The sequence below is a fragment of the Aptenodytes patagonicus genome, chromosome 3 (genome assembly GCF_965638725.1).
Source record: "Aptenodytes patagonicus chromosome 3, bAptPat1.pri.cur, whole genome shotgun sequence".
In the NCBI taxonomy this organism is placed as follows: Eukaryota; Metazoa; Chordata; class Aves; order Sphenisciformes; family Spheniscidae; genus Aptenodytes; species Aptenodytes patagonicus.
This window is the reverse complement of record NC_134951.1, coordinates 28,162,853-28,412,503: the sequence shown is the minus strand read 5'-3', so window position 1 is coordinate 28,412,503 and position 249,651 is coordinate 28,162,853. Positions and strand designations below refer to the sequence as shown.

The following is a 249,651-nucleotide window of genomic DNA, read 5'->3' as shown; positions in this document are numbered from 1 at the left end:
TCAGAGGCGGTCTCTTCAGAACATAAATACTCCTCTGTATCATACCCCTGTATGTTGAGAGGACAAATTGTTCTCATAAAATACAAGGTGTCTATTCCGATAAGATCTCACTAATAAATCCTCTAGAGAATGAATTTCCTCCAGGCAACAAAGGTGTGCAAATGCTATGTATCACCCTAAATCATTCTGGCAAATGAAAAAGAATCCAAAACACCCTAACATTAAAAGCCGAGACATAAAAACCACCCACATTTCTGAAGCACCATACTGAAACCATACAGTGACAAACCAAACACCTGGCTTACAGCAACAGCCTGGTCACCATCGGCAAGTAGAAGCCAGTGCTTTCGGTTACCTATAATATTTCAATGGTAATACACCTGCTACTATTACTCAACTCAAAACCCCAAACACACATTCGTGCCTATTTTTCTATTAAAAAAAAAATAAAACTGTTTAAATAGCTTAGCTAATTAGTAAATATGGGAAAGAAAATGTCTGTAAAGATGTATTTCCTAAAATATACATTCTCTTCCTTTTAAGCACAACTATACGTAACATATTCTACTAATTGAAAACTATTCCAGACTGATTCCCTTTTTAAAGTACAAAAGGCTGTCTCTAAAAGAGCTTTGTGTGATTCGCATGAAGTAAGAATGAAAGCTAAACAAAATGCTGCCAAAACAAAGGCATCCTTGAATATGCTTTCACTGTAGAAGAGGCAACATAAAAGCTGCCTGAACAGATTATTGAAGCAAGCCTTCCACGGGGAAACTTTGTTAGCTGTAAATACACAACTTAATTTTAAACTTAGATGTTCAAGTATTAACTAGCAAGAGAAGATTTTTGAATTTCCTGAAGACACCATTTAAAAAAAAGTAAAATTGCTGTAGGTTATCCTAAAAACATCCACTATGCAAGTGCTCTTCAGACTTGCAGCTTTCTCCCCTTTTGAATGGAAAAAAATAATCAGCAATATTCAAATAATCACTCTTTTTGTTAGTTAGTTTAGATTTTGTTTTGGTTTTAAGCTACTTAGTGGAAGTCCATGATGTCATCAGCAAACTATAGAGAAATTCACTCACGTTTAGAATCATTTAGTGCCCTGTTTAATCTTCTAGAAATACAGGACAATCGTATCTGCTATGAGCTACTTCAAAATGGGTTAATACAGCCCATCTGTTTTGGGTTTGGGTAAAACTGGCAAGTTATTGGGAGATCAGAGAGAATCAAAGTGTTTCCATCACTAGCATAGTCCAATAAATTGCTCGAGTGTGCCTCAGGACCAAAAGAAGGTAGTTTTAGTCCAACACAAAACTAACTTTGAAGAGTTAAGTCCTGTCTCTGCATTATTCTGGGGATGCTTACAAACTGAAACTCAAGCTGCTGATGCTTTGGTGGTATTTGCAAGCTGTGTATGCATCTGTAGATTTTGAGGAAAGTTACCACAGTCAGTACCTGTCTACTGCAGTGAGCATTGCTAACATTTTGGGTATGGCTGTTACCATGCCTCCAGCTGCACACCCAGAGATTTCGGTCAAGACAACATTCTCCAGCAACAGATGAGCACAAAGAGAAAAAGCATCAAAGGATATTGGACATCAGGTGTCAACTTCCTCGTATTAATGCCAAGGGAGATTTACAGAATCATAGAATCATAGAATAGTTTGGGTTGGAAGAGACCTCTAGAGGTCATATAGTCCAACCCCCCTGCCATGGGCAGGGACTTCTGCAACTAGAATCATAGAATCATAGAATCATTGAGGTTGGAAGAGACGTCTAAGATCATCGAGTCCTACCGTCGACCCAACACCACCATGCCCACTAAACCATGTCCCTAAGCGCCTCATCTACTCGTCTTTTAAATACCTCCAGGGATGGGGACTCAACCACTTCCCTGGGCAGCCTCTTCCAATCTTTAACCACTCTTTCAGTAAAGAACTTTTTCCTCACATCCAATCTAAACCTCCCCTGGTGCAACTGGAGGCCATTTCCTCTTGTCCTATCGCTTGTTACTTGGGAGAAGAGACCGACACCCACCTCGCTACAACCTCCTTTCAGGTAGTTGTAGAGAGCGATGAGGTCTCCCCTCAGCCTCCTTTTCTCCAGGCTAAACAACCCCAGTTCCCTCAGCCGCTCCTCAGAAGACTCGTTCTCCAGACCCTTCACCAGCCTCGTTGCCCTTCTCTGGACACGCTCCAGCACCTCAACATCCTTCTTGTAGTGAGGGGCCCAAAACTGAACACAGTATTCGAGGTGCGGCCTCACCAGGGCCGAGTACAGGGGCACCATCACTTCCCTACTCCTGCTGGCCACACTATTTCTGATACAGGCCAGGATGCCATTGGCCTTCTTGGCCGCCTGGGCACACTGCCGGCTCATGTTCAGCCGGCTGTCAACCAGCACCCCCAGGTCCTTTTCCGACAGGCAGCTTTCCAGCCACTCTTCCCCAAGCCTGTAAACTAGATCAGGTTGCTCAGAGATCCATCCAGCCTGACCTTGAATGTTTCCAGGGATGGGGCATCCACCACCTCTCTGGGCAACCTCTGCCAGTGTTTCACCACCCTCAGTGGAAAAAATGTCTTCCTTAGGTCTAGTCTCAATCTACCCCCCTTTAGTTTAAAGCCATTCCCCCTTGTCCTGTCGCAACAGGCCCCGCTCAAAAGTTTGCCTCCATCTTTTTTATAAGCCCACTTTAAGTACTGAGAGGCTGCAATAAGGTCTCCCCAAAGCCGCCTCTTCTCTAGGCTGAACAACCCCAACTCTCTCGGCCTTTCTTCAGAGGAGAGGTGTTCCATCCCCCTGATCATTTTTGTGACCCTCCTCTGGACCCGCTCCAACAGGTCCGTGTCTTTCTTGTGCTGAGCTGGACGCAGTACTCCAGGTGGGGTCTCACCAGAGCAGAGCAGAGGGGCAGAATCACCTCCCTCGACCTGCTGGCCATGCTTCTTTGGATGCAGCCCAGGATACAGTTGGCCTTCTGGGCTGTGAGCGCACATTGCTGGCTCATGCCCAGCTTTTCATCCACCAGGACCCCCAAGTCCTTCTCAGCAGGGCTGCTCTCAATCCCTTCATCCCCCAGCCTGGATTGATACCGGGGGTTGCCCCAACCCAGGTGCAGGACCTTGCACTTGGCCTTGTTGAACCTCACGAGGTTCTCACAGGCCCACTTCTCCAGCTTGTCCAGGTCCCTCTGGATGGCATCCCGTCCCTCTGGTGTGTCAACCACACCACTCAGCTTGGTGTCATCTGCAAACTTACTGAGGGTGCACTCGATCCCACTATGTCATTCATGAAGATATTAAACAGTACCGGTCCCAATACAGACCCCTGCAGGATGCCACTCGTCACCAACCTCCATCTGGACATTGAGCCGTTGACCACTACCCTCTGGATGCGACCATCTAACCAATTCCTCACCCACCAGACAGTCCACCCATCAAATCCATACCTCTCCAGTTTAGAGAGAAGGATGTTGTGGGGGACCGTGTCAAAGGCCTTACAGAGGTCCAGATAGACGACATCTGTAGCCCTTCCCGTGTCCACTGATGTAGTCACTCCATCATAGAAGGCCACTAGGTTAGTCAGGCAGGACTTGCCCTTGGTGAAGCCATGCTGGCTGTCTCAAATCACCTCCCTGTCCTCCATGTGCCTTAGCATAGCTTCCAGGAGGATCTGTTCCATCATCTTCCCAGGCACAGAGGTGACACTGACTGGCCTGTAGTTCCCCAAGTCTTCCTTTTTTCCCTTTTTAAAAATGGGAGTTATGTTTCCCCTTTTCCAGTCAGTGGGAACTTCACCAGACTGCCACGACTTCTCAAATACGATGGATAGTGGCTTAGCAACTTCATCCGCCAGTTCCTTCAGGACCCACGGATGGATCTCATTGGGTCCCATGGACTTGTGCACCTTCAGGTGCCTTAGATGGTCTCAAACCTGATCTTCTCCCACAGTGGGCGGCTCTTCATTCTCCCAGTCCCCGCCTTTGCCTTCTGTGGCTTGGGCAGTGAGGCTCGAGCACTTGCCGGTAAAGACTGAGGCAAAAAAGTCATTGAGTACCTCCGCCTCCTCCATGTCCCAGGTAACCAGGTCTCCCGTTTCATTCTGGAGAGGGCCCACATTTTCCCTCGTCTTCCTTTTATCCCCGATGTACCTATAGAATCTTTTCTTGTTGCCCTTGATGTCCCTGGCCAGATTTAATTCTATCAGGGCTTTAGCTTTCCTAACCTGATCCCTGGCTGCTCGGACAACTTCTAAATCCCTTCTCTGAAACATCAGTGAGGAGCCAGAGAGTCCTTTCCCATGGACAATACTGATGCTGTACTTTTCAGGAGAGGACCTCTCCTGTATAAAGATAAGCTACTTCTCAAGATCTCAGTGTTAATAGACTAACAACATCAGTGTAAAGAAGGACACGCTGAACAAGTTACAAATTCAAAACCAGACTGCCATGAACCCTTGCTCCTGAAGTTAGGCAAGGTACAGTCCAGCCACACACAGCGAGCCCCTCAAAGCCCTCTGCTCTGGCAGAACCCGAGACTGGCCGTCCCGTTGCCACAAGAACCGTACAAGAGGCGACAGAACGCATAGTCTCTCCAACATCCACCAGAAGAGGAGATAAGATGGCTCCTGCAAGGCAGCTCACAAAGCTGTCCTCAAACCAGGCATCTGCTTTTCCACTTTGAAAAATCTCACATTTTTCATTAACCTGGTTGAATACTGATTATATTCCTGACTTCAGAATGACAGAGGAAGGCACTGTCCCTCTGAAAATTTCACAGTTGGTTCAGGAGGAAGGGAACACCCAAAACATTTATTGATAGCCAAGACCAGTCCACTTTTCTCATCTTCTTTGACAGCAACCTAAGCACGGAAAGAGATTTGTGTGTTTGATGGAAATTGAAGATGGGAAACACTTTTATCAAGTCAACTGAAAAACTAAAGTAATTTTATTTTCCAGAGTCAAGGCAAAGAACAGCAGTGAATTCTCCATTAACAAAAGGTCTAGACATTTCTGATAATTAGTATGCTCCAGTCTCAGTGGGAGGTAGACATTTACAGTCAGCCAGGCTAGGATCAAATAATACACTAAAGAATATACTTTAAAAAAATTAAATTCCTGGTTTCACTACTCTCCTCTCAAAAGCTGAATTTGTGAGCAGCAAGTAGCGAAACCTGTTAAGTAGCTAATCAGCTAAAAACGGTTCACCCAGCACTAGTAAAGCACTAATATTAGACAAGAAGCAGGCTGATCAGCTTGTCCTGGACACAAACAAGTCATTTGCTGGAAAGGACAGCAGTATGTAAGTTTCCAGCACTCACTTTCCCACAATACGCTGATTACCAAAAATACGGCATGTAAGCCAGAAAAATAATCTTGACACATAAATTATATGGAAGCTGTGGAAAAAGCCTGGAGCAACACACAGGGGATGGAAAAATTTGTTGCTACACTAACTACACTAACAATGGTAGCAAGAGAGTATTTGGGTTTTTTTTTTCCTACTCTTGTAAGACTATGGCATTGTGACTTTCAATAAAGAGAACTCACATGCAGTAACTGACAGGTTAATATTAAATCCATTCCACCACTATGGTCAATTGCTTTTCCCTGGTTACCTGTTTAGCTAATAAAGCAGCATGCAAATTTTGTAGTGTTTTTTTCCTTGCATTAGACCCACCCCCCAAAAGACTTACAAAGCAATTGAAAAAGTAGAAAAACTTTAAAGAGGAAAAAAACCCAAAAAGTTATGTTTACAAAGTTATATTCACTGCTCAGGCTCCTCAAAGCATCAGCAAGAGAAAAGAGCCAAACAGAGACTGGGAAGGGAGGGTTCATGCTTTCAAGGACACACACTGCTTCAGCACAACAAACATCATCAGCTTTTTCTGGCTATAAAATACAGTCAAAACCATCTGGAACCTTACCGACACTGTTGGGAGGACAAGTGTACCTAAATCACTTTATGAAATGGCACACATACGGACCATTCGAGAGATCAGACGCTAAAAACAAAACAAACCACAGCCTGCAAATGAAAAACTGTCACCACAGAGCACAGAGTCTTGCTGCCTTTGGCTTTGGTCTGTCTTTTTTAGGAACTCATTTTCACCTCAAATGGGTTTGCCAAGGTTTACTTAGACTCTGAGTACTGAGTTTCCTACATTTTTAAACTTTTGTTGTGTCAATCCCAGTAAGTACTTCAAAAAGAAAATTCTGCCCAAGTTGGAGTCAACTGTACCAAAACTTAATTTTCTTTCTGGTTTTCTTTTAATAGCAGCTTACCAAGAACAACTGGCAGAACTCTGCCTTAGGAAGAATGAAATTGCGCTACCCATGAACTAACCTAACACCTATCAACCTGCAGCAGCTCCTGCAAAGAGACCATGCCTTGAAGCTGAAATGAGGAATCTCTGGGATGAGAAGAAATCATAAAAATTAATGTATTTTGCCAGGTTAGATTTGAATATTTGCAGATGGCTTGCAATACCTACTTGTTCAATATAAAAAAGAAAGCAGTGCCTTTTGTAAAAGCTTCAAATCAAAAAGTTAAATTACAAAAATTATCAAATACTGCAGTTACTAATTTTAACACAGAAGTTATTATGACTTCCCTGTTCTCCTCCTTTCCCATCTTCTCCCAGAAACCCTCATGCAACCAACGCTTACTGGAAGAAGTGTTCGGCAGAAGAAGGGATGTGGTTAGCCATACATGAAGTGTCGGGTCTTTCATTTTGTTGACATTTGGGTTCATTGCATTAGCTCACACTAAATATGTCAAACCTTTGCTCTGAACTCAGACTCCTCAAGTCCCTGCACTGAACAAGTTAGTGGTCTTTGTTAGTTCGTGGCACATACAGAACCCAGAGACACCAAAATCAATCTTTACCAGCCTTTTGCAAAATTATTGTTTACTGAATTCAACTCAGCTAATGCTTACCTTTATAAACAAACCAGAACCCACAGATTTAATAAGACCTCGAAATCAGCATTGGACCACTGGAAGTGCAACACAGTAACAATGATAGTAAATTCCAGTATTAATTCATACGCACTTTAATTGCTATTTTAATGATACAATAAATCTACTGAAGCTTTTAAAGATTTTTTTTATTATGGTTTTATATATTTATATAAAACCACCAAAGCACTTTAAAGAATCATGCTTTCTTGTGTAATACATAAAACTAGTTTCATACTGTGCTTCTGAAAGTCTATCGTGCTGTTTTTCAAGTTATTTTACAGATGGCACATTTAAAAAAAACCAACGGAAGCATGAATTTCTAGTATCTGCAATGTAACACGGCATCCAAAACAAGATGTTTCATTACAACTAAGTTAAAGTGTGAGTGCATCATGTAATAAACAATAGCAGTTTGGTCATTTTAATCTTAATTCTGTTTACAACAAAACTAACATTTGTGCTTCACGACCTAAAATCCCATGATATAAACATAAGTTCTCTGCTGTAAAAATCCCAACAAATCACTGTCCGAAAAGAAAAACGTATCTAAAACAGGAGACCAAGTTTAAATCTACTCACTTGCCTCAAGAATTGCTATATTTAAGACTAATATAACATACAAGACACAATAAGGCACAATGGGTGGTACAAACGAATGAATACAGTTGTCCATGAAACTTGTTCTTGTCCACAAATACTAAAATATGTACCGCTCAAGATAAATTTTCTCTCAAAAATGAAATACATCATTTTGTTATGAAAGTCCTATACAAAAATTTAAAATTTACACCATCTGAGCTGCCAAAAAAATAAAAAAGTGTATCAATTTTCCACAAAACTATATTTCTCACCAGCACATCCAGCCACTGAGAAAAAGATATCCCAGCACTCTGGAAAAGAAAAGCATTATTTCCCCTGTGTTTAAGACAAAAATATTGTATTCTGCATACAGTAGTGTATTATACTTTAAAAAGCCTAGCACTATTAAAATTACAATATTAATTTGGAAATTATTGGTTCACTGCCTGGATGAAATAAGGCACTTTCTTCCAGTGGGCAGCACTTTTCACATATATGGAGATGATGAATCAGGTTCTGGTTAAAAACAAAAAGGGGGTCAGTGAGGTCCCAGAAGACGACAGGAACATTTCAACAGCAGGGGAAGACACAGGAGGTAAAACCTGGAGATGAAACTCTACACAGAAGTGGTCACTCTGTCAATGGCATTATTGACCTCGTTTTTGTTTGAATCCAGTCCTTTAGCAGCATTCATATCATTCCGTAAATTCTCCACTGTCTTTTTCATGTTCTTTAATTCTCCAGGGTGTGGAGTGGCTCGCCTTAGAAGTGTTCTCTAAAAATAAACAGCGCAATAAGTGTTTTTGCCTTCGTCTCTTTGAAAAACAACATACACTTTCAAGGCTTTAGCATTCACATACCAAATATTAGCTATCAATTTTTTTCTTTTTTTCCCCTTTTCCTTTTCAAACTACGATGCTCTCTGTTGAACATTATTTTCATAGCTGCTTGTTTATGAAGACGGTGAAAGAGGCTTTAAGAACTGTCTAGGAGCAAATTTTTTCCACTCTTGACCAACTAATCTGAAAGCCACTCAAGTGAAGTACAATTACAAGTTATGAAGTGAAGATTCTTTCATAAATATAGTTGGGAATTTTTTCTGTTTTCGCCCAAAAACCATCCAAGTGATTTAAGATCACATTTCAAACAAAAAACATTCAGCTGGTTTTGAAAGAATCCCACAAGATCTCTTTACAGTGTCAAATACATGTTTGTGTGGAGCTCTGTATGCCTTCCAGCTCCACCACACAGTTTGGTTCTCTTGTCAATTGAGAACAAATATCTTGAAAGGAAGAAGAGGGAGCGTTTCTCTCCCATCTTAGACACAAGAATATCTAACATCATTGTGCTGAAACCTTTACAAGGAAATCAAAATTTACAAAAACCCCAGTTAGCATCCAGATTAGAGACCAACAGAACACCAAGAATAATTGCACAAATATGTATCAGTGTAATACATATATACATGCAATTACTTTTCGGTGGTATACATGTAAACCATGAAGATTACAGCAGAACTGATGACCCATAAATGGGTGAATTGGTCAAGACTGCTTTGGAAATCTGCCCTTCCTCCTCCCTAGTAGGATCATAAACTTCTTTTTCCCCTAAAAAGGTTCTTGTCTCAAGTCAGGCTGTAATACCATGACTGAAAGCAGTTATCATTAACACCTGAGCCCTCGTTATTGTATGGACGTTCTCAGGTTGGTACAGTTGTTAAGAAGCATCACTCCGAACTCCCTTATCAGTCAGTCTACGAACCATGCTTGTCAGACACATTTAGTTTCTGCTGCTTTGGATTAAGCAACCACCTTACTTGAAAACTTAAATGTTCATTTCCCTAACTAAGAATTTTTAGTCACTTTTTAAAGTAAGACCATGTTTCTAGTGTGCTACAATCCAGACAGTGCCCTGAAGTATCTCAAGCTGAGCTCTAATGAGGACCACCAGCAAATTTTTAGAGCATCAGAGAAGCACGCTGAAAATCTGATTGAAGCAGTCTTAATCTTTACGAAGAGTTTTAATTGTTAATGAAAGTTAGTAAAGCTAAAGATCACATTGCATTATGATCTTCAGGACATGCAGAACCCAACTTAATGGAGAGGTCTTGTAAGTACAGTGACAGATGTTCCCACATCCTTTGTTTAAGTGGGAAACTAATGAGCAACATTCTTGCTGTTTATGGACACTATGGTTGTTTCAATGCAAATGGTGGTGGAAAAAAAAGAAGAAATAGAGAGAAAGAAAGAGATTGGAAATAGAAATTAGAGAGACAAACAACGGCAAACTTAATGGAGACACATGCCAGAGTGCTGGAATCTTAAATTAGACCCTATATACTTTCAGGCAGGAAAGCTTCACAGATGCAGAGAAAGATCCTATCTTGTTTCTGGAAAGAAAACATCCTGAGCAGACACAGGAAAACAAAGCAAAAAGCAAAGACTGTCCTGCAGCAGAAAAAAAAATAAAAGGCATTTTAAGTCAATATGAAAAGTTTTGGCAGCCAACATGAACAGTTTCTGCTACAAACATATGCAAAAAGCATGCAGTCGCAGTGAAAATATTTACAGCAAGAGAGCTCAGATACTTTTTACACTTTTGCATTAAAGTCACAGTGTCTGCAGGTATCCAAAGGCTTGGAAAACATACCATTTCATTATCCTCTTCATCTTTTTCATCTTCTAAGAAGCGAATTGCACTGACTCTATTCACTGCCCGTTCATTCCATGTTTCATCTGACATTTCATTTACTAAACTCTCCAGTGCACCACACCGTGGTAGGTTATCTGTTAGAACAGCAAAATGTAACTAAAGATTCACAGCAAGTCTAAAACATCAACATGCTATATTGTTAATAACTGCAATATCCAACCAATCACTCATCTGACATTTAAAACTGGCTATTTCTATTTTTTGATAGAAAACAGAACTTGCATTAATTTTCTGTTATCAAGTACACACAATAAATAGTTTCTGTATAAATGAGAAATTTCTGTATTTGGACTGTTTCAGGTTTGTGGCAGTTTTAGAGTACGGATTATATAATTTAATATACTCGCCACTACACATGCTTTTCTTCTGGATCATGGCTCCCATCTGACATTAGCCAGTTCCCTAAATGGCACTCCATAACTCAGGATCATTGCTTTTACTGATCTCATCCTTTTAGTATTGCCAGGCGTACACATGCAACAATCTTCATTCCAAGACTTCTATCCTTGAAGCTGTGAGATTCATTTGGAGAGGAGGAAATCTAGTATCTAGTAGTGAGGCCTTTAGAAAAAGTCAGTCTACCTCAGTTACTCTTCTTGAGCTAGCTTCATCTTCTCTAAATCTAAAGGGGTTAATTTGTTTACTTATTTTAACTCTTAATTCAATTCATATTCTTAAAATTCAGAAGCTGACACAAAACAGAGCCATTTCTACACTTCTACTGCTTTAATGTTTTCTATTTGCTCCAGCTGCTAAGTATGGAAAGAGTGGAATTAATCTAGGTAAGTTTGGGTATCTACAATACAGATATCTACAGCTGAGCTTTTCTCCTCAGGCCCCCTTTGTACTCAGTGGAGAAGAATCCACGTGGTTTCTTTTAAAAGTCTATTCTTCGATGGGATAAATTGCTCTCCAGTGACTACAGCAAAAGTTTAAATATTAGCTCAGATTAAATCCCTTCAATGTTCACACATCACTATAAAAGCTTGAGGACAAAAAACATCCAGAAGTTACTGGAGCAGCAACCCAGCCAACAGTGAAAAAGAGTTTATGGTTCCACCTGACCCAGAGGCAAGTTTCAGCACAAAAGGTAAAAGCAACTTACACTGCAATCCTACACTTGTTGAAGAATGTAATAAAGTTACTGTACAGCATCTTTGCTTGAAAGAAAATTAGCTTGCTAAAAAGTAAAATGTCTACTACTTATTACTAGCTATGCAATTATTTTTCTGGTAAAGAGATTGCGGTTGGAAAGCCACCAATTTTCACTACATATATATGTATTTAAGATGCATAATCAATGTACACAAATATGGACACCACTACTTGGCCCACTGGCAAGCCTCAGAATAATGACATGATTAAGTCTTCTTCACCCAGGTCTGTATTTTATTTTATTGTAGCTGGTGTCATTGTATTTTCAATAACACTCACAGCCATGTTTTTCAAGTCTTCTGAAAACTAGTATGATTACAAAACAAACAAACAAACAAACAAACAAACAAGTTTAAAAGTGAAAATTCAACCAGAACTTTGCTACTTTGCTCATTAGAGCTTATGCATGTTTTACAAACCTTTATGGAACAGACAACACAGAAAAAAAAAAAAGAAATACTTCTATACGTAATGAAAAACTGACTCTAGGCACTTACCTTGGCAACCAGGCTCAGAAGACATTTGAGGAAGTAATACACATGTTAAAATCTTTTCTCCTGTTTCAGGGTCTGTGTCAGTCTGAAACGTCAGCAAAGGTTGGGACTGGTTATCAGACAACCACAAAGCCTTCAGCTTTAAGGTAGTCAGTGAGAGGGGAAGATACGTCAGCCTAGTTCAAAAATACAAAAGTAAAAAAGTCAGGGCAATCTCTAGGAGATTTAATAGATGGTCATGAAGTCAACTTGTAAGTATATATCCCTGAGTTGGAATAAACAGGATTGAGATTAATGCCTCTAATAGAAGGCACTGCAGTAGTCATCAACTCCAACTACTCCATTCTTTTAAAAAGAATCTGCAGTTTAACTTTATACCATAATTCTCTGTGGCTGTGAATAACAGACAACAATGCTGAGCTTTTTCTACTGCAGTAAAATGCCCTGGAAGGCAGACAGCTGCTTCTGCTCTGGAGCCTTATATATACACAGTTGCCAGAACAGAAATATGTCAGTGCCTATGAGACAATTATATTGCATAGATGAGATGCCATTTGCTTTTTCTCCCCCTTTTTTTTTCCCATTTAACTTCCTGCTAAGCAACTGAACTAATTTGCTGGTTTATGCTTCAATCCACTCCTTTTTGCAGTGTGATGTCTGAAGCATATCAACTAAGATTCATGAGAAGACGCAAGGTCAGACTGGCATTATTTATTACTTGCACTGTATCTCTAAGATAAGAGACTCAATATTAGTGTTACTTGACATTAAGGCTGGTAGTTTCAGCTGAAGCTCTACCAAATTGCCTAGATTCTCAGTTTTAATTCAGAAATATACAAATCCAGAGGTTTTTCTTAAATCCTATCTTTTCCTCAAGGTCAAATCAACCCAGAAAACATACTCATGACAACACACAGTTTATGCTACTTTGGGCCAAGGGGGAAGACTACTTTGACAATTTCAACAGTAACGCTAACACAAAAGCCATAACTGTTTTTTTGTTACTTCATTCTTAGACATAGTATCTTTTGTTGTTAGAAAGAATTAAGTAAATCCAGCAAAAGAACATGACAATACAAAAATCTCTTACCTGTTTCCAGCAACATCCAGGACATGAAGTTCAGTGGCTTGTGAAATTTCAGAGGGAATTCGAGATAATCTGTTGTCACGTACAGAAAAGACGTTAAGATTGCAGCAGCCCCCGATCTATATTAGAGAAGAGGGGAAAAGAGAAAAAAAGTCTGGTTTTATTGCAGTATGATAGTATAAACAAAGGCATGCAGTACGGGTCACGTAATATGTCACAGCACATTCAAGTTATGATGCCTGCCAGAGACTTCACCCAGAGGTACAGAATGCAAACAAGTATTAGCTTAAAAGAAGCCTGACCTGAAGCGAGTCTGTTGCAGCAGTTTCTTGAACAGCTCTGTCTGCAAATAATGTATACCTTTACAAATAGGTCGGGTTCTACCTACCTTTTAGAGCCTTCCAAGCCAGGAAGAGATCAGTAACCACGCGGATGTCACTTTGTAGACAACCCTCACAAAAAATACTAGCTTTAAGTTTCAACTTTTTCAGGCTCTATGTTTTACGTATTAATTCTTTCTTTCCTCATGGTAACTTTAGATACAAGCAAGTGCAATGGGGCTTTACGCAAGGCAAAATGCTAAATAAACCAAAATCAACTCGCAACATTTATTGAGTCTGCAAAGAGTAATGAAGAGTTCACAAAAAGTAGAAGACTTTATGAGTAACATCTTTGATGCCCTGTTTTATTAGAAGCATCTAATTACAAGATGAGTCCCATATGAACTGGCCAATTTAATCTAATATCCTCTGTCTCTACCAATTTATCCAAACGTAAGCATATGCATTCCCAAGCTAATTTTTGGGTGCAAAAGATGGGATTTTTCAGTTTTACCCTTAAAATATCTGTATTTTGTAATAAAGGTGCATGTTTTCAGAAAAATAAAGCCTCTACATTTGATTAAAAAAAACCCAAACGCATTCCACCTTTTTGTTCCAGATGGCAATTACTACTCTTATAAACACCGAGATTATTAGTTTTAGCAACTTGAAAGCTGCTTCAAGTAACACTTTGTTCCTATTCACAAAAGTAACTTACCTTTGTTTGCTTATCATACAGCTTCAAAAAGCACTGCTGTTTGTTTGCCAGTTCCAAAACTCACCATGAGAAGGGAAAAAAAAATGTTTCTTCTCTTACTCCAAGTATTAGAGGCAAAATATCCCAACGCCTTTGAAGCTTTCAAGGTAAGCGGACTTAGAACCTAACTATAGACAACAAACCTAGTGAAAGATCTTAGTTCAAAAATAAGAGGACTTCTACAGTCACACACGTAAGAAGGTTCTTCTGTCACAATATAGCCAACATGTCACTACACCTTGGTCAGGAGTCCCCAGATCTGAGCTGAAATTATTTATGTGTTCTAGTTAACTGTCAGTTCTGTCTTTGCAAAATCTACAATTCAGTCCAAACCCAAGTTTGACATTACAGACAAATACCACAAAAGCTTTCCCACTAGTCAAAGTAAAAATCATGTCCATTTAACCTACACTATTTACCAAGGAAAAAGCCATTTTTAAAAGGATGCAACTGTGACTTGGAAAATAAAACAAACAAATGGAGCATTTATACCCCACTCACCTTCCTTTGTATCATAAATACATTTTAATGGAAGAAAGCAGCGATCAGCTGCTCAAGGCTTCTGATTCACAAGCTATTTACAGCACAAAGTTACAGCACGACATTCTCTTGACAAAACAAAATCTAGGATGGTTTCCCTTAAATCACTGCACTCTAAGATGCAACTATTTCACAAGAGTATCAGCTTTCCCGGCCCTGCATGTACGCTAGGAGCAGCAACCTTGTTAGCCATTTAGCTCGTGAATCAAAGCCCTTAGAAACCAGCGCTCAAATTGTGAGCAAACATTTCTTAATGCAGTAATTCTGCTATTCGCTTTAAAGCGTGTATAGATTCTTAAAATAATGTGCCTTGACACATTCACAGAATACAGTGCCATATAGGAAAAAAATATATATATACACACACATACTAAGTGTCTGGTGTATCTAACATGAGGAGCTGTGAAAAGCAAGAGATACAATTAGTGAATGTTGATGAGCTGGCAAGTGATGCCCTAACTGTACACAAAGTATTTGCTTTTCCGTGAATGAAGTTTGCGTTATTCAGTCTTGGAGCATGGAGATCCAAACAGTTTAGCCAAACAAACAAAGTAAAGCCATGCAGCCCTGATGAGACCAAAACTTCTATACTTTTCACAATGGAAAAATGCAGCAGTGGAACCAGCCAGCCTGAGCCATCATGCATTTAAAGCAGTTTAATGAAAGGTAACAGTAGAACCGTGGACTGAATAATACTTACAGGGTTATCAATTTACCTGACCCATAATTTTCCAAGCGGCTAACAATTAAGAAAATACAAGAGATGTTCAATTTATTTTTCTTTATCCATACTGGACAAGAGCATGCCAACAATTGGAGACAGAACATACATTCTTCTACTGCCAAAGAGAGTTAGAACTCCTAAGTTATTTTAAGTTCGGTTATTTTAACGTTGCTCTATCAGTCAATAGGCAATTGTTCAAAGGTTTTGTTTCATTCAGAGGTAGTGAAGACTTTTTTTCTTTTTAATAGGGTAGTGGGGGGAGATAACAGACAGATACTGATTTTTTTTATGAAACTTTTTAGAAAATGCAGGCAGCATCTAACAAGCAGCATCGGGTGAGATATCACAGAGAAAAAAGACAAGCTGACAGTTAAAAAAAAACTAAAATCTTTGTCATTTCAAGAAAAGATCACACCCATTCAGCAGTACAGAAAGACATCAGGTCCAGCATCTGAAAACCTAAACACGAAGTGGTACCACTGAGGCAAAGTGCACACACTAAATGGCATGCTGAAAGGAAAACGTCATTGTGACCACCATGAAGTAATACGGTATCAGAACGTCGCTGGTTTGGCTGAGAGTCATTAACTGACAAAGAGCCATGCTTTCCAAGGGTTTGATCACATGCTTACAACAGACTTTGCCAAACCACCGCATAGGCACCAAGTACACAGTTGAGATCACAAGCCCATTTAACAGTTAAGCACACAGTTCATTTCGAGCACAGACTTCAATTAATGGGGACAAGCATGTGCTTAGTTCTAGGCACATGAGTAACTGTTCCAAAGACTGGAGGCTTAAAGAAGTCCTCACGTTCTTCTGTAGTGAGATAGACATCAGGAAAAGGTCTCAAATGAGTTGTGCATGTCTAAGTCATACTGCTGAGAATTATTTCATTCTAGCAACTTTAATTTAAGGGTTATTCACTTGTCTCATCCCACCATCTCCAAAGAACAGTCAGTCCAGATAAAACCACAAGAACAAAACCACAAAAACAAAACCCACACACCAGTCAGGCGGAAAATGATCATTACTATGAAGTGCTGATTTTGAGATCACTGATTTTACAGTAAAGTCTGAACAAAACTGCTTATTTGCATGCAGGTGAACTCGCTTCAGAGGATGAGTGTCACCAGGACCCCTCTGGGTGCCACACAAAACTCTACCCTTATGGAGGATTTTTTTCTCTTTTCTTCTATCTCAGTCTGAGGCTCATCTTTCTAACAGCTTCCTTGTTCTGGAAAAGCAGTAAGACTTGGGCATACATAGAGAGGATGTCAGCTTGGCTGCTAAAACTCCCCTCTACGTTCTGATCGTGACCAATGTTCACCACTTCAGCCTCCTGCTTTTTTACATCCACATACCCACTGCCAGTGCATCTTAAACAGTCCTCCAGAACTGTAAGTCTTATCACATCACTTCTCTGCTGATGTTTCTGATGACTCCTCTACTGCAGACTGTTGTTTTGACACCTGCATCAGTTGCGTATTTTTGATCACCCAACTTTTACTGCACTTCTCTGTTACAATAACCTGGTGGTTGCTATTTGATTTTTCAGCTGCTGTTGACACCTTTGCAGCTTTCTGCAGGTAAATCCAAGAAGAGTGTACAGGTTCATCCCTCTCTTCCCATTTAGATCCCTCCCAAAAAATCCCATTTGCTTCCTCTCTTGAGCCCAGCCATCAGTTACAGTCATTCATCACCACAGACCAAATTTCACTGATTACGACGGCACATCCTCACATTGTTGGTGCTCTAAAGCCAAAACACAAATTAAGTGGGAAACTTAGAAGACCTTCAAGTTACATTAGCTGAGTAACATCTTTTGATCTCAGCATCTGTTAACTGCTCAAAAGCTATGAATCAATTCTGGTGTCCTTTACCAGTTAGCATCTTTCACACAGGTATAAGCAATTGTATTGGGTTTGCGTGGCCAGGTCTTGGTAGCAGGGGGCTACAGGGGTGGCTTCTGTGAGAAGCTGCTAGAGCCTTCCCCTATATCCGACAGAGCCAATGCCACTGGCTCCAAGGCAGACCCGCCGTTGACCAAGGCTGAGCCCATCAGCAACGGTGGTAGCGCCTCTGTGATAACACATTTAAGAAGGGGGGAAAAACTGCTGAGCAACAGCAGCAAGAGAGGAGTGAGAATATGTGAGAGAAACAACTCTGCAAACACCAAGGTCAGTGAAGAAGGAGGGGGAGGAGGTGTTCCAGGCACCAGAGCAGAGATTCCCCTGCAGCCTGCAGTGAAGACCATGATGAGGCAGGCTGTCCCCCTGCAGCCCATGGAGGTCAACGGTGGAGGGGATATCCACCTGCAGCCTGTGGAGGACCCCACGCCGGAGCAGGTGGATGCTCCCAAAGGAGGCTGTGACCCTGTGGGAAGCCCACACTGGAGCAGACTCCTGGCAGGACCTGTGGACCCATGGAGAGAGGAGCCCACACTGGAGCAGGTTTGCTGGCAGGACTTGTGACCCCGTGGGGGACCCATGCTGGAGCAGTCTGTTCCTGAAGGACTGCACCCCATGGAAAGGACCCACGCTGGAGCAGTTCATGAAGAACTGCAGCCTGTGGGAAGGACTCACGTTGGAGAAGTTCGTGGAGGACTATATCCCATGGGAGGGACCCCACGCTGGAGTGGTGTAAGAGTGTGAGGAGTCCTCCCCCTGAGGAAGAAGGAGGGGCAGAGACGACGCGTGATGAACTGACCGCAAACCTCCATTCCCCGTCCCCCTGCACCACTAGGGGGGAGGAGGTAGAGAAAATCGGGAGTTGAGCCAGGGAAGAAGGGAGGGGTGAGGGGAAGGTGTTTTAAGATTTGGTTTTATTTCTCATTATCCTACTCTGATCTGATTGGTAATAAATTCATTCTCCCCAAGTCGAGACTGTTTTGCCCGTGACAGTAATTGGTGAGTGATCTCTCCCTGTCCTTATCTCAACCCACGAGCCTTTTGTTATATTTTCTCTCCCCTGTCCTCCTGAGGAGGGGAGTGATAGAGCAGCTTGGTGGGCGCCTAGCATCCAGCCAGGGTCAACCCACTACAGCAATGCAAAAAAAATACGACATTAAGAAAAATACTACAATGATTATTCTTTAGAATGTGACCAGTTAAAGTCCAGTGACACATCTCTTTTATTCAACCCTCAGTATAGCTGTCAGCATCAAAAACTCTCACTAGGCTTATACAACTCAGATAAATACATTGGGAATTTAAACACAGTTCCTATTTTATTGTAAAATCTTTTCCAGGGTGTCATAACCAAAATTTTGTTTGGATTCAAAGTAAATAAAGTCAGAATTTTCCTTGGCCCCAGATAAAATAGATTAATTCTTTAACTGCAAGCACAGAATACATTTAGAGGTGGAAGAAACTGCCCAATTCACTATTATTAGCTATTATTCAGTTATTATTAACTTTAAATTGGTCAGAAAAATCTTCTGCAAACTCACTTCAACACCCCCTGCACCACGGGTGAATAGTATGGGAGGAGCACAACAATATTGCTCCTCTGCCCTCTGACTCAAGACAAGCTTTCCTGCATTTTTACTTAGTGCTTATTTTCCCCTTTGAGACACACAAACACATACTTTTACACAAATGAGGGAAGGGATGGGACATCGGAAGTTAAAACCGGAAACAACAAAGCAGCCCAAACTTGTTTAAAAAAAAAAGATAAGAAAAATGTAAAAGCACAGTTATTGCCAAAAAAACCCTGCAGTTTTACCTACTGTAGTAATGATTCTCAGCCACAATATACCTCAGAGCCAGGAAGGACACATTACCAGATCTCTGCAGGTTGTAGAGACTCATTAACAAAAGCACATGAACTGGAAAACATTCCAAGAAGGTTATTTATGCAAGTGCCAAAATCAACACACCAGTTTCACTAGTGTTCCAGTGCCAGGGTGGGATTTCAATACCAAAGAGTCACCAGGCAGGTCTTTCAAGTTTAAGGGGAAAAACATTTGTAACTATGAACAGGTTTAGACATTCTCTGTTCTTGCCGACGTTTGTTTCGCCACTCAATTCAGTGAGAGAGGGATCAAGCTGCAAGATGAGATACTCAAGATGAAATCTGCCAGTGACTCAAGTCTTGGTCAGACATTCAGCTGTTCCACGTTTTACCTTATGTATTGGCACCAGATACAGAAGAACCTTTGAACCAGGAAACTCTGAAAGAGTATTTGCATACAAGCTCCTCAATAATCCCAAGTCAAGAAATCTTACACCAAAAGGTAAAGACTGGTTTTACAAGTATGCATTGAAACCACCTGGCAATGTAATTGTTTGACAGGCTGACCCAAAATCCACTCCTAGTAAACTGCTAACAAAAAAAAAACCAAACCAAAAAAAAACCCAAAGCAACCAACAACAACCCCAAACAAACCTCAAAACCACAAAAAACCCACACACACACAACCACAAAAAGGCTAGAACTCATAGATTATCTGACCAAGTCATATTAGAGCAGGCACATAATTTCTGCCATCATATCTATAAAAGCTCTCTTTGCTACAGGAATAATTCTGGAGGGAAAGACAGAGACACCAGCAAGTACATATGACATTTGTTATATGAACTCTTCTCCCTAGTAGAGTCCCATTTTTTCTATACGCATGTTACCAGACTATGTCTTTGTCCCTCTCCAACAGAAACCAGTAAAGGCCTGTCCCACTCCCATTTCTTATAAGGATGAAGACCACAAATGCACAGCTGTTCTAGCACTCTGTAAGGCAAAGAAAGAACGAGAGAAAGCGGGAAGGAAAAGAGGGAAAGGAAAAGAAGGGAAGATACCAAGCAAGAATATCTGCAGTGCATACTCTACTTCTGCATCTGACTCTGCTTCTGTGAAGGGGGAACCAGGGTACAAGTACTAATACTGATTGATGTGCAAAGGTCTGAGACCCCAATCTTTGCCATACTATCTCAGGAGACATCTTAAGCAACACACAGCAGGCAGGGGTATTGAAAATGACTGCTGTCAGAAGCTCGTGCCTGGCTTTAAATATTAATTAGTCAGTCTGAGATGAAAATAAATGGAAAAGATGGTATGCTTTCTCACTGTCAAGCAGAACTTTCCAACAGACAGAAAAAGGGTGACACGTTTTTCAGTTTTCCTTAAGTGCTCTACCAATGCGTTTTGTATTTTTTTTCCAAGTCAGTAATGATGAGAAGGAAAACGGAAATTGAACATTTCACCAAGACACCAAATTGTTCCTCCCTGTTATCCAAAGGGAAACTCAGAATTGGGATCTTTGCCATTATCAGCACCCCTCAAGCTGCTCCTGTGGATGCTTTGCGTAACAGCAAACAGTGCTCATTATACCTGTGCACTCTGTTTACGCAGAATATTTTTCTTTTAGAGCTATGAAATGTGACTCTTCACCGAATTCCTCTGAATTTTAACCAGAAAACTTGTACTACAGAAATGTTCACGTTCGGTTTAAAGCAAAAAGCTACTCCTTAAGAAGAATACTACACAAAGAAAATGCAGCTCCAGGAACAGACAAAACATGAGCAGAGAGCAGTAGATTTCTTTCTGTTTTTGAAACTAGCATTTCAGCATTGTTAGAAGGCAATCTAAAGACTTTGAGGGAAAAGTGTTTTATTGCACAGCCTAAGCACAAGGAATTGAAACTGAAACTTGAAAAACTGAAACCGAAAAGTCTCATTAGCTAGACGGTAGGTTCTGCAATACATGCATATTAACAGTATTTTTGAGACAAACCATTGCATCAGCTGTTTATGCTTTCTATTTGTTACCATTACCAGCTTGGAATTCAGATCCACCGATCTAGAGGGTGGGTATGACCCTCCAATTGGAGAAGTACTGACTTCCTTTAAAAATAAAAAGTAAAAAGAATTTTAAAAATCCACAGAGCAAAACATACTTTAATGAAACATTCTGGAAATCTTACGTTAAATGTAATTTCAAAGTGTTTGCTCTAATGAGAAAGAAGATACCTAGGTGTGGAGACCTTTACAGGAAAAAAAAAAATCTATTTCAAAGAAGTGGATGCCAGGGAGTTCTGTTTCCTCTGTTTCTCTGCCAAGCTCCTTGGGAACCAACCTCTCCCATTTTTATTTCCTGGACTTTCCACAACTCGCCAGCTTACCTCATTCCAGTACCACCTTCCATTTCCTCATCACCTGCCTTCTCCAAACACAGACTCATCCCTGACTTTATCCCAGCCCTTGTGCAGGTGTCCCCTCCCCTCTCTCTCATGTGCGCTAATGTTCTCCACACACATTCTTGTTCTTCACTTCACCCTTGGATATCCCCAACTCCTTCACTGACTGGGCAACGCTTTCCACCTCTGAAAAACCATTTCTGGTTCCAAGTCTCCAGTTTCTTGTTCAGCATTAATCCCTTTATTGTTCTGCACCAAGCCCTTGACTCAGTTATTCCCCCCGAACAGACACACTCCATATTCACCCTGCTTTACCTGCTTCTGAAGCTGAACCTTCTCCTCTCACCTGCTCCTATCCCTTCCAAGCCACACTGCTCACCATCATGCACCGTCTCCAATACCATGAACTTCATTAACTAAGTGCTTATACGCTACATGAACTATTAATGGCCAATCTGGAAATAAAGTGTATCAGTAAAACCTTACACGCCGTTACAAACTCAGAGCAATTCTGCTTAAAGGTGGACTAAACACAAAATTGTATGAGTCTCAAGTATAGATAGTTTATAACACCTGTTTAATGTATTAAATTAAGTTCTTTGTAAAGACATGAAAAGTTTTCTGCCAAATGAGCACAAGATCAAAATTGCCATCACATTCCAACCCAGAAACACAGTTTTCCCAAGGTCCTGCCTCTTGCTAGCATTTATGCAACCTGTGTGGGTACACCCTCTGCAATTTTCTGTTCAAAACCAGCAGCACCTCTGTAGAGGAGACACTGTCCTGCTAGAGGAGCTGCAGTACTCTCATCTTCTCTTCCCTCCCTCACCTTCCGCCCCCCGTCAAACATACACTTATAAGCCAATCCGTAAAGGAGCAATAGGGGCTATCGCAGAGTGACCAACCATGGCAGCTGAGACCTGGGCCACTGGAATTGTTGCTGCCAGTGCCACAGCAGCACCCTCTGCCCCTGCTCGATCCCTCCTCTTCAGACCATCAGGTCTCCCCCATCTCCTGGTTCCCAGCCACTTTGCTTCCTCCTCACACCTCCTCCTTGAGCTGTCCAAGCTCTGTAAGTAAGTGGGCCTGAGCAGAAGTGTGCGCTCACTAGCCAGAGCTGATACTCCTCTCAATTCCCATCCATCAGCTGCCACCTGAGTACGTACGCCTCCTGCTCCTGAAGTGACTGAAAGTGGTGAACAAAAAGCTATGACCTCAGAGGCACATGTTAGAAACAGATAGGAAAATTAAGGGCGAGAACTACTTGGACAAAAATTACAGAGAAACAGTAGTGCAAACAGAACAAACTTGCAGTCCCGTGCTCCAATCACAGGATGCTGCTTCTCCCGATCTCTTTCCAGAATTTACTGCTGAACTAAACTTGCAAGGCCTTTGTTATATTTAGTTTCACAACAGGAATTCTAGCTTCATTTCATTCCATATACTGTTACAATAGACAAGAAGTCCTAGTGATCATAGCTGTAAGATTTGAGGTATCAGTGATCTTGGTCATGTCAGGTCCTCATATTTAAAGGCAAAAGTAGTCCCAAGATCTCCAAAACGAAAAAGACTGTCAAAACAGTCTCTGAATCATTTTTCAGAATATGAAACCTTCCCTTTGCTATTGCTCACAAGAGTGAGGCGAGAAAGACTCCGGCAGTATTTTTATGCTACGTGCAGAAGAGGCATATTGATGTTTAAATGCATTCACTCTACCAGAACTCCCAGTCTTCAAATAGCGCTGGACCTGACACCCACACTGGGAATTACTAGTTACAAGCTAATTAGATCCAAGCCTTCTTGTTCAACTGCAAACACATTTTGCACTTCCAAGCCACCAAATCACCACAGCTGCTGTTCAGATTTACGCTGTTCAGATCTAATGGACAAGTTTCTGGTTGTGATCGGTTTGGGAAAAATACCCAGTGGATCAAAGCTGCCTGCTACTTCTTGTAGGCATCTGAAATCAAGAGTTTTCTGTTTGTATAATCACATCTGTGAGAGTTAATTGCACAAAACTTACCTCTTTGGGCAAAGATGTTAATTTGTTTCTATCAGCATTCAAATTGTTCAGCTTCTTCAGTTTTCCGATGCTCTTCGGCAATGACTGTGCCAACAAAAACAAAATAATATGCAAACAGAATTTGTAAATTCACAGAGTCAGAACAGAACTTATCTCACTTTAAAAATGAATTAATAGACTGATCCATTTTTAAAACTGGAGTGTAGTTAACCCTCGTTACTATCAGGCCTTCCAAAGGAGATCCAAGGTTTTATCTTGCAGAAGAAATGTCCAGGAATGTCAGTTTCTAATACAAATTCACTCATGAGTTATCTCTGCACTAAGATGACAGATGCACAGCAGCTGTGTACAGAAGCATGTATGCAGAATGTCTGTATTATCTAACTTTACGCTCCCTAAATAGCTAATTGAGAGGCAAGCTTCTAACTTAGGTGCTATGAACTGACCTCTGGAGAGGCATCTTTCCAACAGGCTTAAGCTCCTAACTGAACCAAGCACCAACCTAAGAAATGCTCAAACCTAGATTTTTATAAACACTTCTACTCTCCAAGTGTCAGTGTCCTGTGAAGGCAGTTTCAAAATAATGGAAGGAAACACCTAATGGAAGGAAGTCTGAGATTTTATTTTAATTGACCACCTATCATATTTAATACCTGCCTGGAGTAGATCAGCAGAGCAAGGAACGGTACAACAGCAGCTCTGCAGCGCTCAGGGCTTCTATTCAGTTCCAGCAAGTCTGATCCAGATAACGTACAGCAAAAATTGGCAACAATGCAATGCGGCACAAACTCCGCATTAAAAACACAACAGACTAAATGATACCTGCACTCCAGGTGCCCCGATTCCCTTACTGATCATGAAAGATTCAAGAGTGAATATGTAATTGCTTAAGCCTTTGGAAGGGAGGACTGTTACATACACACAACTTGATCTTTAGCATTCATTTAACAGGTTAGAAATAAGATACATTTAAAGGAAACTCGCTACTTAACAGTAGTAATGGTGAGTAACCTTACAAGCTAAGTGGTTCAGCACTTAGCAGCAGGTCTTATTACCGCCAGCCATTTGAGCAGTCATGACCATGCTTACCTGCAGTTGGTTTTCTGTTAGAACTAGTTCAGTAAGGCTTTCGCAGTCTCCAATTGAATCCGCTAGTTGAATAAGTTTGTTCTGATCAACCTTCAAAATGGAGAGCCTCCTCAATTTTCCTGGACAGAAAGAACGCCACATTTGTTTAGCTTAGTATCCTCTGATACCTGCTTTAATTACAGAAAATCATTCTGCTGCAAAACTTTTAGAAATCCTCTAACACAATGAATTATTTTTCAGGTAAAAAAAAGAATTCAAGTACTGCTTCACTTGGTGCTTGCACTATTTTTGCAAGTTTATAACATCACTGAATTCATATTCAATATAAATATTCATATTCAATATTTAAGCATATTAAATTGTATTAAAGTTGCAATCTGAATGGTACCCCATGTAAATGTCAAGGATGTGTCTACCCAAAGGCCTATAAATAGGAGAAAATTATCTATTTTTTCCTCAATTATACAATGTTTATTCATAAAGGAGTGTTCAGAAGATCACCTGTGCCTACTCGGCCACAGTAAGAAAGGCTTGCACTGAAGTGACAGCCCAAACTCAAAAAGGATCAAGGTTGCAATGGAGCTGTACCTTTTGAAAGGCTACAGTGCATGCAGCCTGCCACAGGGGAGCTCGTCTGTAACACGTCTGGTGAACAAGAGGAGCTGCTGCTTCTCGAGAATCCTGTTAAATGGAGATCCTTTGCTGGGGAAGGCGATTGCAAAAGGCCAGGCCATTTCAGGCCAGGCCTAGTTTTGCATGTGCGTTTTCTAACATTTTCTGGATGTAATTTTGTTACAAAGGCAAAAAAAGTTGCTACTTATGTGAATATAATAGCTTACTTGTGTTTGGAAAATTGGGTAGGGCTACAGTACTTATTCCTTTTGTGTGCCTTTCAAAAGGTACAGCTCCATTTCTGATGTACAACAACTGTACTGGCCAACTCAGGTCATCAGAGAGGGCTGCTACAACTCTCTACCAAACACACACTAGCCAAACTGTAGGACCCACAGTAGTCACCCCACTCCCCCAAGTTTAACTTCTAGAAAAACATTTCTCTCTTCTTAGGCTCATGTAGCATTTGGAGGGAGGGGGAAGGTCTGTCCATTCTTTTCCACATTCCAGGTTTAAACCACATTCACAAGTCCTCCTTCCTCTACACCTTTATTTTTGGAAAAAAAAAAATCCTGGCAAGGAGAAGGCACGCTCTTGCAACGTGAAACTCCGGAAAAACAGCTGATGAGTAGCAGAGAAACAATGCCTCGCTGACTACTTGTCACAACTACTGCAGGGGTAAAAACATTTACCTTAAAAAAGGCACTGGTAATGCTTCAGAAAACATTCCTCAGTTATTAAACCTGTTTTAAGGGGTCAGACGCAGAAAGGTTGTAGTTTGGATCCTCAAGGGTGAAGAGTAATGGGCTGAAGCTAGAACACCCTTCCACTGGGTTCAGTATAGGATTAATCACATTGTCCAACTGAAGACAATTACACATCCCCACTAAAAAGGATGTATTTTTTGTAGCGATACTGTCACTCTTATCAAGTGACCCACAGCATGTTACAAGCTAGAATTTTACAATGTTAAAGAGTTATGACAATGACGTGGACGCAGTAGGAACAGAGAGGATATATTAACTTTTATTTTGTTCCGGTAGGTATCAAGTGAAGACCAAAAAAAGATTACGAGGTAGTCATTATGCAGACAATTAAAATGAGACATTAATAGAGCTATGCATTTCATACTAAGCAAAAAAAAAAAAAAAAGTGCTGAGACAAGCTCATCTCTTGGATGCACAAAAAGACTTCAAAAGACTTGAAAACAAACGACTTCCAATTTACGGTGGATTAAATGGTTCTGTGTGATAGCATTCACCTTGTACTTACCAATGCCATCAGGTAAGACCTGAAGTAAATTCTGAGAAACAAGCAAGTCTGTTAAAGAAGTCAGACCACTAATTTCTTCAGGAAGGCATTCCAATTTATTTTCAGAAACATCCAGACAAAGCAGGTTTTTCAGGTTTCCTACTTCCTGCGGTACAAGACAAAAAATTTAAGTCATGCCCAAACACGTAACAAAGCAATTTGAAAAATGTACCATAGCAATGAAATTCCAGAAAGGAAAACAATTCTCCGTATGACCTCTAAATTGGCCATTCTTTGTATGACCTCTAAATGCAGAAAAAAGTAAAAATTACATTTTACATATGATAAACCAACCAAGTGATTCAGTCACAGTTTCTTACTCTAACTATTAAGACTGGCTTCAGTAGTCAGACAAGGTATGCTGAGCACACCCAGGCAAGCACCAGCCAAAACTGGAGTTTTCCTCAAGTAAAGACTGCAAAGTTGTTTTTTTCAGAACTACAGATTATCAACCTCCACGTAATTAAAGTCTGCCCCTCCCAATTAACCCTAGGCAAATTAGGATTAGTCTCTCCTGGCTGATACAGCAACATGCCATGACATCTAGGGATTTCATATCTTCATATCTCCCAACTGCAACAAATGTAGAAATAAAAATTGGGAGTGTTGCTCTAGCAAGCATATTTGAACTGCCAAGTTATACTGCCATCATCTACAATTATTAATGTTTACTTAATTTTTTACAATGGTAACCCACCAATTATCTTAAAAGTCTGACAGAGAAGTACCTTTGTCCCTATTAGCCATCAGAGCACCCTCCCGTTCCCCATGTACACAGACACCCCTATACACACTCTAGTATAGTTCTCATTTTAGTCATCCAAACCATCTTTCGGAGAACAGAATGGCTGAGGCAGAAGTGTCCTTTACTTTTACATATATGAAATTTTCATAAAGTGACAGCCTTGATCCTAACTCACAAGATCAGTCCTTTTATTTTGGAAATGTTTGCCTCTCAAGAGGATCTTTCATTAAACACACCCACCCACCCTTTATCCTACAAGTTCATCTCTTGGACATTAGACAAAATACACAATAATGGCCAGCTTCAATAAAAACAGCTGCTGAAGTCACACTTGACCTTTTATGAATGATTATCAGTGTTTAACTACATCTACTTAAAAAATTGTTAGGCCAAGCCAACAACAACAAAGTCAACAAAGCCCACTAAACTGTAACTGATTTCCAAGTTACACTGTTGACAATGAGATCAATACAGCAAATAACAGCAAACTGCACAAGGAACAGGAGAAAACAGGTTTTGACTTGGCTCTAAAGGAAAAAGAGGGAAAAGAAACCATCCCATATGTTATCACAGTTTGTAAGAAAGGGAATTTAGAGTGCTGTAAGCTTTAAATGCTAAGGCCCCTCACCCCATGACTGATGTCAGATGGGGGATTTGCCTGCATAAATCAAAATTTCTATTTATGGCAACAGTTCTATTATTGTACTTCTCCCAAACGCTGTATTTAAATGGAAGAAGATGACTGCAAAAAAACAACGATTCATCCTCAAAACTGTCAAAGCTGCAATTTAGATAGATACAAAAGGTGAGGGTTAGCTCAGCCAACTAGCAGCTCCCTGATCATTGGGGCAGGACTGTAAACAGAGGATGCATCATCCTATAAATTGAACAATGTGCCTATTAGGAAACAATTCCTTTGTCAAAATGTTTAAAAAAAAATGTCTGACAATATATGGTATCATGTACAATCCCTTGCAGAGGAACTTATTAAGAGAAAACCCTTACACATCCAAAACCAAACCCAGGCAAAGTGAACTGAGAAAACTATTCGATTTTAAATCACCTCCCTTTAGGTATGAACAAAAAGGTTTTCTTTTAAAAGCATCTTCAAAACAGTATCAGCAGAGCTCATCTTTACCTGAGGTATTTCGGCTAATTGGTTTCCATCCAACCAGAGGTCTTTAAGATTGAAAAGTGCACCAATTGTTTCTGGCTATAACATAAAAAGTAATAATGTTAAGTAGCAGAGGAGCTTCAAGTAAAAACCAAACGGCCACCCTGTAATTACAGTCTGAATAAACCAGTCCTTACTCCAAGCACTATTTAGAGGTACCACGCTTAAATGCAGCAAGGGTGAATGTAAGCATTTGGGAACTCCATCATAAAAATTAATTGTTATAGCTTAACAAGCTACCGTACTTCACCTGACATGCACTAACAAATTGCATGCATACTCTTAATCTATTGCAAATCCAACATTTAATTGAGTCAGCTTAAGGGAGATGACATATCTTTTGGTAGATCTATCTGCCACAATGTCAAACACTGCAACCCTCAAGAGTTTGGCTCAGCCCTTTCCCAAAGATTCCTACTCCCACCCTGGAAATAGCTGAGCTTTCATCTGTGCTCAGCCCGTCCAGCTCCCTACAGAAGCCCATGTGTTCATTGTAACTGCAAGTGCAGACAAGAGTTTGTGCCCTTCCACTCCTTTTTCTTTCCGTAGAAAAAGTCTGTGCAGCGCTCTCATTTTCTGAAGATCAGCTACAGTTTTTTGGGTAAAGTAATATTGTACTGAACAAGACTAAGCAGATATGGGAAGCACCAACTCATTGCCAAAATTCATCTGTACGTATAAAAAGACTCTCCCTCCATACATTTTTCTTTCTTCAATTTTGGACATCCTACGATCTATTTAATCTAAATGATGCGTGAAACAAGACCAACGTGCACTTTCAGTGGCATGTTCTCTTACCAAGTGATAAAGTTCATTGTTTCCTAAATCAAGTTCTTCTAGTCGCTGCAGCTGGGCAAGTGATCTGTGAGATGAGATAAGTCAAAACAAAACCACATCAGACTAAACCAACAGAAACCCCATGTATTTGAATGAGCTCATTTTACTGAAACTCCTATTTCAAATTACAATGTATAGTAGACAGACAGTTATTTTACTGGGCATGGACTATTTGTAGTAATATCTTACTGAAAAAATAATTTGGTTTGTCAGTATAACTGTATGCCCTTGAAACTTAAAACTTAGTATAGGCAATGAAATCATTATTCTTTATTTTAACCATCAGTCCCTCGGGGTGGACAATGCCACATAGTTTAGTATAGTTGGTTAGATTTATTTTTAGGGGGAATTTATGGTTACACAACTGGATAAAAATTCCCCATAGTGATCACGTGTAACAGTGGGACTCAAGACTCAGTAAATCCATCATTTATCTTCTCAACATGATCTATCCATTTCTGAAGTATTTCAGGTTGGATTTGAGGATGCAAACAGAGGGAAGCCCAAAAGGATGTAAAAGAAGTTCTCTGAACATGAACAGACACAGAGGGCCATCCTTCTACTTCAAAAGCAGTCTGTTGTAGAGCTCTTGCTTACCTTCCCCAAAGCTGCAGTAGCACGAAAACCAGTGAGACTCATCAGCTACATTACTGACAGTCAGAATTTTCCAGGAGCAATAAAATTGTCAACATTTGTGATAGCTTCATTCTGACACCGCATGGCAAAACCTAGCTAGCAATTCATATCTTCTGATCACTAACATTTAAAGTGCCTTGTGGCTCACAGCTATAAACAGCCGCAACCAAGGTACTGGGTAGATTGACAGGAATAAAGGACCCCAAAGCGACTGCGGAAGAGATTCTGATTAAAATAGGTTAAATCTATTACAGTATCTATTAGATTATCTAAACAAGCAGAATAGGAGTCACCAAAACTCTTGCAAGAAGTAGCCAGGTAGTGAAGGAAGGAAACTCCTTCACTAGAAAAAGAAGAGGCTTCTTCCAGGCAGCCAAAAAGGATCCCCAAAATATAAGATACCCGATTAATCTTACAAAAGACCACCAATTCCTCTGCCACAATACAGACAGCACAGAGACATTTAGATATCTTTTTTCCCCCAAAATCACGGTGGGTGGAGTCAGACTTCAGACATCAGTAGGCTTAGTTTGTCACCAAGGCTTTGATCTCCAGGTTTTGGAAGCTTTTGGTTACTTAGCCCTGAACACGAACACTTAAATGCTATGAAGGTCTAGAGTAGAAATCTCCAAGATCCTATTACCCTACTTTCACAGTTAGAAAATTTCAGCATGAGAACAACCCAAACCACCACTCCCACTGCTGATGCGCTTTTTCGCTCCATGCAGGAAGAAATGTTTCATGCTGCTGTATTTTATACAGAATATTTTTATAGAGCAAAACCAATCGACACAGACTGCAGGCTCCTGCTACCAACCAAGTACAACTAGAAGTAATGGATGTAACTAGGTGTTGCTAAAACAAAGCTGTATCTCATACATGTTGTCAGTCGGCACTGAATATTGTTTCTAGCTGTCATTCAGTTTCATACGTTAGCAGATTTTAAGAATAAGAACATTTTATGTTAATATAATCAAACACATGAAATGTCACTTACTCAGGTAAATATGTCAGCAAATTTTCTCTTAGTTCCAGTGAAGCCAGGTTATAAAGACTAAAAAAAAAAAAAACACAAAAAAACCCAACAAACAACATTTTAATGCAATCTTACTTTTTATATCCCATACTTTCAGAAGAAAAGTGTGTGTTTACATAGTTTAAAACAAAATTGCTGTGAACTGATTTTTTTGTTGTTTTAATTCAACCAGACCATCATGTGAAAGGCAGCATACAAAGACAGGAAGTTTTTGCTTGTTTCTCTGTGATACTTCAACACGTTAAAGCTAGAAAGTAAACAGACAAAACACAAATTTCCATTTGTTAAAAGGTCAGTAGTTGCAAGTTACTGAACAGAGCATATTCATATGAATTGCACGCACTTACTCGCTTTCAGAATCTGGCATGGGCTACCAAAGTTACAGAGCATCAGGTAAACCCATCACTGTTCTAATGACGGCATGCTCATTACTGTAAGTGACATTATGCTTCTAAGCGGCTCACTCCATATCCCAGGCTTTTACTAACATCACCATAGCAACATTCAGATTTTTCAGAGGTTTATTTATGACTAAATGGAACACAAGAAGTCAGACATTATCCCAACGCTATAATCTGCTCTAATCCTCCAGCGTCCCAGGGAAAAATAAAAATCAGATATGGTGACTGAAAATAAGTAGTTTCCTACAACAGAATATGTTCTGTCCTGGTGTGCAGGGAAGGGGGACAGTGTGTTAGGCCTTAAATAAAATCTAGATTAAAAAAGGAATTCCACTAAATTTGAAACACATGTTAAATCTAAACCCAAAATGGTTTTGTTTGTACACCTTAGGGAAAAAAAAACAAGCCCATGTACTCAGACCACATAAAACTGAAATACTTGTTTTCACTTCAAACAATACCAACATACTGAATCACAGGATCTTTAGTTAGCCCCAGTAAAAAAGCAGCTGATAACCTGAATAAAACTAAAGAAAAACCTTCATATTGTGACTCCAATACAGCTATCTAAGCAGGGAAAGCAACATAACTGATGTAATGAGTTATTAAAGGGGAAATAAGATTTTTCATGGATTGACTTTGGATTGTGTCTGAAAAATACATCCTTATTTCAAGCACCTATTTCATACTGCATTCAGAAAACAGTGAATGAAGTATCACGGGAGCTTTGATTACGGTCTCAGCAGTCCTTTCCAGCTTTTACAATAAGCACATTTTACCCAATGGGTTCTGTATTCCTCCAGAAGAATTTAACAAGACAGTTAAAACATACCATATAGGTGAAGATATTTTAGGAGAAGCCTATTATAAATTCAATTAAAAGATAAGTGAGAAAAATTATTTTGAGTGGCAGTAGCTGAGTTAGACAGAAACAAAGTAATAAGGAAACCATCGTTCCAAAGACACAAGAGAAAACTCTCACATAAAAATTTTAACACTATAAAACACAAGTCAAGATGGGACATGGTACCCAACATCCTCACGGAAACCAAACCAGTGGAGGGGGAGAGGGAAGGGGTGATGGAGAACCATTTCTCTCCGAGAGGAACGTGGGTCTGCTCTTACTCACATTGCCACCCACAGACTGCCATTATATTTTTGTTTACAGGTTTTCTAGAAACCTATTCCAATCTTCCTTTGAATTTCGCACCTTCTCTTCAAGCTTGTATTAGGTGAGGCCCATGATTCACTTTTATCAAGAAATACAAAAAGGATGCACATACCACCAAGCTGCCTTGTAATCTTGTGTTTACAGATCACCCCACATTTACTTATCTCCCTCCCCATCACGTTGAAGTGTCGATGAGTAAAATGGTGCAATCCCTTAATTTCTCTTATTACATCAGACACCACTTTGGCTGTGGTTAAACAAAAATCTTTGTCAGCAGCAAGAACTTAGGAACCACCATCTTAACCAGCCTCATCGTATCATTAAACTGGGGCAGGCCAGTGAATCAGCTCAGGAAATTGATCCTGCTTAAAAATAACCCAGCAAAAAGAGTAACACAGATCCCTAATCCAACATAGAATAAATCCCCTTAAACACCTGGGCCAGTACAACTGCCAAGAAGGTGCAAGGAAGGCATCTGTACTGCCCAAGCCAGCAGCACTATGAGAACTCACTGGGTAGCTGTGCCCTTGCGGATACCCACCAACAGCTGTCTTTGCATCCAACAGCATACCATGCATTTTGGAAACTAATTGTGGCCGATCACAGTCCCAGGCTAGGTTCTCTTCTTATGGGAGTCAGCTACCTACGGGATACGTTTTCATGTCTAATGATACAGCTTTCTACAGCTATTCTCACACACAGCATGCTCACAACTATAACTCTACCCTGGCACAAAACAAAGACACTACCTCCACCCCTTTAATCTATCCTTTCTACTTCTTCCAAGGTCCAAGTCCAAACCCAATGTAAGCAGACCCCAAGAGGCAAAATGAAGCTTCCCACCAAGTAATGTAAAATAGAGACCAAGTCTATGAAGTTTATACCAGCAAAGCTGCCCCATTAGACTGAAGTATTATGTTTAAGGTGGATCCATCTGAAAGAGAGGCCAGAAAATGAGAGGAAATTTTTGACTCATTACTCTTAAATTTCGACTAGTTACAGAAGTGGCTCCCAGCAAACCTATGTGCTGCAATTTAAAATGGGAAAATGTGACAGTTATCATATCAAATAGCATCATATAAAAGGCATGCTGATGTACTGAAACACCAATCTCCAATACATTACAGAGAAGAGGTATAGCTCTTCCTTAAATTTACCAACAGACTCTTAACACGTTGTATGTTCGCTAACATTTTTCTGGTTTTAAGGTATGTTAAGAAACAGGATTTTTAGTCATTTGCAAGAAAAATCCTACATTTCTTGCTATTTTTAAAATATGTTTTCTGATTTAATAACACATTCTCTCCAGAAAGTGTAATTCTCCCTCTTCTTAACTATAAATAGAGATTTTTCACAATATACTAAATGAAATAATTTCTTCTTCTCCCTCTGCCCTTAATTTTACGGGTGCACTGTTAGTCAAGAGTCTTTCTGAAGTCTCTGAAAGGAACTAAAGGAAGCCATACTTTAACAATTTCAGGGTCTTTCCCTAATCCTAATCTTCATCTAGGAGAGAAAACCAGTCATGGGGGTTACCTGTTTTGATCCATAAAACAGAAAGGCAACAGCAATCTAGCCTACTCAGACAGGAGACACGGTTCCACCAGCAGCTGTTCACCAGCTGCGTTTAGAAACACAAATGCACCATAAAGCATTGCAGGCTGCTCTCCAACACAGAGAAACAGTTCTCGCTCCCCCCAAAAAAAACAACAGAAAATGTACAAGCAAAACGTCATCTATATTCTAAAGGAGAAAGGAAAAAAAAGAAGGGGGAAAAAAAAAACCTAAGTACTTTTCCAAGACTATTATCGTAAGAAGCTATTTCACAGAAGCTTGTAAAAAGCATTAATATTGTAACAATTCTCACCGCAAAAGCTACCACACACACCTCGAACACTGAGCATGTGTGTAACATTACTGAGCACAAGGCAACAGCCAAACCAGGCGGAGGATGCAGTAACTGAAATAATTACAAAGTTTTCCATCTCAGCATTCCAGATGATTTCTGGTGTAAGGGTGGAACCAAGTTGAATGTAAAGGTACAACATGGCTAGAAATGTCATTTTCAGTACAAACCAGATACACTTATTCAGTGCTGTACCTAAAGTAACTGTAGATATTGGTATTCATCATGTGAGCTACAAGAGAGAAGAAGAATGTGAAATCAATAATTGAGAACAAAACTATTAGCAACAAAGTAGTCCTTAAATGCTGGAAGTGTCTTTCCTGAACATTCCTGTCAGGATTTGAGAGAGAAACTCGCAATCCAACACAGTCGACAGACAGGGAACACCACAAATACTCCTTCATGTCAACCACAGTGGTCCTCTCCAAAATAAAGGTAAGACTAGAACCAGCCACTAAGATTGGAACCAAAGCATGATGTTGTTGTTCTTCCAAAGCAAGTCAGTTTTTCTTTGGATTAATTACAAAGAGAGTATCAGTAGCAACATGTCCTACAAAACAACCATTTCAAAAGCAGATGACTTTCTGGATGACAGCAATTCACTGCAATAGGTAAAACAACATCAATTGCAGTTAAAAAAAAAAGAAAAAAGAAAAGAGACAGACAAAGAGACATGTTCCCTAGTTACCTTGGATGGAATTACATTTTCAGTGTACCACATACATTAAATATACTCTGTCTTGTAAAGTTATAAAATACAAACCTGAGATGAGTTATCCTAGTGCTTTAACTTTATCAGGGACAGCTGCATCATTCCCCTATTCAAGGGGACAGAAAGTCAGCCTTAAGAGTGACAACAGACAACACTATACATCCTATTTTTATCCCAGTCCCTGCAATAGGACTGGGAGCACCCAAGCCCTTGGGGTACACCAGCAAAGGCTTCTGAGGAAAACACTGGGAAGCACAGTAAGACATATGCTATTTTCTTGTGAAAATGAAGTTAAAAATACAAAGGTGGAAAGAGAAATGTGGAAAAAGCTAGGAGAAAATGAAGATGGATGATAAAAGCACTAATATAAAAGCAAAAGGTGCTTAGTCAATAAAAACTGGACAACAGCCTTCTCTTATTTGAGTATTAAAAGTCATGCATTTTACCTTATGTCAAGAGCACCACACAGCTGAGCATGCAAGACAAGAAGTCAAGCTTTGGGAAACAAGGAAGCAAAGTTGGAAGAGATGAAGATCTAAAGCACCTGCGGAAATGCATGGCCCCATCTGCATCCTTTCCAGCAAGTTTCAGCTGGTTAGGGGAATGTAAAATCCCAAATGTCGTTTTTCCTCACGTTTGTAAGACTGCAAAAAGAAGGGAAAGACAGGAGAATGGGCATGGTCCCCCTATTTATACAGAACAAGGGAAGGTCCTACACAATAAGGGTGGCTAAGGTGAGAACACAGTACAGATTCTGAATTTGGTCTGGTATTACATTTTTTTATGCAGCAGTAGCGATGGCTACAGAACACAGTCCAAGGATGCAGCATACAGAAATGAGATATGAAGTCCACATTCTGGCTATTTCCACCAGTTCCAAAAGACTTCACTTCGCTGGGCCAGCATCTGAAGATTACTGTTACTTTGATAACGCCTGCCCCTGCATCACTACACAGAACGTACACTTTGAAACATTCATCATGACACTAGACTGGGAAGGAAGGGAGTTTAAACTAGGCAACTCTTTCTTTTTTGTGCAGAAAAGGAACATGCTGTTTTTTCTGCCTATCAGGGGTCTTCCAAGAGATGAGAAGGTAACTGTGGTACTCTAACAACAGCATACAAAATGCATGAAACTAGCCATATTTGAATATATTACAGCCCATCCCCACTGCCCAAATAAAACTACCAGTAACATGTATGACCCTGCCCCAGGACACACCAGTTAGGTGACTAGTCACTCATCTGACAGGATCCTATCAAGATACTCCCATCCCGCGAGGCTTCTAGCTGCAGACGGACAATTCATTGAGAACCTGACGTTTAGCAGCTTTTTTTGCCCCAAGGAAACAACAGGGTTAATCAGTCACTAGCCAGCTCTCAAAATGCCACTTACTCAGACTATAAGTATTTGAAGGTGCAGCATATACCTTTGCAATAGGCTCCTGTTCCAAGTCACTCCCAAAAGAAGCCTCTTTCTCTCACCCTGTCTTCATTGACTGTATCATTGACTGCAGAAAGAGCCTGAAAAAAGTCTCCAAACTCCAACTCCTACGCCAATCAAATCCTGGGCTGCATCAAAAGAAGCATGGCCAGCAGGTCAAGGGAGATGATTCTCCCCCTCTACTCCGTTCTCATGAGACCCCACCTGGAGTACTGGATCCAGCTCTGGGGTCTCCAGCACAAGAAAGGCATGGACCCGCTAGAGCGGGTCCAGAGGAGGGCTACAAAAATGGTGAGAGGGCTGGAACACCTCTCCTATGAAGAAAGGCTGAGCGTTGGGGTTGTTCAGCCTGGAGAAGAGAAGACTCTGGGAAGACCTTATTGCAGCCTTTCAATATATAAAGGGGGCTTATAAGAAAGATGGAGAGAGACTTTTTACCAGGGCCTGTAGTGAGAGAACAAGGGACAACAGTTTTAAACTGAAAGAGGGTAGGTTTGGGTTGGATATAAGGAAGAAATCTTTTACGATGAGGGTGGTGAGACACTGCAACAGGTTGCCCAGAGAAGTTGTAGATGCCCCATCCCTGGAAATGTTCACGACCAGGTTGGATGGAGCTTTGAGCAACCAGATCTAATGAAAGATGTCTCTGCCTACAACAGGAGGGTTGGATTAGATGATCTTTGAAGGTCCCTTCCAATCCAAACCATTCTATGATTCTATGAAATTAGGTGATAAAACTTGGGTGGTTTCAAGAGCTTCTGTAGCACACACCCCTTTCCAGAGTTAACTACCACTTCAGTTCTTCCCTGAGTCTGCCTTATTTCACCCACACACAGTTACTATACCTGCCAGCACCATATCTTTCCTCAGTGTCTGAAGAACCAGCTCCATGTAGATTTTTGGTGTAATGACATTTCCCACGCAACAAAAGCAATATTAGTCTTACAGGGAAGGATTATGCTTCCTGAATTTCCTAAGGTTCTGCTAACATATAACCATGTAGTTCGTGGTCTATACGCTCCCGGTATGCATTTTGCCCTCCTTTTTAAAAGGTTCAACACTACATGCTTATTTTGCTTCCAACTACTGCTTAATGCTGGCATATAATTAGACGTTATCATGAAAGAACCTTAAAATTCATATCCAATATACGGTAACGTACAAATAGTACAGAATTGCAGCTAGTTTCCTTTTCTCAAGAAGATTATTTCTCCAAAAAGTCTAGCTGAAGCTTAAAGTATCTTTTTTTTTTAAATGTCAACTTTAACCAGTCTCCTGCCTCTTGTTTGGTTATGGAAACTTGTCTTACAGTGTGAATGATAAAGCAGAGCACTAATTAATTTTTGTAAGATTAATCCGATAGAATTTAAAGAGTGAGACCTTATGCCCACACCATGCAATAGGGAAGAGCAATTTTTGCAAATTCTTAGCTACTGAATCCCAGAAATTCTTACGTGAGCCAGAAATTACAAGAAGTATTAATTTCCTAAATGAGGGCACTTATCCATTTCAAAGCAAACTATCTTCACACACGTGAAGTCCTATGGTTCTATCTCAGAATATAAGGGATGCTGTAAAAACAACTGCAAAGCAAGGTAACTGGATTTAGTTTTGATGAAACTGTTGTTATGTCTCACCAGTACTGTTAAAGACCATTCTTCCAGAAGTTATCTTTGAGAGCATTCTCTCTCCTCCTTTTTGGAGGCAAAGCAACTTGAAGTAACTTGCATCTAAGTTAAACACTATTCTTTCCTCTCAAGTTTAGGTGTATGATGTGCAAGGGAAAGGCACATGAGGCTTTCCTTAGCAGTCCACTTCCGGAGTTTGACAAGCAGGACAGTATTCTAGTAAGAAAATCTGAAAGTAAGGATTATGTTCCTAATACTTGCCATTTTCTACAGAGCTGGGAGAAGTGGACACAAATTATGGGGGAAAAATATTCCTTCCTTGGAAGACTGATTTTAAATAGGCACAGAAGAAAGTAAAGTTGATAATTTTGTCATCCTAGACTTAAACAGCAAAGACACTGAAAGCCAGAGGAAGAACATTTGCATAGTCAGTTACTTGAATTGAATTGTCAGTACCATTAATTGGCTTGTAAAAAGCTACAGATCTTCCACAAGTGAAAACAGAAGGATAATGAATATTAGTATCTTATCAGCCACTAACTGGAGGAAAGACTAAACAGACGGCCAGTAGTACAAGTCACATACAAATTTTAAAAACAGAGGAGAGTTCTACAGTTTATGGCCATGGAATTCCCTAAATATGTAACAGAGGTAGTCTAAGCTGCTAATTAAGACTAGTTTTCTACATAAGCTTGGTTTTCAAGTTGCTGAGATCAGTTCTACTCTCTCTCCCTCACACACAGCAACAAGCATAGTCCAAAAAATGGACAGGAACACTGAACTCCCTATGCCCTTCAAAAAGCATCATTAAGAAGAAGAGAGAGATTCATAATTATGGCTCAGCCTGTTTGCTTTTGAATGCTTTAACTGAACATTCTCCAATTTGCTTATCAAGATCACTGAAACAGGTTGGGGAGGCTAAGCCAATTCACCATTACAACAAGATTTCATTTTCAAAATACCTTCTGTTCCACTCATGCAACATCAATCTTCAATGACTTAAATAAAAAATTGAATTACTTTTTTTAAAAAAAAATATTGCTAAATATATGTTAAATATTTCTTCCGTGTGTAACATATAAGATGCAACATCTCTGTCCTGGTTTTGGCAGGGATAGGGTTAATTTCCTTCCTAGTAGCTGGTACAGTGCTGTCTTTTGCATTTATCAACATGAGAACAATGTTGATAATACACCGATGTTTTAGTTGTTGCTAAGTAGTGCTTACACTAGTCAAGGACTTTTCAGCTTCCCCTGCCTTGCCAGCGAGAAGCTGGGAGGGGGCACAGCCAGGACAGCTGACCCAAACTGGCCAAAGGGACATTCCATACCATATGACGTCATGCTCAGTATATAAACTGGGGGAAAGCTGGCCGGGGGGGCCGCTGCTCGGGGACTGGCTGGTTGGCGGGTGGTGAGCAATTGCATTGTGCATCACTTGTTTTCTATATTATTGTTGCTGTTGTTGTTGTTGTTATTATTTTATTTCAATTATTAAACTGTTTTTATCTTAACCCACGAGTTTTCTCACTTTTACTCTTCCAATTCTCTCCCCCATCCCATCGGGGGGGCGCGGGGGGAGCGAGCGAGTGGCTGTGTGGTGCTCAGTTGCCAACTGAGGTTAAACCACGACAATCTCTTATTTAAAGGCCAGATGGCACTGCATTCACTATTACATTGTTAAACAGTGTTCTGAAATAAACTTTAGAGTTCCTTAACATTCAGTTTTGCCATTTAGCAAACAGCTGTGATTAACACTGAATGTTCTACCTACTCAAACTCTGTAAATATTACTTGTCATGCTAAATTCAGATAAGCCAGAGTGAGAGCTTTTAATACTATTTATATCAGCCTAGCCAGACCACCTACAAACAGTCCTCCTCCTATGTATTTGCAAGATAAGCCTCCCCATCACTTTTGTCATATCATGTAAGACTGTATTTTAATCACACATTATTAAGCTAAACCTTAAAACAGAATTACATTGTCTTGTTCCACACAATTTTAAGAGCGTTTTCCATTCTGTGTGATGCTATCAGATGTGTAACCTTCACTTGAGGCATCCTAGCGTACACTAAGAAAAACACAGTCAAGGACTGGCCCAGGAATCCATTACCAGAATAAGCATGCCATTCTGATCTGCTTCTGGATCATCTGCATTGAGCGCATCATCCTTGCCTTTGAAGACCTTTTATTCTCCAGCTACAATCAACATTAAAGATTCTGAGTTCAGAAGTTGCTGAAAACTTCAAAACTTCTAGAATTAAACACAGATATATACAAAACACCACCACGCTCAGTGACTTTGTTTCTCTAACACGAAATCTCTGGATATTTGTGGTTCTACGACTCTTGAAAAGCATGCCTATAACAAATCCTTCCACAAAACAGTGCTCCTAAGTGCAGTAACATTTGCTCTATTCTTTTCATTATGTTCACTGACATAATGAAATGCCTATTTCAGCATTCTACCTGCTAGCTGCAGACGTTAAGAGGAAAATTTCTCTGCTTACCTGGTAATTCCCTTTCAGTAGTAAGGTCCACAGATCCATTCAGCCTGCTTGCAGCTTGGGGGTAAACCAGACTCATCAGTCATCAGCATCAGAAGAATATCCTTCCCATCAAAAGAAATTCACCCCTCCCCACATCAAAAGTTTCTAAAGCTAAAATAAAGCTATTCTACTTTCTTGCATCACAGGCTGTGCAGTTCTCTGAAAAAAGGGGGGGAGGGAGGCTGTGAATGATGGGGATACTACGAATCATGATACTACTATCATCTTTTGTTGAATCCTCAGGATTTAAAGATCATGTCCAAGTAGGAGACCATCTGTACATTTTAGGGGGGGGGGGGGAATAAAGATTATGTATGGCAGAGGAAAGCTTTTTTATTTGCCATGTAAGAGTTCAGGCAGGGAACTTCCAAAACATTCTACCTGGCAGTCAGTAATAATCTCATACTTTAAACCTTAGCATCCAAAAAGAAAGAGATAATCTTTATCTTTTCCAGGCCCAGACAAGACTGCTGAAAAAATGGTGAAAACTAAAAACTGGATATGAGTTAGATGTTTGGCGTGCTGATGGGCAGCAGGTCTTCAATCATAATTTAAAGCACGGTAGTGAAGCTCTGCACTTTGCTTCAGCCATTAAAGAAACTTGTTGATTTTGTTGTCCCCACAGAGTTTGATAGGTAACTGTCTTTTTCAAACGTGCATTTCATTCTGAAAGGACTGGGTTTTTTGCTAGGGCCAATTCCTTGTGAAGCACCCATCTGAGAGTCCAATACTAGATTAAACATCAGAGACGCACATAAAAGGCTTTCCAAAGAAGGTACCTGGACTTCGTTCAAGCCTAAAAACCACAAATAAACATACAAAGCTGACACAATCTCTCTTCTCTTTCTAGATGTTAAGCCATGAGAGCACTCTATGGATCTCTAAGTTCCCAAATCTTTGCTAGTAAAAAGCCAACATCACAGTGGGCTGGTGGTGGTGGGGAACTAACCCTGAAGCCAACACTACAGAATGAATACATATGGACAGAGAAGGTGCTGGGGACAGACAGACATTAGATTATTCATACTACTGCAAGGTATGCCCTAGGAAGCCTTACAGACAAACACCCTGATTTACCCAAATACCCTTACATACAAATACTCTGATTTTTTAATTTCAGGAAAAAGCCATGCCCTGTGTTTTGGGTGTTACACGAATAAGGAAGTACTATAGAAAAATCCTGGAAGCAAGTGGAAATCTCTAAATGCTACCCATGCTGGGAGAAACAGGTTATGCTTACTTGTTGGGCAGCTCTACAGACACACACGGTCCTGCAGAATAGGCAAGGAAATTAGACTTGCTCTCATTAGACTGAGAAACACTGTAAAAGACACTCCCACTCACAGCTTAAATTGTGTAACTTGTTTCTCCAAATAGTTCAACTAGCCAACAGGACAACTCCTGCTCCAAGCTGCACCCACCTAATTATTAGCTAAAATATCTCACATACATTAGCATTCACTGTTTTACTCCAGATAGCAACCACACCATGAGTTAAGAGAACACAATTCACAGAGAAACACAAAAAATAACACTGGTAATATTAAGACATTGAGTTTGTTATCAAGTCCTAAAGCAGTGTGTCACACATCTTTCCAGTATGCCTAAAACAATACGTGAGCTTAAAAGAGGAAATATCATCTAACAAGGGAAAACTTTCAGCACATATACCAGCACTGGGTACGCAGACTGAAGTGGTCACACGGAAGAAAAGTTGACATACACTGAGCATGGCTAGGCACAAGCAAGAGGAATGACAAAAGGTTCAAGGGAGGCCTTGCCTATGTTCTTCAAATGTCCAGTTGGGACCCTTAAAAATACTCCTTTTGGCAAGACAAGGGAAAAGAAAAATATAAAAGGTCTATGCAGAAGAATTCTTAACAGCACAGTAAAAATATTAACAGCAACTCTACATATCAATGGCTTGAACAAGTTCAGACACTGGCCTGGGACAGTGAAGCTGAACATTGGCATTCATCTTCTACATCAGACCATGTGAAAAACAGACTGGATATCTGAATTCATGAGGAGACACACTTCCACTAATGGTCCACTGCAAGGAAATTCAAGTCTATTATCTGCCATTAGGAAGAATTTCCTACCTAACCTTCAAAGTATTGCTGTTTGGAAAATATTTGCCATTACCTTTGTTGCTTTCCCCATTCCCCATTTATGACAGTAGGGCAAATTTGCAGTGCCACAAGATTTTAAGTAGGTAGCTTAAAAAAAAAAAAAAGAGAGACACTAAGTACATGCTGATCACTGTACCACATGAAGATGAATTAGAGATTTCACTGGCTGTCTTAGGAAGTTTCCCAGACAAGAGTATAAGACTGTAAGAATTTAGGATGTATTTCCCTAAGTTTCCACATACTCTAGTGGCCAGAAGACCAGCAGCAAGCACAGGGACTTCAAGTTTTTCCCAAAACAAGCCCAACTGTAGTAGAATAAATCACCAGTATATATTTGTTTGCTCACTATTTGACAGATCTCGTACAGAGCACATAGGTCCAGCCTATTCCATCAAATAACACCATGGATTATTATCCAAAGCACACAGAAACTCCAGTAAGGCATTTGCAAATATATCCAGACACCTCTAAGAGCCTTACTTGGTCTCTTCAGCCAGAAAGACACAATTAGCATTACTTTCTTTCTAATTCCTAGCATTTTTTAGGTCCCAGCAAGTGCAGAGGGAAAAGAACAGAGAAGGGAACGAAGAGCACAAGTAAGGAACCTTTGGAGAAGCCACAGAGCACTTCACTGCTTTTACCAAACACAAGGCGGTTGGCTGCACCATGAAATTCATTTGCAATAACTTAAGAAAATTTTGTGAACTAAGAAAAGGAAAGCTGCGCTTGTTGGTAGCCAGACTGGAAAAAAAAAAATCTATTACTTATAGATCTAATGCTAAAAATTTGATAAAATTCACTCTCAGAGGTAACTGACCCACAAGGACTTCAGGCTGCAGTTCTAACTGGCTACAAACAAGACGTCCCAATAATTTCCAACTGGAACCAGACAGGATCCCTTTCTCTCTGTCGCCAAGACATTCCCCAACAGGCTTCAGGAACAGTTACATTTTGGGTGGACACCCCATGAGTTTCCCTCGTGTTACGTTAACATTGTTCTGGGTTGGAAAGCATGCACCTTTAGCCCAAGCTTACCGTCAGCTTCCCAACTGCCATATTCCCACCTGTCGTGAATACCTGATAAGCCAAAGACAACAGCCCCACACATTTGTGTCTGCTTCTTTAAGCATAAATCTGATAGCAGAAATTTCTACTAATGAGATTAAAGTGTTTCTGTAAAAATACAATATTCATATTCTAGAGAGCTAACCTGGGAGCACTTCACAGATCAAAGCAGGCCTGTTAAGACTTGAATAAAAGTCTAGCCCTCCAGGAGAACTCACCAAGACCACCAGGACAAGCATACGGCTCTTCCCGAAGCAAGTGAGGACCCCTGGTTTTTAGCTTCAGTATCGGGAATCGGATACAGACTTTGAGGGAGGACGGGTTACACTGCTCTGCTCTGCAACAGCTCGCGTAGGGCTGAAATAGTATCACAGCAGTTCCCTGGACTGCTTAGGATTGATAATAGGCAAATTTTTACCCTTATTCTTGCACAGATCCACAGACTGACTTCTCTACAAATGTCCGGTATCCCCATTTTAACCAAAGTTGTTTCTAGTCATTTGCTCCAAAACAGAGGTTATCACCACTCACACTACCAAATGACAGGCAGGACAAGCAAGAAGCCAGAGCCACCGCAGCCAGTGACCTCTCAGGGAAGGCAGCAACCTTCGTCTAGCTACTGTCTGCAAAGCAGCAGTTCATCTCATGATTTGCAATCGTTTCAGCTTGTCATGTTTCTTGTATTCGTTTTCAGAATCAGGCAGGATCCCAAATTTTTGGCCTTAGTTTTCAGTAACCACGAAGTCTGAACAAGCCTGTTCTTAGCTGCCAGTGCTGCGAAAAGCTGCATGAAAAGTTTTGTGAACTTTTACAGAAAAGGAAGAATGTCACAAAAGCCCCGGCCCATGCAATTTTTAGGTAAGACTTTGCCATAGTCACTGGGCACACATTAGCTGTACCTGTTAGTGCTTGCGGAAGGTTTCAAAAGACATTTTCCACTTCTGTTGCTGCTGGAGTGGTGCCAGCTGACAGCTTTCATACCCATGGGAAGTGGCTAAAGCAATGCTGGTCTGAACTTGACTACATAGCAGGAGCTCTTAATAATAACATCCCTTCTGGAGGACTCCTCTGTTTCTAAACAGTTGGGTTTTACTGTTAGGGACTATGCTGACTCCCCAAAGAATACTTTAGAAATATTCCACTTTTTGAAAGGATGTCCAACATTAATAGGCCTCTACTGATACTCATGACTCAACATCTGAGTTACTGTAGCTTTCTGAAGAAAGATGGAAGTGGTTCAGTACATGGCAACTTAAAAAAACAATATGGGCAAGGTAACCATAAAGGCAGGTGCAGATTAAAAAAAAAAGGGGGGGGGGGGAGATAGAGAACAATCAGGTGCTGCAAGAAATTTCAAATTCTTTAAAATGGTATGTTTCCCACCAAAAGTAACAAATTATAACTTTTCTGAGTTAAAGCACAGATTATCTTAAGTTCTGTGAAGACTATTCCTGAAGCTGGAATAGCAAGTTAGACTCTTCAGCCTGGAAAAAAGCACCTGGGGATACAGGAGAACACTACAAAAGCATCGACGGCAGGTCAAGTACATAGGGATCAGCTGCTCACTGCCTCTTCCAATACTAGGGATCACAGGCAAGGTAGGTAGAGCCAGGCTCAAAAAAAACCAACAACAAATCAGTGCAATGGGTAATAGACCTGTGCAGCTATTTGCCAGGGGAGAATACTAAAGATATCTACCTAAGCTCAAGGAGAAACTGGACAAGTACGTGGAAGAGAGATTCGTTATGGGCTACCAATTAGACAAACCAAATGCCAAAGCTCAGGAAATCCTCTGAACCAGAAACAGTCAGGGGATGGAAAAAGGAGTGATCAAACACACACTTTTCTTCTTAATCCTCACTAGGCATCTACTTACTGCAACTGTAGAAGGAAGCTGGGCTAGATGAGCCTTTGATCTGAACCAGCACAGCCATTCTCACATACTCAAAGTGAGGAGACATGGAATTACCTCTTTTCCTTCAAATTGGAAGAGATACCCTTCTCTCCACTAAGAGGAGAGAGGTTTCTTTTCTGCTAGTGTGGATGTTCATTTCAGTCAAAATGAGACAGACAATGTTCACTTTACTTTTCACCTGTCTCCACTTTGGAAGTCTGTCCTTGCAACCCTGCTCTACTTTCCAGAGTTAACAAACACATCTTAAAAGCTGATCAAATTTCATCTTATGAGCTGTTCCGTGAGTTTTCATCTCCACAGCTCCCACTGGAGTTTTTTTCAGAACCAGACTGCTCCTATAGTTAGGAACCTTCTCATTTCCATCCTGATCACAGCCAGCTTTTACCCATCTGTTCTTGTGCCAACAATTGTCTGGTTTTGAGCTAAGCTGCAAGCCATCTGACTTGTTCACAATAATGGACCAATGGTCTACTACAATGAAGGAAAGCAAAAGGTCAGATCTGCATCACAAAACACCTATTTAATTTTGCACCTAAAATTCCAAGTTACTCCAAATCCCAGAGAACAGAGTCAAAACATATACACACATGCTTTACATTCTGCATTAGCCCGCTAATGTCAAGTGAAAATGCAAAGGGATTTTTCTTAAACAGATCCCTCAGACTGGAAAGAACATAAAAAATAAATGCAGACCTGTAAATAACTTTATAGGTATATTACATACAGTTATGCAAGTCATTTATGCAATAACAATAAAGAGAAAATAAATTAAGATAGTAATAAAGTATAAAAAACTTACTTCCCAATGTTTTCAGGTAGTGCTTGCAGAGAGATGTCATTTACTGAAAGACACGTTAGATTCTGTAATTCAGGAAAGCTTTCGGGCAACCTATGGAGATATTAATTCAAATCAAGGACTTCCAGCAGAAGTATTCAAATTCATGTAATACATACTGGAAAAGAGAACATGTAGTGGAAAACGAGGCGTCTATTTAGCAAATACACACAGAGGGAGGCTTGCCCAGACTCCAGCATGACTCTCAGAAAATTCTAAGGATCATAGTAAGAAAAAAGACAAAACATGACTTAGAGACTTTGAAGTTTCTTCTGTGTCAAAGAACAGGTAATATCCCTGTCTCCTAGCCCCTCTCTTCCCTGTCCCCAATTTGAAACTTCAAAATGCTATAGGGCTTGAGAACATTTTAAGCATTTTAACAATTTTTTTTAAAAAATCAAACATATTAAAAATTTTTTTTTTATTTTTATTTTCCTGTATCACCTAGATGGTAAAATAATTAAATGAATTATTTTTATTCAGGCTTCAGTTACATACACGCTTACAGCATGGCCATTTTGTATTAGCTACTAGGCTGCTTTTCAATTGCTGCTTTTTGAAGAAACAATCTGTTCACTACGAAGACAACAATGTTGTCATTGTGAATGTTACAACATTTCACATTTACTGGTTCACAACACAACAGCATGTAATCCCTCCCTTCTTACACTATAAAATGCAGCCATATGCAAAACACTCCCAAAGTTCCCAAAGCCTTTAGGTCCATCACCCAGACGGTCTTCTGCAAGGCTCAGCTTCCCCTCCCCTCACACAGACGGATTCCTGTACCACTCACTGCTTGCTGGCAGCCAGGTTGCACCAAGCAGCTCAGTTTGCAGTTGCACAGGAGACAGGGTGGGGTAAAACGGGCAATGAGGTAGAGGAGGAGAAGCCCCTGGCCCGGCCATCCAACTTCTGCTCGACCCCCAGAGCATGCAACCTAAGCTGAAGCTGTAGCATTTGGTTTGGTTGCTGCTCTCCCCATCACCCAGCTCAAGGCACATGGTATGACCTGCAGGCAACTAACCAAAAGGAGATGCACACCTACAGGCAAATACAACTGTGCATGATGGGGAAAGGGAAAAAGACAAATTACAACAGGTGGCCAGGGAGGGCTTTTCATGTGTTCAACTCCATACTGCACTGTTTGTCATTTTCTGGACCCTGTTAACAGAACATGCTCAATATCTCCAAAATGTGAGCTCCACTGTAACTATTCATTATCATTTAGGCTCTAACAGGTTTAAGACTGGAGTTAAACGGTCTGATTATCTTTTGGTCAGCCCTGAAGTGGACAAGTAGTTGGACTAGATGATTGTTGTAGGTCCCCTCCAGCTGGAACTATTCTATTCTATCCTATCTATAGCATATAGTGGACTTCCAGTCTAATCTACAATAAATGTGCCTGCTTTTTATTAATATAAACCATCTGAAAACAGCTGGAAAAATGGTCTGCCAGGCACTTTTAATGCTGCAGGTTCATCAATGATTAAGTCTGACAATGAGGCAACATACTGTATTAGTGGTAGGACACTGATTGGGAAGATCTCCGACTGGCTTTTGAGCTTAGAGGAAATAAGGACAAGAATCAATGGCCAAAAAAAGTTCCAGGATATCACACAGAAAAGGAAATCACTGCTAGACTTTCCCACTTTGCCTGGGTAAATTAGTACGAAACCTACATGCTGTTATATAGGTAAAACTGAAATTCTGGATCTCATCACAGAAAATACCTGGCAACCATGTGTAAACAGCTTCTGGTGTCTGTGTTTTCTAACTTAGTAAACTGCTTGGAGTGATGTTTTCCAGGACACACATACACTTTGGAGCCACTTTATCAAGAATTTTTAAAATTCCCTTAAACTGTCAACAAAGAGTTATGAGATCTATTTCAACCCCATTAAGAAGCCTTTCAACTCTTCTGTTAATTCCACTCGGCTGTAGCTGTGCATTACAACACTGCTGTTTAAGGAAAAACATTACTTGGGCCCCAGGCCTTATTCAGCACACAAAACGGAGAAGGATAACTAGCACACTACTACAGACAATTTTGATTTCAATACCACGAGATGCAGCTCTGAGCTTTACGTACTGCACGCTGATGCCTGGGAAAAAGGTGGCCCTCACCACTTGCATATCTAAACATCAGTTCAGCCTCAGTTTGCTTTACCAGATTTTTGTGGTATTATTATCCTCACTATATAAATGGGCTACAGAGGCACAGGGACTAAGATCACAAGTGACCCTTTAACGCTCAAAGATATGACTTTCCAGAGAACTTAGGACGCACTATGGGCGATATTCAAAGTGCAGTTCTGAAGAATCTCAGCCGCACACGTGGGAGAAGCCGTCTTGCAAAACCACTGGAGCGGCTTAAGATATTACAGACACTCTTCTGTTTGTTAGCACTCCTGCACCCCAGCCAGCCAGCTAATCCTGCAAGTATTCCCAGCCCATCTCAGTGCAAAGCAAAGCAGGTCGGCCAGCGCCCACTGTAAATACTCTGGTTTATGTGACTTGCTCAGCATCACAAAGGAGCTCTGTGGCATGGGCCGGTTTAGGAAACAGTTCTCCAAATAGTATTCAAAGGCCTTAACTAGCAGATCACCTCTTCCTTGCTATCTCCAGCCTCATTTCACTAGATAAATTCCAAATTCTTCAGCAAATGGAACAGAGAAATGTAAACAAAACTCCTCTTCTATACTAAAAGTGTGCGCAATCCCCAACCCCAGCTCATCAGAACACAGACCAGGAGCAGCCGTAGGAGCCACCAACATATGCAGTGCATTTTTGCCACATGTTACTGCATGTCACTGTGTCCCAATTGATGGGAGGTGATGAAACACTAGTCCAAGCTTTAATCATTAGTAAAAGCCATTATCTGCAGCAGCTGATCTAAAGTCTATTCCAAATCATCAGGCACCTGGGTTTGTGCCAATGCATTCGTGCTAACCATTGCCTTATCTCTCCCAAGTATGAGCATGGTTTTCCTATGCATTTAAGAAGAGGAATGAAAATTACTTAAGAGACAATCAGATTTACATTTTTCCTGGTTGGCTAACAAATTTCATCCCCTCCCCAGAAAGATGCACATCACTTTTTAAACCTGAACTTTTGCTGCAGTCCCTGCCAGAGACACACACTGTTGGCAAGATTTCATAGAGATCCTAGATCACAATTTTTAAGGGCTTATTTAAAATTGTAATTGTTACAGCAAGATTGTAATTCTGGTATGGCAAGTACTAAGAAGAAGGTGGAAGTTACCTAGTCAGTGGATTCCCACTGAAATCTGCTACCTGTAGTGCTCTGCAGAATGAGATGCTTTCTGGTATTTCAGGAATATCTGCAGAAGAAAAAAAAAAGGAAAAAAAAATTGTCAACAACTGTACTTCATCTACACTGAAATTGTCTCATTACATTCAGTAACTTGCTGCTGCAAGGAGTTATCCTGGTATCTTTCAAGACATTTCAACATGCAAGACTGCTTCACATCCAAGTACACGGCTGTCACGGCAGAGCCATTTTGTGCTTTTTCACATCCAATTTCCCCTTCCTGCTCCACGCTGGTCTTCCTGATCCTAGACTACTCACCTGTCCTTGGACTGATCTTTATCAGCCTCTGCCCATCAAAAAACCAGACTCTCTATGTGCTAGGACTGTCCTAAAGAACCAATTAAAACCTGAACCTCTTGTAATTTGATCAATACACGCCCACAACCTGTGCTGGCAGAAAGTAGCGGGGGGAGGGAAAACAAGGGAAGGAAGAAGAGAATGTGCAAGTCTCTCCACACTCTCAATGTACACTCATGGGAGCAGAACCAGCCTCCCTCACACTAAAACCAGGTAATTTGAAAATATTATTCAAATTGCCGGGTCCCAAATAAGTGCTAGTACACTATTTCAGATTTCCAGAAAGCAATCAATCAGAGATATTTGTATGTGAAAACAGACTTTTTTTCAAGTATCTTCAACAGAACACATTTACCTACTGAAGTTAGGCATGCTATCTTAAAAATAAAATTGTCTTCTGGACCTCTTACATCGAGCTGTATTTCTATGAATAGGCTGTGGGTCCTCTGTGTAAGTCCTTGTTTACTGTCACTGAGATCCAGCAAAAATGAAACAAACACGTTTGGTTTCCTTGTTTAACAACTTAGATTTTTATGATTCATTTTGAAAAGAATTCAAAAAGAAAAAAAAAGGCAAATCTTAAAGTAAAAATCGGACTTCTGTTTCCAAGTTTTTTTCCTATTTCCATTTTTTCTACAGAGCATTACATCTACTCCATCTCCTCTTCCTGCTGTTCTCATCACAAAGAATACTTCGGGAAATATCCTCATAGATTTTCCTCATGCAAGTGGCACCACTGACCTCAGCAGCCATCAGTAATCTAAATATGTTGAAAAATATTTGGAAATTAGGTCTCTTCCTACCTAGCTGAGTAACTCAGAATTGACTGCCTATGTATTTCATTCAGCTCTTCTCCCCAGAAGTGGTGCAATGGAGGGAGGAGGGGAGGAGGGAGGGGAGTACCCACTCATCAGGTTCACGTCTTGCCAGGTAATCTGAGCAAATGCATCTGTTTTGAATGATTCCGAGCTCAGAACTGAACCCAGAGCCAGCAAGAACATCTTCCAAACCCACAGGTCACCAGCTGTGAACGATCAATGAAAGGGTGGTAGAGGAGCATCTCCTGGGAACCTTCTTCTGTTTCCTACATGAGTGGGAAGGGCTGGAAGGAAGGAGGGAGATGGGCACCCCCAAATGGGTTTCACTCCATCCCAAGAGGTGCTTCCTCTTGGAATGGAAGCAAATCACTCTTGCCTCACGAACCCCAGTGCTCGCAGGACACTCACCAGGCACAGCTTTGAAAACAGCCGGGGCAGATGGAGAAACGGTTCCTAATGATTATGAGTAGCTCTGGAGTGGTCTAATCACTAACCCCAGAAATACAGTGCATATTCAGAAAATATATTCACTGTTGCTAAATGTCAAAATAATGAATGAGAGGGGTGAATACCCACAGTGTGAGGCATCAAACAACCAAGCTGTGCTTCCACGACGCCAAACAAAGCCACCGAGGGTGAGGTTTGCATGGAGAGGTGTGTGCAGCACAAATAGTTCCCTCAGTACACTTGGTGAAGGAGAATAAAATACTGTTAAATGTACACAAACCCTAGGGCCTGTCAACAGCAGTAGTTTCCCCATAAAATGGAACGGGTAACTTTAGAGACTAAGTCCCATCAGAGATGTTTTATATGTTCTTACCCACCCACTCCTCCATAACAGCTTTGCTATTTGAGGAGAAACAGTTGATCTTTCCTAGAAATCCAACAGCAATGAGATAAATTCAGAGTGAAACATTAGGTGAGGCCTTTGAGGTTAGAAGGCACAGGTCACACCGAGTCCCCAAATCAGGATTAAGAGAGCTCGCTCCCCTGTGGCAGCTTGCCTCACAGAAAGACCAGACCACATGGCAGGACATCAGCCTGGTGCAAAGGCCAGAGAGGTATGGGGGCTGCGATTCGGGACCCTGTGCAGGGGGCGTCAGGCCGGAGAGCAACCAAGCCTTGTGGTCAGGCTCTTTGTACCTCTTCATGGGTTTCATCTCATTTGCAAGCCTAAATCCAGCACAACACGTGCCAGTGACGCAGTCAACAAGCAGATTCTCCACGAAGAACCTCAAAAGTAGCCATGAAGCTACTGCAGGAGCCACAGGGCTCCCACATTTAAATCAGGGACACTTGAACAACCAGCCTATTTCAAAGTGTCACATTCACAAGCGTCTCTGCTGACCTCACTTCAGGAGTCAAAACCTCCTACTTTATACCTCTCAAATGGTAGGGACAAACAGGTCTGAATAGTGGCATTTGAATAACTAAAAAAAAAAAAGTATCATTAAGATTGCCTGATTAAATGACCTTAAAGTGATAAATTCTCATAACACTCTAAGTCGTAAAAGCATTTGCCTGTCACTAACACTCCAGAAAGTAAAAACACTAACGTCATTGCAGAGACATTGCTCTGTCTTGCAAAACAGATGGCAAATAAACTACTACTTTTTCTTTTTTCTTTTTTTTTTATTAAACATTTATGTAGAAACATTCACTTTTGAAAGGGTGTTCGAAGAAATACAAACAGTACACAGAAATGAAAACCTTCCCTTTCCCTACACAGAAATATACATAAAATCAAAACAAAATCAAAACTACATTTACAGACAGCAAATTTTACCCGTTCCAATCCTCTATGATTGAGTGCTGCCTGTAAAAGACTGAATTTGTACTACAGGATTATTGAAGACAGAGGTCCTACATGTACTCAACAGACGTTGTTACTTCTACCTTGCATTACAGCAGTGACAAACACTGATACTGAGCTCTGCTAACCAGCAGCAAGTAAAGTGTGTCACCCACCACCTAGTCTTCATACCATCCTTCCCTGGATAAGTAGCTGGAGAAGTCCTGAAAGGGACATCACTATTTCAAAGCTTCCGAGGGCTCAGAATAACTCATTTCTTTGCAACCATGCCAGTGTCCACAACTTTTATACATGCATATATGTACACACATATATGCACACACACCCCTTTCACATACAGATACACTTTCTGCATGTGTGAATCACTCTCCCAGATAAAAAACAAAAAGCCCCACAAAAATCAAAGCTCAAGTAGAAGTAACTATCCTAATTTGTTTGGGAAAAAATATATATATACACACACACACAAAAAAATGTAACATATAAAGCAGAAAAACTTAAATCCTCAATGACAAAGTTTCTGAAACTAAACATGCTACCGATTTCCTCCACCAACATGTAGTTTCATTGCCATACTGCAAATAATTTCTCTTCTACTTCTGTATGATGGACTATGAAAACCAGAAAATACGCCTTCTCAGCAAAACTATTTTGATAAGCTTTTTCTGTTACAATTCTAGGGTATTATCTGTAAAAACCAACAAGTATCTGAGCTAAGTAAAAATTACTCTAATATAAGATACTACTTGAAATAAGACAGTATAGGCACTGCTTATAGTTTGGATGCATTTGAAAACTACAAAATCTGTTCTGAAAATGAAATGCGCTTTCCCAGCCTAGTTATTCCAGGCTATGAAGTCACTACATGAGCAAAAATCTTCAATAAGAAACGGTAACAGGCACAGGGAAAAGAGGGGAAATTCCATTTCCACATTAAGCTTTTTTTTTTGCATGTAAAGTGCATTTTCGTCCCCACATTGATACTTTTTCCTGTATCTGATTCATTTTTCTCCTCCACCTAACTGGACAAGGGACAGACAAAAATTCAGCGCAACTCTTTGAACTGAGGATCATTATACATTTAGTAAGTTCAACAAGGTTGAAATAGAACTTGTTTTAATTGCAAGGCATCTTAAAAAGATTTCTCAGGCAAAACACAACCAAGTTATGAGGAGATACTTTATCACTGCATGTGAAGACTACTGTAACATTGCATTGAATAAATGAAGTCAGAAGAGAAAAGGCAAGGAACATTTTAGCATATGACAAAAAAAAAATGGAGTGATTATTATAGCAGAGAAGATGATGGTCCATAATAGAAGCGTTGACATAATTAACTGAAATGCAACAGAGGATATTAAAATATATAAAGAAGTCCTTCTGTCTCTTGATGGATTAAACAGCTTTCACCATTACTGTTAACTACTCGATTTTGTTACAGACATTAACACGTACATCTCTGCCAATATCAGCAGCAGTAAGGTTGAATGCTTTTCTTGCCACTGCTGGATAACCAGCTCAAATCCTACTTAAAAATCTAGGATTCTTCTAATGCTACACACTGACGAATGCTCTATATTTACACAATGCCCCAGATGTTCTGGCATAGAGATTGTGCAGCATTGCTAATCATAAAGCCATAAACCAAGCATAAGCCCTGTGACGTGTGACAATACAAATACACTGGCAGCAAAAAGAAGTCGTGCCAGCAGAAGCAGATGAAAATCAAGCTTGGCAGTCATGTATATAAGAGGGCATACTTCCCCCCGCCCCCATTCAAAATACCTCTTCAGATGTTTATCATTCTAGTTTGCACAAGAATTTGCTAATAATCTAGCAAGTCCTGTACAAGTGACTAAAGAGGTAGGTTTGACACTAGGGAATTCTGTACTGTCTGAATGAGAAAATTACTTCTAAAAATCCTTTTGTTTGGTGCTAATCTATTTTTTGTTGAAGATTTTTACAACAGCAAAATCTCTCAATCCCCATTCCCCCCCTTTCCTTCTTCTGATGGCTGGGAGGGTGGGGAAGAAGACAGCCTTCAGTTTAAACTGATAAAACCTTTTGTATGGCACATTTTTACAGCATTGTATATCGAATTTCAAGAACTAACAGTATTTTTTTTCTACCCAAAGGCTACACGGCCAGCATCCTTTACACATTCTGCAATAGTGAACATAATTTCCAATACCTAATCAATATCGAGACAGCAATGGCCAGGAAGGTCCTAGGCTGCGACAGGGCTACCAGAACAGAGCTACTCAAACAGTGGACTCTAGCTCAAAGTAAAAAGTATTTTTACAACAACTTAGCTGAAGTCTTAGATGTGTCACATTCCTGAGGAAGAGTTTACAATGTTCAAGAGTCTTTCCAGGAGCAACTACTGGACGCTGTTATATTTTCCAGCTATGAAGGCGACACAGAGCACTGTGCTTTAGGAGGGCTGGAGCTGGCACACCCCGTACACCCCCAGCAAAAGTCAACTGAATAGTCCTGATCTAGACAGTCATAGCAGAAGGCCCACAACCACCTATGTACAACACAGGCAAAACACCTTAACCGCTTAGTGATTAGTAATTCATTAATGTATTAAGCAGTTGATTAGTTTATACCAAATGTATACTCAGGAAGCCCATTCCAGACTCAAAGACTGTGAATTCATGCAGCATTATCCCTCAGGAGAGAGATAACCAGAGGCGAACCAGATCTCATCCATCAAATTCAGTACACAGAAGAATCTTCCCCCTGCCTCTTCTCACATACATAATATAAAATATCTAGTATAGTGTATCACACATACACAAAAGGTCCAATAAATCATTAAGCATTGCAGTGCTCAAGTGATTTAGGAGCCTAGAGGTTCTCTTCCCTCTTCCACGGAGGTTCCTCTGTGCCACCCACTGCAGAGGGGTCTCTGAGATGCCTGCCCTTGGGAAATCTCTCCCACCGCACTCTCCACCTCCTCCACCTTCCCAATGTGGGAGGAGGAAACTGCCCGCTTCATCAAATACCTTACAAGAAGGAATTTGTGGTGCAAATATTTGTTTGTCTTTATGAAGGGCTCTTCAGCTGCAAAGCCCAGCTGAGTATGCTGTTGTCTTGCAGACGCCACCACCACATCTCTCTACCCTCCCCAAAGCAGCCAAGTGCAGCTCCCAGAGGTTCTGTCTCCGCGGGGGGAAGCGATGGAGGAAGGTCACTCATCCTCTCCTCCCATTTCCACATTAAAATCATGACATACACAATGATCTGACAGGCTTCTTTTTTTCTAGAAACTGGAAGGTTTTGCTCCTAGCCCTGAAGTCTGCAGTACCTCTTGTAAGTATACATTACAAATTCTGGGGCACAATGTGACAGGAGTCACACCGCTCTTGCAAAGTCTATTAAGTGGCTCTTGTACAGGTTGTAACATTTTCCTCTTCAAGCTCTGAAGCTGAGGATATACAAAATACAAGAGATATGGCTCTTTTAAGACTGACCCGTCTTCACAACTTTAAGGAAAATTTACAAACAGGTTCAGGATGGGTTTTCTCAACTAAATCCCTTACTGTATAATTAACAAGAAACTGAAGCGAGGTACACATCTCATTCCTCCTCCTCATTGCTTCTGGATACATCCCTTTTCCAAAGGAGGAGAGGAGCAGGGGAAAAAAACCCTCACAAAACTGCATTTCATGGATACATAGATATTATTTCAATTTACTTGGGAAAAAAACTGTGCGGGGACATAAAAACAAGCTGGTTTTTGAACAGATAGCATGTGGTAAATCAACAGACTGCCCTTCTCAGCTGCAGGAAGAAGCAGTAACAGAGGACCAGGAGCTGTAAATTGGAAACAGGAGGACAAAGAAACCGGGGGGGGGTGGAGGGGGGGAGCTCAAAGATCAGATCACATGGAAACAATACTTCCAGGTGAATTAAGTGGAAGAGCCTGAGTTCAGCAAGGAATTTAGGTCTTCTACCTTTTTACTGATACATGCCAATGAAGAGTTAAACAAGGCTAGGAGACATTTTTATAAGGATTTCCATCTTGGACCTCGAGGCTAGCAGGAATTAAATACTTTTAGTCTGAGAAGCAAGAAAAAAAAAAAGTAAAACCTAATATTCTACCTATGAAGCTGCGGATGCCAGAAAGTGTATTAAGTGTTTTAGCAGCAAAGTTACAGATTTATTGGATTAATTCTTCAGTAACTTCATAGTCATGGCATCTAACCTTCTCAACAAAAAAGAAACCAAAACCCAAGCAACTCTGTGGATACAAGAACTAACAACGCCTGTTTGCAGTTTGCCATTTTATGATCTCTAATCTAGATTATCCAGAAAATGAAGTATTTATTTTATGTCACTCCCATATGGATTGTCTGATGTTTAACGCTTTAGCTGATACTTCAGCAGGCCAAAGGTTTCTGTCTCCACTTGTTCTGCTGCTTAAAAAAAAAACAACAAAACCCTCACTAAGAAGCCTAAAAAGCAAACAAAACCACCCCCCTAAAAACCCAAACAAAAAAAAAAACCTTCAAAATCCATAGCCTTCTCTTGAATTTGGATGAAACCAGACACTGTTGCTAGATGCGCACACAAGTACATTTAGCAGTTTCCTTAGAAAAAAGTTAAATCTGGCAGAATATACCATGATGGAAAAATTCACTTTTCTGTAATCCATTTAAAAGTAACACCTTCTAAACTTCTCTAATTAGATTATTCCATCATGAGATTTCACTCATCTTCTCTTTCCCAATCAGTCAGCACTTGCTGCTTCTTCCTTCCCCTACCTGATGAGGCTTGCTCAGTGACGAGGTCCAGTCTTTTCTCTCTCACCTTACTTCTCCTGCTGCATATAAAGTTCACCTGCTCCTCCAACTTACCAACATCAAATTCATTTTAGTGACACAGATCCACAAATTCCAACTTTTACATCACCTCAAAGAGAGCAAGAATTTCTACGTGTCTGTGGGATTCCACAGTGCTCCAGAATCTAAAAGCAATTTGCAGTACATGTTTGTTTCTTCCCCAGTACTCTGTACATTGATCCCTAAACTTCATGTGTAAAACATGAAGTTGATAATGTTTTTTAAGCACAGGTTTTAAACTAATCTCAAGGGAGGGATGGGGAATAATAAAAAGAAAATACATGTCACTAGAAATTAGATGTGTCAAAAAAACAAACAAACAAACAAAACAATACCCAACCCAACTGCTAGCAAGCAACCATCTAAAAGAGTGAAAAATTCTGCTATCTCCAAGTCTGCAACAAGGAAGCTCTGCTTTCATTAGCACAAAAAAAAAAAACCACAAAACCAAAAAACAGTCACTGGCCTGACCCAGGCTAAAGCTTCAGATCATCTGCAGCAGTGCTCTGCCACCATACAAACCACAGTAGTCTCTGGTGGGATGTCCCATGGCTTTCAGGTGTTCACAACCAGGGTTGCAGTGAGTGCATTCACAGGATGCTTTCTTGTACCAGGTAAGATGTGTCCATGCAGCAGGACGAGAGCAATTTTTTTTTGTCCATAAGTGCTCACCTGGACACAAAGCAGTTCTGAAGGCAAACAAGCAACATCCAGCAGTTGCGTATTTTAACAAAAAGATGTGTTTGCCAACCATACTGCCTCACAGCACAGCTTGCTGCCTTTTTTTTTTTGTCCTTGTCCACTGAGCAAGAAAGTGTCAATTCACAGTTATTTCTCAGCATTCTGGGTTTTACTATTTACCACCAGACTTGTACCAGCACATTCGTGTCAGGGCAGCTGGTGGCAGGCAGACAAGAGGATTTCACAGAGGAGGTCTCTGCTCAGATGCTGTGGAAGTGCAGCAGAGGTGGACAGCCAGATCCGAGATGAGAGCACAGGGCAAAAGGCAGCAGCTGTTAGATGAGAGAGTGGAGCCCATGTGGAGCTGCAGGACAGGATCAGAAGACTTAGAGTGCTTCTGCCTAATTAGCTTATGTCCTCACTGTAAAATAGCTGGGTCACCAGCTGAGGCTGAATTGAAATAAGCGCTCAAGCCTTTCCTCTGTCAGTATTTCTAGTTAAAACACTGGTTATCCTGCTTTCGGTGGGGGAGAAGAAAAGCAGGACACTTACCCACTTTGTGGGCAGAAGGAAGGTAATCCTACAGTACGGATGACAGGTATGTCTTTGAGGGCAGATAGCTGAATTAAAAGGGGAAGCATTGGTGTGCATGCGCTGATACAAACAAGTGAGCTGAAGCCCCAGAGAGCAAAGCAAAGATTACGCACCGCTCTGCAGTGGCATGGACTGATGCTCTGCAGGTCCGCTGCCACATGCTCACCCGGCCTTCTAAGGCAGCTTTAAATTACTTGCTAAATAAAATGTACCTATCACGCAATACACAATGAATGTGGTGTCCTGAGGATGACTAAGATCTGTAAAGAGACTTTTAATGAGGTTGTAAAGCAGCTAAAAAGAATAAACACTTAAAATAAAAAGCAGTAATATCAAACCGCCTGCAGCCGAAAGTAGAACAGTTTAATACCGTTGCTGTTGATTTCTGAAAGTACCCTGATAACTGAAGACAAAACAAAATAAAAGTTTCTCAATCTGCAAATATAATCCATTTTGGAAGTAAGGAAAAGGTAAAAATAAGGCTCATGGAGCATTTGGGACACTGGCCTACAGCTGCCAAAGACTGACCTCCAAAATCTTGGACACTACTCAGACCGTCAGCCTTGCATAGCAGCAGCTCTCTCTTTACACTACAGTGTTGTGACTATCGAGATGCTTCCTCAGAAGCATCTCTACTGTTTGGGTAATCCTGAAGTAGCATATTTAACTTTGGTGAAGTCTGCAATTATTTTCACATAAATGATAGCATATTTGCCGTAACATGGTGACTGTGTTGAGAGAGGATTTTGGAATGAGAATATCCTGATGTCACGAGACTTGTGTCCAGAACAACTGCACTATCAATACAGTCACACGCTCAGTTTAAGCAGAAACTACAGAAATCGGTAGCAACTACTATATCATGTAGCCAGAATCCATCTCTACGGTAGGTATGAAACTGCACACATTAAACAAACAGTATTATTCTTATTGGATATCAAAGTAAAGAACCACATTGAGATTTTGGTATCAAGCAACATGCAGAGTCAAATATGGCTTAACAAGATCTGCCCACACACAGATTTCCTCAGTAGGTGCCACAGCAAACCCATTGCTCCTCAGTTCACAAAGTAACAGATCTCAGCTCCGCTGAGAGCGGAGTCAGCAACAGAACCAGCATAATCCACCTACGAAGATTAACAAAATCCATTTAATTCTCCCACTGCACACACAGTTGCATCTTTTCCACTGTTTTGAGACTTGGGGCTTGGACGCAAGACCGAACCCCAAGGTTACAGAGCACTTCCACGGAGGAACAGCTAACTTGAATGCCTCTCTAGCTGCCAGCTAGAGAGCCACTACAGTTACTGCAAATCTGCTGGTACACAGCAACTACATTGATGCTACAGGCTTGCATGACCAAGTCCTTGGAAGGCATGTTCAATGGAAGCAAAAAGAGTAGCAGCAGAGAAGCCTGCCGGGCTTTTATCACAGAGACACAGCAACATGGAGGCACACACAGAAGTGCAAGAGGCTCATCTCCTACGTAAGCAAGGGGGTTAGTCTTCATCCGAGAAGGGGGTGGACAGCAGAATGGTACAAATGGCACTCCTGCAGCTGAGAAGGGTAGGAAAGCCACCCCCGTGCCTAATACCCAGCAGCCACTGTCCAGTGTGAAAGCTCACAGTGATTTTCTTCTTACCCTAAAAGAGCTGAATGAAACAAGCTGCTGACAATCTGTCAAAGGCTGGAAAAGGTATAGGACATTAAAAAAAAATAAAAATCCAGACTTCCACACCACACCTGTGAAGAGAAAGTATGTGTGGTGTAGCAATTTCTTTCAAATAAAAATACTACAATTAAATTAACACCTTCAGGGCATTTTAAGGAGCGTGCAATATCGTTGACAAAAACCTATCAGCAGAATCTGGAGGATTTAATACTTGTCAAAGGCAAACAAAAAACCCTCTTGGAGAAGAGGGATACTAAAAAGGAATGCACCACGTCTGCAAGAACACAGCATACATACGTAGCATACATAATCCCAAATATCAGCATGCATTAAATTAACTACAGAAACTTTATGCATTACCTCTCCTGTCTGGAAGAAGCTACAGAACAAGAAAAGCCATTAACATTTTAATGAATCTGGGATGGCAGAGCCCTAAGCTCTAAGAATTCAGCCTCCAGGGGTTGCGCAGAAGGAAAGGGGGGGAGGGAGTCACTGGAGGAAGCCTCTGTGAGATGAGCAGCATGGGTAGCGGCCTCCTACAAATCCCAGGGATCTCAAACAAGCGGCACGCGCTTCGAGAGAGAGGGAAGCTTAATGAAGTGCCAGCTGAGACGCAAGGAAAAAACTGCAGGAATCTGAGCACGTCTTTCTTCCTTTGGAGATTGCACTTGTTTTCTGAATCACAGGGTCTTTCGAGACTTATCCCGGGGCGTGCCCAAGTGCTGTGGGAAAACAAACAGCACACAGGCGCTTCTGATTGTGCATAGAGCAAAATCTCTCCTCTACCATGTAGAGCAAAGACTTGCACTGAAACTCAATGCAAAGCACAGGAGCCCTACCCAAACTTCCAAGGATGTCAAGCAAGGACGCTTCAGGTTCCCAGTATCCTTGCAGAATTCACCAGTGATGTGAGAATCCAGGAAAAGATTTACCCAAGCTTGGGGAGTCTGAGGGAACCAGCGCTAGTTTCAGACACACAGCAGTTGAGCATCTATCTCAGAAGACACTACAGGGAATACTCTGAGTCTCAGACACGCTTTGCCAGCAACTCAAAAGCTCAGGCATCCACTGTTGAAATCCTACGAGTGTTTTCTTTAGCCTCAGAACTAGTACATCAGCTTTTTGAACAACGTAAGACCAAGGGGCAGAGAGAAACTGCATTGCCAAATAACCTTCAAAGTGTTCACCATCACTATGCTGTTTTCTTAGCACAGCTTCCCTGCCCTCTGGTATTCCCATCCTTGATTCATCCATTCAACCTTTGTTCCAATAACAGCCTCAGCCAGACTAGAAAAGCACGGTGGGGATGCTTCCTAGGAAATCTGCATGAACACATGGCCTTGCAGAGGAATAAGAAATAGCATCAACATGCAAATAATCCAGGAAAAGTTTAAGATTATATGGCTCCTAGCCTTCCCCAAATCCTTCTCCTTCTCCACCACTAAGGCTCTCACCTTGCCCTCCCCAGACTTCTCTCACGTACACCCAAGATCACAGGAGCATCAAGTCTACATCTGCTGAAGATTTTTGCATTTTCCTTAGAAGGATTTTTGTAGTTCTAGATTCACTTATTAACCAAAAACTGCTTAAAGGATTAATTATGTAGCACAGTTTTAACATATACTAGCATGTCTCGGGCATTTTGAAACACTTGGGAATTTAAGAAAGCCACACTTAAGAGTTTCCCTGTTCACTTTTCCTGAGTGCCTATGAACTAGGGCTACTTACACAGTGGGTAACACCGCACTGCACAGGCATCCAGAGCTACCTCCGAAGAGTCGGGAGGGATCCTGCCTGGGGGGATCAATCCCACCTCTAGATGCAACATCTCACCACTGCACAAAACACAGCTGGCCTCTGCAAGCGCACCCAAGTCCAGCCATACAATATACCCACCATCTCATGGAACTTCAAAGATCATACACAGACCAAAGGATTAGAAAGTACGAGAAAGGAAGACATGTTACCATTTTATTATGAGGGAAATGGAAGTACTTTTGTTTATTCAAAACCCTTTCTGCCTCCTCCTGTGATGAGAGGTTAAAAGATAAAAGGACTACTCCTGTACACAAAACATTAAATGAATTTATATTTCTGTTTTTAAGCTCTTGAGGAAAACGAATGGCCAGAACTGAAAACAATTAGTGCCCCAAGCCAGACAGCTAAAGCAACAAAAAACACAGAACAATGATCTCTTATTTCCCAAGTTCAGATGTCACCATCACACTTCCCTATTCATGCAGCATACTACATTTTGAAAAGCTGGGCTCTTTTTCCTCTGCCTGAAAGGAATATAAAGAGTTCCTATTTTTTTTTCTAAGTACTTTGGTAGTTAGAAAAACAAAAACTGATGGGAGTGCAAACCACTGAACAGGAGAAACCTCTGGCAGGTTGAGAATCTGACATATTGGAAGGTGGGTTCAAAATACAAAGCTAAGAAACGAAAACACTGTAAATCTCCAAAATCTTAGGTGAGAATTCGCCCTGCAGCATCCCAGATGGTGTGTGTTTTGCCTTTTAATTTGAAGAGCTGTTGAGACAACCATAACATGACCAAACAGCAGAAAGTAACATCAGTCATCTTCTGCCGTGGCTCCCCCTGCATCACCTCGCACAGCGCGTTTTTCATTTGAAGAGTCAAGTCGTGCAATAACTGTGATATGATTAAACAGAGGGAAGCAGTATCAGTCACCTTCTGCAATGAACCACAGAGAAGAGAAAGTAATGCAATAAAACGGGTGATTAACACCGAACCTTGGATACAGGAAAGCAACTGCTCCCTGCCACCTGCATTAGTCCAACCCATCACTTGAGAAAACACTTCCTTGTGCAGTAATTTCTAATGACACACGCGCATCTACCCAACCACAAATGTTCACACCATCTGTTCTCGTTACAGTTGAGCTCTCAGGCCAACTTCCAAGTCAGGCTGACAGGAGTTCACATGGCTCTGATCCACCAGCTCTTTTGCAGATAGTCATTCATTTGCAAAGAGAATTACTAAGCCAACAGAAGGGTGTTTCCTTTTGTATAAGGTCTGTCACAGACAGCACCCAACTCAGCCAAACTCAGTAGCCAAAATACTGCATCAATTAATGCTCACGTATTTCTAAAATGTTTCAACTAATGTGTTTCTTCTGTCTCTCAGATGATTTCTTTTCAGTTTTCTTCTCTTGCAAGGTTTTGCAAATGTGCATAAAATTGTATGGTTCACAGAAATTTTTCAGCAACTGCCTAGAGACTCATTACACTTCATCAATTATATTGTCAGATAAAGATGGCATTAAAAGCACCAAACAAATAAAGGAAAAAATGCAAATTTCAGACAGTTACAGGAAGGTGAAGTAGTCACTGAATATTCTTCAGCGGGAAAGGGTCCCTGTGAAGTTAAACCGTAATGAAAAAAGGCTCCCTGTTGCACTGTTTCTTCTCTTAATATTCAGTTACATCCCTCACACACAACCTTGCTCTCTCCCACCCCATCCATCACACCTCAGAGAGCATTTTGTGCATATTCACTGCATATAAGGAAGCAAAAATAGCTGACAACTGCTCTAATTTGGTAACACGGATTCGCTGTTTCTAGATCACTGGGTCATACGGCTGCTTAAAGGTGACCCACCAGCCCCTGAATTTCTTGCAGAACTGGTAAGTTCACCAGGCCACACAGGGAAAAAAAAAATAGTTTTCACTCCATCACAGCTCGGGACAATAGAAGCAGCAAACATTACAACCGAATGATAAACCCATGTGGTTTCCAACAACACATTTTAAAAGACAGTTTCTCCCAGCATCCTTTTCTGAATTCATCTCTGCAGATGACAAACAGACTGATTCTTATTCCAGAAGTACAACTAGAAATACCAGCACTCTGCCTCTTGCTAATCACAGGTGAAGAGCAGAGCAGAAATAAAGAATTGGACTTCTAACCCATAGGCAGCCTTTTTTTGGACAGAAAGGAGCTTTTTTGTTTCAACCTCTTCTTTTTTTTCCTTCTTCTTCTAAGCATTTCAGATTCTAGGCATTTCAGAGAGCTTGGGGAAAGAAATCAACATTGTGACAGATACACCTATAAAAGTAGGATGTAAAGCATTCTTTAAATTGGAAAATAAAGCAGGCTCTCAGAAAGGCAGAACTACAGTCAAGCGTTATTTTATTACTGTATTTCCACCACCAGCTCTCCTCCGCTCTTTCCCTCCTCCCCATCTAGAACTACAGGCAAATCCATGAATTACGCAGAAAAGCATTCTGCAGAACATAGATAGCAACTTCAGAGACAGAAAAACCCTACTAACCCAGTTTTATAGACCATGTCATAGGACACTATAGAATCAAACAAATTAACATTGGAGCTTACCATTTCGAGACAAATCAAGCTCCACCAGCTGCATGAAATTCGCTATTTCTGGAGGGAGCCGCTGGATTTCATTATCACTAAGTCCAAGTTTCCGTAACTTCACAAGTTGGAAGAAAGGCTGAAAGAAAGAAAAATTTCCATGTCAGAAAATAGTCACATAACTCACATATAAGCATGATAAATGATAAGCAATAACTGGAAGCTGCCATGCAAACAGACTATAATCCGTGTTTTACCTAAAATGAAATTTATTTAAAAAAAAAAAAAAAAGTAAAGCTCGCTATTCAAGATCACAGCAGACAGACACTAGAGAAATCCAGAGTGCCTGCTTCAAAATCATTAATGGGGTGAGGTTACCCAGAAGGGTAATCAAAAGCATCCTAATTACACGCGGGGGCTCATTAGGAAGTTAATGCAGAGGGACACTTCTAAAGGATGATCCAGAAAACCCACAGAGAGGGGCTGCCAAGGTCTTCTTCACCGGCGAGCGCCATAACCAACTAGGTTACAGAGCCAGCCTCCCTCGGGAAGACTTTTCTTTCTAGCCTCATACACCCTCCGCCCCGCGGCCCAGTTTCAGAAGGACTAATGAAAGTTGGGTGGGATACACACAATTCCAGGTCTTCCCAGCTTGAGGAGGAACCCAACCCAGCCCTGTCTCTACGGTGAGGACATGGGCACACAATGCAGACAGGATGCTAACTTTCCCTGACCACCAGCTATGAGCTCAGAGGGTTTGGCAGCCCCCAAGACAAAACAACCCTCAAAGGAGACAGGCCAAGCCGCAAGTCAGGTCAACCCCAGGTGCTGGGAGCAGCTGGTGATCGAAAGACAAAATCATCATTAAAAACCTATCTGTCCTGGTTTCGACTGGGACGGAGTTAATTTTCTTCCTAGTAGCTGGCACAGTGCTGTCTTTTGGATTTAGTATGAGAATAATGTTGATAACACACCGATGTTTTAGTTGTTGCTAAGCAGTGCTTACACTAGTCAAGGACTTTTCAACTTCTCATGCCCTGCCAGCAAGAAGCTGGGAGGGGGCACAGCCAGGACAGCTGACCCAAACTGGCCAAAGGGATATTCCATAATATATGACATCAGGCTCAGTATATAAACTGGGGGGACTTGGCCCAGGGGGCGGTGACCGCTGCTCGGGGACTGGCTGGGCATCGTTTGGCAGGTGGTGAGCAATTGCATCATGCATCACTTATTTCGTATATTCTTTTATCATTATTATTATTGTTATTTTGCCTTCCTTTTCTGGCCTATTAAACTGTCTTTATCTCAACCCACAAATTTTACTTTTTTTTCCCCCGATTCTCTCCCCCTTCCCACTGGGTGGGGGCGGGGGGGACGGGGGGGGGAGCGAGCGAACATCTGTGTGGTGTTTAGCTGCCTGCCGGGTGAAACCACAACAGCATCCCTAGGAAAGCTGGAGAGCTCTTTATCTCATCACAGCTTTCCTCTCTTCCAGGCAGGCCTCTGAATGAGAGTGACTGCAAGTAGTGAGGATTTGTGCAGAATTAAATGACTTTATATACAAGTCATCTTGACCATAACTGACTGGACTCCTCAAATTTCGAGTGTTTTGTGCCCCCAGACTGCACAGGCATTTTTGCCCAGCAGTCAGAACCTGTGCATCTCACCCACTCGTGATATGTGTGCGTGCCTGTATCTTCATAGGTTCTGCCCCTCAGGGTAACTGGAAGATGCTAGTAAGTTTGGGATATCTGCTTACATTTAATCACCTGCAATCCTTTCTTGGAAATTAGCACTTTTTTAAATTATTCTTTTATTTTATTTAGGTGCTGGAGTGTGTGCTCTGAATGTCACTCAATTCTGTCTTAGATTGACACAAAAAGTGGCAGTAAGACAGGCATCTTACTAGGACACAAGGTAAAAGCACAGTCTTACTAATCTGTGTTACAGTCTTACTAATCTGTGTTACAATACAGGTTTTCAATCTTAGTTTGAGTGTCTTAAAGCCTGGTTTATGATCCTGGGTGTAAGAGCAAGGTTTTGCAACCTCAGCACCAATCCTTCAACATACATTGTTGTTCCTTGTCACAGAAAAATAAAACACAACTGAAATTAATGTGTTTTCCCTCAAAAACATGGGTTCCTTTTCGGGAATAAAAAGGATAAAGCTTTAAAAAGTTTATAAACACTCAGGAGTCAAAAGATGCACCAGATCTGAATGCAAAAATACAAAGGCATTTTTTGAGTCAGAATGGCACTCCTTCCCCCCCCCCCAAGCATTAAAGGCCTTTGATAACAGAGTTGAAATTGTAAGAGGAAGATAAAAAACCTTTACAATTCCACATTTCTAGCTCCCTAAAAACAAATATTACAATTAGAATAGCCACAAATGGTTTTTTAATCCTTTTTTGTCCTCACAAGATCCATAACTGCATTTTCATATCATTAACATTTTTTTAATCTTCTAAAACAAATGCATACCTTTTGCTAAATATTTATTAATGTAACTAAACCAAGAATCCATCAGAAGCTTAGAAAAGCACTTAAAGATACTTTTGTGAAAACACAGCAGGAGTACACTCCACAGAAGAGATCCCAATCTGTCCTAACACTGTCCAAAATAAATACTTGCCAAAGTGTTCCTCAGCCAGCGTGTAGCTGCTAAACTATATAACAGTTATAAATATTGATGTTCTACTACAAATCTTCTCATAACCAACAGTTGTCCTTGCCAAAGATGCTCAACAATGGCAAGTGAGAAAAGACAGAAGGAACATGGTTAAAGACAGAAGGAACATGGTTAAAAGACAGAAGGAACATCAAAAAGCTGTTAAGGGGTGGGCATCCCTAGGAAGGTTTGAGGGTCCTCACCGCACCACGTGTCAGTGTTGTATATATTTATTAAATGTGCAGAGCACATGTGTGCAACAAACAAAATTACACAATATTTAAAGGCATTCCTGTTTCTTTAACTGACTACTTAAAAGAAAAATGAACTGGGAGCTTTATTTCTGGTTTGCATAACAATTTTTAATGAATGACACCGTTTCCTAGATAAAAATCAGAAACTGCAGTTACATGAATGGCACTTCTTTGAACTTCTTGGTTTTTTCCTTTAAACTACAGAACTCAATCACTCTTGCATGTGTAGTACATCCTACTCCCATTTCAGTAACTATTCTTCCTTTATCCAAGGCACATCATTAGTGCTCTAAAGCACTACTGGAGAAGCAAGCACCTCCTTTTTGCCATATTTGTTTTACCTGTCAAAAAGAGCACAGGGAAGAAAGAGAATTAAGAGCTTACTGAATAGAGTTCAACAAATGTCTATATATATACAGACATATATATAAATAACTGCAATTTCTTAAATATATGCCAACCAGAAACACGTTCCTAATTCAATGTATCAGACACAGTTCAGCCTCTATTTGAAAAGCTCTAACACGAACCAAAGTGCAATGGGGTTGTTGGCCAGAGCGGCACATCCACCCAGCATGCTGTAATAGCAGGTTTTGATTGCAGACCCGACATCTCTACGAGTATCTTGGCAACACTTTTAAGGCTGTTTAGTTTAGCCAGCCTAATTAATAGTGCTTCAATGAGACAAATAATTCCATGAGCATCAGCACTAAAGAAGCCTACAACTTTCTATTTAGCGGCAATTCCCAACCTTCAGTTGAAGCTTTCCCTGCTGTCAAAGAATTTATAGAGCTTTCTCTTATATGGATTTTCTAAGAACACACATCTTGAATAGAGCCCTTCTCGCACTGGAAAACTAACCAAGTCTCTCTCCTACACCCAGCCACATATTTTTTAAAAAAATTTATTCTGGCAAAATTGGGTTGATGTCAGCCAACGGAAGAAAAAAAAAAAAAAGAGATAAGTGTGTGACTCCCTGAAAAGTATAAACAGACAGTGTGATCCCACCGTCCTTATTTTTTATACTTTTTTTTTTTTTTAAAGAATACCGCTACAACTGGCACTCTTGATCCTAGAAATAAAAGTTAACAGAATTAAGCCAAACTAGTAGGATTGATAAAACTCAGTATTTTCTCCTGAGAAAGTGGCCAAAACAACACATGTCTCTGGCTTTCTTTCAATGGTTCACTCCTGCAACAAACAACATTCATGCCAAAGAATCTTGCCTGAATGCTTCAGCACCTTTCCTAATGGGGAGAAAAAAAAAAAAGGAAATAGATGAAAACAATAGGCAGCTGAAATAAAAAACACAGGAGGGCACGAAGACCTACTTGCAGCTAACACTGTTTAAGGGGAGGAGCAACATCTCACTGCTAGAGCTTTTCCAGTGCTAGTGACATGTCAAACTCCAAACCCACTTGGCACAGGTAGCATAACTAAATGCTTACTGTGTTAAGCAAAACGTTTCCATAAAAAGGCCACTACTAGCAGCAAAGAGAATTAAAATTAGATACTTTAATGAAATCCACTGCCTAATATTTGAGATGGGCCAGCATGAGCAGCAGAAATTAGACCAACAGGGAGAGAAGGAAGAAAACTGCAAATCAACTCCAGTTTCAGGGTTATATTCACACAGGATAGAAAGAGATTTTCTTTTTTTTTTTGGTGCAGACACTTGAGCTGTTGCTGACAAGCTTAAAAATTTGTGAGTACTTGCTCTTATGTCAAATTTCCCTTAGACACCAATACGGATTTTTAACATAGGCATGCTGCCTCAGCTTTTAAGGCTTCTTCAGGAAATTACAGTATTATATTCAAACAGGAATTAGGGAAATGACCAAGACACAGTACATTACTAGGTCCTGTTTCTTAAACACCATCTATGTTTGTTTCACCTATTTTCCAAACCTATAACTGACCAGCTAAAGGATATCTGTGCTTTAGAATTAAAAAGCGACACACAGTAATTTAAACATAGTTTACCTCCTAATTGCATTCCTGCTTCAAATCTTACTCGAGGCTCCATTTTCTTCTCCTATGTTGTGAACAAAAATCAATGGGGAAGCCTTTACTTTATTTGTTCACTTCCATTCACCAGCTACGTGTCCTCCTTCAGTCGCTGGATAAGGGAAATTGCAATCAATCCTTCTCCCACCCTTTTTATACCGCCTCAGAAAGACCTCAGAAAAAGGTTTTTCTTCAGGCAAACACAAGCAGAAGCTGCAATTTCGTTTTGGTAAGCAAAGCAGTGAACAAGATAAGGCATCAAATCCATGAAATAACCTCGCAGCATGGCTGGCACAACGCTCTCCAGCTCTCCAACAAGGTCCCCAATCACTTGCTTTTGGACCCTGGAAGTTATTTTTTTGCCTGCACTGTTGCATGGCTTCAGCAAGGGAGCAGGGGAAGCACAACCTTTCTTTAGGTGAACACACTGCTTGGCGGTCAGGACACTGTGAGGAGAACAAGGGTTAAATCACGTAAGGCAGAAGCAGCACTGAGTTCAAGTGTTCTGCTTCCTGGGGATGCGTTTAATAACCAGGCTCTGGTACAGGCATACATACAAACACATTCCCCCCATCTGTCCGAAGGGCAAAGGCAAAGAGGGAGGGGCGAGCTTTTCCTCATTCCTCCCCCACCCCACTGTCGTAGAAGTCATCGCTAGTCAACTCTTTGAAAGACCATCCACAGGGGACACTCAGTGCTAAGGATTCCAAGAGCACAGGACACTCAGTGTCCTACGCTAAGCAACTGGTGGGATTTCAGACATTGCTTCTACTCCGAAGTCAGCCAGCGGACATACCAGCCTGGAGTTGATGAGAACCACGGCCATGCTCACATTCACAGCGAGCCTGTCCTCCACTGAAAACTCAAGGCACACCCCGTCAAAAGCCACAACTAACTTGTAAGCAAAAAAGTCTTTCTAGGATGCAATCCTGTACATCGCCATCTTAAAATCCATCCCAGAGACTCCCGCCAGTAGCACGAGCGGGAGCACTGAGGAAAACCAGCAAGAACACAGAAAACAGACACCTTCCCCTAGAAGCACATCCTAATTGGTTGCACAACGAAACATAGAGGAAGCTGGATCCTACTCCGGATTCATGAAGTGTGTAACGAGCTCCTGGCAGACTCCAGTGAAGTCTAATATGGGCATTACATCAAGATCCCTCAAGTCACTCCACCTGCTTTCACCTGTGAGCAGGGACAGGTGGTGAGGGCAACAGGGATCCCACGTGGTCCTTTGGGCCAAACACACTTTAATTTTCAAATAAAGTACTAAGTGAGATACTGAAATGATTTCTGAGGGCAGGGACTAATTCACAGCGCAGCACAGCAGAGTCATCATGCAGTTGATGACTCTGTATCAAAGTGTTACTGGAAGCAGCCAATGGATTTCCTCTCAAGCCATGAGGGGATGCAGCAGCAGCTGGTGATGGATCACGGTATGCAGACCTCTGCCCGCTTGCTAGATGGCAAGCCGGCAAACGGACAACTGCTCCACACAGCTGAGGTATCCAATTCTGTCTTCACATGTTTCATGGCAAAACCAGAACTGCTACAGAATTTTGGCACGGTGAAAGATTGTTTCACATGCCCAAGCCATGTTCATAGAATATGTTGAAGCTGTACTTTGGTCTTGCAGCATCCTAGCACCAACTTTGTCATCATGAATATTTAATGGAAGGCAGCATAGGGGCAGACATTCAAGTATGAATCCATACAAAACATTAATAAAATTACTAGATTTCACAACAAGAGAAAGTATTAATGAAAGATCACAGTTCATGGGCACATACCCTAAACAGAACCAGACGTTGCAACTGCTACCTCCCCCTCCAATGAATGCTTTAAAGCCCGATACGAAGGATCAGCCAGCCAGAAGGGTTGTGGGGGAAGGGTCTACAGGAGACAGAGCAAAAATGATAACCAATGCCTCATTGAAGCTGGCATTCAACATCTACCTGCTACGTTTCTGGCCCCTATTTCCAAAGCACCTGCCATTTTCTGAACTACAGTCAACGATGGGCCAATTGCAGGTCCTAGTCTCAGTTGCTACCACCCATTTTAAAAAACGAACAAGGGACTATCCACTCTCAAAAAACAATATACTGCAGCACTGAATCAAAATGCTGCTCTACAGAGCGATGCATTGAACAGGTTGCCTCATACTGTTTCCTGGCAGGCAAGGATTTACTTTCCCTTTTCTGTCAATTAAGCAGAGGCAACAAAGGTTAAAGAGCACTTGATGCCATATCCGTTGGAGTACAGCAGAGGGAGGGACTATCTCTACCTTTAAGAGAGGCCAGAAAACATCTGCTACAACAAAATATGGATTCATTGCAGTTAAATGCATTTGCCATTTGGAGAAACAAAACAACAAAAAAACCCCACATTTAATCTCACTAATGAATTTGTAGCATGCATTTTTCCAGTATACAAGATTGTTGACAGGAGGTAACATCTTTTTTTAGACCAACTGATATAATTAGAAAAATAACTCTATGTATAATCATAAAATTTATTTTAGAGCTACAGATGTAGAATCTCTGCCCACAAACCTTGTCTTATCTGTGTACATCACACAGAGAGGAGGATGCTACCAATTTACTACAACAATACATCCCTTACAGAAAAAAAAAGTTAAAAGTATTGAAACGTAACCACCTAATTACTTTCATTCCAACTGGGGCCAAAAATCAGTAGAACTCAGCTGTTACTACAAAAAAACTGCCGTTAGAAAATATTTCAAACCAAGCAGACTTCAAAATCTTCTGAACAATCTCAGGGACATTAACAGGGAAGTCAGACTTCGTAAAGGACACCGGACTGTTCTCCCTCTGCTCCCATCAGACTGTGGTCTTTCAAATTTGATGTCAAAAGGCACAGTACTTTTCTTCAAGTCTTAAGCAATACAACAGAAGAATCTGGAAGCTAGCAGAAAAACTAGAGATATTTATCTGATAATAAACTTATTTGGAGCCTTCAACACAGTGCTCTATGTTTAGCAGGATGTTAGTATAAGGATCCAATGTTGCTTCTCTACAAACCATTATTTTAATAATTCAAGCATGCATTGCATACTAGTACTAATTGACTATGCTTACAAAAGGTTTTTCCAAAAGGTAAGTATTCTCAAGACACTGAAGTTATAAAGTTGCAGGTGTTGTTAGAAAGTATTCTACATAGCATTTGTCATACTGAAAAAAAATTCTTAAACTTTCAGTAAAACTACCTTTACTGTGTGCATATAGTCTACTTCAGTTTCACACAGTGGCATAGTTCTCTCTCTGATATTAATTAACTGGAAGTATATGCTTGTTCAAATCATAAAGTGGTATTTCTGCAAGGATTTACAGCAAGATGTGCAAAAACACCATGACATTATCAACATCAAAACGCAATTAAACATTTGAGGGTGAGTAAACAGTGAAAAACATGACAATTGTATTTGCATCATTAAAAACTTCAAAGCTAAAGACAGGTAAAATCCTTGATATGTCCTCTACAGAATCATAGAACAGTTGAGGTTGGAAGGGACCTCTGGAGATCACCTAGTCCATCCAACCCCCCTGCTCAAAGCATGCATCACCTAGAGCAGGTCACCCAGGACCATGTCCAGTCAGGTTTTGGGCATCTCCAAAGATGGAGACTCCACAACCTCTCTGGGCAACCTGTGCCAGTGTTTGACCACCCTCACAGTAAAAAAGAAGTGTTTTCTTATTTCAGACAGCTTCCTGTGTTTCAGTCTGTGCCCATTGCCTCTTATAATATCACAGGGCACCCCGAGAAGAGTTTTGCTCTGTCTTCTTTACACCTTCTCATCAGATATTTATATACACCAATAAGATCCTGTGAGCTTTTTTCTTCTCAAGGTTAAACTATCCCAGCTCTTTCAGCCTCTTCTCATGACAGACGCTCCAAGCCCTTAATAGTCTTTGTGACCCTTTGCAGGACCCAGTCCAGTATGCCCATGACTCTCTTCTTCTGGGAAACCCAGCACTGGACACAGCACTCCAGGTGTGTTTCCCCCAATGCTGGCCAGAGGAAAGGATCACCTGCTGGCAATGCTTTTCCTAATGCAGCCCAGGATACCGTTGGCCTTCTTTGCCATGAGGGAGAATTGCTGGCTCATGGTCAACTTGTCCACTAGGTCATCCAGGGCCTTTTTCTGAAAAGCTGCTTTCCAGATGGTTGGCCCCCAGCCTGTACTGGAGAATGGGGTTACTCCTCCCCAGGTGCAGGGCTTTGTATTTCTCTTTACTGAGCTCCATGAGATTCCTCTCTGCCCATTTCTCCAGCCTGTCAATGTCCCTCTGAATGGTAGCATAAACTTCTTTCTTATCAACCACCTCCAAGCAGATCCCTGAACATGCCCAAGTCTGTTTCCTGAAGTCCAGGGTTGTGATGCTGCTTTTTGCCCTGTTCCCTCCTCTAAGGATCCTGAACTCCACCATCTCACAGTCGCTACAGCCACTGCAACCCTGACCACCACATCTCAACCTGTCCTTTCTTGTTTATGAGGTCCAACAGAGCACCTCTGTCCATTGACTTCTTGATCACCTATATTAGAAAGTCATCGATGCACTCCAGAGAACTCCTGGATTGCTTATGTCCCACTGCGTTGTCCTTCCAGCAGATGTCAGGGTGGTTCAAGACCCACATGAGGACATGGGCCTGCGAACATGAGGCTTCTTCCAGTTATCTGAAGAAGGCATCATCTACTACTTCCTCCTGATCAGGCATTCTACAGCAGACACCCAAAACAATGTCGCCTGCTAATCCCAGCCTGCTCTCAGCTGGCCCATCATCCATCCCAAGGCAAAGCTTCACATACCCCTGCTGCTCTCTCACATGAAAGGCAACTCCCCGTCCTTGCCTTCCTGGCCTGTCCTTCTTAAAGAGCCTGTATTCATCCATTGCAGCACTCCAGTCATGTGAGATACCCCACCACGTCTCTGTGATCCCAATAAGATCTATAAATTTGAAAAAAGGAAATAAAGCTTCTAGATGTTTACATCTTAAGAAGGGATGGTTACAACCCGTAAGCACAAATTTAAAGAGAGGTATAGGATGATATCATCTCCTTCCACAGCAGATTATTGGCCATTGACCAAGCAAGCGTCTTTCAGGCTTATGGTTGCATAATGGGAGAAACTATGGTAGAATAGTGAAATTTAGTCTAAAAGTTTTTTTTTCCCCTGAGAAAGAGGTGTGGTATGGGAAGAACAGAGGGACTTTTTCTTAAGGAGCTTTCACAAGATTTTGGTACGATAACAGCACCCTGGATTTCAACACCACACATAATAAAGAGATACAGACACTGCCTAAGCCGAATGCCAAGCAGCAGCACACCATCGGCTTCTCTAACACAGAAACCGGGGCACGGGAGGAGGCCAGGGTTTAACCAGGTCTCTCGGGGAAGGGGTCTCACATCGATCAAATAATTCTACAGAGAAGCTTTAGCATGTAACACCAAGAAGAAAAATTACAGATGACAGATACAATCTGTAAGCTCAGAGAAGTGAAACGATTCAGAGTTGCATCAGATTAGGTTTACAAACACTACATAAAAATCATTCCCAAAAGAAGGAAGAGTTCAGCAGACTCTTAAGCTAAACTAAGTGTATACATAAAATTTTGAATTAATTTTTTTTTGCCATTGGAGTTTTCACATAAACAACATCTGCAAAAAGTCTCACGGGAAAGTGGTCTTCATCCTTTGAGTAAAACAACTGAGCAGCGGCAAGACAAAACAGCAGCAAAACAAGAGTTATAAGCTATTTCCACCACCCACCAATGCCAAGAATGCTAGTGATTTAATATAAAAGCCAAAATATAATACTGCATTCAAAGGTTCATAAGATATTTCTTTGTTTTTTTTTTTTTACCAGTGAAAAAAAAATATGCAGAGACCCAGTTTCGTACTGCAAATTCCATGCACGGAGAAATTACGTTGACAGGATGTACTGGCCCCTAAATTCTAATGTACAGGAGTAGGAAACAACATTTCATCAACTACAGACTGATCTATAGAACTGAAAGCATTTTAGTTTTATCTGACGCTTTTCATTAAAGAAGCTATTGAAATGCATCATGTAGAATGTGTTATTTTCTTCTATCAAAGCAATTTGCCAGAAAGCCTACTCTTCAGTGAAGTATAGTTTTTGACATGCAGCAAATGATATACTACACATTACAGCTTGAGTTGAAAAAGGCTTCAAGTTTTCACTCCTAAGGAAAATAAAAATGGTACAGGTTTACAAAAAAAAAAAAAAACACAAACTACATTTTTAAGTCACTCTGTGCACACTAGTGACCATATACTATGTTTTTTCCACTCAAATCAGATACACTAAATATTCAACAGAAGGCACTTAGGATCCAACACAGGAGAAGGAATTATTTAAGCAAGAGCCACACTCTACCACTGGCCCTATACAAAGCCCTTCCTTTTGAGACCGAAGGGTGCAGCTCTTTAATTTGTCTTGTAAAGCAGAAGTGGTGAGAAGCATGCTGACAGCTAGAAATTGCTGTTCTGTGGGAAAACAGCCACATCTGCCAAGAAAGGCTAGAGAAACTTCAATACTGTGGAAAACCACCAGCAGCTTAATCGTACACAGCCTGCGCCTCCAGCACACCCCACCAGGCTGGCTCATCCTGCAGGAAGGGCAAGAGCAGAAGAGGGAACCTGGGAGGCAGTAGAAGGGAAGGGGAAAGAGCAGAGTGCAAAGAAAAGAGAAAAAATGTTTGCAAGGGCAGTCGAGAATCCGGCACAGAAGGGACAGGAGAGGAAGCAAAGAATCAGAAACAAGGCAGACAGAGCTGTTTAGGTCAGAGGAAGTAAGCAAGATCCTGGGACATCAAGGACGGGGGAGGATGGGAAAGTACGAACATGCGGGGCAAGGAGTCTGAAACACCAGCGGTAATGGCAAAGAAAGGTCGCTGTCAACATAAGCACAAGTTCTCCATCACGTAACTAGGGAGTGAGGGAAGAAGGGATCCAGCAGAGCAGTTAAGGAGACCTGGGGAACGAATCAGTGTACTGACATGGGAAAACAAAAGGATCCCTGTGCAGTAGCAAAATTATATAAAAAATCTGTAAGTTACTGTGCTTGGGAACTACCGGCCAGTCAGTGTCACCTCTGTGCCTGGGAAGATCATGGAACAGATCCTCCTGGAAGCTATGCTAAGGCACATGGAGGACAGGGAGGTGATTCGAGACAGCCAGCGTGGCTTCACCAAGGGCAAGTCCTGCCTGACTAACCTAGTGGCCTTCTACGATGGAGTGACTACATCAGTGGACACGGGAAGGGCTACAGATGTTGTCTGTCTGGACCTCTGTAAGGCCTTTGACACGGTCCCCCACAACATCCTTCTCTCTAAACTGGAGAGGTATGGATTTGATGGGTGGACTGTCTGGTGGGTGAGGAATTGGTTAGATGGTCGCATCCAGAGGGTAGTGGTCAACGGCTCAATGTCCAGATGGAGGTTGGTGACGAGTGGCGTCCCGCAGGGGTCCTTATTGGGACCGGTACTGTTTAATATCCTCATCAATGACATAGACAGTGGGATCAAGTGCACCCTCAGCAAGTTTGCAGATGACACCAAGCCGAGTGGTGCGGTCGACGCACCAGAGGGACGAGATGCCATCCAGAGGGACCTGGACAAGCTCAAGAAGTGGGCCCGTGTGAACCTCCTGAGGTTTAACAAGGCCAAGTGCAAGGTCCTGCACCTGGGTCGGGGCAACCCCCGGTATCAGTCCAGGCTGGGGGATGAAGGGATTGAGAGCAGCCCTGCCGAGAAGGACTTGGGGGTCCTGGTGGATGAAAAGCTGGGCATGAGCCGGCAATGTACGCTCACAGCCCAGAAGGCCAACTGTATCCTGGGTTGCATCCAAAGAAGCGTGGCCAGCAGGTCGAGAGGTGATTCTGCCCCTCTGCTCTGCTCTGGCGAGACCCCACCTGCAGTACTGCGTCCAGCTCTGGAGCCCTCAGCATAAGAAAGACATGGACCTGTTGGAGCGGGTCCAGAGGAGGGTCACAAAAATGATCAGGGGGATGGAACACCTCTCCTATGAAGAAAGGCTGAGAGAGTTGGGGCTGTTCAGCTTAGAGAAGAGAAGGCTTTGGGGAGACCTTATTGCAGCCTATCAGTACTTCAGGGGGGCTTATAAAAAAGATGGAGGCAAACTTTTGAGCGGGGCCTGTTGCGACAGGACAAGGGGGAATGGCTTTAAACTAAAGCGGGGGAGATATAGACTAGATATGAGGAAGAAATTTTTTACGCTGAGGGTGGTGAAGCACTGGCAGAGGTTGCCCAGAGAGGTGGTGGATGCCCCATCCCTGGAAACATTCAAGGTCAGGCTGGACGGGGCTCTGAGCAACCTGATCTAGCTGAAGATGTCCCTGCCCATGGCAGGGGGGTTGGACTAGATGACCTTTAGAGGTCCCTTCCAACCCAAACTATTCTATGATTCTATGATACTGTACAAATATAAATTATTAACTTGTATTCCTGAGAGGCTGACAGGTATAGCTTAGGAAAAAAAGGTATTTGTAGGGAAAAGGGGGTGAGAGAAACTGAGTTAGCCCACTCTTTTCCTGGTCCACATATGCATTAATGTACAAGGGAGCAAACAAGGGGAGGAGTGGAAATAATGGGGAGCAAAGACATCTCCCTCTGCTTCTTGGACGTTTCTTTTCAGATGTTTTCCAGATGAACCCTTCCTACCCCTCTCCCCTTAGAAAGAGGTGAAGAATTCTACCATACGTTTTGGTCAGCCAACACAACAGAAATAAAACCAACAAAGTAATTCTTTCAAAATAATTCAAGTGCATTTCTTGTTTCTCCCCTCCTTGGGATACTTCAGATGACTCTCGTAACATACAACGCAGCAATATTGCTGGGTCTTTCTGCTAGTCCTTTCCCATCGAGGCACTACAGCAATTCTTTAAGTTCTCTTCTGTCTTTTGAGGGGACTTTTGTGTGTGCTTGTTTTGTTGGGTTTTTTTCAGTAACACCCTGACATACACCATGCTCTATTGTCCTCTAGAATAATAGAGGTTTTAAGTATGCTAGCAAAGACTGCAGATTAAACAAAGCCTAAGACTACTTCTGTACCTCAAAATGGAGGTTTTAGGGTGTATTAGAATGTATTCTTTTACTGGTGTATTGGAGCAAACCAACCAAACACCACCATTCATTGCTACTTAATAGAAACGGGGGCAGGGAGAAACAGGGGAGAAGGGGGGAAGCGTGTGCATCCAACACAAGTTCCCCCATCAACTTGAGAAAAGTGCAGCGAGTTCATGTGTACCAACGTGCTACCTGCTGATACTTACCTGCCTCAGAAAGCTTTATGCTTGAAGGGACAAAAAAAATTGTGCAAGTGGAAGGAAAGCAGATGTCTAGAGATAAAGCCATCATCACTGTCTCAGACTTGCCGCATGGCAAAGGTGGGAAAAGAACTCACCAATATCTACTTGGTTTCAGAGAAGTGTTTCAAGACCTCCTGCCTGCTGTAATAGTCGTTTCAGACCACACCGGCCCACACTGGGAAGACGAGCTCTGAACTACCAGTGCATAGAATGAGGAGCAGGGCAGCAGAGTTGGGGTCTTCCTCGTCTATCCAACTATAGCAACTTCTGCTGCAAGTCACAGAGTCTACAGGGTGATTCTTCATGATTTCAAGGGAAGCCTTTACAGCAGCAATTTCCTAAGCAGGATCACAACCATCTCAGTGACACGAACACCTTATCGGTGTTACGGGATATATTACGGCATCAGCACAGCCCACAGATGATTCACCAGGAATCGGCACAGATCACCGTGAACTTCAGGACTTCATCAAGTACAGGAAAACATGTAGCTAGCCAGCCGCTGAGACTTAAACAAGTCTCCTGACTTGTTTAGGCCTGAACTGAGCCCAAAAACAGTTTGATTTTGTGTTACTGCCTTTATGCATATAGAGAGAAAACTTAATCGGGGTAAGGTAAGACTAATATAATGCATTACACTAGATTAAGGGTGTAACAACCACTAAGATCTATGCTGACCTAACAGTTTGTTAATTATATGCCCTAATGATTTCCCTCATGTCTTCCCTGCAAGAGGTATGGTGTACCCCTGCTTTTTGTACTTATTTCCAATTCTGTATCTGTAGTTTGCATCAACGCTACCCTTTTAATATAAAGTAGAATGAACAGTGTACCCTGTAGCTACCTTCCAAAGAGAGATCTTCCTCTATTCTCCTCAGCCAGATTCCTATAGCAGAACTTTTAAAAACTATTTGCTGGTAGCAATTTTAAACAAGGCTCTTCCCATCCATTTCCAGCTTCAATAGATCAATTTCACATCCAGGGTTGCAGCTGCATTTTTCTACCCGAAACTCCTACAGAGTCAACACTTATCTGAGATGATGGTACTATATTCCATTTATCAGAAAACATTAATAAGGAACTGACAAGGAAAGTTCATAGGTCTGTGCAGGATGCCCTAATAAAAATGCCTTCCTGCATTGCTGACAAGGCACAAAGTACTCGGGACAGATACTACAAGTATGTCTCTGCGGTTGTATTTCATCAGATTCCTCCTAGTGCAGCTAAAAACCCACAAACGTATTCCTACAGTATATTTAGGCACTCCTGTAATCTGATCCATGCACATTAAAAAAAAAAAAGTCTTCTTTCTAACTTCAACTTTTGCTTGATTCCACTGTAATGCGAAGGAGCCTGGGTTGGTTATTTTTTTTTCTACCCCCTCAGATATTTTTTACATGTATGGAACTTAGTATGTACTCACATGGAAGTAATGGGAAGAAGCAGTCTTTTTAAACCATCACAGGACAAAAAAGGCTATTTCATATATTACAATTCAAGGAAGAGGAGAAACAATGAATAGTTGCACTCTATTTACAGAAATAAATGCCATATAATACCATGAACACCATCGTTTACATTTGCACATAGCTACCAGTTTGTGGGGGATTTATTATTAAGAAAAACAAACAAAAAAAAACCAACACGAGAGACATAGGTCTCAATGGGATTTCAGTCACAAGCACATTCAGTATCCCTGCAATAAGAAGTGTACAAGCCTGAAAGTCAACACTAAGAAGAAAAGTCTGGTACAAAAAGAAAGAGACTCCTGATTCTAGTCTGTGCACAAAGCCAGTAGAAACTGCTGGAAGTAAAAATAGCACCCACATGGAGACTATGTAAACAAGTTTTGCTCTACTTCAGAAGGATAAAGAGCTCAGTCACAACAAGATGCAAACCTGCGCCTAGGATTTTCAAAAGAAAAAGCCAAATTTAGTACGTCAGTTCAACCAAACATCTTTACTACTGTCTATAGGAAAACTCCACCATGATTAGTCTTACTACCTAGAGTGAAAAAAACCAGTTTATGTGAGAGAACCGAGTTTAAAAGAAGAAAAGTAAGACTGTTTAGGTTTTGGTATGAACAGACCAACTTTGATTCAGGTAGAAACAAAGGTGCTTTTGAAAATTTCTCCGGCTAGTGAGTTCAGTTTCTTGGATTGCAAGTTAGCAAGAGTTCACACACTTTTAAGGTGCAGCTTCCAGATAACACTTCCCCTCCAGTGTCAAACTCTACCAACCACAACCCAAAGGCTTCTCAGGTGTTCAAAGTTTAAAGAGGAAACACTGAAAAATGCCCTTGGTTCATCAAGTCAAGCGTTGATCACACCTCCCACGCACTCGGTATCCGTGGAGTCGAACAGTGCCTCGCTGGAATTACTCCGATGGGAGTTTCTCTAGCAAAATCAGCAAGTGCCAGCCGGCGAGTCACGCTGGCGGGTACCACCTCGACATCCCAAAACCATGTTAAATTGAAAGTAAATTCACCTTTGAAAATACTACCAAAAAAGTATTATGCACAAAAATCTGGCTACATGTTTCATGCAAGAAGCAAAACACTGACAACTGTGCGGGACTTACACCGAGAAAAAGAAAAAGCTTATTCGCCTCTCGTGTTTTGCATGACGAAGTTTCCAGGAGTGGAAGGCAGAAACGGGAACGCTGTTATCTGCTAGAGCGTTTTGGTTTTTTCCCCCATGTACAGAGCAGACAGTATCTATCGAAAGGGGAAAAAAGGGGAGGGTTTCATACCCTCCAAGGTCTCGTAATTCCGATGACGTGAATGTTAATCACAACATATATTCACATCCTGTGACTCCAGCCCTAACCCCTCTGCCCTCCCAACAGCACTCTTCCTCCTGTAAGACGCGGATCTCCAGGTTTTGCTCGTGAAAGCTCATTTACCATCAAACTACGGCGAAACGCTAAACGCTAACCCGAGACTCCGGCTCTTCCTTCAGCTCCTGGGGTTACTACCACAGACTGACGGCCCCGGCCGCCCCACACCGCGCGGCGCCGACCGGGGCCGGCATGCCACGGCACCCCCAGGGCTTCCAGGAGCCCCTCACCGCAGCCTCGGGGCGGGCGCGCCGGCCCCGGGCCGGGGAGCTCGGCGGGCACCTGCCGGGGCCGCTCACCTGCGACCCCCGCCCCGGGCGGCGGCGGGACCGGGACCGGCCTGGCCCCGGCGCCGGGGGGGCCGCCCCCCGTTCCCGCTCCCCGCTCACCTTGGGCAGCTCGCGGAGCTGGTTGGCGTCCAGCAGCAGCTCCTCCAGGCTGCGGCTGTAGCGGTAGATCTCCTCGGGCACGGCGGCCAGCGAGCAGTGCCGCTTGTCGATGGACTCCACATGGCGGTTGCACCGCCACAGGGGGATGCAGTGGAACATCGCCCCGCCGCGGGGGGCCGCGGGGCGGGCGGCGCCGCCGCTCACTGCCGCCCCCTCCTCCCCGCCGGCCGCAGGAGCCGCTGCCCCCTCCGCCGCCGCGCAGCGCGGGTCCCGGCGAGCCGGCGGCGGCAACCCGCATCCAGCGCGCCGCCGCCGGCGGCGGGAAGCGGCCCCGGGCGAGCGCGGCGGCCCCGGGAGAACAATGGGCGGGAGCCGGAGCCGAGCGGGGCGGGGGGCGCCCCCCTACTGCTCTTCGGCGGGCCGCTGCCCTCCCCGCAGGGGCATCGCGGGGCGCCGGCCGCAGCGCTGCTCCTGGCGACCGCCGCGCATTCCCGCGCCTGACCCGGAACACGGGCGGCCTCCCTCTCCCCCTCCCTCCCCTCCTCCCCTCCCCTCCTCTCCTCCCCCGTCCCGGCTGACATCAGCGGGGCCGGGCCCTGCCGCCCCGCCCCGGCCCCGGCCCCGGCCCGCCGGCCTGCCCGGGGCGGCGGCCAGCCGCACGCACCCCCCGCCCGGCGCCGCCTCGCCCCGGGGCAGCCGGGGGCGGGCGCCCGCACAACTTTCTGCCAAGGAGAAAGCCGCGCCGGCACGGAGTTTCCCCCGGCTGGAAGTGTAAAGCCCTGCCGGGGGCAGGGGGGCTACTGCGCTCGGGGTCCCGGGGGTCCCGGGGCGCAGCATCCGCCGCCCGCCGCGCCAGGCTCCCCCCGCAGCTGCCGGGCAGCCGCCTCGGGTCGGTTTGCCATCGCTGCGGGCGGCGGTACGGGGACGCACGGGTCTGCGTTCGGTCAGGCGGTGTAACGCGGTTTGAAGTGACTGGGAATGCCGGGAACCGGTCTGGGCCACTCGTTTTACCTACTTTCAGACATGCTGTTCCTCACCTGAGGTGGTCGCAAACATCACCGAGCGGGAGTGTCCACAGAGTACTCCAGCGTTTTCTTTTCAACTGCTGGAACACAACGCTATCTGGAAAGTAACACAATAAAATGCATGGAACGCTGTTTAGGTACCATGGCCGTGGATTATCTTTTTCCTCTCAAACTACATTGCTGTGGCACAATAAAAAAAAAAAAAGTCAATATACTATCCTCAAGGCTTTCTTAAATAATGTTTTTTAAACCCACTTTCAAAAGAGCTGATTGCAAGGTCAGAAGGTAAATACACCGGCAGCCCTCTGCCTGTGTCTGCCGGCTCCGGGCTCCCGCAGCCCCACTCCTCCTCGTAGCTCTGTGAGTGGGGCGGTGTGCTCAGCTCTAACAGCAAAACCCAGCTTCAGAGGCTCTCGTCTCTCTGGTTGCATAATAGCAATTTTGTAATCTACGCGGTGACATAAAATACTTTTGAAAACAGGCACTTAACATCAGAGCTGCTCTTGAAATACTGCTAATTTCTTGCATAATTATAACTGGGTGCAGACACAGGAATAGGGGAGAGGGGGAAGTTTATTGTAGTCGTCTCTGTTCTTCAATCCCTGCACAGTACTGACAATACTTAGTCTTATAAAATTGCAATGTATTTATTGTTGCTCTTTCTTAAATCAGCTGATAAATCTTGCAAGCTACACTTGTTTAATTTCTGTGGGAATTGTAGTGATCTGCCTATTTTTGGTTTTAAAAAGGACATTTTAGGACTTTGTGTACTGTTACTCTTTGCTGACCTATAAAACAAGAAACTTTTAAGATGTTACCATTTTCTTATAAGTACCTTAAAAAAATCTGTCAGAACCAACAATTTCTTTCTTCAATCAATATATCCAGAAATCACAAAAAAAATGTGGAACCTCCCAACGTGGCTAAATAAAGTATGTAAAGAAATCTGCTAGCCCACGGGGAAAGAACTGTAAGTATTGCTGACCTGATAACAACTGAACTGAAGTGGATTTTTAGAAAGCCACAGGAACGACCTGACTTCTGACCGTGCCATGATTCAAAAAATGCGTGTTGGGAGAGAAAGTGTCGACATTTCACCTCAGAGGACCATAACTGGGTTTCCAACATCATTTTCGTCCACTGTTAGTGTACAAACCGTTTATAGCACACGCAAAAAGAAAGCTGCAACTGATCTTTTTCATCCTGCGCTCAAGAGGGAAATCATTACCTAATGGTATTCTGAGCAGGGCTTGGAGATTAGTGTTCTCAATATATCTACAATATTTTGAGGCAAAGACTTCCTCGGCTCCTGCAGTACCCACAGAGGGAGCGTTCATAAATGTGTTCACGTGCGCTTGGAAACGGGGCGGGCACACACCAGCGCTCTCAGGCCTTCCCAGCCCCAGGGCAGGAGATTAGATAACTACAAGACGGGAGAAAATCAAACAAACGTGTTGTGCACCAGCACAGAGCTTGGCAAAGGCAGGGATGCAGGAGGCTGGCCAGCTGATCTCAGAGGTGGAGATGAGGAGGACCACCACCATCGCTCTTGGTGGGTCCCAGCTGGTGGCCAGCTGGGCTCTGCCAGCACACTTCTTCCAGCTGCTGGAAGAAGTGCCTCCCTGAGGGCAAGCAGAGGGGCCAGGTTCAGAAAATCAAGCTTCTCATGGCAGCTCTGAGCCAAGCTCTGACATGGGAGGTCTTGAACCAGATGCAGGGAACGTGGGTGCTCTCAGCAGAGACCAACCAAGACCTGCTACCAAGATCGCCTTGCCTAAATTCAGCTCCTCGATCTGTAATGAGAAGCAGGACTGCAGGGGAGCCATGCAGCAGGGCAGGTGAACAAGGGAGGGCTGCGGCTGACTGCCCCCAGTATGCACAGGACATGCAGTCCTATATAGGACTACATCGTAGGGATGGGCTGGCATGAAAGCATTTGAAATTGAAGAAAAATATGACTTGCTTAATTGCCAAACGGGAGGGTGAACAGGTTGACTCCTGAGCTCCAGCTCTTAAGAACAGGCTTGTGAGTGGCACTTCAAGACCTCCTGTGCATCTTCTGCTCGGCTGGAAGCATCCACATTGTCCCACAGCTGAGCCTGACACCAGGCAAGAGCTCCAGCGGTGGCCACTGTGGGAGGGATTTCATGCCAGCTTGTAGTGCTCTCCGTCCCACCGCCTTCTGTGCCGTGTGGGAGAAATGCCCAGCACACCCTCCAGACAGAGAGGGCTTCAGATCCCAGCACGCTGATCTCTCGGAGGCTTGTAAGCAGTTTGAGGCTTTCTTGCATGACACGGACATGAAGTTTGGCATGAGGTGTCACTTCTGCAGATGCTGTCATGCGTCTCATGACTAGGTCTCACTGTGACAAGTCTAGACAGTAACAGGAGGGTGACAGTGACTGTGGGGTGAGCAGGGGTACTTTAATGAAGGATGAGGCAAACTATTTGCATGCTTCTCATGAGTGTCAGGGAGTCCAGGGGACAGTGATGGCAAGAGAGCTTAATACTTATTTATGAGATCTGCCTTCACCAGCTGACACTCAAAGTGAGAATAAAGAGCCTCTTCCCCTTCTCTGAGATGGACAGCTACTGTCATAGGGTCTTTGATAAAATCCTTAGGAGCTTAGGACATCAGATTAGTGCTAGTGGCCCTGATCCACTGCACACCTGAAGATACAGCCTGAGGCTACGGTATGGAAATAGGCATCAAGGAGGCCAAAAGGCGAACCAGTGCCTTTGTTGAGGAAATAGTATTCTCACAGCTAACAGCATCATCCTGAGCAAGTAAACCTGTTCCGCGTTGGTCAGGGTAATGAGTTACTAGTCTCTATTGTTCTGCTGCACTAAGAAATAGCAGCAATAAAAAACCCTTCCCTAAACCAAGGAGAGACCAGTTCTCTATCTTGTGTGGCCAGAAGAAGAGTGACCTCATGTCAGGGCAAGTTTTGGTAGGAGAGGTCTTTGAAAAGGGGTGGGAAAAAAGAATTGTGATACAATAGAGTAACTAGCAGCTACAACCAGGCACACAGAAGTTGCGAGCAAGCAGAGGAGGACAGCAAATTGCCAGGGTTCGTACTAACACATACCTGACAAACTTCTTACTTGGGGCAATTGTGTCCCCCAGGGGCAGGAGGAGTACTGCCCTCTCTGATAGCTGCAGTCCTGCTGCGTTACACGTTTCCCTGGCAAGCCAAGGGGTGGACTCGCGTGCAGAAGGAAATAAGTTCTGTTGCTCTCCCAGTTCTGCAGGGGATTACCCGGCTCCAAACTGCCATTTGATAACCATTTGGTCTGTTTTACCTTCTTTTTCTTTTCTTTTCTTTTTATTTTTTTGAGCTTTATTATTTAAATCTTTCAATTTCTACTTTTTTTTTTCCTTTTTAGTACTTCTAAAAGTATTTTAGTACTTTTATATATTGGTTGGCTGAATTTTTGTTACTGGGGACAACTTAATATTATTTTTAAGACTCTCCCAGCAATGCCAGGAGTCTTCAAGCTATATGAAATCTGTAAGAGAGGTAATGCCACTACCTCTTTTGCGAGAGCAATGAATGAGTGTGGGGAGCAGCTTCGTGCTTCTTTCCTGACAGGCCACTTTCTTCAGCCTTGGGTGGACAAGGTCAGACTTCTAACAGCTCTGCTTCGGAGGGGAACAGATGAAGTCTGCTCTCGCCGCGATACCACAGTTCACATTTCTTTCTGCCATTCACACTGTGATCGGGCAACCCACATCAGGTTTTGTGGCAGTCACTGTTGCCCCTGTTAAACAGCGTCAAGGTGCATATAAACAAAGGTTGCACCCCCAGTTATTCGCAGCACATCGTACACAGCAGGAGAAGAGCAAGCTCTCCTGCACGGGATTGCCGGCGGGGATGTGTTGCGTTCAAGGGATCGCCCTGCTGAACAGGTCAGTGCTTCCAGGGCTCTCTGTTAGGAATGACAGCAGGGGTACCAGTTACACATACAGTCGCATCAGAGTTGAAATTTGGGAGACAGGTCGTGACTGAAAAATTAATGTCTTACAGTCTATCAAACAAACAGCCATCCTTCAATCACTACCCGTCTGGTCTGGGTACGTAGCCAAGACCTTCAGTGCTGAAAATCCCTATTCCTCTTTCTAGATACCATCATCCTGTGTGCTCCTGAACAAAAAATTAGTTTTATGTAACTTTTAAGGAATTCAGACAATGAAATGAAAAATATAGATAAGGCTGGGCTGATCTCAGGAGTATTCCTGGAAGTTAGTGTTTGAAAGAAGCACGAGCAAGGTCACGTTGCAGCGCTCCCTCCTCGGCACGACTCGGACAGGCTGCTTTCTGGCTTGTCAAAAGGCAATTCAAGCAAACAACACCAAGTTTTAAGTTGAGATTCTTATAAAAAGCCCTAAAGCAAGGATATCCATGGGTTTGGGTGAGTGCAGAGGAGGTTAGTGCTGCTACAAAGAAAGCAGTAATATTCAGGATCAGACTTTGACAGTAAAGTACATTGTGGGGTAGAGAGGAAAAAAAGAGAACGGATGGAAATAGTTTTTAGCATCAGCACAGTTTAAGTAGTTTATAAAGCTCATAGTTCAAAACCCATTTAAATTAACACTAGGAAAAATACAATAAATAAAAATAAAAATAATAATAAAAATAAAGCAGGCCAAGTTCCTGAAGCCTTTTCTGCGTTCGAGACTTCTTCCCTCCCCCCGTCAGATTTCCCGAGCCTCATTAGAGACAAAGAGATGCAATTACAGAGCACAGAGAAGCCGGGACAAAACAAGAAGAGTGTGAAGAAGGGAGAAAGACCCAAGTACTACAGGCAACAGGACCAGTTTGGAGGTTAATAATGTAACCAGCACTCGATTGCTGCTGGTGGAGTAGTTACCCACCCCCTCTGACCAAATTAAATGGGAATGCTACTGAACCCGCAGCAACTGTACTACAGCCTGGAGAGCTGCTGAGAGCCAGGCCTGGCAGGGCGCTGGAGTTAATTAGCACTGACATACTTCTCTTTTCACAGTTCTGCTGGCTGAGGGCTCCGGTCACGTTTACTCTTCAGCTTTTATTTAAATTGTTTAGAAAGGGGCTGTAAAAGCAGCAGGTAGTGTTCCCCTATTGATTACAGAGCTACAAATACAGTTACAAATTGTGGTTACATCACCACAAGTGCCACATCTACAAAGGTTTTCTATGTCTGAAATAACTGATAAAGAATAATATTAATGTATTATTAGTATAAAGGCACATCTAAGAGTTGCAATAAATTATTAAAGCCATAATACCAAGCTTAAGCGGCACGTGCTCGTGGCAGTGCATTTAACACATTCACTGTGGTTTTACAGCGTTATAAATAGCAATCACTGTGAGCAAAAGCTGTAGCATCTCTTCTCCTCTCCACCCTCACCCCCAAACAAATCGCTCACAAGAACGTCAGCTTTTATTTGAACACAATGAGCTGTAATCACGAGGTATTACTCTGATTTAATCCTATTTGCTTCAGTTTGGTTTGTAAGGAGTGGCCAGTAACATGTGGTTGCATTGTGTCCTATGGTTTCTTATTTCACACCAACTTTCAAGGGCTGACACTCATCATCTTCTTTGGCCAGCAGAACAAAGCGATGGGTTCTGGCAGGTAAGGAGAAGAGATATTCCAGTGGCTGGGATGGGGCTTTTCCCTCCTTTCTTTTTTTCCCCTCCCAATTGCTGGGCTGGCTGTCACAGCTGATGGATAGATTGAGCCCCAACCATTTTTTCAGTTTTTTGCTATTTTCAGCTGGTCCAATACAATCAGATACAACCTCTCGCAGCAAATTTTGCTTCTCTAACTACCGTGAAGAGAACAAGTAGAGACACAAATTCAGGTCTGTTTATTTTTTCAAATCAACATCATGACGTAGCTAATACCACTTGACTGCGTGTAGTTCGGTGCTCTATTTCCCATGGCCAACAGAGACAACCACGCTGCTGGATTTGGCATGAAATGAAAAGACAGATACCAGCACGAGGCAGGCCACCCTGCCTATCAGCCCAGCCTGAGGATACTAGTAGGCACTAAGCCGCACCTTCATTTCATGCCATTTCATGATCTTTATCCTCTGAATGATGAGAGACCCCCAGCTTGCAGCGGGCTCCAAGCCAGGTTGCATCCAGCATCGCAAGGGCCAGGAGGAGACACCGTCTCTGTTGGGGAAGCTGGGCTGGTGCAGGATTGCGCCAACACAAGGGCAGCAATGAGGAGCATCGCTCTGCGTGTCAAGAACTCGTATCAAGAGCATCCTTACGGCCCATCATTTCAGGTACTGATTGATGGACCCGGAGAATGTTTTACTGATGGGGAGTAGAACCAGCTAGCACTGGGGCTAACGTAAATTTGACAACGATAAAAAATTTTTGACTGGCTCATAATTTTTTCAAAACTTTTTTTTTGTTGTTTTTTTTGGCACGTGGTTCCTAATTTCGTTCTTCCTCTCATCTTAGCTGGAAGGGAAGTTTAATGCCCTCAGAGTAATCAAATGGGGTCTTATCTACAATTACACACACATACAACTCCACATTTGGTATTCATAAATACAAGTTTAATGTTGAGTCTACTCTTCACTAATTTCCTATTATAGTTATTTAGCTCATAGAATGCGTATTAATTAGACAGTTGTACTTCAATGACTTTTACCATAAAAGATTATTTTCTTCAAATTATAAAATACCACGTTAGAAAAGTGTTATTGATCTTCAGAAAAAAGAATGAGGAAATTTCTGACGTTTCTCCTTACAGCAAGAGAAACTGACAGACTGCGAAAGTTGCTTATTTAAGGAATCAGACCCAGGATAAAGGAAATATAACTGGAATTTATTCGGAAAGCTGAATGGAAAAATTTTAGTAAGCAGCTGCACCAGGTAAAATATTTTTTCTGCCTTTAATTGTGTCACAGTAACAACTGGCGTTAAAAGCAGACGTCTGAATCCAGTGAGCTACCAGGTATGATGTAACCATTCAATTAGAAGTGCAATTGTCTTCAGAATTAAATACCTTTCTGAAGAGACATTATGCTGAGGACCGAAATGTAAACTAGCAATTTAGGACATATATGCAACAGCTCAATCTTCTGGGTGTTAGAAAAAAAAAATAGTTTAAGAAAACAGCAAACATTAAAAAAATAAATAAAATAATAGAAAATAACTGCCTATAGTGTTGATAACAAAATGGCAGAGCTTGTATGTCCAGGTCACAGCATCTATTAACCAGCTACCGAGTGCTGTAAAGCCTGTGCTACAGTTGTCAAAAATGATGGTTTTCAAAATAATTTAGGTGAAGTAAACACCTGGCAAACAGACATACTGTGGTCAACTGGGAAGTTCATGCAGGCACCTCAGAAGCTCTGCAGGCCAACAGGAGTAAATGGAAAGCAAAATGGGCTGAAGCGTGACCCTGGCATGCCTTTAGCAAACTCCCAACTGCAAGGAAACTCTACCAGCCCAGCAGTTGGACTAGATGATTGTTGTAGATCCCTTCCAACTGAACTGTTCTATCCTATCCTATCTTTGGTCTTTTTATGAGAGAAGAGGTTTCACCAGGTACCAATGTGCTCAGTTAAGACTGTTTTGTAGTTGAAGTATTGAAATTAATTTACGTGAAGATCTGAGATGACTGCAAACACTTGAAAATGTGTGGACCAGAAAAGAGTCTGGTGATTCTGTTGGACACAAACCCAAAAAATAGGCTTCTTCCAGCTGACACCAGTGGTGCAATATACATCTGGTCTTGCCCATTGGTGGGAATCCTTGCATGGAAGCACCATCACCCACCATGGATACTGCTCAGCTTTCATTACGAAATGCCCACTATTTCTTCAGCCAGCATACAAATACAGATCTTGAGCCTAGACGTTTAGTCAAGTTTTTCACTCTGTATTTCTATTTCCAGTTTTTAGCATTTCATCCAGACACCCCGCAGGGGCGTAGGCTAACAGGAGGCCAGACGAGGGTGAAAGGGAAACCCGGTTCTGCTTCGGTGTGCTCATTGTAGCCACATAGTTGGCAAGAAGCAGCTTGTAATTTTGCAGCCTACACATCCGTACCGCCTTGCTGTGCACGGCGCCGGGCTCTCTTGGCTCGTGGCACAGGTTTGACTTCTCGTCCATCTGAAATCCCACTCCTTGTTGTGGGCTCACTTGGTTTAGGCCGTTCAGATATGTCAGTGCTTTCAAGTTTAGGAGCCGTACAGATGGGGCTGTCCCCAGGTGGAAATGCTGCTGGGACATGGGCTCCCCCAAAGAAATGGAGCCCACCCGGGGCCCCCTTTCCTGTATATTGCTTTTCCCCCAACTTTCCCAACACAGCCACACTCATCCTGTGGCAAACAGCCTCTTCCCAGCAGGAAGGACAAGCTGCCCTCGAGTGAAATCTCAGCAGAAATCTGATCCCAGGATACAGATGTTGGGCTTAATGCAGATCTGGCTGGATGATGCAGTTTTTCCTTGATTCTTTTGTCTCCCTCTTCCTCCCTGTCCGTCTCCTACAGGACTCATGTGAGATCATGACATTTATTTTCTGGACGATGGGAAGCTCTACGCTATATTCTGAATTAATCTCAGGGCTGCAAGCTGAAAAGAGGAGAAGTTGAGAGGACACAACAGCTATAAATGAAGCCAAAAATACAAGCATCTTGCCCTTTCTAGCTCCTGGAGACACACTGTAAACACCGAACTTCTCCTCTCGCACACAATGCCCAGCTGCTGCAGGTTTCCTATCTTTGTCTGCTTCCCTGCTAACCCTCCTCAGCCGAAATCCGCCCCCCCCGCCCGCCTAAAAACAAAGCCCCTTTCTTTATATTTGAAAACCTCCCTAGGAAGCAGAAGGGCACCTTTTCTCTTTCTGTCATCAGGAGCGATGGGAAGAGCTGATAATCTCCATCGTTAGCTGGCCCGGTACTTTTCTTTTGTAAGATCTAGTTTCTACTTGCTTGCAACTTCCCCAGACTCAACTGTCATGTTAGGGTTTTCTACCTTCCGTGTCTCACAGACTCAGGTATTTTTAAGAAAGTTTCAGCTAAAATGATCAGCTGGTTCTAAGAGCACACTTGCCAGAAAATACGCTATGCCGTATCTTGAAAAGATGCGCAGTAATTTTGCTACTGTGATCATTTGCTTCGGGGGGAAAGGAAAAAAAAAAAGGGCCTTTTAGCAGAAAGGGCCGCTGAGCAGAGAGCTCAGCCTCCTGTCACCAGCGTGCCTTTTGCTGCCACAGCTGTGCAATTTGTCCAAGAGTCCTCTGAAAAAAATAAAAATCAGTTCACATAGGCTCAGCAGCATGTGCATCTAACAAGCCTAATATTTAACAGCTAAAAATCCCCCCAAATCCTCCGTGGACTCGGTCAGCTCTGCGTCACGCTGCCCCGGCTGCCAACGTGCCCCCCCCCCCCGCCGAGCGATGGGGGGGGGGGGCCGGGGTAGCCGCCAGTCCGCGCTGGGGCAGGGGGAGAAGGGGGCTGCCTCCGCCGAGGGCTGGGCACGACGCGGGGGGACACAAGGGACAGGGGCCGCGGGGGGCTGCAGCAGGGGAGGAGCGAAAGGGAGGGGGGCAGGAGAAGGGGGGGGGCAGGAGAAGGCGGGGGGCAGTCCCCAGAGGCACAGACCCCAAAGTGCCCGCCAGAGCTGGACCCGCAGGAGAAGGGGGGGGGGGGGGGGAGGGCAGTCCCCGGAGGCACAGACCCCAAAATGCCCGCCAGAGCTGGACCCCAAGGCGGACACCGGCAGTTCCTTCCCGGGGAAGGAGACGACCCGGGTCTGCTGGTGGCAGTGGCGGCTGCCACCCCCCAGAACCGGGTTTCCAGCAGCAGGTGACGTCCTGGAGCACGTCCCAGGGCCCTTCCCCGCAGCGGGGTCGCAGCAGGATCCTGCAGCCGGGACGTGCCCCAGCGTCCCGGGGACGTCCCCCAGAGGACTACCCTCTGCTGCAGAGACCTCTCACCAGGACAGTGCTGGAGCAGAGGAGGCCTTGCAATGTGCTCCCTGCAAGCACCGGCCAGAGCAAGACGCAGGTTCATTAACCAGCTGAAGCAAAAACGAAATTCCTTGCAGATCTGTCATTAACATAGCAGGAATTTTTCTCTATATAGGGAATAAAAGCGCATGACCCGTAGCCTGGCATGGCTGCACAGTCAGTGATCTGGGACACACAGCACCGAGCAGGGGAGAGTCACAATATGTTTGCTCAGCCTTGTCCCATATTACAGCATCTCAGCCAAGAAAAAAAGTTTATTTTGAGTTCAGCCTTACAGGCTGCCTCCACGCTGCTTATTTTGAGGCAGATTTGTTGCCCATGCAAGCTACTTACTTTGGGGACTGCTGCCATTTCTCAAGAGGTAAATCCTGGCTGCACCCTGAGCTTTAAAGGGCTCTGTGCTTCTCTAACAAGCTGTGTAACAGTTCAGCAGCTTCCATCTCTCTTGTCAGTCCTCTCTTCGCATCCAGCAGAAAAAGAATGGCCCCAGCTCATTCCTAGAAGGGACCGAGCATTGCCCGCTTGATGAGCAGATATATTTGCAGGCAGCCTGAGTACAAGCTGCTTAAAAGGAAAATGTGCACACAGGGATAAGGTTTCCCAGCCTACGTGAATGTAGATGTATCTGTAAATAGACATAGATCAATTATTGATTTTAATTTGAGCTGCATCTGGGCTTTTGTACTGAGGAAGCAAAATCCTCTGTGTTTGCTGTAAATCTAGGGTTTGCTGCTTGCAAAACCTTTAATCTCTTTTCAGCACTCCAAGTCAAATCTCCAGTTTTACGATGACTAGTAGCAGCGTCCCACATTTTCCAAAGAGCTCTTCAAAAACTGCAAGAAGAAAGAGTGGGTAGATCCACCAAAATCACAGTGGGCTTAGCCTTCCAGGGATGACCATGAGCACCAGAGGGAAAAGTGGCAGTGTCCGACCTCAGAACATAGATGTTGGACTCCAACCCCATTTCTTCTTCATCCGTATTCACCACCACTGTTAGCTTGGCCCACAATGCCCTTCAGAATGACAGAAAAGCATCAGTAAGTCTTTTCCTCCAAGAGGGTGAAGGCTGAGCAGACCACAGGCTGTCACCAGTTCCTAAGCAGTTTAGAAGCCAGATTTTCTGAGAGATGGTAATTTAGTTGCACCATCAGCGTCATTAGCCTAAGGTGAGCAAATTTCACAGCAGTATCGCAGTTTCTAGGGCAGGGACCTTATACTTAATTTGCTCCCTCAGCCCGGTTAGTCTCACACCAGAGTGGAGAGAGCTCATTTTCAGTCAACGATGGCCGGCTCCTCGGCTGCCAGCACCTCTGGGACAAGAGGACTCCTGCAATATATGTCCTCTTCTGAAGCTGCTCTTAGCTCCTCACTGTGTCTGCAAAGCAGTCAGCTCCTGCCACACTCTGCCACTTTCCCTGTTACAGAAATACTGGCGCATACTTGGGGTTAGGGTAAAAATGTCGTGACAAGCATCCTGGCATCCAGATCTGCCATGGTGGTTTTCTCTCTCTCCTCCATCTTCTGAATCTTTTTCCTGGCTCACCTGAATGTTAGGTTTGTTTCAGAGTCTGGAAACCAGCACAGTTACTGAGCTGGGAGCACGTCCCAGGACTCAGAGTCCTATCAGGAGCACCCCAGGTTTCTGCCCAGCTGGGCAGCTCTGGCATGCCTCCCCTTCCACAGCAGGCACGACGGGATGCGCAGGGAGTGAGCGAGTTTCTGTGAGGATCTACTGGTCCTGCAGAGCTGTGCGTGGAAAGATAACGCGTTAATCTCTTTTTCTGAAGCACTCATCCAATGCTAACCACTGAAAAGAGATGTTAGCAAGTAGATAAATAAATGCATACCCGGCCCCAGTCACCTTAGGAGACTTCAGCAGCTACAGAGGCCGATTCCTGCTGGAGATAGGCCTCATGCACCAGTGTGGTAGGAACAAAACTACCATGCTGGTACATGAAGCGTATGTATCTAATGTAAGTATGCCCATTTACACCAGAAGGCGAGTTTCCTTTATGAGGGAAAGAAGTCTAGCCTTAATTTTTCTACTGAGTTTGTCCTCTGGAAAAACCTGCTTTCATGATTTCAAACAAGTGTTTACAGAGCACAAGCTGCCCCCTTGTTGGAAAGACAATGTGGTTTAACAGAGGCTTAAATTAGAGAAATTAAAAGACAGAAAGCTAAGAGAAGTAGATTTTTTTTTCTTGAAACTTCAGACTGAAAAAACCCAACAGTGCAGATTTTCATGAACATGTTTTCCACGTTTCATGAACAAACATGAAATCCACATGCGGCTACAGACAGCCCTTTGCCAAACTTTCTGCCAGCTCAGAGTTTTAGAAGTTGTTGGAGAGTGTCTGACAAGCAACGTCAAATCATAATCAGAAGACAGGATTGTTTGGCAACGAGGATGGTGCCATTACAGCTGCAAGAACGAGGAGGCTGGATGAGAGCTTTAGCTGCAGGGGAAGCTCCGGCTGAGAAACACCCTCCCCTGCAGGGGCAGGGGAGCCTGCAGCAAAGGAAAGGTGGGTGGTGATGGCTCATGAGCTGCAGGAGAAAGCAGGCCTTCTGAGAAAAAGTGAAGCTCTCTGGGCAGGTGTAGCTACGCGCACGATGTGACTACCTATCGCTGACAAAGTCTTCGTGGGATCAGATCAGAACTCCTGCAAGCAGAGGGATGTGCCCTTGGGAATTCGTAGGAACCTGGAAAAACCAAGCTGCAGTCAGAATCTGCAGTAAAAACTGCAATAAACTCCAGTGAAGGTAGCACTGGAAAAAGAAAGAAATGTAGTGAACTTCTCGGTGTTTAGGAATGCAACAGTCCTGCAAAGCAAGCTGTTACATAAATTACAGTTAAGTCACCAAAAAAGAGAGAAAGATGGAGAAAGAAGCAGATTAAATACATGTTCTGCATCCAGTAGTTGTTTAATTACCTTGAGAAGTGAAACCGATTCCATTGCTTTATGGGTGGTAAGCTTGGAGTTTGGCAATACCCAACACACACACAATGTTTTTATGCAATGCTCTGCAAACTGTCAACATGTGGCTTTCCAGCTGATCAACCTTTGCAGACCTTTGAAAATGAGGACATCCAGTGGCTGAACGTTATAACTGGGATTTTGATCAAGGATTTATGTCTGGGGCAGAACCTCACCAGTTATGCCAAATTTCTGCCCTTCAGAGAGACCTGAAGTAGGTCATGTGTGGAGTAAAGGCTTTTACAGAAGCCGTCTGCGTTGGGGTAAATTCCACTTAATTAAAGGGCTCATGGTTGTAACAAACTGTTTAAGGCAGGCTCAGTAAGTATCACCCAGTAATACCTAGAATATCGCTTCACCTTTCTTTCTCTGCTTCCCTGTGATCATAGGCTTATGCTTTTATTTATGTTTTACACAAAAAAAAAAAAGCAAGCTTTCAGATCCCATCATGTTTCTAGTTTGGCCTTTAAGTCTCTTATTTAGTTACGGGAGTAAACACGTCTGTGAGTTTTAGAAACCCTTAGCACCTAACCAGTCCCTCTGGAACCAATCAGTACAGCAAGCATTGCACACCATGCTTTTAGTAATTTACCCTTAGATGCACCAGTTTGAATTTTTACACCTAGCTCCTATATTACTATAATATTTAAAGACCAATTGCAGCAATTCATCATGTTTCCAAATACATATTGTAAGAGAGGAACTAAAATATTAATAGATCAAATTCATGCTTTCCTGCCATGAAATTGAAGCAACCGATAACTCAACAATATAACATTCCAGAACAAGAATGTTGTGCCTTGTATGAAACATAGCAGAAATAGAATGAAAATATGCAAAAATCAGAGTCACATCTAGAGGAGATGGGCCACTGGAGCTTTTGCACATTTACAGGCTTTGATTCCCCATTCCCCCTGGGGAATGGTCACACAATATCACTGTCTGCAATAAGTAACGTCTCACCCAACGTTAGGCACCGAATTTGGCAGCTGAGATATTGTGCAGAATTGTGCTGAGTTTCCAAGATGAGCTGGGTAAGGCCGGTGAGTAGAAAAACCCTTACCTTCCTCAAAAGTTGATTTGAACTAATGTCACTTAGGACTGTATCTACACGCCCCAGAGTAATCCCTTGAAGATTTGTCAGGTAGCCCTTCATACAATTCATAGCTCTGAACCAGCAAAGTCAAGTACTGAAAACAGAGGTAATAAGAGCACCCCAGACCTTCTCCCATCTCCCATCAGCCCTTTCCAGCGTGGAGTGCATGGTGCAGGTCTGAGGGCAGAGACTTTTGTGGTCCCCACCTTCTGCTCCCACTACTCTTTCCTATCTAGGCGGACTGTAGTTGCACCAACAAAGGCTCCCCACCTGGACAGATATAACCTGCTTCTCAGCTCACTCTGGATGTGAAATGTCATTGCAGTTTAAGCCTAAATCTGGGCTGTTTAAGCCTAAATCTAGGCTGCTGCAGTCTTCTCCTCTCCCCTGCTCTCCCTCTTGTGACAGCCAGCATTAACGCTCATGCAGGCACATTATAGCCAGTTCAGGCAAGCCAGTTCAACTGGAAACCAATCCAGCCATCATGAGTAGTTGTATCTGCTCTCTGAACCACTTCAGTTCCTAATTCCACGGGACAAGTACCAATTCAATACAATTTTCATCAGTTGCATGTTTTTAGACTCTGAGGCTACACTTTCAGTTTAAGCTTAAACCATAGACAATTAAGTTAGGCTTATACCACTATGTCAGAAACCGAACTGAATGCCCTTGCGCTCAGCAAAGGAGAGGGTGTAGCCATGAAACTCCCCAGCAAGACAATTCTCTCTTGCTTCACCAGTGCTCTTGCAGCCGAGCACAGGCTGGACCACCTCTCAGAGCGCTTCAAGTCACTTTTGGCCATCCTAAGCCACTCTTCAGCCTAAACTTCTCTAGCTGCAGGCTTCTGCTGAAAAAAATGCTCTTCTTCACCTCCCCTTCCCCAAGCTCTCCTGTGCATTGGTCGCAGCAGTGGGGTAAGATCAAGCTTGTTGATCCTGTGGGAAACCAAACCAGTATGAAAAATACAAAAAGAAAGACAAGGTTTTTATTACATTGGCTTTGAATGCTGAATCAACATAGCGTATACTACATGAGCATTAGATCTGATTCAAGAAAGAAGGTGGAAATGTTTGGTCAGCAGTTTGGGAGTCTATTTTTACCAATTTGGCTCACTGCCAAGTCAGAAAAACACTCAGCTTGGTGCAAAGAAGGGGCCAGAAATGTATGGCAAGAGAGGAGAGAGAGACTGTGGCAATGCCAGTTCTGATCAGTTCACATTGCTATATCTTAAAGAATTTACAGCTTTATCATTTGGGAACTATATTTAGAGATCATTAAAAAAAAAAATAATTGGTAAGCAAAGAGCATGCTGAGCAGTCCCAGGAACTTACTCTCTTTGAAGGAGAGCTTTAGTTTTCAGGGACTGACTCTTCCAGGATTACAGCACATTTTTCTTCTCTGGCTTGGGGCTTATGAAGAGCAGAATGAGAATCCCATCATGGATTTCTGCACCCTTACATTAAAAGTTCCTGTATGATAGGCAGTATTTGAGGTGGCCATGCCTGCTGGCTAACAGCATATAAACTCCTGCCGTCTTTCACATGTTGTAATGTGGAAGTAAAGAGTGTGAGTGAGAAATACAAGTTATTTTTCCCCATTATTCTCGGTGTTCTCTGCCTCTCTAATATCTTGTATCTTTTCTGGACCATTAGTGTCATACTCAGCTACTTATTTGATTTTACTTATTGGTAAAAGTTACATTGTTTTGGAAACAGGTGCTTAAACCGGTGCTCTAAGCAAAGTCGAGTCAAGGTTCCCAGTTAAACTGAATTGCCAGACTTTCCTCTTTGTTCCTCCGCAAAGGTAATTTTAATTACATAAACTTCATAGAGCAGCTCATGAAGAGCAGCTAAACTTGATTTAGTTGAAGCAACTTGATCTAGCTGAAGATGTCCCTGCCCACGGCAGGGGGATTGGACTAGATGACCTTTAGAGGTCCCTTCCAACCCAAACTATTCTATGATTCTATGAAATTACAGACAGCAGGCAGGGACAGGAGGGGAAAAGTGGCCTGGAGCTCCGAGAGGTGTTGCAACCTGTGCTGTAATGCAGGACAATTGGCAAAGCAACAGAATATCATCAATATCGGGAGTTTCAGGGCTCTTTTCTTTCTACAACAACACTGTGATAAGTTTTTGACGTAGAGCCCCCCAGCAGCTTGCAAGAACTTCATCCTGAAATTAGAGAGAACTTTTCAATTAGCTTAATCTTATAGCTAGATTGTCCTGGCTTTATACAAGGTATCTGCATTTCATTTGATTCATTATGAATGCAACCACAAAGCATCTACTTACTTCTCCGGAGGCTGCCTCTTATTATACGTTGACAAATTATATATTGACAGATTATATGGTGACAAGCAATTCATCCTTCCATTCCTTTCACCAGTCCATCAAAGACAGAAAACCCACCATACGCAGGCTGAAAATGACAAAACAACCACATTAGTTCCCTCTCATGTGTCTGATTTGCTTTCAAATGCTTGTTTTCAGCTGTGAGGCATAAGGGCAAAAATATTCTCCTTCTTTCTACTTCAAGCGTAAGAGGGAAAAATTGTGTGCATAAGTACTGTAAGTAAAAAAACAATAGCAAATACATATTTCAATATTTCTAACAGTACAAAATTTAAATGGCCATTATTGACAGTAGACTCAAACTCAGATGTTTGTGGAGGTGACTATATACTCCCACTCGCTCCACGCTGTAAGGCATCAAAACTGCTCTTTTCAGTTAAAAACCTTCAAAAAATTATGATGTAGTACCCACGCTTCATCTTCTGCAGATTAAAAAAAAAAAAAACGTATTCTCCCTTTTCAACAAACTAGATGCTACAACATCATCATTTTCTCTGTGTCAGCCTGAGCCAGTGATCTGGATCAAACCCAGCTGTCTGTAATAAGACAGAAAATATAAGGCAGAGAATCGCTTGCTGTTTCCTGCTGAGGTTTGAAAATAGTGAGGCAACATACACTGTGTTTTGAAGAGATTCATCTATACTTTCACCAGAGTGGCTTGCAATTTTGAAGTCCTACTGAATACAGCTATACTTACCATATTGAAAAATAACAGATGTATATCGCAGAGCTTTGTTCTTCCAGTTTGGTGATAGTGGATTTTTTTATGGGACTTAATGGACCGTGCATATTGCAAACTGAGCAATTCGTCTGACTGTCTGAGTGGGTATTGCCATTCCTGTATTTCTCAAGTTCCAGCATAAATTTTCTAGAATAAATCCCAAGCGCTGAATATTAGCACAGATTTAAATGGTTCAGCTTCATAGCTATCAACTGCTAACTGGGTACGGAAACAGCCTTTGCCTTTGCCATGGCTACTTGTCCACTGATACCCATTCTGCTCAAACACAGGCGCTACGCAGGCATTAATAAAGAGATAGAATCTCGCCCTGATGCTCAGAAAACAGATTTTGAAGGGATTATCCAACCAATGGAAAATTAGTTTTTCTGAGTTCAATCCAGCATGCCCTCCCCCCCGCCATCCACTGCAATGTTTAGAGTCAAAATCTCCGCTCAGATTTATTCTCCAGTCAAAGCCCGGGGGATTTCAGTGGATGACTCCTATTGACATTCCCATAAAGTAAGCATTACGACTTCTCTGTCCTGGCAGCATCAGATTTCTCTAACTTTCTGAAACACTTATTTTGCCATAAGCATTGTCTTATGCAAGCAAGGGATTTTTGGATGATGTTTGCTATTCAGAGCAGGTAAAAAGAAGATGAGTTTAAAGAGCTGATGGGGTTTATCTTTAAAGAGCTTCTCTCCCCACGAAGAGAAGCAGCGAGCCTCATAGTCTGTACACAAATGCGCTGCGGCATATCTTGAAAGCAGTGTCACTCTCTTTCAACCTTCTGCACTTAATTTTCCGTAGTGGGAAGTGGCAGGCCATTAGCAGCACACCCACGCGAATTGCTAACTCACCCCAAATGAAATCTGGAGGTTTGCTGCCTGCCGTGGCCGCGCTGCCAGCCTCTGGCCTGTACCACAGGGGCCGATGAGACAAGGGGACGTATTTTACATAGCCCAGATGTAAAACGATGGAGCTCTTGGAAGGCACTCGAGGAAGTCTTCCCTCTAGCAAACCTTCCTCTTATTTAATAGGGACAAGAAGTGACATCTGATTAAAGATGCGAGCTCAGACATTGATCTCTGGTCTCTGTAGGCTGCTACGCCGAGGCCACCAGACCTCCAAACAACTGAGCCATGCGTGATCTTGTATGGAGATCAGCATAGCTACTGCTGGTCCGAAGTACCTTGTCTCCACTAGAAAAAATAGCACACAGGAAAAAAAAAAAAGAGAAAAAAAAAAATCAGGCTTTTTAAAAAGCTGCTAAAAGGCATCAGAGCCAGAGTTAGGTGAGCAGAGGGCAGCATGTTTATCTTTTCACTTCAAAACAGGCACAGCCCACTCATCGTGTGAGGCTGTAAGCGGAGCTGCGGATGAGTAATACCCAAGAACAAGGCAGGTTTCGGGTACAGAGAAAGCTCAATTTTTTGAAAAGTCCCATTTTCAAACACAGGCATCGAAACTGGACTTTCTAAACCTGAATTTGAAGCATCTGCTTTCAGGAACACAAGCACCTATTTCACAGTTAGCGACAAGTCAAAGTGTGAAGAAAACAAATTTAGCAGACTGAAAAGTATGAACAAACACTTGAAGACAGCAAACACATCCTCATTTTTGAGCATGTCAACAGCATCCTCATTATTTTGGGATACATTAGCAGGGAACAGCTGCGTCTCTGAAACTAGGAAGCTTTAACTTCCTATAGGAGTGCTCCGAAAAAGAAAAATGCCACTGGAAATACATTTATAAAATTATCTGTGGTGGGGAATAGGGAGTGGTTTTAATGTGGGAACTAAGGTGACACCCCTGAAAATGAGAGAGAAAAGAAAAGCACGCGTGCGCAACACGAAGGCAGAATACACACTAGGGCATCTCACAGAGATGTTCCTTCATGTGGCATTGTGTTGCCGTAGTGCATCAGGAGCTGGAGGAGGAAGGGTTGTGATAAAAAGGAGAGGCAGACAGACAGACTGCAAGATCTGGGCAGACAGAGGAGGTGCCGGGGTGGGGGTAAGGACATAGCATGGGTTAATGAGCCTTTCATTTCTAAGGAGAGGCTGGAAACACCAGTGGGCTTTGGGTGGAAAAGAGGTAGAACCAAAAATTGCCTTACTCAACGTTACTGGGAGAGCTGGCAAGGCGAATAGCTACATTAGCATTTTGGATGACAGACTGAAAAAAGTGTATTATTCTTGATCTTGCAGTTGGGGATTAGCCTGACGTTTCTCTGATTTTTAAAGTTGCCCATGTTTGTGGTTTGGCGTCTATCTGGAGAAAAAACCCTCTAAGCTGCATGCCAGCGTGCTCGGAAAGGGGTTGTTAAGAGGAAATGACCCGGACCGTAATTTTCATAATTGCTTGAGGGAGTTACAGCGTCAAACCGTACCCAGCTTCGGGAGGCAACGGGGACCTAGTTCTCACAGCCACTTATAGCACCACTTGAACCCCTCTGTAACAACCCCTCCTGGGCCATGGGGCAGCCGCCGGGAAGGACGGACGAGCAGGGACAAGAGCCATGCTTCAAGAAGGGCAGGAGGTGGGATGCACAGCACTCGCCTGACTCCTTACCACCCTCAGGACTGCGCTCTCATGGTGACACCGTTATTTTTCTGCTGTCAAAATTCTTGCCAAATTCCATTGCCTGGAAACCACAGTATAATAACCTTAAAAAAGCCAAATAACCTTTAAACTTAGGTAAGCAGGACATACCTCAGATCATAGGAAGGAAAAGGCAACTCAGTGCTGTCTCCCTGCAGGTAAGAGCCTCCCCTTCCCCTAGCAGCAGCATACTGGTAGCTACAGTGAGGTAGGAGCCAGGCACTGCTGGGAGGAGGCAGGGAATAACGGATGGGCATCCAGGAGGAGCGTCAGCACCCAAGCAAAAGTGTCTTCTCTCCTATGGAAACAGTAGTGCCATGGGAAATTGTTACTCTTTGAGGATTATAACAATTCATCCCCAGAAGAAAGGCATTATTTTCAATACAATTCAACAGATTATTATAAGTGATGGATAAGAGATGAAGCTTCCTGTTCCAGAGCAAGGACAAAAATATTGGTAGGAAGAATGGTTGTTGTCGTGGTTTAACCCCAGCCGGCAGCTAAGCACCACCCGGCTGCTCACTCACTCCCCCCCAGTGGGATGGGGGAGAGAATCAGAAGGGTAAAAGTGAGAAAACTCACGGGTTGAGACAAAAACAGTTTAAGAGGTAAAGTAAAAGCCGCACACGCAAGCAAAGCAAAACAAGAATTCATTCACTGCTTCCCATGGGCAGGCAGGTGTTCAGCCATCTCCAGGAAAGCAGGGCTCCATCACACGTAACAGTTACTTGGGAAGACAGACACCATCATTCCAAGCGTCCCCCCCTTCCTCCTCCTTCCCCCAGCTTTATATGCTGAGCATGACATCACATGGGATGGAATATCCCTTTGGTCCGTTGGGGTCAGCTGTCCCAGCTGTGTCCCCTCCCAGCTTCTCGTGCACCCCCAGCCTGCTCGCTGGTGGGGTGGTGTGAGAAGCAGAAAAGGCCTTGACTCTCTGTAAGCGCTGCTCAGCAATAACCAAAACATGCCAGTATTATCAACACTGTTTCCAGCACAAATCCAAAACACAGCCCCATACTAGCTACCGTGAAGAAAATTAACTCTACCCCAGCCAAAACCAGCACAGTTGTGTTGTCCCCTACAAGCTCAGGATCTCAGTGGGTTTTAGCTACCGAGAACTAAGAATGTAAACCACTGTGCTAGTCAGAGCAGCACCAAAAACATGGTCTGTCACATCCTTGGTTTTTCCCTAAATCCTCAGAAAAATCCTTTCTGTGCTATAAGTGCCATAATTTTGCGAAAATTATACTGTGTTTTCAATGTTTGACACTGACTTATATGCAAAATATAGCTCAGTCTTACTCAAACAACCAAGACAAATGCTTCATATATTATGCATAAGTTCTTCCACAAAGCTCTTGATACACATTATAGAGAATCAAGATATGCTGTCATCTTAGTGTTGAAAGTTTTGATAACACTGAATGATTAAATAACTTCATAGTAGGCCCACTCCAAGGTTTTCCTGAGGAAACTCTTCCCTAAGCCTCTCTTGTTAGGCAGGCCAAAGAGATTTGAGCCCTCAGTAATGAAAAATGTGTTGCTGTACCAGACAGCAGAGGAAACACAGGTACAGCTTAGTGCAGCTCTCCAGATCAGGAAACTTCTGGAAAAGGCATTCAGTAGAGACAGGGGACATTTCCCTTCTTAGGGACCAGTATCTTTCTGAGAACGTTAATTTTTAACATCTTCTAAGGACCATTAAGAACCTATTAGGACTTCTAGAATAAAGCAACGTCTTGACATTTCCAGTTTCTGCCTGTTCTAAAAGTATTTGTTCTCCAAAGAGCCACTGGGAAAATAGGTTTCAGAAAACATACATTTCCCTGGTTCATTAGGCCCAAAGAGAAGAGTAGTTGGAGAAGTCCAAGAGGCAATCTAAGCCTTATTTCCTCATATGTTTCTCCCCTTCTTAAAGCACTGAATCATTTTTGCTATGATAATAAAGGTGAGGGAGGCTGTCAGCCTCCTCATGATGCAATGCCCCCTTACCAAAGAAAGGAATTTGAAATGATGCCAGTTGATTAATCAGCCGGTGATCAACATCCAGATCACAACAAAACCTTGTGGCACAGGGCAGAGAGCTCCTTCTTATAATGAGATCCCGATATATTGATTTTGCGTTTTCAGAGCTACAGAGTATTTTTCTCCTTGCTTATAAAGGTAGAGAGATCGGTACCTCTGGTCAGAGTCTGTGGTGGTCATCCCTCAGCTGCAGAAGCAAACTCAGGTTTCAGGCTTTCTGGAAACTTGGAGAAGCTGCTTTGTGCATAAGCCTTTGGGACTTCTCTACAACATTTCATTCTCTCTGTGCTTTTCTAAATGCCTAAGCCCAGAACTCAGCTATCAGCACTGCTCCAGCATGATACTAATGCTCTGAAAAGTCACACTTTAATGCGCCACTTTAGTGTTTATCTAAATTTCAGACAGACTAATTATCTAACTTTCAGACTGAAAGGTCTGAAAGCATTGAAACGCACATCAACACAGGTAACTGTGGGAAAAAGTGTTTTGCAGAGAGCTGGCTACAGCACATCCGTGGGAGAGAAAAGCTGAGAACTCCCTGAGCGTTGTGAAGAGCTGTAAGTAGGGAAAGTGCCTTGTCTGGTGAAAGAAACTTATGAAATATACACAGCAAGGTGGCAGGAGGACAAGGGCTTCAACTTTTTCCCCTCAGAGAGGTCAGCATCTTGAAAAGAGGGAATATTGCTTCCCAGTCAGGTCTCAGCAGCTTTCTCCCCTCTTGCAGGGTAGATTCCTTCCTTCTTCCAGAGGCAAGCAGCAGCTCAATTCCTCTTCGTTTCTGCCTGAGCAGCTTGTTTTCCTGCTTCTGCAGGCTTCAGCAAGCAGCATCCCTTCTTCTGCAGCCTCAACAGTTCAGTAAACGTTAAGGGATAGGGCCTGGAGAAGTGGCAAAGAGCTATCTACTGCTTGGATACCCACTTGCAGTTCTGTAGGAGGACAGCTACGTAAGATTTTCCAGAGCTGTTCAGCCCTCTCCCTGAGCAAGTAACATTTTTAGGTCTGTCACCAGGGATAAGAGGAGGCAACTTCTCTGTGAACAGAGTTCACAAAACATACTCTGCTGAAGGCTTCCACTGGCACTTCCCAGAGTAAGCACACCATTTAGGGCTTAAACTACAAGGATGACATTCGTGACTTTGTAGTTTCACATTTAAAGCAGGGATTTTAGAGTCTTGCAATTTGAGGAGAAAAAAAAAACCACCAAAGAAAACCCCAACCTTCTGCACTATCTTGACCTGAATAGTTTCTTCTTCTGAATCTGAGAGAGACACTTGGATTCTGAAACTAGATTTCTGTGCCTTAAAATATTTGGTAATTTCCTGGATATCTGATGCTTCATTTCTGAAAAACTATGACAGCCTCATCATGTATTTAATTCTACAATCCTGGCAATTCCACGCTCCATTTTTAGTATCATTTTTGTCTAGGGCCACATTGGTGAGGAAGTTGAGGAGGGTTAAATGCACAAGACTGTTAAACCTCAGATTCCAGGATGCTCCATCTTGGAGAACACAGCTTCTCCTGATCTTCATGGTTCTAGGCCATGAGAGACTTGGACTTTGTATGTCCATCTGCAGAAACAGTCTTCTCAAGTCTTCTGAGATTAGTACATTCCTTTGCACATTTGGAAATGCTTGTTTTTCATCTGCTTTTTTGTTGTTTTGGATCCCAACTCTCCACAAATTATATTTATTTTCTGAAAAGCCTGCAATTCTGTCTCTAAAATGTGTGTAGTCACAGAGGCCCCTTTTTGCTAAAGATTAAGGTTGAAGTTTTAAGAACAACCCAAGACATGTAACCAAAGCAAATTACTGTACTACAGAATAAAACGTAGTTGGGCTCTATGAAGAAGTTGAGAGAGGGAGAAGATCCAGTAGTTGTGTAAGGGTGCAACTCACAAGCGTGCAAAAAAGAAAATCAAAAAAAAGCACCTTAAGTGTTTACTAGAAACTGTAAGAGAGAGGAGGATAGTACACCTCTGTACATTGCACATCACTTCCACTATGCAGGAGGAAGAATGATTTATTCCCATTCTCATGCCTAGCAGCACAACTGCAGAGAGTGAGTCTTCCACCTTCCTGAAGAGTTTCGGTGCTAAACAATGGTACCCAAAGCAGAGACCCATTGAAAACCAAAGGCAAATGATCACACCAAGAACTGCTGAACCCAGTCCCTACCTACAGTGGATCAAATCTGACTGATTGTGAGGACCCATCAGCATTCTTTTTCCCCAACTGATTCAGCAGACCAGAAGGGAAATGCTTTGGGGGCTGGAGGGAAGAATTGCTCATATGGAAATTACTGAAAAAAAAGAAATCCACAGTATGTTCAGCCTGTAAAGAAACAAGAAAAAGACCAGTTCTCCCATAGATGGTGAACTAGGAGAGCAAGCTACTCCTTCCTCCTTTGCCTGGTAGGATTAAGCTTGCTACAAGCAGATGGAGAGAACTAGACTTGTTCCTGCAGTGGCAACAACTAGTTACAACTGCAGGAAAGATATCTTGATAAATTCTGCTGTGGACACTGCCTGCGGCAGCTCTGTGGGAGAGAAATCTCTGCTCAGTGGTGGGGGTGGCTGCAAGGGGAGACAGTGGGCTATCTAACCAAGGCCTTCAATCACCCACTCAAAGACCTCTCCTATCTTTACAGGAAGGGCAGAGAAGGAAAATACAAATAAAAGAATCAGGCAGCCCTCACTGGTCATTTTGGTTTTTTTGGGTGGTGTTTTGTTTGGGGATTTTTCCCCCCCAAAAGCAGTATATTGAGGAATGTTTTCTTACTTGGCAATCCAACATTTTTCACCACACTAAATCCAGGCACAGACATTTTCCTGAGCTTTCAGTTGGCAAGTCTGAGATTCATGCTGTGTGAGGGGATTTCTTTTCCCTCTGCTGAGATTATCCTATGACTACCAGAAATCCTTAGAAATCCCCAGGTACCAGACAGCCAACAGCACCATGCTCAGAGCTGTAACATCCTCCCTGCTGACAGTTGTGCCTTGCTTCAGCAGCAGCTCAAATACTGATCCTTGGAACAGCAACTGACAACAGTATGTATAGGGCAGTTCACCGAGGTCTCCAACTTCTTCCAGAAGGATCACGCCAAACCCTAAACCCCTTCCTGGCTTTGGCCCAGGATTTAACCTAGCATTTGAACGCCTACGTGGTCCCTGAGAAGAGCTTAGCTCCTGGAACTTCACATGCCTTCTGAGCAGGGCCTCATAAGAAAGAATGCTTCACCTCAAAACTGCGTTTTCTCCTCCTGCCACAGGGACTGTTCAAATGGCAAGATCATACATCCTTTTTAAAGTGGAATAGCAGTCAGGCCAAGCTTTCTTCTTGGGCTCAACCACTAACAGGATGGAAAATGTTCCTGAATGCTATGAAACAAACATTGGCAGGAAGTAGAAAGTGGTTTCTATGCATGAAATGGACAGTTCAAGAAGAAAAGAAATATTCTCCATTTGCAGTCTTTTCCACAACAGCAGGGTTTTCCTTTTGTGACTATATTTTTCTCCCATTACTTATTTAATTTGCTGGAAATTAACATGTCACTTGCTCACCACCTGGAGGGAAAAGCAGTTGTGCTGCTAGGATGAAAGGCTCCAGAGATACTGCAGGAGGACTAGGAGCTGCAATGTGTTTTTAAGGAAGAGAAGGCCATCATGCACTCATGACATTTAGTCTTTCTGTGAAAATAGTCACTTAACCTGAGAAGGATCACAGGTCTCCTCCTCCAAGCTGCCCCTAGTCAGGCTCAGCTCTCCACCAGGGAGCTCAGAGCCAGTAGGCTAGAACACAGAACAGGTCAAACACACAACAGGAGGATCCTGATAAATCCTGTAAGAGGGATGTGGCAACCAGCCTGGGGAGTATGTAACAAAACCAGCCAAAAGTCTTTCCATGCATCCATCAGAAGGAAAGTGATCTGCCTCAGGTCAATATACTCCAATACTATGTATTGTTAGGTATGTCAGATGCCAAGAACACACAGACCTAGCAAGAATTCCTCTTTACTGGAGTAACTGCATACAGGAATGGAAGGCAGGAGACTGCAGAAGCATCTACATTAGCATCCTAGTTCGGATTAAAAGGGTAAGATTTTGAAGTAAGCTTTGAGTTTACCTCCACATATACTTTGAATCATGTCGTGAAGCAGCGTCAAACCACAAAAACAGGATTCCTCACAAATGAACTGGGAGATGCATTCCCAGAGCACTCCTGACACACTGTTGCCTCCAGTGGGCATTCAGTCCACAGGAACAGACCACAGCACATCTGAAGTGAAAGAAAAACCCTAGCCTAAAGTGTGTGTAGCACCAACTACTTTATTGTAAAAGATTTGCTTGTCTACAGTATTTTCTAATACAGAAATGGTCAGGAAAACAATCTGATCCCATGGGTACCCTCTGCATATCGCCTACCAGATACCTCTATAGCCTTTGAAGTGAGAGAAAGCGAGAAATGGAAATGAAAGCCACTTAATCTTGAAGTCAAATTTGCCCTCCACATAGCTCTGCCATCAGTGTGAAGGATAAGAAAAGAATTATCTCCTACTTCAATTAACAATGCAAGCCTATAGTTAAAACAACTATTTATCCTTCAATCTCCCAAGGGGATGCTCCTGTCATCTATAGCTGCTCCAAATGATTACAGCTGTGTTCTCTAATGCCAGAGTCCAACAGAAGGCTTAGTTACGGCTTTGTCTTTTCTTACATAAAAGGATAGCATCAACAATTACAGCAAATAAAAGTGACTTAGAAAAAAAGAAAACAAAACGCACAGAATTCTTGAACAATTCACACTACACTTGATACAAGCCTCCAGCTGAATTAAACTTCTGCCACCAACTGATTAGCAACTGTATGATGACCGGAGCTGTTTGATGGACAAAGGGTGGTACACTGGCCATTCAGCCAGGTTTAAGTCCTAAATAGCTCCTCCCTGAAGCATTCTTTACAGATGTGTATGACAGACACCGCACTACCTCTCCTACCAGTCAAGGCTTGTTTTGATCCCAGAGACAGAGAAAGCTCCCCACAGTTTCCAGGTCAACATACCTGTTCTCAGCTTTCATTCTTTTTAGTGCAACTATAATGCACGCAGAAAAAACACAACACAGTAGTACACCTGCTGACTTAAAATCTTTCCATAAATAGAGCATTCGCACAAGCTGTTATGTATGGGTGACTATGTTACCCGACTGTAAAAGCCATTTTCAGTAGCAGTATTTTTGTAATCTACCTGAAAATTTATAGGATGGTGAGGAAATTCACACGTAAGGTGTCTTGAGTAGAGACAACAACTGGTTTCATGATGATCTTACCCTCACCCTGTGCTTCAGGAGGAGTTCTAAGATGCCAAATCCTATAGAAGTGCAAAGGAAGAAACAAGACCTACTTGCAGCTACTGACTGCAGTCTATGGTAAGAGTCCGTCCATTTGTAAGCCATGCCTTCAAGGCAAAGTCAGACTTATAATTCATGCAAGTGAACTGGTTTAGATGAAGCAACTACAAAGACGTACCTCATTTCTAAAAGCAAACCCATTCATAGACCAACCCCAAACTGCACCAGTCCAACTCTTGGAAGGACAGCTATTCAAGACCAAATAGCTCTTTCACTTTGAACACAAAAGGCTCATATTCAAGGTTGTGAGCTAGGCCCTTTCACAACAGGCTGAGAGCAGCCGAGCAGAGTACAGCACAAGTTTTCTCTCATCTCCAGACTTAAATGGATTGCTCTGCATGAGCTCTCCAAGATGACCATAGCATCAAACTGACAACATTCTTGGTTTCCCTCCCTTCTGCTTGTTCCCAAAATACTGTCTCCCACACAGGGACTTAATGCCTTTAGATGGTATCACACAACAACAGGTCTGGTTTCAATTATTGTACCAAAGATGTCCCAACGAGGCAGAGCTCCTGAATAACACATGATTTTTCATTAACACACTGTCATGGCCTGCCCTGTTTACCCTGGCAGTATATAAATCCTGCTTTAAAAAAAGCAATTTACATTTAAGACATTGTCTTCTCCTACCTCTCCTTTAAAGGCTCATTGCCTAAGTCAAGTAAAAGGGCTGAAAAGCATGTGGTGTCCTGAGTAAGGATGTTTTGCAGCCCATTTCCAGCAGGTCAGAAATTGAGCTCCAGGACTGTCTTATAAACAGTCTTCTGTTTCCAGAAGAGGAAAAACTAAAACCCAACCAAATCATGTTTTCATAAAAAGGAAAATACAGAAGTCTCCCTAGAAAAACTTTAGTGAAACGAATACCCTAAGTTTCCAAAACACTTTTGTGCTAGAGACGCCAAGACCTCTTTGCAATTGTATCTAAGACACCTTGTGGCCATTTCTATGAGATAAGCTGTGGGTATATTTTGCCAAGGTTAACGTTAAGTGCTTCCATGAAAACCTTATACAAATGTGTACATAAACGAATAAATACAGCATCTATAAAAGTCCATGTAACCTGATTTGTCATTGTGTACTGACCTTATTTCAATTCAGTTTTCCTCATTCATGAATAAGAAAGCAGCAGTATGAAAGGATTCAGATATTTCAGTTTTTTATTGTAAATCATTCGCCCCTGCAATGTTTCATAACTGTTTTAACTAAGGCAAATTGAAGAATGTTTACATTAACATTACTTTCATTAGCTGTAGCATGATATACAAATAGTCACATAAGCTTCAGATATGCAGCCTCATTTTATCGTCGTCCAGCTCTATTCTTCAATGCTTTCAAAGTTTTCCTCATGATTGGTGCAATTTCTTCAGTAACAACAAAAAGAGACCAGTTAGGATTACAGCAGTGACAAAGTGGTATTAGCATAATATTAAGCATATAATAGTAGACTGCAAGTTAAAACAATTATCTTGATCAACTTAGGAAATTCCATTTACTTTTGATAGGCTTCTTTCCATCTTGAGTCATTACGCTTGAGCTAGAGCTTCCACCGTTGCCAGTAGGGATTGGATTTGATGATGTGTTATTTCTGTCTCTGCTTTCTGGAATCCTTGTTCTTTTATAACAAGGAAATAAAAAAAGTTAGCTTTTGATATGAAACTACATTTCTTCTCACTCATTTTGGAGGAAAAAAAAAAAAAGAGATCACAAACATTTAAGACTTTACACCCCAAAGACAGTATTTTAACAAGTCCGTTCTGTAGTACATTTAAAAGTTATAGGATAATGCAGTTAGAAGGGATCTCAGGTGGTCATCTAGTGCATTTCCATTCCTGCACAAATTTTCCATTTATTAGATTTGATGCATCTTATTTGTCTTTAAAATTAAATGATCAGAATTTGTGAGAGATCAAAATGTTTAGCAATACCATTGTGATCCATAATCCCTGTGTTCTACTTTGCTCTTTGTGTTTGTTTTCCTCTTTGAACACAGCTGAACTGCTAACTAGCTCTCTGCCAGAAAATGAGGGCAAATTTACACAAGTTTTTTTTGTTTGTTTTTTTTTTTTTTTTAAAGGAGGAATCTCTAGGAAAAGGCACAATAATTAACCCTAAATATTAGGTTGGGATCCTCAATCAACAGGACAAGGACTGAGGCAGTCACAGATACAGAGATGATGCCTACTGCTAAAGACAGTTAAACCAACACCACATTGAAGTGTCAGCATGATGTCACCAATCTGGGCAGCCTTGTATGCCTCAGAGCCAGTCACTGATGTCTGCTGCCAGTTATCATATACCACTGCACACTGAACTGCGAACAGCAGCCTGGTAGGGGTCTGCACATCTGTATAGGACCTTTTTAGCTCCTGCAAAACCAGCTTCTTCAGTGAAAATTTCAGCTGTACAAATTCTACAACCCGCAAAACCGACAGGTTTTCAGAAGACATGGTAAAAGCAATGAAGTTAATCTCATTGTGCCTAAACAAACTCATTTCTCAAGAAGGCAAAGCAACAACCCTCTCACAGCTTCTTTCACACAACAGCAGTTCTTCCTAATTTATCATGCCTGAGGATAAAAAACCAAACACAAACATGCAGGGGTTTGAGTACATCATTCAGTTAACGGTCCAGAGATTACCGGAGCAGAAAGGACATTTACACTGCTGTACTTTAAGCACCTGAACTGGAAGGCTGGTCTGTCACAATATAGATACAACCTCCCACAGGGCAACTGAAAGCAAAAGCCTAACTCTACTGCCTTGGTGGGGGACTATCTTCACTGAAAACAGCAACAGTATGGAAAGAAGCTTCCTAATTTAATCAGCTGAAGGTGCAGCTATAAAAACACTGTATCTGGCATAAAAGCTGATTTTAAGATGTTCCTATATCCAGGCTGTCATTCCTGCCCCATACCACCACCACCTTGAGCAGTAAGTTGAGGCTGCTTGACTAAGTCAAGCTCCTGAAATTCACAGAAAACATACTCTTCCATGGTTTGGTAAGGTTTTTTTCCCCCCAGATAAACCCAGGTCAGTTCAGTTATCTAGTTCATGTGCCCAAGACCAAACAGTTACTCAGCACAAGTGCAGGCACTGCAGCATCAGAACAGAAACAACTTAAAATGACTCTCCTGACGTGTTCAGCTATACTAAGTCAGTCTTGCATCACATTTTCAACAGCTTAAGTTTTATCCTACCTGTTCCCAGGTATCTGTCACTATCCACGCACATACTTGTCAACCTGCATAACTGTTCCGCAATTCAGATTAACAAAAAGTGTTCCACCCGCCACCTCCCCAAAGGGATAATTTTGAGAGAGCAAGTTGCAGAGCAGTTATGCCAATATGGGAACAACCACAGGCAATGGGGACAAGGGAGGGCACCATGCTCACCAGCAGCCACAGCAGAGTGAGTGACCACGGCTTAAGATACCCACGTTCAGGCAGTATGAATACTCTCCATAGCTTTTATGGTCCAGCTGCTGGCATGTGGACTCATCAACCCATGGGGTGCTTCTGAATCAAACTGCTGATTTTTCTTTCAGACAAGAACAGATATTCAAACAGTAAAAACCAGCAGTCTGTCTCCACATAGTTGAGAAAGGAAGAAGAGGTAGAAGCTGGTGCTACAGCTGGTTTATCTCCCTATTGCAGCCATCCTCTTGGGTACAAGAGAGTTCATTAGGCTGGCAGGAACAGTAGGACAAACATCACATCTCAGCTTTGGTTCTCATGGCTGTTGAACTACTCTGAACTAAGAGGTCACAAAGAAAATTTGGCTTTGTCTGTAACAAAGGCAACATTTGAGGAACCCCAGTTTTCTGTTCCTCCAGTGATTAGTGTTGGCTACTGCTACAGACTGACTGTTCCAGACACTCCTTTAAAAGCTGCCAAAGCAGAAAGCCACAATCAAGAGTATTAAAAGCTGCTGAGATTCACTCTGGTCAGCTATATCACTCTGGACAGCTGACTGGGATTTTATGAAAGCAGGAGAACGTGTGAGGCTACTAGGCAGGTTTATAAACATGAAACAGCAACACTGGAATCTCCTCAGGATGTCAAGCGGCATTAGTGTAATCTGGAAAAAAACAACAGCGTCCACTCACTCTCCAGCTAGGAGGGTGAATTCATCGCTGGCACTTTGGAGAAGTGTGCGATGACAATATATACACGGCAGAGGAGCACGCAAGACTTAAAAGGCAAGTTAGTTTCCAGCCACTTGCTGCTTAAAAAAGGAAAGTAAATAGAGAGCTATTTATAACTTCAAAAATATTTTGCCAGCAAACTTTTGTACTGACAAAGACATCTAAACTCCAATTAAAAGCATAGTACAGAACACTTACTTGCACTTCTCTACTGGATGAAGTTGGGCAACAGGTCCTGCTGTCCCGTGGATTTCTTGCTGTCGGCGAATGTTCCTGGGTGGTTTTGCTGCACTGGTCACATAAGCCATTTTTACTTGCCGGCCTAATACAGCAGCAAGAAGCAGAGGATATGTGACTTTTTTCCCCTTTATGTTCAAAACTCAGTTGATAATATGGTTGTGTGGCAATTTCTAGGTTTAAATTGGGAAAAAAATAATTCAGAAAAGCAGAACCTGGTACCAAAGTAGTAACTGAACCATGGTAAGTCATATACAGACTACATACAGCATTTCTTCATATTAACTTTGGTATTTGTAATTACATTTGTACTCTTTGCATTGTTGCTTAGAATCCTCAGTCTAACTAGTAAGGTAAGATTTGTCTACTGTATGCCGCACGTATTATGCATTGATGTATTGCATTAATGCATGTATTTACTTTTTGAGCAACTTGTAATAAAAGGAACAGCATTATTTCTTGATGTCTTCTCCTAGAGAATACAGCATTAGTGCTCAGTACAAATAAATCACAAAACCCTACATAGTAAGTGCCAAGAATAACAGAAGAGACTGGGTTTTGTAAGTGGAAAAGTTAACCACAGATTTTACCTTTTGGTTTCTCAGACTGAGCTGAAAGAATATTTTTTGTAAGCATCTTCAGTTTTTCTTCTCTCTGATTGAACAGTCTCAAGTACATTTCACGCCAAGACTCATATTCCAGGAGGCTCTCATTTTTAAAATCTCTCTGGCAGTGCTTCTTCCACAAGTGGTCAGATTCTTCTGTAAACATCTAGTTTCAACACAAGATAATCTTAAATCCAAGATTTAAAAATAACGTTTTCAAGAGTACCTGTTAGCTGAGCCTGTAGACAAAGCCCAATCCCCCAGTGGAGAAAGGTGCAGAACAAATCCCACCACACATGCTCTCACAGGTAATCCCAACACAGAGCGTGGCAATACCATGCAGAGATGCTGACTTCAGCCTAGAAATCACATGCTTCAAATAGCAGAGCTCTGTATTTGAGTTAATGAGCCATGCTTACAGGCTAGACTTGTACTTCCAACACAGGCTTAGGCCACACCAGCTCTCAACTTCAGGCATACAGAGAAGTGGCCAACTTGCACTACAAAGTACTACAAACTCAGAATCTCCACGTCCAAATGCATCGTGGAGCTGGCCTTAACGGTCTAAATAAGAAGTCTACCACACACATTAAATCTCACCCCAGATACTTCCCCATTGGTATGCTTTGCAGCCTTAACAGTTTGGAACTTGAAAACAGTTGGTACTATTACGACTTTCCCAGCTATTTCAGTGGTAAATACCATGGTCTTTTTCTTTTTTTTTTTCTTATATTTAGAAACAGAACTACTTTTCTCCCCACACTGACTTTCACTAAGACATCAGTAATAATTCTCCCAAATGCTTTAAATCCTGACACTTGAAAAAGCGAGGCTTGATAATGACAGCTGAATTCAAAGAAATAAGTGCGCAAGACAGAAAACCAGTGTAGCCCATGGAGAATCTTTATCAAAAAGGATGCAAGGAAGGCAGAAACAGATGCCTTGTCCTCTATGGTTCCCTGAATTTAACAACACAGAATTTACCGGATTACATTCCTCTATTCGAAACAACTGCTCTGGTGTGCAACGTGTTAGCACAGGCTCAAGAATTTCAAAGGGCACACCTCCTACTTCATGTAGAGCTACAAAAGAGGACAGTACTTTCAGTATCTCATTTATTTTACTCAGTGGGTAACACCACTCAAACAGTTTAAAAATAAAAATACAAGTTAATTTTAGCAAGCACTAACAGAACACATGTTTTGAAGTCAGGCTATGAAAATATTTATAAATCAGCAGTTCCATACTAACTGGCAGTTATATTTGAGGATGGAGAAAGCATCTTTGAATAGCTATTGCCCCATCTTTTCCGATGTGCATCACTCCCCTCTCTACCTACGCCAGGGAATAAATAATTTCTTGATCACTCATTCTGATTTATGTAAACAGACATCTTAAAGAAAAAAAAAAATCAGCAGGCTTTTTGGCTTATAATTTATAGGACATTATATTTTAGCTAAAATTGGAACTTTAAAAAGAGATAAGCTTTCAAAACAAAACTACATTTTAGCACAGCCCTAAATCCATTCTTTTAAGTGCCTTTCAACCTGCTCTGAGTCACTGCTTGTAGGGAGGGGCGTTATCTTTTAGTAGGCCAGTTGTTGGCGTGGAGAAAAAAAACTGATACACTTTCAGGCACAGCCTGCTACAAATCCCTTAAAGTACTCACAGTCAATATTATTTTGAAGCACACGGATGCACTGTTCATAAAGCGTAAGCATCTTTGAAAGACAAACTGTTTTAGAGCCGGAGTAAACTTGCATTTTAGAGTTCAGTCTCCGTCCTGTGAATTGAACTGTTTCACTGACTTGCTGGGTTGCTTCTACAACAGGTGCTAGGGAAGCTGCAAACAAAATATCAGGCAGGGTTTCTTTTACCTCCTGACGTTTTACAATGCTTTAAACAGTCAGCTTTGAGAGAAATGCAGCTGGTAGGACACATGTATATTCATTTTTCTTGAAACACAAAGTTACTGCATTACAGTTTGGGGCCCTGACACATATTGTATATTAAAGAAGTCCATTCATCATCATCTAACACCAAGACAGCATGTACATTGCAAGTGAGCTGCACCAACTCAGACCAGCCTTACATTATTTAGCTCAAGTCTACATGTGCTGTATTCACATCTAGATTACTCTGTTACCAGTCTACAGCACATTAGGATAACTCGGGAAGATCAATAGAGAAGCCAGAAGCTGCAATAGCAGTGATGTTCCAATACCAGAGTGATATGAAACCACTGAAACCTCACAAGAGCTGCCAGGGGAACCACTGGCACTTTGTGCTAGCAAGTTCCTATGCTGAAGCTACACCCAGTGCTTTCTATATTTGTTTTACCTAAGATAATTTTGACTAAGGCTTTGCCTGCTATAAGGTATAGACAGGAGTAAAGATAAATGGAGCCTGTAGAACTACCACCTGATCTATGCCTTCGCTACATCTGTGGTAACCTTCCACAGTTTTTATTCAACAAGCCATAATAGGGAAGCCTTTATAACTCCCATCAGCTTCAACATGATTTCTACAGATGAGAAAGTGAAGGTGAAGCATTTCTTTGCCATGGACAGATGAGCTAATATAGTTTATTAGGAAAGGGGATAAAGACATCTCTACATAGAGCTGTAAAAACCTGCACTGTTTCATATTTATCAGCCTTGCATACTACTTACCTTTAAAGTCTGCAGCATATGGGGGAGATGAGATTGAGATGCCTGTCAGAAATTTAGGCAGTGGAGTATTAAGAAGATCTTGGAGGGATGTCACCTTGGCCTGTGCACAGTCAAGGAAACATTGCGTCAACATTACAAATTTGGGTTTACTGAGGCTTAAAATAAGCTACGAAAACAACCCTTAAGCAAACCCCAAAGGTAACTAGGATAACTAGAATTGTTGCTTTTCTGCACTAGAATTTACTCACTGGATTACTTTTCAGTGTATCCTTTCATACTCTACTTACCAAAACTACATCACAAAAGGAACTTAGTGGGATATCTGCAATCAGTGCATAAAAAGACAGTAAAGAACAGAGCAGCTGTGTTCAGCTAACAGGCTTTCAGATAAATGGCTATTGAGGTTAAAGGCGTGCAGTGAATGAGACAAAACTGCAAGGTGACAAAACCACAATTAAGTATTTAAAGGCAAACTAAATGCCATCCTGAAAGACAAGAAACAGCTTTATACCTGGTCCTATCAAGTCTCCTATATTGTGCTGGATAGGCCATTTAGCCTAAAATTTTCAGAGATAACCCCTTAAAAAGGGATTTAAAGATGCTGCAGTCTGGTAAGTACAGGTCCCTACAAATGCCTGGCATTATGTGCAACATCTAAATTGGGTCTTAGGTGTCCTCCAGTTGTAAGCCAGGCACTTACAGCCCAAAACTTGCATGTATCTTTAATAACTTTTCACGACTGCTTGAACATCCAAGACTTTTCCTTAAACAGTTTATGCTAGAGTATCATACACAAGCCTCTACATTAGTATTTCTCCACTTAGGAGAGACTGCAGATCTTCCACAATACATAAAGCCTGGAGCTTTCACATCACAGTAAAGATAAAAGACTGAAGAGACCTCTAATTCCCAGTGCGCAAAAGGGCTTCATTTAAAAGGTCTAATTAATACACATGTTTAGACCTACCTTGGCTCAGAGGAGCTACTTAAGCTTCTTCAATGTCAAGGGACTAGGATAGTTCACATTACAAACACGTATAAGCTATTTTTATATGCAATACTGTGGTCTACTTCAATGCATTAAAAGAAGTAAGTTCAGTTCCACTGCAGACTTTAACATTCACTATTAAAGAACCATAGCATCTGACAAAATGACTGTGCTATACACAAACAGCTGCTACAGTCACAAATCAGGCTGGTCAAGAATGGTAGAAGGGGACATCTTTCCAAAGGTAAGGACCTTTACTTTGCAGGTAAAAAGCAGATTAGCTGATACGGATCAAAGACTACTGCCATATTGGAAGTCATCCTAAAAATACAAGACAAGTCGATTGTAAACTGCCAGTATGCAAGAAACCTTTTTTTTTTGCCCCAATTATTGTAATTATTGGCAATTCCAATGCAGCTGATATGTCAGAGCCTTGCAATCTGTTGCTTAAAATAAATACAGCTGAATTTCACTGAAAATAAGAGACAAGAGCACTTATTCTTCTGCAGTTTATTTGCTATTATCTCAACCATGCAGTGGTTTACCTTTTTATTGGGAGTTTCTGACTGATCATCCTCACATTTTTTTACATCTTCCTCTCCCTTCTTTGCATGAGAAAATTTTGAAGTAGGACAAGCCTTCCTTTTTCTTTTTTTGGTAACCTGATCATAATTAAGATAAGATTCAAAAGACATAGTAGGGGGCTCAAATTCCTCATCACTAGGTAATTCAGCTTTGCTTTTTACGACAAGTTTTTGTTTTGGTTTCTTCACATTCTTAGGATTTCTCTGTTTGGAAGTATCCTTACTAGGCTTTTCCTTCAGAGGTGATAAATCTTTACTGGCTACAGAGGAACACTGCTTTTCTGAAACTTTCTTGCTGTCTGTGGAGGTTGTCTCTTTGAAGTCACTTTCTTTAGCTTGAAGATTGGTACCCTGGGAAGCATGCTTAGAACCACTGCTAGTACATTCTTTATTATCACATCCTTTTTGAGACTCAGAATCTCTACTTTGGTGGGTCTTTTCACTACAAGTACGCTGCTTATTCAGCTTTTTAGAAATGGGAGCGCTATTGGAACTTCTGGAGGCCAGTACAGATGCTTTGGACTTCTCTGAAGGCTTAATCTCCTTGGAAACGGAAGATTTTGTCTCATCTTTTTCTTTTTCAGTATTTTGTTTTCTTCCTCTGTGACCACTGCAACATAAAAAAAAAATAATCACATCCCATGCTACATCTGATGCTAAATTCTTGAACAATCAATCTTTTTACCTACATTAGTAAACCTAAAAGCATTAAATCACACCACGTGTCATAATTTTACAAGACCCAGAACTGTGCTCTGCTGTGCTCTTATTCTTCCATTATCAGTACAGAATCCCAGAGAAGCAGCTCTTGGGTCCAGCACCGCTAAATACTGCAAGAATTGATAGCAAGACAAGCGGCGAGTAGGGACATAACCATTAGTAGGAAAACATGCCTGACAGTACTATTTGCTTATAATGTGTTGGATACCACTTTTTAGACAAGTTTCCCTGCATGCTTTATAACACAGACATGGTACTTGAAATAACTAGGAGACAGAATTTATGACATGCTCTGTAGGTGATACAGATTACAAAAGGTCAGCCTTTATGCTTTGCTTATCACAGGTTTGGTATTTCACTTTCCTGTTGTTTGAATAACTTCAGATTTAAAATGCACTATTTAGTCAATCTAAACCTTTGGCTTTCTCAGCTCAATTGCCTCAGATTGTCAGAGGTCTGCAAAACATCTAAAGCACAGTCAGCCTGGCCATGGCAGTGGTGGCTGCTTCATTCTGAGAAGAAATCGCATCTCTTCAGTGTGACTCCTCCAATATTGTAAGCCCTTCTCAGTCCACAAGAACATTATAGGAAAGCCCTCTATACAACCAAATCACTGGAGAGCTGCCTCATTTAACCACCACTCTGGGAAGAAAGAGCAAGCTTCCCACTTCCCTGAAAAAATGCAGAGGTGCCCATCACTGGCTTAGTCCCACTTGCATCAGCTGGGACCTAAGAACTTGTGCCAGTCAAAAAAAAGACAGTTGAAGTCTTTTGAGTGCTGGCTGGCTAATTGACCAATACTTGTTGCTCTGATTTGTCTTCTGATATTTTGTAAAAGACAAACTCATTTCTTCCATCCAATTTATGGATCTGTCCTAATGCATATTTCATTCCAAACACTTTCCTAAGCTTTCCAAGCTGTATTTTATAAAGTTACACCACAGTATAATTAACTTTTAGAAAAAATTAGTTCACACCTACCTTTTATTTTCTGGAGGAATAAGTTTTTTCCATTGTTTTACCAGGGTTTTAGCTACATTCCCAGCAGTGGCATGTTTCCTAAAACCGTTAACTGTTTTGCCTATGCCAGTTTCCTGTTGAAGACAGTGCAAGAAAGATGGGCAGAATAAATCACAACTATCATCCCAAGTAAAACCTTCTCTAAAACTGCTACAAAGACTATTAGCCTCGTAGTCACAGAAGTCTTATGGCAGCTAAAGAAATAATAAATGCATTCTTTATACTGCAAACAGAACTGAATAAAAGGTAAATATTTATAGCCAAATACAGGGAACAAAATGTAGTCTTAATTCATAAAACTAAGATAAGTCATTTTCCTCCATTAGATGTATGTACTTCAGGAATTTCATTTGGCTCGAATGCTTATGCCCACAAAATGCATACTGCGCCCCAGTGAATTAGATTAATCAATTCAAATTCCCTTTAAGCTTATGCAGGTACATTTTAGCATGTTAGAGAGCACATATGATGGATGTATTGTAATCTAAAATGCATCTCAACCAGGATTAGTATGGGATAGAGGGGTCAGAGGAGCAGAGTTCATATGACTAAACTCAGTCTCAGTTTCAGCCACACGGGGAAACAAACAAACACTCTTGACATTTAAAACCTGTCATTTTCTGTTTTTCCCCAGTACAATTATTTTCACATTACCATTGTACCTTCAAGTCTTGCTCTAGTGAGTTTTACATTGTTTAAGCACAACTATCTTGCAGACTTTGAGTGTATATAACTATCATAGGTGATTTCTTTTTAATCCTGTATTATTAATAAGTATCTTCGACTCATGAACTCTCACTTTTAAGATGCATACAAAACCTGGAATTCACTAGGTTAGCAGCAACCTGTTTATGCTCTTGCTAACTACCGAAATGGTACTTCTGTGAAGTCTGAGCAAGAGCTATACATGTGCTACTCCCACATAATTGACTCACACCTTAGAAAAGGCTTCCTTAATTTCACTTTAAGGAGATTTAGGTTCTATATAATTTTAGCAATACTGGTTTGGTAGGTCAGTGTATTGCAAAATAGATGCAAGAAATTTGGTAGGATTATTTCCTAATGCTATTTATGTTCTTCAAATGCATTAAAAATAAGTGGAGTCCTCAGTTGTAAGACATCTCTCTCCTCTATTTGACTTGAAGGCTTCTATGAAAGTCTGTCACATTATAAAACATGCAAGTCTGCTGGGAACATTAATTGTCTGCAGAAGCCCTTTGTCATTTTAAACAACTAATTGCAATATGAGATTGTTTTGTTTTCCAATAAAAATACATAAATATTGCTGTATTCCAGTAGAAGTCTACCTGTGTTTAGGCATGCCTTTTTGCCTGAATAGGCCAGCCAAATATCTTAATTACCGTATTTTTCTCTTACTCTTCAAAGAACTCTCACAAAAAACACATTTTTCTTCTTCCCAAAATATAGACATATTGCTCATAATAACTAGAAGCTTCATAGACCAGTGTGAGAATTTCTAATATGAAATTTGATAGGATGCAGCTTGGATAAGAATACAAGTCACAAGTATCCTTACTCTATAACTTGGGATGCCTGCTCTTTAAATGCAAGAAACTAACCTTGAGCTGCTAATAAAAGACAGAAGATTTAGACAACTGACCTAAAGAATGGTTCACCCATGTTTGCTTTGTCTTAAGCATTGACTTGAAAGCAGTTTTACAGTGAGAAGAAACCAAGACTGAATAGTGAAGTGTTCTCTATATGCCCAGATTTCTGCTCAGTACTATCACTGTTTGCATAATACTGTATTTGTCAAGTTGTATGCCCAACTTCCAGCTGGCTTTTGGAAAAGCCTCCATGGTTCCTTGTACAGAGCTCTAAACAAATCATGATTAAGAGTCAAAATTAGAAGCAGTGAACGTTGTTGCGTCTTGTATGATTGCAGAACCCTGACATTTACACAGTAATTCACTGTGGAAGAGTTTAATGTATTATTGGTCACTTACCACTAGAATATCCAGCGATATATCCAAATCCTGTAGTACCTTAAGTGTTTTTATAATCTGGAAGGAAACATTAGATTTTTTTTTTTAAACAAATATTCGTAAGTTCTATTCTATTTTTCTCATTCACATGTTTATTGCAAAAATACTCAATAGCGTTAAGAGGAATATCCAGTAACTTCAGGAAAATGTAAGCACTCCTTTATCGCACATCAGGGCTGTGCCTGAAGTGTGTGCTGTGAACCAGTACAGTTCCACCAACTCCCCCCAACTTCAGTAATACCAGAAAATCCAGTAGGTAAGAATTTACCACTACAGAGATTACATTAAAGATCAATAATACAGTAGTACAGGCTACATATATATGCCCACACTCCTCGTGTAGCAGTGACCCTCATTTGTCACAGAACCAATAGAAAAGCTGCACTATGCAGAATCAGCACCATGCAAAATCAGCAAGTCTCCCAGCAGGTCTCCCAGTCAGCAGCACCACTCCATCAGCCCAGGCCAAGAAAGAACAATAGAGCTGGTGGGAGCCCAGTTTGCAAAAAATAAGGTTTTGAAAACTTAACTGCAATTTGTACATTAACAAAATGAACTCAAGCTAGAACAGCTGTTTTGTTTTGCACTGACAAAGTATACACCTGTTACAAAACTCAACATTTCCATCAAAGCAGGAAAGAATTTTTCAAATACAACATGGCTCATCTTCCTATGAGAAGTGTTTTAAAAACACAGAATTCCCATTTATAAGTGGAGTATAAATTTCTTTGGCAATAGGTATACAGCACCCCTGAGTCTTGCAGTTGACCACACACAAGCAATTTGCCTTACCTTTCACAAACTTCCATGAAGCTATGTAACATAGATGACAGAATTAATGTGGAACTGAAGTAACAGCATTTCTTAAGGCTTTCACAAAGCCTGGAATACTAATCAAGTTTTTCAGATCACTGCCACTTCTAAATGCAATGGCAGGAACCTGCAGGAATGCAAAACAGACTACCCAGAAACATTTTAACTATAGTAACAGCTATGATAACTTAAATAACTGATGAACTGTCATTTATCATATTAGATATTGCTTCCGAAATGGTGTTGCAGGAAGTAGAAGAGGTACTAAAATAAGTGAGTAGCAAACTTGAAGAAACAATTTACAAATAGCACTGGGGGGATATTTTTCTCTACTGTTGTTCTAAGTTTCATTGTTCCTACAACGCATTAGTAGTGGAATCCCACACTTGATACTGAATTTCACTGGGCTCTATCTACATGCCTGGCATGCAGTTCATCCTGTAAATGATCCACCCTGCAGTAGTGTTTGAGACCTAGAGAAGTACAGGAGAAATGCTTCACAGCCTGGGAAAAAGTGAGGAAAGCTGTAACAGTAAGACATACGCCTAGGACCAGAGGTAACAAATCAAGTTTCTCCAAAAAGTTCAGCTAACTACAAAATGGCAGGATACCTACGAAAAAGTTTCCTGGCCAAAATTTTTGAACCAGTATGAAAGCTATGTGAAGTTCTGCTTATCTCCTATTTAAGGATAAGATACTCCCTGAGCCAGCAAGTTGAGTCAACAATATATGCAATGAAGTTGAAAACAATTTTGCATCTCAAGAGAACTTCTTCCTTTTGAGGACAACACAAGCCTAACATTTAACTTTTTTCCAGACATTTCACAGGTATAGACTACGTATCTTGTGATCTGAAGACTTTTTCTAAATAATCCCTATCAGGAAGTATGTTGCAAAGATGCTAAAGTAAAACAACTAATTGCTCTCAATATTAATCAAAATCATTAGAAACTATGTTATCAGTGTCAGGTTAGTTAATTTTCCTATTTAATTAAAAATATATCCCCATTCATTTTATTTATTTTGCAATCAAAAGGACATAACCAATTGCTGAGGAGATATGTTGTGCTATATAGGACGATTAGATACTCATGCAGTGCAAACCACTGGGAATAAATCCTATAGCCCAAAGACAATCCTATACACAGAAGAATACTAAAAGAGGTTTTCATCAAGCTGCAAAGAGAATGGGGGGTTTGAGTGTTTCCTCTTGATGGGTTTTAGACTAAGTTAATTCATAAAGCTGAGTTCATTTCAGAAGAACAGATTCAGGAAGCAGGCAATTACTATTCATACAACTTCAAAACAGGCTAAATTACAAAAGTACCTAGATGACAATCATGTCTGAAAACAGTCAACACATTTTGATGAAAGACAAAACTTCCAAAGTTTTCTAAACCAAAGACTACACTGTTCATTTTGCTTTCTTGAAATGCATATCACCTTTGGCAAAGTAAGACAAACAAGAAGGTTTCATTAACAAGAAAACAAAAAGCATTGATCAAACACTGACAATTCTTTTTGGAGAAGCAATCCTGATCTCTCGAAAGCAGGAAGCCACTTAGGCTGCGGTGAGATAGGCAGCTATGCATGTATGGGACTACCAAAGGAGAGCCAGCTCCATTTGCCTTGTACTGTAACTGGGCAATGTAGATGGCAGCATCCAGCCTGCCAGCAGGAATCGCCCATCTCTGAGCCCTTGGCATTTAAAAATCAAACTTACTTGGAGACACAATCAGGAAACAAGCAAATGTAATTTGTGGCAAACATCAATAACAGCGGAAAAACTTTGTATTTATCCTATTTGCTGGAGAGTTTTGATTTCTCTATTAAAGACTATTTTTGCTTTTTAAAGCACAAATACCCAGCTCCAATACCTATCAGACTTTGGTGAAGGCCACAGAAAGGTATATTGTGAAACATAAGACAAAGTAAAGCCTGTCACTGAAACTAAAGCTTGTTAGAAACAAACTTTGGTGTCATTATATTTATATGGTGGACCATTACATTTATTATATAAATTACTTTCTCTTTTTGCCTTATTTTATCTGAAGTCTGTTCTGAGCAGGCATTCAAAAACAAAATGAAGATTGACTGTTGAGGTGCCTTGCTCTAACCATATCTTTTACCATAGCATTTGTAGCCCATCTGGCTCTTCTTATCTCACTGCACTGTACCCAGTAATTTTTCCCCAAGTCCTTCCGTGTACACACAGTACATACTTAACCCTCCACTGGTTTTCAGCCTATTTTACCTTGCATACCACTATTAACTATAACCTCATGGAAAAACTCTATTGGCTTTAACAGAGATGATAAACTTTATTAAAAAACTATGAAGAGCAAAAAATTTCTATATATGATTCCTGAACTGTTCTATGCAATTCCTAAATACCTCCTGATTTCTAGAAGATGAGTCAAAGCCTTTAGGATTGTTGTTTTTCCAATAAATAGCATTCCAAGCAAGCCTAAGACACAGGTCTTCATGCAATGTAAACAGACTACAGAAGCAGAGCCTTATGGACAAACTGACAGCCGGCACACGCATACTAGTGTGAGACAAAAGGGAAGGTGACAATAGGAGCAAGTGTGAGCTAAGATGAAGGGGAGGAGGGAAAGGAGGCAGGCATTCGGTAAGCAGAAGGCAAAGGTAATGAACAATAGGTAAGAAGCATGTGAGCAAACAAAATTCTCCAGAGTCAAAATTGAAAGCAGAGTGATGGTAACAACAGATCCCAGGTGCACAGAATTCGGTCTCTTCCCACTGCACCAGTGCTGCTCCAGCCTCCCTTTTATGAGTGTTGTACAGTCACCTCATTTTTCCTAGCTGAGCCTGGACCCTCAGGAAGGATGGGACCCATTAACGGGTCCCCAGGCCATCTGTGGTTAAGGGACTGACTCAACATTTCACCACAGTAACTCCTTCTTGCTTTCTCTCCTTCCCTCTTCTTCCCTGCCCACTAGCTACATATCTCTCTCAAAGGGATCCTTATGATTATTTAGCCTGTTCTCGTCTATAATACAGCCTGTGAAATTTCACCAAGTGGTAAATCCACATCATAGCTTCTGGCTGAGCTAGACAGCTCATTTGAAAGAGTACCAGGACTTTGAAGACAACACATTAGAAAAACCCAACGCATTCCCAAGCCCTCAGTAAAAAAGTTTCCCTAAAAAAATTGTCTAGTTTTGCTTTCAGCTACTGAATCTCATGATCTCTTTCTGCTAAATAAAGGAATCTTTTTCAAAACATCTTATACAACACAGAAATGTAAACACTAATCACACACTTTACCTTGGTTCTTTAGTTTCAGTAAGTTATGCTAGCCAGAGCTATAGCCATTCTCCAGCTGTCTTAATATCTTTCCAGCTTGGCAGCACTGTTTTTAAAAACAGTCCCCAGAACATGACATAATATTCCTGTAATTGCCCCTCTAATACTATATAGCGGTAATAATATAACCCTGCTAAGCTACCCAAAGATAGCATTTATTCCATAAGCCACTGCATTGTACTGCAATTTCATGCTCAACCGGTAATACATCAGAGCTCCGAATCATTTTCTGAGTCAATGCTTTCCACAATACCATCTCCTATCCTGAGTGACCTATATTCACAGCTCCTAGCTGTGACTTTCCACTGAGCCATGTTAAAATGAGTGTTGCTCAAATGAATGTAGCCTAACGCATGATCAAAGTTGGTTTCTAGAAGAGTCTCTCTTCATGTGACACAAATTACTTCAGTATTTGTAGTATTTCCCTACAATGCCTACAGTCTTCTAAATTAAGAAAGAATTGAGTAGCATCATGTCAAGAACAGATGCATAATCACCCTCCACCCAAAAAAAGCCACCACAAACCCACAACCAAAACCACAAGTCAACATTGTTTTCTGATGAGGTCTGGCACTTAGTTTTGATGACTGCAATTGAAATTCATCTTATGTATTGCATCAGGTCCATAACATTGCTACTGTAATCAGCATCATACAGAAGCAAGTCAAATGCCTTAAGAGACTTGCATATATTTATGACAGTTAGTGTCAGCTGAATATAATTTGAGATAAATTGGCAGTACATATTTACATGAAGTCTCATTGAGTGGCATGGATCATGGCACCATCCTTTTAATTCTACACCAATTACATCTTATATGCAACATCACGCAGCTGCTCAACATGATCCTTCATGATCAATGTCAATGAAGACCGTTTCATTTACCTGTATAAGCAATAGCACAGTATTTTTTTTCCTGTCCTGCTGAACGTCCCTAGTACCTTGAGCATCATTCAATACCTAAATCACTAGCTCTGTTCATTCTTTGGTCAATTCTCTGAAAACTCACTGGGGTAGCTATCAAACCTCACACATTAAGAAGCTTTTGACATGAACAACCAATGTTCTGCATCTTCCCTGGTTCAGAAAGTATTTAGTGATTATTAATAAGTGCCAAGACAAATATTATTCTCAAGTATGGAACAGAAATATTTGACAACACCAACACTTACCTACATACACATCTATAATATTGATTTATTATTCTTTCCACACATACCTAAAACCTTCCTCTTTGCCTTCAAACATGATAACCATGTATTTTCTATTACTAGATTTACCTTTTATTAGCAGTGCATTTCATGACTGCCAATTTACGGCTATCTCACTTCCCCTACCACTCCTTAGCCCCTGTTATCCATAAATATTTCTATTTCACTAGACAGTTTTACCAGCAACAGCAGAAGTGTTGCAGCACCACCATTAGGCACATTTTATGCAGCACCTGCTTGCAGTCATGCCACATAAAACTGTGCATCTCCTCCCTGAACAGAACCAAATCTGCCAGGGCTATTCATGTTTTTCAGTTGAGTTGAATGTGTTTTGAAACTTACTGGTTTGGGATCACTTAAAATTAATTACCTCTAGAATTGTTTCTTTCTTTTCCCTTTCAATCTCTTGTTCAGAACAGCCAATCAACACCAACCCCAAGTATTAAAAAACTCAAAGACTATACTATCTGATCACTTCTGTAGCACAAGATGAAATTTTAGGTTCATTGAACTGCAAATTAAAACATCTGAAGAAGGACCTGCACAGATATTTGCATTTTGGACAGATATAGCCTACAGCACTGGCATTGAGGAAGGTAAACCATCATTGGCTAAGAAAAATCAGTATTTCCTATATATGCATACACACAAACTTTGAAAACACAGAGTAGAATATGATGAATAACTAAGCTTTTCAAGTTCATTAGCTACCAAATACAATACAGATTAAATTTTACTGCCGCCCTCCATCTCCAAATACTTCCACAAACTTGATACAAGTTTTAATGTCTTAGAAATCTATCATGGCAAATGCGTTCTGTACTTTCAAACTGAATTCAACCCGCAAAAAAAATCCCCACCCTTTTGAATACACCTTCTTCAGTCAAATGTGATTTATTACTTCGTGAAACACTTAGGCCAATTTGGCACATACTGCTTTGCTTCCATTTCCTTCAGAGTCTAGGCTGCCGCTCAGAGAGCAGAGGGTGTCTTCTTCACCCCTCCCCCCTGCAGCCTGTGCTTATCTCCCCATCCACCTCTCAGTACCTCGAGAGTGTCAAGCACAGCTTCTGTAGGCTGCTCTGACCCATCTCCCCATCGATGTTTGCTTGCTTCAAGTATTCCTTATCCAGTCCTTGCAGCTACTGAGCAGCACCGCTTATCCTACAGAGGTTGTTTAATTTCTTTCAGAGATAAAAGCAGCTTTGTTCTTCTTGCACCAGGAATAACACCACAGGGTGCTACAGCTCCCACTCCTCTTGCTGCACACCATTAAAACAAAGCAGAAACACCTATTTCACCAAGAAAAGCTCTTATGAACACAGAAATTAGCACCCCAGCTGCTGTGTCTTGACCTTTTGGCCATGCTGACAAGCCTTCACACAACCAGCGCTACCTGTTAGATGTAACAACATGACACCCAGCTTCGGTTGCCCTTCTCCTCACCTGACTGCACACAGGGCCTCTTGGCCACCCACAGAAAGCTTTAGCCCTTACCCACCCAGGAAATAACCACGCGTGACCTGACCACTACCCAGCCCTCCTTCAATCCCTCCTGCTCATGACAAGGGAGGGAAACAAAATGGAGACGCAAGGCCGGAATCTCACACACAGGTTCCCCCTCGGCAGCCCAGCTGGCTGCGCTCAGCTCAAATACCCCTCTCCCTGCCCGGCAGGGCCGGCAGCCAACGCCGAGGGGGGACAGCGGGAGGGGGGCAGCGCGGGCCCGGCTCTCCTCAGCGCGGCGAGGGCCAGCGGGCTCAGACGGACCCACCACGGAGCTTCGCCCGCCAGCGCCATCACCACACCCAACGCCACTCGCACCGCTGCTGCGTTACATATATACACGTAAACATATATAGTATACGTTAGCAGATCGGGGCAGCCTCCAGACGCCCCCGGATGGAACCCCCGCCTTCCTCCGCCAGAGCAGCCGCGGGGCGGGTACCTCCGCGGGCTCCTGCGCGGACCCCAGCCGCTCCTTCAGCTCCAGCACCCTCCGCGCGGCGCTCCGCCCCTCCGCCATGGCACCGGGGCCGGATGCCCGTCCCGCCCGGGACGCTCAGCCCCCGCTCGCCCCTCTTGTAGCAGCGCCCGCCGCGCCATAGGCGGGCCGCGGCCAGGCCCGGCTCGGCCTAGCCCTGCCTCAGGGGCGCGGACAGGTGGCAGCGCCTCTCCCCGTCCCCGCCGGGGGCCCGCGGTGCCCGCTAATTTCCTCAGCTCCCCCCCCCGCCCCCCCGGGCTTTCTGTCCCTCGCCGCGCCGCCGGGCGCTCCGAGCCGCCCCGCGCCCACGTCTGAGCTTTCCCCGGGGGTTTCATGGGCGGGGGTCGATGGCCAGGGCCTGAACCATGCCGGGGCCCTGCTGACAGACGGCGCAGGCAGCCGTGTCCCAGGCCCGGGCCTGAGCTCTGGTCTCCTGTCCCACGAAGGCAGGCGCAGCTAACGGGGCCCGACCCAAAGTGGCTTTTCCGTGCCGGGCTGTTTGCTCATGGCTGCAGCTGAACTAGTTGGTTGCTACCAAATTATCAGTAATAATAAAGACTACGTGCTTTTCTTTATTCTGCCTCTTTTGACTTGATTTAAATACGCAGTGTGGTACGGAACAAGCACAGCTATAATTGAAGTAAGCCCATGGAGGTGAGTCAGCAGCCTGCCCCAAGAAACGCCATGGCATGTATTCTTATTCTGCAAGAGCAGCAAGGTAGGTCCATCAGTACAGCCATGCCAGTCTCAGGAGAAGCCGTGAGAGGTCTCTGCCCCTGGGGTGCTGCAGGTGGCAGGTGGGACACTGTTAGCATCAGAGTCATTTGCACTTGCTCATGCAAACTCCTGGTTTCAGCAGGGATAGAGTTAATTTCCTTTCTAGTAGCTGGTACAGTGTTTTGGATTTAGGATGAGAACAAAGTTGATAACGCACCGATGTTTTAGTTGTTGCTAGGTAATGCTTACACTAGCCAAGGACTTTTCAGCTTCCCATGCTCTACCAACTGAGAAGGCTGGAGGTGCACAAGAAGCTGGGAGGGGGCACAGCCAAACTGGCCAAAGGGACATTCCATACCATGTGACGTCATGCTCAGTACATAAACTGGGGAAAGCTGGCCGGGGGGGCCGCTGCTCGGGGACTGGCTGGGCATCGGTCGGCGGGTGGTGAGCAATTGTACTGTGCATCACTTGCTTTGTGTATTATTATTATTATCATATTATCATTTTATTTCAATTATTAAACTGTTTTTATCTCAACCCACGAGTTTTTCTAACTTGTGCTCTTCCAATTCTCTCCCCCATCCCACCGGGTGGGGGGGAGTGAGCGAGCGGCTGCGTGGTGCTTAATTGCTGACTGAGATTAAACCACGACAGTCCTTTTTGGCGCCCAATGTGGGGCACAAAGGGTTTGAGATAATAACAGATTAACCGGAGTGTATTAAGGAACTTATATCTGTTAGTAGTTGTGGGTCACAATGTTGGTTTCTCTGTTCTTGATATTGATTTGTATAATCTGCATCGCGCTCTTTTTCCTGCTGTACATGTTAAAGATTGGTGTTGGGTTTTGCAGTTTGCTGTGGTCTGCAGTGAATAGTAATGTCTCGCTTGTGAGGTTTGTTTTTAGAACATTGACCTTGACATTAGTGTGGTATGTAAACTTCGCAATGAAGCCATTACTGTACCACGGAGACCATTTCGTGGAGACAACTAGCAATTGCAGTAACTTTTCTGAGAGTTTTTTTACGGAGGAAATTAAACAGCTGTCCAACTTGCCTGGTCTCTCGGAGGACCCCTCTGTTGTGGGGTTGCTGAGGGTCGAAGACCAACAGGTGCCAATCGCTACCACCACAGTGCACCGGCGGCAATATCGCACCAACCGAGACTCCCTGATTCCCATTCATGAGCTGATTCGTCAACTGGAGAGCCAAGGAGTGATCAGCAAGACCCGCTCACCCTTTAACAGTCCCATATGGCCAGTGCGGAAGTCTAATGGAGAGTGGAGACTAACAGTAGACTATCGTGGCCTGAATGAAGTCACGTCACCGCTGAGTGCTGCCGTGCCAGACATGCTAGAACTTCAATACGAATTGGAATCAAAGGCAGCCAAGTGGTATGCCACAGTTGATATTGCTAATGCGTTTTTCTCAATCCCTTTGGCAGCGGAGTGCAGGCCACAGTTTGCTTTCACTTGGAGGGGCGTTCAGTACACCTGGAACCGACTGCCCCAGGGGTGGAAACAGAGCCCTACCATTTGCCATGGACTGATCCAGACTGCACTAGAACAGGGTGGAGCTCCGGAACACCTGCAATACATTGATGATATCATCGTGTGGGGCAACACAGCAGGAGAAGTTTTTGAAAAAGGGAAGGAAATAGTCCAAATCCTGCTGAAGGCCGGTTTTGCCATAAAACAAAGTAAGGTCAAGGGACCTGCACAGGAGATCCAGTTTTTAGGAATAAAATGGCAAGATGGACGTCGTCAGATCCCAATGGATGTGATCAACAAAATAACAGCCATGTCTCCACCAACTAGCAAAAAGGAAACACAAGCTTTCTTAGGCATCATGGGTTTTTGGAGAATGCACATTCCAAATTACAGTCTGATTGTAAACCCTCTCTATCAAGTGACCCGAAAGAAGAATGATTTCAAATGGGGCCCTGAGCAACGACAAGCTTTTGAACAAATTAAACGGGAGATAGTTCATGCAGTAGCCCTGGGGCCAGTCCGGGCAGGGCAAGATGTAAAAAATGTGCTCTACACCGCAGCCGGGGAGAATGGTCCTACCTGGAGCCTCTGGCAGAAAGCACCAGGGGAGACTCGAGGTCGACCCCTAGGGTTTTGGAATCGGGGATACAAAGGATCCGAGGCCCGCTATACTCCAACTGAAAAAGAGATATTAGCAGCATATGAAGGGGTTCGAGCTGCTTCAGAAGTGATCGGCACTGAAGCACAGCTCCTCCTGGCACCCCGACTGCCGGTGCTGGGCTGGATGTTCAGAGGGAGGGTCCCCTGTACACATCATGCAACTGATGCTACATGGAGTAAGTGGGTCGCACTGATCACACAACGGGCTCGAATAGGAAACCCCAGTCGCCCAGGAATCCTGGAAGTGATCATGGATTGGCCAGAGGGCAAAGATTTTGGAATATTGCCAGAGGAGGAGGTAACGCGTGCTGAAGAGGCCCCAATGTATAATGAACTACCAGAAAATGAGAAGCAATATGCCCTGTTCACCGACGGGTCCTGTCGTCTTGTGGGAAAGCATCGGAGGTGGAAAGCTGCTGTATGGAGTCCTATGCGATAAGTTGTAGAAACTGCTGAAGGAGAAGGTGAATCGAGCCAATTTGCAGAAGTAAAGGCCATCCAGCTGGCTTTAGACATTGCTGACCGAGAAAAGTGGCCAGTGCTCTATCTCTATACTGACTCATGGATGGTGGCAAATGCCCTGTGGGGGTGGTTGCAGCAATGGAAGCGGAGCAACTGGCAGCGCAGAGGCAAACCCATCTGGGCTGCCGCATTGTGGCAAGATATTGCTGCCCAGGTGGAGAACCTGGTTGTAAAAGTCCGTCACGTAGATGCTCACGTACCCAAGAGTCGGGCCACTGAAGAACATCAAAACAACCAGCAGGTGGATCAGGCTGCTAAGATTGAAGTGGCTCAGGTGGATCTGGACTGGCAACATAAGGGTGAATTATTTCTAGCTCGGTGGGCCCATGACACCTCAGGCCACCAAGGAAGAGATGCAACATACAGATGGGCTCGTGATCGAGGGGTGGACTTGACCATGGACACTATTGCACAGATTATCCATGAATGTGAAACATGCGCTGCAATCAAGCAAGCCAAGCGGTTAAAGCCTTTTTGGTATGGAGGACGATGGTTGAAATATAAATATGGGGAGGCCTGGCAGATCGATTATATCACACTCCCACAAACCCGCCAAGGCAAGTGCCCTGTGCTTATAATGGTGGAGGCAACCACCGGCTGGCTGGAAACATATCCTGTGCCCCATGCCACTGCCCGGAACACTATCCTGGGCCTTGAAAAGCAAGTCCTATGGCAACATGGCACCCCAGAAAGAACTGAGTCAGACAACGGGACTAATTTGCAAAACAACCTCATAGACACCTGGGCCAAAGAGCACGGCATTGAGTGGGTGTATCACATCCCCTATCATGCACCAGCCTCTGGGAAAATTGAACGATACAATGGACTGTTAAAGACTACACTGAGAGCAATGGGTGGCGGGACGTTCAAACATTGGGATACGCATTTAGCAAAGGCCACCTGGTTAGTCAACACTCGGGGATCTGCCAATCAAGCAGGCCCTGCCCAGTCAGAACTTTTACGTAGTGTAGATGGGAATAAAGTTCCTGTAGTGCACATAAAAAATATGCTGGGGAAGACAGTCTGGGTTATTCCTGCCTCAGGCAGAGGCAGACCCATCCGTGGGATTGCTTTTGCTCAAGGACCTGGGTGCACTTGGTGGATAATGCGGAAGGATGGGGAAGTCCGATGTGTACCTCAAGGGGATTTGATTTTGGGTGAGAATAGCCAATGATCTGAATCATGTGATGTTAAGTACTAATTATAGTTATAATAATTATACTAATAATACACAGATATACTAATAACACTAATAATATTATATGCCATACTAATGTTATTACAATAAGAATCACCCAGACTAATGAAGAATAACTTCAGTGAAACCAAGCAAAGCACAGTGATGATGGTACCAGAACTGACTTCAACATGAAACAATCCAACACCACATACCATCTCCATTTTTCCTGCCCTGAAAGATTATTATGACAGATGGAGCCCGAAGTCATGGACTAAATGAACTCACCGAACATTTTAGAGGGATGGCCCACAGACGAAGGGAATGATATCTGTGTGTGTGTGTGTGTATATATATATATATATATAAAAAAGGGGGTGGTGATTAATGAAAACGTACTGGAAAATATGAGACTTGAGCATGACGCAGATGGTATAGAATAAGGGGTGGATATTGTCCTGGTTTCGGCAGGGATAGAGTTAATTTCCTTTCTAGTAGCTGGTACAGTGTTTTGGATTTAGGATGAGAACAAAGTTGATAACGCACCGATGTTTTAGTTGTTGCTAGGTAATGCTTACACTAGCCAAGGACTTTTCAGCTTCCCATGCTCTACTGACTGAGAAGGCTGGAGGTGCCCGAGAAGCTGGGAGGGGGCACAGCCAGGACAGCTGACCCAAACTGGCCAAAGGGACATTCCATACCATGTGACGTCATGCTCAGTACATAAACTGGGGAAAGCTGGCCGGGGGGGCCACTGCTCGGGGACTGGCTGGGCATCGGTCGGCGGGTGGTGAGCAATTGTACTGTGCATCACTTGCTTTGTGTATTATTATTATTATCATATTATTATTATCATTTTATTTCAATTATTAAACTGTTTTTATCTCAACCCACGAGTTTTTCTAACTTGTGCTCTTCCAATTCTCTCCCCCATCCCACCGGGTGGGGGGGAGTGAGCGAGCAGCTGCGTGGTGCTTAGTTGCCGACTGAAATTAAACCACGACACAAACTTATTCGGTTATCTGCAGGTAATTACAAGGTCTGTGGCATTTCTGTTGCCCGTGGGTGGCTGTAAGGCTGCTTAGCGGCCGTGAAGCGCAACAGCACGGTTAGGGGTAGCAAGGCCAAGCCCATGAAGACGTGACTGGTGCCCACAGGCACCCTACTGCAGTCCTAACCTGCAGGTGAAGGCAGCACTTCAGGCTGAAGAGGGCATCCTTTTCTCTCTGTCCTGCCTTATTTACAGCCTGATGGCTAATGCTTTTTTTTTTTTTTGAGGGGGACAGAGCACTTTTGGGGCCTGCAACTTTCAGCATGGCTCTTCTGTGGTTTACCTAAGGTCACAAAAAACATAGGACAGGGAATCGGTCTTTGGTGCTGCGTGAACTGCATAGCTGAAACAGGATCTCTGCCGTGGAGCTTGCTGGGGCTGAGCATGTGCTTGAAAGAGCTGAATGAGTCCCTCCTAAAAAAATCTATGGGTCTGCAGTATTTCCTTGGAAGTTAATGTAGACATAATTAAAATAGATACATAGAACACCTTTCACTCTTTAAAGCAGTGTTTGGGGGAAGTGTTAAGAGTGTATCCAGTCTGAATTACAGGGGAATCTTAAGTAGGCAAAAGTCTGGTATTTACACGTTAGGGTTACCACTCTTGCAAAATAGATCTTATTACAGCTTGGCACAGCGTATAGCAAATTTATCAGTAGAGAAACCAAAATAGCTGGTAGGGCAATACAGTAGGTAGAGCGCTCAGGTTGGATATGGAAAAAACAAATCCAGGTCCCTGTTGCAGACTGGCTCTCCAATTCTCATGCTCATCTTTTTATTTTACAGAAATAATTAACTCATCTTCACAGTGTGTAGAGACTTCATCAACTCTACCTTAAAATCAGCCATCCGCAACTAATTACTCTTTCTTTATTTTTCTGGCCCTAATAGTGTGAAATTACTTATACAACATGGCATTTGTACAGAAGAAGTCTTGGAAAAGATTCAGCCCACACCAACATTATGGTTAAAGTCATCTTTGAGTAGACTTTCCTCAAAGGAATTTGAGGCTCAGATTGTCATATGAATTATGTGATTGAAGCTGGGTTTCCCATATATTGTTTGAAAGCCTTAATTATCAAGTTACTGAGTTTTCTGGGATCAGGAAAATCTCCTTGCTGCACTTCTGCCCAATTACTCTGAAAGATCATGATTTCATGCCGGTGAAGAAGAAGAAAACATTTAAAATCTGAAAAACTTTCCTAGAACAAGAAAAATGTTTCTAGCCCAGATCCAACTGCAGCATTTCTCATATTGCCTGTCATAACTGGCAGAGGAAAGAATTCCAAGTTTACTTGGTCCTTCAAAACTGCTGGCCAATGCTGATCGTTATGAGGATTTGTTTGTTTGGCATCGATGCAGGACTCCTGTTAGGAAGAAGTGGGGTTGCCACACACAAAAATATAGCTCCAATAATTGCTCTGTCACTACATGCTCAAGAACTGTGTTGCGCCATCAGCTCCACTCCAAGGCTTGCAAACTCCCATCTCATCCCTAGGGTCCTCTCCATGCTCTACTGCCAGTGCTCAGTGAGTTTCCAAGGAAAGAGTGAAACCAGAAAGAGAAATAGGCTTTGTATGAGCTAAGGAGAAGAGCTAGGTGAGAGTTTCAGGGGGTGGATAGATGCAAGAGGCTTGGCTGGGCAAAATTAGGCAATGAACTGGGAGCGAGTGATCCTAAACAGTAGTAGTTTGTACGTTTATTTGGCAGCTTAAAAAGAAAACCCGTTTCTTTTCCGCCTTTTTATTGAAAAGACTGCAGTTCCTACTGAAATTCATTCAATATGCTTTCACAGTATCTCCAATCTGCATAAGGAGCTTCAGCCTTCCTAAAGGCATTATTGGTGTGATTACTCAATACATTCAAATTAATGCATTTAAAGATATTTTTCATAACTATTTATCATAGTCAAGTAAATATGGGCTTTGGGGGTGCATAATATTTGGCTTAGTATACACAAAGGGCTCAGAGCAAACAAAGCAGTCACGATCTAAAGCTGAGCCTGAGTTTTGTTAACATCTTTAATTGACCAAGATAGGTCTCCATGTGGCCATGGCTGTGACGCTTGCATTCCACTAACAAATCAAAACATGCTGACTTCAAAGAAAAGGCTTTACATTTTCCAGAAGGAGTGCAGTAATGGTTGTGCATGGATTAGAAAAGATGGTTATAATTGCCTTAAGGCCTATCTTTGCTGATACAAGAACTTTCCCTATTGCTGATTCTGGCTCACGCACATGGAGCAAATAATAACAATTATTCTTGTTCACTGGGCTAAGAACAAATCTCTTGAAATGTTTGCACTTTTTTTCCCCTAAAAATGTTAAAACATTGCTACATGACCTGCTACTGCTGCATGGATTGATAGTATTGTCCTTAGTCACTCACATAGACCAGTTGATTATGGAGCAAATTAAACATTTTTTCCCCAAGGTTCACTCATACCTAAAAGGATACATCTTGACAGGCTTAAGATATTGCCAAAAAACATACTACCCCCTCTTTTAACTGAGAAGATAATTCGTAACTTGATTGCAGGGGCTTCAATCAATATCAAAATATTTTGTAGTAATTAATTTCTATGCCATTGGAAAGGAAAGAATCAGAAAGACAACAGACTGTTTTCAAGATATAAAGGAAACAATGTTAGGAATATCTGAAAATTAAAAAACATATTAAATCAAAGTTTGATTTTAAAAAATGTATCATGATTTGCAGCTAATCCAGGCACTGTTTATTTTTTAAATGACTTTGTTGTGTGCAAATTAATGGAAAATGAGAATGACTAGTTCCAAGACCAGCTTGCATGCCGCGTAATAGCCAAGTCCGCGATCAGTTGTCCTCTGATCTTGAAGACCAAGTAACTAAAGGTTTCCTGGTTTTTGCCCTAACGTACAACCAAAGTTTCAGAACTGTGGGAGATGTTGATTACGTCAGCGTTAGTACACTGAGATGTTGAGGCATGCCCCACAAGATGGTTATCTCTATACTGCACAGCTCAAAGCATGTTCAGCGTTTCCTGGAAATTAGAAATTAGTTTTGTATTTTCAGTGGGGATATCTCCCCATTGTTGTTTGTGTGGTTTTTTCAACACTGAATCATATAAGGATGTTGGAAACACATTTGTAGAGACTGAATAAGACTTAAATTTATTTTACAATGTGCTAGTAGTTTTTAAAGATATGGTATGAAAATTAGAATAATCTTTTATTTTCTACAGATCATGATAGCATATTCATTCTGGAGAAGTGTCTCCTTTATAAAAAAAAAAACCTAACTGAAAAATAACAAAAGAAAAAAGATACTCTTTCTCTGAAAAATGTTGTCTTTTTAGGACATCTTAAAATGATAAAAATTTATAAAAGTCTGGGCATGAGCTTTTAGAAAAGGGAACACTGAGTAACTCAGGTTCGCTAGTATGTTATGTTCAGGAGTCTTGTTATAGAAATATGCCTGTTCTATCTATAAAAACTAATTTTTACAAATTCTTAGAACTCATGAAGCACAGTGGGGAATATATTCATTGTGTAAAAGTCATTACAGCTGATCCTGTAGAGCTTCAAAAAAGTTAAGGATAATTGTCCGTGTAAGGAATTTTATAATTAGATTGAACTGGTAAATTAAAACATATTGAGATGTGTTAAGATGATGATAGATGTCATCCTACATATTAAATTGATGTTATACTGAGTTGTGTATTTGAGGCACTCTACACGTGAGAAAAACATACATAGTATAGTAAGGAGAAGTTCCTAAAACATGTCTTAAAATAAGGCTTTGTCCTTAATTTTTCACAGCTGTGGCCCTCTTTTTCATAAGGAAAGCTGGTTACCTTGTTGCTGTTGGGTTGGCTTGGCTTTAGGTCCCTCTCCTTCACTCGGATTTCACACGTTTGATGGCCTCTCATTCCCTATTCTGTCCTTTCATTTTTATCTTGTAACTTTTTGTAACTCCACTAGCACAGTGATGCCCTTTTGTTCAAAATGGCAAGTGTTATTTTGCAGGAGTAGATGTAACAGCCATCCGAGCCTGGAGGCAATCGAATAAATCTACCAGATGAAGCATTACACAAAGTACAGCCAAGAGAAAATCTTCCCTTTCTCTGACTTCCACTTCCACCAATATCCTTCCCTTCCCAAGCAGTCACTCACACCTCTTTTATCTCTCCCGTGGGATGAAATTTTCCTGGGATGTGGCGGTTTGGCTTTATGTTATTCCTGAGGTTGACTGGCAAGAGGTGGAGGTAAACTATGCCAGTGTATGGTATAACCCACAAGTTAGGATACCTTCTTGTGAGACAGAGGATCAAAGTTCACATCTGTCTGCGAATATATCAGGGGATATGAGCCAGTATTCTTAAAAGTTGAGGCAAGTCTTTACAGAAGCAGCGACCTAACTCCAAGAAATAGGACATGGCTGTGAATCCCCATCAGCCGGTCTCCTTCCCTCTGCCCAGAGTTAAGCACCAAAATCCTAAGAAAGTGGAACTGAAGTGCCAGCTTTTCCTTGGCATTTCCTGCTGGTTATTTTAGATCATAGAATAATATAATCACAGAATGGTTTGGGTTGGAAAGGACCTTCAAAGTTCATCCAGTCCAACGCCCCTGCCGTGGGACATCTTTCACTAGGTCAGGTTGCTCAAAGCCCCATCCATCCTGACCTTGAACACTTCCAGGGATGGGGCATCCACAGCTTGTCTGGGCAATATGTTCTAGTGTCTCACCACCCTCATTGTAAAAAAAAACCTTCCTTATGTCCAATCTAAACCTGTCCCTCTCCCCAAGCATACTGCCTTTTGCCCAGGCACCCAGCTTTGAGGTGGGGAACCCAGTGGTCCACCCCACACTTATCTGGGACAATTACTACCTGCTGTGGATCTACCTACCGTCTTCACTGTCCCCTCCCTTTCCTCCCTTGTACCTGTGCCTTTGCAGCGTCCAGGCTTGTCCGCCTGGTTTCTGGAGGCCAGGCAGCCCGGGGAAGCTGAGCTCCCATGGCTGGGCAGAGGCAGGGAGCGAGGCACGGAGAGGAGGGGTCATTTTAAAGAGCACCCGAGAGTAGGCTCCGGTCTCTTTTGCTCGCTGTGACAGCAAAGCGTCACACTGGAAACCACAAGCTGGGACTTACCAAGTGGCCTCTGATCTTTCTCTCTCTTTTTTGCCACCTTTCCTCTATTTTTGTCTTCTCATTTTTCCAAGGAAGAGGCATTTTCACTGACAGCTTCTTGGACAGCTCTGGGACACGATTTTTCTGAGGAGGGTAAGGGGTTTTTAACTCCTCACTTTGATAGTGGTTAGAAGCAACATTTTAAAGGAGGGGGGAACGTTGTTTGTTTGAATGCATTGTTTTGGGACCCGAAGTGTCCTTTGGCATGAGTTGTTCTTAAGCTAAAATAAATTAGGTGAAATGAAATGGCTATAGAAAACCCAATCATCCAGGGTTTTCAAAGTTCAATTATTTGGATTTATTATAGGATTGTTTGATTTGTTTCACTGATTTTGCATGTCCTGTCACTTACGTGCTTATACACTAAACTAACTGGTGACATTTCTGCTGATGGAAAAGTATTTTTTAGGAAAAAACATGGGAGAGTGGACATTTTTGAACAGAAAACGTAAAATGTCACAGATTTAAATGAGCTCTGCAATGACGCAGTGAGGCAATAAATATTAAGTGCTGCATGTATTAAAATTTTTAAGTTACAGGTCTCTAAAAATATTTAGAACCACAAATATGACTGCCAAAAGAATATGCCCTTGCCAGCTATAAATTTGTGGCTATTAAAAGGCAAAGCTATAACTGTGTGGGTAACATACAAACACATCCGAAAGTTTCATTTTCCTTTTATTCTATGTCAATAAATATACACAACACTTGGGATAGCATAGTTTTTTTGAAAAAAAGTTGTGTTAAACAACCAAAGTATACTAAAACACCAGCTATACCTTTCATTGAACCTGTCTTAAAATGGCAAGCTGCTGGGAGGTTGCTATTCTGGGAGGTGACTCTGATAGGTCTCAACAGATGCAGCTCCTGGAATGCAGCCGGAGTGGGGGGAGCCAGGCAGCAGCTGACCCCCGCACTGGCACACCGACATTTCGGGGATCGCAGCTCACGTCAGCGCGAGCTGACACTGACGCTTTCGGCACACATGGCCTTCTCCCTCGCCCGCTCTGCACATGGTTGTCACCCTGCAGCGGCAGCAAAAAAATCTTGGTGCTCACAGGCAGCAACCATTCCTTTCTAAAATTAAATTACCGTTTTGTTACGTGCTATGTGCTTAAGGAAAAATTGATGTGCTGAGATTTTAGGCTGAAATATTACTGGAGCTTTTTATTAAGTTACCTAAAATAATCCAGTCGTTTTATCGTTAGGTAGCATTTCTTCATGAATGAGCACAAGGATCACAGAGAAAATTAGCTGGTGTAAATTGTTTTAAAATCAATGGATATATTGAAGATAAATGCTATATTTGAATATATTTGAATGCTGATCTCATCAATTCTATTTTAATTGTGTTATTGAAGATCAGTGCTTTCCTTTGAGGTATATTTGCATTTACATATATTTATTTGAAATAGCTCCTTTGAAAATTACTTAGGGGCCATCTCACATTGCATTTGACAAAAACTGGGCTTGTCATTTCAGCAAGAGCTGGAACTTGCCTAGAGTTGATAAGTCTAAATCATATATCTGTTCTAACATAACTCTGTGGGAGTAATTATTAACCTACACACATAAAAAACTTGTTTAAAATAACACGTCCTGCTAGTGTTTGCGTGACATTTTTCTCAAATAAAAGTTAGACAAAATCCTAAGTGTAGAATTATAGATTTCAAATTACTGATATTGAAAAGCAAGCAAAGTGTGCTATGAATAGAATGTATTTGTGAATCTGACATGGGAAGTAGAATATCATCAGTCTGGAAAATCAAAAGTTACAAAAACCTGGAAACAGTTTGGAGCAGATACTAAATCTAAAATCAACATGGCATCATACTAAAATTCACTTTGTCTTTATGTCTTATGTTGCTTTTTTTAATGAAGAATTTCTCCCACTCTTAATATGTCCTGGTCAAATTCTGAACTCTCCTGTAAGTCTGTACTAGCCCTGGAGTAAGGATGAGCAAAGCCGGGGGGGCCCATATCTTTCCTATGCTTCAGACTAATGAATTCATATCTAGAGCCTGGCTGATTTAAATGTATATTTACAAAATTTTACACTCTGGCAAACTCACTTAATGTTTAGGAAGAGAATTTAACTCTTTGGATGTGATGACAATAGGGGAAAGTTATTTTTATGACCTTGTTATTAAGAAAAAAGGAATTATTTTAGGTGTTGTAGGTGTATTCTTCACAATTTGAGTATCCATTGTTATTAATAAGCGGCCACACTACAATCTAGGACAGTATAATAGTTCTTAGGAAGATAGATTATCCTGTCTGTTTTGGTTTTGTGGCATTTATATGTATTGACAAAGGTTAGATTTGTTGCATAATCACGGCGCTATTACATTTCACAACTGCAGTGTAGCTCTAAATGTTTTAATTTTATTTTTAGCAAGCTCTTGGCTGTAATATTTCATTGCAGTCATGGCCCCTAAGAAGAAGAATGTGAAGAAGAACAAAACAGATATCAATGAAATGACTATCATTGTGGAAGATGGCCCCCTCAGTAAACTAAATGGCTTGAATGGGCTCTTGGATGGAGGTAATGGTTTCAGCTGCATCTCATCTGAAGTTTCCGACTCATCATATAGCCCAAATCTCTTGGAAGGTCTAAGCAGAATGAGACAAGAAAATTTTCTTTGTGACTTGACTATCAGTACCAAAACCAAATCCTTCAGTGTTCATAAGGTGGTGATGGCTTCAAGCAGTGACTACTTTCACAACATTTTAAAGAAAGATCCATCCACTCAAAGAGTAGACCTCAATGACGTATCCCCATTGGGTCTAGCTACTGTTATCACCTATGCTTACACTGGAAAACTTACTCTCTCACTTTATACAATAGGTAGTATTATTTCCACAGCAATTTATCTACAGATTCACACCCTTGTAAAGATATGCTGTGATTTTCTAATCCAAGAAATCAGTGTTGAGAATTGTATGTACGTTGCCAATATTGCAGAAACATACGGACTAAAAACAACCAAGGAAGCAGCACACAAATTTATTAGAGACAACTTCATTGAATTTTCAGAAACGGATCAGTTCTTAAAACTTACTTTTGATCAGATTAATGAACTTCTTGCAGATGACGACTTGCAGTTGCCTTCTGAAATTGTTGCATTCCAGATTGCAATAAAATGGCTGGAATTTGACCAAAAAAGAGTAAAGTTTGCTGCCGATCTCTTAGGTAACATCCGTTTTGGTACCATCTCAGCCCAAGACCTTGTCAATTATGTTCAAACTGTGCCGAGAATGATGCAAGATGCAGACTGCCATAAGCTCCTAGTGGATGCCATGAACTATCATTTGCTTCCCTACCACCAGAATACACTGCAGTCCAGAAGAACGAGGATCCGTGGAGGTTTCAGAGTCTTAGTTACTGTTGGGGGACGCCCTGCTCTAACAGAAAAGTCTCTTAGCAGAGACATCTTATACAGAGATCCTGAAAATGGATGGAAGAAGCTGAGTGAAATGCCTGCTAAAAGTTTTAATCAGTGTGTGACGGTGATGGATGGATTTCTTTATGTGGCCGGTGGGGAAGACCAGAATGATGCCAGGAACCAAGCCAAGCATGCAGTCAGCAATTTCTCCAGGTAACTGGTTATTTATTTAAGAGGGATGGAGAAATTGATTCCACACAATGTAGGTAGATAGACCAAGCTGGTTTGTGATGTGCAGCATGAACCACTCATATAAATAAAAAGGGGACAGGGTTGGGGAGGTATGGATGCTATTCTATATTAAAGTTTGAATGAACAGAAATATGCATCTGAAGTTATGCAAAAACTGCACCATGGTTATACATGCACAATGAGAAGTGAGAAAAACCGAGAAAACTTACTCCAAGTGGAGGAAATAAATAGGAACACAAATAGGAAGTTCTGGGATGTTCTAAGGTACCATTAAAATGCACCAAATCAGACAGGGTAAGACTTTTTAAATTTCAAGAACTTCTGATGCCTCACAGAAGGTTCTGAAAAACACCTTTTAGGTATTAGAATCTTGACTTTCTGTGCACCATCCACCTTTCAACAGCTTTTATACTGCATTTCATATCCTTTAGCTTTTTTATTTATCAAGAATTTAGAAACAATATCACCATCTCTTGAAGGCTATATTTCTCTTCTACAGTGTACTCCAAATAATACCTCACTTCTGAAATATTACAGTTCCTATCTATAGTCATGCAAAGACTGCACTGGTGATAGCAAGGTCAGAAGGCTAACATGCAGTAGTCAGATGGGTGATACTAGTTTTTAAATAGTTCAGCCTAAAAGCTGACAGCACACAATAGCTTGAAGCAAAGGCTGGAGGTGAGACAACTCAGCTTTTTATCTACTAACAGACTATGGACATGCAATGGCAATACACAGCCACAGTCCTACCAGTGCTTCCTTTCCTGCTCCCAGAAGGAACATTCAGATAACTTCTCCTGAAGTTATCAACCAACATAAAGAGTTAATGAATAAGGAACCTTCTCTAGATCAGTTTTGTTGTGCAATATCTACTTTGTCAGAAAAATATCTTGCGTAAAGGAGATTATGCTGTCGCTCTCCCGAGCTTCTGCTTTTAAACTATGCCTCACGTTCTCACAAGGAGCTGTGTACTGGAGGTGGGGAGGAGGAGGGGGAATCCTTGTGGTCCACGGCTGAATGGGTTCTGCTCCCTGTTCTGCCGTTAACTTCGAGCATGTCAAGTCACATCAGTATATCTGTGGGCTTGCTTTCAGAGCTGCACATGACAATGCAGTATGACAGCTAGCAATTATTATTTACTTTCCCATAGTCTTTTTCTCGTGTGATTCTCTGGTCGCCACAGCATGCAACAGGAGAAATGTATGGGCCTACTAATGTACCTCACTCAACTCCTTCAGGAGTCATAATTTGCTATTTCCTATTTCAAAATTGCCCATTTAAATGTCAAGGACAGAGAATGTTATTTCAGATAGGTATGGTGTTAGGAAGCAAAGATGTTCTTTCCACATAATTCTGACTCCATATGAGTGGCAGGGAAAGAATACTTACCATTTAGAAAGTACTAAAAATATGGAAGTATAAATCACCGCCTAACATTTTTTAAAACTCTTTGAGTAAATTTTGATGTCTTTGCTGTAGGTGTAGATTGCAAAAAAACTTCTAAAATTTCTATTGTATGTTGAAAGTATCTCTTTCCAATATACTAATGAGGTTATCATACATTATCAAATTGCAGAAAAGAGTCAAATTTACTTTATTGAAATAATACCAGGTTTGAATGATACAAACACTTTTTTTCTCCAATCAAAAACTAAATTTATTTGGAAATTTAACCAGGAATACCAGTTTCTTTCTACTGACTTCTGATGGGCTAAATAAATAACTAAAATTTTAGCAACTGCACAGCTGCAGCAGTAGTGGGACAGAGACAGGACTGTAGAATTTAGCAGAGCAGTATGAGACAGTTACCCTCTTTTTTTAATGCTTTCAGGTACGATCCTCGTTTCAACACCTGGATTCACCTGGCAAACATGAATCAGCGGCGCACCCACTTTAGCCTGAATGTGTTCAATGGCCTCCTTTTTGCAGTGGGTGGTCGCAACTCTGAGGGGTGCCTCTCCTCGGTTGAATGCTATGTGCCTGCAACAAATCAGTGGCAGATGAAGGCACCCCTGGAGGTGCCCAGGTGCTGCCATGCCAGTGCAGTGGTGGATGGTCGGATCCTGGTTACAGGAGGTTACATTAATAACGCTTACTCTCGCTCGGTGTGCATGTACGACCCCAGCAAAGATAGCTGGCAGGATAAGTCCAGCCTCAGCACCCCAAGGGGGTGGCACTGCGCAGTGTCCCTTCTGGAGAGGGTCTATGTCATGGGTGGGTCTCAGCTGGGGGGGCGAGCTGAAAGGGTCGACGTTCTCCCCGTGGAGTGTTACAGTCCTTACACGGGGCAATGGAGTTACGTGGCGCCGCTTCAAACCGGAGTTAGTACGGCTGGTGCCTCCACCCTTAACGGGAAAATTTACTTAGTGGGTGGCTGGAATGAAATAGAGAAAAAGTATAAGAAGTGCATTCAGTGCTATAACCCGGATCTCAATGAATGGACGGAGGAAGATGAGCTGCCTGAGGCCACTGTGGGCGTATCCTGTTGTACGATATCCATGCCCAACACCAAGACAAGGGAGTCCAGGGCCAGCTCAGTCTCTTCTGTCCCAGTCAGTATTTAAATATGGGTCTAACCAGCAACAAGTAAAAATGTTTACCAGCACAGCAATGTAATTAACCCTTTAAGTAGCATTTTTGTGCTTATATGGAAAAAAATCATTGGCTTTGCAACAGTTTTAACAGTGCAAATTGGCCAGTTTTCATGATCTTTAATACAGGTGGCGTGAAACAGCATATTAGGGTTAAGATGAATTTTCTTAGCAGGAAGAGAGAGTTAACTCATAACTGCAGAATTTCATTCTCTTCCTGACTTTGCCACTGACTTACTGGACTATCTGTGGCAAATCATTTCCTTTCTTTGTGCCTTGGTTTCCTTACCTGTAAAATAGAGATAAACTTGCTTCAGAAGTTTGTTGTGAGGCTTTTTTAATACTGAGTTTTAAATGCTTTCAGAACCCAAAAATGAAAGTCAAATATTGCTAATAATAAATCTCAACATACATCAGAAATGTGCTATGTCATCATAAAATTGATCAGTTTTGTTCTTTCCTAAGCATTTTCTATTTTGACAAACAGAAGGGAAAAAAACAAAACCCCAAAAATATAGCATATAGCATGTGCATACTTTCCTTTTGGGGCAGTGGTATTCATAGAAAATTTCTCAAAATATTTTCTCCTTCAGAAGTTCTAAAGAGATCCCTGTCTTCTGCCATGAAACCTTTAATTCTCATATCTAATGCTGTGACATCGCTTTCAAGACCTGAATCCACAAAATACCTTAGCCTCTGTAAGCATTATGGGCCAGCCCCAAGGGCTGCCTTGGGTGCCAGGTTTCTCTCCCGACCTCCATGTGTACACCAAGGAGCCGGCCACCACCCCTCTTCACGCCAGGGAGACTCCCCTGTCACTCCAGGTGGAAGGCATGAAGGCCAGTCAGTATGTCTCCTCCTGTTCCTACTCTTCCCATCTGTGTAGGAATGTACGTCCAGGTTACCTACTTGTTCAAGAAGGTCCTCACCCATGCAAGGAGCTAGGAGCTGCCGCAGCAGGGCCAAAATCTGGAAGCTGAGTTCATGCCAGGAGGCACCAAGGGCTAATGGTGTCTAAGAGTGGAGATGCACTCCTACTCAGCATTATTCTGACAAATTCCCAGTTGAGTAAGGAACGAAGATGGAATAAAGACTGCAGGATCTGCCTTTAAGAGTAGGGTATATGCATGGAAAACGGTGAATCATGGGAAAACTGGATGAAATCGAAGAGACTTCCCTTAATAGTACCAAAGAGATACCTTAACATCTTTCTTACAGGTGTAGGCACAACATCACCCAAAGTAACCTTTTCCTGGGCATACCATTATGTATCTCTTTCTGAAGCCTTCATTACAGCCCTATTTATGGAGCTTTTATTCAGGTTTTTCCAAAGGCTAGACTAATGTGTAGCACAGCAACAACTGTGCCTGTTGAAGTCTGTGAAGTTTTCCCAGTGAGTAGAGTGAAATTTTTGTTCAACTTAGATTACCTTCCAAGAACTTTTCTTCCTAATTTCAGCACGCAGTGGGAGAATTAAGTATGAAACCTAATCCTATTCCCTTAGCCAAAGGGATATGCAACCCATAATGTCCTCTGCGAATTTGATACCAAAGGACTGCTGTCAGCACAAAATGTCTACACCCTTCTGTTGGAGAAGGAAAGAAGCAATACAAGAAACTAAAATTATTTAATATAACCAAAAGGGTAGAAGTTCATTCACCTTAACCAATTCATAGAGGCTTCACATGCAGTTTCCTCAGATGATCATTGACACCTCCAGGCTCTGGTGCCAATGAGAAGGCATGCTCTTAGCAATGTTTACAAGGCATCCAGATTTTTATCTCATTTGCAAAAGGGGAACGCTATAAAATTGTCTGTAAGTGCAGATATTGTTGAGGCAAGCATTTTCAGGGCTTATGCTCTGCTCTTCGTAGCTTTGTTGCAGCTACATATTAAGCATCAGCATGAGCGTGACACAGTATTAGAGATGAAGTAATTCACTCTGTCAGTTGGGATTAAACTCCATGGTACTCAGTCCTGTTTTCCAATTCTAACTTAGAGTTCATGTCTGCATCCTGACTACACAATTTTAAATCCCAAATTCTATTTTTGAGTGCTGCATGTTATTAGAATATACTGTGTTGCAATGACTGTTGGTCGAAGTAGTGCTGTCATATAGGTTTGATTAATTTAATTAGCATACAGTTATCTTTTTTCCTGTTTAATTCAAATGAATAATAATTCAAATCCACGGTCACAGAACAAAACATGGAATTGTGTAACAGAGTAAGATTACTTTGTTTTAAATACAAAAATGCTGTTCTTGCCCATTCCAGTCACCAAAAGCATTCTTGTGGATGAGAGCAAAATTTCTCTTTTCCCAAAGTCATGACCATGTGTTCCATATGAAAGTATTTTAAAAGCTCTTTGAAAAATCCATCTGCTCCAATAACTTTTTCTGTAAAATTTTAATACTATTAGATGAAATTGATTATCCACCACCAGTCCAATGAAGGTACACATGCAGGTATCCAATTATAGCTGTATACATACTCCAGTTATTTAGTGTTTCTAAGGTACCCATAAGATGGTATTTAGGAATTGAAGAAGCAATCATTTTAGCCTCAGACAGACATTGGATGAAATTCTGTCATATGCAAGTGTCTCTTTTCCCCTTTGGGAATTGAGTTCCAAAATGCGATGAGTAGTCAGATGTTGCTGCACGCTTTCCTCTTTGTGAGCCAACACTTCTTATACATCAACAACCATCTTCTGTTTTCAAGTAGAAAGTTATTTGTGAATGATGGGCTAAGTGCAATGAAACTACTCTCTTACTACTTAAAGGGTTAAAAACTTTGGGGGCCAAATCCTTTTCATCTTACTCGCAAAAAAGTTCCATTGACTGCACTGGGACTACTGAATAAGATGTACAGGATTTCGAACTCTTGGCCAATTGTGGCAGAACAGTAGATATAGATGCCTGCCAAAACTGTCAAACCCAGACGGAAGACTGCTCCTCAGCCTCCACTGCCCTTGGCCATGACAAGTCCATAAAGACGTGTCCTAGGACAGGATCCAAGCACTATTGGCCATGTGGTCCTTCCGTAACACAAATTAGGTACGTACTTCAGGCCAAAAATTTTAGGTAGATTAACAAATGGTACTGTTATCAGTATAGCACTTCAGTGGGGCTTTATATTATTTTCTCTAAACATCTGTTTAGGCTTCAACTGCGCATTGAGCCAGGATTTGGCCCTTAATATGTGACAATATCAGCTGGACTTAACATTATTTTGATCATACTAATGTACTGAGCTATTTGTGACATTTTTATGTACGATCTTGTTTTGTTAGAACTGTGAAAAATGGTTTGTATGTTGTGTTTTATGGGACGGTGTTCTTTCATTGTCCGGTACCGTATTTTCAATCTCCAGATGTTTAATAACAACATCGCAGCTGAACTTGAAATATTGTATATCCCAAAAAGAAATTTTAAAATGCAGTTTAGGAAGTACTATATATGGTAATATTAAGTAGAGCAGAGGGCTTCCAACTGTATGAGATGCAGATTTTTAGAACACTACAAGGATCTTCTTTAATGCTATACTAATAGTAAAAAAAAAAAATTAATATATGCTGTTATCTTCAAAATTCCTTATGCCCATGCATTTTATAATCAACATCTGTGCTTCCAAGGAATTCAAATCTGAAAATAAGCTTTCTTCAGTCTGTGAGTGAAACAGTTTGATAATGTTTTGTTTTCTTGTCTATTCATGCTTGTGTAGGTGCATGGGAGAGTGCGTTATAAGGTTGTGAGGTAGAACTTACTGTTGGAAAGTTATGCTGAAAGGAAGATTTTGTGCTTAGTTCTTAATCAAGATGAGATCATGATCAATTAATTTCTTCCTGAAGTTAACCCGCAAGATCATCTGTGGATCGGTCAAGAGTTAAGTAAGCTTAAGCACCAACTTCTAGCTGGTCAAAGAGGGAAGCAGACAAAATTAGCATCAACCAAAGCTATGAGGTGTTGAAAAGTGTTTTGTGTTAAGATTTTTTAAATGTCAGTTCTTGCAGGAAAAAGTACACGATGAATGAAATGTCTGAATAAGACCATGCTTTATATTATCCTGAAACCTAGATTAGTTGATCCTACAGTTTTAACTCCTTCCAAACCCATGCTGGGTTTAGAGGGAGTTTTTCACTGGTAACAGCTGGGTTTGGTAATTCTAGTTGCAAACCCAACAGCCAAACAAATGGTTGTATGAGCATGCGTACCTTCTTGAATTCAGTGGGACTTCTCCTATATACAGTTATTCTCATGTGCTTATGTTTGGAAAATTAAAATACAAGAACTACATCCATGGGTAGACAAGTATCAATGTCCAATGAAAGCCAACATGGAGGTATTAGGCTGATCCTCAGTATCACCGTTCAACTACCCACTTACCATGCAGGCACATGAAATATTTAGAGACTAGATTTCCCCGGAAGGATTATTTCCTTTGGGTTGGCTGCTCAATTAAATCCTCTGTATGCTCCAAGGGGTTTTGTGCAACACACAGAATGGGAGATGCAAGCTGCTCCAGACAGTGGAAAGGGGAAGATGGAGCCCCTTAGCACAGTCAGTAGACTAAGATTTTGTTCCCATTTCTCAACGATGTTTGAGAAATATGTGCTGGAAGGAAGCACCTACTTCAACACACACATTTCCATAAGCAGCCTTTCTTTATGTTACCTAACTGAGGTGGCCCAGCCTTTCTTATGAAAAGCAAGACTCAATTTTCAATTGCCTGTAACTTGAATTCTCAGTTGAATTGAATTTTCAATCCATTTTAACCTGGTTTACCCAAGCTGGGAGATCTTTTTCAAATTCTGAATCTACCTGCTCAGAGAAGGCAGTTGAAGCCAATAGTCCTACTCTAGTCTCCTGACCTTTTTGCAATGAATCTTCTCATCCTTTTGTTAAAGACCTACTTTGTATAAGTAATGAAAAACATTATAATGCACAGATTTGTACTTTCACTCCTCCATGCAAGAGGAGGATCTCTTGTCTCTTTTATCTTCTCTTTTCTTGTCTGTAACTGAATGGCTCACGGGGCACCAAAGAAGATGCACAGATGTGAACAGTACATAAAAGCTCATCTGTGAATCTAATTCAAAAAATCTCATCACTGGTGGCCACAATAAAGAAAAGGACACATTCTGCAATGCCTGTTGCAAAAAAAGGGGTGAAAAATTAGTCACTGGTGCTCATTTGCAAGTGTGGCACTGCTCAGAGCTCTGTTCCCAGAAGTTCCCTAAAGAATAAAGGAAAATACATGCAAATCTATATAGCTTGTGTGAGAGATTCACTTAATATCAGGTGAGTTTTGCCATGCAAAAGGCTAGTATGAATTCATTGTTGTCTCAATGAAAATTAAATTTTCAATAAAAATATAGGCAATTAGTAAACTTATGAGGAATACATAGTCGATTTCTGTTGGTAAGAATGGGAACACACACATTTAGATACACTGGATGTTACATTAGTTGCTGCCTTGGCAGTTTTGTTGTCAACAAGAAAAGTTAAAAATATAACTTATTTGTGTAAAGCATTTCCCTGGCTTATGTGTTAGACATACTGCTTATACAAATAGGTTTTCTAATTATACACTTTAAGGATGGACTGTGATAACACAAGGGAACATATTTCAATGGAAAAAAATCTGTAAGTGTAATGTGAGAATGTTACTACTTAAAAATTAAAATTTGTAGTGCAGCAGTTGTCGCTAAGAGGAATAACAGCATGTCGGTATTTTTCATTGTATGCTTTAAATAAAACTGTCGACACACAGCACAAACAAATTATTCTTATTGTAAAATCAGTTGGAAACTGCGAGACTCTCTTTCTGACGAACGCCTGGTTGCAGCTGAAATATGCTTTGTTTTCTGAGCCCCGTGCTGATCCTTGCTTTCGTATCAGCTAACTGGAATGTTTGTTACACCCGGGCTGTCAAACCACCTTCACAATAAGCTACACAGTGTGACACTGGAGCCACTTTTATATTTTTCCTTTTATTACAAGGACAACAACTTGGTTTTTAACAATTAATTTCACAGTCATTTGTCATAATCAAAATGCCTAGCAAGAAATTATCAGATGTCCGATTAGCAATTTAACATGTTTTCATTTGGATTGTATGAGTAATATTATCAGAAATAAAAACATCTAAATTTCAAGGAAAAAAAATTAATCTGAATTCTGAAGAGCAATTAAGTTGTGCCACAGATGAGAGGGTTTGAAATGCCAAAAAGTATTCCTTGTGTTTTGACACCAAGGGTTTGGTTCAAAGTGTGATGTGGCATTTGGCAGATGTCACGACCAGAAGGGTTACCCGTCCTGCGGTTGTGTAGAGGTAGCGACCGTGGGTTCCTTTTTCCTAGTAAAGAAAACTTATCAACAATATAACAACAGTTATACTTATGAGAGATTACTTATATGAATATATATAATATCGATATGAAGCAAATTAAACAGATTTCAGAAGGAGCCAAACCATCCCAAAAGGGCAGAACAAACCAATCCTGGGAGGGACACGCAACCATCCCAAAAGAGGGGAGGACAGACCCAAGCAGTAAGATAACAGACAGAGTCTCCCTTCAAAGCGGATCCCCACCACAGAGTCTGGAGTCAGCTGGGCATCCCTGCTGAGAGTCCAAGAGCTTGTGGGAAGTTCATGTGGGATTCACCTGGGAAGTTCTCAGAGAGAGAGGCTCCATTTTGAATAAAAATTAAGTCCTTTTTATAACAGAGGCATAAGGGTGTAGGACATCCTACTTTGAGCAGCCAATAGGTGCTCTTAATTTCTATTTTTCACCTGTAACAGCCAATAGGTGATGCTGTTTTCTGTTCTTTCAGAGCAATTTTATTTTTCCAGGCTGTTTTCCACCTTCTCAGATGATAAGTTGCCATTACAATCCCTTGTTTTTGCGCTTATTGGTGGTACCTCAGGATGTCTCTGGTTTCTAGGTCCCCGGCTGCACTTTTCAAGGATGCTTGTAGTTCCCAGGCCTAGTCCCCAAGCTCGCAGTCCCAGGCTGGCGAGCCTTTCTCTGTCAGTATTTTTCAGCGGACAGTTTCTTCTGTTCGGTAATTTTCCCCTTCTAACGAGGCTGCCTTTATGGCTGCTCACAGCCAGGTGAGCCAAGGCAGCCAGGTGAGCCTGTTGGCCATGAACCAGGACTCATGCACATCTAGAGCAGCAGCTGGGCTCCTTAGGGCACCTGAAAAGCCGCTATATGCCTGTGGGTGTGCTCACCTATGTGCCAGGCTCTTTTAAGCGGTGTCCAGTGACAGGACCAGTGGCAATGGTCAGAAGCTGAAACACCGGAGGTTCCCTCTGAACATCAGGAAACACTTTTTCACTGTGAGGGTGGCTGAGCACTGGCACAGGTTGCCCAGAGAGGCTGTGGAGTCTCCATCTTTGGGGATATTCAAAAGCCATCTGGACATGGTCCTGGGCAACTGGCTGTAGGTGGCCCTGTTTGAGAAAGGCATTTGGACCAGATGACCTCCAGAGGCCCCTTCCCTCCTCAACCATTCTGTGATTCTGTGATAACTGGTTGGTAATTTACCAGTGTAAAGGAAGTGGTGAAAACAGTTCTTGGGGAACTTAGTATAAGCTATGTCATTCCATTACTCTAACCCAAGTTTTACCATTTGTAAGGAAACATAGCCAAGATCACAGCAGTATGAGAGGGATCGCAACCTGCTCTTGCCATGCAGAAAGGGCAGAGCAAGGCTCTCCTCCTGCCAAGGCTAGTAGCACACAAGTCCTGACTTCACGGAGGCGGTAAAGCCGATGTGGCATTGCTATGTCCTCGCCACAAAAAGGCTAAACAACGTGCTGCTGGCATAAGTCATTGCTAGGTTACTTCTTCCTGAAGCCAGAGAGGGGAACAGGGAAGAAATGTTAGATTTCCAACCAAATCTTCTACAGCAACACCACTATCCATGATCTCTTATCGAGAGCAGATAGTAAAATCATCATCCAGGGCTTATCTGTAAAGAAAAAGGTAGAAACTAACAAAGTATTACAACAATTTAGGATCTGCCTCTGAACTGGCAGGCCCTTCATCTCCTGGTTATAATCTTCAAAATAGACCAAGTAGCTGGGGTGGAAAGAATAATGTTAAGTAATGTTAAAGTAAAGAATAATAAAGTAAAGAATAATGTATACCATTGCTGGGAGCTAAAGTAGAGCAGATTAAAATTCAGGGATGATTTTGAGGAAGCAAAAGGGATGATTTTGCTTCAAAATTTGGGGATGATTTTGAGGAGGCGAGCCATGAATCTGTGTGGTAAAAACTGCTAAAAAGACAGAACTTACAATTAGACTATGATATAAAAGAAAAACGATTTTAAGCAAGTCTTGACAAATGCATTATTTGCCAGCATCACTAAAGTAAAAAACATGGATTAAAGTAAACATTAGCTGGATCCTTTATTTCTTATAATATTTGCGTTGTTACTTAAGGGTCTGAGAAAACTTATTTTTCTGTATTGCAGATACATTTCAGAGCTTATTATGTCATCATTTTCTTTCAAAAACAGTTAAATAATATGACTGAAATATTCACTTAGCGAAAGCTGATTTTCCCTAAATTATCCATAATTTAGCTGTAGGTGTTGCATAGACTTATGCAATAAACCCAATATGTAGAGGCCTATAAATTGGTATGTTTCTTCCTTCTGTGAAATGCTCACAAGGTAAATACGAGCCAAGCCTATGGCAATGTATTTTGTTTCATCCGAAGGACACTTATTTCTTAAGTAGAATCCCCACGTAGTGACATGAGAACAGCTGTTAAGATCAGTAGAGTCAGAATTTTGCTGAAGTTAATTAGAAACAGCCAAATTGAACAGACTGCTTTTATTTTGTGTTATTTTTGTACGGGATTATTCTGAGCCGAACAGGGAATTTGTTGAAGTTACTTATCTAAACAAAGAGAAAAATTCAGAATAAAAGTCCTGCAGTCTGTAACTCGTGTTCTTATCGCTTGAACCAGCCACAGAACAAATCACGACTTCTCAGTCTATGTACGGTGATGCCATACAGTGCAAATGGTTATACGGGGAACATCGTCAATAAGGCAGCACTCCAGAACAGCTACTCAGATACCATGAACGCTGTGTTGCTTTCCTGAACGTAGCAAAACTCGTCTTTCTCGGCCTAGGTTGATGTCAGCAGAGCGCTTAAATTTCTCTTGCCTTAGTCAAAGACACACTGCTTACTCAGTAAATTAAATTCCATTTACCCCAGTGAATTAAATTCAGACTTAAATTCGGCGCCTGATCCTGACAGATTCCCGGTGGAGCATCACCCACGCAGGATCTTTTCTTAAGGGCCTTGCTCTGCTGAGTTGTTTCGGGAAGGAGACGCTGGAGGGCACCAGGAGGACGGAGCCGGCAGCCCCCGGGCGCGCTCCCCGCCGGGGCGGGCGGCCGGGGCGGGCGGCCGGGGCGAGACGGTACCCCGGGGAAGCAGCCGGAGTTGAAGCGTCCCTCTCGGCGGGGGCACGGTGCCATGCTGCTGCCGTGGCCGCGGGGAGAAGCGTGTCCCAGCGGAAAGCTCTCGGCAGGGAGAAGGGGGGAAGGCAGAGGGAAAGCCATAAAACACTTATTTCAGCCAGCAATGCTGATGGCAGAGGGGAAGGGGGAGAAAGAGAGGAAGGACATCGAAGGCAATAGTCACATCATGTAAAAAAGTGTATTTCGACAGTGGCCTGCCCACTTCCCTTGTCTCATGTCCACCTACTGTTCACAAACATTTTGGGAGAGAAGACTGTAACTCTGGAGGATCCCAACAGGCTGGTGCAGTGATCTGAAAAATGCAGGGTGTAATTCAATGAGGATGAGCTGAAAAATTCCAATTTGTTAAAATCAAAGCGCACAACCACGCATGAGGTTTGACATTTTCATCAGGAAGAGGCTTCTCAGGTCCAGGATGAATTTCTGGTCACCACAAGAATATCATCATCCCTGCAGTGGCAGTGAAGAGGACTCTCAGCCTTGACGGGGGAGGACATATGTTTTTCATCTTTTTGGCTCACACCAGGAGCTTTGTTTGCATGTTCCAGGTCTGTGATGTCACCACCAACCTACCTGAAAGTTTCTCTTTCTCAGTCTCCTCTGTCAGAGCTGTTCCAGTTTGAATAAATAATGTAATATTTACCCCCCTTGGAGAGGGAGGGGGAATAGGTTTTTTTCTGCCTCCCAAACCAGTGCCCTAAACGCTGTCTTGGCTCAGGACAAGTTCTTGCAAGAACATTTTTTGCTTTCATCCCAGCGCAGCATGGATACATTTTTGAAATTACCGAAGTTTAGCAGATGGGAAAAACAGTTCTTTCCCATGTTGCTGGGAGAATGGTGCAGCCAACAAATTCCTGGCCCAGCTGCTGCTCTGAAGCTGTTACACTGGTCGCTGCATACACTTGAGAGTTCAGCCAATGAATTAGAGCTTGCTATAATAAGAATGTTCTGCTTTCCATTAGATCACACTCACTGGAACAATAGCAAATGCACTGAAGCAGCCAACGCGGCTGTCAGTGACATTTCAGGGTCTCTTTGCTTCATTGCTGGTGTCAAACCAGTTCTGGCAAAAGGACACCTTGGTCACATTGTCAGAAGTAACAGATCAGCTCTTCTGAAGGAGAAACAGACCTGTCAGGCCAGGTAAACAGCAAAGCACTTAGACTCCAAAGGAATCTTAGCAAAAGCTGAAAAAAAAGGAAAGCAGAGATCATAAATCATGTATTAAAACTCAATGCAGAGCTCTCTTGTGGTGTTATGTGAGTAATAAATAACACCCTGAGCTGTTAGCAGCAGCTTGAATACTTCTTTATCAAACCACCCTTTGAAACAAAAGATATGCCTATCTCCTGGACTGAAATCGTTGCAGGGAGTCACAGAAAAGAGACTGGTTCACCCAGCAGAAGCAGAGCAGGAAGATATGTCAGTTTGGGTCACAGTACCAGAAGTTGGATCCATTCATATGAGAAATAAGTGTTCAAAGAATTCCTGTATGATCATATCTCTTTGGAAGGGCCGACCACTTAAAAAAGGCCACATCAGTCATGCAAGTCATGAAACTGAGTAGTCGCAGGCATTAGCTGCTGGGTAACCTAAGTGTTTTCGTATCTGCCACTGCTCCTTTGAAACACCGAGGGCAACTCAAGGTCAGGAAGCATAAATTTAGGCATCTATATATGCACTACATGTTAAACCTCCAGTTATAGGCAATACAGCCAAAGGTACAATATCAGCCAATACATGCATATAAAGTGATTTATTCCGTCACCCACAAGGTCCTGCTTTAGGATGACCCGAGTTGTTCCTTAGGCTTTACTGACTGTATTGGCTAGAGACAAGATTCACACATAAATGTCCAGCACCGTCTGAGCGCTGGGAGGGTGTCCTGTCTGGCATCCAGCCATCCCAAAAGGACATGGGTTTCCCTTGTGTTGTAAGTGCCAGCCACATGTCTTGGACTTCTGAAATACTTCAAATGGCACCAACATTTAGGCAACTGAATCGAGCCACTGATCTCCACTGAGCCATTGATCTCCGTAGTCAAAACATAGAGAGCAAGCATATTTTTATATGTACCTACGTGTAGACACAATTTAAGGGCCTCCACCTTGAATTGAATTCCACTCTAGATATTACCTTTCTTTCTGTGCACTTGAAGATTTCATTGGCTTGAACTTTTGTTTTGAGGCTGCTGTGTCTTTTAATTGTAGAAGCTCTCATGCTTTGTTTCACTCACCTGAAATACTGTTCAGCAACATTTCACGCTCTTAAGCCTTAACAGGCTGGTGCAGAACAAATACACATGCACACAGGCCCTCCTTCATAGTACAGAGACAAAAAATAGTTGGGCAGTTATAGGTGAAGCAGGAATGAAAGTATGTGAGAGCACCAGAAAAAAGCAGTAAAATGAGGACAAAGGAATGGTCAGTATTGATAACCAAGGACATGAATGGAAGCAGTCAGACTGGAAAATGCTGGGGAATGAGTTGTTCATTTACATCATGACCAGAAGGCCTGTGCTCCCTCAGCAAGAAGATGGCAACAAGGTTGTCACATGTGCCATGCTACCTTCTGCTGTCCCACCAGGAAGATGAAGATACCCAAAAAGAGGAATCACGGACAACAGACAGCAACCTTGCTGGAGATTTATGGAGAATGACGCTTTTGAGGATGAAATGAGGATCTGGCATTCACTGTTCATCATTCAGTGTAGGACTCTGAACCAAATTCTGGACAGCATCAGCTTGGGAGTGATTGTTCCAGTTCATTTGTTTTGAAGCTTTTCTCCCAGCCTGCATTACTTGTTTTGTTTTTCCTGGAATGAAACACAAACAAAACCTGCCTGCCATTCGAACTCATGAGTCACTGGCCCACTCCATGGCTTTGAGCAAGCAACTAGCTCACTCACTATCTCACTTGTGCCTTCTGAAAAACAGGGTAATGAGTTACGCTTTGCTGATAATGAAAAAGTGAACATGAATGGAATTGTTCCCAGAAAGTAAATTACTAAATAAATATGCATTAACAAGTGATCCTAAGATGAGAACATGCTTGTAGGAGCAACTGCATTTTCACTAAGGTCAGTCTTGAATAATGTCCTGCCTTATTGTGCTGGTTTTGGCTGGGATAGAGTTAATTTTCTTCACAGTAGCTAGTATGGGGCTACGTTTTTGACTTGTGCTGGAAACAGTGTTGATAACACAGGGATGTTTTGGTTATTGCTGAGCAGTGGTGCTTACACAGAGTCAAGGCCTTTTCTGCTCCTCACACCACCCCACCAGCGAGTAGGCTGGGGGGGCACAAGAAGTTGGTAGGGGACACAGCCGGGACCGCTGACCCCAACTGACCAAAAGGATATTCCACACCATGTGATGTCATGCTCAGCATATAAAGCTGGGGGAAGAAGGAGGAAGGGGGGGACATTCGGAGTGATGGCGTTTGTCTTCCCAAGTAACGGTTATGCGTGATGGAGCCCTGCTTTCCTGGAGATGGCTGAACACCTGCCTGCCGATGGGAAGCAGTGAGTGAATTCCTTGTTTTGCTTTGCTTGTGTGTGTGGCTTTTGCTTTGCCTATTAAACTGTCTTTATCTCAACCCATGAGTTTTCTCACTTTTACCCTTCTGATTCTCTCCCCCATCCCACTGCGGGGGAGTAAGCGAGCAGCTGGGTGGTGCTTAGTTGCCAGTTGCCCCTTGGCTGGGGTTAAACCACGACACTTATGAAACACTGACAGTCACCGTGACAAAGTACAAATTGTTATCACAGTTATTAAGGTGATGGTGACTCTCTTCATTCAATGATATCGCAGGGATTAGCAGAAGATATGGCCCTTTCTGAGGTTTTGTTTCCTCCTGTTGTTGTTGTCCGTGGCTGCCCCTCCTGCACATACGGCTCTATCCTGCTTCTCCATCTCCTTCCACAAACAACCGAGTGACTGAGCTCAAGCAGGCAACTTTTTAGTGGGGAGTATATTTTAGAGACATTGTCATAACAACTCCCAAACTCTTCACTTTAGAAGGAATACCACCAATATTCACACATTCAGGACAGAATCAGTACGGTAATGTATTCTTATTTACTTACCTGCATTACCGTAAATTTTACAGACTGAGGTTTGTTGACTAAGACTTTTACTGTGCACAACAAAGAAATGCTCTGACCCGAAGAACTTGGACTGAGAGCCATCAGGTGGAAAGCAACAGGAAACAGAGACAATCAATCCTAGGCAGCAGCCTCAGCAAAGCAACCGCTCAACCATCATCAGGACTTTAGCAGGCCTGAGGACTTTCAGAGAAAAGAATGAAGTGGTTTTGAGGGGTTTATAATGACTTTTTCAGAGAAAAGAGAGTGGCTGTGGGGACAAACACCAAAACTGCTTGTTTGAAAACTATCAAGTTGGAAATGGAAATTTGCATCATAAGCTGATCAGAGGTAGGGCTTGACCTCTAAATGCTGAAAGGGTTATTTTAGAAGTTGTTTCATCTGCGTAGTCACAGCACACAGAGTTGTGGTGAGTTCATGGGAATAAGCAATTAATTCTGTGAGCAGTAAATCCAGTGAAGCCTTGTTTATTTTGAACTAGTGTCTTATTTTCTTACCCACCCAACACAATAACCTTGAGAGCTCTCCTGACCCTAAAGCTCTGTATGACTTTCTCCTCACCTCAGCAGTACACTCATCTTCTTCTCACGTCCTCTAAATACCAGCAAGGTGAAGGGCAGCATGAGATCCCTCCGCTTCCTGACAAAAGAGGCATGTGCTGGCTGGCAGCCTGATACCCAGAGTGACTGGCCTCACCACTGCTGGTGAGCACACACTTCAGCTTTTGCCTCACTAAATTTCCTTTCTTATCTAGAGCCGGTCTTCAGAAGTCGTGTAGAAAATTCCGCTATTCTTCATCTCAGCCGACCATCCTAACTAAGCAGTAAAGAGAGCAAGGCACTCTTAGTCCATGATTCATCCCACCCCAAAATAGACATCTAAATCAGGTCACTTGAATCATGGTTAAAAGTGCCAATTGGTCTCCACTAACTGTAAGGACAACCTAAGGTGACTATCATCTCAGATGAAGACATTGATACTACAGAAGTCTAAACTTAGGTGAAATGAATCCTACCCTAATGCCTTTGAGCTGTGTGTCACACTACTGCACAATGTTAAAGTGTGGCAGTTGGTTTAAAAGTTATTAGAGTGGGACAGATGGATGGACGTTGTGATCACCGAAGCCTTCCTTCGTCTGGATGCTAGCCTGAAAAATCAAAAAGTATAGGGGAAGAGTGAGAAAATAAAAATATATTTGTGCATATTTCCACAGAGGAAAAATGCTACATTCAATGAATAAATTATTCGCTGCGTCACTCAGTCTGTTCTAGATTCCATGCCTGTACATCAGATTTAAATATTTAAGGTCTGATCTCACACCTAATAAATTGCATAAAGCTGCACCCAATAGTTCCTGCATAAAATTCACAGCTGCTCATTAAAGTAGAGAATATACGGAAAAAGATAGCAAATCTCAAATCGAGACAAATTTTTTCTTTGAAAAAATAAATTAAGAAAAATACATTTATCCCATTAATAGCTTAAAAAAATTTTTGAGCTTCTATACAGCAGGTTTTTCAGTCGTCAAGCCATCCTCTGCCACTTTTTGAGCTCTCTCCATCTGCTTACAGCACCTGTATGCATGTGAGTGGTTACAGCAAGGCACCCCAGTGCTGGTGTCACCACCATCTTCCCAGCAGTTAAAACCACTGCACATCGTTTGACAGCAAGTACCAACAAGTTGACCTATTCTACAAAGGTGAAGTTAGTTCACTTACCTTTTTGTCTTTTGCAAGCTTTTCCAGGAATTAATGTGTATTTTTTTAGTCATAGATAAAGAAAGAAGGTGATGAAAGAAAGAAGATGAAGGAGAAGTCACACAAGACATATAGGTTCCAACAAGATGAGAATATTTAGTTGTTCTGTGGTAGGAAACAGAAAAAAACAGCCATTAACTTGTAACGAACCTTGAAACTTTCTCTTGCATGCCCCCTTTTGAGGACAGCCCGAGTTTCCACATGCCTCTCTTTCTCCAAGCCTGGAGCTAGCCTGCAAAATCCCCAGAGGGCTACTGTGCAGATGCAGAAGTGCTCCACAACTCTGAATTGGTTTCTCAACACAAAAAAAGTCTATTTTGTGCAACTTCATTGTGAAAAGGCGCCCTGAAACACGCAGTTGTACGATAAATGCTCACCACTTACCTCATGAGTGAAATCCCAGGACAGCTGGGGTGGGGGCATCTCCCAGCATCTCCTACACACCACTTCTCATACGCAGCCCAGGTTGCCACATGTCCATCTCCACAATTTTGGTGACGGCTTGGTGCTTACACGTGCGCTGTCCCTGCAAGGGGGAAGTGAGGATCAGAAAGATTTCACCAAGACTCACAAATTCCTGGTGGAGTTGGGAGGTAACAGCCACCCCCAGGCTCAGCCATCTCACGTAACCTCACCCTGTGAGGAAGCGCAAGCCCCCAGAACCAGCAGAAGAGGCCACCTTGCGTCCTCCTCCCCAGTCCCCCGCAGAGGCAGCTCTCTCCATCCCCTCCAGCTCTGCCTCCCACAGGCACATGTCCATGCGGCTGGATGGAAAACCACATCACGACCCTGAGCCAGATTACAGCTGGTGGTTTTTTTCCCGTTGGTTGAGATTTCAGCTGGATCAATTCCTCTGTCATACAGACCAGGCTTGTGCAAACTCAAGGGAGAGGGTAGGAATGAGCAGGTGAGGGACACAGCGCTACATCTTTTAGCACTGATTCTGGCTAATGTCAGCTTAAGAATATAATTCCTACCCCTGAACCAAGTTCTCAGCCCTAGCAGAGCAGTCCTTTTCAGCTTTGTCTCCACGAATGCGGAGGGCACATGACTGCTGCTGTAACTGGGCCACGCAAGTCATACGGTTTGCAAATAGCAGCGGTTGGTTTGAACTGGAATGCAAACTGAAAATGCCAGGAGAGGAGACTCTGAAAGTATTCTCTTCAGAAAAGTCATCAGGTTTTTGTAAAGCTAAACGAAGCAGTCAGCTGCCCGCATTGCATGGGACTCCTCCTGGCAGCCCCCAGCGCACACGGGCTGTTCTTTGCTGGGACTGGCAGGCAGAGGGTGAGCCGAAGCAGCCTGGCTCGCGGGCTGGCCCCTCTGGATCCAAGCGCGGACCTGCTGACGCTTCTCGCAAAGCTGGGGATCTCACGCTTTCCACTCTTCCAGATCTGCTGCAGAAAGCCCAAACTCCCAGCTCATGGGCAGCCAGCGCAGCAAGGCTGTGTCCTGCCCACCACCCCAGCCCAGCAGCCAAGTGACCTGCTGCATTCCCGGGGGACTCCTCTGGTTTGAAACATTGGTCAAAACTGGTGTGTCCCTATGAAACATTTCCAATGAATCTGCAGTTCCCCATGGAAGATCAATCTTTCAGCAAATTCCCCTGGCTGCATCCCTCAGAGGATCCCCTTCATGGAGGGATGAATGGGAGAGGGAAAGCTTCAGTGATTCTCCAGTGTCAGAGGGCCACACTGCCAAAGGAGCATCTTCTAAATCCTGGGGAACTGGCCCACAGAAATCCAGTCCACCGAGAGTTGCAGAAAATTGCCATTTTGTGGCAGTTAAGATTAAGGATTTCAAGTTTAAACAGAAAAAAAAATTAGAAAAAATGAGTGCATTCCTTATATTGTGTTAGAAAGACATGCAGTTTAATAAAACGAAGACTTTCTCCAATGTCTTCGGTACTGTTTCTTCTTAGCCTGGTGAAGGAGCGTCAGCTTTCTTCTGCTGATAGCATAGCAGAGTTGTGCAATGACAGTCTGTCCCAGCGCCACATGGCTCTAGGTGTTTCATGCTCAGTATATCGTGCAAATACAAAGTTGTGTATTTGTATATCCAGTTTGCTAGCAAGTTTGCTCATGTGAAACGGGGCCAACAGAGGATGACTAGACAGAAATTATAGGACCTTTCACATTATAGAAGGGCACATGGCACATGAGACGCACCATAGCCTGTGACCAGGGACATTCAGCAAATCTACAATCATGTTACAAACAAATTATGTTTTCAAATTTAAATTAAATTACCCTGAGTTGTTATTTTTTGGAGAGGACTGTTATTACATGGATAACAATATACAGAGCTTTTTGCTCCATTATTTTAATTATGCTTCAAGTCGGTAGTAAGCAACTTGACAAATTCTCAATCCCCCTTCTGCAAAATGAATTAGTAGATTTGGGCTGTATCAGAGGATGACACGTCTAAAAGGCACCTCCGTGTGTGCTGCTCATTGACATGGGCGGGAGAGACCCAGACAAGCCGCTCTCCCCCCGAGAGGGCTCCCGGGCCATCCTGGCCCTGTGCTGGTGAACTCATGGGAAATGATGCTGCTGTGACCTCCCCCCGAATACTCTGAAGGCTGCTGCCTCATCTGGCTGTACAACCCCTTCTCTCCACAAACAGAAATGCACTTTGAAAAGAAAGTCACCTGAGTTTAATTCCTGAAAATATTTTTTCTCCTGAAACTATTGTGCAAGCTGTGCTCCCTGGAAGTACCAAAATTCTGTTTACATCTGCATTTTCCACTTGAAGCTTTTGGAAATAATTTACAGTGCAGAGGATTAAAATAAACCAACTTGCTAGCCAGAAGAGGAAATATCGGTTGTCACAATTATCCCTTTTTCTGTTTTAGATTGTTTCCTACCACTCTTGGTAGAAAAGTGACAAAGTTGGTGGCAAATTTGATCTATCGATCCAAATGAGGAATTAAAGTCATTTAGGAAGAACAGGTGCCATCTGGAAAACAAGCAGAGACCTTAAAAATCATTAAGGCTAAAGGTATTCATTTGTTTGTATTCCAGAAGGCTGCCCTTTGGACTCTCCTGAAAATAATACATTAACATTAGGATGAAAAGTTTCCAAACTTTTCACCTGATACTGAATTACAAGCTACAGATGCTGAGTCACTGATCTTCGTTATTAGCTCAGAGAAATAGCATGACATTGCTTGATGATGGAGACCAGCCTAAGTTTTACAAAGATAAGAAATGGATGAATTTCTTCCCAAAAGAAGTCCATATCTTTCTGGCTTCCTTTGGTGACGTGTCAGCAGAAAAACAACATGAACTGATAAAAAGGATCTGCTCATTTGTTTTCTTAAAGAAGATCTGGTCCTTTTAGACGATTCCAAATAGCATCATATTGGGTCTCTGACTACCAAGGAATCGGAGACCTGATTTTCATAGCACTGCTGCCACGTGGTGATGTAGCTTACCATGATAAACATGCCATATTGCTTATATATAACCACAGCATGGTCAAACAACAACTACAAAGAAATGCATCCACAAATTTTAATTGTTTTCAACTCCAAGCGGTCTGAGATGGAAGCAGAAAGCTGAGATTTTAGGGGAGCACAAGAACAGCTATTTGGTTCCGATGGAATTAGGTTGCCAGAAGTAACAGGGAACATGGACAGTATTCGCTAAAAGACAGCAGCTTATGGGATTGCTGTGAAATAGTGGTGTTAAACTTTCAGAAGCAAAGATCCTACTGATGGGTCAGTAATTAAAGCACAGCTTCATCCAGAAGAGCTCCTCTATTTGGTCAGTGCTTGCCAGAAAACAACTATTTCTGTGGATTTTTGACAATTACAGTTACTTTTGGTACCATCCCCACAAATAACAATGTTCCATTTCAAAGTTGCAGTTTCTACTTGCAGGTCTCTTAGTATTTCAAAAGGCTGAGAATATTTAAAATAGACTACATCCTTAGCGCAGTCAAGCAAACATTTCCCCATCAACTAGGACAGTTTCTGTCTTCTGATTCCTCTCCCAGGTTTAATTCTATTTTGGATTCTGCTACTGATTGGCTCTGTGGGTCTTGGAGAAGTCGGTGTGCAAGTGGGACGAGTTACCAAATGCAGAAATCTGAGATACAGAAACTTGCTTCCTTCACAAATATAAGTGTAATATGCTACTGAATAGCAGCTATTGTCTTTATTTTACAGTGGGGAAAATGAAGTGATATGCCTTAAGGAAAAAGAACATTTCAATGATAAAATCGGGACAGGAACCAACAATTTCTGACTGAGTTCTGTTTAGTGTTTTCTGACTGGTACCATACACAGCACTGGCAACAGCATTTACAGGAAGGAGTGTCCAGCAATTCACATCTGAAGATCCTCATTTGACTTTGCAAAACTTTCATACAGCTGAAAATTTTCACCCTTGGTATCACAGAGTGCCCATCGTTAGAAAATGTTGACAAAAATGGTTGTCGTTGCTGAGAGTAAGACAAGACATGAAATATGCCTTCTTTTGGGGGGGTTCAGTCACTGTTGAGAACATGACCAGGTGAGAACCATGCCATGTTTCCTAGGTTAACAAAGCTACAATTGATCCTTTGGGAAGCTCTTCAGTAACTATGAATTTCATGGGGAATTTCCCATTTGGAGTGGTGGGGGTTGCACTACATGAGAAACTCCTCAAATTCCAAGCACGCAACAAATGTAGGTTGGAAGTGCTCAGGAGACCCTGCTACTCCAGTCTGTGGAGAAGGTTTCTGAACTCAACGGGGTCTGACGGATGTGCCATCCCCATGCCAGCACCACTGCAGCTGCTCCGGCTGGGCCAGCCTCACGCTCTTGTGAAGGCTCCAAGGCAAGGATCAGCACAAGGAGCCAACAGACCAGCACAAGATACACACTTATCACAAAGAAATGATGAAAAGCAAATAGCCAGACAGTTCTGTGTTCAGTTCATCTCAACTTCTTCTGGAGTCGGGAATAAACAGGTTTCTTTTATCAGCATATAATCTGTGAAAGGCAGCAGGAACACACGTGTCTTAGCATCCTTTTGGGACTGACTCCCTGGGGAGGACAGCCTATCTCTTAGTGCACAAGTTCAAAGGGCAGAGGTCAGTGCTGTGAATCAAAAAAGTCTTAACTTGCTGATGAATGCCTAAGTGTCAACATGCATGGTGTATACATAGGCGGTCTGCATTTTCGCCTTCCCTTTTGTAAACCTAGGAGGTTATTCACACACACACCCCCAACAAAAATGGGCCTGCACTGAAAGAAAATTATTATTGCAAAGTCAGTCCCTCTAATGTCATGAAATGCCAGAATTAAGCTTGCCTTTAATGTGGCATCCTGTTGTGTATATATTATGATACACTTTTTAATGATACAACTGCATCATGCTCCTTTCAAGAGACCCCTGCTTCATTCAGTACACAGGAACAGCTGAGATTTCTTAATGAGAATCTAGGCAGAATTTTTATTAGCACTGTCCTTCTCCACCCTCTTTTGTTTACTGAACTCGTTCCCAGTACAGCTCTGAATAGAAAATTTAAAATGTAATATTTTATGTCATTATTCTGAAAGTTCAATTCAGCTGCAGCTGAGTGCTAAGACTCAGCAGTCCAAGATAGGAAACTAAAAAATGCAGACTAAGCAAGCTGTGAAAACCTAGTTTTCAGGTCTTGTGTCCCCCAGGTTGTGTGACATAGCCATGTCCAGCTGCATTCACTGTGGCACTACTCCTACTCTCCTTGAAAGTTCCCCACTCAACCCTAAAAGCCGACCACATTCTGCAGCAAACACAGCAGAGACCTTTCAGAGAGCAGCACGTTTCAGCCCAACCCCAGAAAATACACATCTTTTACTCTCGCTGGGCACAGTTACACCAATGTCCTCAGGCTGACTGACTGACTGTAGGATATGTTTGCACAGTACAGAATCCTACAGAATACAGAATACCTGAAGGTATCGTAGGGAAATGTGAAGTTGAAAACTTGAAATACCCTCTGATCTATCCCAGAATTGACCACTATATCCAATGCCTACATGCATGCACACAAAAGAACGACTCCTCTCTTCAAAGGATCCTGAAGGTAGACAGATTGACCAAAACTCACAGAATAGGGCAAAGCATCCATTCCTCCTGTTTCCCAGGAGGCAACATGAGTGATGCATTTTTGACACCAGGAGCACTGGGCTGAGGGCTGCCTGTAAGGCAGTAGCAACTGCAACATGGGAGCCTCCACCTTCAGACTGTCAAGAGGTCCAATATGCTATGCCAAAGAAAAAAGCAACACAAATAGCCTGTTTCTTAAAAAGAAGCTAAAGTGGAAACCCATAAACCAGTTAAAGGTTTCAGAGGAGAATCTGTTCAGAAAAACCACCAAGTATGCTCTCTGTGTGAGTTAGCTCTTTCACCCATGACTTCTTAACATACCAGCTCTAGGGGATCTTCAACAAAGATGCAGGTTTTCATATGTAGATGACCTCTTGAGTACTGTAGGATATCCCGCCCAGCCTCCAGCCACCAATGCAGAGGGCATGGGGGTCCAATAGATCCTATGTTTTACCTGCAGCACTGTGTGGATGTCTTGGCTACCCTCAGTAGCTTATGTCCAAACATCTGCCTTGCTCCCCAACAACTGAGGTTGTCAGTGTTTTGGCATGCATAGCCCATTTGCTGCCATACACCCGATGCTCCCACATACCTGCCAGCTGCACCTGCCTGGCCAAAGCAGGGTGCCAAAGGCAATAGTGAGTCATTGCGGTGTTCACCCCAAGACACTGTTGCATGAGGAACACAGGTTGTTCTTGCTGTGTTTTGTTTTCAATGGGGCTGAAGCTGTACTTCCCACAGAGCTTAAAAAGTGGAAAAGAAAGCCTTAGATGACCTTTCAAGGGAGGATAGCTTGGGAGATGCCTTTTCTTTTAAACTAACCTCAGCAGAAGAATGAAGAAACAGTCAGATAAGTGTTAAAATGAATGACAAATCCACACGTCAAATAACTGACCCGGTTTTGAAATAATATTGTACTTTATTATTTTAGATTGAAAAATGGGACTGTTCAAAACTGCTCCAACGGCAGACAATGGAAATATTGTCTTTGACTCCAATAGAAACAGAAAATGTCTTGAGTTAATCTGCAAAAACTTTGAAACACTGGAGTGATTACTGGTTGCTGCCACTCATTAGCTTTCCTCCTTTTCCTCCAACTGAATGATGTTAAATCTTTCATGGGCAGTACATTTCATTACCATTTATTTATTTGCTGTCTAGCTTCATAGTTTCTCTACAGATTTTTGAGAGGAAGATGTAAAGCTGATCTGTTTCCAGAATCTGATAGGAAAAACCCCAGCTAAACAAACAAACAAACAAAAAATGGAGGAAGAAAGCCTACCTAGGTCCTATGGAGATGGCAAGAGAGATTGCTGTTATCTCTTGGAAGGAGCTGAGAGACGAGCTTACAAAATATGCTGATTTTATTGACCATTTTCCCTTAGAGCAAAGCCTCGTTGCTGCTGTCTCACTGGCTAATCTGACATATTGCAGTCCCAGCTCTATCCACTCATACCTACTCTGTGAAAGACAAATCCATAATGACAAATAAAAATAACGTGTATGCAGGATGATGCTGAAGGTGGACTGTGCATGAACAGAACTTGGTCGTTCGTTTTTCAGGGGTAGTGGCACTTTACCACAAAGTGGATTAACCAGTTTGCCACTGCTATAAAGATCTTGTTTCCTCTTCCTCCTCTTCCTTTCCCTAGACCCAGACCCAGTCACACAATCCTACCCCATCCTTTGTATTAGCTTTGGTGCTTTTCAGTACGTTCATGCTTTGAATCAACTCCATGTGCCATCACAAATCATTCACCTTTTTTCCAGTTTAATATTCTCCTTGATTCCAGTAAATTGAATTGGCTTGGTGCAGGGTCAGAAAACACAAGCCAGTGCATGTGAGGGGAGGAGGGCCAAGGCAGGAGGAGAGCAGGGAGAAGGGCACAGAGCCTTTTCCTTTATGTGGAAATGAGCTGTTAGACCATTTCAAGCCCAAACGTGTAACTTCACCTGTGGCAGCTTCGCTGCAGACACTTTAATTCTTTGTTATGTGCCCTGTAGACTTGTCTTAACAGCCATCTGTGGCCTGTCAGTAATTATATAGCCTGGCTCAGAGGATTGAGCAACAATGTGAGACATGGTGAACATAAAGAACTCCAAGAGAAGACTATCGTGGAGACCAGATATTAAATGTGTTTAGAGACGTAAAATGTAGAGTAGAATCTACTGAGGAGTTTCCAAAGCACTTAGCTATCCCTTGAGAGCTGTGCATGTCTTTCTAGTTGTAGCATCTTTGTCTGCGAGAACCTGGCCCTCACCTCCACACAACCTCCTTGGTCATTTAGGACTGTGTCTTGCTTTCTACAACACAGTCTGAGAAACAAGTGTGGTAACACCACCAAAGACCCTGCAGCCCATGGTCCACGGCTACTTCTTCCAACAGCGGTGTTTATGCAGTGTGTGGGAGCAGTGGTGAGACAGCAGCTGGCAGAGCTGTTCCCTCACACACCACGGTTTCTCACAGGGAGAAAGCAGAGCTATTGAGCTCATATTGCACCCATTCTTCAGGACCTGAAGCTCTATCCAGGAATACAAGCTGCCAAAGAATGATACAAGTCAGACGTAAAATTATTTGAATGCCTGAACTACTCAATGGAAGGCCAACATTTCCTTTTTTGATATAGTTGGTCTATTTGCAAATTGGCATTTCAGCTTCATTAGTATTTGCTGAGATAGCTAACAGCGTGTTTTACTCTTGAGATGCCTGGAACATGCTTAGGCTTATTAATAAATTTCATCTTCTGCTACATATAGTAATAAACAGGTTTCTACTTGGGATTTTGAACAACTATTTCATGATTTAGTTAAAGTCTTTTCCTTGGTGGAGTGCCACAGAATTATACAGCTCTTATGAAAAGGAAGATTAGAGCAGACTGGTGGAACTGGAGTCATGAGAAATTTTAGAAGAACAAAGGTTTCTCATGGGATGGTCCATGAGATCAAAAACTGCACACATGCATACACTAAAAGGGAGGTTATAAGGTACTATAATTCCCGTATCAAAGCCCAATAAGAAAATAACTAGCATTAGACTGAATTATTTTGAGCATGGAGTCTTTTGGCTGTATCTGCTGTTATTCCTTCTAGCTCTGCTGCTATACGACTAGAACAGCCTGCGCTGAGCGAACATTGCAGCCTTCTCTGCCCCTTTGCGCCGTGCACGGATCTGTGCGGGGCACAAACCCCGCCAGCAACACTGCCTTGGCACTGCTACTCTACGACCCTAGTTTTGGAAAGGACCAGCTGGCAGCAGCTAATCCTACGGGCAAAACCCGGGAATCCTGGTGCCGTGGAAGATGGGAGCGCTGTGGGTTTGGCAAGTGGATGGCTGCTTTTTTACACAACTGTGCAAAGTACAGTTCTTGTGATAAAACATTACAGTACACTACAGGTTATTTGGGGCAAGGGTTGCATTTCCCCTAGTCTTATCTTGGTGCCTGATGCATTCTTTGGCAGAAATGGGGATTTGGACAAAGATTAAAGAAGATATGGATGTGAACAACTGGGTTACCACAGGGAGGCTGTATTACTGTTACTGGCAGTATTAGCAAGGGTTAGCAATGTGAGGCATATAATCATTTACAGGCAGAGGAGAGAAACCAGGCACTTATTTTCTATAAACCTCAAATACTAGAACAATGGAGCCTTGGGGGATTTAGTAACGCGAAGCACGGTTTGGGTTCCAACTCTTACCTCACCTGCTCAGCCTTAACTATTTCTTCATACTTCAAGTAAAAATCTTCCTGAATGCCACCTGAAAGGCATATATATATTACAGACCCTGAGCTGGAACAGGGAGTATAAACAACTGAAATGTGAACTTTGTGCAAAGCAAGTTTATAAACACAGACTCAATTATATAAAGGTGTAGCACTATTTTAAAAGCTTTTTGCATATCTTTATTATTTTATGATCATAGCTTTAGTATCAGCTGTTGAATGGCCAGGAGAATATGGTTTGTCAACCCTCCCAAGGGAGCGAGTCTGAGAAGGTGTGAGGACACAGTACACACTTCATCTACCCGCTCCTCCGACCTTCTGCACGGGGAGATCAGGTCACCAGCCCTCTCCGAGTCCCACGCCAGGGGTTTGCCAGGGAATATACAGCTCAGACCAACAGGTCCCTCAGTAGTCCTGACCTTTTCAACAGTCCTCTTTGCGCCGGTCCTCTCCCCTGCACTTCCCAGTCACTGGTGCTTCTGTCTTAAACTCCTTTCTGAGTTACAGCCCACAAGGACGCAGTTTCATGAGCGCTTAACGGCTGGCATAGGGCGGGGATGCCACTAACCAGTTCCTGGCTCCTGTTAGCTACGCAGATGCAAGCAGAGGGGACAGGACGAGAACCCGTGTCTTCCAAACCACTGCCCAATTCACTGCCTGGGAGGCCCTGCTCAAAGGGGGTCACGGTGGTGGGGGCACATGCATGCATGCCCTGCCTCCAAGCGCTCTGCATCCCACAGGCTGCCTCTCCTCGCTTGTCACCCTCCCCTGCCAGTGTCCGCGGGGCGCTGTCACTACTCTTTCTTATGCAGTAATTTCGTGGCAGACCTTATGGGAAACTGAGGCTCTTACTCTAAGATAACTGGATCAACCCCTGGAGCTGGGGGCTTACAGTTAAAGTAAGCAATAATTATTCTAGGTACTTAAATTAAGCATCCTGGATCCCACCCAAAGCAGCTTGACATCTCTGCTCCTCGGCTTGTCTACCTGTACACTAGACCACTTGCCAGTTCCTCAGAGGTGCTATAAATAACAACAACGTATTAAAAAGTGCTATAACTAAGTACTAGGCCAACTTTTAAAATGGTATCAATTAGTCCACTTAGAGAAATTTCACAAAAGGCATTTTCAGTATCCTCTGTTTGACTTCTCTTTGAAATGGAGTCTCCAAAACATTTCTAACTTCCCTCTGGAAGAGACACCCTGAGAGGTACTAGTCTGGTGGAAACACCTTGGAGGTATGAATGGTGATAACAGTTACCTACAAAGAATATGTTATAACAAATACTGAGTTTCTCTCTCAATGTTCTCCTTTTTCAAGGTTTCTTCTTACTATTTGGATTTTGCACTGATCTCTCTCTAAAACCTTTAGAAAAATCACCAAACAACCAATTTCAACAAAGAGACAAAGAGAATGCATTTCAAATATTTTTCAACTTTTCAGTAGAACTTTATACTCCATATAAAGTAGATCATACATGATATACAATATGAAGTAGATGAGATGAAAATACTTTGTAGTTAAAGATTTGGAGATAAACTTGCAACTGAGGAAGGCGTAATTGATCTCTGGAGACTATTCAGTGTGTGATTACTAGTGGGCTATTTTCTCCACTCCTGCTACTTAACATATCCTGTTTTTTCACTATATTCCTGAAAAAAATACTTTGGTGTAATATTATGTCTGAAAATAGATTAGTCTCCACTGGCTATCAAAAGCCAGAAGAACTAAGGTATGGCACTCAATAGAAATTTGAGATTGCTTTTCAAGAGTTTTATAATGGCCATAGCTAAGTAGTACTATTATATAAAAGCCTGTAAGTTATTATTTTTCTTGCCATGTGAAGAGCGGGTTAGTCTTTAAGGAAAATGATGTCCTGGTTATTAGAAAAACACCACAGGGTATTTGCTGACTGCCTCAGTCTTTCTAACTAGATGCAGTTCTTGAGACTAAGGTACTGTCTGGGACTTAGTACTGTGGACGAAAATCAATAGAAGAAAACTTATGTGTAATCATTTGTGACCATCCCTGCTTCAAATTGACAAAAAGATTAAGTGTTCAAATCAGATCATTTTTTGAGATTCTGGGTTTACTTAGGGGCTTGGAAAGCTTTCACTATAGTTTTTGAAAAACTCTTATCTTATCAAATCCTACTCTGCTATCTCATTTTCTTTTTGAAGGTTAGGTTGTTTCCTGCTGCTGTTTTATCTAAGGTACGAACACCTGTATGTATGGCCATTTGAAACGCAAGAGGATTATTCCCATTTGGTTCATTGTTACATGAAAAAGCCTACAGAACGAGCGATCTTGTAAATATTGACTACTCCCACCAGGAATCAATCCACCATAACTTACACCACAGTAACAATATTGAATGATGAAAAGAGACAGAACTGCAATACACAAAAAGCTGCCAGGCGATGAACAAATACACAAAGGGGGGGGAAAAACAGATCCTGTCTTGGGAAATTTGTGATATTTCCAGCTTTGCAGATTTAATACTGTGGCAGTATTGGCAGTATATGAGCTGGACCTGAGCTGAATGCATGTGGGTACAGAATTGGAGATTCGTATTAGGTATCTACATACATACCAGACGTCTACTTTCTCTGGCAGGGAGACTTCACTACATGAAGACACATCGAACTGCTCCCAGGATGGGAAAAGCTTGTGGCTCTAGGTTGCTGCCTGGCAAAGGAACATCCCTCCAAGTGGGACCATTGAGCCCAGGCCACCTGCCACGGCCCACCTCAAGGCAGGAGCGCAGCACAGTGCTACGGCCACTTTGCCCCTTGGTGGCCCGGGGTGTAGCTGGCACAGCAGCTCACAGGCTCTGCTTTTATTTCGCAGTCTGGAAAACACTTAAGGCTGAAAATTGGTGTTAAAACCAAGGTAAGAGCTGCTACTAATGCATCTTACTCAGGAATTCTGTTTTTTTACACTATGGATCAGTACTGTAGTCTTAGCTGCTAAACTTCTCTGTATAAAATAAATATGCTACAGTTTGAGTATAGCAGGAAAGACGAGGATGTTGCTAAAGAGAAAAATATGATTTATTTATTCTACTTTTCAACTTACTTGCAAATGCTCCAACTAATATCCAACTAATATTTGGGGGTTTGTGGGTTGTTTTCAGAAGTTAATGATGGAGTTAGGACTTCTTGGAAAAGTGCACAGACCTACACTCCTGCCTGTGGTGGGAATCCAAATAATCCAGGAATTCAGTCTCTTTGATATGCTGCACACATGTCCAAATTCAGTCCTTTGTAAAGCTTAGCTGTCAACAAAGCCTTCGGAAGGACTTTGCACACAGCCCTTGTTTCAGGTCATCCCTCTATTGTTTCTCCTATTTTATGCCTAAAAAGAAATTTTACTGTTTCTGATATTGATGATGAATTAAATAACATGTTAAAGAAAGAACTTGGCATGCAGAGAGGATGAGGAGATAGTCTTCTGCTTTGTTATTGAGCACCTGGCATTCTTTTATCTTATCTTACACAGTTATTATTTACTAAGAAAAAAACTAGGTCAGCCTGTGGAAAACAATATGAAGATGATCCTCTAGTATAAGCTCTCCAGCTTAGAAGATGCTGGAAAAAAGATAAACTGGGAAATAATTTGGAAGTTCTTACTTTCTTTGGAAGTACTTTGTGTCTTGCAGGCATCACCAAAGAAGAGCCTCTTTAGGAGAGATTAGGACACAGTGACAGCTAAGTTGGTAGGAGAGGGCGTCTCCAAGGGAACAGGTCACGGCAGGAGAAAAGGTGAACAAGATGCAGCAGGCGTCAGTCATCACACTAGACTACTCTGAGAGGTAGCAGCTCAGCATTCTGCACACAGAGTAACTCACACACTACAACCTCTGTTATTACCACTAGCAGCATTCGTTACATGATTACATATGCCAGACTCAATCAAGGCACCGTAACCATGTATTGTGCACAGCAAAAGAATATGGGGGCTACTAAGAAACTAGAAATTCAAGTTCTTTGCAAAAGGAACATGCTGATACAGACCAAAGTGATGAAAAAATGTGATGATTTTCACTTTTGACATACACGTATGAAACTTTATAGACTGAAATGCACAATTCATTCCTGTTGAAGTAAGTAAAAAACTCCAACCCTCAAAACCAATTGTATGAATGAGAAATCCCACAAAGAAACCTAGAAATGCACCACTCGGACTCATGACAGAATTTAATCCTACTGCAGTTGTTTCCACGCATCAGGTGAGAGCAAGAAAAAGAAGTTTTAAAGCAATACTGAGAAGTCACAACAGTGTCTTTCATACACTGAGAAGTTAGCTTGGAGAGGAATCAGCATGATAACTTTGACTGGAATAAGCCTGTTAGTCATCTTCCTCACTGCAGAGCAGGAAGACCTTTACTTGAAGATCCTTCAGAAGATCCTTCACCTGAATCTTTTCAGTGTTGTGACTCCCCTCTACCCCCAAATAGATTATTTAATCCAAGTTACTAGTTGGCAAGACTTTCTGCATCAAGAAATAATTGCTTGAGCACAGATCTCTCCAGTGCCTCAAGAAAATGCTTGGAGGCCTCTTCACTCAAAAGGAGGCAGTTATCACATCTGCTGCTCACCTGAGTCAATTATACTGGACACAGGTGCACATCATAAATTATAGACCTGGAAGCATAAAAATTTGATCCCAAAAAAGGCAATGATCTTTTCTTCTACCAAACATACCATTCCAAAACTTTGAAAGTATATTGTTCCATCTGAAGTCTTTTCATTTTATTCAGAGAATAACACAATATTCAGCGATGTCAACTCAACAATCACCTCAAACAAGCTGCTTTAAAAATTTTTGCAGGTGATTCATGAAGAAAAACAAACCTTTCTTTCTTCCCTGTAATAACAGCCTCATCACAAGACATCTACTTTTTACTTATTACTTCTAATGACAGCCAGTAAAAGAAAGGATTCTGTAGGAGTGGTCTCTCACCCATGAGTCTACACATCTTTCATCTCTCCCAGCGGGTATATTCTCAAAGTGCCAAGCTACTCTATTTAGATTTAGTGGCAGCTGATTTGAATGGCTTTGCAGATACACAAAAGACAAAGTGGATTGTCCTCTGTGGAATTTCTAGGAAGACAGGAACATGTGAACCTTAAGGGCAGCTCTTCACGGTTGCAGGTGCCATGTCATATATTCTCCTCCCACCAACTTACTGTCTCCAACTTAAAAGTACCTGGGCCTTTTCCCTCGACTATTCTAACCGTAAAGCATTTCCAGATCTTTACTGATCTTCATCTAAATTCTAACAGCTGATGGCTTTCTAATGGTTTTCAAGGCAAGGATCAGTAAGATCTCCTATGATTTTGTAACTTCAGTACATCTTTATTTCTTAAAATATTTTTGTTTCCTAGCACAGACATTTCTGGGTGTTGTCATGCTGCATCAACAATATCATAAACAAATAACTGAATCTCACCCAGAAACAATTTTTCCATCTCTGAAAAAATAAATAATATTTCCTTTTTACAACTTGACGCAGAAAATTTGTGTTCCTTTTCATACAAGGCAAAGCTTCTCCATTAAATTTCTGTTCTAAAACAGAGTGGGGAGGAGAACAAAAAAGAAAAGCTGGTATTTGGTTAACTGGACATACAATTTAATTAGAGCAATTATTCTAATTGCTTCAACTGAACACAAAGTTAAAAAACAAAACAAAACAAAACAAAACAAAAACCCCAACAGATTGAAAATATACTAAAGTCACACTTCCTGGTCACATTTCCCAAATAAATGCTAATTTGCTCCGGGATCGGTGGATACTGTTTCAGAAATGGGGAATAGTCCCTACCTGGGACTGAAAAGCAGCTACTCAAGGGATAAGGAAATAATAAAGTGGCCTAGTTATAAAACAGATCTTGTTGGAGCAAAGGGAAGGTTTAAGGGAAATTTGGGCTGAGTCTACTCTTACAAAAGTTCCATGTTGCTAAGTTTAGGCAAAGGATGTTTTTCAGGAGGAGATATTTCTTCTCCACAAAATGCTTTTCTAGCAAATGGGGTTTTTTTCCCAAGCTGAATCCCGAAGATTTTCCTTTGAACTGTCCAGAGAAACTAGTCAAGTCTTGGGGCTGGGGATACTGGTACGGAGCTATATTAATAACATCATCCAAAGTACTGCCTGTATGTTTAGAGAAGCTTCTTTTCATATTAAGTGTACTGGCAGTAATTACACATGATACTAAGTGTACTGGAAATAATTATACAACATCATGCATGTAGGCAGATATTATACAATGGTGGTTTGTCTTGAAGTCATATTTTATGTGATGCGCAAACGAACACTTCTGCAGGTGATGCTGTCAGCCTTGGAACGGCTTATACTCCTCCTCCGTGCCACAGTCCCCTGCAAAGGAAAAAGACTATAGATAGCCCCGCACTGCCAGAACACATACATTAGAACTGAAGGGGAAAAGGCTTCAGCTGAAGACGGTAAACACCTCATAAACAGAGCTGACTTGTCACATTGTTATGCTAAAGATTACAATGTGAGAAAACAGAGTTTACATTTTTATCAGTTTTACTGGTGCAGAAGGAAAATATCTTGGATTTCTGTTACAAACAATGTACTAGCTCTATAGTTGATAAGACTAAGCACACAGGACTGGAAATAGAGCAGATAAGGGCACTGAAATAACACAAAAATGAGCTGAGTTTAAACATGGAGAAAGACAGACACTGAAAATGTGCTCTTGAATTTTGTGTCAAAGAGTAGCATTAGTGGTCAGTTGAAGAGTATGGACTGTGTAATAGTAGCCTGCATTATAATAAAGCTGATCTTAGTTTGGAAATTTTGTGTATGTTGGTGGATATGTTTACCGTCAATTATACACAGCAGCACACTCAAAGCAGCTGGGATCATACCAAATACCCAATTCTTTCAAAAACGTCTCTCAGCAACACAGTGCTCTCACTATCAGCCAAGTGAACTGAGAGCATGGATCCTAGATAACGCAGACAGGTTTGCCCAGATTCATAAGACAATGATGTTAAGTTTGCTCTGATATAATAACGTTTGCTCCAAGACCAGGCTCGACTGCCCCAAGAGAAGGAAAGGGGCTAACACAGCTGGCAGAAAAGCCATTAGGCGCTACTTGGCCACATTTGTCACTGCTGGGGCTCCTCAGGTGCTCCAGTTTGAACTTAAAGCTGCGGAAAACCTGAGGCTGGGTGGCAGCGTGGTGGCACCGATGTTGAATCTTGATCTCTTGGTGCAACTGTCCTCAAATATGCAGGGCGGTGCATGAATTCTCTTTGTCCTCTCAGATCTGAAATAAAGTACAACTTGGCTTTTGCGTGAGGGATACGCCTCGTCAGACTCCTGTTGCCAAGCGTGAGATTTTTTGACCTCCTGATTTTTCAAAAATGAAAAAGGCTGCGGGATTTTTTTAACTAAAAGAAAAGATCGTTTTCTCCTCCCTCAAACTAACCCAACAGGCCTTCTCCGGTTCTACAACAGTACCAGCAACAGCATTGCTTTCATTTAGATCAGCCATTACAATTTCAGCCAAAAACACGAGTTTTAAAAAAGTCATGAGCCCCTAAAAACAGCACATTATAAATTAAATGCTTGTAATTTTAATTATAATGGTCACTGTTTGTTCTTGTTCTGTCAATGCTGCCCTTTGTGTACAAACTTAGGTCATTAAAAAAATAACCAAGATAGAAAACATTTTACTTTTGAGTGGTTTTACTTTAGTATTTGATATTTTCCACTAATGCATTTCAGATTTATTATTCTAATGTGTTGGGAGCTCGTCCTATCCTTGAGGCACCTCATATCCTGGAAGAAAAACAATTGGGCAGTTCTTGTCAGTATAGTCATTCAGTTAATGAAATATCTAATAATATAGTTCATCCATTAGTGGGCTATACCACAATTTAAATATTCTACTAATTCTCAAACCCTTAGCTATGCAATCCTACTGCATACCAGCCGTGCTTGTCCCCAAGGCCTACGAAGAAAGAGCTCTGTGAATATAACGAAAACGAGAGTCCAGGCATAATGAATTTCAGGTTCTCGGAAGCGAGAGCCTTTCTCTTCATGTTCGGTTTCTTATTTTTGTCTCTTCATTTAGAAAACACTTTAAGTAGCACTGATAGGCCTTCCTTCTATTTTGTATCAACCGTAAAATACACACCATGACACACCCCTGCTTCCTCTTTCCCAAGACGAATACCGTTCCGATTCCCTCCAGGACAATTCCCAGGTAACTAACTCATTTTTAACATCTTCATTAGCTGGGCCTTTTCTTGGCACAGCAGGACGTGGGCTCTGCAGCCTGAGCAGACATGTCTCCAGGAGATGAGGTGTATCTCTCTGGAGTCTCACTCCACCCACTCAAAGCATCTATAGGCACGTAATTTTTTTGAGGTCTGTTCTCTGACCTATAATAAATACACAACAGCTTTCAGTCCACCGTCCACGTTTTAGGACCCTTCAGTTAGGACCTTTATTTAGGCACTTGTCGTCACACCTTTGTCACACAAGGGTCCCTTTCCACCAGGAACACCAGCCCGGCCAGACCAGGAAGCGCGACGCCAGCGGACGCCCCCTCCTTGCCCCGGCCGACCCCTCTGCTCCCCCATCAGGGGCGCGGCGAGGGCTGCACTCGGATCGAGGAGGACATTTTCCCGCCGCCGCTTCAGCAGGCCCTCGGCAGGAACGGGACGCCTCCTGCCCCCTCTGTTTGGGGCGCGCTCCGCCAAAGTAACGGGGCAGCGCGCGCTGGCGGAGCCGCGGTCTCCCCGGCGTTTGCTTTTCCAGAGGCGCTTCCTTCCCCGCAAGCTCCCGGGGGCGCCGAGCGGAAGCCGCCGCCACAGGCCGCCAAGCCGGCGGCAGCCCCGGCCCCCGAGGCCGGCTGCCGCCGGGGCCGCCCCGCCGCCAGGGAGCGTCTCAGCCCGCCCGCAGCGAGCCCCGGCCGGGGGGCGGGGCCCGCCTGCGGAAAGTGCTGAGTCACGGCCTGACGCGCCGCCGCCGTCACGTGTGGCGCCGGGCTCGGCTCCCGCCGCCGCCGCCGCCGCGGCGCAGAGCGTGCAGAGCCGCGCAGGCTCCGCTCTCCTGCCCTTCCCGGCGCCGCCGCTCCGCTCCGCCGCGGGCCGGCATGGGGCTGCTGTCGCAGGGCTCGCCGCTGAGCTGGGAGGAGACGCGGCGGCACGCGGAGCACGTGCGGAAGCACGGCATCCTCCAGTTCCTCCACATCTACCGCGCCCTGCGCGACCGCCACAAGGACGTCCTCAAGTGGGGCGACGAGGTGAGACCCCGGCGCGGCGCGGACCGGCACGGCCTGCCGCGGCCTCCACGACCCGGCCGCAGGTGCCGTGGCGGCGGGGTGGGCGCCGCGCCGCTCCGGTGCGGCTCGGGCCCTGCCCGCCGCGGTGCCCGGGAGCGGGTCCGGCCGCTCGGCCGCGGCTGCCCGGCGGGGCTTTGTTTCCCCCCCCCCGCTCTCGTTCACTCGCCGCCTCCGGTTGCGCAGCACCGTCGCCCCGGTATTAGCTTGTGATTTTTAAACGCTAAAACAACTTTCAGTGCTTCCGTCAGGCATCTGTAAATCTGCCCGAGCAACCCCTCGGGAGGTGTATTCCCGGGAGCGGTGATGCCTGGCAGCACTTGCTCGTTCCCGTGAGTTTGTTTGCTTTCTCGGGAGTGAGGTCTGACTAAAGCATGTGTGTGTCTAAACTCCAGGGTAGTCCCAGCTCAGCGTCAGAATCTGTTGTTGGGAGGGGAGTGAGGGGAGTAGGGACTGGAGGTGGGCAGGTGGGCTCAGCAGTGGCAGCCCTCTCACCACGCACCAGGTCCCTCCGTGGTCCTGGCTTGCCCCTGTGGAAAGGGACCCGCCAAGCCTTGCTGTACCCCAGAGTCTTTATCCCCGTGTCTGGCACGAGTCAGCCTGCCTTTCAGACAAGGATGAGGATGGTCGCTCGGGTCGTGACTTGAACTTTGCTACAGGTGCTTTGTGCTGAGGACCGTAACTCTATCCGCAGGTCTTACGCGTGTTGCTATGCAAACCTACGCTGAATTGTGTCCCAGCCTGACAGCGCTCTGTGAGGAGCAGAGTCTCCCTCCTGTATGGATCAGTAGAATTTCCCGAGGGTCCTGGCTTTCCCTGGAGACAGGGAACAGCTTCACATGTGCTGTACTACAAGCCATCCTTGATCGTGGTGCTGGTGTGGTCCAGCGTTGTCACTTGGAGGTGTCTGTGATGTCACTGCAGGGAAGTTGGAAGAGCAGAGTAGGAAGCAAGCAATGTGGGGGCTTGGCCATCGCATCTCCAGCTCGTGCTCTGTTTCCTTTCTGAATGGCAAAGGCATTTGTGAGAAAACTTTATCCGGGTAGTAACAATAGCTGTTCACAGATCAGATGCTCTTTGCCAGAGAAAAATGCTGTTCCCCTTGTGCACCTTGAAAGACCTTGTCTCTTAAAGTCTGTTGTTCTTTTAAGGAATTGCTGTTGTACTTCACATAACTGAGCAAAAGGCAACCATCGGTGTGCAAGAGCTGCTTTCAAGAGGAGTGAGTGGGGGCTTGGCTACTAAAATTTGTCCTGTGAAGGGAATGATGCTGCCAGCATGCCTAGTCTGCACCACAGGGTTTTGCAGCCAGAGTGGTGTGGATTACGGAAATTTAAATATACTTATATCTATCCCTGTCTGAAGTCTCTGTGTTCCTACATCTCTTGTATGACTGAAGTTATGCTGACAGAAGAGCCTCACAAGCTCAGGAATATAGGCAAAGCAGAGTCTCGCTATTGCTCTGAGACTTAGCTTGAGGGTTTTCTCATTAATCTTTAGGATGGGGTACTCATTTTTCAATGGGTGTTACATTTTTAGTTGTCCTTGCTTTCTCAGGGTGAGATTTCACAAAATAGCTAAGGTTGATCCACTAGCCAGTTGGTTCGGTTTCCCTCCCCTTACTCCAGGCTCGTGTTTCTTCTGCCTTCCTTGCGTTGTTACTGGCTACGCGAGTTCAAGTTAACCCAGCAGAAAACTCTTCTCCCATTCAGTTTTCTAGGGTGGTTCGTTTTCTCAGCAGAGCTTCCGCTGTTTCACTGTGAGATCCAGCAAGTCTTGCTTAATGTGAGGAAAGTAGCAGGAGCATGTGGAGGAAAGGGGCAAGCAGAACCGACTCCTGCAGCACCTGCAGCTAGTCACTTGGTAAGCTTAGCTGTACGGTGAGACTGCACCCCAGGAGCCTCGTTCTTCCTTTAGCGTGGGGACTGTACTGAAGAAAGTATTCATGCTTGGTAAATGGTGGTGCGTTATGTTTAAGGAGAGTCACAATTTTCTTCTGTCATGCCCAGCATGGCAAGAGGCAGAATTTTAAGAGCAGTATGATTACAGCCATGATTCTGATAAGGACGTAAAAGCCGTATTTGAAATGCCTGTGAACGTTCAGAGAAGGTCAGGTAACCTGGTTCATCATCTACCTCTGATTTTAACAAATGGTAATAAACTCAGATGTGGCAGCTTATCTTTAGTCTACTGTATTATGCAATTATTTTTTTTTACATAACACAGCATTTAGGAGTGTGTTAATGTACCAGATACTTGTTGCCAGTCTACTCTTGTGCAAACACAAAAACATACCTGTCTCCATAACTTATTTCAGCTGTGCTGTAGATATGCTAGTGGGGAAAGCAGTAAATTTGTCTTCCGTTTTTCCTCTCAGATATCTAGTTATTAGAAAGTGGTGCCACATTTACGTGCAGCTTAGATGAGTCAATGGACTAATTGGACAATTTTCATAAAAAGCCTTTTGTGCACTTTGACCTTCATGTATAAAGTCATAGCCTGAGGGTGTTTTATTGTTTTAAAAACTTCTTGAAGATAGAAATCAAGAGCGAAGATGACAGCCCTCACGTAATGGTAGAGATGAAATCAGAATAAACAAAATTACTTTTGTGTTCGAGAGATGTTTCTGAGACTGTGTTTGATGAAAGATGTATTTTTTTTTACTTCATTTTTAAGGAATGCTTATGAGGAGAAAAACAACCTTCTTAGCACATGCTGAGTTTGTCTTTCAGGGCAGACATATGAATACTTTAAAGACTGTCCCGGTCTAGCTGATGCCATTGTGAAGAAGAAATCCTGTGTTTGCTTGTGAGTATAGAACCAGCCTTTGCTTTGGATCTGTTTGCAACAGGACTCCACTTTGCAGTGTGTGTTGTAAGACTCATTATAGAGCTGTGGTGGTCCTTTGGGGTGCTTGTAACCTCTTAGGGACTCCATTCCCTGTGGTCCCAGAGAGTGAAACTGGGGGGAATTGTCATGTGCTTTCTGTTTCTTGGGTGCCAGACAGAAGTGTTGAGGCTAAGTGCTGACAGAGCAGGATGGTGGCATTTGTTTTGAAGGAAGCGAGGCAGCATCACAACTTGCATTGCAGGGTAACGTTCCCTAGTGCTCCCATCCTCCCCTGGGTAAAGAGCTGGAAAGATTGAAACGCTGGTTCTGCTACCTCTTGAAAAGTCAGCTATCTTCTTGCTTACAGGGTTAGTAGAACTAAGGGGTTTACCAAACATCTGTTGTCTCTTTTGGGGGCAGTTCTTTTTTACTCTCTTTTCCACAACCATGAAGTTTTTGCAATGGTAAAAAAAAAAAAAAGCCTACAAATGTGAGTGTAACAGAGAATAAGACTTGCTTAAAAAAAATCTTTCTAAAAGTGTCTTTGAACCTGCTTGCAGGTAAAGGTCCTTTGCCTCTTAATCATCCTTCTGCCTCATTTAAAACTGACAGTTGGCCTCCCTGTTTATGCTTGGTGTCTCCTGACTGTGGAAAATACAAAACACTGAACTATCTCATTATCCCTCATCAAACCCCTCCTTATTATCCTTGCCTTAATGCCCACAAAAGTTGGGCAACAATTAGATCTGCTGACGAGACCCCATCATGCTAACCAGTACAGGCTCATGGTCTCCTTGTGCTTTCATCTTCCTCTCCCATCCAACAATGTGTGTTTATCTTTGGGTTTGCAGAGTAGTGGTCATTAAGTTTATTGTTTTTGTGCAGCAGATGCAAAACCCTGCAACTTTTCAGTACTGTTTTAAAACTCCAGTAGAGTTAGTAGGTATTATGTGAAACAATTAGTTTGTGCAGCTTGGCAGATGTTAGTGGTACCAAAAGAGTTTAAAGGGGTTTTGAGAGTAAGGCAAAGCCTATTCTGCTGCTTCCCAGCTTTTGTCCCAAAAAGCTCTCTTCTGTGCCAGCGCATTACCAGTTTCCTGTGCTGTTCAGTGCCTCTCATCTGCTGATTGCATTCCTCTAGCTGACGGATGTTGCTTAAATTTCACTTTGCCGCTTAATGCGGACACTCGGATCAGACAAGTGGAATGGCTGGCCCTTGGCTAGGCTCACTGCCATTGCTTTGTGCTGAGCATGCACACGAGTGTACGAATCATGGCACTTCACGCATAACTACATATACGTATGTATTCATACATGCATGTAATACTTGTCTTCTGCAGTCTGTTTTGCTGCTAAATGGGACAGATTGGTTGTTTTCCAGGCTGAACACCTATCTGGACTGGGAAGAAATGATATAAGCAAGAAGAGTTGGAAAAGGAAAATTGACGGGGACAAAGAAACAATAAAGAGTAAGGAGGAGCTGCTTCAGCATATGAAAATGTCGAGAAAGGCATGCTGGAGGGAGATCCACTCAGAAGGAGGGGTGTAGAAAGCAAGCATGGACAAAATGTGACAGCTTTACTTGAAAGTGTGTGTGAATGAAATGGCAGTCTGACTTGCCTAGCCTTGTTTAGTGAAATTGGACATAATGACCCTTTTGTTGTGTATGAGTCTTGTTCCTGTCAGTGTTGGGACATAGCATACAATAAGCATCTTCAGCTTTTAGAAAGTTTTCTTCATGGAAACTTGAAGTGAAATTTGGAGGCCTTTAAAATAGGTTTGATAATGAATTGTATGAGGCAGCGTGAAAAATGTGCCACTGCACTGCTTGCAAGTTGAAGTCTTCCTGACTTAATTCGGGGGGGGGGGGGGGGGGGTTCCTGCATGTTATCTCTTTCTCGGTCTTTTTTTAACCTTATTTTGGTCTGTCTTCTGTACTTTTGATTCATTCCCCTCCTTATCCATTAGGTTTTTATTTATAACTTGTAAATAAGTTAAATGAGAACTAAAATGAATGTTTGCTGCTCAGCACTTCCTCATGCAAGAAGCAAAGCAGCCCTTCTGAGATGCTGCAAGAAGAGAGACCAGAGGTTTCTTACCAGAATGTCCCAAAGGTGTTGCTTCTGATTAGAAGATGCATGACTCTCTTCAAAGGTTTCTCCTTTTTCCTAATGACAGGCTGGGCTGTGAAAAGAGCTGCTTTTTCTTTTGAATGATTGTCATGGTTTAACCCCAGCCGGCAGCTAAGCACCACCCAGCCGCTCACTCACTCCCCCCCAGTGGGATGGGGGAGAGAATCAGAAGGGTAAAAGTGAGAAAACCCGTGGGTTGAGATAAAGACAGTTTAATAGGTAAAGCAAAAGCCACACACGCAAGCAAAGCAAAACAAGGAATTCACTCACTGCTTCCCATCGGCAGGCAGGTGTTCAGCCATCTCCAGGAAAGCAGGGCTCCATCACGCATAACGGTTACTTGGGAAGACAAGCATAACGGTTACTTGGGAAGACAAGCACCATCACTCTTAATGTCCCCCCGCTTCCTCCTTCTTCCCCCAGATTTACATGCTGAGCATGACATCACATGGGATGGAATATCCCTTTGGTCAGTTAGGGTCAGCTGTCCCAGCTGTGTCCCCTACCAACCTCTTGTGCTCCGCCAGCCTACTCGCTGGTGGGGTGGTGTGAGGAGCAGAAAAGGCCTTGACTCTGTGTAAGCACTGCTCAGCAATAACCAAAACATGCCAGTATTATCAACACTGTTTCCAGCACAAATCCAAAACATAGCCCCATACTAGCTACTGTGAAGAAAATTAACTCTATCCCAGCCAAAATCAGCACAATGATTCTTTCCAGGCATCTAGCTATTGCATTAATGTCTTGCTGCAGTTTACAGCCTGTATGTTTTTGGGTTTTTTTCAGGGCAGTAGCAATGTGTAAATGTTATGATCACTGACGTTGCATTACAGTCTGCAGAACTTCAGACTGGTAAAATAATTGTTACATCTTAAGGAAATGGATTCGGGTTCAGATGCATACAGTTTGAGGCTCCTGTTTGTCTGTCACCCATTTAAAACCAGGAACAAAGTCTAAGGAGTTTTTTAACAATGGTGAATCTAGCTCACCAGCTGCATAAAATAAGTACAGCTACTATCCGTAAAATACACAGATGAAGTTTTGGTCATCTCTTTGCTAAAAGACAGCAGTGAGGCTTGGTGAGAGACACACACGTGCACATGGAAATGTTCAAATAGAGATAAGAAAGGACTGTGACTGATAAAAGAAGCAGTAGGTTCAGAGGCCATCACACTGTACAGGAAAGGTGACGTTCTTTTCTCATTTTACAAGGAATTTGGCTAACCTAATGGAACAGAAAAGCAGCGGATGTCCTTTTAACATAATTACTTATTTTACAAAGCCTAGATGTCCTGTGGAACAAGATGCCACATGATAGCTTTGAAGCCAAGATAGACACTTATATGGACAACAAAAATGGACAGTTTATTATGGTTTCTTTAAACTCCACATGCTGCAAGATATATGTATCTCTATCCAAACCACTTAGATAACTGTCGAGTGACTCGTGGGGTTTCTTTAATGTTCATCTGAAACTTTCTAACTAGCTTTTTACTGTATCTGTAATAAATAAAATAGTCACAGAAAATAGTTGTTTTATTTTCCTGGCTGTCAATAATAGAACTTCTTCCAAAAAAAAAAATCAGCCAAGTCACTATACAGGCTCATCATCAATATTATGATGATCTCACATTCTCACTTTGTACAAACTGCTGCAATATACCAGTGTGCAGAAATTGCTTTGTTTTATAGCTTTTCCTGGGAATCTCATGCTTACAATAAAGCTAACGTAGCCTGAAGTCTTACAAAATTATTTTTTACATTTGAGCTCTTGTCATTTTAGGACCATCACTTTTAGTCTCCCCCTCCCCCAGCAAAATTCCCGAACAGAATGCATTTTTGAATTTCTTTCATGCAGAAATTCCTCATGGTGGCTCCCTGCCAAATGCGGTATGTGTGGATGCATCTGAATGGGAGCTGTCTTAATCGATGTACTTGCCCGCTTGCCGCATGGGAGGAAGCAGCACTCGTGAATGATTTGGTTATTTGTCACATGTCTGCTTGTTCATCCTTTCTCTCTGAGCTTTATTTGGCTAAATAAAGGGACAGCGGCATTATTTGTTTACAAGTAGATTTAGTGCTTCCTTAATATGTTTTGTAGCTGCACCTGCTACATACATCATAGTGACGTTTCTGGGGCAGGGTTTGAAGGTATGATGTTAATGCATCAGCTCATGCTGCTTGACAGCCTTGAGTGTATATATGCAACCTCTAAAATGAGTACACTAATGCATGCAAATATAACTCCTTAAATCTTGACTTGAACAAGACGGGTGCCCTTGAAGAGTCTCTGTGTTTATTCCTTCCTTGAATGCTTTGGCTGACAGTCATGAAACTACTTTTACTGCCCAGCTTTAATCCTCCTGTCAGGGAAAGCCTAAACTGAATTACGTCTAAACCCTTTAGCTCTAAAAACGTGCATGATGTGTTAACCTCCCCAATGACTGATGATTTTGCTTCAGCTCCCTCCCGCTCCGTTCTTTTGTAGCCGGGTGATAAGATATGCATAGGTTGTAGTGCAGCACCACTGACCTACCTATGAGCTTTGCCGCTGGATGTGTTGTGCTTGTGACAGTGCAGGACTCGCTGTAGGTTATAGTGAGATGCTTTTTTAAAAGCTAATTTTGCAATTCATGGAAACCAGGTTGGGGGGGGGGGGGGGGGGGTTGTTCCCCCCCCCCCCCCCCCAAACAAGCTGCAATTTGTCATAAATAGTGACCAGCCCCCATGGTATGCATTGATTTCCTCCTTCCCAATCTCGGATCTTAATAAGAGAAGCTTAAATTATCTGCTGTTTGTATAATTCTGATGAAGAAATATTTTGTTCACAGTGAACTTCCTTCTGTGGATGTCAAGTGAATTGCTATGGTCTTGTCGTGGGATTGTTGTCTACTGTAATTCCTCTTTTGCCACAGGATGACTTCTTGCTGTGCAGACGCCGTATTTAGTTAACAGTATGAGAAAGGGTGAGTCGGAAGGATGAGCACAGGAAAGATTTTGTTGTTGTTGTTGCTTGCTTGGTTTTTTTTTTTTTTCTTCTTGCTTTCTGATGCAAGAGGCAACTTAGAAGCTTGCAGCATCTTGTTTCACAGTTGAATAAATGGTCTTTTACTAGTCCATAAAAGCATCTAGGCTGTGTGGAATATAAAATATAGCTGTGCCAAAAAAAACTTGTTCTTTTCTGTTTTAAATCTAAAAATTCATAAGTGAGTGTCTTAAAGCTGTCTTTGCTGCAGAAATCTAAAATTAACATTATCCTGGTCTTTTTTTTTTATTATATTAACCTCAGGTGTTACATAGTACAGCAGTCAAAGAGGAGACACTTTGTTCTCTAATGTGCCCCATCTTGTTCTTTAGAAGCATGCAAATGGTTATAACCTCTAGATTTTAGTTTTCAATAACCCAGCTTCCTAGTTTGTGGTATGTGCAGCACAGGACATCCTCTAGTCACGTCGTATCACATGCAGAAGAAGAAAATCTGCAGCCCTGATGTCAGCAAGTGGGAGGGGGAACAGGCAGGAGCACATAGCTGGGGCTGGCTGTGTTGGCTGAGATGAGAACCCCTACATCTTCTTCATTTTCTTTATCTATGGTCGTCTTTAACGTGGTGTAGAAGTTCTCCATTTTTTGCTTATTGTCAATGTAATATAAAACATCAGTTGTATTTTGGTTTTAAGGCATGATTTCTGTGAGTTGGTTTTGTATAGAGCTGGAGATGGTGCTTTGTTTGTTGGATTGGCCACTTCCAATCTGCTTGATCAAAATTAAGCATTTTGGGAAATACATTTGTATCTTGGTTTTGCTGTTACTGGCAGATTTTTGAAATTATTTCTGTGGCAGAGAACACCCATGGTAATCTCATGAGCGTGAAAGTGCTCTGCCTCATGCCAGTGTGTGGTTTGGGGGCTTGCGGGCTAGAAACGGGGTAACCAGCCTCTGTGGCACTTCCAGACTTGTTTTCCTCCAAAATTTGCTCCCTCAGGGCTGAGACTCGCCTTTGTGGGCCAGTAAGCCTTTCATTAAAGGTATGTTACCAGCTGGTTATTACTGTGGCTCCATGTTTTATCACAGCAGTGGTGAGAAAATAACTTCATTAAAAAAAATTCTGGAGTATTATGCTCTACATCCATCGGAAGTATGTGTACCTATGGAATAAATCTGCTTTTTCCATCTTAACACTGAAAACTTGTGGCAGAGGTTCTTTAATGAACAGTCAGATTATTAAAACTTTGTTCTCCTGTAGACTGTCATTTTAATGATACATGGTATTTTAATGATGCATTAACTGACCAATAAATGTATGGGGGAATTACTTGGGTTTTTTGCCATAATGGAGCTTAATAACTAGTGAAATGGGTTTTGTTTCTTTGATGTTCTTGAGAAGAAAGTTTACCTCAATTTTATTTTCTACTGTATACATAAATATATGAGGCATACTGCATGAAAATACTTATATTAAGTGTTGTAGTGGCTTTTGGTAATAGTAAACAAAAGCCATGAGACCTCATTGGTTGTTTAGGAAAAATTTCCAATTTCTTTTAAAGCTTCAGGCCTGAGGGAAGGTATGTATGAGGAGACCGCTAACAATTGCTCCAAGTATATGTGGCAGTAGTTGTCCAGTGGAAGAAGAAACCGTCAATGAGATTGTCCTTGAGGAACAGCAGTGGTCTGTGAGTCACTTGTGATCAGGTTTTTTTAGAATCACAGAATGGTTTGGGTTGGAAGGGATCTTCGAAGATCATCTAGTCCCACCCCCTGCCATGGGCAAGGACATCTTCCACTAGATCAGGTTGCTCAAAGCCCCATCCAACCTGACCTTGAACACTTCCAACGATGGGGCATCCACAGCTGAGATGGATGATCAGGAGTGTGGTAAAAGGCAAACGCAGGGAACAGTTTTTCACAGGTAGAGAGCGTACAGACTTGCATTGCTTTTCTCTCAGAAAAGCTTCTCTTCAGATCATTCTTCTTAAACTATTCTTCTTTATTATATAATCTTCTCCGCACCTTACTTCTGAGCTTGCCAAAGTCCAGACTGTATGCTTACCTGTGTTTTCATATGAAGAAATACCTTGTGACAAATAATTTGAATGTTAAAAGGATTTTAACAGTAACTCTGGAGCAGGGGCTTTACTCTCAACTATTAGATAGGTTTTGTTCCTAATGTACATAGCATGATGGTATTAAATTGAGCATGCGAGGGGGGGTTTTGATATTAGAAAGCAGACCGCTGCCAAGGCAAGTAGATGGACGGTGATACTATGTGGGACGTGCGTCGACTTCGGTTCTCCTTGCTCCTTAGAATTGCTACTAAAGAGTCGCTCGACTGATATTTCTTCATTTTTAAGTAGTGTGCTTTATGCAGAAATAATATGTGTAATTATAGTCAAATGACTCAGGCATTCAAACACAATTTCAGACATGCTTACCCATTTCCAGAGAATGGTCATCTTTCACTTTGCCACCGGGCAAGTCCAGCACAACTGTTTGGCTTAATGCATGGGGAGTGGTTCGGCTGCTCCCCAGTTGAGGGGCTTCAAGGTCTCACTTGTGGTTGTATTTACAGAGGCGACGTCAAAGAATTCTCAAAAGCCTGAAATTCCCTGTGAGAAATAATCGTGACAAGTGAAGTAACACCACCTTGCAAACTAATGGTGCATACTCTTGCTGGCCCAACTGTTGTTCTTTCTCCTGGTGAGGTGCCACAGCACTTCTGCAAGCCAGACAGATCTGGGCTGGTCAGAGAGGTTCATCCACTGAAGCAGTGCTGTGCATGTCTGTCTGCAGGGAGAAGCTGGGAGGGCACCTCTTGTCCTCGGCAGCCTTGCAGCACATGCCGGCCGGAGGATAGAGATGCGTAGGGTTTGCTGCAGGGTGAAAGCACCGTCTGGGCACGCAGGTCCAAAGTGGCTGCCTTTCTTAACATGGTAGGGTGCGCTTTCCTAGCTGGCTCTTAGCAAGGCTGCTTGTCAGCCATCTGCATCAGTAATTTGACCTGACATGTATTTTGCTGCTTGCTAGGGAGACTAGTTAAAATTAGAGAGCAAAGTGAACTCTAAAGAGCTCGGCAAAATGATGAATTACAAATGTTGGGTGAAACCCTACACATTTGGCTTTTGGACTCTTGAAGCTCTGCCAGGCATGTGGATGCTTTCAGCTTGGCTGCAGTTCTCTGAACTTTATTGTGGATAAAAAATGTGAGACGTCTGTGAATGACGAGCTGAAGTTAAATGTAAAAATGTGTGAACTCTGAATTTATTTCTCTCTTTCTAGCTGTAGGCTAAATCTTCTGATGAGCTTAAATTAAATTCTTTAAGGATGCCCATTCAGTCAGTCCCTCTGTTGGCAAGATATTCTGTGGGTTACTTGGAATTGTTGGCAGCTGTCTGAAGTTTTTTTTCTTTTCTCATTAAAATTAATGGCAGATCTTCTATGTTAAGACAGCTTTGAAGATTTAGTCAATGTTTCCAGAGGCAAGAGTAGTAGTTGTTTCTAAAGCTAGATGCATAAATGCAATACATTCAGTACTGCACTCAGATTATGAAACATTTTGATTTCTTTGGTTTTGCCTTCTGGGCTTAATGTTTCTTTACATTTTTGGCTTATTTTCTGTCGTGAAACTTGTAATACGGTTTGTAGAGAAGTACAGTGTTCACACCACCAGCTCATTGCAGTTACATTTGGAGAGGGATTTTTAAGACAGGAGGCTAATCATAGTAACATATTCATGTAACGGTGGACAAGTGTTCAGCTTTGGGGTCTCTCGAAGGCAGCTGCAGTTCCTTTGCCCTCCCTTCTGCTACCAGCCCACGTGGGCGGTGTGGTGGGAGGCCAGGCATGTGGTGGGCTTGATGCCCATTCACACGTCCATCTGTATGACTTGGAGAACTGTGCACTTGCATGCCTCCTCTACTTTAGGCTGGGTCTGAGTGAGGATGATACTTTTCCAAAGCAGGAGGAGATGATGTTGAACATGGTAGGAAGCAGGAAGGTGTGAGAGAAGTCCCTTTTTATTGCCAATAATGATGGGTCAAGTGTCACTGGAGAGACTGGTACTAGATAACAACTAAGTCAGTGCTGGAGTACATTCTGGTTGACTATAGTCTGTAGTTATCTCAGGTAGATTATTGTGGCATGATACACACAAACCACAAAATATACCACACGAAGAAATGCTGTCTTGCACAGAAACTAGAAATCATTATTTTTCTTTAGGGGATTAAAATTTGATCTTAAAAAATATGGAGAACATGTATAATTGCTGAATGAGTCCCTCCAGAGTTTGAGTCTGATCAGATTCTGTAGAATTACAAACGCTCTTAGATAATGCTGCTTGTGATTTAATCGCAAATCCCAACAGGGGATTATACTTGTTGTCATGGTAGCTAGCAATAACTCTTCCATGAACACTGAAGCAACCGAAGAACATGAAGCCCACAAATCCACTTACAATATGCTGGAAAACACTTCACAAGTTCCCTGTGTTTTGGCAAGCTGTTTTCCTGTACGCATCAGACTTCTGTACAAAATAGAAATTTCCATGATTTGGTATGCTGCAACTTTAACATCGGCATCTTGCATGAATCTGAACTCCTAGGGCTGGAGCAGTGGTGTTTGGTAAGTACCATTGGATGTGGCTCTAGGCAATGTCGGAAAACAAAACTGAGGAGCATGGTGCAAAACCTCTGACAAGTTTTAGCTGTGGAAGCGCCGTCTCAATTTTTAACTACAGGTTGGTGGAGTTAGAAAATCTCAGAGGCAGCGGTTTGAGAGCCTCCCAGCAAAAGGCTCTGCATATCACCGCCGGTCCAGCCAGGGGTTTTCAAAGCCAGTACCCTTGTGATGCATTTCCATGTACAACTTCTGCTTTTACGTGGCAGGTGACACATCGCACTTGGGGGCTATTTTGTCTTTCACACTTCCTAGAACAGCACAAAACATCCCCTGCCAAGTAGGCGTCAGGAAATAGATTGTATCAGTAAGTATTGAAAGGCTATAAGATCCAGGCGGCTGTTAGGTTGCCATACTCGGTAGCACTCTAAAAGTCTTTACAGGAGCTTTGATATTCATGGAGATTAGAAAGTTTGACGTGAGGGTGTTCCAGGTTTGGCTGCTTTCAGATAATCTCTGTTAGGGAAACAATATTCTCCAGTGCTGGTACGCAGCACTGCTGTACAAGCGACACATTAGTGGCTTGTTGGATCGAGTGTGGGTCGCACCCTGGGGTAGAGACAGGGACGAGGAGGCAGAGGTCCTGGTGGCAAGGTATGCCACTGGGCAGGAGGGGAAGAAAAGGTGGCAGCAAAGCTGAATCAGGAAGGGGTGGAAACCCCTGTGCTGTGCCAAGAGCTGGAATGCGTTAATAGCAGGACTGATGCTGTCTGTAACGACCATGGGCTTTCCGTGGTGTAAATGAGGCTCTGTTGTGCTAGTCTTAAATAGCTCCAACAAGTGATGGGTGTAAATGGATGTCTTGTTTGTAGAATGACTTTTTTGGTTGGTTGGTTGGTTGTTTTTTTGTCAGCAGCAGAGACTGTAACTCATGGGATGACAGAGAGATGTTTGTGGTTAATAGCTTGCATAGGGTTTTAATTTTTTTTGTCTGAAAAATAATGTGGAGGCAAATACAAATTCAGGAATGTTTTTGCAAAATATCCACAATTAGAAATGAAGGGAAAAATTTTTCAAGGCCAATTTTGAGGAATTTCAATTCTTTATTGAAGATCAAATAAGCATGCAGCCATCGTCTGCGGTATTGTTTACTGCATTCATAGTTAGTGATGGTTTTTAAGCTTCTGTAGAGATAAAGTCCAGTCTGACATCCTGTGTTTTTTTCACTTGATGCTTAAAATTGTGTGCCAATGTGTGTGTGTGTGAACAAAATCTTACCATTTAATTGTTTATTTTGTTTTTATTATTTACAAGGTGGAATATATGTTAGTAAAATTTGACCATGAGAATAAGAAAGTGCGCTTGGTGCTCTGCGGTGAGGAAGTTCTTCAAACCCTGCAAGACAAGGGGGAGAAGGTAAACCCCAAGTGAGTAGCTGTTTCCTGTTTCTTTTTTTTTTTTCTCCTGTTATGATACTGTACAGAATTTTGTAGACCTTTTAACTTTTGTAGACCTTTTAACTTTCAAGTCTGCTGTCAGTAAAACTATAAGCCACAGATAGCGATATTTTCAGATAAAGCTGGGGTGCAGGAACTGAAAGATTTTGAGCACGCTTGCAGGCAGTCCATGCACCTTTTGTGTTATGACTTGAAAAAAAGGAGGATGTAACAGTGAGCCCACAAAAGCTGCAGTTTGGGTATTTGTTTTGTCTTGCTCTGGTTTTGTGTCTGTGTGTACACAGTAATCGCGTACTACACCTCCCCTGTCCCGTAAAGCATATGTGTGTGCGCTTGCCCCTGTATCCCTGACTGCAGGAGCCAGTGAGGGCTGTATAGGGAAGCCTGTTGTCTGTAGGAGCACTCTCCCATTTTTGGCAGAATTAGGAAGACGAGTTTAAGGATGGCAGGGCAGTTCTTCCCCATCCTCTCCCGTGGAGTTTTCAGGAATAACTGGATCATATCTCTACTTCAACTAGCCAGAGAAGTGTGAATTGCCTTTTAATTGATGGCAGCAGAGAAATGAGACCAGAGACAGCGAAGTGCTTTGGCTGAAGAGAGCCAAAAGCAGGTCACAGCTTACAGGAAGGTGGAGAAACTCTGCTGTCACAATGAAAGGCTTTTGTGCCCTGGGCCTGTCCGCTTCTTTCTAGGTACTGTAACCTCATCTTCTAGTAAGGCTTCCCTGTCTGTCTTCCTTGGTAGAGGGACTACTGAAAGCCTGCAAGAAGGAATCCCTTTGCTTTTAGACTCAAAACTGCTACTGCCAGAAGAACAGTAGGGGAGATGTGGCTCTGCCTGTGGTAGTGTGCGCTCCATAGAGATGGCATGGCTTCACAAGGGGATGGGAAGGTATTACTTTTCAGGGGTGACTAGGTGTACTCAAACTTCATTTCGTTTCTTAACCTGATAAATTTGTGAAACAGGACTAGGTATTCACAGGCAGTAGAAAGAAGAAATTGAGCCTTGCCTTGTACTGTGGAAGCGGTTGAATGTTCTGTATTTTCCAGTTTCAGTTAAAACCTCAAGAAACAAAGCTTGAGACAGATACTAAAGGTGATTGCAATTTGACATGGGCAAATCCTACTTATTGCACTATACAGCAACACTTCCTACTGCCAAACTGTGCCTTAATTTCTTTTCACTGCCTCCCGGCGGTGAGATACATTGGAAGGTACATTGTGTTACTCTACCAAATAATCAACTTTAGGAGATTTTTCTTGCAAGATGCATTTATTTCTGAAATTCTCACAAATAATCCATCTTTTCTGAAGTTGTAGAAATATTTAAACGAGGCTATTCTTTTATTATAGCCACCCAACACTCTGGCGACCAGAATATGGAAGCTATATGATTGAAGGGACACCTGGGCAGCCGTATGGGGGAACCATGTCTGAATTCAACACTGTGCAAGACAACATGAGGAAAAGACGGCAAGAGGCCGCTTCTGTGCTCAAAGAAAATGAGGCTGTTTGCACTGTGACGTCATTTCCAAGGTGAGATGGTTGCTGAAGTGTAATGCTGTGTTTGCTGTTCTCCCTATATGCTTTTTCTCTTTATTGCATATAGCTAAACTGTACAATGAAACTGAGCAAAATACATTTCAGTTAAAGCACTTTGACTTAATGTTCCAGTCGTGTTTCCTAAAATTTTTATTGCAATGAGACAAACAAATAAGCATATTTTATATTTTTAGGTTACTTCTAATCTGTGATGATTTTGTATTAGGAGAGAATACCTGAATATTCGTAACATAAAGTATTGTATGTAGAGTAGTCTGCCATCTTGAATTGATATGGCAAATCGTATATAAAAGTACCTATTTTGCAACCTCTGATCTGTATAAGTAGCAGTTTTGTAAAACATGGCTAACCTGATCTATTTTTTAACACTACTTTTTCACTAAAGCACGTGCAAACTTCTTTTGGTGGCTTGGAGCACACAGTAGAACAGGAATGTGATTATCCTTACAAAATGAAGACTTAAAACTTCTATAGTACTGTACTTACTGAACCTAGAAAGGAATGCACCTTTCCTGGGTTCATAAAACCCTTAAAAAGAGTAGATTTCCTCCTTTTTATTGTTGTAAAGAGACTCTTGAAGAAATAAAATTCAGGATGTACTTCATTACTTAGGAGAAACCGTACTTTGTGACTTTCCTTTCAAACATAATTCTAGGCAGGGATTTATTATGTTCGTTCTAACTAGCCTGGTCAGTCAAATGAATGAAGATAGTTATGCTTAAAATAGTAAAAAAATTGCTCTGCGGTAGAAGAGAAGCAGCTGGCATTACTGGCTCGTTTCTTGTATAGTACGGAATGCACTGGCCCTAAATTCTTGCTGAGAGCAGGAACGGTACAAAATGTGACTTAGCAGCGAAGTTCAGGTACCAAAATGCCTGCGTTATGCCCCATGAATGCTGTTTTAAGAACACTCTGTTGACAAAATATGCTTCCTCTTTATGGAGCTATACTAGATATCTTTAAAGTCGTAAGAGCTTATTTGAAGTCCAATGGTTAAGTAGCTCTCAGTGTGTTACAGAATTGGGGTTTTTTTTGCCCTGCAACCTTACAAATAGGTTATGTCATTTAATAAATTTTGTATACAAATATTTCAGACCCAATCATGCAAGGAATAAAGGGAGAGGAGTTCTTCATCACTGTGTAGATACAGAGAAATACTTTTTACATCACTGTAGGAGCAGTACATTGGACTTCAGTGAAAGGCAGTAAATAATAAAATGTAGTTTGTTTATTACTTATGGATCATCCCAAACGTAGTTTCATCCTTCACAAATTGCTCTCCCTAGGCTATTTAGTTTCATATCTCTGCTTTTTGCTATCTTGCCATTCACGTCCCTGTTGATTTGACTGGAGTCTTGCTAACGTATATTTCTGAGGTTTTGTGGGTTTGGGGTTTTTTGCTACATTCTCTCTACAATAGTATGTACATATGCCTGTGTGCGTCTGTGCATATACATGTATGTATAATAAAAAAAAAATGTGCACCTGAAGAGACAAAAAAACTGACAGAAGAAAGATAAAAAAGCAGGCTTATTCAAATTAAAATAACTCAGATAAAAATGAATAAACCTGAAAATACTTAAATATTAAAAAATACTAGCTTAGAAGCTAAATGAGTATCCGTAGTTCTTAAATATATGAGCCGTTGCTGCAGGACCAGAAAGCTGTTTTCCTTCTTGAGGACTGGAGTGATGCAGTTTACAATGTTGCACTTACGTAAGTGGTAAAGTTGGGTTTAGATGTTGTAGGACAACTTGTATACTTAAACCAGGAAGAAGAAACCAGTAGCGAAATACATGTTGAGCATAAATAATATTTCCAGAAATGTGAGTGTTTCCTGGTATTTTGAGTAGTTCGCTTGTAGTTGGATCAGCTAATCCTTTTTTATACATCCAAATACTAAAGCCTCTCAAGATAGCACAATCTTTGTCCTTTATACTGTGCAGCATGGAGAAATTAATCTTCTGCAACTTTACCTCCAACTTCTCAAATGCTCCTTTGTCTCAGTTGTACTGAAAACCTACTTATTCTTGTTTCAGATGATTCTTAAACTTACAATGGAGCGGGGGGGGGGGGAGTGTATTCTGATTTACTTGCATATGTCTCAGCATTTTACACCTAATAACTGTATTTTTTTCTTCACTTCTTACATTTCTGTCATGGGGTTTTTCAGAGTTCTAAAATCACAAGCTGCTGTGAGACTTGGGATGTGTGTATCACTTGAAACTACCTCTGATTCTTACAGAGTTGGTTAGGTACATCTTTTTAACATGGGGAGATTGTTGGGAGCAGAGCTGGATAAATTACTTCAGCAGTCAGTGTTAACCTGTACCCTCTAGAGCAACTGTTCAAGGCACAGAATGCAGCTGCATGTCAGTATTAGTGACAGGTGCTAACACACTAAAATGTGTGCGTACTCTGCATAAGACTGTGAAGTTTCCTGCTTCAGCCACTGAAAAAGTCCATGTTTACTGTCTAATGATAGTGGTTTTTTTTTAAAAAAAAAAAAAAAACAACAACAAAAAAAAAGCCCAGTCTATTTTAACCACCAGGGAAGCTGGTTGTTGGCAAGTACTGACCTTTTAACGGCAGCTGTTTTAAGACATCTTTCTGGCAATTCCACATGCATAGGTAGCAGTCTTGAAAAACGCTTCGGAAATACTCATGGTAGATGCAAGTTTCAAAAAATTCTCTTTTTATTCCTTTGTCTACTAATCTCCGATCATCTGACCGTTTTAAAATCACAGTCTGTTCTCATTACAGCTTGGATCTCATTGTTGTGTTACATAGGTTAGGGTGTCCTGGGTTTACACTGCCAGAATATAAGCCAACGCCAGTAGAAGGAGGAGCTTCAAAATCCCTCTTTTTTCCAGATGAAGCCATCAATAAACATCCTAGATTTAGGTAAGAGTATTTGGGGAGTGTGAATGTTCTGGGGAGCTGAATATTTTTCTGTGCCTGAATATCATAGGCATACCTGCAACTTCTTTATATTACTGGAATAGAGAGCTATGTGGCTAGTTGCTGCAGATATCACAAGGACTTGGACAGAGATGGTTGTGATGACGTGTATTTTCTGTCAAAGTGACTTAAGAAAATAAACTGTTAAGTTCAAGTAACTTTATGTAGTATTTCACGCCATTATGGGGCAAAAGGTGTTGATTATGCAACTGCAAAATTGTTTCCAGTTTGAAATCCCATGGCTAACCACTTCTATCACAGTTAATCCAGCTCTCGCTCAGGTATGTCACAGCAACATCTCAGTGTACTCAGTAACTTGCCCTAGTTACTCTGAAATGGAGCATGGTGTCAAACTACTTGTATAGTCTGAGAGGGGTTTTCATTGTAAGGTGAGACTTCAGAGAATGAAAATCATTCTGTTTAAAAACTAAGCATACTTTCTCACTTGCCCTGGTATTCTTCAGGTCAGTAGCCTTTTACTTCTGCCTATTCTATCAGCATAGTACTGTGAAGTCCATCAAAATAAGACTGACTTTACTGAAGAAAAAGTCAGTGTTGTATCTGTTACAGTCTATCTTAAACTAGGAAAAGAAGTGTCCTGAAGGAAAATGCTCAAAATAAATAGAAAGTTGACATCCTGAAACCCTGAGAATTGCTGAGAAACTAACTGCAAAAAAACTTGCATAAAGAGAAACTTTCAGATATTTCAGAAAGCTTTTTTTTGTTGTAGTACACTGACCAGAAACATTCGGCACCGAAGAGGAGAGAAGGTTGTGATAAATGTACCAAGTGAGTAAATTCAATCTATCTTTTTTCTTTTTCAAAATAATTGTTCAGTCTAATGCTCTGGGTTACTGAGTACCTGCATTTTCCACACAGTATTTAAAGATAAGAACACGCCATCACCATTTATCGAAACATTTCCTAATGATGATGGAGAAGCAGCAAAGGCAGCTAAACCAGACTATATATACATGGATGCTATGGGTTTTGGAATGGGAAACTGTTGTCTTCAGGTAAAATGCGTCTGCTTTCAAGATGTTACTGAATGTTGTCTTCCCTAAATGCTTCTGTTTTTAAGACTTGCCTTATGTCTAATCTCTCTAGCTTAATTCAACTGATGCATTTTCAGAGTGGCAACGGGGGAATAAAACAACAAATTCAATCTTATACCTGGTAATCTTGTCTTAAAGTCCAGGTTTGTTTGCTTGCATTATGTTTATTTGCTGCTAATTAATATTCAAATGTAATTGGATGCCGTGCGGAAAGCGTTTCTTGAACTGGTCAAACCCCATTTGGTCAAGCACCTGCTCCTGGAACTGCAGCACTTTTCAAGTGTGAAAGATCATCTTCCGCTGTGGTCTTCTTTCACGCATGACCACAGGATGCTGTGGGAATGGAAACTGAGCTGTTTTGTAGGAATGTGTGGGGCTTTTTGGTTATTCATTTTGGTTTTTTTCCCTCTTCCCCATTCTTGGAACAGCAAAAGCAGGGAGTGACAAGAAGTCACTGGAATATCTTTTAAAATAAGTAGCTTTCTCCAGCTGTGTGATTTTATTTTATTTACAAACAGCATGAACTCCTGTATAAAACTTCTCATTCTTAAATATTTTTAGCTATCTGCTAAGAAGTTGTCTTCTCACTGCTTGAACCATGAACCTACCAAATCCACATGGGTAGCTGTGTTCTGTTACTGCGTGCTGGGAGACATTCTTGGTTCTGTTTTCTCCCGTTAACGCTTGCCCCTTTCTTAGTGTCTTCATTTGTTTGCCTGAGTTACTACTATTTTACAGTATCCTCCGTTTAAATCCAGGTGCTGTGTCTTGGGAGTGCTTTAATCCTTTCAGCATCTGTTTGTTTTCAATGTTTCTCTAGCATAGTAACCTGATGCTAGGGGCTGATGCCTTAGGTAGTAGCGATGTATTTGACTGTTGATAAAATCTGCCTGTTGCCACTGCCATCTTGGAAGCAGAGCTAGGAAGAGGCTAGTGTTAAGTCTCTAGGGGATTAAAGGAAATTCTCCAAGCTCTTCTTCTTTCACAGCAGTGGCAGAAATAACCCCATTCAAAACACTTCCCTTTGAGACTGAGAAACTACAAAATCTGAATAAATAAAATGTTCTTGGCAGCAGCTAAGTATGATTTCTTGTCACTAAGGGTAAACTAGGGAGAATCTGATGAAGTAGTAAAGTGTATGTAATACCGCGTGGTTTTACAAGGTGTTAAGTTTGATATGGTCTATTTTGTACCATCTCTTTCTTATTTAAGACCAAAAAGTTCAGTCATTATATGAACTTGTTTAAAAATATATTAAATTCCTTCTTAAGGAATACCATTTTACTATTCCCCATTCTTGTAATCAGTGGTCAAATTCAAATTCGGTAGTCTTGTTATCATCAAAGGGAGAACGAAAACAATGCTGGCAGATGCTACAAGATGCTTGTGTATCAACTGATAATTTTTGATAACCGACTAGAAGAAAACATGTATTCCCCACCTATTTTCTGTAAGGTAGTTTGCAGTATGCGTACTTCCTTTTGATTTTTTTCTCACTATGCACCAAGCTACAACTTGGTTTGATATATTTCCAAGGTTAAAAATAATGTCCCGATAAGCTCGGATGGGACAGCCCGCAACGACGGTGGGGTGGGAGGTGCTGCCCCTGTGAACAGCAAGGCAAACCATTGCGCTCCTGCCCCTTTGGAGGCTTCACATCCCTATGCCTGTTGAGCCTTGTGCTCATGGCTGCTGCTTTCCGTGGTCCTTGCGGTGCCTGCAGCCCTCTTCTGGAGAAGGGCGAGGGGAACCTCAATCCATCCCACTCCTACCAGTTTGATGCCAGGGCCAGCAATAGATGCCCAGAGCCTGGAGAAGGAACACGGGTCAGCAGGAGAGCGCCTGAAGAGCAGCACAAAGGAACTCCAGCCAGTAAGACAGCTTCATCAGGGGCCCAACTTAAATGCCTCTATGCAAATGCACGTAGCCTGGGGAATTAACAAGAGGAGTTAGAGATGTGCGCACGCCTGCAGGGCTGTGACCTTATTGGCATCACGGAGACGTGGTGGGATGGCTCCTATGATTGGAGTGTTGGGATGGAGGGATACAGGCTCTTTAGGAAGGACAGGCAGAGGAGGCGAGGAGGGGGTGTCACCCTCTATGTCAATGACCACCTGGAGCGCATGGAGCTCTGCCGGGGGGTGGATGAGAGGCCAACCGAGAGCTTATGGGTCAGAACTAAAGGGAAGGCAGGGACAGGTGACATTATAGTGGGGGTCTGCTACAGGCCACCTGACCAGGAAGACCGAGTGGATGAGGCCCTCTACAGACAGGAGCAGCCTCACACTCACAAGCCCTGGTCCTCATGGGGGACTTCAACCACCCCGACATCTGTTGGAGGGACAACACGGCAGGACATAAGCAGTCTGGGAGGTTCCTGGAATGCGTCGATGATAACTTCCTTCTCCAAGCGATAGAGGAGCCAACGAGGAGAGGTGCTACGCTGGACCTTGTTCTCACCAACAAGGAGGGGCTGGTGGGGAATGTGAAGCTCAAGGGCAGCCTGGGCTGCAGTGACCATGAAATGGTGGAGTTCAAGATCCTTAGGGCACCGAGGAGGGTGCACAGCAAGCTCACTACCCTGGACTTCAAGAGAGCAGACTTTGGCCTCTTCAGGGATCTGCTTGGTGTAGAGTGCCATGGGCCAAAGCCCTGGAGGGAAGAGGAGCCCAAGAAAGCTGGGTAATATTCAAGGATCACCTCCTCCAAGCTCAGGAGCGATACATCCCAACAAAGAAGAAGTCAGGCAAAAACACCAGGAGGCCTGCAGGGATGAACAAGGAGCTCCTGGACAAACTCAAACACAAAAAGGAAGCCTACAGAGGGTGGAAGCAAGGACAGGTAGCCTGGGAGGAATACAGGGAAATTGTCTGAGCAGCCAGGGATCAGGTTAGGAAAGCTAAAGCCCTGATAGAATTAAATCTGGCCAGGGACATCAAGGGCAACAAGAGAAGATTCTATAGGTACATCGGGGATAAAAGGAAGACAAGGGAAAATGTGGGCCCTCTCCGGAACGAGACAGGAGACCTGGTTACCTGGGACATGGAGGAGGCGGAGGTACTCAATGACTTTTTTGCCTTGGTCTTCACTGGCAAGTGCTCGAGCCTCACCGCCCTAGCCGCAGAAGGCAAAGGCGGGGACTGGGAGAATGAAGAGCCGCCCACTGTGGGAGAAGATCAGGTTTGAGACCATCTAAGGCACCTGAAGGTGCACAAGTCCATGGGACCCAATGAGATCCATCCGTGGGTCCTGAAGGAACTGGCGGATGAAGTTGCTAAGCCACTATCCATCGTATCTGAGAAGTTGTGGCAGTCCGGTGAAGTTCCCACTGACTGGAAAAGGGGAAACGTAACTCCCATTTTTAAAAAGGGAAAAAGGAAGACCCGGGGAACTACAGGCCAGTCAGTGTCACCTCTGTGCCTGGGAAGATGATGGAACAGATCCTCCTGGAAGCTATGCTAAGGCACATGGAGGACAGGGAGGTGATTTGAGGCAGCCAGCATGGCTTCACCAAGGGCAAGTCCTGCCTGACTAACCTAGTGGCCTTCTATGATGGAGTGACTACATCAGTGGACACAGGAAGGGCTATAGATGTCATCTATCTGGACCTCTGTAAGGCTTTTGACACGGTCCCCCACAACATCCTTCTTTCTAAACTGGAGAGGTATGGATTTGATGGGTGGACTGTCTGGTGGGTGAGGAATTGGTTAGATGGTCGCATCCAGAGGGTAGTGGTCAACGGCTCAATGTCCAGATGGAGATTGGTGACGAGTGGTGTCCTGCAGGGGTCCGTGTTGGGACCGGTACTGTTTAATATCTTCATCGATGACATGGACAGTGGAATCGAGTGCACCCTCAGCAACTTTGCAGATGACACCAAGCTGAGTGATGTGGTTGACACGCCAGAGGGATGGGATGCCATCCAGAGGGACCTGGACAAGCTTGAGAAGTGGGCCTGTGTGAACCTCATGAGGTTTAACAAGGCCAAGTGCAAGGTCCTGCACCTGGGTCGGGGCAACCCCCGGTATCAGTCCAGGCTGGGGGATGAAGGGATTGAGAGCAGCCCTGCTGAGAAGGACTTGGGGGTCCTGGTGGATGAAAAGCTGGGCATGAGCCAGCAATGTGCGCTCACAGCCCAGAAGGCCAACTGTATCCTGGGCTGCATCCAAAGAAGCGTGGCCAGCAGGTCAAGGGAGGTGATTCTGCCCCTCTGCTCTGCTCTGGCGAGACCCCACCTGCAGTACTGCGTCCAGCTCTGGAGCCCTCAGCATAAGAAAGACATGGACCTGTTGGAGCGGGTCCAGAGGAGGGTCACAAAAATGATCAGGGGGATGGAACACCTCTCCTATGAAGAAAGGCTGAGAGAGTTGGGGCTGTTCAGCCTAGAGAAGAGGCGGCTTTGGGGAGACCTTATTGCAGCCTATCAGTACTTAAAGGGGGCTTATAAAAAAGATGGTAGCAAACTTTTTAGCAGGGCTTGTTGTGACAGGACAAGGGGGAATGGCTTTAAACTAAAGGGGGTTAGATTGAGACTAGATCTAAGGAAGAAATTTTTTACGCTGAGGGTGGTGAAGCACTGGAAGAGGTTGCCCAGAGAGGTGGTGGATGCCCCGTCCCTGGAAACATTCAAGGTCAGGTTGGATGGTGCTCTGAGCAACCTGATCCAGTTGAAGATGTCCCTGGTCATTGCAGGGGGGTTGGACTAGATGACCTCTAGAGGTCCCTTCCAATCCAAACTATTCTATTCTGTGATAAGATTGTCGTGCCCTTTTCCTCTGTAATGGGATGTTTGTCTAGAAACCGGGTCAAATCCGAGATTTAATGTGTTTTGGAATAAACATAAAAGGGAAGGGGAGGCGGCTATCACTGTGTCAGGGGAAAGAGTGTAGGTGTCCTGCTCTGCTCCCCCCACCCCAAGGCAGGCTCCCTAGTGCGTCAGGTCCAAAATTACTGATGAGAAATCATACTTAGCTGCTTCTTTGCAAGAGAATTAAATAATTTTGTCTTTTCAAAGTGCGTTTTGGGTTTTTTCCCTGATAGCCACTTGAAGGATAGACACAGAAGAAATATTTTGTCTACCGCACACCCTTTGTCTCACTTGGGATGTTTTAATTAATGTTGGCTGCAGATTTAAAAAGACAAACAAAACACAAACAAATCCTATATTCCTCCTACCCCCTCCAAAAAAAATCCACCACTGAGCCCACCAGTGAACTCAGGAGTTTTGGGGGGTTTTTTGGTTGGTTGGGTTTTTTTAAGGCTTACTTGGGGTTGGATTGGGCTTCAGTCGCAGACTGAGAAGAACCTGTATGTTTTGTGGGACTCTCTAATTGTAATCCGTGGAAGAGGAAAATCTGTGTTCGGCTGGCATTCTTCAGGACAGCAAGCAGCAATGATGATTTAGAGCTGAAGCCTGTACAATATTATGATAGTGGTACACGGGTACACTCCCATCTAAGTTATCCTCTAATCTATGAATAAGTAAACTGCGAAGAGGGAGAGAGAGGCTTTTCATCTCCCTCTGCATTTTTAAAATGCCTAAAGGGTTCGTTTGGGAAGTCTGGAGGGTAAGGTCTGCTACTAGAAACGCATCTCGCGTTTGATGCTGCTCTGAGCAAGTTTCACCAAAAGTTGCAAAGAAGTTATGTTTTTCCAGTGGCCTATGTGTGGTAGGGCTTCCATATCATTAATGGCTTCTGCAAATAACATTTCTTTTCCATCTTTTCCTGTGTCCTGGCCTCTAATACAGGCAAAACTGGACATTTTTTTCCTAATAAAAGTTACAGTATACACGAAGATACTTATTTTTCGCAGTTTTGCAGGATCAAACAACGGCGTCTTGAAATGTTCTTTAAAACAGGATTAGCTGTCACATAAAACAAACGTCACATTGACAATAGTTTCTGACTGTTGTTCTAAGTAAGTAGGTTCCTGGCTTATTTCCTGAAGGTGCATTACCAACCCATGTGTATTGTACATGGTAACTCAGTTTTCTTTAGTTCTGGCAAGCGTTTGTATATTTAGCCTCACAGCCAAAGCGTTGTGGTCTGAAATCTTAATGAACATGGAAATAGTGTGGAAAAAAGCTTGTGATATAAATGCTGCTGATGGATGAGGCAAAAGTTTGTCCAAGAATTGGGGGGTGAGGGGGAACCCACACAAAAAAATCCACCCAAAACCAGCCAAACAAAAAAAAGCCCTTCAAATTCTTGGTATTTAAATAATTTTATTATATCATTGATTCTAAATCTAGGAAAACTGTGCTTGTGCTATGATTATAGAAATTGTGATAGCAATTGCACTTCTTTCAACAGGTAACGTTCCAGGCTTGCAGCATTTTTGAAGCAAGGTATCTCTATGATCAGCTAGCCACGATCTGTCCCATTGTGGTAAGTAATGGACTTGTAAAAAAAAGAAAAAAAAAAAAATCAAAAAAACCTTGAACGCTACTCACAAATTTGGAACTCTGGGAGAAGTGTCAGTCTCTTGCTAGGTTGTCACATGAACAGCGTGATTTATTTAATGTCCAAATGACACCACAAAACAGATTATGTCTGTTTCTTCTCCTCTGCCCTCCTTCCCATATGCACAAGACTCTTGTTGAATAGTTATAGAAGTACATTTGGGGCAGTTTTTCACGAAAACAAGACAAACTAACTCCTTAAAACAATTTTTAATTTTTCAACTTTGGGTCTGGTGTTAGAGAGGGTTTCAGCTTAAGTTGTTTAAATCTGTCCCTTTCGTAAGCATGTGGTCACAAACAGGTGTTTATAACGTGTATTATAAAAATAAAGCGTTGGTCTGGTCTAGGTGGTGAGCAGATCCTGCTCCGAGTGAGGTATGTTCCAGCTGTGTTGCTAAGGTGCTTGGCCAAACAAAAATAAACAAAATGATTGCAGGTGAACTTTTGGAGTTTGGAAGCGTGCGAGCAGAATACTTCCTGATTTGTCACGAAATTGCTTCTGCCTATATCATCTTTGTGTTCCTCAAATGCTGATCTGTAGAGGTAATAAATTTGGAGAGCATCAGATGCCACTTCAGTAATACTAACCCTTCATCTAGGCATTTTCTGTAGATAGCAGGTGAGAGATTTGTGGTTGTATGGGCTTTGGCTGTACGCTAAACTGAAGTACATACTTTAGTTACTTCTGGACCAGCAAGTTTCCCTTTCCAGTGGGGTTGTATTTTGCTTTTGGTTCCTTGGCTTGTCCTTTTGTTTTCATATCAGGCTCTTTTATTTCAGATGGCGTTGAGCGCTGCATCTCCATTCTACAGAGGCTACGTGTCTGATATTGATTGTCGCTGGGGAGTAATCTCTGCATCTGTAGATGATCGAACGCGAGAAGAGAGGGGGCTAGAAGTAAGTAATGTTAGGTTGTAAATGTCTGGGTTTTTTCAGGCAAAAAAGTTAAATCTCCTTTAGTATCAAATTCTGCTTGTGCTCATCAGAATCCCGAACAAGGGAACATGGCAGTCTTTGTGGTAAATATAGGAGAGATGGTGTAAACATTTGCCTTGGTTGTACAGTTTACGTTAGTAAATATGTATTTTTAGTTAGGTATGGAATCCCAGTAGAACTCCACTCACTCCTTCACAGCTTGCTGAAAAGGTCCCCCTGTGATGAAACTTTCCAGTCTGTGCTTGAGCCCAAAAAGCAAAAATTGCTTTGGATTAAATAGCAGGTGCTGCTGAGTAATCCAGTAGTATAAACTAGAACTATGTGAAAAGAGCCAGTTGTCAGAACTTGAACCTAAAGAGTTTCTCTAAGCAGGAATTGGCATTCAAGGCACTTACAGAATTACAGAAAATAAAAAAATAATTTTAAAAAATCTACCTGAAATATTTCTTGAACAACCCATCATAAGAGCACCTCCAACAATGTGTGCATAGTGAAACTGTATTGTTACGTGTTGCAATAGGTATAATAATGCTTTCCAGGTATGTGGGGTGATGGTATATTACATCAGGAAAATGTTTCCATTTTTAGAGAATTCTAGTCAATGTGTGATGACTGTTTTTTCGCTCAGATACATACATCTGCAAACAAAATAGTCGTAATTCCAGGATCGCTTTCTATTAAGTCTATTTAAGACTCGTGCTTTGAACAATTTTAATTGAGGCCGTAGGGTTTTTTAAACAGGATAATAATTCTCACGTAAGTGTCATAGTGAGCAAAAACTTAGGTAACATTGTTAACAAGCTGTTAAAATATTGTATTCTTAAATTATATAGCCACTGAAGAACAACCATTATAGAATCAGTAAATCCAGATATGATTCCATAGACAGTTATCTATCTGAATGTGGTGAGAAATACAATGACATTGATTTGACAATAGACAAAGATATCTACGAGCACCTAATACAGGAAGGTAAGTGTTTGCTTCATTATGAGCAGGTTAAGAATTATGCTTGCAGTGTGTGGGGATATTTTATGTTTTCGTCCTTGTTTGTTTCAATCATTGTGCATCCTTCAGAGTGACTCCTACTCAGGAAGAATCTGTGTAGCGTGGTCTTGAGAGTTTTTTAAAAAGTATTTGTTTGTAACGGAAACTGTCCCTAATTCCAGCTTGAGAAGCTCAGTGTTTGACGCATTAATGTTTTATCTTTGTGGAGAGAGCAGAACTGCTTTAGGAAACATGGCACAGAGGTGCATCAGAAACCAGGAAGAATGGCAGCTACACCAATATTCAGCTGCCATTTCCAAACAAGAACCTGTTCTTCCTTTTTTTTTTTTTTTTCTTCTCCTTCTCTTTAATCATTTCCTTCCTTCCCGAAGTCATCATTTAAACTTTAACAGGATGTGGTGGGTTGAGGTAGCATTGCAGAGTTCGATGTTTTCAGTCTTGTAAAATAAATTGTTTCCTAGAGCCTGCTTTGCTATGTGTGAATTGTTTGTTTGAATTTTCATTTTTTAGGTATTGACCACCTTTTGGCACAGCATATTGCACACTTGTTCATTCGAGACCCATTGACTTTGTTTGAGGAGAAAATACATCTAGATGATGCAAATGAATCCGACCATTTTGAGGTTGTGTCTAATTTAGAGGAATTTAATAAATATATACATAAAATTGCTTGTTCTTTATAGTACTGCTTAATTGGAGGATGGCTATATTAGCTAAGAAATTTTTTTTTCCTGAATTTTTCACTTCAACTAGTTCTTTAGCGTATGGCTTTGCAGTTTATAAGCACATTTATTTCCTTGTTTTATCATTTATTTAGGAGGAGGTGGTGGCTTATACTTCAAACCCAATAAAATATGAAGAGCCCAAGTTATAGCTATGTGTATAAGTGTTATGGGGAACTATCTATTTTTATGGCTTCCTAAAAACTGTTTTGCATGACATTTACATATAAATGTCTCTCTTACACAGTTTTATGAAATAATAGATATGGTAATATTAGGTATTTTTAGTTCAGGATGCATCAACCCCTCATAAAAAAATAAGTCAGGTAAATCTCAGCCCCCTAGTATCTCATACATAATCCTCAAGCAAAATAGTATGAGAAAAAGTGTAATGTATTTGCTCCTAGGATGGGTAGCTATACTGTGGTTTTTAGGAAGTCACGCGGCTTAGTTTGGAAGTGCTTCTCTAACTTGATGGGCTGTTACAGGAAAAATATTAGGACGCTAGTTATCTGCTTATTTTTCTTTGATTATATTATAGAATGATGCATATCATGATTGTGACAGATTATTTCATGTTCTTTGCAGAATATTCAGTCTACAAACTGGCAGACAATGAGGTTTAAGCCACCTCCTCCAAATTCAGATATTGGATGGAGAGTGGAATTCAGACCTATGGAGGTAAGGAAGACGTCAGTATGCACAAAAGCACATTTCCTTTTCAGTGGAAAAGTACCAGGCATTCTGCCATCCAGTATCAAACCCTTATTACTTATGCTGTGTTTTCTCCCCTCTGAATTGCTAGATGCAAGTGAAGTGGACAGCAGTGTTTAATCAGACATGGACTGTGGGAATGTAACTGACAGGAGAATCCACTGCAGCACAGCAAAGCATGCTAATGGATTTGGGGCGATGGGGAAAGGAATTAGGCTTGTATTAAAGCAACAGTAAACAAAGCCCCATTTAGCTTCTAGGGACTGTATTTCTCCAGTACTTCTCCTGGTACTGAACAATTCCACTGTCATTGTTTTGTTTTTCACAAGTGCTTTTATTTTATAGCTATTTCTTGAGCTCTCTGAATTTAATCCCTTTAAAGTGGAAATTTAAAAGCTATTATACATTTGTAATTACACAGAGAGCCTGAAGGTGCAGGTTATTAGATAGTCTTTTGAAATGCAAGTGTGTTTTGGCATTGGATTAAAGGGTTGAGTTTGTTGAAGTGTGCGCGTGCATTGTGCATTTGAAGTCACTGCTGATGATTCCAGCTCATGCATCACCATCTCTGCTAGCAGAGTGTGTGTGAATACAAGTACCAACATGAACGTTTGAATCAAACTGTTTTAAACTCTCCCAGATATTTATCTACTTCCATGAGTGTGTTCCCACTAAAGTAATTTAATCTCTATTCCTTTCATGTCTAGGTCCAGTTAACAGACTTTGAAAACTCTGCATATGTTGTGTTTGTGGTATTGCTAACCAGAGTGATTCTGTCATATAAACTGGATTTTCTCATTCCTTTGTCCAAGGTAGGTGTGAAAGATCAGATCTATTAGAGCTAAATGCAATGTATTTGCATCAAGTCTGATTTTTATCCTCTGCAAGCTAGGAACTAATATTTGTGCACTTACAGAACAGTCATTTTTATCTTTCAGTCAGTTTTCATCTACCAGTACTTTGAATCAATTTCAACTCTGCAGTGTTAAACAAATGTTTTATTGCTGTCTCATGGATTTAAGTTTATAGACAAATACTGTGGGAATTTCTGTGGTGCCTAACAGTGTCTGACTACTGCAGAAATGTTGAGAAATACCATTGTCACAAGACTGTTTTGAGACTGGGAAAGGGCATGTTTCCACCATTTTACATGGGGGGAAAATAACCTGTGGAGGTCAAAATAAAAACTTTAGATATTTATTTTAACATGGCTGTTGCCTGTGTCTCATGTTCTTATTCTCTATTTTGTTTGTACCCGGTGGAGAGGAAAAGGAGGAGTTCAGCATGCTTAGTGTTACACAGTATTTGAGTGAAAACAAATACTGCTGATTCTGGTCACAACTGTGACTTGTGTTTAGACAGACCAGCCATGCAAAATGTGCTTTTTCCTTAATCTTGTCCTCACAATTGTTGAACTGTTTTGGGTGAAACTGTCCTTGCACGTCTTCTTTCTGAGGCACCTGACCAGAAAATGTCTTTTTAAATGGTTAGTCCTGCAATGTTGTAGGTAACTTTAAAAAAGGTCTTGTAGCGCAGAAGGCTTTTGACAGACTGTATACTAGAAAATACTGCCAGCGCTGGCTACAGCATAGCAGTAGTATCCTGTGGCTTTTCTTAGTGTTTTTAATTAAAATGGAGAAAAATACTGAAGTTGTAAATTAACAGTAATCATACCATACAGTTGGTATGATTTCTAAAAGGAGAAATTCTCTTCCTGATGTCAGGGAGTTCAGACTTCATAAATAATGCAGCAATTTAGCACTTCCAGTGCATAATTACATTGTTATTTGGAATGTCTCAAAAGCGCAAAATTTTTAACTGGTGAATACCAGTTAAGACTGAAAAAGAGATCAGGTGCTGAAAGAACCTGAACAGAGTTGGGGGCTGGGGAGGGGCATAAAATTGCTTGAGCTTGCCAAGCAATTTGGCAGGTAACGCAACACAGAATTGCACAACCATTGGTAAACCTGCCTCTTTCAAGTAAAATAATAGGGGTTTGTGGGGCTAATCTCACACTAATCTTTGCTGTCTGATTGAGTGCGGTTGTACTCCCGTCAGCTAGGACTAGAGTTCTTTCAAACTTTCAAAACAGCCTGTTGTGTAAATAGGTTTCACAATATAAAATGAACGAAGGCAGACTTTTGAAAACAAAGCTTTGAAAAGGTAAGAAGTAAGCGAAGATTTTGCATTGCCCTTAATTAGAGGTCAAACAAAGAATTCAGCAAACCATATCCCTTCTTCTGAAGACGATACAGTGAAGCTAATGTCCGAAAGCTGTGTGATGCTAATTCCCGAGAACATACCGACCAAAGAACTTGGCAAAATCTTCCATCCAGAAAGACAGAGCAATGCTTGTGTCATTTGCAGAGCGTATGAGCAGTGCTTTGTAGTTTGTAGATTTTTTGAGAAGCCTGCAATTTAGAACTTCTTTTCTAGCAGTCTAAGTTTATTGAACTATCTAAGAGATGTTTGGGTATGGAATAGATACGATTCCCATACAAAGTTACTGGAATTCTGTTTCTGAAAGTTTGTTTAATACAGTTGTAACTCTTCTAAAGACTCCAATGATTTTGATAATAAAAGCAGCAAACTATGGCTAGGGAAATGGCAATTTTCTTCTGTACTCATTTAAATTGCATCTAAACATGCAGAGAAGTCTGCCAGATGGGCTGCAGCCTGTTAATCACAGCTGTTCCTGTGTTTTCATCCAAACTTAAAAGATTAGCGTAGCATGTTCTAACATAATACCATTACCTTTTCTGCTGGAGACCTAATTTCATAGAACGTCATCTCTTTGTGGTTTTGCCTGGGACCCCTGAAGAACAAAATAAAACTTATCTCCACAGCTTGGCTTTGTGTGACGAGATAATAAGAAACATAGTAGATGTTTCAACTAATGAGACCAAAATTCGAGGGTTCAGGAGAATCCTCATTTTGTAAAATGTCACAAATCTCTGAAATACTTCTTTTGCCAGGTGGATGAAAACATGAAGATGGCCCAGAAAAGAGATGCTGTCCGGCAGGGAATGTTTTACTTCAGAAAAGATATTTGCAAAGGTATCACAACAAGCAATCTGATTAACACTGTTGTGGATGTTTACTGTCTCTCTTGCCTTCTAACTGTTTCTTCCTTTCCCTTTGTCACCCATGAAGGTGGAAACGCTGTTGTGGATGGATGTGGCTCTGCACAGAATGGGACAGGCACCGATGCAGAAGAGTACACCTTAATGAGCATTGATACAATTATCAATGGGAAGGTCATAGCCTCTTCCACCTGGAACGCGCAACTTTCCCCTCCATTCCACCCTCAGAAACCAGATCAAGCGTGTTTTATGCTGACTCTGTTCTCTTACACAGGAAGGAGTCTTTCCTGGTTTGATCCCAATTTTGAATTCCTATCTTGAAAACATGGAAGTGGATGTGGACACAAGGTGCACCATCCTAAACTACTTGAAGCTAATAAAAAAGAGAGCATCTGGTATGTTTGACACTTTTGGACATCGATTTTCCTGGCATTTTTCTATTTAGTAATTGGGCTGTTTTCTAGTTTTCAGTTGGATAAAACTGGTGGCAGCTTTGGCTGTCTGGTTCAGTGTTGAATCATAGGAGCAAAGGACTGGAGTGTGTTCTCTGGCTTAAGTCTGGTCCTGTCTAATTCTGATTATAAATGTTTCGTGATCCATTTTAGAACTTAAATTAGGAGTAATTGGTACAGTTACACTACCCTCTAAGCTGTAATTGTATCTCCACTCCAAGATTTCTCTTTTCGGCACGACTTACTGCTGCTTTTGCCAGTGTATTGTCCACTTTGTAGTAGTTTGCACATACACTAATCCCCTTTGCCTGTCACTTGAGTGTTGGAAGAGTATGTGAGGCTGGGTCTGATAGTCTGGTGTTACTGGTGTGACTCCAAAGCGTGCTGCTCCAAAGCATTCATAAGTCTAAATTCTGGTATGCTAGAGCATGGGACCTAGTCTTTAGCTCCCTGATAAGAACGCCTTTCTGTAAATAGCAAAACTCCTTCAAGGCAGAGCAAACCAGGCTCTTCCCCTGTCTTCCCCATGTTGCAGTGTTTTCAAAGACAGGCGGTATAATGACTCTTTATGCTCCTTTTTAAAATGCAGCAGTATAATGAGTAAAAGATGCAGGCTAAACTTTAATTCAGAACTGGGCACGTAGCACAGTCTGCAACAGCTTTATACCTTTCGATGTGCAAATCCCTTGTATGCCTGCCTTGCTGTAAATTTAGCTAGACAGTTAATTTTAGTCTCGTAAGTCAAGACATTTTTTTTTTCCCCTCCCCAATTTTAAACTGAGGTGTTGCATTCCTTTTTAACTTTTGAAAATTGCTGTAGAAGCTTCTAGATAAAGACCTTTTTAAAGCTGTGGTGGAAATCAGGACTTTCTCTCGCCTGGTATTTCAGTACTTTAGCAGTACTTCAGAATGGTAACAAGTTTTAATTAAATGTTCTTTCCTAAGGCTGCTTGTTCGTAGGAGGCTTCTGTCCCTCACGTAACATAGATGGGGATTTGATGCTTGGCTTAACTGAGGGAGAGAAGAGAAACTGTCAGGAAGAAAACGTCTGAGGCACATCAGCCCTCAAAATAGCAATGCTTTCAAAATATTCCATTGTTTCTTGTTGGGTTTTTACCCTTCAGAAAAATGCTGTTGAAAAAACAAGGAATGCATAAGTCTTACAGAGGTTTTTTCCCCAAGAGCCAATGACCTGGGCTCGACCGCCTGTGGCAGGTGTTTCCCTTCCAAAGAACAACTTTGCTACCTGGTGCAAAGTTGCAGGCATTGCAAAAGTCAGCTCGTGTATTTACACAGACCTGAAAGGTGTGAGAGTGAGGTAGATAGAATCTAGGGTTTATATCGTAACTGATGAACTGAAAGGATTTTTAAATCATGCTTCTTAAGAACCACAATTCACAGAACAAAAAGCATTAGGCATTGTATTACTGTGCCATGATGATTCTCAGTTGTCATCTTTGGATTATTCCAGATTACTCTCAATCTTAAATCAAATGATCCTGAACTGCAGCCTCTCTAGCATGAGACATGTCCACTAAGAGTGGCCAGTTTTCAGATTTCTGTCCTCAAAAGGTGAACACAGAGCACTCATGAGAGTTAAACACTGGCACATTAGCTGCTGTGGCTTTAACCTTACCCTGACATAGTTCACCTGTGCTTCAGTCACATCCTCTCTTGCAGCACAGCTAGGTATTGCCCTCCTGGTCTTCGTCTAGCTGGTGTGTGACTCCCACTACTCAGACTACAGATTTGCTAAGCAGGCAGCAGCTGCTGACCACCACCAAATATTAATGAAAGCAGTATTATGATAGCAGCATCTAGTGATCCTTGTCCTGGCATGCTCTCCCGGTTCCTGGCTGTCTGCAGCGTAGGCGCTTTCTCCACTGAAGGTGGTGCGGTAATCATGGTGCTTGATGACCGCTCACAAACACGATTTCCATGATCGTTGCCTTACCCTTCTTGAAGCAGTTACGCTTTTGGTCCCCATAAAGTCATACAATAAGAAATGCCACAATTTTATTATATACTCTTTGAAAAATGTAATTCCTGTAGTTTTGCACGTTTAAATGCTCTTCCCTCTTATTTCATGATATGCCTTATAGTTTCTGCGTTGTAGGATAATGTTTCTCTACTCATTTCACATCAACGTTCATAATTTTGCAAACTTCTCAAGTATATCGTTGCTTCCGAACTTGCAATTCCCTTTGTCTTGTCTCTCCTCGCTTGGAAGTTGTCTCACACCTTTTGTCAGTCTGTGGTGCCTTTTCCCGATACTCATATGTTCTTTGAGAGCTGCACGCTGTGTTCACGATGAAGATGCTGCAGATTTACCCTGGTACAAAGGATGGGGAGTGATTGGGCTGCCTGACCACTAGGTGTCTGTGTTGGTCTGAGAGCTGGACTGTCTCCTCCCGCACCTGACGGCCTGCAGCGGCTTTTAGTCCAAAAATGGGTCTCTCTCTATGCTCCGCTCTGCTCATCTTCCCAGCCCCACCGATTTTCTTGTAGGCCCCCTGCTTCTCGTTGGTTTGAGAAAGTTTTCGTGTGAGTTTTTAGTGCCTTCAACAAATAATGCTTCTTGGGTATTTTTTTTCTGCCTTCTTTTTATGTAGAAGTGTAAACTCTGGCCTCATTTCTTTAAAACATGATTTCTGTTTTTTGAGGGACATCTTTATTTCTAATAACCTTTTTTATTCTGCTTTTCTTTCCTGTACTTTTTGCAATTTTTCTGATTTGGTTTCATGTACCTCTGTTCAAAACCACTGATAGGATATCTTTAAACAGTCTTGGATACTTTTTACTTGTGTGTTTCTCCTTGCTTTCCCTAACTTGATTCCTCTTGCTTTTTGTAATATTCTTAAACCAAAGATTCTGTAGTGGAAGCCCTTGACTCTTTCCACTCTTAGAAGGAAGCTGAGGTTCCAGTAGCTAGCAATGGAAGTTTTGCTAGGCTTTTCGAGCATCCCATCAGCCTACCTTAATGTCTTACTGCCAGAGTTACCTTAAACTTGTACTAGTTAAAGTTTGCTTGCATATGCTGCATTCAGGAGCAAGATTCAGTAGCCTAAACACTGGTGTCCAGCTGGCCTCCAGCTGCTACTTCATAGGGATGCAGGTCTCCTGCAAGTGGTGTGTGCTATTTGATGACCCTGTATAGAAGCGTCGGGGACCCTCAGGTTCTGACTGCCCTGTGGACTGCACAGTGAAGCAGAGGCGGTGTGTACAAACCAGGAGTTGGTATACTCGGGAACCTGCCTATTTTTTGCTAGGGGAGCTGCCAGAGGGAGAAAGAATAGTAAGTCAAGGTAGACAGAGCAAAGCTAGCAGCTGAGTTGGATGGATCAACTACAAAATTATTTTATATATATGTAGTTGTTGTAGAGGTGTCTATTGATTTGTCTTAGCCAGATTCTCTGTTAAATGATGTGTTTAAGACCTCTTGCTATACAATCTGTTGGTAACACCTGTTCCAGTAGCTACTTCTCTCTGCACTGTCTCGTTACAACGCCTGAAAATTTGAAGATCGCACCAGATGAGTGGGTTTTAGACTATCGGCGATATGTCAGCTTAATTATGCCTGCAGTTTAGCCATATTGAAAAAAATAGATGTATAGGAATGTGTTTCTCATGAAAGCATGGACTATTCATTAATTGTGTATATAATGCGTAGAACTTTAGGTGTCGTACTGCTAAATTAGATGTATAAACTGTGAAATTTGACTTCCCCTTGCCCACAGGAGAATTAATGACGGTTGCTCGATGGATGAGGGAATTTATCGCACAGCACCCAGACTACAAGCAAGATAGCGTGATAACTGATGAAATGAATTATAGCCTTATTTGGAAATGCAACCAAATCGCACAAGGCCAGGCAGAGTGTCCTGAACTACTGGGGGTAGGATTTAATAAGAAACAAAGTGGAAACAAAACTGGCTCTTTGTAATGAATGTTTCTCAAATAGTAGAAAGTTTAAGCCTTTTAGCAAAGCACTAGCAAAGATACTGTGAATCTGGTACAGTTTCATGGTGTGAAGACCAAAACAGGGATACTGCACTATAAAATGGGCCAATCTGCCAAAATACTTGTTTAAGGCATCCTAAAATGGGCATATTCTTATTGTTAAGGTTTATACAATGTACATGTAAATAGTAAAATATTTTTATGATTAACATCAATGTATTTTAATAACATTGTATCTAAAGTTATTGTGAATTAGCTTGTAACTTTTTTATGCTTATTCTAGAAAGAAAAATTGTCCTGAACAGCTTTGTAAATGTAATGGTACTTGTATATTATATGCATTCCAGTTACTGAATGTTTACTGTAATTTTTTTAACCTGGAATGTGCTAAGTAATCTACCTTATTATGTAAGAAAGAAAAAAAAAAAAAAAATCTTCTGGACCTACCTGAATTACAGATAGTTCTTCCTTCCATTTGGGTTTTGAAAGTATGTAAGAACAGATAAATGCATGTGCATCCCATTTGTTAATCTTTACAGCAGTTTCTCAGTTGCCACAAGACCTGCATCCACTCATAAACTGTAAAACTCAGAGGAACAGATCTGTCCTTATTCAGATAACGCAAGTCTGCCTGTCTGCAGATGCATCATTATTTTTTTCCTCTCTGAAGTAAATTTGTATGCTATCGCAGTTCAGAAATTTGCCTGATGATTTAACAAAAAAGCAGTAACGGGGGAGACGTGGTGAGAGAGAGGAGGCAATGAGAGCTGAACATAAAGCTTGCTTTACAAAGGAGCCAGAGAAGACCCGCTCTGGACTTCAGCACTCCTTAACTGCTCTTTCTCCCACATTGCTGCTGTTCCCACAGTTGACAATGACCGCAAAAAACAATGACACAAAACCAAGCACCTGTCCATTCTTCCTAAAGGTTGAGTTTCTCATTTATCATTCATTATTACAAATATTTTTGTCAGCATGTTTATTTCCTATAAGGTACTTTATGTAGATAGCTGAGGTACCTACATAGCTGTAGGTATGGACAACTTAATCCCCTCTAGAAAATAGTTTTAAAGAAATCATGGAATGCACTAACCCTTTGAATTGGGAGCCAGTGCTCGGAGTGACTGTAAAGTATTTAAAATTTAGCCATTGCAAATTTGTAAATAAAGCAAACTTAAGGGGCCTTTTTGATTTAGCTTCTTAACTGACTTCTAGAAGTGAATTGCGTTATGGGTAGATTATGCAAAGCTTAATGCAAGCATATATAAATACCTAAGGTGTAATGATTTTTTAAAAAGAGCTAATGGAGAAACTGCAATGAAGAGGTGCACTAAGAAGAAGCTTTTATGTACTGACATTAGACTTTGTTCTGCGTTCACAGGTGTGCTTTAGAGAATAAAAAGAATGCTTTTTTCCTGCTGTGGTGAATTTGTTTTAATCAACATATAGGCATATGCTAATTTAGTTTCTGTAATAAGGAAATAAAAATAAAATTTGCAGTATGTGTTGGTCACTTGCATGACTTGAACCCACATTTTCAGATTCAAAAAAGGAGGAGTTGCATACCGGCAAGTACAGCTCATCTTATCCAGACTCACTTTGTTCACAGTGAAACTTCTCAGGACTCATGGCAAATGGTCTACCACTCTGTCATGGTTTAACCCCAGCCGGCAGCTAAGCACCACCCAGCCGCTCACTCACTCCCCCCCAGTGGGATGGGGGAGAGAATCAGAAGGGTAAAAGTGAGAAAACCCGTGGGTTGAGATAAAGGCAGTTTAAGAGGTAAAGCAAACCAAGGAATTCATTCACTACTTCCCATCGGCAGGCAGGTGTTCAGCCATCTCCAGGAAAGCAGGGCTCCATCACGCGTAACGGTGACTTGGGAAGACAAACGCCATCACTCCGCACGTTGCCCCCTTCCTCCTCCTTCCCCCAGATTTATATGCTGAGCATGATGTCATATGGTATGGAATATCCCTTTGGTCAGTTGGGATCACCTGTCCCACCCATGTCCCCTCCCAACTTTTTGTGCCCCCCCAGCCTACGCACTGGTGGGGTGGTGTGAGGAGCAGAAAAGGCCTTGACTCTGTGTAAGCACCACTGCTCAGCAATAACCAAAACATCCCTGTGTTATCAACACTGTTTCCAGCACAAATCCAAAGCGTAGCCCCATACTAGCTACTGTGAAGAAAATTAACTCCATCCCAGCCAAAACCAGCACACACCTCTGCAGCAAAGTCCTTGCCATTGTCATGGTAGCATCTGTCTGATTGCACAGCATCAGATGCTATGCTTGGAAGACCCCTAAAAAGGTTAGAATGCTTTCCTACTGGTACTGTATCAACACGTGTCCTTTTTCCCTTTCAACTGACATTAAATCACTCTTCTGGCCTAGTAGGTGGCTACTGTCTTGTAAGTGAGAGCAAATTTTGTCATGATACCTAAAAGCTGCGTCTGGAAGTTTCCCTCATGAGTTCTTGTATGCATGTTTTCAGAAAGGATGAGATCTCAACACAAAGCTGCTGCTTGTTCGTTGAGGTGTCCATGGTTGTGGTATCTAAGCAGCTTACACTCCCTAGATGAAGAGTTAAGGTACGTGCTCCAGCCTGTTCTCAATGGTGTGGCATGGTGAAGGCTCTCACAGGGCAAACCAGAGTTGCTGCCGGGAGGGGCAAGCTTTGCCACTAGTTCTGAATATACCTTAGAGGTGGCTGTGTGGTATCTGCACCCACTCCGAGGTGGAGAAGCAAGCCCTAGAGCAAGCCTCAAGCTCTGGATGTCCTTTTGCAGAGAGCACGAGAAACTCCCTTGGGCTGTGAATTCAGGATTTGTGGTCCTGCAGTCATGAAGTGCATTCATGGAAATAAGGACCTTTCCAACAGCCACCTGAGCAAAGGGAGGGGAAGAAGCACTAAGCACCTGAGGTGAAACGTGATTGATTCCTTGCCCAAAGACCTTAGTAATGCGTCAGTCATGGCACTTCCCGTGATCGCTAATGTGTTGGCCCCAGTTCAACCCCAGTAATTCACTTCATGCCTTCCACTCAGTTTTCAGCTAGAAGATCCTGTTGTGATTTCCAGAGGTCTTGATGCTATAAACAATACTGTGATGCCCAGTTTTCTCTTGAGAGTCAAACTACTTGAGTCTTTATTTGAGTGTCTCTATTTCTGGATTATTTTAGCTATGCTTTTATCATGGCCCAGATCTTCAAAATGTGTCTCCTTTTGTGTGTGCACAGAGCTCTGCAAGCAGTTTGCCTTTCTGGGACTGCTGCATCAAGAGCTTCGTACAATACTTTGGTCCTGCAAAAGCAACCTGACCTCTGTGAAACAAGCATCACGCAGCTTGTAGAAGCTGCACTGAGGTTTCTTGGAAAATGACCTCATCTTTTGTTTGCAGTCATTTTGTTTAATATTTTTAAGTGGATTATATTCGGTGTGCTGATTCGGTTTTGCAGCAAATTTGAGAGAGACCTCTTGCTACACGGGAAGCTGCTCACAGGAGTGGTGACAGCTGAGGTTATTTCAGCAGCTATCTGGATGGCGTGAGCTGGGTTTTAGCAGGAAAGGATTGCTGCAATCCCTTCCCAAAAGCCAGGCCCTTCCATCTCACTGCCTCTTAAGGATAAACAGCAACACATACGCGCTAGTAAGGATGTTCTCTACTCCAGTGAGCAGATGAAGGGACAGAAATGCAATAGTTCCCCTTGCTGCAGTGGGTATCAGAAGGTGGCTGGTGACTGCAATGCTGAGCAGTTCAAGAACCTGTGCTTTACAAGAGAATAGAAGCAAGAATGTGCAATTTGAGCATTACAGCAGAAACCCTGGGTCTCTCAAGGTCCAAAAGACCTGATGCTTCGTTGGAATTTTCTTGAAGCCACTTTGGGGAGAAACAGAAACAACATTTGTAAACGGTGATCTTTGCACTGAGCGTACTTGTACCCTGATGGAGGAGGGGGGACAGTGCGCCTCCCGAGGTGGGCAAGTGGCAGAGTAGCAAGTTTTGTGATTCTCATGGTGTGAGCTAAACCAAACCTGTCTGCACAGCATTGTCAGTCTTGCTGTAACCTCTTCGTTGTGCTCCTTAACCAAAGGGCACCACAGTGCGTGCAATCGAGAGTGTTTTACAGGAATGAGATCTAGTTTAAATTAAAGGAGAGCTGATCCGCAACGTCTCTTACCTGTAACTCTGAACCACTAACACCGACAGGAGTCAAGGGCCCCATTTCAAATACCTGCCAAAAAAAGAAAGATGTGAAGGGATTAACAAACTAGGTTTGATTCCTCTCTTTCTCTGTGTGGTGGGTTGACCCCGGCCAGCAGCTGAGCACCCACAGCACCCACTCGCTTGCTCCCTCCCAGTGGGATAGGGGAGAGTGGGAAGAGCAAAAGCAAGAAAATTTGTGGGTTGGGATAAGGACAGTTTAATAAGGGAAGGAAAGAGGAAAAGAACAAGTGATGCAAGGGCAACCGCTCGCCACCCACAAGCAGCCCGATGCCCAGCCCATCTCTGAGCAACAGCTGCCCTGGAAGGCAAAACCCCCACCTTCTGCTACCCCAGTTTTATAGCAGAGCACAACGCCATATGGTGTGGAATATCCCTTGGGTCAGCTGGGGTCAGCTGTCCTGGCTGTGTCCCCTCCCGACCTCTTGCCCACCCCCAGCCTACTCGCTGGGGGACAGTGGGAAACCGTGATGGCCTCGACACTGTGCAAGCACTGCTCTGCAACAGCCACAGCCCCGGTGGGTTATCGACGCTATTTTAGCCGCCAGTGCAAAGCACGGCACTGCACAGGCTGCTGTGAGGAAAGGGAAGGCCGTCCCAGCCAGTGGCAGTCCTCTGCAGCCAGGTTACTTCACGGTTCCCTCATCTGTCCTCCTGCAGCCTGCACAGCGTCACTGTGAGCAAGAAGATGGGATATTGGGTTTCCCCCCCTCCGACTATGTGTGCTTAATATTTTCTATATCAGGATTCAGTGAGCTACAAATTAAGAACTGAATTGTGGTGTCCTCGGCATACAGAAGGTCAGGTGGGAGCGGGTGCTGGCAGCCCTGGGTGTATTCCCCCAGGACGGCCCCCTCCTGCATCTCCCGCTCCTTGGGTGAGGGGAAAGTGGTGCTTAGCCTTTTCTTATATAAATCATCATATAATCAAAATATTGTGCTGATGCCAAATAAGCAAAACACCTCACAGCATCATGAGACAGCAAAGTGCTTTCCGAATTCTACAGAAGAAATCAGGAAGGAGGAAGGGGCAATGAAGCAAAGGGAAATAAAACGGCTCATTTAAGGTTACACAGTACCAAAGAAGTGAAAATCCCTCTGCAAACCCTCCTGAAAATCTTGTCCTTTCCAGAAACGTACTGGAACCACGGGCTGACACTGGCAGAGGTGGTGCAACGATTTGGTGCTGGGTGGGACCGGCTTCGGAGGGCCGCAAGGAGAGCCACGGCTGCTTAAAGCCTAGGCAGAGCTAGAGCTCCAGGGGCTGTGGATGGCAAATTTAGAGCAGTAATCTCCAATAAGAGCATCTGACTTAAGGACTTCTCTGATTTTGATCCAGCCTTTTCTCCCTCTTTGTGCAGTGCTCCACGTATGTAGGTGTAACTGCAACGGAAATTTCCATTGCTTTTTTCCATCACTTCATTTAGGAAAAATTTGAAGTGTTAACTGTATTTTCTTTTGAAGGCCACAACAATTCCTCTGTGTACTGGATAAAACAACTCAGTGAATCTCAAATCCTTGTGATTGCCACAGCATTACTTTTACTGACTGCTGCGGGCAGGTACTGAGATCTCCCCGGGTTTCGGCGTGTGGGTGCTTGCCCTTGGTGCCTCTCGGCAGAAGTTCCCGTCACCGTTGAGCAAAGCCCTGGAGATGGCAGCAGCAGAGCTCGTACCTCTCCCTGCCACTGGTGCTAAAACTTACTGAGCTCTGCTCTACTGTGCTCTTCCCTGGAGTCTGGAAGTTTAACGTGACTTGTGATGTTTGTCATCAAGCTGTAACGTCCCAAGGCCCTGGTCCCAGACCAGGTCTGTTCATGCAGAGAGGGTCGGGCTGAGCACCACCATGGGCTCCTTCTGCAGGTACCCATGCATCATTTTGGCTGTGGTTCTCTCATGGACGCAGTGTCACCAGCCGCAGCTGAGACGCTGCTCCCTGTACTTCACAAACGCTCCTCCTTTTCCAGATACCACTATGATTTGGTGGCAGCACAGCTCAGCTTTTCCAAACACAGTTAGCAATGTTTCCCAGCCAGCTCCAGAGAGCTGGCTTCCCACATGGTTTCCCTAATAAACAAACATTGAAATTGCACAGGAAAAACATGTTTCATTTAGAAATCTGCAATTTAGTCATATCATTTATTAGAAAATCTACTGAAGCTAATGCAAATTTCCTCCTTTTCTGCTACATATATTTGCATGCAATATGATGTTTGCACTGTTGTGCCTTAGTGAACTTACCTCCTCTCATCTCAGGGGCAATTTCTTGGTTTCTTTAAGGTGGCCACTATATTTAGTGTTTATCCCTGGGGTCCTTCTGAGCTTGAGGAGAACAGCAGCAGGTATGCCAGTAGAGCTCTAATAAACTTCTGTGGATACTGAGAAGCGAGCATCCCCCCAGCCCGCAGTTTTGTAGCTAGCAGCACTCCGCAGAGCCCAGTGAAAAAGACATTTGAAGCCAGTATTTAAAGTGGGAACACCAGATTGTGTTAATCTGTTAACTGTTCCCTGGAATAAGATTCTCCTAGAAACTCCTAGAAAGGAGACTCTCCTTCTTATAAGATTCTCCTAGAAAGGTGAAGTCAGGAAGGCTTTCCAGGCTTCGGGGCTCTCTGTCCATTCCCTCTCAGGTAGGAGGATTCACTCTGTAAAGCAATGGGAGAAGTAAATGCAGGTTTCTGCAGCTTGCCTAGCTGTAGGTCCAAGACATGCCCAGGACTTTGCCTGCAGCCCAAATTAAAAAGATGTCTGCGGTGCAGCTAACGGCACTGCTCAGGCAGGAGTGCCCCGGCAGTGAGCACATTTCCAGGCAGAAGCCCACCTGGTTTCTAGTAGGACTTTATCAAAGTCGACATATTTATTCTGGCCATATTGGCAAATTATAACAGAAATTGTTTCCTGAAAATGTCCCTGATTTATTTTATTTATACCCTCCCAAATCAGTTCAGGGAGTGTAAAGACTGTAAGGTGGGTAGCCCTAAAGGTGAAGCTTGCTGCAGGCAGCACTGCTGAGTTACACTCCACTTTCAGGTGTTTCTGGGTCCTCCTTACTGAGATACCACCATCCTGGGCAGAAATAACGTGGTATCCACTAGCACCGTGCTTTGCCGGAGCCGCCAGCAGGTTACAAGCGTTGGCAGCAGCCCCACCGAGTGCCCCATGGCTGAGGGGGGACTCCTGCTGCCTGCACCACTCGCCCTGCCGTCCCTGCTGCAAGGGCTTAGAGGTGGGAGTGACAGCATCTCCTGTCCCAAAACCTTTAAACAACACAACGTCTTTCCAGAAGAAAAGTGTAACTGTCCGTAAATGCTGGCTACAAATTGAACAACTGGGTGAAATCCTACGGCTTATGTGAAGCAAGAAGACATAGAATCATCATAGAATCATAGAATGGTTTGGGTTGGAAAGGACCTTAAAGATCATCTAGTCCCAACCCCCTGCCATGGGCAGGGACACCTTCCACTAGACCAGGTTGCTCAAAGCCCCATCCAACCTGGTCTTGAACACTTCCAGGGATGGGGCATCCACAACTTCTCTGGGCTGTATAGTCTTTTCTGAGTCTAACTTTGAAAACAGTCTAACTGTTAATTCAGCCCTTGAATTTAATTACATATCTCAAAGCTATTCTGAAAACTACCCCTGTTACATGACCTAAAGGGAAAGCTGTAATCACGCCGGCAGTGAGAAGGTAAAAATTACCCCAGTGAAGCAAAGTGAGGGTAATACTCAGAGACACGTTGTGGTCAAAAATCACAAATGAAAGTGTTGGTGCATGATGGCTCCTCATCATTGACTTCCAAGAGTTTGTGTTCTGGCTGGAAAAATGCTCATTTATAAAATATTTAAGCAATAACAACTGTTCTTACCCTGGAGAAAGTCCAAGCTCCTATTAAATGCAATTAGATCAAAAGAAAGTGGGTTTTTATGAGGATGATGGTACAGATTTTGGTGAAGGCATCTTAAAAAGTGCCTTGTTACCCGACTACAGCCAGTCCGTGTGGAAGCGAGGAGTCGCTTTGTGTATGTTGCTCTGGCAGGTCATGTTCAGAAGAAGAGGCTGGGGGCAGCGGGGAAGAAAGTGTGAAGGAGTGAAGCCTATTACCATCGCATCTCTGAAACGTCCCGCTTTCTCCCCACTCTTCGATTTGCGCTGGGGAAGCAGCTGTGCCAGAATGACCTCAAGCTCTCCAACATTTTTCAGTTAAGTTTATTCTTTCCCTTAAACCATTTACTAGGTTGGACTACACGCCTTCCCGTCCGTTCCCATCCATGCACGCACAGGCAGTGCTGGACATCTATCTAATCCCTGCCAGCTTACTCACAACATGGGCGTTCAGAGGCCAAGAACTTGCAGTATTTTTCTTGGCGGTGTAAGGGACTGGGACTCCTTGCCCAGAGACCATCACACAGTTGCCGAATGAAAAACAGGAAAGCCTTCCAGAAAAAAACCCTTTCCACCGAGGGGAAGCAAGGCTCGGCATCACCCACATTTCATACCCTTCACCCCACCCTGCAGTGTTCCTGTGCGTTACTCATCCCTCTGGCATCAGCTACAGCGTGGCTGATTTTAAATAGCAGTAGGACAGAGGATCGCCAGGGATGTTATCAGAGGGGGGCTAAGCCAGCAGCCAGCTCTCCAGAGCCCTCCTGATTTTGGTGAGCAGGAGGATGTGGCTGTGTAGTACTTTGTCTCAGACACAAACTGGAACACTGACACAAACCACTTCTGCCTGTAATTTCTCACCCCGGCAGGGTGAACTAGAGCAATGCAATATAAACTCTGATGTGATCCTTGAGCTACGACAGCGTTAACATTGCCAGCAAAGCGAAATAACCCCGGCACAGAGTGGAAAATGCTCATGGCGTAGGCAGGGATGAGGTTAGGAAAAGCTCATTGCTAAGCCCAGGGCCAGCCCTAGGTGGCCTCCTAAGTTAAGAGGCAATGCAGTGAGCTGGAAAGAGAAAATAACTGTTCTCTGGGGAATAAAGAGAAAAAGGAGCCAGAGCCACAACGGTATTTCGGGTCCAAATCCTCTGTGGATTTTGGCCCAAGCATCTACTCATGGGCTTAGCCCCAGCCCACATGAGCAGTGCAAACCTCCTCATGTCCCGGTGGCCCGGGCACCGCTCGGGGAGCTCAACAGAGCAGCTACGGCGACTCTGCAGCCCTCGCCTGCTGCTTTCTCCCAGGGAAAGGGCGGAGGGGAGCTGAGGCTAGTGGTGGGGCTGCCTGGGGGGACACCAGCCAGGAGCCCTCTGGGCAGACATGCTGTGTAAATGTCCTACGAGCAGGGCAGACCTGGTGCATGTTTTTTAAAGGGTATGCTGTAGCAGAGCCTGGAAATAAGGCCAGCCTGTCCCTTTCAGACATCCAGTTCAGTTGCACAATTGCGCTGCTGAGAGCAAAATTGCCACTGTCTGAATTAAAACGTGTAACATCCAAGTGCTTCTAGACATGACACGTCCTGAACAGCCATGTGTTGTGAACAGGAGAATTCCCCTTTCAAATGCAGTTAAGTCTTGCTCTTAAAATAGTCACTTCTAGACAACAAACTTCACTCACTGTTTTAAAAAAACTGTCTGAGCCTCCTCAGCGAATGGCACAAAATAACATATTTCAGATTTTTGTCTTTTCCCCTTTATTTACGGCACAGCCTGACTGACACAAGTCCCACTGTTTCTTCTGGGTGAGGGATGGGGCCATTACCAGAGGCACACGTGAAAAGCAGAGCTCCAGAAGGGAGTGTCCACGTGTTCCTGGAAACTCATTCTGACTTTCCGCTTCCCAGTCATCTCAGCACACATGGTGTCGTCGGTATCTGCCCATTCCCACTCAGGCCACGAGGGTTCAAAGATGTGGCATGGCTAGGAGGGGAGAGGGCAGTCCCGCAGCCCGCTTCAGTCCCTCTGGCTGTGACTCCGGCTTCCAGCAACGCAACGTGTTTGGCTTTGCCGTGAGCTGATAAAATGTGATGCTTGCCCTGAATCCAAACCCAGCGCTAGGACAAGATGTTATTTCTCATCCTACCCTGGAAAAGCAAAATCCATGCACCAGAAAGGAAACTTGGAAGATTCAAACCGTGCAACAAGAGCATCCAGAGAAAAGCTTTGCAGGCTGCTGCGTTTCTCGCTGGCTGCCTTCTGTGCTCGTGTGTTTTTACAAAGCTTTGTAATGGTTTTCAAGATATACCAGGGCAAGCTGTTCTCTGGGGGAGAGGAATGCTTCCTCCAGGACCATGGTGTCCAGAGGAGCGGACAATCTGCCAGGGGCATTGCTGGTCAGGACGTCAGGACGTCAGCACATCTGTCTTCTGTTTCCAGCTCTGCTTCCATCCTGAAAGGGAGGTTTTATCTCCCTTTTGTCCTTATGCAGCCAACAGAGTTTTGTAGTGTGAAAACTTTGGTGCCAAACACATTTGCTGTTCCAATAACATGCTACAGCACTACACAGTTAGATCCACACATTTTAACAGGTGGTGGTCTAGATGCTGGTCTAGAAGAGCCCATGGGATGATGTGGTGCAGCGAGTCTGATGCTCTAATTGCAATTAAAATGAAAAGCATTACGATCGATTTTATCATCAAACCACTCTCTGTCTTTACATTTCCATGGCTGTGCCCACAGTTTGAGAGAGATGACATAGTGACAGCCTTGCAAACCCATTTCCTATCTTCTATCAGAAACAAATACAGAGCACGTATAACTTTGGTCTGTACTAGCTACTTGCCTTCAAACAACTTTTACTGGTGGAGCCCACTGGCAGTAAGGACTCATAATCAGTCAGATTTTGTTTATCTGATACCTACTGTGAGAAGACATCTGTAGGCTGTGCCCTGGGACACCACAGGCTGCATGTGCCTCCCAGGGGACATTACAAATAGCGCTGAAATCACTAAATACTAGTGCTGTGTCTTCATGGTATACCTCCAGTTGGAGATCAGCTGCTATGACAGGTCCTACAACAGGAGCTGGTGATTTAGCAGCCACTTCCAAAAGCTCTTTCGATGGGGTACAAAACACTGACATAACACGAAGTTCCCAGTTTTGTGACCTGCTTGATGATTTCTGTCTGGATAGGAATGAGGAAAAAATCTGAATTCCTGTGTACCCAGCAAATCCCAGCCGCTATGTCCTAGTGCTCCCATGAGCTCTGCCCTCTTCAAGAAGCAAAGCTGAACCTCGTTGAGAGGAGCTGCGAAGATGGCTTTCAGGGAAAAAGGCTAGTTTCATCATTACTTCCCTCTTTGCCAGGCTTACCTTCTCCTTCAGGACGCCCCCCTCTATCTCCCTCTCTCTACCCAGGCAGGACATCTCCATGGTTGAGTCTCCTGTCCAAATGCTTCTTTTGCTCTGGTGTAAGCTCTGCCTCCTGATTTTACCCTGCCTGCCTCAGAGCAAGGCAGCTGCCTGCCCCTCTGCAGCTGCACACCAGCAACCCCACACCCTAAGGATGCAAAGTGGGACGCTATGCCTGCTTCCCACTGCCCAAGTGGCAGAAGAGACAGAAAAACCTGTGCAGCCAGACACAGGCATGAGCCACCCAACAGTCCTCTTAAAATGCCTCATTACTTGTCATAACAAAGGAAAACACTGCAAGGCTTAGGCAGCCTGGACATGGGGACCGAGTGCCCAGGCTACAAGCCTGTGTGTGGCTTTTTTGTCCATGGTTGACAAAAAAAAAAAAAAAGGAAGAAGGAAAAGAGGGAGATGGTGAAGAGGTCCAGTTTGGCCAAGCTCAGCTTATCTGGTAGCTAATCCTAAAGAAACAAGCTGAGATTTCATTGTGGGCAGAAGAAGGCAGGTCTGGCACAGAGAGTGAGCTGTAAATTGTCTGCAAGGAGACAGGCAAATGAAATTCTTATTTTATCCAGAGACAGGAGAACAGACAGCAGAAATGGAGACCCACAGGCCATGTAAGATAGGGGAGAAGATGAGGAGAACCCAGCAAAGGCAACCTGATAAAGTGAGGAGATAGTCAGGAGGGAACCCAAGAGTGGGCAGAACAGGAGAAAGCCAGGGAAGATTAGATAGTGGGGAGAGTTCAGCAGTGTCTGTGAAGCCTGATGGTCTAAGGGAGATAAGGCTGGCATATTATTTGGGATGGAAGGCCTTTTTGTTTGCAAAATTTTACCTTAAAAAGAAAATTTAAAAAAAAAAAAGAAAGAAAAGCTCCTCTAATTTTGAGCCACTCCTTACAACTTAGACATCCTCAAATGATTGCCAAGGAATGCTTTCGTATTCTTACCTCGTTAGCTTTGGCACACGGCAAGGCAGGCAGGAACTCCTCTGTGTCCGGCTACTGTGGAACCGTTTTTTGACATGCAGCTGGCAACTCTTTTCCACAAATCCTAGCAATTCCTTCTTCCCAAGAGAAGCTGGGGTTTCCATTCTCCCTTTGCTTCTTTCTGTGTGGCAGATAGAAACTGAAAAGGAATGAAGCATTTCTGCGGTAAAATGGTAATTTTACAGGGAGACCGGGCTGCTGGCCCTGCCTCAGTCGAAATGTCAGGACTTGGCACTGAGGAGAGGGAGCTTCTCGCGGGTGAGGCTGGAGAGCAGCTGGCTCCAACACAACTGATGCAGCACTGCGACGATGGCTGTGTGTCTTGCTGCCATGAGACAGTGGCTGAAAGTTTGCGTCGCTCGTGGCAGCAATCCTAACACAAACTTTGGCTTTTGCAGGCTAGATTGGGAGTGATAAAAGTCCATTTATGTCAACAGTTTTTTCCAAGATGGGTTGAGGCATCAGACCCTTGCTCATACGTTGTCTTCTGCAGGGGTCTAAGCTCCAGACTCACCTTGCATTTGACCTCCAATTTCTCAGGTGTCTCAGCACACACCCCTCCAGACAGAGGGGAGCACCAAGAGACCTGTCTAGGTTCAGTCACTGCCCAAACCATCAATGCCCAAGTCCCAGAGGGACTCAGTTTGGAAGGTAAGCAACAGGCAATGGCAATCCACAAATTGCAATAGTGGCCACTTTCTTTTTTTCAAGAAGGGCTTAGCAGAAAAAGATGTTGTCTCAAAGTTCATATGAGACCCTTGTGGTTAGGGCACTTCTCAGAAAGTGGAAGGTCAGATGCTCTGCTGCCTCAGAGGGTTCAAATACACATAATCTCCGCACAGAGTACCTAAAGCAATTCCTTAATATCTTTTCTAAGGGGTCTTTGGAAAGGATGGAAATTCTCCATCCGCCTTCTTGGACTTTGCTACCACAGAGAACAAAACAGAAGATATTTTTAAACCTCTGTATAAATCTGAAGTGTGCTGACATCTTAATTACTGTGCAGTGTTGTTCCTGCCTAATCTCAAAAAGCATAAAACAGAGTGAGAGATGGCCAAGGCCAAAGGGGATTTTCAGAAAAACAGAAGGTCTTTCATAACAAGGGACACAAAGTAAGTTAGCACTTGTTTCTCTTGGAAGATAGGCATCCGGGGTTGGGGGGTGTAACATGAGAGGGCTACATAAAATTAAATAATCTAAGTAAATTGTGGAACTGATCACTGCAAGATGTTATGGAGGCCAAAATATAGAAGAGTTCGGCAGGTGATTAGCCAAATTAATGGAGAAGATGTAGCTACAGTAGCTAGATAGTGGCATCATCATCATTGTCATTACTATTATTGTTATTATCTGTTTTAATATTCAGCATTCTGGTTTCTGTGGTCTGGGTGCCATCTCTGTCTGAGGAAATTCCCAAGCCACAGGCTGCTGGAGCATGGAAAATATGTCAGGGAAGGATCATTTTCTACTGGCTGTTTCTCATGTTCTTTCCCTAAGCATCCACATCTGCCAGGGAGAAAACATTGGCTCTCTGGTCTAAGTTACGTTCTTACACAATTCAACGTTAATTGAGAAGAGCGCATAGGAGAAAGAAAGGACTGCAGCCTAGCAGGCAGGCATTAGGTTAGGAGTCCTGGGTTTTGGGAGCTAGATCAGTATTCAAGCAGTCACTAGTAGAGTACAGAAAAAGAGTATATGGACCACTCAGACCTCTCCCCTAGCAGGTAAACTCCCAATCACCAAGCCTACACATGCCCTCCTCTGGTGGGAGCCTCGACCATGCCTGGTGGCTCCTCCTGTGGGGTGGTTGTTAGTGGCTGAGCATGCAACTGAATTAAAGTCTTCACCTTTCTGGGTGAGCCCTCCAACCACAATAGTATTGCACAGAAGACTAGACCAGCTGCAGCCATATTGCCGTGTTCCTTGACAGAAGGGTGAAGCCTGCCCAGCCCTCTCAGCAGTCACGCAGAACAGGTAGATGTTTCGTCTCCTGAGAGGAGTCAGGGCTCTCATGGGGCTACCTCTCTAACAACCTTGACTAAGCGGGATATAAGGAAAACCTCAGTGTTTCCTATTGACTTTGCTATACAGCAGCATTTTCAACTGTTTTGCTCCATGCTCCTGCTCTAGTTGAACTCAGTCATTCATACCCTTCTCCCTAACTACTCAAGTAATGTATTAATCTACCTGTAGTTGCTCTTTCTCATGCCCCAACTACCTTCCCAATCATGTCTTATAACCTGATCCCACATCTTGGGAAACACTGCTCTAACAGCCTGTTAATGTTAACTAGCCCCTTTGATGGAAGTACTGGTTGCTTTGAACCATGGAGATACCTAACCCTACCCATGAGGTGGAAAAAGAGTTTGGGGCTCACATATAGTCCTAGGAAAGCAAACAGTCCTGGCTGGCCATATATGCACAGAAAACATATGGTTAGCTTACCCCCTGCATGGTCCTAGCCTGAGCTCACCAGCACTCTGCAGGCATGGCTCAAGAGTTACACAGGCAGGCAGGATGCGGCCACACTGCTCAGAGCAGGGAGAGAGTTTAGCTGTACAGACACAAGTTGTGCTGGCCTCAAGGTGAGTCAGCCCCCTTGGACCATTTCGTTTACTAGTACAGATGTAGCATATGTACCTCCCACCAACTTCCACTGGTGAGAACAGGCTGTATCTATGAATTAGGCATAATGACATCTAACTTTCACGTACCCAGATCTTTTCTTGGTTTTGCCACCAGACTCTCTACAGAACTAGAGGAATGTTATGCCTTTGTGGCTACATCCAGCAGTACTTGATGGCACATCATGTACTATACAGGACCCAAGGAGCCCTTCACAGATGAGGAGGCTGGTCAAGTACTACAGCCCCAGGCAATGGCAAAGCCTCAGAAATTTATGATTCAACCTTGTGAAATCAAGCAGCGTTTGAGTCTCACATAACAAATGTTCTTTTTACACACTGTCTTCAAGTCCAACTTTTTGTAAAACATCTGAAAAGCTACATCCAGACTTTATGTCTGAAATAGAAAACAGATGTGCTCATGCATGGAGAGGGTCTAATATCACTGCCTGTTCCCTGTAGTGTGAGCAGGAACTGATTTGCTTTCCTGATAAAAGAAAGTGCAGTTCAAACACATAGCAATTTAGAAATTACAGAACAGAAGTACGTAACAGTTGAGGTTGGAAGGTACCTCTGGAGATCATTTAGTCCAACCCCCCTTCTCAAGGCAGGGTCAGCTAGAACAGGCCACCCGGGACTGTGTCCTGACAGCTTTTGAATACCTCCAAAGGTGGAGACTCCACAATCTCTCCAGGCAACCTGTGCCAGTGTTTGACCACCCTCACAGTAAAAAAGTGTTTTCTTATTTCAGATGGAACCTCCTGTGTTTCAGTTTGTGCCCATTGCCTCTCATCCTGTCAGTGGGCACCACTAAGAAGAGGCTCTGCCTTCTTCATACTCTCCCATCAGGTATTTATACACACTGACAAGATCCCCCCGAACCTTCTCTTCTCCAGCCTGAACAATCCCAGCTCGCTCAGCCTCTCCTCATATGACAGTTGTTCCAGTCCCTTAATCATCCCTCTGACACTTCATGGGACCCCCTCCAGTAAGTTCATATCTTTCTTGTACAGGGGAGCCCAGCACTGGACACAGCACTCCAGGTGTGGCCTCACCAGTGCTGAGCAGATGGGAAGGGTCACTTCCCTCGACCTGCTGGCAATGCTTTGCCTAATGCAGCCCAGGATACCATTAGCCTTCTTTGCCATGAGGGAGAATTGCTGGCTCATGGTCTTGTCCACCAGGACACCCAGGGCTGTTGTGGTTTAACCTTAACTGGCAACTGAGCACCACACAGCCGCCCGCTCACTCTCCCCCACCCAGTGGGATGAGGGAGAAAATTGGAAGAGTAAAAGTGAGAAAACTCATGGGTTGAGATACAAACAGTTTAATAATTGAAATAAAGTAAAATAGTAGTAGTAGTAATAATAACGACAACAACAAAAGAATATACAAAGCAAGTGATGCACAGTGCAATTGCTCACCACCCGCCAGCCGATGCCCAGACAGTCCCCGAGCAGCGGCCCCCCGGCCAGCTTTCCCAGTTTCTGTACTGAGCATGATGTCACATGGTATGGAATGTCCCTTTGGCCAGTTTGGGTCAGCTGTCCTGGCTGTGCCCCCTCCCAGCTTCTTGTGCACCTCCAGCCTTCTCAGTCGGTAGAGCATGGGAAGCTGAAAAGTCCTTGACTAGTGTAAGCACTACGTAGCAACAACTAAAACATCGGTGTGTTACCAACATTATTCTCAACCTAAATCCAAACCACAGCACTGTGCCAGCTACTAGGAAAAAAATTAACTCTATCCCAGCCAAAACCAGGACAAGGGCCTTTTTCTGCAAAGCTGCTTTCCAGCCAGCTGGCTCCCAGCCTGTACTGGAGCATGGAGTTATTCCTCCCCAGGTGCAGGACTTTGTATTTTTCTTTACTGAGCTTCAGGAGATTCCTTTCTGCCCATTTCTCCAGCCTGTCCAGGTCCTTCTGAATGGCAACACGACCATGCGGTGCCTCCGCCACTCCTCCTAGTTTTTTATCATCTGCAAACTTGCTGAGGGAGCACTCTGTCCCATCATCCAAGTTATTAATGAAGATGCTAAGTAATATTGGCCTTAGTATCAATCTCTGGGTATACCACTAGTGACTGGCCTCCGGATGGACTTTGTGCCACTGATTACAACCCTTTGAGCCTTGCAATTCAGCCAGTTTTCAGTCCACCTCACTGTCTACTTATCGAGCCCATACTTCTCTGCTTGTCTATGAGGATGTTATGGGAGACAGTGCTGAAAGCCTAGCTAATGTCAAGATAAAAAACATCCACTCATCCACCAAGCCACTCATCTCATCATAGAAGGCTATCAGATTGGTTAAGCACAATTTCCGCTTCACAAATCCATGTTGACTACTCTAAATTGCTTTGATCACGTGAGGCTTCTTCCAGTTATCAGAAGAAGACCGCATCTGCTACTTCTTCCCAATCCAATGATCTGTACAAGATACCCACAACAACGTAATCCATGTTGATCTGTCCGCTGGTACAAAACGAATGATCATTCAGCTTCATGCGGGTTTCCAATCTAGTCCAGTGGTCAATGACTGGGTTATGGCAGAGACACACATGAACAGAGAGAGGAAAAGAGCTGAAAATGATGTCTCATGGTTGGTGCAGAGGGTGATGTTGCTTTTTGAGATTAGGCAGCCAGAACACTGCTCTGTGTGATGGAACATCATAGGTCTGCTCTGAATATCACAGGCTAAAATGTTTTAAGGCAAAGCAGTAAGGAAGGGATCCTCTCCAAGAGAAAGTTTCGTTGGGGCCTAAATACTGCATCGGGAAGTTTGGACAGGATGTAAGGAGCATGTCCTGATGTTCAGAAGGTGGATACTGTGCATGTCCCTCCTCCCTGTCTCCCCACTCCTCTGTTTCTGGGCATACTCAGGACCCACAGAGAAACCCAGCACCTTTAGAAAGCTGCAGGGCTGTGAGCAGTTCACACCTTTTACCTCTGGTACCAACCTGCAGCCAGGGGTAAGGCTGTGGCTGGCAGCAGAAAAGAAGATCTTCCTTCCTCTGAAGGCCTGAGATGGAAAGAGTTGTGGAAAGAAGGAACAGAGAGAGTGGGTGGAGCACAGAGGGGAGGAGAAAGGACAGAAGGCAAAGGAGTTTTAATAGGAGTTCTCATACTTCCTCAAATTTGTACTGACAAACCTGATTGTATATACGAATGTTTTGCAGGGCCTTTACCTGTGTCAGATGACAGATAGGTAGTCACATCAACAATTTGGTTTTAGTTGTTTCAGGACAAAGCATATCTCCTTACATGCCCACCTTGTGATGAATGATGCCCTCATATCCTCCCTCCCAAATACAGCCACTGGTGCTTGCTTTCAACTTCCAACTTGCTGCCCTTTCCCTAGACCATTTTCAGTGCTTGGAGAAACTTTCCTGGTCTTTTAAGCACAAACACATGTCCCCTCTTCCTTCAAATTCTCATTGTTCATATGGATTTCCAGTGCAAGGTGTGTTTCCAATGCTACTGACTTCATGGTTCACTCCTCAACTTCTACCAGTTGTATGGCACTTGTCTAAAAAAGATCGCACCTCAAAGCAGAGATGTGTTACCTGTGAAGTTTGTGCAGAGCCATGCAAACCATTGCCTGATGGTAATGGATGTCCAGAGCGTTTTATATCAAAATGAGATAGGCAGCCAAATTTTGGTTCTCTCACCTGTGTTGCTACAGATGTGGAGTTACAGCACTGAGGTTACCTCAGCATTACACCGGCAATAAGTGACAGCAGAAAGTCATCCAGCAGGAGGGTTTTGCAATTGGGATGGGTAAACAGATTATCTTTTGTTGTTCTTATCTGCTTATCCATTCACTGGTAATGCCATATAACCTACACCTGCACTCAGGGTTTGTTTAAACATATAAAGGCAATATCCTTAAAGTGCTTTGCAAATACACTGAATTTATTTTGGGAAAAATTTTGTTTAACATTTTATAAGAGGAAGGCAGACCAGGAGTACAGCATGCTTGCCTGCTGCCCAGTCCTTTCCACCACAGCAGATATTAGCATCAACTGGGTAGAGAGAGAAAGCTGTTTCTGAGGAGCATTTTTCTCTTTTGAATGTTGCATTTGAATTGTGCATTTTGCAGGAACAGGGAAAGTAACACAAAAGTCACAAAAAGCATAATTTTGGTAAAAGCTTCACCCTTTACAAAGTCCAGAAGGTACAGCAGGTGACTTTGCTGCATTTAGACCTTGTCCTTAATAGTCCCTTTTGCAGGAGGTGTAAAAAAATGGCATATAATTTCAAATTACTGCAACAGAAGACAGTGGTTATTGCTCTACTGACACATATACTTACATACATCTTTCTGGCAAGGTAAAATAGCCTGCAGTGTATCCACATTTTAAAGCCTTTTCCCGCTGCCAGAGGACACAAAAGCATAATTAGGTCGCAAAGTGCTTTAAGTGGTTTCTCTTAAATTATTCTCAACTTTTGGTAGCTAAGATTAGCGAACAATTTAAGATTTTAAGGTGAAAACTATTCATTTGTGCTGTTTTCCTAGCAAAACCAAAATCATCTCTTGCTGCAAGCTGAATTTCTTGTGGATCCTGGAAGAACAAGTAAGAAATCAAGCAAAGGAGCGTGCAGACATTAGAGCTCATTCTTGTACTTCCAGTAAAGCCCTCCGTGAACCACAAAAATACATTTGTAGCTATCATCATATGTTTGGCTTCTGCAGTTCCTGCCTGGCAAGAAATATTGCACTAGCATATCCTTGGTAGTATTGTAAAAAATCACAAGATCAGTGTAGGAATATTTCAGTGTTAATAACCTTGTGCTTATCTAACAGGCTTATTCAGTGACCTCGGAGCAAACACTGAACTCGACAGCTGAGAGGGGAAAGAGGAAAACACGGCTTTTGGGAGAAGTGCAAGCGCACTCTGGCCACGCAGTGGCGGGACCTGGCTGCTTGCCAAGGTTGGGGAACGTTTCGCTGACAAAGACGGGAAGTGCTGATGCCATTTTCCCCCAGCAAGGCATTAAAACTGTTTCTCCCTGCTATCGATGCCACCATTTTCGAACATGCATTGAAAACAAAGGGTATTTGTTCTTACGGGTTTAAAAACATACAATTTGCTTTATATATAGCAAGAATAAATCTATTTATTTTTTCTTATTTGTCAGACATGGTTCCCTTGGGGCTTACGACCATTCACGTTCAAACCCCAATTGTTTTCCCTTGTGTTTCCAGAGGTGGTTGGTTTTTTTTAAAGCAGTTTTTCCTCTCTAACTGTGCGGCAGCAGAAGTAAATCAGCTTCCACGTGTTTAGAAACAAAGGAATAATGAAACACTCAGCCAAGCTTGCCTCAACAGATTTTTTTTTTAATATACTTTCAGGGCAATTTGCAACAGGAAAACTACCCGAGAGCTCAGAGGATTTGGGAGGAGCTCTGAGCAGCAACTGTGACTCTCCTGGGAGATTAGGGGCCAGATCCTCCCCTCACTTAAGCTCCTGAAAGTCGTGCAACTGCCCAAACAGAGCTGGGAGAAGAATTTGATCCATTTTCTTGCAGTGGTATGCTGAGGGTAAATTACTGTGATTAATGAGTTACTGTTTGTCAACTGAAGCACGGTAACTGGACGCGTGACAGCCGGCTCCAGGTTTCTCAGCGGCATAAGCAAAATTCAAGTGTGTGGCCACCCTGCTTATGGTCCTGGGAAGAGGTGGAAGAGCAAAGTGGGGCCAGGGTGGGCTGGTGCCAGGATTTTGGGAGTGAGTGCAGCCGAGGCACGCAGCCCACAGCTCCCCCTGGCTTGCTCCCGTGGGCAGCTGCCCACCCTGCTTGTAGCATCGGCGAGTCCTCCCTTGTCTTCTCAGACTGTGGCAGTTGTGAGAGAAGACTTGTTATTTAAATCCCTGCAGCCAACAGGTTTTACACGATCATCCCGCGGGGTGACAGCAAACAGTTAGGTAATGGAGGCCAACTGTCACCTGGGAAACTGTCAAGGCACTTATGTCCAATTGCCTGCACACACCCTTCCTTAAATACTAGGTGGCACTTACATGCAGGGGTCTCTTCTGACTGGAAGCATGCAGCCTCTAATAAGGCTGGGGCCATATTTTGGACCTTGAAAGCAATTTCCAGTTGTGTGACCTGAAACCGTTGCAAAATTATTAACCGCCTTGCTCTAGGACATGAAAGAAATGACAGAGGCAGAGGGAGGAGGGCATCACCTACCTCCCGTCAGTCGGGAGCTGAAGTCGTGACACGGCACGAACACGTCTCCCTAGCACTCCTAGCATGCAGAAAGATAGCAAATTCAGTTCAAACTGTTGAAGGTAATTTCAGCAGGCAGTATGCAATCACATGGGCTGGAAAACAGCCAAGCCACTGATTAGCACCCTACAAAAAAGTCGTTGATCAGTAATGATGAAGGCTATTTGATTAGCTGCCGCTGGGCTCTGAGCGCAGGGTGCTGCGTTTCCCGCCATGTTCAGCAGCTCTCCCACCATTTGCCCTTTGCACCATGACCAGCCGGAGAGCTGAGCAGAAGCGGTGACCGTCCCCGGCATCTTTTACTTCTGGTCTTTCCTTTGGGAGGAGGAGGATTTGGGTGCTTGGTGAAGCGGGGGAGGCCGTTTGCTTTCAGCTGGCTGGACTGCTGGCGCTAGCAAATGTTTCCAAGAAAGCTAAGCTTACAGCTTCTATTGCTGTTTTAAAATAAGATATTTATGGTTCTGGGTTTTGCCATTGGTATTTCAAAAAGAGAGTGTTAAAATAGATTGATATGAATGGCTGTATTCTTTACAGTTTTACAGTTAGTTAGCCTGTTCAAAATGTCATCTTCTTTTCCAGGCAGCATTTCCTTGTTACTATCTCTTCAAACCTTATCTGATTTCTTTCTGCTCCTCAGCTTTGTCCTTAAGATAACTTCCATTTGTTTTCTTTCCAGTGTTCTGCATCATTTCCACCAGCTTGCAGTTTTACTTTCTGAGCTTCTTTTTTGACTCTTTTTCTCAGCTAACTAAAATGAACAGCCAACACCATAAATATTTGTGATTTTAGTGATACTATATAATGTAAAAAGGAGGTAGGCACAGGAAGGAAGTACATATTTTTAGAAGAAAAAGAGGATGTTCTGCAAGTACCTGCAGAGAGAGGCCAGCAATGCTGGTAATGGTGTTGAAAAAAATTGTGTATGCAATGGGTGAATGCTTTTATGATCTGGATTTATCTGAGGAATGAATCCTGGCCTGATGGAGGAACTTTGGTCCTGACCACAGGGATCAGTCTGTTCTTAATTTAAGATGACAACATGGCCACACAAATTTAGTGTGAAGAAAGAGACTTCTGTGTTCCTCCTGTGAACACCCCCGTGCTGGGCTGTAAGGTTGCACTCAACAGCCGTGGGTAGAAGAGTACAGACTGATAACCTGGAAGAGACATTAGTCAGTGGGACAGTCAGTGGGGGTAGAAAATCCCAAGCAGAGGTTCATGCTACTAACACAAAACTGCCCTGCAAATGGGTGAGACCAACAGATTAGATACTAGACAAGGATGGAGGCAATTTGGGTCCCAAACTTCTCATGTCCATTCAACCCAGCCCACTACCCTTCCTGACAGGTAAGAGCAAGTCTCCGTAATGATGCAGGCTGTGATGTTGTGCCAGGTGTAGCATCAGGACTGCCACATCTAGCTGCTAGAATTAAAATAATTAAATTTAATTTTTAATAAAAATCTAGACTCTCTAAACACAAAAAGAGACTTGTAGCTCTCTCACCAACCAAAGCTTCTGCTAATGATACCTACTGTACAAATACTGTGCTCAGTAGAGGGGGGGCTCTGAATAATGCCAATTGATTTCCTTCCTTAAGGTCCATGGTTTGCAGCAGAAGCCTCATAAGATACCTCCTTTCCAGTCCTTATTTGCCTTTGCAAAACCATGTTCAGGACTTCACTCCTTCAGTTCGTTCTGGGAACCCTGTGCTGCCTTCCTTCCCACCTCCACCACGCACCCCAGAAAGATGTTTGCTGTGGCCTGGTACTGCTTGCCCTGAAGCAGGACAGGACACATTTGCACCTCATCTAAGGCTAAAGCAATGTAAAGAGGGCATGACACAAATAGTTAGTCTCTACAGATCTGCTGTAGCCTCTACCTTTGACCTTATCAGCAGCTCAAGCTGCCCCCCAGGCACCTCCCCAGGTACCTCCCCAGGCGCTCCCAGGAAAGGAGGGAGCTTGAACCAAGCCAAGCCCAGCTTGTCCCTGGATTTAACCGAAACCTCTTGGCCTCGCAGGCAAAAAACATGCCTTGAAGTACCTCAGGGAGTGGCCCGCAACGGCACATCCTGAGGCAAGAGGCCAAGAGGCAGCGCTGACTAAGGCTGTGGAAAACAAAACACGAGCTTCCCGGCAAGGGCTGGGCTGAACGCCCGCACCTGAGACACCACGGCCGCTCTCTGAGCAGACACCGCGATGGGAGCGCCGCTCCCTGCGTCACGATTCAGCTGGTGAGCACTGACCTACAAACCCAGGGTGACCCTGCTCTCCAACCATCATTTCTGGTATCTGTAATGTCACTCCTCTACTTACGGTTTTTACATAATGCAGAAGTGTTGTCTGGTAGATAAAACTGAACTGAATACAGAGTTTGGTTTTTTCCCTTCACAAGAGATGTTTTTTTCAGATAAAATGGCACTTAAACAGGGAACATGATAAATATAAGGTTTTTAATAGCTTTTACCCAAAGTGATATAATTAGTCATGATCCAAGAACGGTTTGCCACATGAAATCCAATTTTTAGTTGTTGTCTAAATCAATGCAAGGCTCATTCCTTCTGCTGTTAAAATCAATGGCAATTTAAGTTTAAGAAGAATCTGGGCCCTGGTCCTGTGAAAATGTAAACCAGATCTTTCCCTCTTGGCCCTGCTCTTTTTTAAAAAAGAAACCCAGCAAACCTGCACCATGTTAAGTTTCCCTCTCTTCTAAATACATGTTTCTAAAGAGGTTTCAAAAAATTTTCACTCTTTTGACTGAAATGTTTCCTTTATAACATATTACCCATAGAGCTGGATCTGTGGCATTTCAGCAACTGTATGTGAATTTCCCAAAGTACATAGGACTGGACAGCTTTCGTGCAGGTGATGGTTTTTCGTAGCCGTGTGACTTACTTTGGGGGCTCCTACCCTGCGTATCCTAACAAGCCTCAGGGACATTCCTGAGACCCTGAGAAGCGGAGCCATCGCTCCCACCACCTGTGGACATGCTGCAATTTGCAGGGGCCAGTCATGGCACTAATTTGCTCTAAGACTTCACTGACAAATAGAAAAAATGATTGAACTGAGAGAGATCTAGTCAATACATGCTATTGTAGAGCTGCTTTCTTTCAGTTCTAGTTGTACGAGATCTGACAGCATGGTTTTCTTCCGCCTTGCAAATTCAGCCAAAGAAAGAGGAGCTAATGCAGGGAAATAAACCTTTGAGGGGAAAAAAAAAAGAATACAAAAGAATAAAATCAGAAAATGTATTGTGTCTGTTTTCAAGAGATTGCAAGCAATTAAAGCAGAAAAAGAAGTCATTTTCATCATATTTTCAAAAGTCTACTTGAAATGAAAGGTGAAATGAGAGGTCTAATCCTAGGTACCTTCTAGAAAAGGAGATCATCAGCAGGAGCAAATTGCAGTAAGCACGTAGCACCCACACCTGTGTCTGCAGTGATGACTGACACTGTAGTTCCATGATCCCTTAATCCAGCACAAGCGTTCACTCAAGCAGGAAGGGGTGGTCATGTCTTCCCCCTGCTCCCAGCTCTCATTCCCATTCTCTCCCTTGCACCCACACCAATGCTCATGCAGTCTGCCAGAGCCTAATACTCTCTGAACAGGTTCTTTCTGATATCCCGTATGAGCAGGGTTTAATGTTTTAATCCTAAATTACTTATATATTTTGTTCAATATCTTTATCGATGATCTGGATGAGGGGATCGAGTGCACCCTCAGTAAGTTTGCAGATGACACCAAGCTGGGCGGGAGTGTTGATCTGCTCGAGGGTAGGAAGGCTCTGCAGAGGGACCTGGACAGGCTGGATCGATGGGCCGAGGCCAACTGTATGAGATTCAACGAGGCCAAGTGCCGGGTCCTGCACTTGGGCCACAACAACCCCATGCAGCGCTACAGGCTTGGGGAAGAGTGGCTGGAAAGCTGCCTGTCGGAAAAGGACCTGGGGGTGCTGGTTGACAGCCGGCTGAACATGAGCCAGCAGTGTGCCCAGGCGGCCAAGAAGGCCAATGGCATCCTGGCCTGTATCAGAAGTAGTGTGGCCAGCAGGAGTAGGGAAGTGATCGTGCCCCTGTACTCGGCCCTGGTGAGGCCGCACCTCGAATACTGTGTTCAGTTTTGGGCCCCTCACTACAAGAAGGACGTTGAGGTGTTAGAACACGTCCAGAGAAGGGCAACGAGGCTGGTGAGGGGTCTGGAGAACAAGTCTTCTGAGGAGCGGCTGAGGGAACTGGGGTTGTTTAGCCTGGAGAAAGGAGGCTGAGGGGAGACCTCATCGCTCTCTACAACTACCTGAAAGGAGGTTGTAGCGAGGTGGGTGTCGGTCTCTTCTCCCAAGTAACTAGCGATAGGACGAGAGGAAATGGCCTCCAGTTGCGCCAGGGGAGGTTTAGATTGGATGTGAGGAAAAATGTCTTTACTGAAAGAGTGGTTAATCATTGGAACAGGCTGCCCAGGGAAGTGATTGAGTCCCCATCGCTGGAGGTATTTAAAAGACGTGTAGATGAGGCGCTTAGGGACATGGTTTAGTGGGCATGGTGGTGTTGGGTCGATGGTTGGACTTGATGATCTTAGAGGTCTTTTCCAACCTCAATGATTCTATGATTCTATGATCTGAAGATATTTGACATTACACAGGACTTTGATTTAGCAGACCAATACAGCAATACACTGAAATCACAACACAAGCATAATACAGCAATTGCAATACACAGTTGAATCACAATACAAACACGAATCCCATTACCGTTCTCTATACGCTCACCGTCATGATGCTGGGCATCTCCAGTCGCCGGGAAGAAATAGATGGGTTGAAGCCAGCTCAAGGCCATTGTCCTCTTCACAGTTAAGTTTGCTGGTTCTTCGATTTTTATATTCCATGCTGGGCTGAGACATATATACACTTCCCCCATGCTGGTCTGGCTGGCTCAGAAAGATAATTTCTACTGATTATTTTAGGGCAGGCCAATTACACAACCAGTTGACCCACTCAACTGATACAGTGGTCTATCTACAGCAAAGGTCACCCTCCAGTCCCCTTGGTGTTGAGATAAGTTCAGCTTCCTTTATGACAGCGGTGGTCACTTCCTACGTTCTTTCCTGAGTTTCGTGACCACACCATCCTTGCCTACCTCCTGTGAGCCTTTTTCCACAGCAGGGGTTTGTTGATTGGTCACACAGCCATATGGACCATGCTTATTCATTTAATTAAGCGTGCCAGGAAATGTGGCCAGGCACTGGAGCTCAGACATCCATGCTTAAGTAAGAAGAGCAATGCCTTCTGGCCATCTTCCAGCCGAGTTCCTGAGTTCCCGGGCATGATCCAGAGGTTTGCACAAGGAGGCATCACTCTTAACTGAGAGGCTCCGTGTGGACACCCTGCTGCGAGTGGTCACTCTACAGTGAGTCTGACAGTGTGGGCACAGGCATCCTCAGTGCCAGAGAACAGCCTGGGACAAGTCTGATTCCCTCATGTTGGTGTAGCTTTCTGCAAATCTTCCTTGCTTGTGCTGGGTTAGATTCCAGCCAGGGTTCAACCCCGAGATCAGGTGAACGACAACGAGGGACACCTGGAACAAGCGGTTGCAGAAAGTGACGGGTGAAGTAGCGGACCAGGCCTTTGACAGCAGCCAGACTAAGCTGACTGTGGCACTATAGCCTGAAAAAAGATGTCACAGGCATTGCTGAGGTGAATAAGTGCAAGGCTCTCCAAAGAAGATCCCACCTTCTTGGGGAGAAAGGGCTCAGTGGAAAGCGAAAGAGAAACACGGAAAGATCAGATAGGCCAAGATATTGCAGGGAGCTACTCCACAGCTATAAGCCTACAGTCACTTATTCCAGCCCCTCCTTAGTCTTTCAGTTACCAGGATGTCCATGTAAGTTGTTAGTTTTCAGGGGAAGGGACCCATCTTACTGACCTGTGGTCTGCTTGATGCATTCTGGGGTTTACCAGGAATGAAAACTGTACACAGACAGTCCATCAGGCGAAAACTGAGTTTAAATAGCCAAGGTTCATTTTCCTAGAAGCCTTTACCCCCTGTTTAAGCTAAACCAGGATCTGGACAACAGATGAACGTCTTTGCTGCGCCCTACCCAGGCAGGTTGCTGGCACAGTTCTGCATGCGTGCTATTAGGTGCGGGATGCTGTACTGCAATCATGAACTAGGGGTGCATATTTTATAAAGCTAACGTTACGTACATAATTCATTTGGGGAGCGTAAGCTTCCCCTGCGGATTCATGACAAAATACACACTACGTATTGTAGAGTATAACGGTGCAGTAAGAAACACTGATTAATGTACATATTAAACACAGGAACTAGTCCGTGGTGCTAATATACACAGAGCAGAGATCAAAGCCTTTCAGTGCCTGTGTGGCCTGTCCTGCCACCCCTGGGGACAGTCATCCTTTAAAGCCCGGGTGCTGGGAACACTAAGCCTCCTCATCAGAGTGATGCTCCAGATGAAATCAGATGACTGCGGCTTTTGAGTCGGTCTGGCAGAGGCTAGGGTTGAGGAAAGGGTAGGGGAAAGGCAAGCAGCGTATCTTGAAATAAAACGCAGGATCCAAGCATAACAAAGCTATCTGTTGGAAGCAAGAGGGGCGGTTAATAATCCTGCCCCCAGGTCACAGCCCACAGGAGCTCCTCGCCGATGGGGCAGGACCTCACCGCAGCAGGCACAGTGCAAACACGGCTGAGGAAGAGACGCGCCGCATCAGCCCACCTTAGCATTCAGGCACTCGCAGGGCCAATGTGCATTACTGCTTCAATGTCAGAAATCAGCCAGCTATTATTAACTGAAACCCACTTTCCTGCTTTCCTTTAAAGAAGACAGCTCTCCACTATCAAAAGGGGGAGTTAGGCTCAGTTAGTCTGTGTCCTGGTTTCAGCAGGGATAGAGTTAATTTCCTTCCTTGTAGCTGGTACAGTGCTTTGTTTTGGATTTAGGGTGAGAACAATGTTGATAACACACCAATGTTTTAGTTGTTGGTAGGTAGTGTTTACACTAGTCAAGGACTTTTCAGCTTCCCATGCTCTACTGACTGAGAAGGCTGGAGGTGCACAAGAAGCTGGGAGGGGGCACGACCAGGACAGCTGACCCAAACTGGCCAAAGGGATATTCCATACCACATGACGTCATGCTCAGTATATAAAGCTGGGGGAAGAAGAAGGAAGGGGGGGACGTTTGGAGTGATGGCGTTTGTCTTCCCAAGTAACCGTTACACGTGATGGAGCCCTGCTTTCCTGGAGATGGCTGAACACCTGCCTGCCCATGGGAAGTAGCGAATGAATTCCTTGTTTTGCTTTGCTTGCGTGTGTGGCTTTTGCTTTACCTATTAAACTGCCTTTATCTCAACCCATGAGTTTTCTCACTTTTACCCTTCCGATTCTCTCCCCCATCCCACCGGGGGGGAGTGAGCGAGCGGCTGCATGGTGCTTAGTTGCCGGCTGAGGTTAAACCACGACAGTCTGCAATTCTGATCTTAATGGGCTTCACGCTGCTGCCGTTATTAGACAAGCCTTTACCATGTGGGTGGAAGCAGAAAGTCTGCCAAGAGCTAGGAGACAAGTAAGAAACTATGTGAAGAATGGGGATTTCTGATGAGAGCCTCTGATGATGAATCCCCTGCTACTATGCTCATGAGAATGAGGCCAGAAGTCTCAGCTCTGAGCTGCCTTTCCTCTGCCGTCAGCACTTTCACTGCAGGGTTGGAGCAAAAATGTGATGGTTATAAAAAGTGACAAGATTAATGATCCATACAAGGGATGTAACAAGGCAACTACCTTGTCAAAATGATATGAGGAGGAGCGGTTATAGCAAAAAGCAAATAGGCCTTGGCGATGCTTTTTTTTCCCGTCATAAAGGTAGGTTGAAGAAACCAAGATACATCAAAGATGACAGTTTATTGAATTTGGCAGCAGTTCAAAGCTAGAACCTCTTGTCCATGCTGTGCAGAGCTCACACCTGCTATCTGCAAGAGGTAAGGGATGAGGAGCACAGATACCTCGCATGGAATAAAAAAGTGAACTGATGATTCTTCCCAAGTTTCAGAGGATGTTCTACGCAGCCCCCAACACAGAAAATAAACATATGCAGTAAGAAGCTGCTGTAATAAAATAACAAAACCCTGACACTTAGGGCTGGCAGGCGGCATAAAGGAATTATTTTTAAAAATACACTCCATTGAGTCTCTAATGCTTCTCCTGGTATATAATAAAAAGACAAGAAGAGCTGTTTACAAAGACCATCCATGCAGGTTAAGTCCACACAAAAAGCTCCATTGAAGTGAAAGGTGAGGAGGGTGTGAGGATACTGCCTATGCTGGAGCTAAAGCTTCAAAGTGTTTTTTCTCAGTGGCAACTGCATCCAGAATTTAGCGCATTTCAGCAAAAAGTAGGAGCTCAGACAATTTTTAGCTTGTCTAATTATAGCATGTTGGTAGCGATACTGTAATTATGAGAACAGAGGCACTCTCATATATATGCCTAGAAGAGCTTCTCGCGCCAAGGAGAGCTGTTAGCAACGATAAGTGTCCCTGGTATACACTGAGCTAATTTAGTTCTTGTTAAAATCTATGTAAGGGCGCAGACGCCTAAGCAGCCCCTGCAGCTGAACAAGTTCCTGTGCAGGAGCAGTAGCTAAAAGCTCTCAGTCCCCAGCAAAAGCAAAGCATGCTAGTTTTGATCTGCAAAGATTTAGGCTGATGT

General features: G+C 42.8%; 4 protein-coding genes across 7 annotated transcripts; 2 read left to right on the top strand and 2 right to left on the bottom strand.

The window, feature by feature from the left end:
* Positions 1-7,090: 7,090 nt before the first annotated feature.
* On the bottom strand, positions 7,091-82,814 carry LRRC1 (leucine rich repeat containing 1). The gene is made up of 14 exons (XM_076332946.1): positions 82,614-82,814; positions 65,105-65,222; positions 49,954-50,032; positions 46,654-46,743; positions 30,891-30,947; positions 29,219-29,282; positions 28,385-28,459; positions 26,463-26,607; positions 24,579-24,697; positions 23,490-23,573; positions 12,996-13,111; positions 11,909-12,081; positions 10,194-10,330; positions 7,091-8,319 (listed from the first exon to the last, which is right to left on the bottom strand). The coding sequence occupies exons 1-14, from the start codon at positions 82,770-82,772 to the stop codon at positions 8,161-8,163; spliced, it is 1,575 nt and encodes a 524-aa protein (XP_076189061.1). The 5' UTR covers positions 82,773-82,814; the 3' UTR covers positions 7,091-8,160.
* A 20,714-nt stretch (positions 82,815-103,528) lies between these two features.
* Positions 103,529-131,184, bottom strand: LOC143157847 (elongin-A-like). Of its 3 annotated transcripts, XM_076332945.1 has the most exons (11): positions 131,092-131,184; positions 123,751-123,807; positions 121,745-121,857; positions 120,005-120,653; positions 118,472-118,571; positions 117,469-117,642; positions 116,784-116,881; positions 115,785-115,965; positions 115,156-115,279; positions 112,308-112,426; positions 111,960-112,175 (listed from the first exon to the last, which is right to left on the bottom strand). In XM_076332945.1, exons 1-11 carry the CDS (start codon positions 131,167-131,169, stop codon positions 112,114-112,116), a joined length of 1,755 nt encoding a protein of 584 aa, XP_076189060.1. In that variant the 5' UTR covers positions 131,170-131,184; the 3' UTR covers positions 111,960-112,113. The 3 variants fall into 3 exon arrangements, with proteins under 3 accessions (XP_076189059.1, XP_076189060.1, XP_076189058.1); XM_076332944.1 differs by lacking the exons at positions 111,960-112,175; positions 112,308-112,426 and adding an exon at positions 103,529-103,675 and having other exon boundaries at positions 131,092-131,169; XM_076332943.1 differs by lacking the exon at positions 111,960-112,175 and having other exon boundaries at positions 112,323-112,426; positions 115,156-115,367; positions 131,092-131,169.
* Positions 131,185-141,812: 10,628 nt separating this feature from the next.
* Positions 141,813-153,913, top strand: KLHL31 (kelch like family member 31). Of its 2 annotated transcripts, none has more exons than XM_076332942.1 (3): positions 141,813-142,001; positions 144,334-145,507; positions 147,381-153,913. In XM_076332942.1, exons 2-3 carry the CDS (start codon positions 144,336-144,338, stop codon positions 148,111-148,113), a joined length of 1,905 nt encoding a protein of 634 aa, XP_076189057.1. In that variant the 5' UTR covers positions 141,813-142,001; positions 144,334-144,335; the 3' UTR covers positions 148,114-153,913. The 2 variants fall into 2 exon arrangements, with proteins under 2 accessions (XP_076189057.1, XP_076189056.1); XM_076332941.1 differs by having other exon boundaries at positions 144,304-145,507.
* A 28,463-nt stretch (positions 153,914-182,376) lies between these two features.
* Positions 182,377-221,091, top strand: GCLC (glutamate-cysteine ligase catalytic subunit). Its single transcript, XM_076332940.1, has 16 exons — positions 182,377-182,600; positions 196,523-196,635; positions 198,018-198,200; positions 201,018-201,131; positions 201,919-201,977; positions 202,068-202,204; positions 208,558-208,632; positions 209,487-209,603; positions 210,476-210,614; positions 211,161-211,273; positions 211,961-212,053; positions 212,794-212,898; positions 215,062-215,143; positions 215,240-215,343; positions 215,444-215,564; positions 219,359-221,091. Exons 1-16 carry the CDS (start codon positions 182,451-182,453, stop codon positions 219,562-219,564), a joined length of 1,911 nt encoding a protein of 636 aa, XP_076189055.1. The 5' UTR covers positions 182,377-182,450; the 3' UTR covers positions 219,565-221,091.
* Positions 221,092-249,651: the final 28,560 nt, after the last annotated feature.

Excerpts from the sequence above, each read along its gene's own strand:
- GCLC (XM_076332940.1), top strand. The coding sequence starts at position 182,451 with ATGGGGCTGCTGTCGCAGGGCTCGCCGCTGAGCTGGGAGGAGACGCGG. Across the intron at positions 202,205-208,557 it reads TGGGAAACTGTTGTCTTCAG|GTAACGTTCCAGGCTTGCAG; the intron begins GTAAAATGCGTC and ends TTCTTTCAACAG. Across the intron at positions 215,565-219,358 it reads AATAAAAAAGAGAGCATCTG|GAGAATTAATGACGGTTGCT; the intron begins GTATGTTTGACA and ends CCTTGCCCACAG.
- LRRC1 (XM_076332946.1), bottom strand. The coding sequence starts at position 82,772 with ATGTTCCACTGCATCCCCCTGTGGCGGTGCAACCGCCATGTGGAGTCC. Across the intron at positions 12,082-12,995 it reads CTGGATGTTGCTGGAAACAG|GCTGACGTATCTTCCCCTCT; the intron begins GTAAGAGATTTT and ends TTTTTGAACTAG. Across the intron at positions 10,331-11,908 it reads TTCTGAGCCTGGTTGCCAAG|ATAACCTACCACGGTGTGGT; the intron begins GTAAGTGCCTAG and ends CTGTTCTAACAG.
- KLHL31 (XM_076332942.1), top strand. The coding sequence starts at position 144,336 with ATGGCCCCTAAGAAGAAGAATGTGAAGAAGAACAAAACAGATATCAAT. Across the intron at positions 145,508-147,380 it reads GCAGTCAGCAATTTCTCCAG|GTACGATCCTCGTTTCAACA; the intron begins GTAACTGGTTAT and ends TAATGCTTTCAG.
- LOC143157847 (XM_076332945.1), bottom strand. The coding sequence starts at position 131,169 with ATGGCGGAGGGGCGGAGCGCCGCGCGGAGGGTGCTGGAGCTGAAGGAG. Across the intron at positions 118,572-120,004 it reads CAGAAACTCCCAATAAAAAG|GCCAAGGTGACATCCCTCCA; the intron begins GTAAACCACTGC and ends GACTGTGCACAG. Across the intron at positions 115,280-115,784 it reads TCAGTCTGAGAAACCAAAAG|GCCGGCAAGTAAAAATGGCT; the intron begins GTAAAATCTGTG and ends CTGCTGTATTAG.